This window comes from Gastrolobium bilobum, unplaced genomic scaffold, assembly GCF_033153095.1.
Source record: "Gastrolobium bilobum isolate Gb01-03AN ecotype WA unplaced genomic scaffold, APGP_CSIRO_Gbil_v1 utg2810, whole genome shotgun sequence".
Taxonomy (NCBI): Eukaryota; Viridiplantae; Streptophyta; class Magnoliopsida; order Fabales; family Fabaceae; genus Gastrolobium; species Gastrolobium bilobum.
Window position 1 is genome coordinate 1,048,501 of NW_026895666.1, and position 259,172 is coordinate 1,307,672.

Here is a 259,172-nt window from a genome sequence, read left to right on the forward strand (position 1 = left end):
CTAACTTAGCCATGAAGGCATCATTCATGGCGCTAAGATTCTTCAGACCAAGCCCACTTTTCCACTTTGGTTTTGTAATTGTTTCACATCCTATTAAATGCATATGTCTTCGGTTTTTTGTGTCACCCCAAATAAACCTCCTTTGAATTTTTTCAATCTCCAAACACACATTATTAGGAAGTCTGCTAGATTGCATGTGAAAATATGGAACAATGGCTAATACCGATTGCGCAAGAGTAATTCTATCCGCTTGAGATAAACACTTAGCTTTCGAGCAATTCAATTTGTCTCTAACCTATCAATCTTTTCCATATAGGAATCCTTTGTGACACAGTCGTGATGCATTCAAGCTCCAAGATAGCGGCCCACGTTCCTTACCCTCTTAAATCCAGAAAATTCAGTAATACTTGTAGCCACATCTTTCAGAGTATTATTTGAAAAGAAAATCGTGGTGTTCTCTGCATTAACTTTTTCATCTAATATTTCGTCAAATAGATCAAGACACTTGAGGACAATATGAATCTGGTCCATATTAGCCTATGCAAAAAGTATAAGATCATTAACAAATATTAAGTGTGAAATTTTTAACTCCTTCATGCTAACCAGAATGGGCTTCCATAAATCTCCCCTCACTGCCTGTCAACTTTTCCATTGCCATAATTATGCATTTTTTTTATTTTTATTTTTTTGTATAAAACCATAATTATGCTTTAGTTTCGTAACACATTTTATAAATGTAAAGGATATTGAATGAAGATAAAAACATTATAAAAATATCATTAATTAATGATCTTTTTAGAAAATAAAAATAAAACGAAAACTAACACCGCAGGTCAACTCGTTTCGGAATAGATTAAATCCGTTTAGAGCCACTTTTGTATCAGGCGGATTCAAAAAGATTGGCAAGTTAATACTTACTCACCTAAAAGACAAGAGTTTTTCTTATACATTATACAATAATATTTTATTATTCATGTGGCAGCGTGGGATTGGGCTTTACACGTTGATGAGACATGCGATAACATGCTGTGTAACAACAAAGTTCGCTTACGATTCTCGTATATCATACAGCATGTCTGCAAAGCTTACTAACCCCCACAGCTATCGGTAAGCAATTATTTCAGCGCAAATAATTAAGTAGTTTGGATAAGATTATATTAGTAGTTTTATGTTATGAATAAAATAAATAAAAATAAGAATTTGATTTTACGAAGAAGTGTGATCTCAAATGATTTTATTGAAAAAATGTAACCTCTTGCATAAGTATCTTTTGAATAATTTTTCTAATATGGTGCTCTTTATTTCAATATTTCAAGATTTAAATAGATAATATAATCATAAAAGTAATTATCTATTAACACTAGATAGACTCCACTAATGATAGCAATAACCTATTCTTAATCAAAATTAAATTCAAATAAGAAAACAAACAAAATAACTATCCCTGCACACTACTAAAACAATCCAACAATTTAAAAATAATAAAATTATAAAAATAACCGTAACATTCTCTCTCCTTAAAAATTACTCTTGTTCTCAAGAGTAAGATCAACATCAAGTAATTGAATCATCTTCAATATCGATGTCCGCCTCTCCATTACTGTTAATTGAAAAATGTCCTCTAGCCACAATTCTTCCTTTCCTCTTCTCAAAGAATTGTAGAAGTGAATTTTTCCTTGGACCAAAAATTTGGGGTCTTGGTTGAGGGACCTTGTTTCATTGAGACACTTTGACAACATTCAAATTTTTAATAACAATGGTAGTGTTAATAGGGGTTGCTCGTTTATTGAAGAGAGAAAGAGAAAAATGTTTGGGTGTGGAAGCCTTAGTAATGAAAGGAGAACAATAGAAATGAGAAGTTTGGTGGTTTCATGGTTGGTAATAAAGCATCTGACCGATTGAAGAGTTTGGTGAACATCTTCTTCAATTGAATGGAGAGTGCTTGAACTACATTTTCTAATTTTTCCAATTATTTCTCCGTGCCTAAGCTTTGATACCAATTGTTACGAACAAAATAAATAAAAACAAAAATTTGGCTTTATTGAAGAAGCCTGATCTCAAATGGCTTTATTGAAGAAGTTTGACCTCTTACACAAGTATCTTTTGGATAATTTTTCTAATCTGATGCTCTTTATTCCAATACTTCAATGTTTAAATAGATAGTACAATCATAAAAGTAACTATCCACTAGGCTCCACTAATAGTAATAACCTATTCTCAATCAAAGTTAAATTTAAATAACAAAACAAACAAAATAACTACCCCTACACACTACTTAAACAATCCAATAATTTAAAAAATAACTAAATAATAAAAATAACCGTAACATTTTATATTTTTTTTTAACGCCTCTTTCACATAAAAGTTAATTAAAATTAAAAAGTGGATAATATATTAGTTTAGTTTACGTGTATTAAGAAATTTCGTAATATTTAATTATTTTTATTAATTAAACAGGCTGATAAGGATCCAAGTCATCGACTTTTATAGTATAAGTGTTAGAATTACCATCGAAATTATTTCATCAAATCAAAATCAAAGGATTCACCGAATCACCTCAAACACTTGCGCTTTCTATAAATAGGACGCCATTTAGTCTTTTCTTTACATAGCACATACTCAGAGTACCAACAACAGAAGAGATGGCTTTCATTAAGGACGAGCAACAAGAGACCCAAATCCAGAATGAACTTGGTCACAAAAGTCTCCTTCCGAGCGATGCACTCAATCAGGTCCTTTCAATTCTTAAATTTTGCTTTTTGGCCTCTCTTAATTAAGTAAACAAAATCTCTTTACTACTCAATTACTAAGTCTCAAATTGGCCATAATATATATACAGCGTATACTTGAAACCAATGTGTACCCAAGAGAGCATGAGAGCATGAAGGAGCTCGGTCACAAATGTCTCCTTCAGAGCGATGCACTCTATCAGGTCCCTTCAATTCTTAAATTTTGCTTTTTACCTCTCTTAATTAAACAAAATCTTTTTACTATTTAATTACTAAGTCTCAAATTCGCCATAATGTACAGTATATACTCGAAACCAACGTGTACCCAAGAGAGCATGAGAGCTTGAAGGAGCTCCGCCAGTGGACAGAAAAACATCCTCGGTAAGATCATCATTATGTATATTTTAATTAAGAGTTTAATTGTAGAAGATAAAATTACCTTCAACGCATACATAAAAGTGTATCTCTCTTTTCTCTTCGCATGACCTTATATATATATATATGTACCCACACGCTTTTGTTTATTTATTTATCTCTTGTAACATAAGAAATATTAAATATTTTAATTAAATTCTTGGCCTATTTTTGGTAAAAACTTTAATTATCACATAACTAATATATACGATATTGTTACACAGGAACCGCATGGCTACAACACCTGATGGAGGACAACTCATAAGCATGCTTGTTAAGCTGATCAATGCCAAGAACACCATGGAAATAGGTGTCTACACTGGTTACTCTTTGCTCGCCACCGCCCTAGCTCTCCCATCCGACGGAAAGGTCCTTTATTTGTTTATGTAGTACATATATATAATGCCTTTTATATAGTATATACTATTCTCATAATTATTGATTGTCATATGCTCAATATTCTCTCTCTCTATATATATATAACGTTTATGAATTGTAATTAGATCTTGGCTATGGACATTAACCGGGAATCCTATGAACTGGGGTTGCCTATAATTCAAAAAGCTGGCGTGGCTGACAAGATTGACTTTATAGAAGGACCTGCTCTTTCTCTTCTTGACGAATTGATCAAAGATGTGCGTTCATCATGTCAACCCCACCTTATTAATTTTTTTTTTTAATAGTGCATGATTATTTATATTAATATTAGCATGAAATATTGAAATGTGAGTGTTGAGTTGGTGATTTATTCAAAGTGCATCAATTAAGCAGGAAAAGAATAAGGGAACGTTCGATTTCATTTTCGTGGATGCTGATAAGGATAACTACTTAAACTACCACGAGAGGGTGATTGAGCTCGTGAAGGTTGGGGGACTGATCGGCTACGATAACACCCTATGGAATGGATCCGTGGTGACCCCACCTGATGCGCCTATGAATGATTATATTAAGTATTCTCTTGGTTTTGTGCTGGAGCTGAATAAAGCTATTGCTCTTGATTCGAGGGTCGAGATTTGCCAGCTTCCAGTTGGTGATGGGATTACCTTGTGCCGCCGCATCATCTGATCACCACTCTGTTCCCTCCCATACCATCCGATGAATGAGTCCTACTCCTACCTAAATAAATTGGATTTGCTTTGATACTCTCTGTTGTTGGAGTTTAGTCTCCCATCCAATATGTTTTTCTTTCTCGATGTATTTCGTACTCTTTAAATTACATATGTTGCTCTAGCTTCCGTGCCTTTTCCATTGTATTCAGTAACACATATCTCGATACAATCTATATATATAGGACATGCAGAAAATGCAAGCTATAAATATATTGAATAAAAGTGTGTACGTAAAATATTTTAACAAAACAAGTGTTGGGAGAGCTTTACCCCTCCTAATTATTTCTATCTAGCTTGACTCCGTTAGTAAGGACTTAAAATAATTCATGTATAAGGAATGTCAAACCAAAAAAATATGTTAAATGCAAGTGTATTTTCTTTATGAGAGAGTAGTTGGAGAGTTGAGTGAATCGTGTGTAGGAAACTAATTGGGAGTGCATACCCTTTACCATGCACGGCTTACCATTCTAAACAAATGATTAACCAATTTTTTTTTCATTATTTCCCCCTCTAATTATGTCAAACAAACAAAGTTTTTTTTTTTAATGCACCAGCATATTAAGAATAATAATAATAAAAAAAACATACCGCCTAATAAAAGAGGTTCCCACATGCTATATCACCAATGAGAAAATTTACTAAACCCATTAGGAGGATCTTAAACAAAATCCCTCTCTGAACCCAGAGCACCCTTCTTGCTAAAAAAAATCTGGTAGTTAACCTCTCTTAGAACATGAGAAATAAGAAATTTTCCGTGATCCTTAATTCGACCAAACATAATTTAGAATACAGATTAATTAACCTATATAGTTTAGAATGATTGCATACTAGCAAATATCAACAAGTATATATAACGAATCAAGAGTGCATTTAATTCAAATAACATTTTTGAGTTTTCAGTTAACCAATAATTGTTATATTAATGTACAAAATATAACGCCTCTTTTGGTCCGATATAACATTGTTTCCTTTCAAGTTGAATATTTATTCTAAACATTGTGCTAAAATATAGTTTCCGAAGGTAGAGTACTGGGGATGCATTGTTTAGAGTACGAGCTGAACGGTATCTTTGCTCATTAAAGGATTGTTCATATTAAAAACAGAAACAAATCGTACCTCGTCCTCTATATGTATCCAAAAAAGAGTACGAACTACGATTTGCTTCTTCTTTTAATATGAACAATTAATCCTTTTATAAACAAAGATACCGTTCATACAACGGACATAATTGGTTGATTTTAATTATTGTAAACTTGTAAAAAAATTTAATCGATTCTTGATGGAGTACGTGAGCATGTGTGTGTATATATGGCATTTAATATGCTTTCTATTAATATGAAATACAATTGTATTAATAAATTATGAAAACCATATAAACAAAGTTGATGGCGCTATATATATGATAGCATATATATTAGGATCTCAAATGAATGAATGAATTAATTAATAAGCTCCACAGTCAAAATAAAATCTTAGACATTTAACAATACATGAATGAAGCATTTTCATTATATGCAAGCTGTGTCTTTCTCCCTAAGTCCGTCCAAGAGTATAAGTTTTACCAGTACCAGTCTGCCCATATATATGCCACAATTGTCCCATTATAGCCATCTAGTTCACTCTGCAGAAGGTCACCCAGTTAACCACTGAATGATGAATACCCACCGGTCACAACTTCATAAACACATTTTTGTGATGCAAATTCAGCAAGTACCTCGTCAAATTCATTAGTATCTGCATCCCAATTGTTCTTCCGAAGTTTTAACCTTTTGAGCTGCAAGAGAGGTAGATAGTTAAGATTAACTGCCCAACAACCGCATAAAAACACCAGGAGTAGGGGTGTGTACGGTCAGGTCGGGTCGGGTTTTTGTGCCGACCCGACCCAACTTGATTTTTATAGGTTAGGTATTTTGACCTGACCCGATTTAATTTGATCCAAGTTAGGTCTGATCTAGTTGAATTTTTTTGAACTAATTCAAAACTGGATCAAATCTGACCTGACTTGGTTTCAAAGTCGGGTTAAATTCGACCTGATCCGTTTTTGAATTGGTTTCAAAACATATTTTTGATTTGATTTTTTTTTATAGTTATTGATTTAATTTTTAATCTCATGTAATTTAATTATTTATTTATTTTAAAATATATAAATTATATAATAAATTTGATATTTATTGAATAAATAAAGGAAAGTAATTTTTTTAACAACCCTGTCACGTGCCATGGCTTGTCCTCTAGTGGAGTGACCTTGGCCCCTCGGAACTATATTGAAAGGGACAGAGCTATTGTATAAGCAATTTTATCAACCTCACTATGTCGTGTATTGAAGATGGATGAAACAATTGAATAGTTTCATCCATATTCTATACACGACATAGTGACTAGAAGCCCATCAAATAGTTTCAAGGTCGTTATAGAGCTTGAGGGATATATTATCAACACTGACAAACTCTGGTGGCAACAGAGTTTTTTTCTATTGTTCGGTTTCACACACTGTGGATATCAAACGGGTTATGGTTATTGATTTTTTGTTTTCTATTTTTTCACATAAGAGGTGTGGGTCAAGTTTTGGGCCAATGAGTCAATTATTAAAATAAGTTAGGTCTAAAACTGACCCAAATAAAAGTGGATCAATATTTAAACCCAGTTCAAAAAAAATAAGTATTTATGGATCAGGTCAAGGTCAGATCAAAGACAGGGCAAGTGAACGAGTTTTTTGCACACCCCTAACCAGGAGGAAGCTATGGAGTTGATTTCGTATATACCTCTTGTTGTAGTTCCACACAGTGACTGATTCCTCTGCATTTCGGGGCCGCAATCTAACAGCTACTCTAGATTTGGTGTTTCATTCAATAAACTTTGCATTTCTTGAATGAAAAATTAAGTGGACAAAATCTACATTTTGTGGTATTAAATTTTTGAATGTTTATTTCATAATGCTATAAAAAAAATTATTTTCGCCCCCCTAATTTACAATCTGGCTCCGCCATGATAGCGATGATGTGAGCCGTCGAACTCACTCAAATTAATCAGGTTTGAAAAAATAAGGATTTGTAATAAAGTGGATAACCTGAATCGTCTCTCTCAAGGAATTTGCAAGGATCTTAATCGATCAATTAAAAATAAGAAGTAAAAAGGGGGATTTTGTATGATTAAAAAAAGAAAGTAAAAACAAGAATTTAAAAATGGAAATTATAAATTAAAAGCAATCAACCCAAGAATTAGGATTCCAATATATCTATAATCGGACAAAGGATTACCAAATCGTGGTTGACCCTAAGCAATTTGGAATCCCTGCAATTGCTTAGGATGTCATCTCTAGACGATCGCTTAGCGTTTGATCAATACGGCGTATCTACTCATGCAATCGCGGAGTATCAGCCCGTTTGACTTAAGATCATCAGGTTAATCAACCTAAACATTAAATTTAATATTTAATCACTTACCTTATGTGCAATCCCAGAACTCGAATCTGAGTTAAAGGAAGAGAAACTATTTGGATCAAGATGAAGCGCAGGTCCTCCGAATTCAACCGCGGAATTCTTAATTCTTGGATTGATTAAAGTGCACTTAGCCTAGCATGGCTAAGTCAAAATTCATGATTAAAAAGAAGAAAAACGGAAGAACAAAATAGAGAAGAAAAGAAAACTATATTAATCTCTAAACTGTAGAAATAATTTGAGACAATTTAAGGAAAACTAAAACTGAATAACAAGGTCTCCTAATCATGCCTTTTTATAAACTCTACAATACTGACCTAGTGTAAAAGGAAATAAAAGATAAATAATGGATTTGGACCTCATGAACATTGGGTTCCCAATTACAAACTTAAACCAAATTAACTAATAATTAAAACTGTAGAAACGCGTGATAAACTTGGGCTCAATCTTTGACCATGATATTGTCTGAACTGGACTTTCGTGTCTTCATAACATTTGTAGCCCTCAAAATGCAATAAGAATGGAGTCAATCGAACACCTGTGGAATAAGTTATGGTCAAAATACTGCAGTAACATAAATCTAGATTTTTATTACGAAATTCAAAATAAACCCAATTAAAAACGCAACATTTAATTTAACTCAGAGACCATTATTTACACACTAAACCATCCAAAAATTACTAATCAAGAATAATAAATAAGTGTAATAAATATTAATTATAAGCAACTAGTAAACTAAGTCACAAATCATTTATATTTGATGGATAAATTATTTCTTAACTTTTTAAAATTAGATATGTTGGCATGCATGCATGTTTTTTTGTTTTGTAAAATGCATGCATGTTTTTTTGTTTTGTAAAATGCATGCATGCATTCTTTAAAATCCCCAAAAAAAAAAAAATGAGACACTCTAACATGTTATTAGACTCATATTAAAATAATAAGTGATGATAATGGATTAATTAAATAATTGATTAGTATATCAAGTCATGCGAATAGTGAATAATTACTCGATTAATTAGATATCAAATCTTAGATAACGATATGTGAACAACATTTAAGAGATAAAATGTGCAATAAAGCCACTGATTGTATGTTAATTTAGGCAGTAAATTATTAATATGACACTGCACATATATATAGATAAATATTATAGCGATTATTTTAATGTATAAAGTAATATTTATATATAATTGTTATGGGTTCATTTTTTCTGTAATAAATTAATGTAGATAACTTATCTATATTGAGCCCAAAACAATGTCGTTTTAGAACAGAAATTAAGGTATTTTTGTAATTATAATTTATTTTAGGGTTATAATAATCTTTGTTATATTATAATTTTTTAATCTTTCAACCCAAAATAATATTATTTGGAGAATAAATATAAATAACTTATCTATACTCACTATCGAAACATTAAACCTAATTATTTTTTGATTAAATGCTTTTAGGAGATATTTGGTAGAGGAGAAATTTTTTTTTACCGGAGAAACTCAATTACTAGGAATATGATAGGGAAGTGTGAGGTCCTGGATAGACCGTATTGCTATACCGGGAGGTATGCGCTCAGAGATAATGTATATCAGGTGTATACTAGGCTTATAGCCGAGGTCTCAATCACTGCGCACAAGCAATAGGCTTATAGCCAAGGGGTGGGTGTGTGCACAGTGTGGCAATATTCGTAAATATGTTAGAAGTGTTTACCTGGGGTCCTCAGGCTCTTATTTATAAGGATTACCTTCTTAGGCTTGGGCCTTTTGAGCTCCCCCAATTGCAATAGGATTCAACTCTCTTTCTGTTGGTATGTGATCCTTATCTTGTGCCTTTTGACTGTTTAGAGTTGTTGAGATGCTAATGACTCTATCTCTTAATAGATTCCTAGGTAGGTAGTTGAGATATGATACTCATATCCATAACAGGAAGTAAGTTAGATAGAAAAGTTTAAAAAAAGTTGTTTGGTTGACCAAAATATTACCAGGCAAATTTATTTAAATTTTCAGAATCCATGTTTGGTTAAATGTAAAATATTGATGGAAAAAAGGGTTGAAATGATAAAAATAACCCTTTAAATTTTTTGAACCAAACTTGGGGCCATGACTCAAATTTGAAATGTGATGATTGAGGCATGAAAGCATTAGAACAGATTGAAGAAGAGGGTATTATGGTCAGTTTTTTTGTTGTCTTTTATCCATTTAGACATCTACCTCATAATATCACATTGGAAGTGATTTTATTGAACAATAATTTTTGTTCATTTTACACACAAATGTCATAGCATGGGAAAATGTGTTTCATGCCAAAATCTGCAATATTTTGAACCAAACATGAGCAACAAAGAATACCTATTTCTGATGCCTATGTATCTTTTAAAAAAATCTCTACCAAACACTACTTTAGTTCTTCATTTTTCAAACTTTAGCTAGGAAAGAGTCTTTCAAGAAAAAAAATTGGATAGCTACCCCGACCTTCCTCCAAGTACACTAACACTGTTTATTATACATATCTTTCTTATTTTGTAATTTTTTCCTTCTCATATAACCCTTCTATTATTATTTTGAAAAAGCTGTTATCTACCTACATAAAGTCCTATACGGAGGTTAATTATTTTACGGGGATTTAATTATGCTTATATCAACATTAACAAGTCAAAAACTAAAAGAAGTATTCTCCAAAAAGAAAAGAAAAGGAGGAACTAAAATGAAAAGCTTTACCCTGATAAAATATTTTTAATTTTTTTTTCTTATAAACTAAACATACTTTTTCTTTAAATGTTTACTCTCCTTGTCCCTCTCCGTGTAACCCCTAAAGCAAATATAATCTTAAAATTTCTGTCTGTATGGGCCGTTTGAATCTTGGGAATTTTTTTGCCATTATCCAGGGTTAGTATGGGCCGTCTTTGTTTTCATATAAAAAACTGGCAAACAAGTCTGGTGGGGTTTTTTTTTTTTTTTTTCCTTTGGTTCTTAAAGACCAAGTTTGAGTTTTGAACTTTGGAAAAAGACTAAGCCTACATCAACCTTTGGATATAGCTATTTCAGGCTTATTCGTTGTTTTGGACTTTTGGTTATACTATTTAAATTTGGGTATCCGATCACTAGATCACATGTCAAACTACGTATCTACCACCAGTAAGCAACTTATTATGAAAAATATCTCACACTAAGATTTTAAAATATTAACAAATTATTACAAAATCATAACGAACATGCATTTACGTGCATCCCAAAATTCTAGTTTTTTAGCTTTTAAGTTATCCATGTAACAAAGTCTACTGAGAAACGTGAATGAAAAAAATGCGGTCTAGTCAAGAAACTTAAAAAACTATCCAAGCTTAATTAATTGGAGTTGTCCACCCAAATTATTGCAAAATTAAATCGACACACACACACACATAATTATACATACCGCGTCAAATTAAAAATATTTACAATAATTATATATCCCTTGTCACTGGAACTGTGTTCAACCTTTTAAGTGTACAAAATTTTATTCAAATATTGTTGCGGTAGTGCTTTTCTTTTACACAATTAATATGGGTACCAAATAAGTCATCGAACAAGTTTTACACGATTCGGATTGGACTAATAATATATTAATCGTTCTACGTATCAAAAACGCGTGATAAATACTATAACATTTTTTTTTTCCATGTTCAACTAATATTATTTATTGCCGCACTTAACTCCGAAGGATCTCATTATCATTTCCAAATTCCAATTATTACAAGATATTGAAAAAGAAAATGATTGATGGAAAATAATACACCCAATATATGCATGGAAGAACAAAGAATCCAGATTCTGAATCTGAATCTGTGTTGCAACATATTATATATTTTAGGGTTTTATGTATAAATAAAAATGATACATAAATGCCGTCATTTTTCAACTAATAAAAGGAAAAAAGGTAGATAGAGATGTACACATAAGCAAGGAAGTACGTGGCAATTAGAAGACAAAGTGAAACGATGACAAAATCATGAGGACACTTTTCCCCTTGCCTTGTTGGTATGAGTTATTATATTACAGCTACCTTGGAGGAACCAAAAAGCTAAAGGCATTTCCATCACACGAACTAACTACGAAGAGGTTAAGGTTGAGGTTGAGGTTGAGGTTGAGGTTGTGCTCTCACATGAGTGATCATATTATGGTAGAGGCAGAGATTGATCGCTTGCCCATTGACTTGTTGGCTCATATTTTTGTTCTCTTCGATTCCTTCACTGATTTGGCACAGTAAGTTCACTGCAATTGCATGAATGTTTTCATTCACCATGAGACTTGCCGTTGTGTTTAATCTTACTCATGTTGTTTTACAAGGGCGAGCAGGGTTTGCAAGAAATGGAAACAAGGGGTGATGGAATCTCTGGCTCAGAGACAGAATCTTAGCTTTGCTGGTTGGAAGATGGATGATGACTCCACCACTCGCCTGGTTTGTCATGCCTACAACCTCACTAAACTGGATATGTATGTATGGCTTTGTTTTGTTTTCTTTCGCTTCTTTTTTTATTTCCTAATTATAATTGTATGCCCCTTTGTAATTATTGATGATTCGGTTGGTACTTGGTAGAATGTTTCTGAGATATTCCCTTTGATGGTCCTTCTTAAGCATCAAAATTGAAAGTTTTGTTTTGATTTTCAGAGCTTTCGAGATGAATCATAAACACTGAGTTTATAAATTTTGATTGTACGAGGAATTGAATTGGTAATATAATGGAATCTTCCTCTGCTATTTCAAGTTCGGGAAGAAACTAGTATTTGGAGAAGGTAGATAACAAGTTTGTTATTGTTAAGGGGTAGCCGGATAGTTGACCACTATGGACATGTTTGAAAGCATAGCCTTTCACTGTGCCCTTTGTGGTGACTTAAAAGTGGCATTTTTTGTTTTTGTCATGAATCTGCCCCATTTGCCTTAATCCATGTTCTAACCTTTTTTCCTGATTTCTGGAGTCCACTGGTTGGATCATAGAATAGCAGTTGTTGTTTTTTCTCATTTTAAAGTTTCCTGATATGAAGATGCATATACTGAATAAGAGTGAGGGATGTTTCCTACAATAGCTAGTGGTTGAATAGATTATATTAGACATGTTGGCTCATTTTGTGTTCTACAGAATGCATGATACATGTGAGGATGCCACTGCCATTGACGAGTAAAATTTAGCACCTGAAACAAGCATTAGTAGAATTTCATAGTTTTTCACCAGCTATAAGCAGATGAGTTGTGGTTATGATTGTATGATGTCAAGCATGCAATATCTAAGAAGCTCAACATTTATTTGTATCTTGTATTTTCAGACCGAGGAGCCGTTGGAGTTGCCAAATAACTGATGCTGGACTTATCAGAATATCTTTGGCAAAGTGTGTTAGCAATCTCACATCCATATCATTGTGGGGTTTGACTGGCATCACTGATGAAGGTGTTGTTCAACTGGTATGTCATTGTCATTGTCATTGTCATTGTTCTGTTTTTGGAACTTACATGTTTGGGGTTTGGGAGATAGTTCTTGGATCTTCCTGTTTTTTGTTTTGAAAATTTGATTTTCTGCCCAACCATCATCAATAAGATGATTTTTTCTTTTAAGGAGAAAAATACGAAATGGAATCAACTGGTAGCTGTTCCATCTTAAATCACATTATTTAATGTTAACAAATAGATTGTGCAGATAGTATTCTGGCATTTGTCAGGCTGATGAATTGTTACTTTGGGTGTTTCTACATCTCTTGCAGGCTAAGCATTGGATATGAATTGTTTCAATTTTAAATTCATTTTGCTTCTCTGATGACAACAATTATTCTAACAGGTATCCAGAACTAGATCTTTACAACATCTAAATGTTGGTGGTACATTTATCACAGATGAATCTCTGTTTTCCATTGCAAGAAGTTGTCCAAATTTGGAGGTAAGTTATAAGAAATTGTGTTAGGTTTTGATGGAATTATTCTCCTTCTCCCAAACAAGAAGAAAAAAAGAGAATAGTACCTTAAGAGTAAAGGGTTTTTTTTTACGCTCATGGTCAAAAGATTAAAATAAAAATTACCAACTACTACTTAGAATGGTGTCTCATTCATCTCACTGCCCGTATTTAGTGTGTATTAGCCTGATCATCATTCTTTACTGGCTTTAAGTGTTTCTCCCAGACTATATGAAGAAGATGACATATCTCTGATATTCCATTGCACAAATCCATGTTATATATGATTGCTTTTTGTTCTTGTTCAGACCATTGTTCTGTGGAGCTGTCGTCATGTAACTGAGAGTGGGCTTTTTGCCCTGGTTGATAAATGCCTCAAGCTCAAATCAATGAATGTATGGGGAACAAGAGTTCCTGAGGATTGCCTTAACAATTTACGTATTATAAGTCCAGCTCTTCAGTTAAAAGATCAGAACTAGACCGCATCTATAGAATGGCGTTCAAGGTGCTGATAACGGTGGTAATTTCACTGTTTTTATTGTACAGATTGTTTCCTTCTTGTATTCTTAAATTTAACTTACCTGAAAAGCTGAATATGCCAAAACTTCATTCTTGTATAGGAAACAGCCTGTTGTAGATTATAAATTGTACTTTATCGATTTGCTATTATTGTATATGATTATTTCACAAAGTAAGCCGTAAGAAACATTTGTTGTACTTTATTGGTTTACATTATTTGAATGTCTCTATCTACTGATTCTATCTATGGAAGCTGCCTTCCAAGTGTGCTAGCTATAGTATGTTGGTTTTCCCTTAACCCTTTAAAAAACCACTAAAACCACTCCCCATTAAATCCCATTAGCAAGGGTGGGATTTCCCCTTAACCCTTTCTGGTCCAAAACATAAATGCCAGCCTGATGGCTGATACTATCCACTGGTATAATGGATCAAGTTATTGAATTGGAAAACTCGACTTCAAAATGGTACATTCTCTTGCACCGTTTGGTAATTAGGAGAGGAAAAGTGGTTTGGCGATTATTGTATTTGTAGCTTAGGGGCATAGAATTTTAGATGTCTGTCATCAGCCAGGAGACCATTCAAGATAGGAATTTGTGAAGGGAACTCAAATTAACACTAAATTCATGAACAATAATACTACAATTCGGGTAGTATACAGATAATTAGGAGTAGCCAGCAACAAAGACCAATATGGAAAATGCCAGCTAAGTCCATACTCCGTAATTACGTCAAGTACATTTAATTAAATACTAACATAAAAATAATGATCACAGGACATCAAATCCTACACCATGATTAGATTCATTCAAATTTCTAATTAACGAGATTTTTTGATGGATTTGTAATACCTGTAGTTGTTAGACGCATTATTTTTCAATTACAGATATTAGATTTACGGTTTATGAACAAATCTACATGATCTTCTCATTTTAAAAGTCATGCAAACCTCATGCAAGTTCCTCAGTTAAACTAAAAGGCCCATGCTCCATATCAACTATATGGTCATATGGTAAAAATGTATGAGACAGCTTCTCGATTGTTTCAACACCAATACAAAAGTGGAAGACCAGGTACAAGGAAGGAAAGACAGTTTGTAAGAATTGTTAAGATACAATCACAACAAACCTTAACAATGACCAAGAGCTTCCAGCCATCCTGATCCTATATTGCACATTCCCTATTCTGGGCCTTGGAACAAAACCTAAAACACAATAAGGGGAAACGTAATAAATATGAGTGAGGGAGCAACAACATAACATGCTTTAGGGTACTAGCTCAGACACCAAATCAACTATTACATTAGAGTGTCATCATTTCCATGGAACCACAAACAACAATATGACAAGTTTTTCAACCCTTGGAAACTTGAACCTGGTAAACTCAGCCTTCTAGCTCATGATTAGTGTGTGTTTTAAGGCTAACAACTCACCTCAATGAAAAAGCTATCAATTATTGCAGGTTGAATGACAAACTTCCTTGGAGGAAAAGAATTTTCTAATCCTATAAGACCATGAAGATTGGTGGCAGAGCTTAAACTAGTGTTTTTTAACTTGTAGATGTTGTAGCATCGTAACATATTCACATAAATGAAATTGAAAAAAATAAAGCACCTAACCGGAGCTTGGTCGCTAACTCCAGATTAATTCCTATCCAACTATTTTAATTAAATCATTTTGCCAACCACATTATACGCCTAAATGCAAGGAGAGAAAATGAAAGGAAGTGTATGCATCCTGAGTTGCAATATCTAGAAATAAGTTATATTGCCAAGCATACAACATACCTCAACTGCCCCAGATGCATTCTTTGTCTCTCTTGGTTACTATCTACCTCAGATGAGTTCACACATCCTTGATTATAGCCTCAGCGATTCCAAATTTTGGTTACCTAATTTTCTTATAAACAGTTCCATGACATATCACTGATTTAGGTAATACTGCAGTGTACGTGCTAAATATACAAGAAGACCCTCTTGAATGACTAGCTCACAGATGATATACAAATACGATAATTAGAAGCTCCTCTTGAAAAACATAGCTTGCATATGATATACAATAATACTCATCACAATTGCAACAAAACTGCAATAAGCAGGAAGTAAAACAAGAGGAAAAACAGGCAATTTGGAGAATGGGCTGGTGAAGCTGATCTTGAGAACTGAAAAGATCCAGTAAAGCTTCCAGCGTTGGTGGTCACTGGACTTGTATTAGGTATAGCAATGTTCTTGCAGGATCCAACAGGCGCTCCCTCCTGCAAAATTGTAGTAATTATGTAATTGTCTTTGCTGTAATATTTTCCATCAAAATGTACAGGTAGAAGCTTTGCCAAGATAGAAATCCATCCACATCAAGGATTATGCCTAGTCATGTCATACAACACCAGTCAAACACCAAGAGATGCAGCTAATGAGGATCTGAATTGAATATTTGTCCTACACGATTTCATATAAATTATCATAAACTAGCAGACATGCTGTTAAGAGAACGAGTGCTTGAGATTAGAGCTAATAAGAGAAATTGGAGATGGGAAAGTTGTTATTTATTAATGTCGATTTTTTTCATTTCAATCTTGTAACCCTATATTTTACTTATTTATTCAACAAATATTTGGCCTAGATAGAGATATTTTTAGAAAATCTGGGACCTAGAGTGAAGAGGGAAACTAACTCCCTTTTCCCTTTATTAGTAACAGGAATATCATAAACACAAACGTTATTCCTACACCTAATTTTTACAAGATATTTTCTTTGGTAAAAGAAAAAGGAAGAGAGTGGGCTTGGTAAGCTATGTAGCTCTCTTTATTCTTCCAAAAAAGGCATAGGGGTTTAATATAAAAATTAGATGTAGAAATAACAAAAACTCTCATACAAGACTTCCAAGAGCTAAAATGAAATTTTGAGGATATAGTCAATGCCAAGCATATGAACATTATTTAGCTATACTTTCAACGAAGTTGAAATTTACCGTGAGTGACTACACCTTTCTTTCTACCATCTCTAGTTAAGATCGATTTATCTCATGCATTATTGTTGAATTCAAGAAATACAAACACACACACACACACTCTTATATAAGTGTAGGGGTATTTTAAATTTGATGAGTAATCAATCGTTTGCTTCGAATTCAGAAAGAAAATCTAAATCAAATTGAAGTAATGTCCTGCAGATACACAGTCAGGCTTGAAAGAATATCATTCTCAAGGTCTGATATTTCTTGTTACTATGACTTCGAATATAAGGAGAATTCTGGAAACTTTATACTTGGCGTGAAATTATACTCAATTAGATTTCCAGTCACTATAGGAATAGAAGATATATGGAAATAAGAAATTCACAACAAATGGGACTAAGGCAATACGTATCTGGACAAGAAATGCAAACAAACCTGACAAGCGGTGACTGTACTACACCCACACAAGGCGTGGCCATTTATTTTATCCAAGATATCAAAAACTCCACCACCATCACTCCTCTGCATGAAATTTCATTTAGAAATTTGAAATAGATTTTTGAGGTATTTTCTGTATTATTGAATGTTAATTAACAACCCGGAAGAAGAATACCATGTAAAAATTAACTGCTACAAAGTTAGGAAGCACATTCCCTGCAGCTTTATAACATGTATTCACCATATCTACAAGTGGAGCCGAATGATCTTTGCACGAGTCAGCTTCAACTGGATAGGTTGAAAAGTAATTCTGCAAGAAAAGTGATGCACTTCTAGAATTTAGCGGTTTTGATTCTTTTCTATGAGGACAAGAACCCCGTTGAACTCCAGGATCTCCAGCTGAAAGTTAGTGAATTATTAGTGTGTCATTTCATATCAAGCAAAACTGAGATATCCATGTTACAATGACATTGCACTTACGCTCATTTTCAACCATGTACATCCACTGATAAGCTATTCCTTCTTCAGCTTCCTTTGAAGCATCCGAAGTGAAAACAAGAAGTCGACGATTTGATTGAACCATCTCAGTTACAGTAGGCCAATCTTCACCCATTTTGGGCATATCAGAAACAGGGAACCAATATTTATCCAATCCAGCATTCGTGAATAGATTAATCAACCCCTTTGGAGTATGTACATAGTCTTCAATTACAATGGTAACAATCTCCGTTGGATTTTCAGTCAAGAATGCTTCCACTTCTTTCAAAGTATTAATTGCAGGTTGCTAAGAACATTTCAGCGTGACACATTAGACAACACCCCACAAAAGCAAATTTAGATAGTGAAAATAAATAACAAAGAGGGTTAGATTACAAAGGCGGTGAAGTTGAAGCATTGCCCTCGAAATGAATGACAGAGCCAGATATCATTCTCGAAGTCGTACATATCCAACATCAATCCTCTCACTCCATTCTAAACAATATTCATCAAACAAATGGATAAGAATCACTAAAGAAATAATTAAACCATAATCCAGAATGAATAAGAGAAAAAGATGAGATGTGATGTGATGTTTGCTTTCCCTATGGAATCTCACATACCCTCAACTGGTTAGTAACGGTGTCTTCTTGATTGTAAAAGGTTAATCTCTGAACGCCAGGCAAAGGGGATGCATCCACGTTGCTGAATGAATTATGAGTCATGATCCATGAGTACTTGTTGAAGGGCAATCCATTAACCTGCATGTCCAAAAAGGGAAATTCACCAGAGACAGTTTAAAACATAAAACAGCGAGATATGTTATGTTATGTTATGTTGGAGCTTACAACAGAGGTAGCAAGGGTGGCTTGGCCTCTGATACAGAAAGGTTGTGTCCTACCCAAAGCAGGGCAATTACCACAATAGAGGCCTGGCCCACAATCTGTAGCAGCAGAACATGCTTCCAGAACCTGCGAATTCTCAGATGAATCTCAAAGAAGGAAAGTGATGTTTGCACGGATGGATCAGTGGGAAAGGAAGAAAAAGAAAAGGAAGAGAACCTGACACTTCCCGTTGAAGCAGGGGGCGGAAGATGTGAGGAAGAAGGACGAGAAGAGTGACACAAATAGGTACCTGATGGCAGGTAGTGCTCTGCATTTGCCACGGTAATCCAATAAACTGCAGCACATGGCCTCGGCCACCACCAGAGAGAGAGAGAGAGAGAGAGAGAGAGAAGGTTGAAAGCAGAAGAAAGAGATTTTACTGTGCAAGAGGAGAGAATACTAAGAGGTTGATCGAAGTTTTGGGTATCAAACGCGGGCTTTAGCACCTTTTTTTCTCTTACTTTGAGGCAACTACTCGTACCACTTTAAGGTTTATAAGCACGGAACATTGATCATTCTGTAACTGTTGGCGAGCCAAAAAAATTATCCTATATTTCGTTACACTGTGTAGCAAAATATGTGTGCAAATAATTTGTTATATAGTGTAGCGAAATATGCCACATCAGAACCAAAAATACCACATGTCAAAATTGTAGAAATTCGCTATCCTATGTAGCGAATTTCTTCAATTTTGACACATAGCATTTTTGGTTCTGAGCAGTCTGACGTAGCATATTTCGCTACATTTTGCAGCGAATTATTTGCACACATATTTCGCTACACAGTGTAGCGAAATATGCCACGTGATATTTTGGTAAAATTTACTATTGACGTAGCAGTCTAGTAATTTTTTTCCCAACAGTGACCAAATAACTATATATGCATACAGACAATTGATCTCAATATTAGAATTAAGTAAAATATTAGGCACCTAAATTATGTTCTAGACACGTTGATACGGGACATAAGACCGATATTTCAACACATTAAAAAATATTAGATTTAATATGTTAGGATATGTTTTGAGATTAAATAATATTTTTAATTTATACAGTGTATATTATATTTAATATTCAATAACTTAAAAAAAATAAAGTTAAATTTATAATATCTATCAGTATTGCAAAGAAAAATAAAATATTCTAAATATTTATATTAAACTCAATTAAATGATAATCGCAATTCAATGAATCTAATAGTTGAAACTAAAAATGTAACGAAACGCAAATTTTGAATTTTTTTTGAGTCTGTGCAACACGTCGAACTGTCGAGGAGTGTTGAAAATTGGCAAAGATGATATATTAGAGTTTATGAAGTGTTGGTGTATCATAATATAATATGTAAATATTGATTATATGAGATTCAAGAGAAGGACGACATCGTTTAGGCTCAACACTCAAAGCACTTGGCTTTGTCTGTCTTGTGTACCACTTCGTGTCCTCCTCAAATGTCATATTTTGAAAGTTTTTATTTTATATTTTGGTTTAGCCTTACTTGCCAAGTTACTTCTTCTTCTAAGTGCTCCACTGTGTCTATTTCTCTCTTTCTTATATTGCTTTCTCTCGGATCTCTTTATGCTTTCCACGTGGTGGTGACGTTGCTTCTGCCCAGATATTACTATCGCAGGGCACTGTTTTATGATGGGCGTAGTCGAGAAACATGCAATTTGATGGCCATATTCATATGTCACATATACAAGCAAAGCCCCAGCAAACTATCAGAACTTGGAATTCAAGCTGTTATTAATAGTCTGAGTATAGTTTTTATTTTTCTCTTTTTGTCTTTGCATCTTTTCGGTAGATTTATTGGATTCAAATATTATATCATGCGCATCGTCCTCATAATCAAAATCAATTTGTTCTACATTGTAGTGTTGTAAAATTGAACAAATATATGATGATACAATCCATTAAATTACAAACTAATTCTTGTCTAGTTCTTTTAAAATTTCATTCAAATCCTACTTAATTAGTTATAATCAAACGGATGAATTGATCAAAATAATTGTTACAAAAAAGTTAATAATATATATATATATATATATATATATATATATATATATATATTAAAGTATACACAAATGGATATATACGATGTTTGTGAATTAAATTTTATTGACACCAATGCAAAAAAGCAATCTTGCATAAATTGGTATCATTTTATTAGAAATTTAACTTACAAAATCTACATAATAATTTGTTAATTTCACTGATTGAATTTTTTTATAATTATAAATGATATAAGCATGTGATGTATTTATCTAATATGCATTTGCCTAATCCCCCTTAGGAAAGGATTACAAGGAATTTTGATTCAGTAAGCTAATATTTCCCATCTGGGATAGCGAATACAGTCAGCTAATATCAAAATGAATTGTTTAAACGTAGTTACCTATACAGCAACAATTGCATGGCTTTGCTACGAACAAAAAATATTTCTTTCCGCTATCAATGAGATTGCTTTCTCTACTGTGAAAGAATAGCTAAAAGAATTGATTTTAGTTTTAAAAAAACTCCCATTACGCAAGCTTCTTTGCACGACCACTTGAAGGAGCACCATCCTCTTTTTTGGATCCAGAAGCCTCTGGCTTCCGAGCCCAGGCAGGAGCTCTATCGGGCTCATAACGATAATCATAAAACAGTTCCTCCCCAGCACTAATCCGTTCCTTGGCAAAAATTCCTACCCTGTGATCACCAGCAACCATGATAACCTGCCAGTTTAAGCAGATAGCAATTGTCAAGGACACTGAAACCCTGGGAATCCTGAAAATGCAATGTGAAATAAAACTCAAATGATGAAAGCATCTTGTCCAGGGTCAGAACTGAATACCTTCGCATAGCAATTTGGATCAGGAGAATGGTTTGCAAACTTCAATTTATCACCCTTCCGGTACGCATCAAGAACAAACTGCATATAACAATCTTATGATTCATCCTACATTTAACATATGCGTATATTTAACAAAAAAAAAAAAATCATCTTCCTCAAAAATACACAGTAGTAAAAGCTTGCCTGATCATTCAGATTAAAGAGAAAAGATGAATTTTCACGGTCATATATCTTTCCTCGCTTATCTGCTTCCCGATGAGAAATTAACTCTCCTGTATACTCTCCAAGGTATTCATGCTTACCAACACTATTCTGGAGGGTGAACAAGTTGCATTAGGAAAAGGGAAAATCGTACGTATCCATATATCAATCTGGTAAAATACCTTTAAGAAGGCTCCCCAGCCAGATACATCTGACTTTCCAAGAAGAACCTGTAAGCATATTAGATATAAGTTGCCATCATTGCAAACATACGAAAACAAAGGAACAACATCATCTTAAGGGATACAATAAACATTGAGAATTAAGATTGTACGATGGGATAGACCAATAGTAGATGTAAACATACATCCCCATTGGGAGGACAATGTATTATCTAAAGGGAGTTTCATTTCTCTACATGATCTCATCCACTTCTCTTTATCATAATAAATTATAGGTCTCGTCATTTGTATATTATTAAAGAAATTTATGAAATATAAAGCAAGTAGGCCTAGATGTATTATATTGATAAAATAATAAATTTTCTGAAAAGAAAGCAAACAGGTCTCAATATCTGTGAAAGATTTCAAAGGGAGGTAAGACAGTCAAATAAAATTACTCTTTGCTGCTGTTTGAGAAGAAGCTTCATGTTTCTGCATTCATAATTATCCCCTCTTTGGCTAGGAATCCCAAGAGTACCATCACCGCAACTGCAACAATAATTTGACTCAAATAGCATAAAGTAAAGTAACATGGCAAAAAGAGATGAGAAAGACTACTAGTAGTTGATACAACGAGAATAACATATTACAAGCATTCATTTGAAAAAAATAAAAATAAATTAAGGCAGAGAAGTCATGAGCAGATGCAAAACAAAAAATCTTTACCTAAAAGCTCAATATGTTATTTAGATCCCATCATTCACCCGGAGATGTGAGAAAATTAAAACAGACATTTGCTTGAACATTGGCCGACCAAACAATCGTTCAATGGATCAAATTATGACTTAACTTACAATGATGAGGCATGTTCAAGAAATCTTAAAAAAAATGTACATGTAAAATTGCTCTCAAGGATCAATATTAAGTACTTAAAACTTGGAAGTAGAATGCTATATATATATATATATATATATATATATATATATATATATATATATATCTAGACACGCACGCTCGCTCGCACAAACACAAAAGGGCACAACAGCTCAAGATTCTATCCTTTAATCGAGATCTCATATAGGGATGGATAAATATGTACAGGAATAAAAAGTAAAAATACATAATCTACTCTTTCATTACCATAAAGAGAACTTAGCAATTAAGAGCTTATATCACATCACCTTACATTCCAATCAGCTTTGTACATTCTTAATCAGCTCCAACCATTCGTAATAAGAGATCAGTGGCCAAATAAATGATCTTGTGCCGTTCTTGTAAATCAAGATTAAATATCCAACAGCACTTTGCACTGTTAACTCTCTAATCACCTCTACCATATTTTTCCTTTTCAACCCCTTAAATCTGTTTACTTATGCATAAGTCAACAATTCCATGTTGGTAAACAAAATTATTACCAACGATTTAAGAAATCATACCATTCATCACATATATGACAACTAATTATTAGGATTTGAAAGAAAAAAATTAAGAAACATATAAATGACAGAGCAATACTACACTCATACAACCATAAGCAAGTAAATCTCACCTAACCCAACAATTCCTACAAACATCTGGATCACATTCCCTATCTGCAGCAAAGCAAGGACATTGACGACTTCGGCATTGACTCTTAGCACAATGACAGCCACGAAATCGATTCTTGCAACTCTTGGGGCATCTTCATATGAAAAAAAAACACCATGCGAATTAATGGACATTAGATGCACATGCTGGCAGGTAATCATGCCACAATACTCTATTTAAGCAGTAAGCTAAAGCTATAATCCCCAGAATTTCTCAAACCACCAAGGCATGCAGATAATCAGCAAAACACTACAATTCTGCATGCCTCTCATTCATTTAGATTCTATTTGGGCAAGTTAAAAGCTTACCCACAGTACTTCTCACAGCAGGTTCCATTTTGAAGACAAGGACACTGCTTTCCACAAGCTGATTGGCAACCACATGGATTGTACTGCCGACAGGGCTGATCCTTTCTCTCTGTAATCCTTTTTCTTATTGAATGATAAGCAGCAGATTTCCAGGTATACTTTAAGCGACGGACTCTTCCTCTTCTACGTAAAAATCTTGACCTTCGCCTCGCTTCATTATTACCCTTTACATTCATTTGGCCAAAACTGGTTAGGTTAAGCATTATATGCAAGCAACAAAGCAAAGCAAAAAATGCTCTAACTATAGTTGCATTAAAATCAACCTTTGAATAGCCTTCCACAAGAGAATTTGCAGCATCCCCAGCAGGACCAGACATCTTTCCTTCTTCGCAATTCATGTATTGGAAAACATCCCAACACGTCTTTAGACCATTTAAGAGATTCCTGGCTATTAAGCAGCTGCAGTTAAAAGCAGAACTTGTCACTTATCAGGTGACTGACTGTCAATAAGAGAAAAGTTCTGGTCTAAAGATACTGTGGAGATCATTCTGCAAGCCCATCATAATTAAAAGAAGTGACATAAAACAAAAAGCAGGCATGGCACAAGTGGGCAAAGTGAGACATTCAAACCACATATGAGAAAACTAAAGTTGACCCAAACCGCATGGGGAATCTGTTACTTAACCCAAAAATCAACCAGCAAGTCTCAAACACCTTTGCAAAACTTTCAGTTTCATTATAAAAAAAACTGATACCTTAGATAGTTGATAAATAAAGAAGTGAAATACATATTACAATGCTGCTTGTGCTTACTTCAAGTTTCCAATGAATGTTATAGAGATTGGTTTTAAGAATATGATTAAAAAAATGGCATCCAAATAACCAAGCCAATATCTGCATTTAGAACCAGACCAATTACAAACAATGTCGAACTAAGTACTTCCAAATTGTAACCATCCATTCCCCATGAAACCGACAGAAGACAAGCTTATCTTCATATAAAATCTTCCACCAGTGATCATAGTCATACATGCTTATATCTTACTTAAGGACTAATTACAACAATCATGCACCATATATAATGAAAGAAAAAAAAATAAGTATCTCTATTCCAAACATATACTGACCTGTTTCTGCCAAAAATATTCATTCCTTTCTCAAGAAGTCCTTTTTCAAGAGCTTTCCAAGATTTATTATCTGTGAATACTTGTTTACAAATGTTCTCATCCACAAACTCTTCTTTCCTTACGTTGTCTTCATTGCTCATGACAGCTTGGTCAGTAACCATCTCATTCAATGAACGGTCAAGAGCTTCACCCTGCATTATATACAGATTATTATGAACCTGTTCCTTCTAGATCTTCCAATGTAAAGAAATTTGACACATTTAAAATAATTGTTTCTTCACTATCTTGGCAATAATTGAAATTAAATGCAAGTCACCTGAACATAGAACACTACTCACAATGCAATCAGAATCAGAAGCCCCTGTTTTCTTTTGCCGCTTCTGCATGCAAACTAGAACGCGTTCTGCCACTCGCTTACTGTTTCTCTTACCAATTGCACCTTTCCCCACAGGTTTAGTTTTAGGAGGTGCTGGGTGGGAGGCTGAAACAGCATCCCGTCCAGGACCATTCTCTGAGTCACTACTCTCAGATATGTTCTTCGCATTAGATGAAGCACTTTCACTTTGATTGGATTTTATCCGCCTTCTAGCAGAAGACTTCTTCCTAGATAAAGCACCATTAGAGCATTTGTCTTCAACATCAGCCTGGGCAGAAGAGGTGACTTTCGCAAATCTTTCAGACTTAAGTACCTAAAATAAGTCAGGTTTAAGCAACATGAGTAAATTGTTACAAAAATTTTATAGATAGATCCCCAAAAACAGACCAATGCATACCGCTTGGAAACAATTTGGCCCACATGGTGCATTTTCAGTATGAGGAGGGATCCACAGAGGTTGCTTCTCAGCCTGTTAATGTACCAAGTCAAGAGATATGCAGACAATCATGAGAAATAACCAATAAATAGAACTTACAGGGAAGACAAGATCCTGCGAACATCCATGTAATCTGCAATCAAAAACCTGCAAAGTGAAATAAGGGCAACAAATGAGATATCAAGAGTAAAGTATACTGCATGCTGCTCAGTGCCTTCATGGGAAAAATGCTTACAAGACATCGTCGGCAAAAGAGGTTGTCAAAAGAGTCAAGAGCTGCTTCAAGATCCTTTTCCAGAAAAGAATTTCCACTTTGAGAATTCTCTTCAGTATCTCCATTCTTGGAACCCCCACCAGCATTGTCTTCATTACTAAGGGCTTCATTTCTTGCCTGTATAAGATGTTTGACGGTGTTTCATATCTCTGTAAAGCCAGCACAAAGCAAATGGGAAACGGCTGGACGAAAGCTTACACTACGACCAGTTTTCATCAGAATAATTGAGAGCGAGATAGCAGAAGTGGAAATACATAAAGGAACAATTCAATGAATAACAAAAACATACCTTAATTTCACTGCTGTTTCTAGAAAAACACTGAGCCAGCGACTCCAGAACAACATCAGACAAACCAAATTCTCTGATAGTCATGCTGTAAAATCAAACCAGACATTATGAAATCCACAAAACTGTCTCTATTTTCATGCAACACAAGAAAAACATTATATAATAATATAATATGCAACATAATAGTTAAACATACTGACATGAAATTCATGAAGTAGCATACAAAAATAACACAAAAAAGGTTCCTTTAAAAAAAATCACAGCAGAAGGGTACAAAACAATTGGAGTGTTTTATCCATGGATGGAAGCAGCGAGATCAATTGACAGGAAAAAACCAAGCATATAGTCATTCTGTTAACATATGTTAATAAAAAATTTAACAAACCAAGGGAATTGTTTCTACAGGAAATAATATGAGTAACGATATCAATTGATACACTGAAACATAAGCACTAGTTTTCTCTTCCAATAAAGGATAGAATTCTACATTTAACTGATCAAGGAACTTCTCTGATTCTTTATGTTCATAGAAAATACAATAACAAGAAAATAACCGCCAAACCATCCAGTCAGAAATTTCTCTTTTAGTCAACTGAAAGATAATGGATATGCTAGAGGCTAGTACAAATAAGCTCCAATGTAAAACTAAAATAATCAGCAAAGAGTAAGCTTGTGATACTTCATAAAGTCATAAATAGTAAGCAATGGTTCAATGGAAAACAAATGCTTAAGTCAACCAGTTGCTTTTAGTGCATAAATGATTTTTGAATAACTATACAAACACACAAACACTCACACATAGAGTATGAACCCATAGTCTTCCTACACTAAAACTTAATCTCATGACTCATGAACACAATATGCTCATACATATATTGTAATTTTATTTCACATGCAAACAGAAAAGATTAAAAGACCTGACAGCACCCAAAAATAGTTTATTAAGCTATACCAACCGAAGAATATAATCTTCTGATTCTACAAATTCTTTTTTTTCCTCTTCATCGTCTATTATTTCTTCCTCACTGTCACTGCAAATAAGTGCTTCTCCACCATTTTGATCATAATAAATTCGCCTCCGACCAACAACTGACTGATCCTCTGTCATTCTTTGATTTCTGCACCAAAATGAACAAAGTAGCAGATATCTTCAAAAGATCAAACTTTTGTACATCAAAATAATAAAAAAAAACTATAGAGCTGGAAATCAATAAATTGAAAAGGTGGAACTACAATGCAATAAAAAGAGATCAGTGCCATGTGGAAAGGTAAATCAAAAATAAGTAAAGAGGAAGAAGCTTGAAGAAGAAAATAAAAAAATAAAAAATAAATGTATATAATGAAGGTTCTTTAAATGTTTTCTCTGCTTTAATTTCTTTCAATAGTATGCATGATGCATTCACTTAAGACCCCTGGTTAGATTGACAAGTAGATCGAAAGAAGTCATAATCCAGGCTATTACACAATTAACCATTAGTTAAAAAATCACATAAAGGACTGGAGTATGGCAAACCATCAAACAACAACAAACAAAGCCTTTTTCCACCCGGTGGAGTCAGCTACATGGATCAAATGATGCTATTGTACCCTGTCATGAACCAAATACTCAAAAAGTCCACTTAGATTGAACTCTTTTTTAATGGTTTCACCTAGAGTTTTCCGAGTGTACCTCTACATCTAACTATGGGGCTATCCTCCATGTGATCCATTCTTCTTAATGGGGCTTCTATTGGTCTTCTTTTCACATTGCTAAACTACCTTTGCCAAGATTCTACTATCTTTTCCTTAATAGGTGCTACTCATACTTTCTCTCTAAGTCATTCATTTCTGATCCTATCTTTTCTTGTATACCCACTCATCCACCGCAACATCCTCATCTTTGTAACACTGAGCGCATGCTCTTGATGCCTCTCTACCACCCAACATTCAATACCATACAGCATTATGGGTCTATAGCTAGGAAAGAAAAACAAACATTATGGCAAACAAACCTGTCCAGAAAAATCCATGTAGTGTAAGGAGGTAATCTTTTTACTTCAGGCAACTTGATAGGACGAACAGCATTCTTTACAGCAACATTAGATCCTAGAAGAACTGCTGTAGAACCATGGCTATCTTCATGATGGCCATTGCTCTCCCTATCACCATTACTTGCCTGAACACCATTGTGCATATCTATTGCATCTTGTTGCCTCTTTGTCAGTAGGTCCAGACTTCTATCCGTGTCCGTCATGCTGCAGGTCCTTCTCTCCATCGACATTTTGCACAGATTGTTTGTGACACCAACAAGCTTCTGTCTATTTTCTTCCATTCTTTTCTGATATTCAAATGCATGTGAATTTAATGCACCACGTGTTATGAGAAACAAGCAAAAGGACCAATCAAAATCAACATCAAATTACAAATCATAGTTTAAGCTATTACACCTTTACAGACACAACACGGTCAGCAGCAACTTGTTTCTTCAAAGAATCAATAACCAATAACACATCTTTTACAGTAGGACTTCCCTCCTCCACTTTCTTTGTCTGCATTGAAACAAGAAAACTGCCACACTTACAACTACATTACAAAATAACAACTCAGGCAAATCTGCCAGTCACACTCAGCATGTAGTGATTGCAGAAGAGAATCCAACAAAAAATGAACAGCCAACTAACTGAGTCATTTGGCTCATCCAATACACAGACTCCAGCTCAATAACCATAATTATCTGTGACACTACCAAAAGTAATAAGAATCTCTACAAATTTCATGAGCAAGAGAACCAGGCGGTTGATCAAAGCAATATAAACTTCCCTAAATGCCGGAAAACCAAACCGCATCCCGAATAAGCTGCCTTACATACAATGTAGCTACATATCCAGTTTCAACCTATTTTAGCAAGTATTTACCAAAAAAAAAAAAAAAATGTAGCAAAGTTGTTTTACATTGAAGAAACAAACCGTCAACACCAATGGATTAAAAACAAAGGCAGAAAAAGATGCAAATTAAAGCCATAATTAAAACCGGATCGAAGCCAAAATGGAATAATAAAATTAAAATAAATTAAAAAGAAAATCAGAGCCAAAACCGAAACCAAGTAGGTTAGTGAGAGTTTCGGAGAGGATAAGACAATGCATTGAAGAGATAGAGAAAGTATACGGAGGGATCGACGGGAGGCTCTGATCTGGAAGAAGAGGGCGAAGACGAAGGCGGAGGCTTCGACGCCATTGACGGTGGCAATGCGGTCGAAGCTTATCAGGACCCGATTCGAAAATGGTGAATCGGATCGAGATCCGATTCATGCAGATGGAATTGCTGGTTGAGAGAGAAACGGTGAAGGGGTTTGAGTGTAAAAAGTGGAATTGGCGGGGCGAGTTGAAAGTTGAAACCCTAAGTCACGTCTCAAAATCCTAAAAAAACATAATTGGGGAAACACTTTCAATTTTTCCGCCGCTTTTGACGAGACTTTTTCTTTTTCTTTTTTTTCAGTATTTTATTTGTTCGAGGAAGTGACTGGAATGGGGGGAATTACACGATTTTGAATTTATTGCACTGTAGTAACAACCAAACAAACAAGGTCTTATCCCCTTCCCTAATTCTTTCACATTTTCGGATTCTCTCTCTCTCTCTCTTCTTAGATAAATATATTTCGGAATTTGTATTAAAAGTTTGGTAGATGTGAAATGAAATCTATGGGAATCTAACTTGCCGAAAATTGAACAGGGACATTAAACAGACAATGAATAAACTTAAATTTATAAATTAAGAAAACGTGTTTGGAAAGAAAGTTCTGGCGAGCCCTTCACGTCACTCAAACATTATTATCCTAGACTCCTTGTCATACATCATCATCCTCTACGAGGTTCAATGATGTTTCCTCATATGGAAACTCTTTTTGAGGATTGAAATAAAAGCTTGAGTGCTCGAGAATCATTCATGGACGAAACATGGGAGAAAAAATAACCTAGAAAGCATAGAAGAAAGTCCGGAACTATGGGGTGTTTGGCACGGAGAATTTAATAAAAATGTTGAGAAAGTAGGGTAGGCAAAATATGTTATCCATGTTTGGAATGTCTTAAAGTTCAAAAAACCAGTATATTATTTTTTTATGACTTTTGTTTTGAACTAGGCAATGGAAAATAAAATAGTAATTTGAACTGTGATATTTTTTAAGGGTTTGGTGTTTGTCATTTTAAATTATATAAGTTATGTCATTCAATAAGAGAGATAGACACAGAGAAAACAAAAATCATGGGAGAGAGAAAGTGGGTGATTTTTTTTAATTTAAAATTCAAATTTTCTGGGTCTGTATCTCTCTTAAAATGACATAACTTTCTGTCATTTAAAATGACAAACACTTTTTAAATCCAAGAATGGAAAAATATCTTTTACTATTTGTAGACAAAAATGTTCTCAAAAAGTCGGTATCTAGTATAACTTGTTTGAAAAAATCTATAAAGGGTAATTTCGTAATTTCATTACACATTCTCATCAATATTTCACCATCAACCAAATAAAGCATTAGTAAAAATAACTCATCTTTCTTGGTAAATTGTTTGTCTGCCAAATACTTTTTTGTAACTTACCCGGGCACAAAATTTCTTATCATATTTCTTAAATAAAAAATTTCTCTTGTACCAAACATCACATATATGTCTATATCCGTTAACATTTCATTTCAAGATTCAAAACTATGATTCATCCAATCATTAGTTAACTCTGTGAGTGTTATTTTTATCAAAGATAAATCAAATTCATTTCGCAGATTCAAAAGAACCAGAAAACATAAACAAAATTAAAATATAATAAAATTTGGGGTTTACATTCATCATTTAACATGACACAAAAAAGTTTTCTACACACAATATTTTGTGGAGCCCACACTTTTTGGAGCCAAAAAAAATAAATTACGACACGCAAAACAAATTTCTATGAGAGCGTTTGGTTGAGGAGAAAATTTTTGAATACTAGGGAAATGTAATTACTAGGAAAATGGTTGGAAAGTGATTTTGATAGGAAAATGTAAAAAAAGTTGTTTGGTTGACCAAAATATTACCAGGGAAATTTATTTAAATTTGCAAAATCTATGTTTGGAAGAAACTTCGCACCTGCTTTTTCATTCCACCAGTTATCTCAAAATACCACATCTCAAGAGGTATTCTGTAACAGTGAATTTTATCCAAAAATAAACACAAAAGTCATTTTCCCATCTATCCTATTTACCTAGTATTTTTTTCAAAAACCTGAACTAAACGTGGTATTTTTCAATATTCACTTACATTTTCTCATCAATCCCAAAATAAATCTTCTATCAAACACTACCTATAACATTACACAATCATTTTTCTACAACATAACTCTTATAAACACATAAAATTTAGCCTGTAATGGTATATTAGCTTGGTATATTTACTTGTATAGTTGTATTGTACATATCCTAGACTTAAGTTGTTATAAATTATGTTAATAGTTAGTTGAGGTAGTTTAGCCACGTGTCATATGTGGAGCAAATTAGAAGTTAGTTGGTTAGCGACTATTGTGTTATTCAACCTAGCTCATTCTCCAAATATCAGTATGTTATTAAATGAGCCCTAATCATGATTTTTTGTTTGCTGTTCAGTGTAGAAATCGTGAATCTAATTTATTTATTTTCGATTTACACAAGTTAGGTAGCCTAAACAAATTAACAACAAATATAATATTGTTTTATATTAAATAGTTACATAAAACATTATACTAGCTCTGTGATAATTCTTTTGACTGTTAATTTATTTAATCCATTTAACTAACATAGACGGGAATTATACAAGAGTTTTTCATGTTGTTAGACACAGAATCATTATAATAATCTTTTTAATTGTTAAATGAAAGTATTAAATATTTATTATGTTTTACAAATATTAAATACATTGACATTTTTCATTCAAAATTTAATTATTTAGTAGTAGGAGAAATTAATACGAAGATATTGTAACAGAACGTGTGTGTGTGTGTTTTGATTATATTTTCCATGCTTTATTTTGTTTGAACTTTATTTTTTAGACTTATTTTGTTATAAAGTTTGTTTATAATTAGTGACTTGTGTTTAAATTTTTTTATTTAAAAAGTAATTATGGCAAAAGTAATGTCGTTCATATTTGTTGCTAAAATCACTTTTAGAAGTGTAAATATTAATATAAGTATGTAAATACGGTTAAAGTAATATTAAAATATTAAATTATGAGAAAAAAAATTTGATACTCATCTAATTGATTTATTTTTCACCGCCAAAGCAACAAAATATTTTTTTTGAGATTGGACAACAAAAACATGACGGTTTTGATGCAAAAAAAAATTTACTCTGAAGTGGTCGATTATGTTAACACGAGTTCCAAACTGCGTGTTCCGTCTAAACATGCCATGTGTGTGTGAGTGAAATTTGTTATATTGTCTATATATAATTTTTTAATTGTTTAAATGTAATGATTTTTAAAAATAATAAATTAAATTTAAGGAAAAAACTATAATATGTATTTCCGAGCAATTTTATAAATATAAAGACATTATCATATTGTGTTTAAGTATTGATCTAAGTAAATAATAATAATTTTAAAATGTTAAAAAAATTATGATATCATATTGGACTAACTTTATATGTAATACAAACTTAATAATATATCAAATATAATTTTCAAAATTTAAACCCTATCACTAGGGCAAGATGTCCTAACAGGAGTAATTTCTTTCCGTTTTTGCCCTTCTCCCCGCTCCCCTCTTTCCTTTTGCCGTGCTTATCGTATATTCCCGTGGGAGTTTAAATTTAAGAATATGTGATGCTGGACGAACAAATATGAAGACTAGCTTACATAATGGAAATTGAATACTTAGATGTAAAACATGTGTTTATTTGTAGAGAATTGAAACACTATATAATCAAACGGTGAAGTACCTGTGCGATGTTCGGAGAAAAAAGAACGAAATTGTTGTCGGCCATCATTGGTTAATCCTCGCGTCGTGTAAATCAACACCTTCATCGTAGCGTGAAGCTCTGAATTATAACATCCTCGAGATATAAATACAAAGTTATAAATATAAAGGAACAAAAAACACAAAAAAAACATACATGTTACTTGAGAAATATATGAAATAGAAAAAAATTATCGTGCTATTTTGTAGTATTTTTTAACTTGAAAAAACTACAGCATGCACGCAGAACTTTGAAAATAACAACTTGCCATCTTATTGAATGAAGTACAAAATGCGACAGAATCCAGGACAATGCACAACAGTCAATGCAGCCAATAAATTTCAGCTGTTTTTATTTTTTCTATCTTGCATTCATCGGGCAAAAAGGACACGTCCAGCAACCTACAAAAACCAAAAAGAAAACAACCATAAATTATATGGGATGAACACTATTTGAGAATAGAAATTTCAAATTAATATAGCAAACAATGAATAGAAAAAAAATTGTAGATCGCATTAAACAAATTAGTCAAACACTTGGATTATTTATATACTGGTCATTAAACACATAACACTTATATTTTAAGATGTAGAAGAAATAGAATGAAATAAATTTTGTCTTATAGTGGACAAAAAGAACTACACCAATCTCAGAAATACTTCCTTGTAGACGATGTTAAAGGTGCTCTCTGTAACATAACAATTATCATCAAGTATCAATATCTTCAATTCCTATTTGCTTTTTACTCTCGATAGTGCCACATATAATTGTCCATGAGTGCAAACAGGTCTAGGGAGATAAATTTCAACATGAGTAAGAGATTGTCCTTGACTCTTGTTGATAGTCATGGCAAATGAAACAGTCAAAGGGAATTGTCTTCTTTGGAAATATACACGAAATGTATGATTGGATGGGCTCATCGTCATTCCAAGGATCAAAACACTCTCACCTATATTGCTTCATGTAAAAACAGTTGCCTCAACAACATGACTGCCTAATCTTGAAACAAGCAATCTTGTGTCATTGCATAAACCTCTAAACAGCATAACTAGCACATTAACCTTAAGAGTTAATTTATGTTCAGGAAGACCCGAGCATGAGAAGGTATTTGAAATATCAGGTGAGAATTCGTTGTCCTCAAGTTGAGAATTAGCATCCTGCTTCATCACATTATCCGAACTCAAATATGTTTTTTCCTCTCCTAGAATCAAAGACATTAGGCGCTCGTTTAAGATGGAAACATATGTCAAACTAGGAGTTAAAATTGCACGTTCTTTGTAGAAAGCATGATCTAAAATATGATCCAAGATATTCGGGTACACAAAATCAACCATATCCGATAGTGGATCTTCAGATTCCCCAATCAATAATTCAAGTGGAATTGCTATGAGAGGTAACATCGCCATTGAACAAGAAAGATGAACAATTCTAGTTGTAGTTGATAGAATAATGGAAATGTTGGTATTTGAAAAAATTGAACTAGTGTATATATAACGAAGCTTGAGTCGTTTGAAGGGAAGAAACAACTTTGCAATTAATTTACTGTTTTTGATAAAAGCAACGATTGAAATACTTATCTGACTTTGGAAAATACAATTGAATTAAAATTTTGGACCAAATTCATTACGATGTTTAAGCATGGTTAGTTTATCAGAAAACATAACGCTTGAAACCACAATTAAAACGTTAATTCATTCCATTATAGGTTACGTTAAACGATGACCCGTCCTTTAATACAAATGAGAGATATTCGATGAAATGCTTCAAATGAATATGGACCGATTGTCATGTTCAATTAACACATATTATTTTCAAAGTTTTAATAATTTTTATTACTAAATGGTTTAGAATTCATTAGCAATAAATGATTCATCTGGGATATGTGTTGTTAATTTCATCAATGCGAAACTCTGTGCATTCAACTCAATAATACATTTTACCAATTAATTATTCAACGTAATACAATTAACTCATCAACTCTTTGCATTCAGCTCAATAATACGCTTTACCCGTTAATTATTCAACGTAATACAATTAACTCATCAAACGTGGACCCTGTTGGAACCATAGTAAAATGATAACAAAGTGGGAAAGGCATTGCATACAATGAAAATTAAGGACACGTAACATATATGGACTGCATATTCAAAAGGCAGCATTACATCCAAGGAATTTTAAAAGGTTCGACATTGTCATGGTTATCTTACAACAGTACTATTAAAAAACAACAAAGAAAAGTAAGGAAAACGTAACATAAATGGCAGATCTTCATCAACTTCCAAGCATCATCAGTGGGTTGCCACTCTCGTAGCAACATTTCAAGAATTTAATCTCACGCTCCTTGTTGAACCTTTTCAACGAACACGATTCAAATTCATACAACTCGAATTCAAACACTCGAACGTCGTACACCGATTTATCTTCATCTCCGTAACGAAACACATTGCGGGTGATCCATTCCAAGTCATATTTTGCAAACTTACTCAACGTAACGTGCCTGTAAACAAAATTGTGCTCTGCTAACAGCTGGAAATATTTGCAGCCCAAAATTTATGTTGCAAATGTCCTCAATTGAATGAGATGCAACATTTGCGAAAATATATAACCACAAATATGTTGGAAGCTTTTTGACGTCAGAAATATTTTTCGTCATATCATATATATTTTTATTTATTTTTTGTAAATGAGTAGAAAACTTTTTATGACAGTAGGTTAGGCTGAAGAATGATGTTTATCTCGACAATTTATATAAGTTTTGATAAATTGGTTCACATAGAGACATAACTCTTCCACATTACAACTTCCACTCAAGACTCAAGAACTTCCAATTTAACGTAAAAAAAAGGCTATTTACATTTACTTAAAGTAATGGGAATCAAAATTATTAAAAAAGCGTAAAAATAGATAATATGATATATAATAAAATAGCATGTTATTTATTCCAAAGACTTTCCGACAATAAAAACATCAACAACATATGAGGAAGTCGATGTACATCTCAATTATCTCCATACAGCATAAGTTGTATTGTATGTGTCCACATATACTCGTCATCTAGATAACTTTTAAATTCCTTGCAAGTTAGTAGCAGCATGTAAATATCAACGACCCCACCAGCTGCCACCTAGCAAAAATTTCCATCAACAAATCATGAGGAAGAGATTTGAAATACTCCTCCTCTTCCTTCTCAATCTTCATCCGCTTTCCAGAAGAAGAAACAGCCATCGACAGAAGCCTAAACAACCGACAAAAGGAAATTAGTTTAATTTTTTTCATCAATGATTGCTCCCTCATATGAGAAGTCGAGGAAGTTAAGTATTATTTATAACAAATTAATAAAGTTGATTTTGCATGCCACTTGGTGGATTCTATGGAGAAAAGAAAACTGCATTAAGGGATATCAGTTGAAATGTGTAAAACATTCTTCCATTCATCGGTAATGTCACAATAATTCAATGATAAAATGAACATTCAAGATGGAGAATTTGAATGGTCGACGGCTTGCAAATGGAATAATTAAATGGAGTTGGGCTATCGAGCAACCATGCATTGATATTTTGTTAAAATTTAAGAGTGTCGTTTTGCCTCCCAAAATAGCTTTTCGTGTTCCAATGCATCCATCAACCATTTACTCAAAAATCCAGGGGCATCCAACAACAGGGATTTTGCAATATATCAAATCTAATGTTCTTGGTAAAAATAGGTAATCCCATTATCATGAACTATAAAGTACACCAGTTCATCAATAATTAAGAACCCCTTTCCACTTGATATCCAATTCGACGTTAAGCAATAAAAATCCATTGTCATTTACATAATGGCATCGCATTATAATTTACACAGATGGTACGTGTGCATTGGGTACATTTACAAAACGTTAAAATTCAAAAGAAGCTCCACTAACTATTAATTACCATTTAATCCAATAATTAATGGTATTATAATTCCCATTATCATGAACTATGAAGTACACCAGTTCATCAATAGTTAAGAACCCATTTCCACTTGATATCCAATTCAATGTTAAGCAATAAAAATCCATTGTCATTTACATAATGGTATCACATTGTAATTTACGCTCACGTGTGTGCATTGGATACATTTACAAAACGTTAAAATTCAAAAGAAGCTCCACTAACTATTAATTACCACTTAATCCAGCAATTAATGGTATTATAATTCTCTCCCATGTGGCTTTTCGTTATCCAATGTGTCCATCAGACATTTTAAAAAAATTCAAATGCATTCAATAACAGTGACTCATTAAGTTATCACATAGAACATCATGTTAACAACATTTGAACATCTTATCATAAACTATGAAGTATAAAAGTTGATTAATTATTCAAAATCCATACCGGATAAGCAAATATATAATGATATTTTTTTTGCCAACACGTCGTGTTTAACAGCGAAGGACATCCTTAGTTGTACAACAAACATATAATTATATTATAATCCATTCAAATACTGTTGTACCTAACGGAACAAAAAGTCCATAAACTTAACATTTCTGTTATGCTCATGCATCTTAATACTTTGCAAAACAGTTACAATAGTTCACAGTTTAATCAAAATCTCCTTTCGACCAAATTCTCTGTTTATCAGCACATACAACACGTAATAAGTCACGGATCTCCTTCCTCCGGTTTTGTGTCTCCAGCTTCACCATCAAACCTATTCCAATTTTTTTCCCACGTGTCAGTGTTTAATCCAATAACGATTATAATTTAAATGACTAAAGTACAGAACATAGTGAGAATTAACGGGCAAGCACTTAACTCTTACTCCAGTTTTATCTTCTTCAAAGGACGAACAATAGAAGAATTACATTTGTCTTCAACACTATTATTAAAATTCGGAGAGTGACAACAGAGACAGAGACATGTCTGCATCTCCTGTACTCTCACAGGTTTAACTCTCAACATCCTGTAAAAAAAAATGTCAAAATTTTCACAACTGCATGTCTTTGAAAACGCAACTCGTCCACGTTCCTGTGACACAACATCATTGTCGTTGGTGTTATCGAATATGGTCTCATCCTGCATTTTTTTTAAAACGTAAAAATTCAAACCAAATAAACAAACGACATACATTCAATAATAGAAACACACACAAAAATAAAAAACGCAACAAATAAAATAACTTAAATTAAAACGACATACATTCAATTCCATCACAGACTTAAGAAATGACTGTATAATAGATTCGCTGTTGCAAACCCTTGAAACTTGATATTTTGGCTCGTTCAATAAGTCTAAATGCTTTTTTTTCACATTGACCTTAAACAACATGGATTTCTCATTGAGAATGTTAAGTCCTTCTGGATAAAGCTCCAAATCAGCACCCTACAGAAAAAAAAAGGAAAACATATCAGAAAGGAATTCCAAAGTACAAATACTGCCAATAGATGACAAAATGCTTGAAATAAGTATAAAACCCGCTTGAAATGTTGTTCGCGTATTTCAGTAGCACCCATTCCTAATAAAGCTACACAGTCTCTATCAAACAGTATGAAAGAGGCAGAATCTGTGATATCTACCACTCTGACTTGAACACTAAATCTGTCACACACAACAAATAAGTACACAACACACTGATTCTTTTACGTTTTAAAAAAGCTCACAAAATAATACTTACTTAGGACAATAATCGTCCCAATGTTTCTGACAATTCTTACAAAACTATTTTTCAAAATCCTCACATACAGAATATGGACATTTCTTGCAGGACTTGTACCACCAGTTGTACTTCGACTCAATTGATTTTATTGTTCCATAAGTAATGCAAGTGGTAATCTCACTGCAATTCTTGATGTCACTAATAGACTTCCTCTTTGTGTCTTTTAGAAAATCATTTTCAAAAGAATACGACGATTGGTTGGACAACTGAGTCAACCTCATACCGCTCTCTATTGGATCAGACGAAAGCCTAAAACGCAACACAACAGCAAAACAATCACCAAATAGCAAGTTAAAACAACAATTAGTGGAAGACACACACACGCATAATGAAGCGCGATGTAAATAAAATGTGTCTCCTTATTTTTTTTTACGTTTTTTAACGAAGCGCGTAAAGAAAATGCTCACTTCTTTTTGAACTCTACGATTTCAGGAAGACTGGAATCGAAGAGAATTCTCGTCGTACATTTTGTATTTGTTATCTCTATCTTACCTAATCAATCGTGAAAACGAAAGTAACAGAGATTCAGAACACACACCAAATAAAAAAATGAAATATATTAAGCACATATTATTGAAAATACCCCTGAAACCCTTAATCCTTGCAAGCTGGACGATCATAACATTTTGAGGAGAATCGTTCTTTGCCAACAAAGACTGCACTTTATCCACATGCTGCTCCCACAAAGTACATTCGAGCTTGTGACCCCTATTTTCACAAAAGTTGGAAGAAATAAAAATATATTTCATCTGAGAATATACTTCATAATAATCATACAAATATACCCGAGGTCATCAAGTTCTAAAACAACCATTTTTTTTTTCTACCGGACACAACATGCTCACTAACGTCTCCAATACCTGACAGCAAACCGACGACGTCTACAGAGAGAAGAAGTTGAACACTTATCAAAGACATTAACACATAAAATACACTAGTAAACTCAGACAAAAATATTACCTACTAAATAAGGAGAGTCAGCTGATTCCCTCTCTATAACGCCAAAATCAACAAAACCAAATCCATTAGCAGGAATAGTAGCATCCGCAGTCGATTTAACATCGGTCCTCAAGTTGAACGATAGACAATAATCATGTCTAGTTGGCCTGAAATTATCACTGTTCAACCCAACTCCAAAATTTCTTATAAAATAGACATCCCCTTCGCAAATTTTTTTATGGACATTCAGAGATCCTTTGACAGTAGCATTTATCCTTCTACCCTACAAAACAGATACATTAGATACATTCACATAATGGCCGTAAAAAAAAAACATAAAGAACGCAAAGTATTACCTTCTCGTCTAATAGAACCATGTCCAGATTGTCGTCAAAATCTTTTCGCTAAAAATTAGGAACATTCCAAGTCCTAACAACCTTCACCTTAATCCTCCACTCCTCCTTTGACAGATTAAGATCCTTAATGAAATCTTACCTCGAGTACATATTTGGCACCAAAAAAGATTGAGCAGATGAATATGCAACAGAAAACAAAAGAGAACAGGATGAGGAGGGGAAGAATTACAAAAGGCGAAAAACCAAAGGAAAACACCAAGTAACACACAAGATATATATACACAACTTCCAAAGGCGCATAAATGCGCATAAAGGGTCCCTTTATAATGTGTGTGGGTCACTTTATAAAGGCGCATAAAGGGGTCACATCCCTGCCTCTTCATGGTGAGCACATAAACCTATAGTTAGAGGATCTCTCACTCTTTGCACAGCTCATCCTTCGTACACTTTCATGTAGTTTTGCACATCTTCGCTCATAGAAATGAGGTAGTGGACAAAGTGGTTTGACTATATCATATCATAAGAGAATATTATTCTCACCTATAAATTATAATCTTCTCTACCTGAAGAGACATATTGCATACATTATTTTTATGAGTTGTTATTCCGCTAAATTCTAGAGCTATTGTGCCTTGGTTTGTATCATTATCTCCTTCTGCACCCACATAGCGAAATACTACACTCTCGATATAGACCTAGCTCTAACTTTACAACAACTCAAATACTTAAGTAATTTTCTACTTTATAATTTTTTTTTTCATACCTATGATAATATATATATATATATATATATATATATATATATATATATATATATATATATATATATATGAGGTAGGATCCTTTGACACCAGTGTCAAATTTCAAATTTGACACCTCATCTGATAGCCATTAGATCAAAAAAGATCAATGGCTCTGATTTGTAAGCATATGACACCACTGATCTTTTTTGATCTAATGGCTCTCAGATGAGGTGTCAAATTTGAAATTTGACACTGGTGTCAAATGATCCTACCTCTATATATATATATATATGTATGGGAAAATAATGTATAATGTCACTGTATATAAAATTTGGTGCAGTCAAAAAATTATAATTATGTATTACAGATAGTACATAGTTATAATATTAAAGTTATTTTTTTCTTTAGTAATATAACTATGTACCGGTAGTACATAATTATAATGTTAAAGTTAATTTTTTTTTTCTGTTCTACATCATCCGACAAGCCTTTGAAAAGTTACTAAAATGACTAAAAAAAATTAGTTTTAATATTATAACTATGTACTACCCGTAGTACATAATTATAATTTTTTGACCGCACAAATTCTTATATGTAATAAGTGTACATACGCTTTACCATATATATATATATATATATATATATATATATATATATATATATATATATATATATATATATATATATATATAAAAGCATAACAAAGCTGATATTTTTTTTTCCAAAAATAAATAAAATAGAAGACATTGCTCAGTGATTCGAATAATGAACAAGCTCATCTCCAATAGACAATTGATAAGTGAAGTTGCAAGATGAGTCCCTAGCTAGTTATCTCAAAGTAGCACTACAATCTACGTATATTCTATTCTATATGATCTCAAAACCAAATTTAAAGGACTACGCAAATGCAGACACGTCACATGTTATTATTAATTTAGACGGTACGAAATATAATTCATGGTTATTATTTACTTTTACATAGTCGCATAAGGGTTGTCTAATGTCTAATATACAATTCATCTAGAATCTGTTATCATGTTAATTTTTTTTTTTTTATAAGAGTTATGTTGTAGACTTGTAGGAAAAGTGATTGTGTAATATTATAGACATTCGTTTTGCGTGCTTTAATTTTTTATTTTTTTTTGCTTTAAAAAATGTGGGCTTTAGATGTACGAAATTTTTTGTTGTCATGTGATATGATAGATGCAAATTCTTAAAAAAAAGAAAAAGAAAATAAATCAATAAATTATGAATGAAGCATTAGATGTTCTTATTACTTGCAGCAGTCAGAACACTTTTGGATTTAATCAATAATGTAATGTTCCATTATCGTACAAAATATATTGATACGAGATATGAGTTGCTACACATAATAATAATAATAACAATACACAAAATAGTAACTTTACGAGATAGAAAAATCTCGCATGAATAAAAAGATATCAAGTCTAATTTTGATATATTATACTATACAAAGAATTCGATGCTATTATCTAATGATATACTATTACATTATTTAACAAGTTTGACATATCAATTATCAAACTCATGAAACAACAGTGTAATTTTTTTATTTTTACATGAATAATGAATTGAAATTAAATTCTAAGAGTTATTAAAGCTTCTTGCTAATTTTGATAGCATGGACTTGGGATTATATACCGAGCTAGATGGCTGCAAAACCCGTAGGCCGTAGCAGTGAAAACGGGCTTTAGCCTTTTAGCACTAAAAGTTGATAATTTGTTTTTTGTGGCAGTGTTTTATTTTATTTTTATTTTATTTTATTTCCACTGAAAAAGAGAATAGATAAATGCAGAGAATATGAGCCAAAAGAAAGAAAAGGCGAACAGAGAATGAAGATCGGCGGCGGGGTGTTGTATGGTGGAGGTTCACGCGGCAACGTCGTGCCTCTGCTTCTCAACCACCACAGAGCTTCCCTTCGCGTCTCTTCTTCTCTTTCTCTTTCTCTTTCTCCTTCCTCCATTCCTGGTACTGTAAATGCCAACCTTCACTCTTTCTTCTTCTTATTTCTGCAGAAAACTATTTTGCTCTTTCCTTTTCACTTTTCTTCTCTTCCCTGTCGCAGACCACGTCTCTTTCGTGAAGGATGTAGCTACGACTCAGCCTCCTCAGCATCTCTCACAACTATTGTGTATTTTGAAAACCAGAGGTACCTTCAATGCACATTATGTTCTAATAACCAATTTGTCCTTGTTATTACCAAAAGTAATACTCTCAACCATTTATATAATCTCATGTTTAGAATAATTATAATTATAATTCTGTATTTTGTCACATTTTACTTAGATTATTTTGGTCTATCAAGCTATGTTATGCACATATGTAGCTTGAATTTTCTGTATAGCAGGTGAATCTATTATCTCTCCCGGTGCCAAGCAAGGATTAATCCCTCTTGCTATACCACTGTCAAAAAATAGCTCAGGTATGGGTTTGAGATTAATAATATTGATAAATCTTAAAGTTTAGTATTGTATTTTTATGTTACTGTTTTCTTCATAGGTACTGTAACTGCACTGCTAAGGTGGCCCACTGCTCCACCTGAGTAAGGCTCAATTTTTTGTGCTTTCATGTTGTTAGTTTATTGTTGTTTTGATCATCTTATAATTATAAACACCTGCAGGATGGAAATGCCTGTGGTGGAAGTCAGAGAACATGGAGTGTGGCTTCTAGCTAAGAGTGTAAGTGGAGTATGCTTGGTCTTTTCTTTTGACTGCATTGCTGTGTTTGTTGCTAATACATTGTGATGTTGATTAATGGACACTTTTTAAGATGGTGTTATGTTATGCCAACTGTCTATTTTCTGCATATAGGTAGACCAATTTATACACAGAATTTTGGTTGAGGAAGATGCAAAGAACAGTGAAGAGAGAAATGAAGAACTATTTTATGCTTCGGCTGATGTTGGGAAGAAACTTTACAGAAAGGGTGATTTTGCAGAGTCTGGAATTTCTAACCTAGATGTCTATCTTTTGAAGAAGGTATTAATACATTTGTAAACTGTGTTTTTAATTCTGATGACAAATAGTTGCAAGAATCTAATTTGTTTTCAGGTTGGTGTATTTCCAGATATCTTAGAGCGCAAAGTGATGCGGCATTTTGAGGAAGGAGATCATGTAAGATTCCCTTGCGTTTAATTAGTTCCTCAAGCATTAGCTATTAGTCAATTGATGCATTTTGGTTGTGTGCGTGGAAGGTTTCAGCTCTAGTGACAGGGGAATTTTATACCAAGAAGGAGCATTTCCCAGGATTTGCACGACCTTTCGTGTTCAATGCTGAGGTTTTGTTGAGGTTAGTAGTAAACATTCTTCGTTACTTCTTGAAATTGTTCAAAATGGGAAAACTGAATTCTAAGGAGCTTTTTTAATAATAATAAATATCTAATAATTTTTTACAGGGTTGGGCGTAAAGTAGAAGCTAAAGATGCTGCCAGGGGAGCTTTGAAATCACCATGGTGGACTCTGGGCTGCAAGTATCAGGTGTGAAGCCTTCATCAGTCTCTTTTGCTTCTGTGCTTATTTTCCTCTTTTTCTGGTATTTCCTTCTGTGATAGTCATTTTTGTTTAGGACGTTGCCAATATAGCACAATGGGACGATGAGCAAATTGAGTACATTAAAGAGAAGGTGACTGAAGAGGGAAGGCAAGAAGATCTTAAAAAGGGAAAGGCGCCTGCTCAGGTTCTATATATAGTGTCAACTATTTATTGGTTTAATTTGAGTACCATGGCTATAACATCAAATACAAATATTCATGGCAAGGGTGAATGCTGATATTCATGTTAATTTTTCTCGTTTTAATTTTCAAATCAATTTGCAGGTTGTACTAGATGAAGCTGCTTTCTTAATTTGAATATATAGTGTCAGATATTTGTTGATTTAATTTGAATATTATGGCTATAACATCAAATATTCTAGGCAAGGGTGAATGCTGATATTCATCTTAAATTTTCTCGTTTTCGTTTTGAAATCAATTTGCAGGTTGTACTAGATGAAGCTGCTTTCTTGTTGGATTTGGCTTCTATAGAGGGAAAATGGGATGATTATTTGGAGCGGATTGCCAAATGTTACGAGGAAGCTGGGCTTCATGATGTCGCAAATTTCGTACTTCACAGAGATTAATATGCTTTATCATATATTCTTCCACCTTCAGGCTTCAGTACCTTTCCATTTGGCATTTCCAGTACTTAATATGAAGTTTTGGAAAGTATAATTAGAGGAAAATCATACAATTCATTCTTCAGGCCTGTATATTTTACCTTGAGTTCTCATTTCATTGAAATCAATTTAACCTTAAACCTTAAACCCTATTATGTTTCATGATGTACATTTAGTAGTAATAATATTGTTACACTCTTAATTCACATGTCTCGGGCTTTTTTTCTAAAAAAAAGTTCACATAGATGGCAAGTAACTCAATATCAACTTGATCCTCTCAATGACTTGATTATTTGCATCCCTTGCACCCACAATCAATACTTGACATGTTATTGCAGGTTGACCAAACAAACTGCTGCGGGAGCTAGACGGTATTAGTAGTAACTTGTATCCACGAAGGGTGCCTTTATGCGGTTGCTCGATGGCCTTGACCTGCTGCCAAAAACCTTCACATGCTTACGAAGCAGAGAAAGGACATCTTACGGTTTAGTGCATGTAGCATGAACCTTGGCTCATCATTTAAGACAATTAATTTTTTGGGATTGGATCTTTAAAAATTGACGGGGGAAATATTTAATATCGTGAAAGCTGAATGCAAGATACTCTACCCTTACTGTTAAAAGAAAGAGAGAGTAAAAAATGGGCATAATTAATGGTAATAGGAAGTGCATAATACAGACACTAGACGACCCGACATTGCTCATTGAAACTAAACCCAAAGCCAAAGCCAAGGGAAAAAGTTTGTTGTCATGAATAATTTCTTTAGGAAATTTATTTGAATAATATTGATGAATTATATCTTTCTATAGCTGAGAAAAATTAATTGTTGTGGGTCACGTAGGAAATTCAGAATAAAAAAAATAATGTTTTGTCGTTAGTAATTTTTTTTGCTAAAAACAATTTTGGTGTGAACATCACCACTCAAAGCTGAACCCAAAATCAAGGTGGGTTTAATAATCCAATGTCGTCAGATTGTTCGAAGTGGAATTCTGGTGTAGAGTAATGTTATTTGACTGTAATAATTCTCACGTTTTCCACATTCAACTAATCATCCCTATTCTTCCCCCTCTTCCCTTTCTCTCTCTGTTTTTCAATCCTCAACACCAATGGTCTACATGATCCTACTTGCGGGGAAATTCTACATGCAAATGCATTATTTTTCCCTTTTGGTACATGATGGGGGTGTGACTTTTTCCTATGACGGTCTACGTGACGTAAAGTTGTGTCATTTTAAGTGAGAAAGAAATAAATGATGGAGGAGAAAGAGTGGACAAAAAAAAAATGTATGGGTCCCACCTCTTTTGAAAGTAAAATAACACAACATATGTCATTTAGAAGGACAAACATTTGATATTAAAAAAAAAAAGGACAAACATTTTTTCCATTTCCTATTTCATGAAAGGGTTTGTTTTTTCTGATGTTACTTTAGATAATTTTATCTAATGTTCATCAAAACGACGTCGTTTTGGGACGAAAATCATGGTATTTTTGTAATTTTAATTTATTTCAGGATTATAATAGTCTTTATCACTTTAATTTTTTTATTTTTTAACCCCAAAACGACGTCGTTTCGATGAACATTAGATAAAGTTATCTAAAGTAACATCGAAAACTTTTTTCCCTTCATGAAAACATGAAAGATAACCTCAACTTAGCGATTGATATTATGATTTATACCCATTGGGCTAGTGCAAGCAAGACCGGTATTAAACAAACTGTCATCCATATATGATTTTGATAACCAAAGTATCTTTCATCAATAAAAAGACACAACTGCCTAATTAAATGTTGAACACTCGGGTAAGTATACATGCCATGACAACAACTTTTCATGCATTCAACAAAATGAATTTTCTGTTGTCAGGCGCGTATATATATAAGGGTCAAGAGTAAAACACACAAACATGACTCAAGTCTCCATTAGAAATATAACAAAGAAGATATAATTGTTTTCCCCTCTTAAGAAGTACTAAACAACACTAGAATCACATCTCATGTGTTAAAAGGAAAGTAAGTTTTTCTTTTTGGCTTTCTTCTTCCTACCTAATAGCCTTTTCCACAAATTTCGACCTCCAGATTTCTTGGCAGGTACAATGTCCAAAGAATTAACAGTAGCACTGTCATCCTGGCTTTTGAGTCCGTTCAAAACTAAAATCTTTTCCTGGGGCTGTATAAAACCAGGAATGCTGTTGGGACTGGAGTTTCTGTCACTTGCTTTGCAAACTTTGGCTTTAATATCATCATCAGCTAGCATATCAAGTAGAGAACATCTATTTTTCACTTTCATGTCTTTTAGGGGGACAGTAGTTTTGTTTGTTATTGTATGACGATGGTTGGCAATGACATTGTCAAAAAGGGATGCATCCTTTGGTGCAGCCGTTGCCTTCAACTGCTTCCCAAGGTGAATGATGGTTTCTTGACAATCTGCCAACTTTTCTGAAGCAGCTGTTATCTCCCACCCCTGCAAGATTGATAAACAATCCCCAACTCAATACCAGTATATATTGCAATGGAGATAAATTTGCACAAGTAAGCAATCAACTCATCACTTTAGTTACTGCACCATTGTTGTTAAACTTATACAAGGGTAGATGCTCTTGCTTTTCCTGTTTTTTGTCTATTGTTTTGATCAATATCTATCAGGTCTTCATTTTCATTTATTTGTATCCACTTTTAATTCTTTACAGGATTTTGCCTGAATTGTTTCTTAGTGGAACTGACAGGAAATAGGAAATATGAAGACCCTAGTTGATGATTGGAAATGATATGATAGATGGAAAATCAGACTATTTCAATTAGATGCCCCTGATTCATTTTTAAGTTACCTTGAAAGTTGCAACATAAGTTTTTTCCTTCATCAAAAGTAAAAAGACAAGTTTTTTTGTTTGTTTGATATTCTCTGCTTATTCAAATTAGTGGAAAGTACCACGCAAAACAGATATAAAGTTGTCAATATAAATTATAGTCTGTTTTCATTACTAATCTAAAATCTTATCCCAACTTCCTCACTAAAATCATAGCAGCATAAGCCTTAGATATAGTTATTTTCAATTATGTTTAACCGGAAGGAAACAAATCATGCTGTGCCAATTTCAATGCCAATTTCTAAGTCTCGGAGATTTGTATGCATGAAATATTTCTGGCATGCAAAGCTTAAAATGCAATCGAAGAATGCATGAAGTAACTTGCTCATCATGCTCCAGTCTGGGATTTCCCAACTTTAGTTAAAAATCAAGTTAACTTCATATAAAATCAAATACTGTTTAGTGCCAAATTTGTATCTAGATGAATAATGCTTCAACTCGATTAAGTTTTCCAGAATTTCATACAGGACAATAGTAATCTGACTACGAGTCAACGAGTAATGGGAATAAAATGAGATGAGCTTACAGTTTGTGGCGGCTTATCTTTCTGAGTAATGTCATCATTCGAGCACTTCTGTGTCATGCTGAGAAGATAAATTTGATACGTGAGTGTGACAATCCTCAAATAAGAAATGAAAAGCTAAAAGTTCAAAAATTATTACATTACAAATACCTTTCAAGCTGGAGCTGAATTTCAACACATCTGGTCTCTAATTCTTCACAATAGAGGTTCTTGTTCTCGAGTTCCACTTCTAATGCCAAAACCTTGTGATGAACCTCTTTCAATTCAGATTCTGTAAGCTGAACGTCAAGATCAGCATTTGCGAATGCGTGATTTTGTATTTGATCCCCAAGCATTCCATTGGATTCTTTCAAGGTTTGTAACTCCAATCTCAAGCTGGCAATAGTTTTCTCTGATTCCTGACGTTGATTCTTAGCTGATTGAAGCCTCCCTTCCAAGGCTTCCTTTTCAGATTCAGAACTGATCTCTTTATCTTTAATATTTTCAAATTCTCCCTTTTCATCATATTGCATCTCTTCAGCTGGAAGTTCATGACAATCTGAATTAGTTAATGCAGGCAAACATGATAACTGTTCGCTGGGAAGATGCAGCTTATCTGCAACCTCAAACAGCCCAATTTCGGCTTCATTTTCACTTTGTGTCTCATCCCAATCAAATTGTTTTTTAATGGCATCCCTCATACTGGAAACATCCTGAAGTGAAAAGCAGTGATTCATAGTCCAATCCAAAGCTGTAGTTAATTCTGCAGCAAATTTTTCATGATCAGCCTTGGCATTCAGTAAATCGTAACACACTTGGAGAAAGTGCTGTAAGACATTACTGAGTTCAGATGTTTTCCACTGGAAAACACGGACAATGTAGTTTGTTGGCATTCTTTGGTTCTTATGTGTACGGCTCTTTCCATCTCTTTGGCACAAGGGATCTGAATTATCATTATCCTCAGCAGGCATGCTGATCCCTTCAATAAGCTCAATTATCTTGGTTATTGATTTACTCAGATCTCTCTGAGATTGTTGTTTTATTCTCTTCATTGATGAGATCTCAGCATCATTTACTTCACCAGGTGGATCTACCACAGAATCATTCAAAGGTTCCCATGAGGTTTGGTGACCAAAATGGGGGGGATTAGATGCACCAACTTGACCGGATCCTTTGCTTGAATCAAATCCACATCGATCTAGATTATTTAGATACCTCAAAGCCAATCTAATATCCTCAAGTATATCATCAGGGTTCTTATGAGTGACACAGTTTTGTTCCAAGATCACTTTTTCTACATCCTGAAGCCAACCAGGAATATTATTACCCTTTAATACGTCAATGGAACACGTTTCCTGATTTGATGTTGAGAACCCTAACAAATGATCAGACACTGGAAAGATATCCTTACCTATAACTTCAGAAGTAATCTCACTTGGTCCTCTATCAGAGAAGCCATCTATTTCATTAGTTGATTCTAAAGAAACATGAGAAATTTCAGGGGCTTTTTCAACAGAGACCAGTGCTAATTTTTCCATTTCAGCAAAGTCATCCATAAGATTTATATCTGAAGGTTCAACACTTTTGCATGACAATGATTCCTTCTGTTTTCCACTTCTAAAGTGCTCCAGTTCTGAAATCAATGCAGAAGCGCATGATTCGGCACAGCTAACCTTGTCATCACTACCACTGTCAGACATTGATGCCATAGAGAACTCTTGCAATGCAAGATTACTACTAGGCTGCCCCAAGGTCGCTTGACTTTTAGATTCAATCTGTGACTCAAGTTGCAACAGTTTAGAAGCTGTGCGAGCAAGCATTACTCTTGAGAATTGGACTTCATTTGTTTTCCTATTTAGGGATTCTCTCAAATTCTTGTTTTCTTTTTCCACAGCACATAGTTTCTCAGTCAAAGTAGTGATTTGTCTAATCGCAGGAGAACTGTCAACAGAAGATTCAACCACTAAACTGGTTGAGTTCAACTTTTTCCTCCTCATTTCAAGTGAATCCTGCCTCAATATTTCAATTTCATTTTTCATTTTTGCCAGGGCAGCAGGACTTGGTAACCGTTTATGAGCCAGACCACGCAGCCTCTGGCATTCTGATTCTAACTTGGCAATTTTTTTTACACTCTCTAAGTACTGCTTATGAGAAGCATCAGCTGTTCGACGATACAATTCTCTCTCCTCATTACGAATATAAAGTTCCTTTTCAAGCACTTGAGTCTCATACTTCAGACAAGTGTTATCTTTCTCGGTGGACTCTAATCTGATCATCAGTGCGTTATGATCTGCCTCTGCTTGAGCCAATTGTCTTTTCAGATCTTCAATCAAATTTTCTTTAGTAACAATATATTTATTAAGATGAGAATTTTCAAGCCCAGATTTAGCAAGCCTTTTACTGGTCTCTGATAGCTGCTCCTCCAAAACCATTTGTGTTTGTTCAAATTCTTCTGAAGCCTTCATCACAGCATCATGAATCCTTTGCTGTTGTTCTTCTCTTCCAAAACGCAACTGTTGCATACATTCCTTTAGAGCACCATCCAAATGCGCCACTCTTTCTTCATAAAGTAATAGCTGCTGCATAGCTTCATCAAGATCTTGCTTCATAGACAACATTTCAGCTTCTGCCTTCTCCCATCCTTCAAAGGAAGCTTTTATAAGAGACAGGTAAAAGTACTCTAAGAATAATGCATAATTGATTATTTTTCATGTCCCAAGTTAGATAGGGAAGAGGCCAGATAAATGAACACACACAGGAATGCATGAATAATACCTGCCACTGCTTCTTGCACAATTTTTGTTTGTTTCTTCACCTGCTCATCTTTAGCATTACAATCAGAAAGAGCAAAAGCAAGCTTATCATTTAATCTTTTTAAGTCTTTCTCCAATTTTTCTTTTTCAGCTAAAAGTGCCTGTGCCTAAAACAGAAAGGCAAAACAACACAAAATATCAATTATTTTTACCAAGTAATAAAGCAAACATTATACCCCACAAAATTATGGGGAAGAATTCCAGGTCTCTTAACAAATAGGTACATCCAGAATTATTTTGTCCATTTTATAACTATACACTAATTCTGCACAAAGGGCCCAGGAAAAAGGTCCGTCTAGATTAGCATTTCATCTAACAAGTGTGAGTTGATAGTATGAAGGGGAAAGGAAGCATATTGGCAGCCAGCTTAATCAATATCTGAACCTGAAAATTCCATGACATTTACAAAAAGAGCAAAATATATCTGATCAGAACAGAACAATTGATGTTAGACATAATTACCTCACCATTTTCCTTTGAAGTGAGATTTGCTTTGTCAATTGCTAAAATTGTCTTCTCCGAGGACTTTTCCCCCCAAAAACGCATCCTGTGGTCTAACCCGAAGGAGTATGCTACTGTAGTCTGCATGGAGATTTTGGTCAGCGGAAAAGGAGTATGCTACTGTTGTCTAACAGGAAGGATGAGCTCATCATAAGAGTGAACCAAAATAACAACAATGATAACTTTTTCATGCAAATCAGTGATGCTATGCAAATAATCTGAAGTACTTTATAGTTTTCACTACTTTATCAATTATAGTATGAGCTCATTGAGAAGCACTATATCAATACTTGCCGTCACAAAAAGGGTTGCATTAAATTTTCAGGAATAGTCAGGATGGAAAATGATTTGAACTGATCCAAGCCTAGCTCAAACTCATTTTATTGGTCCAAGCTCAGCTATTGAGTTCAATGAACCAACATTTAGTTGAGCTTTTTCCCTCAATGAATCAGGTTCAAATTTGTATCTAAATGAAATATATATTTTTTATATATTTATATTAAAAAAAAAATTAGTGAAACCAAAAACAAAATCAAAAGCTAACATATATGAAATCAAGGGCAATGTTATACTTACTACCATTTTAAGCTTATTACATTTATTACCTGATTAGTTATTATTGGATCAATCTAAAATCAACGGTTGAAATAGAAAAAAAATATATGCCGTCAATTTTGGATTCATCCAAGGATAACTAATCAGGTAGTAATTAAATCAATACATTATTATTATCACTATTCTTATAAAATACTCTATATAGTATATATCAAGTCAGCCCATGGGCTAATGAGCCAACTGTAATCTGATTTAACAAATCAGTAAAAATTCTCAGCTCATTTCTAAACCCTCAAATTTTAACCATATGAGTGTATTGTCATAGCAAGGTTGCAGATTTATTCTATACTTTTATGGTGTTTGACCATAAACTTACCATCATACAGAAAAGGTGTATTACAGTGTTATTTACATAAACATCTACATTGTGGCATAATCAAATTTCATAAAATATCAGCACAACATCAACCTTAAAAAATAAAAAAAAATCTCTATCTGCTGAAAATTTATTCACATGCAACAGAGAGGTTAAGAGGAACTTTTTAATTGAAATAATTAAAACTAAAATGATGGTACAGTAACATAACTGTAAGAGGTGTGTGCTTTAGTTTCTGACCTCTTAAGAATGAAGTGGGAGGGTTGTGCTTGTGCATGGATCATCCAAGACAAAAAAGCGATAGGTGAGACCCCATGGCGAAGAGATTCAATTCTGTCACGTCGAGTAAAATTTAGTTAACGAGACACGAAATGGTTACAAGTGTGGAGGAGGGAGGCAGCAATATGAAGCAGTTTCAGTGTTGAGAAGCAAAGAGAAGATTAAAACTTAAAACCAGAGACATAAATAATGAATATGGTAACGTGCAATGTTTCATCAAGTACCTACGCCCCAAAGGAGACTGGGCACCACACTCCAACCCACAACTGTCTCAGCTTTCTTTTTAAAGAGCAGAAGAGTGGGTTTCGTTGACAAGAAAAAATGAATTAATTTTGGTGGTGTTTGGTATAAATTTATTGGTTGACATACCGAAGGTGGGTTGAGGATTTTTTTTACCGTTTTTGATATGATTAAAAGTAAAAAAATGTCAGGATATTTTTTTCCATTATTGTCAATAGGGGTATTCATCAACCGATCCAAATCGCGGTGATCGAACCTGATCGAATCGAATAAACTGAAAATCGAAAAAAAATAACAAATTTTAATTAAATTGGATTGGTTTTCGGATTGGTTGATGAAAACTGATCTAATATATTAATTCTCCTCTACCTATTTGGATATTTCCTCAATCATAGCCCAAAAATTTCTAAACCCAATACCCATTAACCCATCAACTAAATTCAAGAAAAAATCTAGTCGCGTCTCATCAACAAAATTTCATATGTATATAACTTCATATCTAATTGCCCAAAAAAAATATTATATTATCATTTATTAATGCTTTTGCATTTCAATTTTTTTTTTAAAAGTCAATCAATATATACAAAAGATGTTTTTCCACAATAATCATGAAACGAATTTTAAGATTTTCGAAAAACCGAAAACCGATCCAATCCAAACTGAAAAAAATTGGATCAGATCGGATCAGATTTGGAAAAAATCCAAGTCAAATGGATGATTACATGATCAAATCAAAGGGATTGGATCAGATGAATTTTGCTTCCAAAACCGATCCAATTCAGACCGCGAACATCCCTAATTCTCGCTTTTTAATTAATGGGGCAGGATATTCTTACACCGGTGTAAGAGTTAGAAGTCTTACACCTAATCTTGACCATTGATCTACTTGTATCCAATGGCTCACATTACTAAAAAATTAGAGCCCTTAGATATTAGTGGGATCAACGGATAAGATTAGGAGTGTAACTTACATTGGTGTAAAATGATCTTGACCCTTAATTATATATGGGAAAAAATAATTGCATCTCAACTATGGTATTATTTTTCTCACCAATTGGAAAACATATTTTCATGTTTTGAGACAAAAATGTCCTTATACAATATATCAGCAGATGTGTAAAAATAAATAATTTTGTCATTTTGGTTCACCGTCAATATTTTACAATGAATAAAATATAGCATCAGTAAAATTAACCAAACTTTTCTGGAAAAAAAATTGGCCTATCAAACATCTTTTCGTAACTTATTTGCGAAAATTATTTCCCACATTCCCGAAAATCTTTTTTCCACGATAAAAAATATCTGCTTTACCAAACGTGCCTTCAATAAAAAACACTCGGAAAATGAAGTGTAGGACCATGCGTCAAAATAGTAATATTTAATCTACTACACTGTTTATTGTAAATACTGGGGTAAGTTTGGTGCGGCGAAATTTTTTGGATTTTCGGGAAATTTTTTTATTTTTTTAAATTAAAATATTATCCAATAATATTATTAGAAGGGTGATATTTTTTATTTCTCATGACGTAAATTTTTTTTTATAATATTTTTGATCATCTTTTGGCCTATTAGATAATTTTTTAGTAATATTTTCAAAAAAATATTTATTTTCCTCATATATTCTTGAAAATCAGGAATTAAAATTTTTTATTCCCATATATTAAAAAAAATTCTCTTTTACCAAATGCATAATTCAAAAATCTACCGTAATTTATTTTTTTACTGTTTATTCCTTATATTGTTTTTATCACTTACTTTTTTTATGATCTTTTTCATCAAGTTCATTTTTTTTTTTTTTTGGGTAAACTCATCAAGTTCATTTTAATACAATTAAAATTTGAACTAATTTATTTATTTTATTACTGTTTTGCCCGTATCAAAAGCACTATTCTATCATAAAATCTGTCATATAAGCAACTCTCTTTTTTAGTTGTACATCCTACTTTTGTTTGTTCTCCTTAACAAATTGATTATTTGAGAAAGTTAGTCAAAATATTTATACAACACAAAAGGTAAAATGAATATGAACATCACAATGTACAAGCCAAGGACAAAAAAATTAAAATAATGTTTTTAATTAAATATTACGTATTTATTACAGTTTTAGGAAAAATTACGTATTTATTGCACACTGTGACGCCTCAGTGAGGAGTCTCACCCTAAGGGGAATACGCCCAAATGGAGCGTCTCTTATGAGGTGTTGACACGTGTCACTTTTTTTTCTCTCCAAAAAAACAATTAATTTAATCATAAAACTTCTAAATGCCATAACTTTTGACTCGAGTATGTATCATTTGATATATTTTATTTTCACCAACATAATTTAAATTTAAATCAAGTAATCCTTCTTCCTTAGATATTTAGAATATTTATTTAATTATTTTCTTTATTAATACAGATTTTTCAAATTGATTTTTGAGTTTAAATCACAAATCAAATCTTCATTTTGTTTTCCTTATTAATAATAATTGTTGCTTTTAATTTAAATCACAAACCAAATTTTTTTATAATAAAAATACAAAACTTTATTTTTTTAATTCAAATCACACATCAAATCTTGATTTATTTTTTGTATTAAATCACAAACGCAGAACTGAGAGGCTTCTGAGTTTAAAAATGTGACACGTGTCAACACGTGTCAAAACCTAACACATCACCAATCACGTCTAAATTCGGTTTCAATCAAGAGGCAGTTACGCCTAATTTAGGTAATTTTATTTTTGAAAAACATTCATAAGTCATCATTAATTTCAGACAACGAATAATAACCCGGAAGCTTATAGCATTAATCATTAATTTTAAAAATAATATTCTTCTTCCTTAGAAATTTAGAATATTTATTTAATTATTTCCTTTATTTCTACAGATTTTTCAAATTGATTTTTCAGTTTAAATCACAAATCAAATCTTTATTTTGTTTTTCTTATTAATAATAATTTTTATTTTTATTTTGTATTTAAATCACAAACCAAATTTTTGTTATAATAAAAAAAAATTATTATAAAAAAAATTTAAATCACAAATCAAAATTTTATTTATTTATTTATATTAAATCACAAATTCAGAACTCAGATGTTTCTGAGTTTAACCGCTCTTATAATACCATTCTTGCAAATTAAAATTATGTTTGTGAGAAATAAAATATGTCAAATGAGATGTCATTGCGTAGATCTTGAAAAGTTATGTGGAATCAAAAAAAGAATTACCTGATTTGGATACTCGAGTCAAAAGTTATGGCCTTTAGAAATTTTATAATTAAATTATTCTTTTTTTGGAAAAAAAAAAGTGACACGTGTCAACACCTCACGAGAGACGTCCCTTTTGGGCATCTTTCCTTAGGGTGAGACTCCTCAATAGTGCGTCACAGTGTATAATAGATCCATAATTTTTTCCAAAACTGCAATAAATACGTAATTATTTAATTAAAAAACATTATTTTATTTTTGCCACAAGGCAAGTGTTATATTGTATGCATTCAAGATATAAGAGCCATCATCCTTTTCTAAAAATTCTTTTCATTGTCGGGACAAAAATTAACTCCGCAACTGTTAAAATTTTATAATTTTGAAGAATATAACAAGAGATGATTCCACTTCCTTCCAAACTAATGAAAAGACTAATTATATGATGGGAATTGATGAGCTGTTAGACACAAGGCAATTTAATGTTGGGGGCTAAGATTTTTATATCAGATTAACAACTTTTTATGTAGGAGGCAACTTAATTCAATTATTAACGATGCTAAAGATAGATTTAGATAAAATAAAAAAACCATAAGAAAGATAATTGAGAATAATTAAACACATGAATTTTTTGAACTTTTCCCTAAATATAATCATCTAATGAATGAATTACTGTAATAATTTTAGCCCATTTTTATTTTATTTTTCCAATAAGAGAGTGATGCAATCATTGGTTTAATAATAATAAGTTTGTTTTCCTTAACAATACGTTTCGCCTTTGAGTAGATAAGATTAAACTTGATTATTGGATAATTTTTTTTATAATAGATTATTGGATTAATTTATTTCCAATATAGTGGTGAAAAAATCTAAATAAGAAAAAAAATAAGAAAAAAACGAAAGGGTAAGGATGTGTTTGGTACGCAGATTATATTTAGTTACATGGAAAAATAACATTGGGAAAAGGGAAAAGCCATGTTTGGCACACAAAAAAGCCAGTGTCTCAGGTAAAAATTTATCTGATTTTTTGTTTTTATGTGTTAAACCATGTACGACAGCCAACCCAGGATGTCCATCCATAATGTGTGCGCGCTAGGAACTTCCTTCTCGGGTTAATCCACTTTGGAGCTTCAAACTAAGATTCCTAAGGCTTAGTTGCTTGTCTCATGCTTTGCTAGATCTGAATCCATACCCATGTGTACAAGACTTGAACTTATATTTTTTCACCATCAGCAAACCACCCAACAAGTTTTTGGCACCATTTCCGAGGATAGCAACACTAAATTTTGTTCTTATTTACTGTTTTTAGTACATACTCTGTATATCTGACTTTACTTTTATTTTCTTGTCACTAAATCTGCTGTATATATAACCTGTGTTTATGGTTTATGAGTGAAGAGTTTGAAACAGACTCTGACCACTAAATTGAAGTACCTGAGTTCCTCTTTGATTCTGAACTAGAACATACACTTCATAGGAGAAGAAGAAACCTCAGGGAAGATATTCTTTAAAACATGGTTGATCACAACAATAACAATGAAGATGTTCCTCCTGAGCAAAACTTCAGAACTCTGGCTGCTCCTTTCAGGAACAGACCAGACAGAGGAGTAATCCTCCCTCCTGTAGCACTTAATTTTGAACTAAAACCTATCATGTTTCACATGATTAGGGAAGCAGGAGTCTCGGGTTAATCCACCTTGGAGCTTCAAACTAAGATTCCTAAGGCCTAGTTACTTGTCTCATGCTTTGCCAGATCTGAATCCATACCCATGTGTACAAGAATTAAAGGAACGAGTGTTTTGTTGCTTGGCTTGTGTCACCCTTATAGCCTTCAAATTTGTGTGATGTCGTAAGATTCAAACGCATCAAATTTCTTAGTCCTAAGATTTCTTCCGCAATTCACTCCTTGGTTTCTCTTTCCTCAAAGTGATCCTGATACAGAGTATCGATGAACACGAGAGAAAACGAAACAAATTGTATATTTTCTTATTCCGATACCTTTCAACAGAACTACAAGGGCTTATATAGCTTCAACTCCCTTTACAATAGGGACCCACTTGTCCACATGGCACTATTCTATAGGTACAAATGTCTAACAAACTAACAGATACACTTGCTAATGTCACAACTGCCACAACTAACTATCCCACGTAATCCTCCATCCATATTGGACGCTGCTTTTCCCTTATAGACCTATGAGGAGTTGTAACAACTGCCCTTCTCTCCAGAGAAACCTTGTCCTCAAGGTTTATCGTTGGATAAGCCAAACGAAAAGCTTCAGCTGGTTCCCAAGTGGCATCTTCAGGAACAGTATCCGACCATTGAACCAGGAACTGTTCTTGAGACGTGCCCTTGACCTCAATGGTTCGTGTGGCGAGGACTGCCAATGGATATTGAACTGGTTTATTATCCACACTAATGACAGGTAACTGAGCAACCGGAACACTCGAATTACCACGAAAAGGTTTCAAGCATGATATATGAAATGTAGGATGGATCCTGGACGAAGCAGGCAAATCCAACTGATAGGCTACTGCACTGATGACTTTTCTAATCGCAAATGGACCATAATAACGCTTTGCAAGTTTCTGATTCGATCGAGTCATTACCGACATCTGACGATAAGGTTGTAACTTCACAAGCACCAGATCTCCTTCAGCCAAAACCAAATCACGACGATCACGATCAGCTTGATTTTTCATGCGATTCTGAGCCCGCAACAGATTGGCCTTTAATTCGGACAGAACTGAATTGCGTTGACAGAGCATGGTATCAAGAGCTTCTATGGTGACTGATCCTCTAGGATAATGAGGAATGATTGGAGCAACCCTACCATAAACAGCTTGAAAGGGAGACATCCCTATAGCCGAATGAATAGAAGAGTTATAATGTAACTCAGCCCAACACAAAAAAGATGACCATCTGTGATGTTGATCAGAACAAAAAGCACGTAAGTATTGTTCTAGATAGCGATTAGTAACTTCGGATTGGCCATCCGTTTGAGGATGGTAACTAGAACTGGCCTTGAGCTTAGTTCCACTTAAAGAGAAAAGCTTTTGCCAAAACTTACTCATGAATATAGGATCCCTGTCAGATACCAACGAACGTGGAAAGCCATGAAGTTTGACTACATGTTCACAAAAATGTTTGGCTACAGTTGCAGCAGTGTATGAAGAAGACAAGCCAATGAAGTGAGCGTACTTCGATAAACGATCAACTACAACCAATATTGTCGACCAACCATTAGAAACTGGCAAGTTGGTAATGAAATCCAACGTTAAATCTTCACAAATGGCTTCTGGAATTGGAAGGGGATGCAGTAATCCCAATGGAGCTGCTGTTGATGTTTTAATATGTTGGCAGACGACACAGTCTTTAACAAATAAGGTGACATCTTTGCTCATGTGCGTCCAATGGAAGGAAGCTGATAAACGGAGAAACGTGCGAAGAGCTCCAGCATGGCCACCTACAGGAGTGGAGTGAGCCTCTTCAATCAACTCTGATTTTAAACCAGAATTCACTCCCAAATGGATCCTGCCCTTATGATACAAAATACCATCACGGTAAGTGAAAGAACTATCAGGAAGCGTTCCTGCATCCAATTGCTGACGCAAAGAAATCAGCTCAAGATCTTGAGAATTCTCTGTTTTTATACGAGCGAGAATGTCAAAATGTGGTTCTGAAATAAGAGCTAATAACGAACTCTTAGAGGTGTCCTCAAATTGTCTTGAAAGGGCATCTGCAATGACATTCGAAGAACCTGGTTTGTTATCTATTGTAAACGAATATCCAAGTAGCTTATGGACATATCGATGCTGCTCAGGGGTCTGTATAGTTTGAGAAAGCAACTCGCGGATGCTTTGGTGATCTGTCCTAATTATAAAATGCCCACCAAGGAGATAATGTCTCCACTTCTTTACAGCTTCCGTGATTGCAAACAACTCTCGAACATATGTGGAAGAGGCTGCCATACGAGGTCCCAATTTCTTGTTAAAGAAAGAAATTGGTCTACCATTTTGGATGAGTACAGCACCAATGCCAGAACTGGATGCATCTGTTTCCACTATAAAAATAGCAGAAAAATCCGGAAGACCCAATACAGGTGTGGAGCTCATGGCTGTTTTGAGTGCACAAAAAGCCTCAGTTGCTTCAAGTGGCCAGTGCCATTTATCTGACTTCAATAAATCAGTCAATGGAAGAGCAATCTTTGCATAATGATGGACAAACTTCCTGTAGTAACTGGTCAACCCCAAAAAGGCTCTTAATTGCTTGATATTAGTAGGTTGTGGCCAGCTGATCATAGCATCTATTTTCTTAGGATCGGCTTTAACACCTGCAGCACAGACTATATGACCCAAGTATGAAATTTCAGATTCACCAAATGCACACTTACTAAGTTTGACAAAAAACTCATTTTGCTGTAAACAGGCAAGCACCAAATCCAAATGTTGAATATGGTCAGTGAGTGTAGCACTGTAAATAAGAATATCATCAAAAAACACTATTACAAACTTCCTCAAAAATGGACGAAATATCTGGTTCATAACCGATTGAAATGTGGCTGGAGCGTTGGTTAATCCAAATGGCATGACAAGAAACTCATAGTGACCTTCATGAGTACGAAAAGCTGTTTTGTGAATGTCTTTAGGTAGCATGCGAATTTGGTGATAACCTGCTCTCAAATCCAATTTACTGAAAATAGTTGCACCAAGCAATTCATCCAAGAGTTCATCTATAGTTGGTATGGGAAAACGATCTGGTATAGTCAGTGCATTAAGGGACCTGTAATCTATACACATCCTCCAATTGCCATCCTTCTTTTTGATCAACAACACAGGGGAGGAAAATGAACTCTTGCTTGGTTGGATAAATCCTGCAGCTAACAATTCGGAAATCTGGTTTTCTAATTCAGATTTTTGATGATGAGGGAATCTGTAGGGCCTGACATTCACTGGTTTTGCACCCTCCACAAGATGGATAGAATGATCCATGCCTCTAAATGGTGGTAGAGTATGAGGAGTATGGAAGACAATCTTATAATTGTCAAGGACTTTCCATAAAGCAGGATCCAGTGTACCTACAAGAGCTTGTAAATCTGAATTGACCTGTACTCCAGCTTCAGAATCTGATATAGCTAACAATGTGCAACAGATAGCTGAATTGGCAACCTTTTCTCGAATGAATGTTGGAGATTCCACCACACCTTGCAACTTAACTACTTGATTGTGCCATGAAAATTCCATGGATTGTTCTACATAATCATGAGTCACTCGACCAAGGCTGCTCAGCCAATTCATTCCCAACACAATACTCAGACCATGCAAATCCAAAATCCACAAATCAACAAGGAAAGTATAATTCTGAATTACCACTTGAACTGCAGGACATTTCCACCCACATACAAGAAAGTCACCATTTCCCATGAAAACCTTCATTCCTCTAGACTGTATGGTTGGAATCTGCAAATTATCAGCTAGTTCACGACTGATAAAGTTGTGTGAACTTCCAGAATCTACCAACACATCTACCCCTTGCCCTCCAATACAAGCAGCAAAAATTAGTGCTCTAGGATTGATGGAACCAGATAAGGAAAGCAGGGAAGCTTCCAATGATTCTCCTGGAACAGTAGGTGTCCACACTATCTCTTCCTCAACTTCATGATTATCCTCCTCCATTTCGCCAAACAACAATAGCATTTAAGATTTACATCGATGCTTGGCTGTCCACTTTTCATCACAAGTGTAGCACAGGCCAAGTTCTCTCTTCCTGGCAATCTCCTCCGGAGGAAGTCTTTTAATTGGCAAAGTAGAAGAATGGGATGAAACAGATCGTGACATATTGCTAGTAACTGGTTGTGTCACAGTAGATGCAGCTGGTGTTCGATGGAAAGGAAGGGATTGATTGGTACTAGTGTGTGTAGTGGTTTGTAGAAGTTTCTTCGGAGGAGAAACAAAGGAAGAACATAATTCAGCATGGTGTGTATCCAAAGCATAAGCCAATTGCATGGCATGATGTAAGGATTTGGGCCATTGTAACTGTATAGCTCCTCTTAACTCAGAATGTAAGCCAGAAATAAAAAACTCATTAAAACATCATCAGTAAATCCAGGGACTTGATTCAGTAAGACTTCAAACTCTTTGACATAATCCAGTAAAGAACCTGTTTGAGAGAGTTTAGAAAGAGAGCCTCTCAAATCCACAAAAGCTGAAACACCAAAACGATGATACACAGCCTTCTTGAAATCCTCCCATTGATTGATGGTACCGGTATTGAACATCCACTGAAACCATGGAGAAGCCTGTCCCTCCATTCTCAATCCTGCTAGTTGAACCTTCAGATGAGGAGGAATTTGTTGCATACTGAAGTAAAGTTCTGCACGAAAAATCCAATTACTGGGTTCAGACCCATTGAAAGATGGAATTTCCATCTTGACCGATTTCAAAAGCCGTTGATCAGGAGCTTCATGATGAAAACTCTTGTTCAACACCGGAGATTGATTACTGGAACCCGCTGACACCGAATGCTGTTGAGAGAGAGTGATGAACTCCTTCAATCGAACGTCCATCGCAACCATCGAATCGGTTAACAATTCCAGTTTCTGGTTCAGATCCAAGCGTGTAGCTTGAATCTCTCGCTGAAATTCGGAGCCAAGATCATCAGCCATTTCTTGAATCTTCATAGTCACAAGTGTGTTCAAGATGAAAGCACCAAATGATACAGAGTATCGATGAACACGAGAGAAAACGAAACAAATTGTATATTTTCTTATTCCGATACCTTTCAACAGAACTACCAGGGCTTATATAGCTTCAACTCCTTTTACAATAGGGACCCACTTGTCCACATAGCACTATTCTATAGGTACAAATGTCTAACAAACTAACAGATACACTTGCTAATGTCACAACTGCCACAACTAACTATCCCACGTAATCGTCCATCCATATTGGACGCTGCTTTTCCCTTATAGACCTATGAGGAGTTGTAACAGATCCCTTGTGCTTCAACTTCTCAATGCCTCATAGCTTTTGGACAGATCAGCGTTTGCGCTCTAGGAACATCCTTCTCGGGTTAATCCACTTTGGAGCTTCAAACTAAGATTCCTAAGGCCTAGTTACTTGTCTCATGTTTTGCCAGATCTGAATCCATACCCATGTGTACAAGACTTGAAGGAACGAGTGTCCACTTACTTGGGTTCTTTCACCCTTATAGCCTTCAAATTTGTCCCATGTGGTAAGATTCAAACCCATCAAATTTCTGAGTCCTAAGCCCTCTTCCGCAATTCACTCCTTGGTTTCTCTTGCCTCAAAGTGATCCATTGTGCTTCAACTTCTCAAGGCTTCATAGCTTTTGGACAGATCAGTGTGTGCGCGCCAAGAACTTCCTTCTCGGGTTAATCCACTTTGGAGCTTCAAACTAAGATTCCTAAGGCTTAGTTGCTTGTCTCATGCTTTGCCAGATCTGAATCCATACCCATGTGTACATGACTTGAAGGAACGAGTGTCCACTTTTAAGGCTATAAGGGTGAAAGAAGCCAAGCAACAAAGTGCCAATGCACAAAGCTAAAATTGAAAGATGCAAGGTGGACACTCGTTCCTTCAAGTTTTGTACACATGGGTGTGGATTCAGATCTGGCAAAGCATGAGACAAGCAACTAGGCCTTAGAAATCTTAGTTTGAAGCTCCAAGGTGGATTAACCCGAGAAGGAAGTTCCTAGCGCGCACACACTGATCTGTCCAAAAGCTATGAAGCCTTGAGAAGTTGAAGCACAATGGATCACTTTGAGGAAAGAGAAACCAATGAGTGAATTGCGGAAGAAGAATTAGGACTTTGGAATTTAATGGGTTTAAATCTTACCACTTGAGACAAATTTGAAGGCTATAAGGGTGAAAGAAGCCAAGCAACCAAGTGCCAATGCATAAAGCTAAAAAAGAAAGATGCAAGGTGGACACTCGTTCCTTCAAGTCTTGTACACATGAGTGTTGATTCAGATCTGGCAAAGCATGAGACAAGCAACTAGGCCTTAGGAATCTTAGTTTGAAGCTCCAAGGTGGATTAACCCGAGAAGTAAGTTCCTAGCGCGCACACACTGATCTGTCCAAAATTTATTGAGAAGTTGAAGCACAAGGGATCACTTTGAGGCAAGAGAATCCAAAAAGTGAATTGCGGAAGAGGGCTTAGGTCTCAGAAATTTTATGGGTTTGAATCTTCCCACATGAAAAAAATTTGAAGGCTATAAGGGTGAAAGAAGCCAAGCAACAAAGTGCCAATGCACAAAGCTAAAAATGAAATATGCAAGGTGGACACTCGTTCCTTCAAGTCTTGTACACATGGGTGTGGATTCAGATCTGGCAAAGCATGAGACAAACAACTAGGACTTAGGAATCTTAGTTTGAAGCTCCAAGGTGGATTAACCGGAGAAGGAAGTTCCTAGCGCGCACACACTGATCTGTCCAAAAACTATGAAGCCTTGAGAAGTTGAAGCACAAGAGATCACTCTGAGAAATGAAGCACAAAAAAATGGACCAAAATAACCTTGTTGATTATAGATCTGTGAACAAATGGCAGAAAGAGATGTAACAGAGAAAGGATGGGGTAGCTGTCAATATGTGTGTGCGTTTGAAGTGATAAGTGTTAAAGAGAAGAGTGTGTACTGTGAGGAAAGATTTTGTCCGGTTTACTCAGAGACAAACCTAACCTTACCCCAAGTCATGGAAGATGCAAAGATATGATCTTTTTCCGGATTTAGGTGTTGTGTGGTTTTAGTTACTTGCAAACCTTTTCACTTTGGCAAAGAATGGAGATCTGTGACTGCATGATGTGTGTGGGAGAGTGAGTACCTGTGCCCAGATCTGTTTGTTTTCAGTGGTTAATAACATCAACAACTCTTTTTGAATAAAAAGGTAAATGTGGGGTTATTTTTGTGAAGAGAAAAGTTATACTTACAACTTATTTTCGTTTATAATCTCTTACTATCATATCTTAACCGTTGATTTCTGCCAATCAACGGTTATCATTTATTGTGAATTAATAATTAATTAATGAGTTTAATTTGAAAAAATAATAACCGTTAATTGACGAAAATCAACGGTGTTAAGATATGATTGTAAGAGATTGTAAATAAAAATAGATTGTAAATATAACCTTCTATTTTGTAAAATAACCCTACATTTTTACTATTATTTTACAATCAACTAGACAACAACTCAAAAAACTGAATCAAATAATTTCAAGAAAATTTTGGTCAATCAAATTCTTTTTTGTTACTTACCTGATAAAAAAAAGTTTCACATACTTTCCGATAATATTTTTTTCTCAATAATTTTTTTTTATCTTGTACCAAACGCTCTGTCGGTGATGAATGAATCTGAGATATTTGACCGAGTAACACAGGACAGCCCTACATCAGCCACTAGCTTGTGGAACCATTCACATTACACTCTTCGAAAAATTCAGTATACTCCGGCGCACAAGTAATAGTATTCGGTAAGAATAAGATGGTTATATTTTTACTTTGTATTTTCGGAATACACAAATTGCACAAATTAATTAATAAAAGAAATGAATGAGAAATTCACACAATAGGTTTATTTTGATTCATTTATTATAAATTATATTTAATTTGTCTGTATTATATTTACTTCACCGTCATTCGTTATAAGTCACTCGATTATATATAAGATTTAGAAAACCCTAACAATATCTATTTATGGGCCCAAGCCCAAATTATTAAAAAAAAATTATAATAAATCAGATGCCCATAACAATATCAGACATCTACTGCCCGAAAGGAGGCGCTGCCCCATGCATGAGAATCTTCGTCTGAATGCGAAGTATGAGTCATACCCAACAATAACAGTTATATAAATAGGATTTAGAAAATCCAAATAGTGGATTCCAGTTGACTTTTTGCTGATCCTGCCAACAAGAATCATTATTTGAATGCGAAGTATAAGTCATACTCAGTAATATTAAAGTTGATTTTTTTTTCTCTCCTAAAAAATTATCAATTAACATGAAGAGAATTTTTTTTTAAAATATTTTTATTATATACTCTCGAAAATATATAATAAAAATATGACTGTTATACTGGACATTTAGGGAGGATAGTACCAAAAATACTCTCCATACTCTTACCTACTTCACAGTTAAACGGTGAATTAAGCTCTCTCATAACTTTCCTTTCGGTCTCCTGTGCTATGATTGTTGATGTTTGCCCCCATTATTTGATTCCTAGAACCTCAATTTCATCAATCCTAGCCGGTAAGTTCTTGTTAATTTGAGTGTGATTCACTCAAGCACTAGATCATTATTCATTTCCTATAAAAATGATGAAGGGGATTTGGTTTTAAGTTTTAACTTCATTTTCATCAAGGAAAAACTAATGAGCCTGCGTCTTCAGCTGAAGACAGACATGACAAGTTGCTGGCCATTGTTATAAATAAAGGAACATGGGTTTCCGGAGTAACGTTGGAAGATGTCCCTCTCACTTCTATAGGAGAATGCTCACCAGGAAATTAAGAGGCCATATAAATGTTATCAATTCACGTATATATTATATAAGGGATTTATCACCCCAACTAACTCTCACACAGGCGCTCAAGTGAAAAAAAAGAGTATATAAATAATTTTCTTATATATTTTAATACACCCTCTCATTTCAGTTTTTATTTTTTCACCGTATTTGAAGTATAGATAATGTACAGGATTATTTTTAATTTTTAATTTTTAATTTTTTATTATAGCTTAAATTTAACTTTTTATTTAATAAATGGGTTGATAATGATCGGATTTAAATTGTTTGGTCATAAATTTTAATATCATATTACACAATTAATTCTCCCAAAAATTTAAATAATAAAAAAATAGCACATAAATAATTTTATTATACCTCTTACTGGTTTTGAAGCCCCGTAAGAGTACTGAAAATTCATATTCTTCAAGAAGCTCAAGCTCACGTGTTCTCATCTTATGTCTTTTAATTAAGGTACACTCAAGCTCGGTACACATGTAATCCATCTATACATAGATAGGGCAAGGCTGTATGAATTATGATCGATATTGCTTGCCTGGTTGGTGTGGGTTCTCTGTTTCTATTTAATTTTCTTTCGGCTTAAGACTTTTGGGTTATTTAAGTGTGATGAATCTCACTTGGTATAAAGGTTTAGCTTAATCTATTGGTGGTAATTCTCACCTCTCTCACGGGCTTCTCCTGAATTCGCCTGACAATGATATTATAATCTGGTTGGACTCGAGTTAGCCTAGTGATTAATTAGGAGGCAAGTTGAATACTTTGGCTTGGGGTACTCGATTGAGAAGAAACATATCATTGTTAGATTTCATACTTGAGAGAGAGATTGTTGGATTATTTAAGTGTGATGAGTCTCACATTGGTTGATAATAAGTTAAGTAAAGAGTATATAAGTAGAAGGACCCATGAACCTAATGCCTTAAATATGATGTTGAATCCACTTGCTACGGTGGGTTTAATTTAGTCCATTGATAATAGTCCTCAGCCACATGCTTCCCCCGTACCTGCCTAACAAGACTATGCTCTTTTAATTTATTTATTTTTTGAAAATAACTCTTTTAATTTTTCAAGTTGTAGGTTTACTTCCTTTATCCCTAAGGTTGTCCTGTACTAACAAAATAGTGGGGCCTTTAGATTTTTTTTCTTTTCTTCTTTTTTTTTTTTTATAAAAAAGGGTCCTACATTATTTGTCTCAGCAACATGAGACAAGTTGTCTACTATTGCATGAGAATAGTAAATCCCAAAAAAAAATGTATAGATATAATCCCATAAATTATCTAAAATAGCTTATTGCTAATAACTTATAGCCTGTTTGGATCTTCTCTTTTTTAAATCAGAAGCTATTTATAAGCTAAAGCTAAAAGTTGTTTGGTAATTACATAAAAAATTTAGTTTAAAAGCACATATTTCAAAAAATCTATCTTTCTTTATCTTTATAGTTCTTCATTTAAAAAAAAATACACAATTAAAAAAAGCATATAAGAGCTTAAAAAAAAGCTTCTCTTTTAGCTTTTATTTTTTTTCATCATATAATAAAAATAACTTTTCATTATAAGAACTTTTCTCAAAACCTGTTTGGCTTAACTTGTGAGTATAAGTAACTTCTAGCTTAAAAAAGAGATGATTCAAACAAGCACTTATTCGTATTTTAATTTGTTTGTGAAAACTGATTTTGTATCATTGAAGGTCTTTGAACATAAATCTTAAGAGGCCAACCTTGTTGAATCAGTTATGGGAGAGCTCATGGCGGGGACCATCACTAATAGATTAAGCTAATCCAACCAAAACAAGTGGATTTAACCAATGTTGTTAAAATTGAGATTTTAAGTAAAATTGAAAGGGGACTAAAAATCATAAAACGTAAAATCATAATGTAAAAAAATCGTAACAAATCGTAAAAACGTAAAACCGTTTGAAATATTGGTAAAATCATTTTGATGAAAAAAAAATCGTAAAATCATAGTAATAAATCGAGATTTTAACAACAGTAGATTTAACCCTATATCTCAATCTAAAACCTTAAAATATTAAGTTTATGGGATTTTCCCCTTATATGTATTTTACTTAACTCATTTTCAATTAATGTGAGACTCCAGCATATTTGAATATCTCAATAAACCATTATTTTGTTTAATAAAAAGAAAGTTCAACTTTTTTTTATTCATGAACTAATTAATTTAAAAGTAGGATTTAACTTGCACTTCTCTTCAAAACCAATTATATATACAAAAGATAAAAATGTAACATTAAAGTAGCATCTATTTCAACAATTTTTGTGCTTACCTTTTAGCATATTGTATATGTTTGGCTTGTAAAATAGTTGAAGAAATTATATAATTTTTTTTGTGATATTATAAAGGGAAAAACTACTTTTTAGCCATAGAAGATGAGATTATTTTCCAGTAGAGACATCAATTCTTGAGCTTTTTTTATTTTATAATTATATAGGTTCCACTGCATGATTATGAGAGTGGCAGGAGACATCTTCCCTTCTGTTATTGGAGATTAAAAAGCCCTATTATTTTTGACTTATTGATTTTTTCTTCACAAGATTTTCTCACATTCTTATGGAACTACTTTATTTTCAGAGTATAATAGTTTGTCCATAGTTATAAATAGGGGTTATCATTTTTGTCACGGCACGGATTTTTCCTATTTGTATAAACCCTTATTTGTATTTATGTCAACTTAAAAGTGATAAAAAAAAAAAATCTTGTTCATAGAGAGATATTTGTGTCGATTTAAACGTGAACTGCCAACCCGAATTGTGATTACAAAATGCGTTGAGTCGAGCGGTTCTAAATGTTCTCTTCAGAATTTAAACAACTCTGTTCTAAATATTCTCTCTAGGATTTAAACTACTACTTTCTTGAAAATTCGTATGTCCTTAAAATCACATTACCACTTGAGCCAAGTTTCATAGTTATAAATATATAATAACGGAAATGCATTTGTCATTTGCATGACAAATGAATAGTTGTTATGTTAAGAAAAAGATAAATTATATAATATTAAAAAAGTGACAGGGCACATTATTCAATGAATTTAACTTGTCTTTTTCTTAACATAACAACTATTCATTTGTCATGTAACATGACAAATGCATTTCCCATATAATAATTAGCTAATTTTAAAATCTTGTTTCAATATTATACAATGGGAAAAGATTTATTTATAATATTTTTTTTATAAATTTTTGCAAATTACATCGTGTACTCCCGGAGGAATATAGTGTAACCTAATATTCTTCCGAAAGAACATAGTGTAATTTGTAAGAGTTTCTAAATAAAAAATTTGTAAATATAACTCTTCATTCTACAATAACCTTTATGGTGACTAAAGTTGACATGCTTCTTTCTGTCCGTGTGAAAAAAGTGGCATATTCGTTCACACTTGATTGTCTTTAAAAAAAGGGAAAAAGAGAGCGAAAGAAAGGGAAAAAAAAAAAAAAATATTGTGACACACAAATAATGTTACACACAATGTTACGATTACATTTTAACCGTTAATTTCTGCCAATTAACGGTTATCATTTATTGCGAATTAATAATTAATTAATTCGCAATAAATGATAACCATTGATTGGCGAAAATCAACGGTTAAGATGTGGTCCTAATATTGTGCGTAACATTATTTGTGTCACAATATCCTATAAAAAAAAAATGCATTTTTTGTGGTTAGGTTGGATACCACCTCAAATCTACAGCTATACTTGCATGACGTTGTTGCGCCATTAAATGCAACAGTTAAGTTGCTGCTCGACTTCCTCTGTTGCTCTATTTACTGAAAGTGTCAGAAAATTTGTAGTTGGAGGCCACCATTTTGCTGAATTTTTGCCTTGCTAGTTGCTACACTCATGTCATAAAATCACAAACCCAAGATTCTATTTTTTTATTCACTGTTTTTTTTTTCAGTCCATATGTTGTTGACTTCTTTATCCCTATATGAAATTGTGCTTTTCAAAAGTGAATTTATAGATTTCTAAATGTAGTAAGCCATAATGGGAACTTAAAGGACTTAAGGTGAGGGTGAACAGAGCAAAACGAAGCTTAATTAGTTTAGATTCACGAAAATTGATCTAAACATCGGTTAACCAAAAAAAAGAAAAGAGCCAACTCGGGGTAAACAATGTTAATGGTGTTTGAGAAATACTTTTAACTTTACAGTTAAACGTAAATACTAGTACAGAAATTGAGGATTTTCTATTGAGAATGAGAAAAATTAGCCTAATTTAAAGTTATAGATTTCTGACACCAAATCCAATGATCTCATTGCAAATTTATAATGCTTCTACTAATATGTTTTAGGGATATGTTTTTCTCACTCATATTCATATATTAAAAATTATACTAATATTTATTCATTTTTAAACAGTTAATATTTACATACTTTATGTCCTTGACATGAGATAATAAGTCTCTCCAACATAATATTTGTATTCCCCTATGTAGGGGTGTAAATAGATTAGGCTGGACTAGGCTTTGACTTAAATAGGTTAGGCTTGTGTAAAAAATATTGGGTATAACCTGACCTATTAGCTTGTATAGTATAGGCCCCAAATTACAAGTCTGGCCTAACCTATATTTAAAAAATAAAAGCCTTGACCTAGGCTTGTTAGCCTGTTTAAACCTATTAAACATTCAATAATTAAAAGAATAACTAAAATAATATTATTTTATTATTCAAAATTATTAAAATAATAATTTATTTATTATATTTTAAATAAATAATATGATATAGGCTAGCCTGTAAGTTTATAGGTCCGACATGTACAAAAAAGCCTATAGCCTATTTTCTAAATAGTTTTTTTTAAAACCTAGACTTGTTCAAATTTACTATTTATAATAGATCAAATCTGACATAATATAGGTTAGGCCGTAGGTCTCTGTAAGCCGACCTAACCCATTTACACTCCTAGCCCTATGTTTTATTTGGATTGTCAGGCCATTGGTGACCCAACATATATTTGTAAACAGAAAAAGAAGCAGCGAAAACAGGCTGATGTGTCATTTGGGCCTACGGATTGACGAAGTGACAGCAGATGACAAGCCCATGTTTAGCCTGTTACCCTTTTCTTCGGCGCCTTTATTAATATAAGCCCAAGCTTCATCTTTCGTTCCATTTGTTAATTATTATCTCTCTATTTCCCTTTTGCTTAGTTATACAGAGATAATTAATAAAAAAAAAAGGTATATGTCATTTTCTAAGAAAATGTGGATACATAACTTATTATGTAAGGATGTTGTTGTCGATAATGCATTGGGTCCAATTTGGGATTAATCCTCTATTTTATCACATAACAAAATATCTCCATCACTTAATATTTATCTCCATCATTCTCATGCACAAAGTATGGGTGACAATTCACTACATGATCCACTCACATGACACAGGATTTTAGTATCTGAGTTGACATTTACATTTGAATCGTATTTGTGTTGGCAAAAAATAATGTCAAAAAATGTGTTGTGTTGTTAGTTCTTAGTATCGCATTGTGTTATCCCACAAAATGAGCGAAATGTGCTCATGTTAAATATTTTGACACGAATCTTTATTCATCATGTTGTGTTTGGGATAAATAAATTTGTGTCCGTGTCAAACCTCTCCCTAACACAAACAAAATCCATTGACACAGACTGTCACCTCTAATCATGAGATTACACAGCACCCAGACACATGATGTGGGACTAGCACAATTTTCACGATATTGAAATATATAAAACCATTAGTGTAGCCTCACCCAAAAGCTTAACTTTTGGGTTGAATTGGTTCTTTACATGATATCAAAGCCTTGATGTATCGGGTTCAATCCTCACTGCCCCTCATTTTCTTTCTAGTGGAATTTATTTCTTCCCACAGGTAAGTGGACCTGTGCATCGTCCACCCTTCAAGCCCAGTGAGCTCTCGTGTGAGGGAACGTGTTGAAATACATAAAATCATTAATGTAGTCTCACCCAAAAGCTTAAGCTTTTGGGTTGAATTGGTTCTTTACACACGAGAATTATATAGAAGAGTCTATCTTCTTCTTGGGTTGAACATCTACTCTCACATTTTACTATATATCACGAGGATATATAAAGCTAATAACACTGAGCATGAATTTTCTATGGCCACTTAATAAAAGGAAATAGAAGTATTAAAATGGTTAAATCCATTGTTTCAACATAAATAATTTTTACTTTATTTGTATGTCATTTTATAATTTCATCATGATTTTAATTCGATCTTTATTACTATCTCTAAATTTTATTTTCAATTTCAAATGAAGCTCTTCTAAATTATATATACAACCGTATCACATTTGAATCATTTTATATCGATATCTTAAAATTTTGATGATTGCATGTATATGGGAAGTGTTAATATATATTTCTATATATATAATGATTATATTGTCTAATTATTATTTACTATTTTTCTGATTTAATATTTTGTTTTTTTAAAAAACAAATGGGTTCGCTTTTTCTGCAGTTACTGCAGATAAGTTATCTGCAGTAAGCCAATACGACGTCGTTTTGGGACGGAAATCATAGTGTTTTTGTAATTTTAATTTATTTCAGGGTTATAATAGTCTTTATATTTATAATTTTTTAAGATTTCAATACCAAAACGACGTCGTTTTGGGAATAAATGCAGATAACTTATCTGCATTAACTGCTGAAACATTTTTCCCAAAACAAATATATATCAATTCATCTGTATATGCAGGCAGAGTTTATGAACTAGCTTCAATAGTTGTTTTTAATCATCCAAGTCTAAAAGGGTTTCAGGGTTTGGGCTTAGGTTGGCATCTGGGCTAAATTTTCATTGATAGTCTCTTGTTGCTAATTATGGCTGTCGACCTATTCAGCAGTTAAAACTATAGGGTACCTATAAGAGCAGATAAAATTGAAAAATTGTTCTTCAAAACTTGCAGCAATAAGGCATAAAGTAAACTACATTTCTGCTCACACAATTTTTAGTCTTCCAGGTAGGCAAGTAAAGTCCTAAAGGCATACAAAATAAATTTGAGTTTCTTAACACTATAGCCATCCATCATGCTTAGCTTAGCAAAAAGAATATGGTAGTGACAACAAACATCGCAATTCACAAGTTGGTTGAGTGTTTGCGTTCGAACACCAAACTCGTTCCAAAAGCAGAAAAACAGTGCACCCCATAAGTCCATCACATTCAACATCGAACCCTAAATAAGAAAGAACCTCGTGAAACATTTTTCACCATTCCGAAATTTTGCTTCTTATGGAAAAAGTAGGTTTCCGTCTCTCTCTACTTTTATGTGGGCACTCACCAAGATTAGTGCATGACGAGACACCAACCTCTTTCTTTTGTCGATAACAATAGGTTAGAAAACTGAGCAAAAGTCTTTCAATTTCCCATATTAGAAACTCGTAAGCCTCTCTGATTGGAATTGGCCCGTATAGAAATATACCTGTTTGTTCTTGAAATTAAGCAACTTCGACAAGCATCACCGTAAACAGTGTTGTTGTACCTGTTTCGCTGTCTGTACGTGTCCCCCCTATCATATATATTTACTAGCTGGGTTCATGCATGGTTTCAGAAGTGTCAACCATCAACAATTGATTATGAACCTCCATTTTAATTAGGAGACCTTTTCGTTTTCCTTCGTCTAGACACTCAATTTAATTTTCTTATTACCATTTTAGGGAATGCATTTGCGTAATCACTCTTTGTTCAAACGGAATGCGATGTGAAATCATAATCATAGTAACGTAGTCATGTAACCAATTGAACCTTAACGATTGTAAAAGGAAAAACAAAATTGATTGAATTGACTACGGATGTTGGCAAAATATGATAGGGATTCACATTTACGTTAGTCTTCCTTATTAATTGATCTCATCTAGAACCTTAATTTGGAATACCAATTTTTTTTTTTTATTTAAAAAAAGTAATAATTTTTTTATTCTGAATAATGAATGAGAGTTCCTAACAAGAAAATTCCTCATCCGACTGTTAACTTGTTAATTAATTCTTGAGGTTTCGTGGTAGGCAAAGAATTTTTCAATCTCGATCCCTAAATGAAGCTAAAATTAATTCACCTCGTCAACAATCATATATAGTTTAATTCCTTAATTTAGATACGAGGGATGCGATGCCTTGTAAAATTAGCAAATCTTTCAATCCAAAGAGAACAATAAGTCACAATTTATTGTCGTTTTTCTTAAAGTAATACGACTTTTTGATTTCATGACTGCATTAAGAAACGCGTGATCGATGATCCTTATTCTCTAATCTCTTTTACAAATAAGAGATTCATTCTTAAATACTTAAAATTACCAAGAAACTATATAAGACCTAATTATATGCCTTCAGATGACAGAGTTGGAGTCTTTTCCTTGTTACTTTTCACGTTCATAACGCCTAGATGGAAAGGACAATAAGCTCGAAATGATTGGGTTGTCCACGACAACTTCTTTAAGATTTGTACCTATACCATACATCCACTAACTTTTCACACTGTTGTCTAGGTGACATTATCGATCACCCCATATATTCGTGGCACTAAATATTTTAGAGTAGATAGAGTTCTTTATTAGGCTTTGCTTGGTAGAGTTGATTGGGATGTTGACTTTTATCTTATTTGGTATTATATTCATAAAGGAAAGGAAAGAGAGGCAAATTAGTTTCCAAGAGGTCCAATAAAAATTGTAGTATTTGCAATTCTTCTGTCACGGGAGATACGAGTAGGAAAATGAAATGATTTTTCTATCTCATATTTTGTTTATTTTATTTATAATTATATAAATTTTTTATGAGTTCAAGTCTAAAGCAATAATAAAGCTATTTCTTTCTTATAGAAATATCACATGTTCAAATTTGAAAAATAGAGATTTTTATAAATTGGACTTTCATGAGAAGTTCGTTTTTATAGAAATCTTTTAAGTTGGTTAGTTTTATCAAATAAAAGAATGAAATAATTATTTTGATATATTTTTTAATAAAACTTAATAAACAACGAAATTATAATTCTTCTATTTTTTATATAAAAAAAACCCTTTTCTTTTGTACTACTAAACAAACCTCAGTGCTCTAAAGGAGAGGGGGGCAATGGAAAAATACAAGGATAAGTAAAAAAGAGGTGTTCAAATTATTTGATGGCATGGCAGCTGAGAACAAATAATGATGCCTTTACAGCACCGATGGATGAATGACAAGGATGTGACAAATTAACTCATAAAAGGAAATCATCATAAAGAAAAAGGATGTGACATTGCGACATATTCTCACAAAATTTATATTGAAGAATGGAAAAAATAAATCTTATATTGTAGGAAAATTTTAATCTCAAATTATAGATACATTAAATATGAGATCTATTATTTTTAAAAAATAAAAAATAAAAAAAGAATGATACACATTTTTATGATATGTGTGAAAAAAAAATTATTTTTTCATACAACATAGAAAAAAAAAAACCTTGAAGAATTAAGCAGACACATCTAAAATAGATGAAATTGTGCCGACGCTTTTGCCAGAAACATGGTAGCTGAACACACACCTGTATTCAAAGCATTTTAAAGGTTATGTTTATCTCATTTTATATGAGATAAACAACTTTCTTACACACAAAAAAGTTGGATTCTACCACTCTCTTTTTTCTCTCCTCTTATCTGCGGGTCTCATTTATATTTTTATTTTTACAACATAAGATAATTTTTTTCCTACAACATAAGAAAAATACATCCTCATTTTAAAATATATATATACAAATAAAAAACATTTTCAAAAATATTCCCTAAGTTTTGATGTTTTTGGTAGCTGATTCATCGAGACTTTATGCAAATTTACGCATAAGAATAAGCTATTTTATTCTAGGAATTTAAGATTCAAATGTGATCTATACATGTAATTTTTTAATTAATTAACAAATCTATAACTACACACAAGTAATTAAATATTCACATGCATGTGCATTCTTTATATCTGAACATATTGGTAAATATCTAAACTAGTAGTGATAGTTTGATGTAAAGTCAAATTAATAAAATACAATTTTCAGAAAATTTACATCGCATATGCATGTTTTTTAAACAAGAGTCACTCGTTACATAAATTAATTTTACAGTCAATCTAATTTGTTTCATTAACTAAATATTAATATAATCATCAAATATTAATATGATTCATCAAGACTTTATATGCAAATTCATGCATAATAATGTAACTTTTAATCCGAAATATTGTACTAACAGTTCCACTCATTCAATTATCATACCACAGTAAGGACAAAAGAAATTATTTGAACGAAGGTGAACTTGGCCATGATATTTATTGATTCTACCAATTATATTAATTTGTTTACCCGTCTCATCATTGGGTCTTCTAATATATATATATATATATGGGTTTTATAATTCTCATTTAACATGAGAATTCAAATTTTCTTACACACCCTTCGATTTTCGTGCTGACATGGATCCTACATATAATTTTTTCTAACACCTGGGTCCCACATGCTTTTTATCTCTACAACATGAGAATTGAATTCTCATTTAACATGAGAAAATCAAATCCCTATATATATATATATATATATATATAAAGATTCATTTACAAATTTTTGCAAATTATATTATGTACTTCCGAAAGTACATAGTGTAACCTAGTGTACTTTTGAGAGTACATAATGTAATTTGTAAATAAAAAGGTTGTAAATATAACTCTTCTCTCTATATATATATATATATATATATATGTATATAGAGGTAGGATCCTTTGACACCGGTGTCAAATTTCAATTTTGACACCTCATCGCAGAGCCGTTATGTGACACCATTGATCTTTTTTGATCTAACGGCTCTGAGATGAGGTTTCAAAATTGAAATTTGACACCGATGTCAAAGGATCCTACCTCATGTATATATATATTGGAGTTGACCCAACCTTAATTATTTCTTTGAGGTGAGTTGGTTCCCTTCAATATCTCCACAAGCTTCGACTCTTTGAATTAGTTATGAGACTAATTCGGAGTGCGGGATGGGTCAGAGATGAAAATATTTAAACTCCTTCCAAAAATGACATATGCGATCCGAACCGAGACCTTTTTCTTTCCACTTACTCAGCTCCCTTGCTACTCACTGAGATACTACTATTGATATTTTCATATATCTTCTTAATTCTTATGACTCTTAGCAATTAATGTAAAATAAATATATTTCCCCCTGAGTGCCGTAACTAATAAATAGCTACTAATGGCAATGTGTACTAAGGTGTCTATTCGAATTTTTGGCGAAATAATTTGAGACAGTGACAAAAATTTTCACGTTTTATATCAGTAATTAATCTTAGGATTTTATAATTCTCATTTATCATGAGAATTACAATTTTTCTACATACCTCTCAATTTTCGTGCTGACATGAGTTCTACATATATTTTTTTCTAACACATGAGTCTCATATGCTTTTTATCTCTATAACATGACATTTCAATTCTCCTTTAACATGAGAATTATAAAACCCTTAATCTTATACACACACGGGTGGGAATAACTTTGAGTAATAATAATAATAAGGAAAAAGCTAACATCATGTTGGTGTAAACTTTTGTTTCCTCCTATTCTCACATACTTTTGTTTCCTTTTATTTTCGGATCGTTTTTCTTGCAAGCTTTTTTCTTCATTTTTTTTTCTAATATTTAGCTGGCTTTACAAAAACATATCTCTGCAACATGATGTATTAATTTTCCTGTTACATAACATTCACAGAACCCTAATAATAATAAGCACGATTTTTATCATTGAGCACAAAACCAAGTGAAAGTTACGGAACAAAATATAGTACAGGGAGGGCATAACAAAGTAAATCTATGGCCACATACTCTGTCCCTACAGATATGAAGAAAATTTTTTTACCGATGCTTAACCTAGTGACAAACAGTTGGTAGAACATATACGATAGACATATAAAGAATCTTGGGATACATCACCCCAAAAGCTAACTCAAAGGGTGGGAGTGCACAAGGCCTTATAAACTCCACATTAGTTGCACATCTAACCAATGTGAGACTATATATCTCAACACGTCTCCTCACGCAAGAGCCCTTTGGGCTAGAAGCATGGAATTGCACAGGCCCAATTTGGCCATAAGAATCGAACTTATGACTTTATAGTCACTCAAGCTCTGATACTATGTAAAGAACCTTGCGATACACCACCCAAAAGCTAGCTCAAAGGGTGGGAGTACCCAAGGCCTTATAAACTCCACATAAGTTGCACATCTAACCAATGTGGGACGATATATCTCATCAGACATCAGAAAGTGAAAGTTGATTAATAGTTAGTGAGGAAGCGCATGCATATATGAGCCATCTTCATTTGGAGTTTATCTCCTTTAGAGAAAGAAAGATGGGGGACCGGTTGCCACCTTTCCATTTGTAGGGGTTGCATTGATAAGAGGACTCCACATATATGTGGTCCTCTTTCATGTTCTTTCATCTTCATGTTCTATGGACTCCTTTAGACAAATTAATTAATTGACCATATTCTTTTATTGTCTCAACTTTAACTTGACCGTAGATTTTCCTCATACTTTCCTTTTCTTCCATTTATTTTATTTAATATATATATATATATATATATATATATATATAATTCTTTCATGTTGTGAAATGAAATTAATTCATGCGTGGTTCGCTTTTGTCTCATTTATAAGATTTTGTAATATATATGAGTTGGGGGGCAAATAGCAGATGCCATGCCACGCTTTTGCCTTCCCTTTTGGATAAACATCACTGTTCGATTTGATATATGGTCCCGATTTCCAATAATATGTGGACACAAATATTAATGTAGATTTTAATTTGCTAAGGAAAAATACTCAATTAATTTTTATTACCCGATATCTCAGTCGGAAACTTTGAACAATAAGTTATTTTTCAACCGATAATTGTTGAGTAAGGGTGTGCATGACAATCATTGTATTTTCTAGCACTGTTTTTGAAAAAAAAAAAATTCTATTTATGTGCTTTGAAACAGTTTCTGAGAAAAAAATGTGTTTGATAACATGTTTTATTTTTATTCTGAGAATGAGAATTGTGTTTGATAACATAACAAATAATAGAATAAAAAATATTTCTATTAAGCGAATTTTTTTTTTGAATAATCACTTTCCTTTTCATATGGAGTGGTGATGGTGACGGCGGCGGTGGTAATGATGGCGATAGTGGTGGTTGTAGTAGTGGCTTCGTGGTGGTGGTGGTGGTTGATGTGATAGTATGGTGGTGGCAGTAGTGGTAGCAATGGTGATGGCATGATAGTGGCGGTGGTGGTAATGGTGGTGGTGGTGATGATGATGATGATGGTGGCGGAGGTGATAGCAGTGGCCGCAACGATGGTGGTGATGATGGTGATGACATGGTGGTGGCAGTGGTGTAGTGACAGTGGCGGTGGCATAGTGATGGTGGTGATGACAGTAACTGTGACAATGGTGATGATGATGACATGGCGGCGGCGGCTACTAGAAAAAACCTGTATAGCGAGGGAATTGCTATGGAAATTCCCTCGCTAATTTCATCCTCGCTACAACTTTCCCTTGCAAATTCCCTCGCATAATCGTTTGCGTGAGAATTTGCGACAGAAAGTATTAACGAGGATGAAATTAGCGACGGAATTTCCATAGCAATTCCCTCGCTATACAAATTTTTTCTAGTAGTGGTGGTGACAACAATGGCTGCGACGATGGTGATCGTCATAACATGTGGCGGTGATGGCGGTGGTGTAGTGGTGGCGATAACGGTAGTAGTGGTGGCGTCGTGGTGATGGTGGCAGTGGCTACGATGATGGTGGTGGTGGTTGGTGATGGTGGTAGTGATAATGGTGATAATGGTATATAATAGTAGTGGTGGTGATGGTGGTGATGATGATGATGGTGATGGTGGTTGTTACGTAGAGGTGGCGGTGGTGACAGCAGTGGCTGCAGCGATGGTGGTGGTGACAGTAGTGGTGGTGATGGTGATGACATGGCGATGGTGTAGTGGTGGTAACGGTGGCATAGTGGCGGCGACAACGAGGTAGTGGTGGTGGTGATGACAGTAGTGGCTACGATGATGGTGATGATGATGACATGGTGGTGGTGGTGGCAGTGGCGGCGATGGTAGTGGTGGTGACAGCAGTGGCTGCGACGATAATGATTATGATGACTTGGTGGCGGCGGCAACAATGACTGTAGTAATGATGGCGTCGTGGCAGTGGCGGCAGTGGTTACGATGTTGGTGGATGGTGGTGGTGGTAATGATAATGGTGGTGATGGTAGTGGCGGTGGTGGTGGTAATGATGGTGGTGATGACGTGGAGGTGGTGGTGGTGGTGGTGGTACTACGATGGTGGCAGTGGTCGTATCGGGATGATGGTGGCGGTGGTGATGATGGTAGTGGTGGAGAGTAACTGAGAGAGATAAGTGTTTTTCATTTTGTGCCCGAGAACAAAAAAATAGAAATTTTTTGATTCTTTTTTCTGTTCTCCAACACAAAAATTAAACCGGTTCGTCCTAGGAACAAAAAAATAAATTAATTTTACCAAACGAGTTTTCTATCCATTTCTGTTCCCGGGAGCAGAATTAAAAAAAAAAAAAATGTTTCCGGAAAGATTTTCATGCGCACCCTAAAGTGGTCAGAAGCTGTTAAAATGAAAATGGAGAAAATAGCGTTGGAAAAATTACCCATATATAAATTCGATAATATTTGAATTGGACTAGTTAATTTTCAATTAACCAATTAAGAAAAACAAACCACTTCTCAAAATACTTCATCAAAAAATAAAATACCGAATTCTTGCTTAATGTTATATTATAAATCGTACGATTATTTGTTATATGCTCACAATAATAAAAAAATATAATAAAAAAATGCATTTTCGTGATTATCATGATATTATAACAATTTAAGATATAATTGAAAAGAAATGCTAAAGTAAATAATAAAACGAAGGGGAAAATGTACACGTACTGTTGAATTTTAACCTATACGCAAATTAATAGTCGTTTAAATTATATTAATTAACTCTTTTAATTATTCTTCTCGTTAAATTGCTATGGAAATGTCATGTAACATGAATCACGTGATTCTCACCTTCAGTCTCAAATCCTAATTATTTTTATATACTTAATATATATTTATGAATTAAAAAACAAATTAAGATAACATGTTCCTAACAACCATAATCTTAGAGAGAAATATTTATCTTATGTTGCATAAGATAATTATTTTATGCAATATAAATAAAGTAGTGGAATTCGTTACTTTTAAAAAAATAAAAAAAATTAGTGAACTCTACTATTTTGTCTCTATTGCATAAGATAATTATCTTATACAACATAAAATAATTATATCCCGTTCTTCAAATATTGAAACTTGAAACCCCAATTCTGCCTCTTCTCCTTCGAGATTTGTCCGGGGTCCTTGCTACTACCCATGACAGTGAAGGTGAAGAGGTGGTTGAACGTGAGTTTTGGGTTTTAATTTTCAATCTCTGAAAGAGATGATTGTTAACAAAATGTTCTGTTTATTTTTTTTATATTATCTTTAAGGGAAAGTACGTATAATATTGTAGGATATAAGTTTTATCATGTAACTCTCTTATAACTATGTACCGTGGGGAGTATATAGTTATAATATTAAAGTTATTTTTTTTATTTAAATTTAAACACTTTTCAGAATCTGTTGGCAGACGTGGAGAGAGAGAGAGAAATAACTTTAATATTATAATTATAAGTGGCGGAGTCGGGCTCCAATTTGAGTTTGGGCTAAAAAATTATATGTATATTTATTTTTCTTAATTTTAGTTAGTTTATATCATAATATATACAAAGCACCTGAGCAAACAACACCAAGAAGAGTTATAATTTTATTATATATTTTTTAATTTTACTAAAAAAAAAATTATACAAGTGAAAATTGAACACATAACCTAATACAACTTACCCAAATCTTTCACCAAAAATATTTTAAGTTTTAGACAGGACCAAATTATAAATTGTAGCTCAGGCTAAATTATAATTTTAACTTAGGACAAATTATAATTAATTATATAAATAAGTATAGTTTGTTAAAATTTAAGCCGGGCGGAGGCCACACCCAACTTATATGTGGCTCCGCCACTGATAATTATGTACCGAAGTATATAGTTATAAAGAGATGACAGGAAAAATCTTACATCTTACAACATGACATCTGATTGACCCTATCTTTGATTAACCAAGAAATGATAAATAAGTAAAAATAAAATAAAAATAATTTAATATAAAAGATTAATAGCCCGAAATATGTTTTGGTGCATTATAACTCATAATATGACTATATGTAAATGAATAAAAGTTATTTAGTGTGTTTTTTAAATTATCTTTTAAATCGTTGTAATAGCATGACAATCAGGAAACTGTATTCATTGTTCTATTAATTTTTTAATGGATGTTATTAATCTCATATTAAAAGAAATAAATTATTTTATGTCATAGAGATAAAGTTGTAGCTCCAGTATTTGTAAAAAATAAAATAAAATAAAGAACTCATGGGACCTATCTTTTTATTAGTGTAGAAGAGAGAACATTGCCTCCTTTAACATAAAAAAAAAAAAAATTCCTTTTTAAAAATTATTTAATGTATGTAGTGAAATAAAAAACATTTATAATATATCAATAATTAATAATTCCTCACACAATTTTCTATTAAAGTACTTTAAGTTGTAGTTTATATATTCTCCTATATAAATTACCAGACTATATGGAGTGGTTAAAACGAGAATAATATTTCATTTACAAAAACTTTTTACACATACTTTACAATACATACATCTTATTCTTGCCATTTATTTTTCTCGTTCTGTTGGCTCCGCTGTCAATGACTTTTTTTTATAACTCTGGGCCTTAATATTGACCGTGCATGTAGTTTTTTTTTTTTTTTCCCCTTAAAAAAGACATGAGTTTTCTTTGATATACAATAGTATTTCCATGCCCGTAAATTATTGGACGCTGGGACCATATCTCAAATCGAAAACTGATGGACAATCTCTATTAAACAACAAAGCCAGGCATCATATATTCTAGTTCATGGTAGCTGGATCAAACTTAATTGTAGTTCCTCAAAACGAAATATAATTCCCAATAGTTATAATTTTCCTTTTAAAAAAAATATCATCAAACCTACCGAGTTAAAACTCAAAAAAATTTGACATGCTTAAAAGGCAATGTGTTCAAATTTTCAGAGTCTCAACTCCTTGTAGAGGCACAAAATATATAGGATTAGTGGAATCCATTATGATTTTGAAAACTGATTAATATTTATTAAAAAAAAATTAACCCAAAAATTATAGGTCTAATGGTATCTTTGTTAGATCATAAAATTTGACCTATTCCAATTAGAGTTTAATTCTTGAGAATCACAACTCTTGGAATGGTGAATAGACTTAAACCCGAAATTAAATTAGTAGGATTTATATGGATTTTCGACACCAGTTGATATCTAAACAAAGCTTAAAAAAAAAAACGACCAATAAAATCAAATACTTCCAACAAGTTAAAACAAAATAAATAGATAATATCATATGAAGTAATGCAGATTGGAGTGGGACAAAGGACAGGCTGTGAGAGGAGAGACTGCTCAAGAGTTGCACATGGATAGAGTATCTAGAACTCAGAATTACAGATATAAATCCAAGCTAAAGCTTAAATAGAAAAGTGCAAAGAAATGCAGGTGAATACAATATCAAACTTAAAAACATACCAGAGAAGGAAAGTGTATGTACGGGACGTTATAGAAAGAGAGAAGTTCGTAGGCAAAACACACACAGTGTAGCACATGTGGTGGGTGAAAAAAAAGTGAAACTTGGATTGGAAGAGAGAGAGAGAAATGATAAGGGCGTCCCAGAAAGGGAAACCAAAAGAGTAGTTTAATTGTCTGAGTGAATGATGAAAGCGATCTAACAATTGAGGGCACAACGTGCATATTAGGACCAGTGCCTCCTCACCCAAGTCTCAGTCTCAGTCCCAGTCACCATCACCCATCCCTCCGTATATATGTGCATAGATTATTGTTTCTGAACATTATAGCAGATAATTTTATTTTCTACACATATAAAAAAATGTTGAATCTATATAAAGTGAAAATGATAACATGGATTCCACGCAATTTTATGTATAACATTAATCTCATTTACTATAGCATCAAATATAAACACAAACCCAAACACATATCACACTGGTTAGTTATTATTATAAAAAAAAGGAAAAAAAAAAACGAGAGAAAAAAAAACTTTTGTTTGTATTGCAAAAGTAATTAAAGTAGTTCCAATAATTTTTCAACCGTTCCAAAAATCCCATATATAGAAACACGCATCTTAAAAGGAATAAAAGGTGGTCTCAAACCATCCCTTTAATTTGCTTGATTGCTTTACTCTTTTTTATTCTCATTTTTTATTCTTACCCAAGATGTTGTGTTGCGCTTGGTATGGTATAATCATGCTATGTTAATTTTGTTTTCTTACATCCTTTCTCTATTTGACTTAAAAACTTTATGCATCTTAGGGTAAAACTTAAAAAAAAAAATGGAAAATAAGAGGGCAATGAAAGAGAGGAGAGAAACTGAAAGAGAAATAACCTTTCTGGGTGGTTTTTTGGGGATAAATGATCCTGTTGAATCGTCGATGCAATTTATAAAAAGAAATATATATAATAATATTATTTTTAAATATAATATCAATTTAATGCAATGAGTCTTGTACCCAATTTATATGATACTGCATACGTCGCAAATGAAAAAGGGTTAGAAATTTATTTTGAATAAAATTAACCGCGGGATAGAAACCTGCTGTATTAGATTAGAGTGATATTATCTTTACAAATTGCATTATTTGAGGAAAAAAAATCAAAATGGCTTCAGTTTGGTCTTTTCGTGTTTCGTAGATCCGATTCAAAGTAAAAGGATCTATAGAGAGGGACTGCTTTAACCTAATGAGCAATGAATAAAGTAGTCCTACTATGTACTCTCTCCATTCTTCAATTTACTAGCTTTGTTTTCTTCTTCCCTTCACACAGAATCAAGTCCCGTAGCATCAATTTTTTGGACCACTGAACCTTTTGTTAACCTATATATCCAGACTCTCATGGCTTTTTTCTCCATTTTCCAGTAAGTGTAAAACGCAATATGTAAAACTTCAATATGTATAAAAAATTATGGTAACTAAATTGGCGTCAGGAAACTGAGCAGGTGAAAGTGAAATTATGTATTTGATCATCTTCAATATCGTTTTTGAAAGAAATTTAAATTCTTAATCTCACAATACATCCCAAATCGAACTAGTTACCAAACAATAAATTGATTGAAAAAAAAAAAAAAAACCTTCAACATGTTGTGCCGCCCAAAGATAAAAACGTCGACAGGTATATTCATTTCTATATATGGCATAGATTTGGACCCGCTTCTCCCGAAATATCTACGATGACGCTCGAGATGATGGAAGCACATACTCTCTACTTTTTAAAATTCATTCCCCCAACTAACAGTATCTGGAAAACAAATGGGTTGGATGATTATTTTTACATTATACTAGTATTATTGCAGCCAACGAGAACATAATTTAAGATTTTGTTCGTCAAATGAAAGGTGTGATGCCGCATGTTTCTATTTAAATGACTAGTGGATTACATAATTTCAAAAATATCTACGGTGACGCTCCTGATGACGGAAGCATATACTCTCTACTTTTTTTTTTAATTCATTAAACCAACTAACAACATAAAAAACAAATGTGTTGGATGATTATTCTTATACTATACTAGTATTATTGCAGTCAACGAGACGACAAAACTTAGGATTTGCTTCGTCAAATGAAAGGTGTCATGCTGCACGTTTCTATTTAAATTACAAGTAGGGATCACATAATTTTTTTTAAAATAAAGCCCATCCACTTGTGTTAACAAAAAAATTCCCCTTGCAGAAAAAGTTAAAGAATTTTAACCAGCACTCGTACAAGATCCAAATAACAAAGATTTATCATCAAATGTCGAGACCGGTTCATTACCGATTCAGATGATGTTCCCTCACATACTCACAAGTGTAGAATCGTTGAACCCAACCAATCCACTAACCAATAAATCAATTACTCCACTGCTCTGTCCTCCCCTAAAGGTACAATTCCATAAATTATGGCCTAACTCCTGTTTCTTCAGTTAATAAAAACATTGTTATTAGGTACTTAATTTTCTTTCTAGTAAAAGTTAAAACTGACACGGGGCTTAAACACCCTAAGCGAACCAGCCCCCTAGCCATTTATACCCTTTTTGTCGCTTCCTTTTCTCTCTCTCACTCCATGTATCAGTGTCCTTTTGAAGCTTTAGACGAACAATGATAGGTCCCTCTCGTCATAATAGCCTTTGTCTGACTGCTTTTGGCCAAGAGAACTGATTCAAAGGACACCGTTGATGGGGACTATTCATCACCATCCAGTGATATTTCCAAGACCCCAGAAAATAACCCACTTTGTATCTCTGATTTTTCTCTGTCTCCCCCTTATCGTAAGAGTAAATTTTTTGCTTTTTTTATTTTCATTTTTCCTTTCTATATCCCTTAGCCTTAGGCTAGCTAGATACTTGTCTCAATGTTTTTTGTCAAGCTAAGCAAACCTGTATTGCCCTATTAAGGAACCAAAGCTATCATCTTTCCTCGGCAAAGTTTTCAAGATCCAAACAGAAATAAGAAACAAATTGACAACCCCATGTGTATGTGATAGCAATACATGCCAAATTAAGAAACGAATAGGTGCTGTCATAAATACCATAACGCAGAAATGTAATAAATCATAGTTTTATAAGAACAGAAATTTTAGTCAGAGCCCAGAATATCTAGTATCTAGTTAAAAGATTTCGTCCGTTTGTTAGTTTGACTGATCCGGACCAAGACCAAGACCAATGAGTTCCCAATTTGGCTTTCCTTTATTAAATTTTTTTTCTTTTTCTTTTATCCCTTCTTTCACCTCAATAGTAAAGTTATGGTTTTTGTATATGGGCATCCTAAAGGAGGGGGAGGGAGGTTCGACATAAACAATAATCTAAACTGCATTCATTTTTACATGCTCACAAAAGAAAAGATTATTTGAATGCAAATTAATGGCAAGGAGGTAGAAGAAATATTCTTAAGGGTCAGGAGCCTAGGGTCTCATTAAAGTGTGGAACCGATTTTTCTGCAGCCAACCTTGAGAGGGTCTTATCTGCGGTGGGAATCCTGATGATGCTGCAGCAGTTGCTAACAAATGCGGAGGCCCCAGTTGCCATTGTTGTTGCTCCGACATTGATAATGAAAGATCACTTCCAATACGGCCTCCATTGCTGCTGCTGCTGGGAACCTGCATATTTGGAAGAAAAAATATATATATATATATACTCTCTTACTTAATAAACCAAGACTTGAATACTTATTAATTACTAAATGGGTGCTTCTCTCATCCATTTAATGCATGAGCCAAAATATATATTAATTGAAGAGGTATATATACTCACATGAAAATTTGGTAGGTGAAGATGGGCAAAATTGTGAAGCCTTTGAGGCTCTCCAGGTGACCTGTAAGGACCATATCTATGCATTTCATTTGAGGCTGGAGATTGAAGGTGAGTTTGACTTAGCAGCCGCAAGGCTTCACTCTCCCCGTGCCCATCCCTTGGGCTTGCATGGGCTTCCATGTTGCTTCTATTACATGGTTTTGGTAGTATATTCACCAGCTGATCAATGAAATATAATAGGAACCCAAAAAGGTTATTCAGATAGAATTCAATAGAAAATTAAAAACACAAGAGAGTTAATAATGAATCTTATAATATATTACTTGAACCTTATTCTTGCTTCCCCCATTCAGCCAATTGGATTCAGGTGGCATATGCTGATCAGTTGCAACATTTGGGGTGTGATGCCCCAATGCTTGACTGTTGCTATGTTTGGAGCTCGAATTGCCCAAACTCAAATCCAAATTGTGATCTGCAGCGTTACCTGAGGATTCTGCCACCCAATAAAACATTTAATTAATTATGTATGCTAATGTAAATAATAAAATATATAAAACACTTTGATTAAAACGTGACCAGTGAGAACATAAATCTAATAGGTCATTCCTTACCAGAATTAAGCTCATTATCATAGATGCTGGGATCAAAATTGGTGACGGCCTCTTTGCCATTACATTTTATTGCTGCTTTGTCATACGCCCTACAAAATGTGCCAAAAAATTAAAAACCCTAGCATGCATTTATAATTCTTGGCTACTTTTTACAAGGTGGAAATAACAAATTGACAACGTAAGCAAAGCAGATACCTTGCAGCTTCAATCTCGGTGTCAAACAGACCCAGATAAACGTACCTGGCGAATCAAATCAAATTAACCTTAACTGTTACGAAACTGATAAGAATGGCATAACAAAAATAAAATAAAAAAGTAGCAGAAGATAAGCTCGTACTTTTTGCCTAAAAATTGGCCCATTCGAGCTTCCCATCTTCCACACTTATGCAAAGTTACACCTCTATATTTGGAGCTTCCTCTCGGAAATCCAGTGCTTTGTCGGCGAAGTACGTGCACAAACTCTTCCTTGGTTAGATTGCTCATCTATTAACATAACATTAAACCAAATCACGTAACAATATTCAAGATAGAAAAATTAATTAACAAATGTAGAAGGAGATAAGGTATCACAAGACTGTTCAAGATAAGATAAATGCCTTTCAAAAGAATCTCCCTCCCTATCTCTCTCTCTCTCTCTCTCTTTCTAATGACTCTCACCTGCTTCAAGTCTTCATCATAGTCTTGTATGTTGAAGTTTATGTCTGCCTCTACTCCCCGGAACTTAATGGCCGCTCTATCATATGCACTGGGCAAAGAGATGAATACATATTTTACTTGAACCTTATATTTCCCATAACTGAAATGTTATATTGATATCCTTCGAGATATAGAAAAGATATTACAAGCTGGTTAAAGAAGAGTGCTCACCGAGCAGCTGCATGTGCTGTGTCAAATCCACCTACACAAATTTAACCAGACAAAAACATCTCATCAGTTATCCCTTAAAATTCCCCCCAACCCAACAACACTCTCTTGTCTGCCTCCCAAATCATATATATCCAATTGCAAAGTATTATTAAAAGAAGAAAAGAAACCAATTGTTTTCGCCGCTTAAAACAACATATAGGGAAAAATATATGTATCTATATAACTACCGCAGATAAGTTCTTATTGTAATACTTACCCAGATATACCTGTTTTCCACAATCCCTGCAATATCAAGGACAAAGAGAACCAAAAGAATCAAAATTTGAGTGTTAAGAAAATCAATAAATAAATAAATAAATAAAATTGATTTATTAATTTATGGCTTAGATTTTTATGGAATGGAAAACACAAAGCACTAACCATATATGAGACTCCCATCGACCTGTTCTTCTGTAAAAGGTAACTCCCCTATACTGTGAGCTCCGCGACCTTGGTCCTCGCCGGCTTTTCTTCATCGGCTGCGATGCTTCAACTGATTTTCCGGCGCCGAGTGTTTCTGATTGACAAAATTTCACTCCTACCCAGTGAGCTCGAGGGAAGGAAGAGCTTCCACCACCACTAGCACCGCCCTCGGAGGGAACGGTCATCTCAGACTCCTCCAACGGGAAAAACTGCCGGGTGACCGGTAGGTGGTCACTATCCATGGACTCATCATGGGTCACTGAGAACCCGAATATCTTACTGCTTCTTTTCTTCAACGTTTTGCTTCCATCGTCTTCTTCTTCTTCCGATCCATCTTCGATGGCCACTGCAGAGGAGCTTGAATTGGAAACAGATCCGACCCTCTTGCCTTTATCATCATCACAATCGATGGAATTCTTTAAGGAAGAACAGCCTTCAGATTCGTAGTCCTTCCTCTGATCGGGGGAGTCATTCAGATCCCACATTCTTAACCTCCCTTTGCTTTGTTCTTCGTTATTGTTAAAAAAGCGCACAGATTCTTGGCTTCTCAGCTAGATAGAGGGCTAGACCGTCTTATACACAGGCATTAGCGAGAAAGAAAAAAAGAAGACAAAGTAACCCAGATTTCTGATTCCCACTCTCAGGTAAAAGAAAAGAAAAATTAAAGAAGAAAAGAAAAAAAGAAATTATTTTGGCTTGCCTGCAAAAGAAATTTAAACTTTGGGCTCTGTCTTGTTCCCCGTTCAGCTTGCTTTGGTTGTATGTCTCTCTCTCTCTCTCTCTCTCTTTTGTTTGAGAATAAAAAAATGGAGATAAGGAAAAGAGAAGTCGTCGAAGGAGGAGGTTGTGAGTATTGTGAACTGAGAGAAGAAAAGAGAAAAGAAAAGAAAAGAAAAATCAAACCTACGACGAGTGAGAGAGAAAAATAGGTAGGTGTTGCAAAAAGGTAATAAAGAAGGAGATGTTCAAAGATCTTTGTATTCCCCTAACTGCCCAATACAGCATAGACGAGGCCAGTTTCAGTCTCTTTACCACTCCACCATGCTCCTCACTATTCTCTCTCTTTCTTTTATCTCTCTCATCTCATTCATTCATTCACTCACTCACTAAAAAAAAAAGATATTAATTTCTATCTATTTTTGTTTTGCTTTTCCCAGAGGTAAGTCATTCTTGCTTGCGTCTTGCGCCAATCCTCTTATATCTTTTTATGAAATCATTGTACTGTTAATTTTTTATATTTTTTATATATTTTATTTTTGTTTCTATGATGTTTAATGAATGGGTTTAAAATGCAAGTGGTAAAAATGGGGAAAGAAAGAACCATCTCTTTCTTGAACAACTTTCCCACGTTAACCAAATCGAAAAGCATCTCTACGGGCTGTCCTTCTCTCTCGTCTTTCTGGCTACAAATTACCCACTAAAATGGAAATAGACAGCGCAAGGAGTCCAAAAGAAAAGATTATTACTCAAAATTAACTTTTGTTAGCTTCTAATCGTTCGTGATTCCCATCATTACTTACAAGCCACCTCCATCCACGCCTCCAACCATTTTTTATCTTTTTAGGATTATGACTAAGTTTTACCATGTGGGATGCCACAGGGTGTCAAAAGAGGAAAGAAATTAGCGCTTGTGGTCGAGGGTATTTTCGGGAAGAAGATGGAATATTAATTATCGTGACTCTAGACAGTGGCAAGCTATTGAGATAGAAAGTGAGAGTGTGTGTGTGTGTGTGTGTGTTTGGCATCAGAAAAAGGAAATGAGAATAATAGAAGTAAAAGGAAACTCTTTCCAGAAAAGTCCAATCCAAGAGTACGGGAAGAGGGCCACCTTTGCCTCTTTCGTTCGCTAAGTGACCAATGGCCTTCCTACGCTGTACCTCGTATTTATGAGCCTTTCCCACTACGTCACTCTCCTCAAACTGCGCGTGTTTTACCAACACCACTTATACTCTTTTTATTTTGTTTTATGGGTTTTATACACATGACATTCTTAGTGTCATGTTACTCTCACGTGACAAATGGGACCTGCTTTTTTTTTTTTGAGTGGGATCCACATCAAATTAATTAGAGTAACATGATACAAAAAGTGTCCTATAACATAACATATATAAAACCCTTGTTTTATTTGAGAAAAATATTTGTCATTTTAAATGGCATAAAGATATGTCATTTTAAAAGAGAGATAGACACAAGAAAATATTTTTTTATTTAAAATTTAAATAAAAAAAAATCTACTTTCTCTCCCATGATTTTTATTCCTTATGTCTATCTCTCTTAAAATGACATAATATATATCATTTAAAATGACAAACACCAAATACTTTTGTTTTGTTTTATTTTTCTTACAATGAACAAAAATGACAACACAGTTTTGTTTAGAGAGAGAAATTAGATGGAAATCAAGGAATCTCGCAGGAGATCCCACTTCATTTCCTTACTGGCCTGAATGGTTAGTTTTTTACTCCCATGACTTACCTAATTTTTTATGTTAATATTTCAATAACAATAAAAATATTTATTATAAAATAAATAAGGGAAAAGTATTTTTCCTCACTCGAGATAAAGTTATCTCCAGTGAGCTCAAAATGACATCGTTTTGAAATTATAAGATTAAAAAATTATAATGATAAAGACTAATATAACTCTGCAATATATTATAATTACAAAAATATTTTAATTTCCGTCCTAAAAAGACGTCGTTTTGAGTTTATCGAAGATAATTTATCTCCGTTGACTGGAGATATCCTTTGCCCAATAAATAATTGATACAATTTTACAATTTGTCAACGGAAAAGGATATAGTTACCGGTTACCACCATAAAAGCTTATCACCCTTACAACCAATCTAATCATTATTATTTTCGTCAATCTAACGGTTATAATTTATTAGTCATTATTAAGTCATTTTTATTAATTAATTATTAATTTTTAATAAATCTAATAAATTATAACCGTTAAATTAACGAAAATCAACGATAATTAAATTATTTATAAAAATAATAAACATTTTTTGTGGTAAGTATATTCTCTCCTTTGTTCAAAATGTTGTTATGCTAGTATATTTTATTTTTATGATTTTTTTATTTAATGAAGAGTCATTTCAGTTTTTACCCATTTTACATTATGTTAAAAAAAATGAATTCAACATAAATAAAATTGTTTTTATTAAAATTAAAATTTTAAAGAGTCACCGTGAAAACAAAGGGTAGAATGAACTTGAAATTTTAGAGGGAGGTGAGAAATAATTGAGAGATAAGATAATGAAAATGTGTTTACCAAAAAAAAAAAATACTCAAGAAGACAGAGAGGGTAGACTACTAGAGAATAGATATGTGGTGTCATTGCTGCACCACAGATTTAGTGCATTCCACTAATAAAAATATTACATGTCAGTCAATATTTTTTCCTCTCTATCAAATTCTTTCTCTATCCTTTGATGTGTAATAAGTCTATTGATGAGATACACTGAATCTAGATACAACACATACGGCTCGCACATGTACAAGTTAAGGGATTTTTTCATGAATCGACTACAAATAGTTTGGACTCGAGTGTAAGCTGTAATTATTAGGGGGGACGATATGCATTTTATCCAAATCGTTTTTTTTTTTTTTTTTTTTTTTTTGATATCATATCCAAATCGTTTTATATCATATTACCATGTGTTATTTTTCTAATATAAATAAAAGTTTAAGCTAAAGTTGCGCTAGTGATAAGAAGGTTATAGATTTAAGTTTAGAAAATAATTTCTTAAGTATAAAGATAAGTTGCGTAGAATCGACTCTCATTCATATTATTGTAAGTCGTAGAATTTTGTGTACCATAAATTATCCAATTTTTTTCTTGAATATATTGTTGGGAAAACTCGGTTCCCTCAAGCTCGGCTCATGAGCCTTTGTGCGGAAGTCAATCAACAAGATTCTGATCTCGGATCTCAGCAATACCTCAGCCTGAACTTCACCAGGTCAGGCAGCGCAGCGGAAAAATCAAAACGTAAACACAGGAGAGAGAGAGAGAGAAGAAGAAGAACACAACCAGATTTAACGTGGGAAAACCTTCTTGAATAAAGAAGTAAAAACCCACGGGACCTAGTCCAGATCAAAAATCCACTATGAAAATAATGGTTACAAAGAATCAAATACACCAATGTGGTGGTTAACTCAACCTTTCCAACAATGGTGATAATCAAACTACCCTAGAGATTTTCACTCAAACTCTATCTCTAGAGATCTTTCAAATTTGTTCTCTCAAATCTGACCTAACCTCCACCCACAACTAATGAGTATATATAGAGGAGGTGGAAATTAGGGTTAGGGTTTTTAGGAAACCCTTCAAATGGGCTTGTGCTTAGCATTGAAGGAGGAAGCCCAACAAATCTCCCCCTCCGACTTCAATGCGTCGGCTTCAGCATCAATCTGGCTCCTTCACAGCAGTCTTCAAATTTTCTTGTTGGAACCGGCTTTGTCATCATGTCGGACCAATTTTGGTCAATGTGCACCTTGACTAGTTCAAGCTCACCACCTTCCACCATATCCCAGATCCAGTGATACCTCACATCAATATGCTTAGTGCGGGAGTGATAGGTCGAATTCTTCGCAAGATGGATTGCGCTTTGATTGTCACAACCCAGCTCGTACTTGTCTTGATCATGGCCGAGTTCTATGAGGAACTTCTTCATCCACAACATCTCTTTGCTTGCCTCAGTAGCGGCAATGTACTCAGCCTCAGTTGTTGATAGTGCAACACATTTCTGAAGTCTTGATTGCCAAGAGACAGCTCCTCCGGCAAATCTCATCAAATATCCTGTAGTCGACTTCCTCGAGTCGGCGTCTCCCCCTAAATCAGAATCCGAGTAGCCTTGCAACTCGGCTTTGCCTTCTCCAAAACGGAGACATAAGTCGGTCGTACCTCGGAGGTACTTGAAGATCCACTTCACTGCTTCCCAGTGCTCTTTGCCGGGGTTTGACAAATACCGGCTTACCATTCCAACAGCATACGCCAAGTCGGGTCTAGTGCAAACCATTGCATACATCAAGCTTCCGACGGCAGATTGGTACAGGACCTTCATCATCTTATCTTTGTCTTCATCAGATCTCGGACATTGCTTCTGGTTCAGCTTTATGTGTCCGGCAAGGGGGGTGCTCACTGTTTTGGCTTTGTCCATGCTGAATGTCTTCAAAATCTTCTCAATATATTTCTCTTGACTCAGCCACAGTAGCTTCTTCTGTCTATCTCGGATAATTTTTATTTCGAGAATCTGCTTTGCAGGGACGAGGTCCTTCATTGCGAAGGACGAGCTCAACGCCTTCTTCAGGGCGGCTATCCTCGATTTATATTTCCCTACAATAAGCATGTCGTCAACATATAACAACAAAATCGGAAAATCTCCGGCCTCATACCTCTTCACAAATATGCAGTGGTCAGCTTCAGTCTTCTCAAACTTATGATCAATCATGAATGATTCAAACTTCTTGTACCACTGCCGAGGTGCTTGCTTCAAGCCATAGAGACTCTTCTTCAACCGACATACCAAGTCTTCTTGGTTTGGAGCTTGAAATCCTTCAGGTTGCTCCATATATATTTCTTCTTCTAAATCACCGTGAAGAAATGCCGTCTTCACGTCCATTTGTTCTACCTCGAGGTCCATCGAAGCCGCCATGGCTAACACGGTTCGGACCGAGGTCATTTTCACAACAGGAGAAAAAATCTCCTCAAAATCAACTCCTTTCTTCTGATTGCAGCCTTTCACTACAATCCGGGCTTTGTATCTCGATTTCTGCCCGTTCTCTTCATTCTTGATCTTGTAGACCCATTTGTTTTTCAGAGCTCGTCTTCCTTTTGGCAACTCAGTCAGCTCATAAGTCTGATTCTTGTGCAGAGACTTCATCTCGTCTTGCATTGCCTTTTCCCATTCTTCTTTCTCTGAGCTCGTCACAGCCTCATCATAACTCTGAGGCTCACCGTCTTCAGCAACAACGGTGTATTTGTCAGATAGGTATCTTGTAGAGGGTCTTCTTTCTCAAGTTGGATATCTCGGCTGTTCTTCAGCTTGAGAACCCGGTTCATCATTCTCATCCCGGATCTCATCATCAACTCGGACCTCAATGTCTTGGTCATCTTCAGCTTGTTGCTGGCCATCAATTTCTTTATTCTCTTTATTTTCTCCCCCTGCTTCAGCTCGGACAGGAAGGATGGGTTCTTCTCGTCTGACAGTAACTCGGACTTTGGGCTTCGAGATGTCATGAATGTTCTCATGCTTATGAAAGATCACATCTCGGCTTCTTACGATCTTCTTATTGATTGGATCCCAAAGTCGGAACCCGAACTCACATCTCGGCGAACCAAGATAAATGCACTCTTTAGTCTTTGCATCAAGTTTGGCCCTTTCATCTTTAGGGATATGCACGAAAGCTCGGCATCCAAACACTTTCAGTTGATTATAGGCCGCTTTCCGACCTGTCCAGACTTCTTCTGGAATTTCTCCTTCAAGTGGCCGTGATGGTGAGAGGTTGATCAAGTCAACAGCTGTTTTGACGGCTTCTCCCCAGAATGATTTCAGTAACCCGGCATTGGATATCATGCTTCGTACCTTCTCTTCAATTGTTCTGTTCATCCTCTCAGCCAGTCCATTCAGCTGAGGTGTCTTGGGGGGCGTCTTCTCAAGTCGAATCCCGGTCGTTCTGCAATATGCATCAAATGGGCCGCAATACTCACCACCATTATCAGATCGGACCACCTTCAATTTCTTGCCAGTCTCCCTTTCAACCATAGCATGAAATTCTTTAAAGGATTGGAGTACCTGGTCTTTAGATTTCAACAAATATACCCACACTTTGCGGGAATGGTCATCAATAAATGAAACAAAGTACTGAGCTCCTCCAAGGGATCTTTCCGACATGGAGCAGACATCAGTATGGACGAGGTCAAGAATATACCTGCGTCGTCTAGGTTGATCCGGTCTCACAAAAGAAACCCGGTGCTGCTTTCCAGCTAGGCAGTGCGTGCAACTCTCCAACGCTTGGCCTTTCAACCCGGTCAGTAATCTTTTTTTGTTCAGGATCTGTAGCCCTTTCTCGCTCATGTGGCCGAGGCGCTTGTGCCATAGCTCCAAGCTAGGTTCATCTCGAACAGAATTGGCTTCTCCGCCATTGATATTTTCTTGCATTACGTACAAGGAGCCTTCTTTCTTACCTCGGGCCACGACCAAGTTTCCCTTGGCCAGCTTCCATCTCACACTACCAAAGTAGTTCACTAACCCGGCATCATCAAGTTTGCCTACCGAGATTAGGTTCAAACGCATGTCAGGAACATGCCTCACATCTTTCAACACAAGTCGGCATCCAACATCTGTGGTCAGAGTTACATCACCGACACCAACAATCTTGCTGGTCACTTGATTTCCCATCTTCACGACTCCAAAATCACCACCTCGATAAGAGGAGAAAAAATCTTTGTGTGGAGTAACGTGGAAGGAGGCACCGGAGTCAACAATCCAGGTGCAGTCATCATATGCAACATTCAAATAATTATCCTCACCAAGGAGGAATATCTCGGCATCCGGGTTGGCAGCCACCGCAGTGGTGCTCTTGTCTTCCCTCTTCTTGGGAATAATCTGATCCGGCTTCACAGAGCCGTTCTTCTCATTATTTTGTAGGGTCCAGCAGTCTGGCTTCTTATGGCCTGTCTTTCCACAGTAAAAGCACTTCAACTCATATTTCGGCTTTGACCGACCTCTGGACTTGTCTCGTCTGTCACGACCTCTACCGCGACTCTTACTTCTACCACGGGAGTCAGATTTCCCTTTGTTCTCAGCAACGTTGGCCTCAGACGTAATCGAAGTACCTCGTTCTCTTCTCCTGGATTCTTCGCCCAGGAGGCTGTCTGTCACGACATCCATCTTCAATTTTCCATCTGGAGTCAAGTTATTCAGGGTCACCACCAGAGTATCCCAGCTTTCTGGCAGCGAACTCAACAGCAGCAATGCCTGCAATTCTTCATCAATTTTCATATCAGCCTTTGACAGCTGATTCACAATACCTTTGTAGGTGTTCAGGTGTTCAATCATGCTCATGTCGTCCTTGTATTCAAGCTTAACAAGTCAGCGAACCAGGTGCGCTTTGTTCCTGTGAGTCTTCTTCTGAATCATGGACTCTAATTTCGTCCACAACTCATACGCGTTCGTGAATTCGAACACGTGCTCAAAGAGGCTTTTATCAATATATTTTCTGATCGTGGCTACTGTCTTCCGACTCAGGATCTCCCACTCCTTATCTGTTTTTCCTGCCGGTATCTCATCAAGGATAATGGGCTCATGTAGATCTTTGCAGTAGAGATGATCTTCCATCATCGGTCTCCAATAAGTGAAGTTGTCTGCGGTCAACTTGAACATATCTCCATCATGAGTTATGCCACTGGTCTCCATCTCGTCTCCCTCAGAACCCGTTGAACTCGGGCTCTGATACCACTGTTGGGAAAACTCGGGTCCCTCAAGCTCGACTCAGGGGCCTTTGTGCGGAAGCCAATCAACAAGATCATGATCTCGGATCTCGGCAATACCTCAGCCTGAACTTCACCAGGTCAGGCAGCGCAGCGGAAAAATCAAAACGTAAACACAGGAGAGAGATAGAGAAGAAGAAGAACACAACCAGATTTAACGTGGGAAAACCTTCTTGAATGAAGAAGTAAAAACCCACGGGACCTAGTCCAGATCAAAAATCCACTATGAAAATAATGGTTACAAAGAATCAAATACACCAATGTGGTGGTTAACTCAACCTCTCCAACAATGGTGATAATCAAACTACCCTAGAGATGTTTCACTCAAACTCTATCTCTAGAGATCTTTCAAATTTGTTCTCTCAAATCTGACCTAGCCTCCACCCACAACTAATGAGTATATATAGAGGAGGTGGAAATTAGGGTTAGGGTTTTTAGGAAACCCTTCAAATGGGCTTGGGCTTAGCATTGAAGGAGGAAGCCCAACATATATAATCCGTAAAAAAAAATTATTTACCTTTGACAAAAAACAAATTTCTTTATATATATAATCAATGTAGCTGAGAATCCTTTTGTGACAAATATTGGCATTGTTGTTTATAATCTCAAATTATAAATAATATATGAATTTATTCATAAGGTTAACCACGAGTTCGCATACAACTTGTGAGTCTAAAATAAACTAATAATAATTTGTTAGATTAGTTTACATAAATTTGTAAAGAAATAGATAATATTCGATTTGGGTGTGGAGTTTGTGAATTTCCAAAATAGTGAATGCAATCTGACCCAATTCGTCTCTAAGGGAGCATTTGGTAAGTGGATTTTTTTTGGATTTTTGAAAAATTGAGATTGGGAATATTAATTTTTTCACGTTTGATAGAGGGATTTTGGAAAATTTTCCAGAAAAATCAAATTACTAGGATTTGAAATAATGAAGGATATTTTCATTCTAAAACATCACTAAATGGGTAGTATTCCTAAAATTTCACCTGGTGGAAAAATACATCAATTTTTTTGGGATAAAAATATCTTTCTCCCTTCACTCAGTTTGGAGCTTGCAGATTCAACCCCAGACAAATCTATGGAGTCTAAGGGATCAACCTGATCACCAAAAACAATAATCAAACAGTCAAAACTTTCATCGAATTCACTCATCACCGATTCGGAAATATTGAATCTTACTTAACCCTGAATAGTGTTCTTTGATTCCCCAGACATTGCTATACGTGAGAGAGAGAAATAAGGCGAAGAAGAAAGATAGAGAATCAAATATCAATGGCCAAAATCAAACCCACCTCGTGATGGGTTTGATTATCAGGGATGGTGAGTTCGACGACTAGGAAGGTTAATTGTGTAAAATCATCATATATTCCCAGCAATATTTTCCAATCGACCAAATATAGCATTGAAAAAATTAACCCAATATTTTCAGAAATATTTTGGCCTACCAAACAACTTTTTTGTAACATTCCCGAGAAACTCACTTTCAAACTATATTCCCGGGATTCAGGAATCACAATTTTCAGATAAATTTCTTTTGTTCTATACCTAACACTCCCTAAATGTAAATTATATGATTGTGTTTTAGGTCCAAAACCAAGATTTTGAAGAAATTTTAAGCTTATATTCTCTTACTAATATTTAGCATGTCTAGACGTGTTTGAAATATTTAAGTGTGATGAAGTCTCATGTTGCTTAGTAATGGACTAAGAGCCTGTTTGGATCCTCTTATTTTTAAGCTAGAAGCTACTTATAAACTAAAGCTAAAAAAATGAGCTTATAAAAAGAAGCTAAAAGCTGTTTAGAAATTACATAAAAAAATTTAGTTTAAAAATTACTTAAAAGCACATATTTCAAGAAAATTATCTTTCTCTTTATCTTTATCACTCTTCATCTTAAAAAAAAAGCACATAATTCAAGAAAAACATATAAGAGCTTAAGTGTCTGTTTGGATCCTCTTATTTTTAAGCTAAAAGCTACTTATAAGCATAAAGTAGGCCAAACAGGTTTTGAGAAAAGCTCTTATAACGAAAAGCTCTTTTTTATATAATGAAAAAAAAAGCTGAAAGTTAAAAGCTCCTAGGAGAAGCTTTTTTTTAAGCTCTTATCTGCTTTTCTTGAATTGTGTGGTTTTTTTTTAAATGAAGAGTTATAAAAATATAGAGAGAGAGATAATTTTCTTGAAATATGTGTTTTTAAGTAACTTTTAAGTTTAATTTTTTATGTAATTACCAAACAACTTTTCGCTTCTTTTTAAGCTCTTATTTTTAGTTGTAGCTTGTAAGTAGTTTCTAGCTTAAAAAAGAAAGTATTCAAACAGGCTCTAAAAAAAAGCTCCTCGTAGGAACTTTTCTTTTTCAGCTTTTTTTTATTGTAAAAAAAAGAGCTTTTCATTATAAGAGCTTTTTCCAAAACCTGTTTGGCCTAGCTTATGCTTATAAGTAGCTTCTAGCTTAAAAAAGAGAAGATCCAAATAGACACTAAGTAAAGTCCATATAGATGGGAAAACCAATAAACCCTAGTCTTAAAGTTTTCAAATGAGATGTGGTGTTAAACTCACTTAGTGTGATTGACCTAACTTAATTCATTAGAGGTAATCCTCCATCATAAGCTCCCCTGTCCCACTTGATAGTAATTTTTAGAGCAAGGCAAAGAAATATAAATGGTGACTTGACATTGAGTAGCATTGATTATCATGAAAGAACTTTGGTTCCGAGAAAGGTCAACTAGTGGAGGATTTGAGAGAAGTATGTCTAAATATAGATCTAGTAAAAAAAAGATATTTAACTAATTTGGATTCTGATATTATTTGGATTGCATGGAGTTTCTCATTTTGCTCGAATATTAACTAATTAGTCTAATTTTTTTTATAATTCTTCTCTGATTTATTGATTAATTGGTTAATTCGGTTGAGCTAGACAACATCACAAGAACGACAATTCTCTTCTTACCAAAATTTTAATATAATTGCGTATACAAAATTTGAATTTGATATTGTTAACATGCGGATGGTTTTTACTCTAAAATGTGCATTTTATATTTCATCATTTTTTTAAAAATTGAATTTCCACCCCACTACAAATGGATAATTAATGTTAAATGCCCAATTATTTTATTACAAAATAATGATTATTTGATGAGAAATTAAACATAGTATAAATTGTGCTGCAATATTTCCAATGTATGTTTATATTTTTTAATATCATTTATAAAACAAGAGAAATGATAAACATATATTATTGATGTTATCTTACTACTTAATAATTAAAAAAAGACATATTTGTGTATATTGTACCATAAAAATAGTTTTAAAACACAAAATTATATTAATGGAACGAGGATCTTTTATACGATTACTGTTGAGAAATATAGTCCCACATTGGTTGTATGGGCAATTAATGTGAGGTTTATAAGGTTTTGGGCACTCTTACCCTTTGAGCTAGCTTTTGGGTGGTGACCTCAAGGTTCTTAACATGGTATCAAAGCCTTCGAAATCTCACCGCCTCCCACTTTCTTCGTAGTGGAATTTCCACATTTAGGTGGGCTTGTATGTTGTCCACCCTTCAAGCCCAGTGGGCTCTCGTGTGAGGGGGCGTGTTGAGAAATATAGTCCCACATTGGTTGTATGAGCAACTAATGTGAGGTTTATAAGGTCTTGGGCACTCTTATCCTTTGAACTAGCTTTTGGGGCAGTGACCTCAAGGTTCTTAACAATTACCATTATGAACAATGCTATGTCACTACGTGCGCACAAAGATTAGACGTGTTTGTCTTATTTACTGGGGAAATAAAAAACAAAAAACAAAATTGTAGGCGTGCGTTTGGAGGTAGGTTGGTGAGCGTGGGTCTATGTATGTCTGACACTGCAAAGCCAACTCAAAAACCATAGATTGATAGATAGACTTATAGATTACAAAATTTCATCACGGTTGACATCATCGCCATTTATTAAGGAAGAATTAAAAAATTGCATCTAATAAAATATTGCAATCAGTATACCAATTATACAAAGTCGTACTATTTAATTAAAGTATATACATTAGTTCATCTTCTTAATGCAAAATCTTTTTTACCAAACGAATAAAATTCTTCTGTACCACAATTTAATTTCTCATTATCATATTTTTTAAAATTTAATTATAATAATTGCTAAAAGCATTTATGCTACAATAAATTAAATTCAAACTCAAATAAAAAAAGTGGTTCCCGTCTTTTAAGAAAAAAAAAGTATAGGTTTATCAAGAATATTAAAAATTAGTACCGAAAACAAATATAAAATATTTTTTCCTTTTTAAGGAGAAAATTGCTCTCCTACTAGTGACTCATAGCATAAGTAGATTCTATCATAATTTTTTTTTTATCTTCACTATTTTGTAGACCCCATTTATACTATGAGTCACTAATAAAAAAAAAACAAATATTTTCACGAAAATAAATACATGAATGAAAGATTTTGATTCTTTCAAGATGTTGCTGTTCATCTTTATTTTGATCAAATGATTTATTTATTTTTTGGAATTTTTCATTCTAACTATTAATTGAATAAGTGATGATCCAGCTATTCTTATTCGAAAAAAATTTAGACTTCTGTGAAAAAAATTTGAATTATCGTAGTTTTGGTATGAATATAAGATTTTTTTAATTAATTTATTGGTTTGGTGTTTGTCATTTTAAATGACATAAGTTATGTCATTTTAGGAGAGAGATAGACACAGAAAAACAGAAATCATGAGAGAGAGAAAATTTGTGGTTTTTTTTTAATTTAAAATTCAAATGTTTTGTATCTATATCTCTCTTAAAATGACATAACTTTCTGTCATTTAAAATGACAAACATTTAAAATTTAAATGTTTTGTGTTAACAAGAGAATTCCTATTAATAAGAAAAATAAAGAAAGCACCAATAAAATTACACTGCACACACAAATTCAAAATAACACAAAATAAAATAAAATAAATAATAAAATATTTAAAAGGCCAGTAAGAATCAAAATAAAAATCAGCAAGCCTACTTTATATTTTGGCATTAAAAACACAAAGAAGGTTGGAATTATAGAATTTACTTAAAAAGTTTCAATTTTTTTTTTTGTTTTTAAAAGTTTCAAACTTTTTATTACACATCTGTTTCCGTTGTAACCAATATTTAAGTATATTTGTTTGTTCAACTTAAATAATAAGTGAGAGTGTTACCTTTGGAATCAAGTATTTTACGGGGTAGAATTTTATCCTGGTCATTTGTTAATTTATTTTTTTAGAGATAAAATTTGTTAATTTAAGTTTAAAACTTCAAAAGTTAGTTTTTTTTTTCATTTCATGTATTTAATTTCAATGTTTTATTTTGAACACTTTTTTTATTAAATTCTGTTAATTAAATTAAAAAAATATCGGTTTTACAATTAGGCGAGACAAGTGTGGTAATACCACATAATGAATTCATTGTATTTTAATTTGACTGGATATGTTAGACATATTATAGCATTTCTTAACTTTATAAAATACTTTTAAGAATTAATATTTTTAAATTCAATCTGGTAGAAGGATGAAAAAATTAAGAATTTGAAGTGTCAATGACCTATGATGCACCGACATTGACACGGGACACGACACGTTAATTCTAAAAAATATCATATTTTGACAAGTTGGGACACGTTTTGATATTAAATAATATTTTTAATATACATAATATAATTTATATTTAATACATATAACAACTCATAATAAATCATATAAACAATCAAATATTCAAATTTCATAACATAAATATAAACAAAAATAATTTTTCTTACCTTGTTAATTTTTCATGTCAAATTTCATGGCAGAAAATTAATTTATAAATCATTTTTTTATGTTTAGTTAATAAAATAAAATAGGATACCAATAAATAAAATTTAGACCTAATAAAAAAAAGTGTTGGAACGTTGATCGCGTGTCGAAAAAAATTGACTGTCTACCAGAAAAGCGTGTCAAAACGTGTCGGGACATTAATCGTATGTCTCAACTCAAAATATTAATCACATGTCAAAACGTGTCAGAACATGGTCGATGCGACACGTGTTCTACATACAATTTTTTAAAAAGCGTTTCCGTGCTTGTTAGTCAATGACAATATAGGTCATGTTTATCTTTAAGGAAATAAATTAATAAAAGACATGACTTTACTATAATGAATATGCAATTTGGATTGATTACAAATCGAAATTTGTTTTATTTGATAAGAAATAGTTATCTAATTTTGAATTCAATATTAATTTTTTCATTTGACTTATAAATTTTGTTGTTGTTTATAAACATAAAAGATAATTAAATTAATTGGTACATCAATAATTTACTTTGTTATCTTTATTTAAAGTATGTTTAACGGCTATTGCAAAGGTTCTTTGTAGAAAAATGAATATAAATCTAATTAATTTGTTTGGCAATTGATCCAATATTTATTAGTCAATGAAATATCTCTTCCACCTGTCTATTTTTTATTATTTTTTAAATTTTTGTGGTATTGATCTATTTTTTTAATTTCAACAAAATAGACATATTTAATAAAAATGAAGAGTGTGGTTGCAGTGCATTGTGTGTGTGTGCTGGGGCGAAACCGAAAATGGCATTTTTTTTAGTGTGGAGGTAGTAGGTAGGCCCATTGTAGATTCATTTTTAAAATTTTTGTTGTTGAAAGAAGTGGAAAAGAAAGAGGCCACGTCACACAACGCACCCGAGACGAAATTCCCATAATGTCCAACCTCGGAAAATTGGGAACGTGCTGATCCATCCAATAATTTAAAACACTCTCTCTCTCTCTCTATCTCATGTGACCAATGAGTGGAGAGCAAATTTAAAAGCTAACATTCCCAGAACGGAAGTGGGACGAGGCTATGGTTGAAGAGGTTGTTTTCCCCAAGTGGAAACGGTACCAACGCAGTGGGCCTTTCACTATTATTTCTCTCTCTCCACTCAATTATTTAAGCCCAGGCCCACCTCTTTCTCTCTCAACTGAGATATGTGCAGCAAGCAGTACCACCACCAGGCCCACCAGCTTTATTATCCTTAACCCCTCTTACCATGTATTCGACCTAACTTCTGTTACTCCATTTAAAAATTATCTATTATCGCACCTAACTTTTGTTTTGACTATTTTGGCACTACGATCATACACCTATGACGGTGTCTGCAAATTACAACTCCAAATTAACAAAAATGGTTCATTTAGATTCCTCACCTTGATCTGTCCGGTCTAAAGGAATAGGGGCCTCCTCAACTTCCGGTTCATATATGATTACTACTCCTATAACTCGACAAGCATGATATGCATGTCATGTTTGTTTATTTTCCACATAATGAAATATCTTAGTTTGGGATAACTGTTTCCAAGTTGAAGCAAATCACCTGCTCCTGCAAATCACTTTAAATGAACAATAATTGCTTAATGTTTCTCCGTGTTGAAGGTAGAAATTCCATTGATTATATGACACGTTTAAAATGAGATAAATTTAACTAATTTGCATGTTAATTGGCTCAATTAATCGAATATCTTCTTGCAGTCGAATTAATTATAGAAAATAATAAAGATAATTGAAATTTTGATCTAATGATATTGAAAAATAATAGACAAAGATAAACAAAAAAAAAATAAGTAGAATAACCTATTTCTAAATCATATAGCGTATTATAGACCAAAATAATTATAAAACGCTATTACGATTGATCTAGTGATGAAAAATTTGGATAAATTATATTAATTTATATGTTCAATTCTCACTTATATAATTTTTTTTTTATAAAACGCTACTAGTATTCTTGATTGGTTGTTAGTTGCATAAGAAATTTATTAAAAAAGTTACTGACATTAAACGCAAGAAATTGAATTTAAATTACTTTTGGGATTCCATCTTGACTTGTTTAATAAGAAATCGCAAGTCATAGAAATGATTAGTTGAATCTGAATGTTTATGCTGCCATCAGACATAGGATCAAGCATACAGAATAAAGATTCCATCTCTTCTGTTTCCAAAATATAAAAAAAATCCTTCTCTTCCCTTAAAATAGAAACGAGACCTAAAAGGAGAGAAGATGTAGCCAATGCGGAAATGGATCATGTTAAAAAAAAATATGGCGTGATTATGTAAAAAAATTATAACCATGTAAAAATAAATCAACGATGATAATTTTATAACTATCTATTTTAATATATATATTTTCTCTTTATTTATCACAATTAATTTGCTTTTATATGATTTTGATTTCTCACATGATCATAATCAGTGACAGAGTCAGCATAGCAACCTAGCTAGGGCTCAAATAATTTAGTCCGTGCCGAATCTAGCTACGGTTATTTAGCCATATTTTAATTTTTAAAATTTAACTTAAAAATTAGCTACCATGATCGGCCACGTCTAAAATGTGACTAATTTTCAAAAATTGGCCCAAACTAAGGTACACGAAATAAATATATATTTTTTAACCACTGATTCATATCATTTTTTTAATACGAGAGAATTCATTCACAGTTAAGTTAATTGTATTTTATGCACTCGGAATAATAAGTGATTAATTCGCTGATGCGGTATTGGAATTAATGCACACGAAAGTGAAAGGCTTTGTCTGCGGCAGCATATATCCTTTAAAAAAACTCCCCAGTTTTGCACAAGAAAGTGCAAAACGAACATGTTCGAGTGTAACTTGTTCTTTCATTGACAAAACAGATTTCGAATATTAAGGATTGATATGTGGTATGGCTTCGTGTGTACTTCCCATATATATTGGAATATCCATTTCCCTATCCCAATTCCCAACCATTATGTCTTGTGTCCGGCTTTATTTTTTTTTATGATGCAACTTGAAATATTTCGAGATTTGATGATTCATAAGACGGTGATGACAAGTTGTAAAATCTTTTTCAAACCCTCCCATCAATACATGACAGAGAACATGGATCCGGTTCACCCATGACCACAAGTTTGGGTGAATCTAATCTGATCTAAATTTTGAGTGACCTCTTGTGAATCTCCTGTATATTATGAGTAATTTCCTGAAATGAACAAATTAAAAAACTCTCTCTCTCTCTCTCGTATATAGACAAACATACAAGAAAAATGAAACATAGGTATTTACAATTTGTTACTTTAAAATTTTAAATTATTGTCAAGAAATATAGTAAAAACTATTCATGTAATTTCATTCAACAACTTGAATTTTTGGAATAATTGGTTGCGTTATTTGATATCAAAAGTTTGATCCTTGTTACCATATTATTCTAAAATTACTTTAAATCTCGACCTAAGGTAAACAAAAAAATGGATATGCACATTAGGAATGAGATATTATGCTTTTATTTTTTCATGCTTATTTTATCTATTTATCTCTACACCATTAGATTATAATGTTAACAAACATTGAAGGTGGTGAAAGAAAAAAAGAGGCAATATGATTTGTTTGACCATTTAAATGTCTATTGGTTAAGACTTAAGATTGTAATTTAACGATGTGAAAAATATACTTTAGATGAAAATGAAAAGAAAAAAGTAAATTAAAATATATAATTTAAACCATTCGTGCTTTGATTTTGACATTCAAAAGATATTTACATACATGAAAATATATAAATATCATACTAATTAATAAATGTTACTTTATCTAATAAAAGAGTTTGTTCCACAATTCATTTGATTTTGCACATGTTAAAAGATAATGACCCAGCGTGTGTAACTTAGTTGACAACACAGGTTGAGTAGGTAAGAAGAGAATTTAGGGTCAATTCATATCAAATGCATATTTGGGGAGGGATAATGAGCTTTAACTATGACTAAGCTCCGACTCGGGATTAGTACCATAGTCGGCTTAAAGAGTTGGAGCTTGTGGAAATATCCGGGAGAACTCACTCACTTCGAAAAGGTAATTAGAAACGGTATAAAAAAATTAAAATAACAATAAATAATTTTTCGTAACTAATCTAAACTCAACATAATTTTTTGTTAGGACTCATATGGTGAAGAGATAACTAAATAAGTATAAACCTAAATTTACAATAATCAAATGAGGTAGAATATTCATACTATCACTTTTTTTACTATCAATTCACTACCACTCTAATTACTATTAGTTTAGAGAAAAAGTTGTTTAAGGAAAGAAAAGAAAAACTAATTTTGAATCTAATGGTGCCACTTTTGAATCCAATGATGATTAGAGTGATAGTAGATGAATAGTAAAAAAAAAATAAAAGTGTAAATATTATACCTCTAAACAAATAATGTAACTTATGGTTAATTAATTATGTCACTGTACTCTTAGTGAAAAGGAATTTTACCATTCATAAAATCAACCAAGAATTCACATATTCCACGTGATCAAACCCACATTTATATTAAGTCTATTGTTTGGGAGTGTTGCCTGGGTCGACTCAGGTCAACCTTGACCCCCTCTCTCTGAGAGTCGAGGTCATTTTGTGAAAAAAAGAAGAGAAAATCACTGTTAACTTAAATCTGAAATCAGAAAGTGAAGAACAAAATCGAATATTATCTCTTCTCCTAGACGTCTTCACCTCGGTGGTTCCTCTTCCTCTCCTCTGCTCCACGATAATGATTCTTTTTCCTCTCATCCGCTAAGGTGGTTCCTCCTTCTCTCCTTCTCAATACTTTTTTTTTTTTTTTAATATGAGAGGATCTATTCATCTTTGGATATAAGATTAATTTTTATATACTGTTATATCAGGAGATTTTTATTTTATTTTACTTTAATTATACTATAAAAAGTATAATACAAATTTATGACAAATGATAATCTATACAAATAACGGGGCATTTGGTAGATGAGATATTTTTTTTACCGGAAAAAAATATTTCTTGGAATACGGTGGGATTTTTTTTTTTCGGATAAGTTACAAAAATGTGTTTGGTAGATAATTTTTTTTGCAGGAAAGTTGTCTGAATTTACTGATGTCATGTTTGCATGAATGTAAAATATTGATGGGAAAGTGAACAAAATTACCAAATTACCTCGTATTTTGAAAATTGAATGTTTGTCATAAAAATGTTATTTTTCCTTTGCCTTATGTCTCTCTCCATATTTGTTTCTTTCTCTGCGTAATACTTCACCTCCCTTTCTCTTTTCCATGTCTGTCCAATGTTTTCCCAAATGACGTGATAGATATACATTTGAAACAACAAAAATCATTTTTGCCATGTTCAATAGGTTTGAGGTATGGATTTATAGCAGCAAGTATGCTTGCAACTTCCAAGATGCATTGTCATGGTTGGACATCTATACAAATAATTGCGTATATTACAACACTGTCTACCCCGTTAGCACAATACCTCTCCTAATATATTGTATCCTTTATGCAATTTGTTTGCTCACTTACAAAACCATGACACCATCGGTAACAAAGAGCAAAACTACTGTTTCAGTCTTTAGGTTATGGTTCACAGCACTTCTGTTTTGTTCACACCACTGGGTTATTTTTGTCTTACAAATTGTGTTGCCCTTCCCACCGTGTGAGAAAACTTTTTTAGCATACCTTTGATGACAATCTTCAATTAAGAAATCATATGCAAAATTGAAACCCAGCAAAAAAAATTTCCCAACCACTTTTTTGCTCTTCCTACTATCAAACATGGCCAAATTATTTTTTCCATCCCATTCTCCTGGGAAATTTTTTTCCCTCCTACCAAACCCCCCCTAAAAGTGATGCATATTTAAAAGTAAAGGCCCCGTCCAAATATTTTTTTTTGAAAAACAGTTTTTTGATTTTCAGAAAAAAAAACTCGTTGACAAGGTTATTTTATAAAAAAAGTTTTGAAAATTGTAACTGTTTTTTTTTATAGAATCAAATTTTCAGCATATATCTGAGTTACTTTTTGTTTATTTATTTATTTTGAAAATAACTTTCAAAAAATAAAATAAAAAAGACACTTATTTTCATAACAATTTTTTAAAATAATTAAAAATAAATAAATCAAAATACAATCAAACATATACAAAATATTTAAGAATTTATCCTCGAATGTAACATCACTATTATGAGAGCATTTTCAGTACAACCGAACGGATGCATCGAGTGCAATGTTCTATTACAGTTATGTACTTCAAATAATACATAATTATAATATTAAAATTAATTTTTTATTTTTTTATATCAGTCAATAATTTTTTATGAAAAGAAAAAATGATTTTAATATTATAGCTATATTCTTCCTTAAATATATAATTATTTGAATGGAACAGTTGTATATTAAATTTTGAGTAAATACCCTTTTTGATCCTCAGAAAATTTCACGAGGCCCGTTTTAGTCCCTAGAAAATAAAAAGACCCATCGTGGTCCCTAAAAAATTCAAAAGGATCCATTTAGTTGAAATCGTGGTCCCTCACAAATTCAAAAAAGACCCATATTTTCACCAAAAAGAAAAAGAAAAAAAGATCCATATTAGTCGTCAAAATGACTAAAATGGGTCCAATTTAAATTTTTTAGAGACCACGATGAACTTTTTTATTTGCTAAGGACTAAAATGGACCTCGTAAAATTTTCTGAGGACCAAAAATAATATTTAATTTTAAATTTTTTTCACCACTACAGCTAGCCACGACTTATCATGTGGGGTCATCTTCGGTGAAAACTTATTTGTAGTAATCATATGGTGAAAATAGTATCTTATTTGTACTGTAATCAAATCCAGGCAGTTGTCTTATTTGGTCCCACTTGGATATGATTTTTAGTGCCAAAATTACCAAAATACAACGTGAATCATGTGAATAGATTAATTTGAGTTTTTCATTGGAACACGTAGAGACTGGAGTGATTGATGGATGGAGTCATGGAGATATGAAACGATTTTCAACTACATCTAAAGTCTAAGGTATTTTTTTAACATAACCTAGTAAATCATCGAAGCGGAAGCTACCTCGTTTTAGTTGTCAATTTTTCCCCCCGCTAAGCTCCGCGTTCCACGCCAACGTTGGAAATATTAAAACAACTTTATGTATTCATCTTTTTATGATTTTAAGATAAGCATATTAAACACCAATTCAATTTATATAGAACTGCTGTTTAATAAATGTCACTGATAACTCCCTTAAATAACTCAAATTCCCCTCTTATGTATTTACAAAAATCTAAATAATTCAAAATTAGATTATATCTGTCCAACTACACTATATCAGAAGAAAAACAACAACTGGTCGTAGTGGGCCAACTCATTTACAATGCTTCTAAATTTCATTGGCCCATGGGTTGGCCAGAAAACCTCGTACCCAACGAAAAGCTCTCGAATTTTCAAGCCCATGTTCAACGTACTTAGCTTTCTTTTAATAGAAAACACGCAAACACTAATGGGGAGGAGGAATTATTGAATGTTTACATAGGATTGTATATTTGTATTTATATTATTTACATCTTCACATTTCAATCTCAATTAATGATTTAACCTGCTACTTTACTACATTTATATTATTTTAGCCTTATTTTTACTTAAAAAATCAAATGAAAATATAAGTAAATAAGAAACTTTTTAATTAATCGAAAACCACTAGCATGTGAAGTATAAGTATACACATCATCTATGATGCACACACACTGACACAGGACACGACATGACATGCCGACACGTTAATTCTAAAAAATGGCATATTTCGACACATTGGGACAAGTTTTGATATTAAATAATATTTTTAATATATATAATATAATTTATATTTAATAGATATAACAGTCCATAATAAGTCATATAACCAATCAAATATTCAAATTTCATAACATAAATATAAACAAAAATAATTTTTCGTACCTTATTAATTTTTCATGTCAAATTTCATAACAGAAAAAAATCAATTTGTAAATAATTTTTTTTTATTTTTAGTTAATAAAATAAAATTAAGATTAAAAAAAATGTGTTGGAGTGTGTCCTAGCATTAACCACGTGTCGGAAAAATGTATCGGAGCGTGTCAGAGAGTTAACCACGTGTTGAACGCATGTCGGAGCGTGTCAGACACGTGTCCAACACACACAATTAAAAAAAAACACGAGTTCGTGTTTCAGAGCACATCATTACCAATTGAATCTTAATTATATTAAATGGCCTACTTTTTATTAGTCTGGAGAGAAAAATTAGTCAAAATATGTAGTAACTAACCAAACACTACCCAGTTACAAAAAAATTGGTTAAAACTAGCAAGTAGTGAAAAGTGAAAAGTAAAGATATTTTATTTTTCCACATGAGGTAATATTTTGTACTTTTTTTATACAATGTACTTTTTATTTAAGTTTGTACAATTGTAAATTTAATATTAAAAGGATGAGTATCCTAAAAGTTAAAACGATGAGAGGAAAATAATTGAATATTTAAAAGAGAAGGGAACTATGTATAAATAAAAAAAGTACAAGAAATTAATTAAATGCAAAAGATTTTAGGGTTTTAATGTTTGGATATGATTATGATTTTTTTATATATTATTTTCAGGTTTAAAGTGTTGAATTAAAGTTTTGATGGATCAATGAAGTTGAAGAAGTTAAGAATCAAGCCAAGACTCAAGAAAGACCAAGAAGAAGAGAAGTCCCAAGTCTGGTCCAAATTAAAAGTCCATGGACCTTCACTTATAGGAGACACACTTTAGGATTTTCTATTCATGCTAGGACGCGACACAGAAAGGTTAGGAGGCGGCCAGAGATGACTTAGGATGCAGAGAAGCTCCGTTCATAACCTAAGGAGCGGAGGAACGACCAAAGCTTCACCGTGGATTCCGGATTTTATGTTTCTTTTATGAATTTTAGTTTCTTTTCATCTCTTTCTTTAATTTTCTTGAATATGTTACGCTTGTTCTTTTTATGTAGTTAGGGCAAGATGGAACCAATAGATTCCTGAATGTTGTTAAATCTTCCTTGTAATTTTTTTTCATGTTTCAATTATGCAATTAATCTGTTTTACATTCCTAGTCTCGTTTATGATCTGACCAATATTGAATGGGCATTAGAATCTTGCATGTCAATAGGAATATTTCTTTCTTGATTCCATTTGGTTATTGCTAGAGTTTGTATGTTCTAGACATAAACTTACAAGTTCTACAACTTATTATTCTTGACCTCAATGTTTGCTCTAGAAAAAGGCTCTAAGGGGTTAGGGCTTTGGACTAAAGTAAAGAACTAAAATCACCAAGGGATTGAGAGTTTAGTTAACTTAGAAAGAATTGTCGATAATTGATCTTGAATGTTAATTGCATGAAAGATTAGTCTCGTTAGGAAAATATTGGGGAAGTCGAATCCCTAGCTACGCTCGTTATCAATTAAAGTCAAAACCATTTTTTTGCGTTCTTTGTTCTTGGATATTGTTCTTTGTTATTAATCTTGAAAATCAAAAATATTATTTTTAAATTATATTTTTATTAATTCAAAATTATATTTTTCAAAACTCACAAGATCGATCCAACTTTAATCACATAGATAAGTTATTGATTGATAATCAGTCCTCATGGGAACGACAACCCTACTCATTTTTACTCTATGACTTGTACGACCGGTGCACTTGCCGAAGTCACGACAAATGTTCTCTAAAAATGTCACTCTTTCAAACTTTCATTCAAAGGAATTCTCTTACACTATCTCTCTAACTTTTTACAAAGGATTTTCTTATCTTTGTATAGGTGAGGTGTGTCTCTTCACCTTCTTTTAGAATCTTCTTTGATAACATTTATTGATGTGTTTATTCAAATATTGAATCATATACCAATAAATGTAATGTATGCTCAGCCACCAAACATTAATAGAAGAAGGGAAAACATTTTCTCCTTTTAAAGGAGAATTTTTTTCTTATATTAGTAATTCATAGTATAAGTGGGGCCTACAAAATAGTGGAGAGAAAAAAATTCAAGATAAGACCCACTTATGCTATGAGTCACTAACATGAGAAAAAATTTCTCTTTTAAAAGGAGAAAATGTTTTCCAATAGAAGAATACACCCCAACGTTATGCTAGAGCCAAACACTTGGTGAGTTGCAACCCATCACCTCTTGAATCATAATTTTGGAGAAAAGTGTGAGCTCAATGCATCTTGTAGAAGGAAAAAATTAATATGCTCCAGGCCCACCATTTATTCAGTTGTCCATTTCTATAAATAGAAGATTTTCTTCCATTTCTATCCTTTTCTTTTTGATTTTTTTCCCTATGTCCCTTTTTCATGGTCCCGGCATAAAAAATATTCTCCTTGTAGAGAGGGTTTTGGTTATAATCCACCGAAAGGAGCCAACGGAAAAGGACAAAGACAATCAATTATGCATTCTAGTTCACTGTCCGAGCATCTTGGTATATCATTCAATGTAATTATTTCCGGTAGTAAATAAATAAAGACTATAATTAACTCTAAATTCCAAAGTGAGTAGAGCTTAAAACTCATGTCCTTAATTAGTCCGATTTGATATTTTAAAAGAAAATAAAACTGTTTTAAGAGTTAAGACTTAAGAGGGGAAAAAGCTATGGAATACTTTATTGTTCTTTGCTTTGAAATAAATTAGTGGCAACTAACTGTTTTTGCTTTCGTGAATGCCACATTTACGTAAAATTCGATTGAAACGCATAGGTGCCAAAGAAATGGTGTATCAACTTGAGTTTGCATAAGCAATTTGTCATGGGGAGCTAAGGGGTTCATGTCATTAACAATTAACAAGCGAATATGCAAGGAGACGGAGAAAAAATTGCATAGCTAAATCAGCACATATGTTTTACATACTCCGCAAGGTCATATACGGAACAATTCAAGTCAAAATTGTTATGAAGAATAAAACTTGCCTTTAAGTATATGCTGGCAGCGCTAATTGAAGTAATCGTTGGGCCTCTAGGTTCAAGTTGAATTGGGTTGCTTCTCTGGGCTACTTAATCAGACATTGGCCCTAGGGCTCAATTTTGCAAGGAGCTGGATACTGCTTCTGGACCATGCATTCCAATGAGAATCCACAACTTCACACTTTATACCATTCGTGCGAGAATCTTTCAGGGAATCGTCCTCATTTTTTTTTTTTTTTCATACATTCGTCCTCAAAAAATTACCTCAGTTTCTTTAAGTTAAAAGTTATTTTTAAATTCAAGAATTAAAAAAAATTGAAAACTGTTGTAATTGTATAAATTTTTTAATTAAAATAAACTATTTGAAAACTATTTTTGTAAGATCTGTTTTTAATTAAAATTACCATAAAGATATTAAAAACATCTATTATTTAGAATAAAAAAAAATATGATAAGAAAAAATTAAAATAAAAAATTAGGAAAAAATTGAAATAAAAAAAAGATATTAAATGAAAAATTGCTTTTTTTTTTGGTAAAATAAAAAAATGCATTTTAACAACTAACGTTGCCGGTATTAGAAAATGAGTGGGAATATTCTAACTACCAAAAACTCTTACTATTAACTTACTACCCATCACATCACCATTGGATCAAAGAGAGAAAATGTTAAAAAGTTTTTGAAGAGAGAGAAAATGTTAATCTAACGGTGATTAGATAGGTAGTAAGTTGGCAGTAAAAATTTTTGGTAATTAGAATATCCATCCTCTTAGAAAATAAATAAATTTGCTTACCAAAGAAAAAAAACGAATAACTCTAAAATCGTGATTTTATTTATAATTACTTATTAGAATTTAATTTTTTCGGGGCAGTTGCAAGCAATTTTGTTGTTGTTGAGATATTTAAGGATTGTTTTTTTTTTTTGGGCCAGAGTGTAGATATTTAACAAATTAAATTAACAAAAAGAAAAATGAAAAAAATGGGGATAATTGTAACTTGCAGTGGAATGTAGAGAAAAAGGAAACAAATTGACATTTTGACTGTACGGGCAACGATATTTGCGGATTAGAGTCGGAAACTCTGAACCCAAAACCTTCAACTGTCGTTGGTTTTGGTTTCCGAGCGAATTCAACCCAACTCTGAAATATGGAATCGGTTGTTTTTCGTCTCCTCCCTGCTCTTCCCTCCGCCACTCACCACCTACCTCGGAAGCCTCACGCCGCCGCGGATATCCGCTGCTTCCACCGCTCCGTTCGTCTTCCAAGGCTTCGTGGCTCACCGGTTCCAGCTGCCAACACCCTCAACGCTAATTGTGTGCCGGTATTTATCTACGTCTTGTATTTGCAAATGGCCATACATATGAATTTCGTGTCCCATCTTGGTTACGTTGATAACTTGGGAAAGTATATGTGGCTGTTATACGGTTAGGGCTTGAAATATATTAATATTACATTTGATTCGGTCTTAAAACATTTTTAAGCTGACTTGCTGAGCATTTTCTTAAATAAAACATTGTGATATTGGTTTCTTAGAGCTTTTAATTATAAAGAAATTGTTATTATATTGTTGTATATAGAGGTATATATATATATATATAGAGAGAGAGAGAGAGAGAGAGAGAGGAGGGTGTGTGAAAATGGTTGAACTCGCAACTCCTTCCACTGCCACCAGCTACGATAACTTATAGTTGATTGAGTACTAATTAAGTCTAAATTTTTTAGAAATATGTTAAATATAGTGACCACATTTTGACATTATATGCAGCCAAGAAGTGGAGTGTACACTGTTGGTGACTTTATGACAAAGAAAGAGGATTTACATGTGGTGAATCCCACAACATCTGTGGACGAAGGTATATTTTATACTTAGTTTTTGTCTCATTTCGTGGCAGAAGTCTTTTCTTCTCTCTCTTTCTTTTTACTGGGGGAGGGGGGAGATTTTATATTTGGATTTGTAACATGTTATCGTGCAACAGCTCTGGAAGCTCTTGTTGAACACAGAATAACTGGTTTTCCTGTGGTTGATGATAACTGGACCCTGGTGAGTTATTCTTACCCATTTTCAATTTTTCACTTTAAATTTGTTGATATGTTTATGTCTCTACTATAGTTATTAATAAAACTCTCCTATAGTTTTCCATCTTCATTTTGTCTCAAAATTTTCAAAATACACTGTTTGAATGTTTGTTGATCAAATCACAAAAGAAATAAGGTTATGACTAATAAACGTCATTAAACAATTGATTTATACCTTTTGAAAAATTAAACTCTGTTTTTTTAGGCTAAGCCTTGACGCATCCATAAGGTTGCTATCTTGTGATCTGGTGGTCAAGTTTCTAATCACGGAAATAGCCTCTCCACTCACGAGGGTAAGGTTGCATACATTTGATGTGGAACCTTCGTGATGGTGGGAGCCTCTTGCATTAGGCTGCCTCAATAAATACTTTGCTCCTTTTACTCATTTGAAATCCAGTGCCCTCTTAACCATCTCATTGTCGTCAAAACACTTACCTAATTATATGCCTATGGATTTTCGACATAGAAAATTCCCAAGACCTGCTAATTCTGATTTGAGAAAGAAAATATCATTTTAAGAACCTTTTTCTATCTGAAAAAAATAAAACTTCATTATAGGTTGTGTCTCTCGCTAAAATACAGTTTGAGGATCATTCAATAATGAATCAGAAGATTCTCTATGAACATTGCTGTATATTTTTTTCTTTCACTAATCCAGAAAACAGTCTCTTTGCAAATATGCAAGATACTTGTCTTGACCCCAATCTTCCCTAGTTGGGAAGTGGTTTATTGTATTTATTTGACACAAAAATTAACAGCTATACTCCCTTAAAAGAAGAAGTAGAAATCAGTTCAGGAAATATAGTTTAGAGGCAATATATCCTTCTAACAATTGAATCTGATTACTACAACCTTTGTATTTATTAATAATTGCTTATGGTTTAGTTCCTTCCGTTCTACATTTATATAACCAAACATACATGCGATTAACTCAGCAAAATATTGCAGGACTTATTGTCATGGAAAGTATTTCTGAAGGTTCTTTAATACTCTGCAGGTTGGTGTTGTTTCAGATTATGACTTGTTGGCACTGGACTCCATATCAGGTAAATTGATTAAAAAAAAAAAAATCTGCTCCTTTCTCATTTATCGGAAGCTTGATTTTCACCTTATTCAAAAATTAACAGCATTCACATTTCAAAGGGATGATAACTGGCAAATAAATTTTTGGCATCTTTAACATGTTTTTATTCGCAAGTTGGGGCCCTATAGCTCAAATAAAATGTGCAATGCTGGTTTCAGGTCATGGGCGAAAAGATAACAGCATGTTTCCGGAAGTTGATAGTACTTGGAAGGTTTGTTAAACCTTCTTTCTATAATAGTTAATTCATCTTTACTATCATATACTAATATTTTTTGGACTTTGTTGCAAATCCACAATAAGGAAACAAAACTTCATGTTGTTAATACTTCATATTACCAAACAAGTTGAGTTTATTGAGCAGATATTTTGGTATTTAGACCTTAGAGAGCTAGGTCGGCCTGGATTGGAAAAGCAAAATCCATGTATCACTACCATTACATGTAAAGTATTATTGGTATTCCTACCCGCCTCGTGAACAATTTCTTATATGAAATTTTGCAGTTGACAACTCTATCATTGTAACCCCTCCCCCTTCCAAAGTAAATTAAATAAATAACAGAAGTTTGATTAAGTGTTTGTATGTTTTCTAAATGCATTTAATCTGAATGAGACTTTTAAAATTTAAACAGCCTTTTTAAAGTAAAAGGTGTAATTTGTGTCTGTTTTAAGGGAAATGAGGGTACTAATGCATATATATCTGTGTGTGTGGCTCTCTCTTTCACCTCAGTTAATGCCTGGTTGTTCATGAGGGTTAGAAGATATGCTCATTGTCATTCCTTTCTCCCGGTGGGTGTTGGGTGTGATTCTCAACAGAACTGATGTCATCTGGTTTGCAGTAACTACTAAGACATAATTACTAATCCTAATTATACTGAAGAGATCATATTGATCAAATCTGTCTTGCTACATTTATTGTAAATTATGAAGCAAGCCACACCATGGGGAATTGTGATTGAAGATAAAAACCCCAGGGCCTACTTTTTGGCTAAATTAACATACATAAATAATGTTGCTTAACAATTTGTTTTTTTTTTTTTTTTATATATATAGTGACTTCTCAAAGTCAATGTTTCTCACTTGAAGCTGAGAGTGCTATAAACATGTTTAACATAATTGATGTTTCTGGCCTACTTTTTTTTTTTTTTTTATACTTGTTGGGATCTGCTACATGTCACTTCTCCCCATGTTTATCTCGATTGGCTTCATTTATTGGAACAATCTCAACCCACTCTTCATGATGTTGACATGATATAAAACATGCCATTGAAACAGACACGGTGACACAACAAAGTTGGATCTGTCCGTGGGTGTTTTGAAATATGTGTGTCTGATATGTCCAACACGGACAAAGCCCCTTCCTTTTAAGTATTCATGTTTCATACACGGTAATGATTGCATTAAACCGGATGCTTTGCATTGCTTGTAGCATTTCAAATCACTAGTTAATTCAAGAATTCTCTAGTTTATTAAAGATGAATTTCGCTATATTATGGTGTCTTGCAGACTTTCAATGAGGTTCAAAATCTGCTGAGCAAGACCAACGGAAAGTTGATTGGTGAATTAATGACCCCTGCCCCTATGGTCGTTCGGGAGACCACCAATCTTGAGGATGCTGCTAGGTTCTTCTATCTTTTTTCCTTATTCTCCCTTGAAAACATACCCCCGCGCCCTTCTTTTTTCAACTTTGTTTCTTAGTCTGCCACTCAAAAAAGATGACCTTATCTTTAGGTTATTGCTGGAAACAAAATTTCGACGCCTTCCAGTTGTAGATGCTGAGGGTAGGCTGGTAAGAGACTTTTCCATTCTGTTATCTTTGATTTTTTTTTTTTTCATTTTCATGTTTTCTAAGGGATGATTATTATTGATCTGAAGGTCGGGATTATCACAAGAGGAAATGTTGTAAGAGCCGCACTTCAAATTAAACGAGCTAGCCAAAAGAAAGCATGATAGAATTTAGAAGGCCATTCAAAAAATTTGTTGCTTGATTTCATACAGTAATTCTATTGAAGTGTTCCCAGAAGTTTGCTTGGCTTAGAATTAAAATTTTGGCTTAGGCATGTATATCTTATTATATTATTTTACTATTACACGAGTGGTTGTGAGTGGCAATATTTTGAAGGACCATTATTATTTATTATTCTTAATGTTCTCATCAAAATTTAAAAACGGCCACCATGGTGATAATGATATTGAAAATGTTGGAATTCCCAGCATTAATCTACCTCTACACTGTAATACTTACATCATCGTTTAAATAGGGTAGTGGTTGAGCTGAAGCGATAACTGGTCTTACTTAGCCTATCACTGTAACAAAATTCATGAGTAGCTGTTCAACAGAACGGTTAGCGGTAACAGATTGGGACTTGCTTTTTTTTCTTTTCTTTATATGATAAAAAGCTTGGGACCTGTTTTTTAACATAATTATGTACGACTTCATTTGCTAACGATGATATATTGCCCAATTCATAACTCTGTAAAAAGTTGTTCGTTTGCTAATGTTAATATATTGCCATTTGGCCCATTATTTTATTCTCCAGTCTCCACGTTATTTGGTGCGCTTTCAGTTTATAAAAAAAAAAAAAAAAAAAAACTCCTAAAAAAGCGAGCCTGTGGATGTTGTCTTCTTCCTTCATTCAATGTTCTACATTTGTCTTTTACCATATCCTTGCCTTTTCTGTGATTTTTTTCCCTCTCTTTTGGCTGATTCAATCACCGATGAATCTTATATGTCTTTAATGTGGGAGATTAACTTATCATAAATAAATTAATAGTAAACTTACGTCAAGCACGATGTAATCCACGGGACCACAGCTAAAAACCTTAGATAAAGGTTAAAAATCTCTAATTCTCCGCTAATCATGGACTAATCTTTTGCCACAACTCAAAAGGGTTCATAGAACCTAGCGTGCCGAATATGGGGTACAGCTCAGAGCCATATCAAAAAACCTCTGTAAAGATATTTGTTAATCAATTTGAGGTGCTGTAATTTTGCTTTCACATGGAGACATCTCTTTCTCTCATTTTCAAATTTTTGTTTATAGTTTTTCGATACAATTGTTGTTTTGAGATTTGACAAATAAAAAATGAGACGACAAAACCGATTTAAGCGACCCCATCATCCACCGTTATCGAAAGAGAGGAGAGGAGTGGCCACAGCAATTTCCCTTGCCAATGGTCCATTCAATTTCGCCTTCACAAGTCAATAATCAGAAAACAGTGCAGAACCAGAAAAATACCTAACTCTCGATCTTATCACCTTTTTAGTAGTTATTATTACTTTAGTGGTTAGCATGCCTCACTCCACCCTTTTACACACAACTGCTGGCCATTCTTGTTCCCTCCCTCCACCCATTCCATCTTCACTACTTTCATTCCAAATATTTACTTAATTTTCATCCAAAATAAATAAAAAAAGTAAAAAAAACAGAATCAAAAGGAGCTGAGAAATTAATCAAGTGTCTCTTCTTGTAGCCCAAAAAGAGATGAAGCTAAGAAAATTAACGATTCGACAGATAGAGAACTACGAAGAAAGAGAGGCTAGTGACTAGTTAATTTACATTTTAACATTTTACAACGCCAAAATTTCTTTCGTGGAATCTAAAAATCAGAAAAATAAAAATAAATACTACCTAATAGAGAGACAGAGAGAGAGAGAGAGAGAGAGAGAAGGGAAAAGATACAGTAATCCACACCAAAGGCCTCATCAACAAGATCACTTTGCTTCAGCCATCGCAGAACCTCCATGGCGCATGTTAGCAACCACCGGAACGTGAAAGAAGCATTTTTTTCCCCATCAATTCACATCCCAATCACAGTCCGAACTCTCGGGTTCGGGAACCTTATTCAGGTCAACAACCCGTTCCGCAAAATCCCCGGAGCCACCGTCACCGCCACCCGACAGTAGCTCCGGAGGCGCCGCCACATGAGGTTGGTGGCGGTGGTGGTGGTCGAGGGTGGCCTGGAGGGCATCAACTCTGGCACCCACTTCGGTAGCTTTCTTCCTAATAGAAGCCGCCGACATGTCACATCCGGCAACGACGGCGGCTCCTTCTCCAGCCAGAAGCTCCGGGAAGTTAAGACGGGCTGAGGGTCCCCTGAGATAGAAAACGGCGGTGTCGTAAGCACGCGCCGCGGCAACGGGAGTGGAATAAGAACCAAGCCAAATCCTCGAACGCTTATTGGGTTCCCTAATTTCAGCGACCCATTTGCCCCACTTCCTCATCCTGATTCCTTTGTACCTTCTCTCACCATCAACAACACCAACACCTCTCTTCCTTGTGGCTGTGGCTGTGGCTGTGGCTGTGACAGTGACTGTTCCTATCTCTCTCTCTCCTCTTCCTTCTTCACCCTCCATCTTCTCTCTTTCTCTTTGTTTCTCGGTTGCAAGAAGAAGTTGAAGTTGTTGTTGTAATAAGTGTCAAATCGAAATCAAAGAGAGAGAGAGTGAATCTTCATGAAAACTGAAAAATCTAACGAGTAAAAGACACGGTAGCTTAAGGGTTGTAAGGTAATGGATTTTGGTGAGACCCTCATACGACTCGCCCACCAAGCTTGTCATCTGGGTGAGCCTCCACGTTAGTTTCCCTTCAACCCTCCCTTTTTATATTTTATACCAATTCAATTACCAACAAGATAATCACTCTTTTTTTTTTTTTTTCTTTTTAACAATAAATACATAACAATTCACCGACAAAATCACCCCTCGCTTTTTTTTTTTTCTTCTTCTTCTTTATATTAAATATTTATTTTTTTGTTACGTCTATTAATTAATGCCTTTCCCTTTCGTCGTTTGATATTTGGAATTCTTATTCTAAACCGTCCCTTTAAGGACTAGGTTGTGGTTGTGGGACTCGTCTGCTTCCTTTTCTTCATCAACAAAGCATGTTTTCTTTGTTTAGGTTTATCCATGCACATAAAAAATTTGAAAATAATTATACCAATCATTTAAAATTATTTGCTTATATTATGTGAATTTATAAAGAATGAATCTTCTCATGTGAAAAAGTGGTCATGTTATTTGATCATAACCACTCATTTAAATGTTATACATTTTTTTCTCTCTTATCTCATCATCGGACATTAACGAGAGTTATGATCAAATAACATGACCATTTTTTCACTACGTGAGAGAATCCATTCCGAAATATATATGTATTATATAACATACGAAAACCAAAGTGATTAAAAAGGTTCAAATTATGAAAGGAGTATTTAATGATAACTTATATTTTAAGAGTGGAATATTCTTACTACAAATAAATTTATTACCTATTTAATTATTATTAGATCAATATTTTTTTTTCTTCTCAAGATTTTTTTAGCATTTTCTCTCTTTGGTGTTTAGATAGATAGCAGATTAGTAATAAATTTTTTTAATAGTAAGAATATTATCCTCATATTTTAATACTTATAGATCATGAATAAGTATTTACTTGAATTTATTGTCTAATGAACTTTAGTAATTATATAATTATATTTCATTAATATAATAAGACCATAACTAGATGTGTGTTAGGGGCACAATAATAAGATGTAATGGCTATGTGGTGTGTGATGGTGAACGTTAATTAATGGTGTGGGTTGGTTCATGGTTGGTGTCATCTGCGGGTTAGTGAAATGAAAGGAATTCAAAGGGCATTTAATTAGAAGGAAAAAGAAGAAGAAGAAGAGGAGAAAATGATAGTTTAATTGGTATATATAATATTTTGTTTCATTTTCATTATTATCTGATATTTTAATAATTCTGAGTGGGCAGAGAGGTAGGTCGGTGGTCGGTGGATAGATACCGTTAGCAATTGACTTTCCCTCCACGCAATAACGATAGGATTGGATGGCCCATTTTATCCTTCTCAAACTTTTGTTGTCATGTGCATCGGCAGGGGTGATTTCGGAATATCATATTTTCAATCGCCCACGGTGTAAAGAATCAAATATGGTATCTTGCTAATCATAGTAGTAATGGGCGGCATAATTGCTTATTAATTATATATTTGTTTTCTATTTAATTATTAACAAAATTTTGATAAAATTTATTCCTATATTATTTTAAAATTAAAAGGCAATGTGTCAATGTGTCGCTTCAGTCGGATTTGCCAAAAACATATTGCGACTCTTTGTGATTCCACCGAAACTAAACCATTATTCCACCAAATTACTAACAAATTAGCAAGAATATCACGTTGTACGCATATTTTTTTTTAATGTAAGTAATATACTTATATATTATTTAAGTAAAAATAAAAAAATATGAATAAAAAAATTAAAAATTTACATAGTCAATTAAAAAATAAAGAATAATATGTGTAATTAATCGTTTAAGAGAAAAATACCCTAAAATATTTAGTTATTTTTAAGAAAATAAATTCTAATTTAATACGGAATATCTGTGTAAAATATTTACATTAATACTTATTGATATTTTAACATATTATCATTCATTATTTATTTTTTTATAGAAAAATTAGAGATAATAAATACTGACACACTTATGTATTAATAAATATTAATATAAATTTACTTTATAATAATTGCGGCGCGCGCGCACACACATATATATATATATATATCAATTAAATTCAAATTCTTATATGATATGTTAGTCTAAAGAAAACAGATGAGATTTAAATATAATTTATTTGTTAGAACACAACTCAAATGAAATAATAATTTAGCACGGCAAGTGGAGGATGAATAAGAAGTACTTTATTATTATTTTACAATAATACTCCTCCAAAGTTTTTTGTTTCGTTTCCTTGAACTGTTTGTGATATGTTACATCAATGATTTAAAGATTAAACAACTAAATTTCTCACTGATTGATTTGTTGGTGGATGAATATATAATATGCGGAACTGCGGAAGAGTATAATCAATAGATTAGATTATGTAAGCGTTATTACAATATGAAATAAAAGTAAAAAATAAAAATAAGAAACTGTATTTAACATCAATAAATAAAGAGTTGTATGATTCTCATTTAACATGAGAATTTGAATTTTTCTACACAAACTTCGATTTTCGTGCCAACGTGAGTTCTATACGTAATTTTTCTAACATACGGGTCTCATATATTTTTTGTCTGTACAACATGAGAAATATAAAACCCATAAATAAATAATATAAAGAAAGTCAATACCACAAGCTGTTTTGTTGTTTATATTTCTCTTCTTGTTAATATCATCTCCTTATGGATTTTGTTTTATTAATATTTCGTCGCAAACGTAATAATGCATGCTATCCTCATTGATTTTTTTTTATTTTTTTTGAAACAATGCTATCCTCATTGATGGTTGTAGATAAGATCGCCAACAATAATAGAGAAAAGGGCTAACTTTCCTTCACCGTTTTATTCTCATAGAAGGAAAAGCAGAGAGGGAAAAAAATGCAAAAGCAAGCATGTAACTTGGAGATTTCGGTTATAAAGCTTTTAAGCGATGTATGTGTAGTGTACCCAATGCGACATTATTCAGAATTGGACACATAGTATTATAGTACCAATGATTTAATGGGCATATGAGTAAGGAGATAAGGATAGTTAGACTCGCAAGAAACAGTACATTATTTTTATTTTTAAATCCAGAGGGTGAATGAGTGTGCAACCAAAGTTTTCGCATATACGTATATATTACATAAATATAAATAAGAAAAAATATTTATCATTTTAAAGGATAGTTATTTTAGTTAAAATTAATTTTTTATTTAAAATTTAAATTAAAAAAATTCCTACCTCTCCTCCATGATTTTTGTTTATCTATTTTTTTCACTTCAAATGACACAATTTTATATCTTTTATAAGAACAAATACTAATTTTTATAAATAAATATTTATAATATATAGTGTATAAATAAAATCATTGAAAAATAGTGAAATGTATTAATAGCATAATTAATTTGGTTTTTGAACAAGTTTTAGTATTATATTAGCATTAACATGTTTTTAAATATAAATGGGATTGTCTTTTCTCATGTCATTGAAAATAAGAGTATCTTTTACAGAGACATTTTCAAGTGAATCCCACACTACGAAAATAAAAATAAAAATTTGATGGCTCAAATTTCAAAGAGTCTATGACATGAGATAAACTGTTTTCAACATCATAAGAAAAACATTACCCCATATAAATATACTTTTTAGTACGTTTTCAAACATATATTAGTATCACACTGAAGTCTGAAGATTAGGAGAATGTTTTATTCAAGACAATAGTACAATACTCATCAAAATCATATATATTTTTCGAAAATACCTCTGGTTAATTTAGATGGAGACATTTCATGACGTGGCCATATAAATGCTGGAGAGGGTAGTTTATAAGGGATAACAATTTTTATATTTTATTCCATAATTTTTTTCAATTAAAAAAACAAAAAACTACCTCCTGTTATATGAATCTTATTTTGTCAAAGGTTACATTTATCTCATTTAATATAGAGTTATGTTTATCTCATTTTACATGAGATAAACATCTCTTCTACACACACAAAAATGGTTGGGTCCCACCACTTTTTTTTTCTCTCTCCTCTTACATGTGGGTCCCACTTATACTTTTATTTCTACAACATGAGGTAATTCTTTTCCAACAACATAAGAAAAATATATCCCTTTAATATAATATAAATCAAATTTTTATGCACACATAACAAATATGGATTTCATCTCTATTTTTTCTGTCTCCAATTATTTGTGGATCTCCTTCATAATTTTATTACACTAACATAAAATAATTCATTTCCAACAACACAAAAATAAATATTTCCCTTCGTCAAAACTAAGAATAATCTTTAGAAATGTGATTATAGATACGGAAGTTACAGTAAACAGAGGCATGTTTTGACTTTTTCGATCTCTCACAAGAAAAGCAGACGATGATGCACGCACCAACGAGATCACTGGAACTAGAGGCATTGGTTAGCGACAAGACCCAGAAGTCGGAATAAATTGTGGACGTGTCGAAAAATGTTGGAATTGATTCCACACACAGGAGAAGATGATGAGCAAGTTATCACTTATCAGTATTTGCTGAATCGTGGAAAATATTCATGGTGCTACAGAAACACTGAGTACATCATTTATCAAATACAATAAAAAAAATAATTTTATTTTTATAAATTTTTTCACTCATATCCTATAATCTTTTTCCTTTTTTATAAGGAAATAGATATTCCCCTACTAGTGTAAATGTGAAATTTGCTTCTCTGTAGGACACAAATATAGGGCCCTAGCCCCTAGGGGAGGTTAATGCAGTTGTCCCCCGATCGAGGGAAAAGTCAAATGTTGGTGAGAATTGGCTGGGGTGAATTTTTTTTCATTTTTTTGGGTACGTGGTATGGGTAAAGTTAATAAATGAACGTTGTTGTGGTTGACTTTTATTCTAATTATTTTAAAAAAGAAAAAACTTCAAAAACCTTCCTATAAGTTTTTTCAGAATTACTTATTTCCTTTTCAAAATTTTTAATTATTTATACTCTTATTTAATTTTTTTTTATCACTTACTCCCATAATTTGATTTTCCATCCAAGTTAAAGTTAAGGGAGTTAATTTTAAAAAAAAATACTAAAACTATTCTTACCCTTAATACTAACTAAACACCTTATTGCTAGCGAGAGATAACACACCGTAACAAGGAATTTTTTGAAAATGCTTACTACAAGAATTTAGTTAACAAAAAGGGTCTTTTTCACTCTGACCAACAACTCTTCAATGGGAGTTTCATGAATCAAAAAGTTTTGGAATATACCACAAACTCATTACTCTTCAGGCTAGATTTTGGTAATGCGATGATCAAGATGAGCAACCTTAATCCACTAACTGACACACATGGTCAGATCACAAAAATATGCAGCACCATTGAAATATTAAGTTTTTGTTGTGAAGTTTCTACGTTTAACTGTTGCATGTAGTTTGAGGAAATATTACAATAATTGTATGATGTCCCTTGTATGTTGTGGTGTTTTTATTATTTTTTTTTAAATTTTTATATTTGATTTGAAAATTGTGACATACTTCTTATATATATGAGATATATACCTTACAGTTTCAAACTTTCAGTGTTCACTATTTGGTCATTGAGATTTTTAAAAAAACTTCAAAAAAAACCCGTAAGGTGTTTAGTTAGTATTAAGGGTTAATTCCTTTTTTTTGTTTTACGGATAATTTTGGTATTTTTTTAAAAAATTAACTCCGTTAACTTTAACTTGGATGAAAAATAAGTAGAAGTATAAATGATTAAAATTTTTGGAGAGGGAATAAATAATTCTGAAGAAACTTATAGAGAGTTTTTTGAAATTTTCCCTTTAAAAAATGTACTCACAATTATTTATTAGACTATTACAAAGGAATTTGCGATTTTTTAAAAATATTTTTCATTCAATACTTGCGAAATTAATCACTTAAAATATGGTCAATACCGAAAGGTGCAAATATCTCTGAACAATATCTTTAATTATACACATCATTGCCAGAGTCGGATTACATGCTTAAAGAACTTGAGTCACTTTCACTTGTACCAACACACCCTTTAGTATATTAAAAGTTAAATTGATACTTATAAAGTGAGAATATCACTTTTTAAAAAAAATTAAAAAATTGAAAAATTAAATTTAAACAAAATCATAACAAATTTATACATGCTTAAATATTTACTATGATTTTAATAAGAAAAATAAATTATAAAGCTTAAAATTACTTTAGTGAAATGAAATCTAGCTACTTTGATGTCTCTGACGAAGAAAGTTTGGTTCGGCTTTCCTTGAAAGCCGTAATGTAAGGAAACGATTTTTTAACGCAGCCTTTATTGATTGCCACAGTGAACAATATTTCTTACTATTTCAACTAAAGAGAAAATGTAATAGTAATACCGTTGATTATTTTCTGATTTTGCATGGTTAACATTTGTTGCATGATCAACCGAAGAGAAGTTATAATACGATTGATTTCTATTCTACCTTTTCCGCCGTTTCTTCCTAGACTAGGCACATAATGATGCATGAACATGGTAAGAAAAAACACAAACAATAGAAGAAAAGGGAAAACTAAGTGTAACAGAGCAAAATTACAGAACATGGTAACCAAATATATAGGGGTGAAGCTAGGCAACCGACAATTTATTGGGCATGTGTAAGTAGTGGAAAGAGATGAAAAGCATTCCTTCAGTGTATTGAATATGCTGTGCCACTTCCTGTTCCTTGGAGCTTCACAGATTTCAGGACAAATCTTTAGTGTATTAAATGTATCCAACTTAATATATCTTTTTTCTATATTTGAAAAAAAATCATTATTTTTGGAAAAAAATAATTTCCACCCCATTAAAAAAGTTTCTTCTTTTGAAAAAAAGATGTACCTAGTTGGATACATCTCATACATCAAAAGTTTATTCCAAATTTCATGAGGTACTGGTACATATTATCATTTTCAAGCGTTGCTTTACTCAATTTTTCAATTCTGTATTTTGCACCAAGTTCAATAGCCTTTTACAGCTACACTTTATAGTTTATGTTGCACCGATATTGAATATAATACGATTATTCGATACCTTAATTCTAAATTTTTTTAGGTTTTTATATGTTAGGACATGTTTTAATTTTTAATAATATTTTTAATTTATGTAGCATATATTATATCTAATATTCAATAATTCAACAAAAAAATAAAACTAAACTTATCCATTAATTTTGCAAAGAAACATAAGATAAGATGTAAATATTTACTATTACATTTTCAAATTGAAAATTTCGTATACACTTCAATGAGATTTATTCAATATTCATTTTTAATTTATATTATATTAGTTTGATAAAACATCGATCAATTTTTTCATAGTATGTAATAAAATTTTAAATATCATAGATGTCTGAGCGTGTTAGAGTGTCACGAAACGTCGGTGTATCGGAGAGTGTCGGACATGACACTTCAAATTTTTTGACGTGTCTCTGTAACATAGGCTGCAACTCACTGCAGTACTATACAATCCCTTCTCACGTGATTGTTGAATGTTAACATGGTAAAACTATACATTATACTTGATAATTAAGTGCTTGTTTGAACTCTCTTTTTTAAGCTAGAAGTTACTTATAAGCAAAAACTAGGTCATACAGATTTTGAGAAAAAAATCTTATAATGAAAAGTTCTTTTTTTTTTATAATGAAGAAAAAAACTAAAAGTCAAAAGCTCCTTTTTTTAAGCTCTTATATTTTTTCTTGAATTGTGTGTTTTTTTTTTAAATGAAGAGCTATAAAGATTGAGAAAGAGTTTTCTTGAAATATGTGCTTTTAATTTAAATTTTTATGTAATCACCAAACAACTTTCAAATTTTTTTTTAGCTTTAGTTTATAAGTAGCTTCTAACTTATAAAAGAGATGATCCAAACTGACTCTAAATTTGATTTTTGAATAAATAAATCAAATATAGTATAATAAAACGTAAAATATAACATTTTGGTATTATTTTTTTTATATTGACCCTAAATATTTCTTTGATGAAGAGTTATATCCCCACGAGTTTTAACTCTTGAGATAGTTGTGGGACTAATTCTGAGTCGAGGTTTAGTAAAAAACTCCTCCTTTTTTCTTTTGATATATTTGATAAAAGTTTGAACTCAGATTCTCTTCTCACTTAACTAAGTGAGCTACAGTCATTAGTAAAAGCTTAAATAAGTAGCAAAAACTTTTAAAATATAATATCCAAACATTTTATATCACAGCACCGAGTTCCTTTAATGTGACTAAAGTAATAATAAAAGAAAGCATTCACTAAATTATCAACTGACCAAATTAATTATCTGAAAAGAAAACAAAAAGAGAAAGATCAAAATCATAATTGCCATAAATGCCGCTCTTCATTGGGGAAAAAAAAGATAGTAACAGACAAAAGTAACAAAATATTGGAATAAAATCTTTTTGCATACATTTTCGTGTCAACCTCAATGAAAGTAGAAATAATCGATTTGCTCAAAATTTCAATAGAATTGATATTCTGCCCGTTGACCAATCAGGGAGAAGGTAAAGAAAGTCGACACTGAAATTAATTACTGAATAATAAGAACACCCGCCAAAATGAGTCAAAATGTCAAATAACTAATATAAAGATATAAATTACACTAGCAAAATGTTTAGAAGATAAAATATACAAAAAATTGAATTTTGTTATAAAATATGAATTTTACATGTGGATGATTATTGGATTTTCAGGAGGTTTATATTATAACATTTTGATTGCTTGTGATATTTGGTATGAATTGCAACCATCATGCATAATTGCATTGCTATTGTAAAATTACAAGAGATAGGAACATTGAAATAAATCTGTATATTGAATTATTCAAGAGAGTATAATATATAAAGAAACACTAAGGTGTTGTTTGGTTCAAGTGAAAATTTTAGTTCACCAGAGAATGTAATTACCAAGGATCTACACGAAAAGTGAATTAGATAGGAAAGTAAAAAAAAAAGTTGTTTGGTTAGGTCAAATTTTAGCAGGCAAATTGATTAAAAAATTTTATGCCTATGTTTGGTTGAGGAGTAAATATTGATGGATAAATGATATAAAATTACAAATATAACCCCAATAATAATATCCAATTATTAATACAAGTGGCAAGTCCGTGTGCCATTTGCTCTTCAACCAGATTGACAAGGAAGATAAGCTTATGCACTCAGAGGGTAAGAGCACTCAGATTTGCTCTTCCGGTCGCCTTTTGCTCTTCAACCACGATAAGCTTATGCACTCAGATTTGCTCTTTCGGTCGTCGTTTGCAGATTTTCTCTTCAACCAGATTTACTCACGGGCGCTGCTGACATTTTGGTCTGCTTTGGGTTTCACCTTTTGCCATTTAGCCGGCTAACCAAGAAAAACCATGTCCAAGATGTCTTTCCTAACAGTGACTGGTGCTCGCTTTCATGGGCAAAATCTGAAATGTTATGCAAATAGAATAGGTGGGGAAATTTTATGAAACTGTCTACCAAACAAGGACTTCAGCCATTGCCAAGTCGATTTGCATAGGCAACTTTTACAAAAGCCTGAACCAAACAACACCTAATAAATTTAGCTCATACATAACCTAAATCCTAATGAAATAAAGAAATAGATCTTTACAAATAATAAAGATATCCTAAAGATATTCTTTCCAATACTCCCCTCAAGCTGGAGTGTATAGATCATAAGCAACAAGTTTGAATAAGAAAAACTAAGAAACATAACATCAAAATAAACGAGCGTGGGTTGTAACCATGGTAGTTAAAATTCCAATTTAAATCTGCGCTTTTACGATATTACAATTTTTTAATCAAAATAATTTCATCAAAATTTCATAGGATTTTACGTTTTTACAATTTTTTTACATTAGGATTTTACGTTTTACGATTTTTTATTCTCCTTCCGATGTTAGGTAAAATCTCGATTTTAACTACCATGGTTGTAACAACTCTACTCCCCATCAAAATGGAGGGACACTTCATCTTGGGAAGAAAGAAAACTAAAACAAAACTTCACGGAATATAAGTCGGAGAAATCAACAACAAATCAACTGGAATGACCATCGGTTTGAAGAACTGGTGAAGAGGCGGTGCTGGAATGGACATCAGCAAAGGAAGAAAAAGACATCAACCACGGAAGGGCTGAGATAGACATCAGCCAAGGAAAGGTTGAGAAAAAGACAATGTTGCAACTAGAATACAAGCCAACGGAGCTAGTGTAACTGAAATAATCTGTGGACCAGAGAACAACAAAGATAAATGCTGCAAATGGAATACAAGCCGACGAAGCCAGTGTAACTCGAATAATCTGCGGACTAGGCAACAGCGGAAATAAATGCTCCCCCTGAATGGGAGGTCAAAATAAAGCCAAACAATGGAAAAAATAAATCAAATACAAGCCCAATCAGACTTGAATAACACCACAAACATATGTGGGAATAAAATAAAATTGGCCAAATACAACATAAAAAAATCAAAATAAAAAAAATAAATCAACAAAAAAGAAGAAAACATATCCGGAAGAAACAAGATTCGGTCGGAGAAGAAAAGATGATATGGTCGGAGGAAAGAGACGCGCCAGAACAATGACTTGATTTGGTTGCTGGAGAGAGAAAGAGATAGAGCGGATCTGAGCTTCGCCGGAAAATAAGAACAAATCTGATGAACAAAGGTCAGTGAAGGCGAGTCAGATTCTGGACAGCAGAGGGAATCCGACGGTGGAACCCTCACTTGCGCAACTCGATAGCGGCGGTTCCTTCGGCTGCGGCAATGGTCGACAACGACAAGGTGGACATATATGGCTTTCTCCAATTTTTTAGTGCGGCGGAGATGGAGGTCCGGCGAATATATCCAGGAAGACAGAGACGAAGCACGAGCAGATCTATGGAGATTCAACTGGAATGGCGCGCAACCAGAAGGTAGACGATATGCGAACACTGGCACGATGGTTGCGGATGACAACAGCGACGCTAGTGGCGTTCGAAGCGGACAGAGGGATGGATGGTGGCTGGGTCATTGATGGTGACGAAGCACAACACTTGTAGGGCAAAGGCAGGAACGAGGAGAAGAAACTATGAGAAGCGGAGAGAAATAGAGAAAGGAAAAAGTTGGGAAAATCAATCTCTCATGGTGGGTGATATCTCTATACTACCGTATTAAAATTATGAAAAAGAGTAAGGAAAGACAGACAATGTAACACCCCGTATATATCCGATTTGTTATCATATCATCGTATTAAGCCACGCTTAATATAAACATGCGAAATATCTTTTTCTTTTCAATTATGACATCATTATCATTAGCCAAGTTGAATTACTTAATTCATTTCATAAAACATCTCCTATATGTAAATTGCAAAAGACAGCTAACTGAAATACCTCATAACATAGATGTGAGTATCTAAGTCACGGATCTACAACACGTAGTCCGGACAATATCCTAATCCATTATTAATTACAACTAGAAACAACAAAACATAAAGTCAAGTAAATGTGGCATGGACAATCTCCCTGCTCACCAAATAAGGCAACAAAGCCCCACAACAGTCTCAACAATAACATCACGAAGCTAAAAGCATAAAAGGCAACAGTCAATATCCAACATCCAACATAAGCAGCATAACAACATATAATCAGCTAAGCTCCGGCCTCCTGCCGCTAGAGGTCTCAACCCCCGCATTACCTGAACCTGAAATATGTGCCCCAAACGTGGGGTGAGATCTCTAAAAAGAAAATCTCAGTAAGACAAGGGGTCCTCAAGGATCTTCCACCCCAAGCTCACTTACACATGCAATATAAGTTCAAAAGCATTTAACAGTATAAGTTTCAAAACTATGCAGTGCAACAAATATTCATGCCATGTGTGTTTTAACTATCCTACTGGCCAGAGAAATGCAGGACGTACGTCTACAACCCCACAATAAGTACAAGGAACACTTCTTGCACCTCACCCACAGCCTCACCATCTTGTAAGTCTCCACATACTCATGCTTACCGTATAGGTGGAACACCACATGCATATCATAAAGGCACTCGCATATAACAACTCAATCGCATTTATCAAAACAATACATGAAAACAACATCATGCATATAAACCATCCCCCCATGGGACATAGTGGAACCAACAATGGCTAAACCGAGGACACGAAAGCTTACCTTGCAAGCTAAAAATCCAAGCCAAGAGTCCACACAAGCTCAAGGTCCACACACAGCAGAATCACAATCTGTTTTGGACCAGCAATCATATCAATAACTATAGCTCACAAGTATATACATAAAGACAACGTTTTTCCTTTGCGTTCTATGTCTTAAGGCTTCTCACAAAGCCACAAGCCTTTAATCTCTTGATTCTGACTTAACTAATTATTACAGAGGTTCAACATAACCCATCATGGGTCCACAAACCCATAAATAACATTCTGTATGAACAGTACCTTCACTGTTCACGAAAACCCAGAATATTCGGATATTTGTCGGGGGCATATCCGGATATCAATATCCGGATATCTGACTGGCAATATCCGGATATCCATATCTGGATATCAATATCCGGATATCCATAACCCAATATCCAGATATTTCGCGGCAAAACTCAGATTATGCATTTCGCGAGATATCAATCCAAAGGTTCCATTTTTACCGATTACAGAAGCTTAAACATGCATTTCTAGGTGTGTTTAACCTTACTCAACCTTAAGTTATGATCTTTAGCTTGTTACATGCATCAAGGTTCCATTTTTAACCCTTAAACTCATGATCAAAGGTGATGAAGCTTACCCAAGCTCAAAACTCAGAAAAGGTTGCTCTTGGAGCTCTCCAAAACACTTCAAAGATTCTGACTTTGAAGGAAAACGAAAATGGCACACCACAATGGTTCTTTCTTCACAAAGGTGGCTTCTTGAAGCTCAAACCACCAAAAAATGGCTTTCACACCACAAAATCAAAGAGGTTAGCCCCAACACCCACTGACACAGACCCACCAACTCAGAAATGGAGTGTTTCCTCACTCATTATGCAAGCTCTCTCACACACAAGGTATTTGGTGAAGAAACAAGAACCAAAGGTGCTCTCTTTGGCTCACAAGAAGGGGAGGAAGAAGGTGGCAAGGTGGCTAATGAAGAGCACTCAGAAAACTTCACGTAGGCAGCCTCAAATGACCTAAAAATCTGTGCCACTTAGTATATATAGGCGGATTACACTTAATCACACTGTATTAGCATTAATAGCTACGCTTAGAATTTTAATCCCAAACTTAGGATTATGAACCTACTCAATTTTCTAAGATTTATCATATTTTTATTTTATTTTTCGCAGCACCTTTCCAGTACGCGCTTTTCCATAGCTAGTATCAGTTCTGGCACCAGTTCTCATTATTTTGACTTGAAACTTGTTTTACAAGTCCTATATATTATTCTAATGACATATACACACTTTTTATAATTTTCCGGGATACTTCATCGGTACACAATTATACCGAGTAGCAGAACCGATATCTGCACTTTTCGTCAGAAAAGCAACTTTCAGCATTATTACTCACTTACTATAATTATCTAAGCCTCATAATAATTATTAGGGTCAATTATGGAATTATTTCCTAATTTCACATAATTAATTAATTAACTTTCTTAATTAACAGTGTGGGTTCTTACATACAAGGATTCCCCTCGCTAGGCTCTAGATACCATGTAAAATTACAAGAGAGAGAGAGTGGAACATTGAAAGAAATATGTATATTGAATTGATTCAGGAGAGTACAATATATAAAGAAACACTAATGGACTTAACTCATACCTAACCTAAATCCTAATGAAATAAGTAAATAGATCTTTACAAATAATAAAGATATCTTAAAAAAAAATTTTCCAACAGTTATGTAATCGGTCCCCCTATTCATTCTTTCTTATATAAGGACATGTATTATATGAAAAATGAATAATAAGAATTTGTGATATTCTCTAACTTTCTTAAGAGTTCATGTTTTGATCTTATTTATATTTTTCCCTTTATTTCATACTTTCGCTATTTTTTTCTCTTACTTTAATAACATATTATCAGCACGATCAAGTCTCTAATAGTGTAGCGGCATGAGTCTTTGGTATAGCAAGTTCTTCTATGTTTCATTTCAAGCACAAACTTTGGTGTAGCAAAATCCTCCATGTTTCATTTCAAGCACCAATCTTTATCAACCAAGGGATGCGTTTGATCAATATAAAAGGGAGTAACACATTCTTATCTCTCTCCTTCAATTAATATAATTAATGGCTTAATTTCTTTCTTTTTCACTTTTTTCAAGTTATTTACAATATGAATTTTTTTTTGTATATCCTTTATGATGAATTATTGAAGAAATTATATATTAAGAATCCGAGAAGGATTGCACAAATTAATGGATATCATTGGTCATTATTTATAATTGTGCTATATTTCTTGAAGAACTAGAGTTTTAGACCATGAATGAAAAGATACAATTGATTTTTCAAATGATTTGAAAGAAGGAAATTGAGAGAAAAAACTATCTATCTTTTATATCTCTTGAATATGCTCTAGTAGTAGCCATATCAAGAAAAATTATTCGGAGAAAAAAAATTAAATCAAGTTTATGCATTTTTATGGTTTAAGACAAGAATGAGTTGCTAGTGAAAAACCATAAAGTGAATGTTCCTTGAAATGATTATTTTAAATGGCCATATTCCAATTCTGAATCGATTGGTTTAACTATATTCCCTGAAGCGAATATTTTAAATTATAATTTTAGGCATGTCATGTGACATTGTTCCTATTAATATGGTGCAATTGTATATATTAGTTTTCTTTATCTGGATGGAATATTATTTGATTGGTCAGCAAAAATAATTAATAATTTTTACTTAATATATATGAAAATATAAATTCATTTGAAAGCTCTATAAGAGCTAGTTATTTTTTACAAGCATCATCATGATTTCTAGCGGTGCAATCTTGATTCAATGCTCTAGAAGAGCTTGTTCTATGTTACATGGAAGTACAAAATTACTAATAAGTGATGTTCTATACTATAGTAGATTTAGGAGAAATCTACTAAGCTTTAAAGATTTTGGCGCAATGATTATCTCATTGAAATCATGAATTAGAGTAATATTGAATATCTCATATTACATCTTTTGGACCTTGACATAAAATTATATTGAAAAGTGCAAGTCTTTTCTTCTGAATTATATTTTACATAATAAAAATTTGATAGAAATTAATAATTTACTAAGCAAAAGTTAGTTGATCCAAAAATCTTTACCCATTAGTACGAGATTAGGCCATCCAATGATATATATATATATATATCTATATATATATATATATATATATATATGAGTTAGGATCATTTTATACCAGTGTAAGTTACACTCTTAATCTTGTCCACTGATCCCATTTATATCTAAGGGCTCAAATTTTTTAGTAATGTGAGTCATTGGATACAAGTGGATCAATGGTCAAGATTGAGTGTAAGACTTCTAACTCTTACACTAGTGTAAGAATATCTTGCCCCTATATATATATATATATGGTAAAATAAGAATTTAGATACATACATTTTTTTTGGTAAACAATTTAGATACATACTAATATTATAGTACAAAGAAAATAACATTGTACATGTATATATTATATGTTGAAGTATCGCTAACGAAAATTATTCATTTAACCTTGGCTTATTAATATGATGCACTTGTATATATTTGATTTCTTTTTTTCTTTTTTTTTGAATATATGATTTCTTTGAACATCTTGATTGATAGAATATTTGATTGGTGAATGAAAAAAGATTAATAAATTAAATTTACATTTTATATGTATTTGATTTATGTGCATTTCATCTTTCTATTTTAGTTTGTGATATTATATATGTGATATGATTTTTAAGATATTTTTGTTTATTAATTTAAGACAATATGTCTATTTTTCATATATAGAGATTAAAGATAAATTAGGATATATATGATAGTACAAATTTATTTTAAGAGATAATTAACTATTTATATAGATACCTTGTAGAATGTTAATACCTTGTTTACTTAAGTTAGAGACATTATTAATCAAAAGTTTGTTATGTTGTTGGAAACTAGTAGTTTACAAGTCAAAACAATTATATTATTCGACATGTAATTGGGTAGGTTATCTTAGGCCAATGATGATAGTTCATATGGATATATGTTAAAGAACTAGGAGATTCTTTATTATAAGGAATTTGTTAAGTGTTAAATATTTTCAATGCAAATTGATTATAAGGTATCACATCACCAACTATAAATATAATTGAATTTTCAGAATATTTAAAATATATTAAAATATGATATTTACGCAAAATATCATTTATCTTGTAGACCATAATAATATTTTGGGAAAAGTTCACCAATGCCCGTGTGGTTTACTTTAAAATCATTTATGCCCTTGTGGTTTTTTTATCACATATGCCCCTGTACTTTGTAAAACATAAAAAACCACAGGGGTATATGTGATAAAAAATATACTTTTTGCAAACTACAGGGGCATATGTGATAAAAAAAATCACAGAGACAAAAGTGATTCTAGAGTAAATCACAGGAGCATTGGTGAATTTTTCCCTAATATTTTATATTTTTAATTAATACTTTTACTTGATAGTCGCATATTTATTTACTTTCAACTCAAAGTATTGCTAAAATAAGTATTGCTCAAATAATAAAGTTAATATCATGTTTCAATTATCATCCTATTAAGATAGCTTATCTAGATAAATAAAATATATCAATTTACTTCCAAAGCATTTTATGATTATTGAATATCAACATAAATTAATATAAATTTTTTTAATGTATGTGTCTATTCTCAAAACAGTTACATTGAATTTTTCATTAATTATTTAAAATTTATTTGTAGACTATGCTTATAAGATGGAAATTTACATCTACTTCGGAATATGATATGGTACATGTTGCATCTTTAGTTTGTATATCACAATTTGTGTATCACAAGTTTTCACCTTTTGGTTATGTTGTGTCATACTACACCATCTCTAGGAACTAAGATGCTTCTACAAAGTCTTCTTAGAATATGTGTTGGATTTGACTCTCTGTTTATTATTAGTTTCTTGTTATTATGGTAAGAAAAAAGCACAAAAATTTGTTCGAAAATACCAAAATTGGCAACTCTAGATATAGATACAAATCAATGTGAACTTAAAGTTTAAAGAAAATAAGTTTGTTGAATGTCAATTGTTATATAATTTTTTTTACAAATACCCAAAAACACTAAATCATATGTACCAATTACAAATATTATTGTGTGATTAATTGTCCCTAAAGGATGTCCTATAATTATGACAAATATTGAATTTAAAGTATACTAGAAGTGTGGTATATTAGTGGAAATCATATTACTCTTTAACAAAAAGAGAAATTTCAAAGTGACACTCCAAAAGAGGTCAACGATAATATAGATTAACTAAACAACCCCAAAAGTGGCATGTACTAGAAAGTTATGAGATCTCACTAAACAGTGGAAATATGAAGATATAAAATCATTATTGATAATGTTTTTGCATATGTAATTGCTTTTAAGAATATCAATGATAATAATCATTAACCTCAAACTATAGAAAAATGTCAACATCAAGCTGATTGATTAAAACAGAATGAAGCAATACAAGTTATGTTGGATTCATTATACAAGCATAAAGTATATTCAAACTAGTAGTTCAGGCACCTGAAGATGTCAAACAAAAAAAAGGAGAATAGCTCACCCAAAAAAAAGGGAGAATATGTTAAATGAAAATCGTGAAATATAATGTCTCACAAAGGCCAACTATATATTTCCCTATAATGGATGCAATACATTTTATATTTTTTATTAGTTTGGTAGTCTCTGAAGGACTTGTTATACATCTAATGGATGTAGTGATAAAATATTTAATAGATCATACGATAATGATGTAGATATGAAAATCCTTGAAAGACTCCAAAGGCAACATATGGGTATAGTAATTGCTTAATTATATGAATCATTTGATAGCGATATATATAAATGAAAGTCCTAGAAGGACTAAAAATGCTTGAAGCATATAAATGAAAACCTTGGGAGTTATATTCCATAAAATTAAAAAGGTCTCAGTATGGACTAAAATAATATGAAAAAATATGGTATAATTATCATAGTGAATATCTTAATAAAAAAGGATTTACCAATTGCTCTATACATCCATATGTTTTTACTAAAAGATTTATATTAGTATTTACAATTTAAATATCATTTTGAGACTCCTGAAGAGCACGAGAGAAACTGTAAAGAAAGATTTTCGAATAATTAAACTTTATCTTGGCATATAGATAGAGAATTTATGACATTTTTGTTCATCAATGAATTTATATAGAGAGTATGTTAAAACATTTTAACATTGACCAATCTCGTAATCCATTGACTTCACAAATGGTCATTTGATATCTTAGCATTGAAAAAGATCATCTATGTTCTCAAGAAAATTATGAATAAGTCATTGGTTCCAAAGTACCATGTCTAAATACAACGGGGGTTTGAACGTGTCTCGCTAATAATACATGACTTGATATAACATTTTCTACAATTGTGTTAGTAGTATATGACCCTACTTCAATGTGAAAACATTGGAATGGAATAAAAACATGCATTTCATTATCTTCGCGGGACACATGATATGAGATTATTTTATTAAATGGATTCAAAATCTGATTTAATTGAGTGAGCAAATGTTGAATATTTATCAAATCCACAAAAGGCGCGACCACAAAAAGAATATGTATTTACAAATGCTGATACCACAATTTCATGGTGATCAACAAAAGCATGGCAACATCTTCAAACCATGCAGAATTGATTGCATTATATGAAGCCGAAAGAGACTCTGTATGGTTAGGATTAATGGTTCAAGATACAAAAGAAGCATGTGGACTTTAAATAATCAAGGTAAAACCAATATCAACATATGAAGATAATACTATATGTATTGCTCAAATAAGGGAAGGACACATCAAGGGAGATACGACTAAGCACATTTCACCAAAATTCATTTCACATAATCTTCAAAGGAATTGTGAGACATATGACCATCAGCTTTGCTAAAATAAATATCCTCAAATTTGTTGACAAAGTCATTGTCAAAATCGTTGTGTTTGCCTACTAAAACTTCAGCAGCTTTGTATAGAATATTAGTTTATGTCATTTGAAAATAATATTGTTAATATCATGTGAAGTAAATTAACTACGGATATTTTATTCTTTTTCCTCCGCTAGATTTTTATCCCAACAGATTTTTTTAGCGAAGTTTTAATGAGAAATAGTGTTATAAAATATGAATTTTATATGTGGATATAGGGATATAAATAGGCTAGATCGACCTACAGCCTAACCTATATTAGGCTAGACTTAGCCTCTTATTAGTCTCCCTATATTAGGCTAGGCTAGACTATTGAAATTTCAGGAGATTTATGTCAAAACCTTTTGTTTACTTATGACTTTTTGTATAAATTGTAACCATCATGCATAATATTGCATTGATGTGTAATTAGTCTTCCTATTCATTGACGAAAATCAACGGTGATTAAGTTGATTGTAAAGATAGTAAACTTTTTTAGTTATAAATATATCTTTGCCCTTATTTCATACTTTCTTTATTTTTCTTAGTTTTATAACAATTTTTCATAAATCTACCAAAATTGAAAAGGTAACTTTCATACAAAAATTTTAGTCGAAATACAGGAGAACTATACCAATGTGCAACTGTTATATACTTGGAGAAATACAAAAGCATTAAACTCCAGTCCTATTATGTATTCTTAAATACTGAAAATTAATTTTTCTAGATTTTGCGACAGTAATAGTATTCAACCCAGCTTCCATTCTGTTGTATCCGCAAACAACAGTTCATAGCACAGCCAAAGGCAAGTGAATCTCAAGAGTCAGGAATGATTTTCCCATTGTTTTTTCTCTTTATTATTATATATTTTCCACCATGCAAGTTACTTCGGCTTCTTCCGCATACCCATCCGCGATTTAGCATATCTAAAGCTCTTGTTAAGCAATATCAAACATTGATGAGTAATGAGATTCCACAACTCCAACCCCCTCCACCCAACACCCCCCACCCCGCCACAAAAAAAAATAAAAAAAATAAAAAATACTTCAATGAGAAATATAACGCAGTTGACCAAAGGATACTCTAAACGGATTCCCTCACCAGCTGATGAGGAGTGGAGAATGGTGCCTTGCAGACTGTTCAGAGCGTCAGTTGAGCTAGCAACATCCTGCACATACAGTAGGCAATCAAACTGGGAACTTTACAAGATATATATATTTTGTGACTGGTCAGAATAAGTCCCCAAATAAAATCATGTAAATCTTGGCAACAGGCCATAAGCTAGTTTTAGGCATTTTTAAACATGACTTTGGCAACAGTTCTCATGTTAGATGTTACCATTATTGCATGCATTTTGTTTATTTTCATAAAGGAACACAGAGAGAGAAGACTCGGAACCTGATAAGAATATACTCATGGAGATGTATGTAAGGTGGGTAGTAGGGGATTATGTTCTACCAATGAGGTGACATAACTAACATTTGGATGGAGAATACAATATTCTTGGAGGTTAGGCTGAATATAAGATGAGAATGTGAAGTGAGAGGGAATTGGGTCATGGGATTTGGGAGAGAGTAGAGCCTCTCTAATTGCTCTACACTATCATTTTCTTTTCCTGTTTCACTTGTAATTTCTTGCCATTACTATTACCCTTGTCCTGTTGATTTGCTTGTACTTCTAAGATTAATACCAATAATACAAGCCACTGTTTTCGTTTAAGTATCAATTTTGAGTTCTGTTTTCTGTTGTTATTGGCTTGGTTCTTATCAGAATCCATTCATAATAGAAAGTTGAAACAGGAAGGAACATGCTGAGTGATAAAATACTCCCATTTATTTAATTGTTGAATATGTAGCGCAAACAAAAAAAGAAACCTGGAAATCAACAAATGCAACTGGAGCCCCATATGTGCTCTGCACCTTCAGTTTTAAAAATCCAGGGTATCTGATACAAGATAAATGTAAAAGCAAAATTAAATTAAACTTCTATAGACATTACAAATACAAAAATAATTCAAAAATACATGTAGACTGACCTAGAAAAAACATGCACTAGCTCTTGTTCATTACAAGATGGCCCCAGATTAGCTACAAATAAAGTTGCACACGGAATCGGATTTTGTGGAATGTAAGGAGTTGAACACTTTGGCTGTCAACATAAGATAAGAAACCAAACAGTTACTGAAGTGAAAAATACAAGAGTTTTAAAATTGAATATAGTCCCAAATGCATAGGATTTGAGAAAAAAAGACATGATTAGACGCAACGTTTCAAACATGAGAAACATACTGACATAAGCACCGCATAAAAATGATCCAACCCCACATTTTATTAATGCCAAACAAATCAATAGATGTGTGTTGAGGAATAAGGTATAGCTTGAAGAAAAGATAACTATCAGGTATCCTTCAGAAAAGTAACATGGTATCAGGTAAGGCATAATAATGTTTTAAGAGCCTAATCAATTAAGTAAACGATCTGAAGTATAAAAACATTACAGTTTAACCACACAAGTTTGAATACAGTATGAAAAAAGAAGGTTAAGAAAATTTGAAATAAAAGAGAAGTAGTTTTGTTACCAAAAAAAAAAAAAAAAAAAGAGAAGTAGTTTCCACCCAAGAGCTTAGCTCAAGCGGCACCAAGTCCCTTTGGGGACTGTTGAATCCTGGAAATAGAAACTTTGCCTACACTTTAGCTTACCATCTTCCTTCTCACACCAGATCATAGTCCTATTCTGATCCATCCCACCCCAAGACAACACTTAGTAGTCAAGAAGAGGATAAGATTAGTGCAAACAACCCAGGTGAGATTATGTGAATATAGTAACAAAAACATGTCTAATAGTGGAAAAAGGAAGCATAATGGAATATGACTCAATTAATAGTTGTACGAGGGAAATCATTATATTCTCTACATTATTACCTCAGATCAATATAAATACAAAAAGAGTGAGGCAGAGTTCGCATGTGTCATATATTTATTAAAACAAAAAGAGAAATGCAATCTCACTTTGAAGAAGCTTTCTCCGAACTAACTAAAAAGAGGGAGAGATAGGCAAGTAATGCTTTAGAATTCAATTAAAGGCCCAACAAATAGTTGAGACTTATTTAAATCAAAAGCACTTTGTTTTTAACACTGAAAGATAACCATTTGAAGCACATAATAGTAGAATTTTTTTTAAGGTTATGCAGCAAACAGATATATTCAGTACTTTATCACACTAACCAGATTTGCAAATAGACTGTCATTCACAGCGTTCCCATCAGCATTCCCACGACTATTACAGGAAACAAGCAAACAAATAATCAGACGAGATAGAAAGAAATACAAAGGCAACAGCTCCCAAAAAAAACTCATACTTCAAACATGTTAGTTATTTTCTTCTAATAGACATAGAGTTGCCCAACTGAAGCACAAAATTACTTCTCAAATTGAAAAATGTGCTTTATCTGAGTTAGAAGCAATCACTTCCACATAATAAAGCTGTGATTAAGTAGTGCAGATGACCTTTGTGCAGATGAATAACCAATCGTGTTCGTGTTGAAAGCAGGATTACCCATTCCAGGCATGTGAATGCTGCTAACACCTGCTAGTGCCGAAGAGTGCAAAACATGTGCAATGTGAGCTCATAGACAAAAGTGTCCTTTGTGTGATCAATAGTTAACTGGTCTCCAAGCAAGAGATCAGACATTGAATTGAACATAAAAATGCAACAATGTAAACTGGAAAAAAAAAAAAAAGTTCACAGAAGCAGCATATATAGAGAACATCCTATGCACTAAAAAACTCTAGCAATATCATCTTACCAGAATCAGGAGAGGCCCATGAAGGTGCAGAGCCTCTTGCTTTTTTATCTGAGCCAGCTCTCTCATCATCTGCTTGTCAAGGTCAATAATGGACAATATTTAATTGGAAGCTCTTGAAATACAATGAGATAAAAGAATTTGTTTGAAGATTACGGAAAAAATATATTACAAAAGAGACCTACAGCATGTTCGGTTTTTGCTTATTTTACATCCAAAAAAAAAAAAAAAAACCATCAGTTCAAAATCTCTCGAACATTTTGATTTTGAACTTTCTTTAATAGCAAAATAAGCTAATCAAACCACACACCTATCCTTGTGCGCTTAGCTCTAGAGTTGGATTTTGCCAGATCAATATAAAGTGTTGACCCCTTTTCAAGATCAAAGACCATCCCCTGCAAACCGATTGATGTCAAGTACTGTTAGCAACGATAGCAATCAAAATCTTCAATTCCGACATAGAAAACTGAATAACCAATGTATTTGATACCACTGATCATAACATACAACACTTAAACAGGTATGTTACGTTAAAGATCCTTACATTCAGAGCATGCATTGCAATTATTGCGGATTGCTGACTCACGAACACAGCAAAAGCAAACGGCTGTCAGAACACAAAAACATGTCAGAGAAGTAAATCCACAATAACACAACATGTTTTGCACCAAGAAAACAAAATATAAAAAAACCGTTTTAGACGATCGTCATTGTACCTGCGACGAATTGGTTTGGCTACGAAGATGCGATGACTCGTAACCGGGAAACTCTCGGAAGAGATTGTAGATTTCGCGGGGCTTTACATCTTCGGGAAGCCCAGCGACGAAGAGGGTGCGAACCTCGTTGCCAGAGGAATGAGGAGGACCGTAAGAACCAAACACGGGTTGTTGCTGATGGTGATGGATATACTGCGGATGCAGGTGGTGCGCCGGCGGGAGAACCGCGCCAGGAGGCGGTGGCACCACTGCCATGAGAGGCGGCTGAGCCTGCGGCGGCGGAGGAGGGTGTTGATAATACTGATAAGTAAGAAGGCCCGACGGTGGGGGCTGTGAGTAGTAGGCAGCCATGTCGTCCATGGAAGTTCGATTGAAGCTCAAACAATAAGCCCTAGAATTTTATTTTATTTTGATTTATTTTTTTTAGATGGTTTAATATTTCTTTGTTTTGTTGAGTTAGTGGGCTTTGAAGTTTTATATTAGTGTGGATTATCTTGTTAACATATTGGTGGGCTGGCCCGTAGATAAAGTGGCCCATTAAAAAAAGATTCCGGTCAACCAAATTGTTGTTTCATACTTTCATTGCTAAACATTTTATTTCCATTATCTATAAGGGAAAAAAAAAAAAAAAAAAAAAAAAAAAAACCATTACTAACCTGTTCCTTAAGAATTCGAATCTTCTTTTCCTCGTATTAGGATTGCTAGCCCGCGAACACAAGGGAATTTTTTTTTTTTTAACTTCATTTTAAACCTTGTGGACCATTGTTGTAAAAAATTAGGGTAAAAACATAATGTTTTTACTAGAGTGGTGCATGTTAAACCGCAAGTAAAAATGATCCTTGGTAAAAACTGATAAAAACGTTGCGTAAAAACGATAAAAACTTATGCTTTGACCGTTTTTACTTAAAACAATTTTTTTTTTTAAAAAAAAGATTTACAAAAAAAGAAATTAAAAAAAACCCAATTTTCGTTTTACCCAAATCATATGCACCGTATTTTGATATTTTTTTGTTTGAATATATGTCTTTTATAATTATAATTTATAAAGATGCAATTCTAAGTTATGATATGAGAATTGTTTTGTGTTTCTGGATCATTGTGTGCATTGAAAGAAGTGAAATTATATCCTGATGAGCGATGATCCAAAATCTGCAGAGTATATGAAGCAGTTAGAGCAGATTAGTTATCCATTACTTGTTAGTTATCACTGTTTATAATTTTGATACTTGGTTATCAACAATAATTTTCCTTTTTAGATAGATAAATGGCTCAACACACATGTTCATTATGTGATTTTTTTACATATATATATTTATATATAATTTTGTATCTTGACCTTAAGTAGTAGAAAGTAGAAACTTTACGTTTCGTGTCGTTTCTACATTTTACATTTCTACCACCCCTTTCCGTTTCTACGTAGAAACTCGAGTTTGACAACATTGTTATGGACTATGCTTATTCATTTAATTTTTGAAATATTAAAGTATTTTTATTATATAAAATATAAAAGTATCTCTAAATAAAAAATATATATTATTTTCACTCTACGAAACAAAATGCAATTGTGTTGATTAATGATTATAAGGTTGTGTAGAGATGATGAGTAGGCGATCAAACAAATCAATGGGAATCCCACGTGGAAGCCATGGGAGTATAAGGTTGTGCCTCGAATAGTTGTGATGCCTATGTATGTTGGTAGCAAGTAGCAACAACTAATATGGATGCCATCTCATTTTCCAGAGCTAGATTGAGAAATGGAAAACACTCTCTATGTCAAGCATGAGCATGTGCACCTCAGATAAACTTGGTAAACCACTTTCTTAGTTATCATATATTCCATTCAGCCGTTAAATAGGCTACTGATACAAAGCATGTACACAACTAAAGAAACGGTAACAACCTAAACAAACTCCTAACCTATCGGATATAACAAACCGATACAAATAGAAAATACAGCAAATAGAAAATACAGCAAAAGTGCTGATACATACAGAATCGGATAGGATGAGATCTTTTTCTAAACAAATTAATCCTAACAAATAAATACAAAATACAATCCTAACAAATCTCCAACACTCCCCCTCAAGTTGGAGCATGTAAGGATGAAATGCCCAACTTGGGAAGAAAGTCGAGAAACACACGTTGTCCTAGAGCTTTAGTAAACAAATCTGCAAGTTGACAAGAAGAACGGACATGAGCAGTGACTATAGTATTGGCTAGAAGATGATCACGTACAAAGTGACAATCGAGTTCAATATGCTTTGTTCGTTCGTGGAATACCGGATTCGCAGCTATGTGTAAGGCTGCTGTATTATCACAAAACAGTTCCATGGGACTCGAATGAGATACTCCAAGGGAAGCAAGAAAGCCTTTGAGCCAAACTAACTCGGCGGTTGCTGCTGCCATGGACCTGTACTCGGCTTCTGCAGAGGAACGAGAGACAGTAACCTGTTTCTTTGTTTTCCAAGAGATGGGTGAATTTCCTAGCATAACAAAATAACCAGTAAGAGACCGCCGAGTGAGGGGGCATGAAGCCCAATCTGAGTCACAAAATGCATGGATTTGAAGGTCACAATCTGACTTCAAGAGGAGGCCCTGTCCTGGATTTAACTTAACATATCGAAGGACACGCATTACTGCTTCAAAATGTGACTGCTTGGGGTGCTGCATAAACTGGGATAGGATGTGAACAGCGTAGCTTAAGTCAGGCCTGGTGATGGTAAGATAAATTAATTTACCAATCAGTCGTCTATACCGTTCAGGAGTCGCACACTCTGGTCCGTCATCTAAAGCAAGACGATGATTCTGTTCAATAGGAGAGTAAGATGGTTTGCAACCACTAAGACCTGCCTCCGAAAGAATATCCATAGCATACTTGCGCTGACACAAAAATAAACCTTTTTTGCTTCGAGCAATTTCGATTCCCAAAAAATATTTCAAGGAACCTAGATCCTTGATTTTAAAACACCGATTAAGGTAGGCTTTGACGGCACGACAACCTTGCGAATTATTGCCGGCGAGGATGATATCATCCACATACACTAAAAGAGCCAAGAAAACTTCCCCTTTCTGTAGTGTAAACAGTGTGTAGTCAGCCTTAGATTGAACAAAGCCGTATGTGAGCAGGGATGTGCGTAGCTTGGAAAACCAGTTGCGCGGAGACTGCCGTAAACCATAGAGGGATTTATGAAGACGGCACACCATGTTGTCTGATCCATTACTGAAACCCGGGGGAAATCTCATATAAACTTCTTCACTAAGATCTCCATTTAAGAATGCATTGTGGACATCAAGTTGGTGTAGTTCCCAGTTTTTAGCAGCTGCGACTGACAATAACGTACGCACACTCACCATTTTCGCGACAGGTGCATATGTCTCACCATAGTCTTCCCTTGCGACTTGGTGATTTCCTGCGATCACCAACCGTGCCTTGTAACGTTCCACGGTACCGTCAGACTTGTACTTAATCTTGTAAATCCACTTGTTGGGCAAAGCATGCTTGCCTGGAGGTAGTTTAGAAATGCTCCAGGTACCATTATCTTCCAATGCATTAAGTTCAGCTCGCATGGCTTCAACCCATCGTGTGTCAAGCATTGCTTCGCGAAAACCATTTGGTTCATGACCTGCATCAATGGCTGCAACAAAGGCTCGATGCTTTTTAGAAAAATTAGTGAAACTAACAAAATTACTCATGGGATACCGTATACCTGAGGTGAGGCTGGGTTGGACGATGGAGGGTGGTTGTGTTTCAGCCACGTGACATGCATAGTCCAGCAGATAAGACGGTGGCTTTCGTGGACGGTGCTGGCGCGTGGGGACCTGTGCTGGAGCAGATTGCTCGATGTCCTCTATTGTGGCAGGAATTGTACGCGACTGAGGAGCAGGTTGCCCTCCTTCTACCGTCGGGTCTGCATAATCAAGAGCAGGTTGCACTCCTACTGTCGAGTCAGCATAATTATCACGCGGAGAAGCAACTTGCACTCCCACTAGTTCAGTCGGTGGAGCAGTTGGTGAAACAATGTGTTCAGTCGGTGGAGCAGTTTCGGTCAAGTCAGCACGTGTCTCACTCGGTGGACTAGTCTGTACTGCAGTGTCACTCCCCCTATCCACCAATTCTGCCCCTTCGCAAATTGGAAAGGCACCCAAGCGTTGCCTCATTAAACTGTCATCACTCGGTGTAGAAGAAGAGGTAGGCACGGATGCAGAACCTGAACCTTCTGCCACGGATGCAGAACCGGAACCTGCTGCAAATGGGAGCACCTCTTCGTAAAATACCACATCGCGGGACACAAATTGTTCATGTGTTTGTAGCTCCAGCAAACGCCATCCCTTCTGCCCAGACGAATATCCAATAAAAACACAACGTCTTGACCGTGGTGCAAATTTATCGGTTGGCTTGGGTCTTGTATTGGCATAGCATAAGCAGCCAAAAGTGTGTAAATGACTATATGCAGGTGGCTCTTGATGAAGTACCTCATAAGGTGACTTGTCGTGGAGGACCTTTGTAGGAGTTCTATTTATCAAATGCACCGCAGTAAGCACACTCTCCTCCCAGAAATCTACAGGCATACCTGCATGAAATAGTAAAGCACGTGATACATTAAGAATATGGCGATGCCTCCTTTCTACCCTACCATTCTGTTGAGGAGTATGAACACACGAAGTTTGCTGCAAAATTCCTTTTTCTCCTAGCAATCGCATCATTTTATTAGATTTGAATTCGGTCCCATTATCTGATCGCATTATTTTCACAGTTTTACCATACTGATTAGAGACCATGGCTAAGAATTTATTTACACGATCATAGGTTTCTCCTTTGTCTGCCATCATATAGGCCCAAACACATCGACTAAAATCATCTACTACGGTCAAGAAATAATGAGCACCAGATAAAGAAGAGGACTTGTAGGGTCCCCAAGTATCACAATGTATCAGATGAAAACTTTCTTTACTTCGTGAGTCACTTAAAGGAAATACAGAACGGGTCTGCTTGGCACGTTGACACACGGCACAAGCTTTATTTTTTACAACTTTATTCAAAGAAAATTTAAACTCTGGAATCAAAGATAGCACTTCATATGATGCATGCCCCAGCCTGTTATGCCACAACTCCAAGGTTTTTCCTGCTTGTACTGAAGCTGCCACCACATGTCTAGGCTGAAACACATACACCCCATCAGAGAGTTCACCCAAACCAGTCTCCCTCTTCAGTATTCGGTCCTGCAAGAGACAATTTTTGTCAGTAAAAGTCACTATCTGTTTGTTGTGCTTTAACAATTGAGAGACAGATATCAGGTTACATCTCAAGTAAGGCACATATAACACATTTTGCAAATTAAAATGTCCATCTATCAGGACTTTTCCCTCCTTTCCTGCATACGTAACAGTCCCATCTGGCAAGGTTACACATAAAGGTTGAATATTTCTTATTTCATGCAAAAGATTCAAAGTTCCTGTCATGTGACGCGAGGCTCCACTGTCCACGAGCCATTTGTTACTACTGTCCTTACCAGAGAGTTTTTCGTTGGATGTTTGAGGCTGATCCACCAGAGCCATTAATTTGTTGACAATTTCTGGTGTGAGGACTGAATTTGCAGTAGCTGGTTGCTGCACATTTGACAGCTGAGACGCTGCTGTCTGGGGATGATCCCATGTTACTGCTGCATGCACATGTTCCTTGTAGCGTCCCCCTGAGCGTCCACGTCCTCTCCCTCGTCCACCACTGCGGTTTGGAGGAAAACCAATCACATTCCAACATTTGGAAGGGTCGTGATTGCTCCTTCCACAGTGGGGGCAAGGCACACGATCAACAGCTTTCTCAGAAGATGCCTGCGGTGCTGTGTGCTCTATCATTCCTTTGGACTCAACTCGTGAGGCACATCCCACGACATTTGCCCTCTCCTCTTGACTGCGGACAATAGTTCGGTGAGTCTCCTCCTGTGTGACAATGGCATACACTTTATTGATGGATGGCAGAGGTGTGGTATTCAGAATTTGTGACCTCAAGTTGCCGAAAATAGAGTCATCCAATCCCATTAGGAACTGGTAAACCCGGTCCTGCTCCTTCTTTTCATCGGTCTCTTTTGCGAATGCACATTCTGCACCACATGCACACTCCTTGCGAGTGGTGCTTCCTTCAAGCTCATCCCACACGCCTCTCAGCTTCATATAGTACTCTCCCACACTGCTCCCAAGCTGCTTCAAATTAGCTAAACTTGTCTTGAGCTGATACTGTCGTGGGAAATTCTCCACAGCATACCGCTCCTTCAGGTCGTCCCAAAGGGCCTTTACCTCATCAAAACACTTGATGAATGGTTGGAGGTTGGGATCAATGGTGTTATGGATCCACCCGTTGATCATTGAGTTACACATTTCCCAGGCGCGCCATTCATCTGCGTCTGCCTCATCCGGTTTTTTCACGGTTCCAGTTACGAAACCTAACTTATTTTTCGCCTTAAGAGCATTTTTCATAAGCTTTGCCCAATTTTCGTAGTTGGCTTCTCCGCGTAACATAACTGTGGTAAGCAAGATACCTGGGTTATCTGAACTTGTCAGGTAGAATGGGGATGCAGGATCCGATGGTTTTAACTTACTACCACCTTCGCGGGCCATACTTGTAGGCTAGCTTTTAATTGTGCGGAAACGTTTTAGGATCGCTCTGATACCAAGATAAACTTGGTAAACCACTTTCTTAGTTATCATATATTCCATTCAGCCGTTAAATAGGCTACTGATACAAAGCATGTACACAACTAAAGAAACGGTAACAACCTAAACAAACTCCTAACCTATCGGATATAACAAACCGATACAAATAGAAAATACAGCAAATAGAAAATACAGCAAAAGTGCTGATACATACAGAATCGGATAGGATGAGATCTTTTTCTAAACAAATTAATCCTAACAAATCTCCAACAACCTCCTCATCAATGAAAAGGACACCAAGCACAATCTCTGCCTTTCCTTCCTCGCTCCACTCTGCCACTTTGGTGTCAATTTGTTCTCTGACTTCTGCGCGATTTTCACCCCTATCACCGGCGAAAAGAGCAAGAAACCCGTGTCACCTGAAATTAACATATCAGAATTGGATGATAGGAGAGAACTAATTATAAACCCTATTCAACCAGTGAATCTCCTTCATTGACAAAAATTGGGGGAGAAAAAAGTCACTTCATCAAATCATTAACTGCAACGGACAACAAGAGTCATATAACAAAGCTCTCATTATCAATTTTGTTAAACAGGAATCTCAATACTGTTAAAATATAAGGAAATAAATAATAATAATAATAATAATAAAAACATATAGGTAAGCGACTGAAGCAAAGCACAGTGGAGTATTTGAACTTTTCCCAATAACTTTATAATAAAAGTAAGCGAGTATGCACTCGTGTTTGGTTCTGAGCTTTTCAACGGATATTTATGTTTTTTAAGTATGGCTTTTAGAAACATCATATTTGTTTAACGTATTTTCACCAAAAACCCATCTATCCAATTTGTATAGATTTATGAGAAACATAGATATCCGCACTGTTTAGAAACTCAATTTGAAAGTGGAATTTTTCGGAAAATCGGTTATCTGACTTTTAATGCACTGTTGATTTCATAAAGTTACCTAATTTTTCCAAGAAAATTTTTCCCCACCAAACAACTTTTTTTTACATTTTTCTACCTATCTCACTTTATCTATCTTTACGATCATTTCTCTATCTATTAGATTTTCCTACTATTCCAAAAAAATTTCATGAACCAAACAATTCCTTAAAAATAAAAGGGAACCACGAGCCTCACGCTTGTACTAAAATATTCAACCTGTCAACAAAAATGAATAAAAAACAAATATTCAATTATAGATAATGTTTCTCGTGGGAGAGAGAGAAATCATAGTATAGAACGGAAGCAGCCATATAAAGAAGAAGGAAACACAAACACAGGACTATTATTCCTCTCAAAAAATCGGTGCCATTTTAACCAAAACCAGAACATCAATGGCGAAGGAGGGTGGTGAGCTAAAGGCTATTTTCCTTCCATTTTTGTCAACAAGTCACATAATTCCCCTTGTGGACATGGCAAGACTCTTTGCCATGCATGGCGTAGATGTCACCATAGTCACAACCTCACATAACGCTACCATTTTCCAAAAATCCATTGACCTTGATTCAAGTCGCGGTCGCTCTATCAGAACCCATGTTGTTAAATTCCCAGCTGCAAAAGTTGGTCTTCCAGTGGGCGTCGAAGCCTTCAATGTTGACACTCCTCGTGAGATGATTCCCAAAATATACATGGGATTGGCCATTCTCCAACCAGAGATCGAGCAACTCTTTCAGGATCTGCAATCTGATTTCATAGTCACTGACATGTTCTACCCTTGGACTGTAGATGCTGCTGCTAAGCTTGGTATTCCAAGGCTCATGTTTCATGGTGCAAGCTATCTTGCTCGCTCTGCTGCGCATTCTGTCGAACAGTACGCACCCCATTTGAACGTTGAATCAGACACTGAGAAGTTTACTTTAACTGGATTACCAGACAAATTGGAGATGACACGTTTGCAGTTACCAGATTGGCTTAGATCTCCGAATCCATACACCGAGTTAATGAAGTCCATTAAGGAATCAGAGAAGAGGAGCTATGGATCACTGTTCAACAGCTTCTTAGACCTCGAAAGTGCTTACTACGAGCATTATAAGAGAGTCATGGGAACCAAGAGTTGGGGTCTAGGACCAGTTTCGTTATGGGCGAATCAAGATGCTTCAGATAAAGCTGCAAGAGGGTATGCCAAAGCAGAAGAAGAGAAAGAAGGGTGGCTTCAATGGCTCAACTCCAAACCAGAAAGCTCTGTTCTTTATGTGAGTTTTGGGAGCATGAACAAGTTCCCTTATTCTCAGCTTGTTGAAATTGCAAACGCCCTTGAAGATTCCGGTCATTATTTCATCTGGGTGGTTAGGAAAAATGAAGAAAACGGTGATGGGGGTGAATTTCTAGAAGAATTTGAGAAGAGAGTGAAAGAAAGCAACAGAGGTTATCTAATATGGGGATGGGCACCACAACTTCTCATACTAGAGAATGGTGCCATTGGAGGATTGGTGACTCACTGTGGTTGGAATACGGTAGTGGAAAGCGTGAATGCAGGGTTGCCAATGGTGACATGGCCTTTGTTTGCAGAGCATTTTTTCAATGAAAAGCTGGTGGTAGATGTATTGAGAATTGGGGTGCCAGTGGGAGCCAAAGAATGGAGAAACTGGAACGAGTTTGGGAATGAGGTAGTGAAACGTGAGGACATTGGAAACGCAATTGCTTTGATGATGGCTGGTGGTGAGGAAGATGCAGAGATGAGGAGAAGAGCTAAGACGCTGAGCGATGCTGCAAAGAAAGCTATTCAGGTTGGTGGATCTTCTCACAACAATATGATAGAATTGATTGAAGAGCTCAAGATGCACAAAATTTCCAACGGTCAACGGTAAAGTAATTGTGACAAGGAATTATTTCGAATGCTTATGTTTGCCTGCTTTGAACAATAAAGTGTCCGGTCGTAGTTCAATGTCTTTTAGATATTAACTGATTAATTTCTTGTTGCGGATATTAATGCTCTCATCGTGGTTGGATTATAAAGTTGTGAGAATACGAGAATTTTGTTATTTAATTAAAAAGTATTAGCATTTAATGTTTTAATTTTTTTTTTTTAAATTGAGCGTACGGTGAATGTGATGTGGTCGTGAGTATGAAGATTGAAGAATTGTTCTTGACTTCTTTCTTCCTTGGAGGCGGATGATGCATTATTAGTTGTTACACTATAGCCGTGTTCGTCTTGAACTTTATATAAGAAGGATACAACCCCACAATAAGATGGTTCGAGATCAATATGGATGGCGTGATATGGACACAACACCCCAATGAGAAGGACGCAACCCCCAACAGTTTAATATTTAGTACCTAATTGTATTATTATATTGATTGGTAATATTATAATCATACGGTATAAATATTAAGTTAAAAAAAATGTCCAAGTGATATATAATCTAACCACAACCCAACCTCGCAACAATGACCGAAAATATCCTTTTTTTTAATCTTTTGATGATTAAATATTTATGCGTGGTTAGCGTGATATCTCGCCTTAAGAATTTGATACCACATAAAATCTGGAAAGCTTCCAAAGGTTGTACCTATGTACAAACTCGGTTGAGACGATGAAATCTTGAAAGCTTCTAAAGGTTGTACCTATGTACAAACTCGGTTGAGATGAGTAAGATTTTCCAATCTTATACTGGAGTTTAAAAATATCTCATTTTATAGAAATTATAGTCGTTAAATGAACTAAATTTAACAACTGATATAAGAGTAAGACTTTTTAATATTATATCAGAATCAAAAAAGCATGTTTGATAAAAAAAAAATAAGGAGCTAAAAATTGTTTGATAATTATATAAACTTATTATCAGAGTCTTAAAGGGATAAAGATAAAATAATTTGTTATTAGAGTAAATTATTTTAATAAATAGTAAAATTTATAAATAGAAATTTAGAATAGAGGTAAAATTGAAAAATAAATATGAAAACTCCAAAAAAGTTTACATGCATCTTCCTAGAAGTTTTTGGCTTTTTTTTTCTTCATTATAAAAAAAATTATAATTTGGCTAATCTTCTGTTTATAAGAAGAGAAGAAGCTAAAAAAATAAAAGCTCCCAAACAAACATTGAGAAGTCTTATTTCCCATCGGAGCTGTTTGATTTCGTTTCTTCTAATTATAATTTATTTAGAAGTAATAATTAATTAATTGATTTAACTCAATAAATTATAACCATTAGATGAACGAAAATTAACAACCGAGACGAGGAATTAGACATTACCTTGGAGTCAAAAATCCTTCCTCTTGTAGTGTAAATGTTTTATAAACACATTCAACTGATTTTTCCAAAATGTATTTTAGTGTAAATGAATTTGATTCCCATGTAGTGAGGTGGAGGTGAAGGTGATAATAAGCTGATGAGGGTTATTTTCCTTCCGTTACTATAAGCAAGCCACATAATTCTCAATTTCCCATTGTAGACATAGCGAGAGTGTTTGCTATGCACGCAGTAGATGTCACCATAATCACAACCACAGTTGCTGCCAACATGTTCCAAGACTCCATATCCCGTGATTTCAGTCGTGGTCGGTCAATTAGGACTCATATTGTCAAACTCCCAGCTGCCCAAATTGGTCTCCCTGATGGGATTGACACTCCTCTTCATATGACAGCCAATATTGCTAAGGGGCTCACCAATTGTTTGAGGATCTCAGAGCTGATTGCACAGTCACTGACATGTTCTACCCTTGGACAGCAGATGCTGCGACAAAGAAGGGCATTCCGAGGTTGATTTTTCTTGGTGGAAGGTACCTCGCTCACTCTACACAGCATTCTGCCAAAGAATACGCGCCTCATAACGACATAGAATCGGATAAGAAATTCACCTTGCCTGGGTTGCCCCACCACCTCGAGATGACACGTTTGCAGCTACTGACCGGCTTAGAGCACTAACCAGACACATATTTGATGTAGATGATTCGTGATTCACAGAAAAGGAGCTATGGTTCCTTGTTCAATAGCTTCTTTCAAGACAGCCACGGGAACAAAGAGCTGGAGATTAGGACCAGTTTCCTTACGGGTGAACCACGATGCTTCGGATAAAGCTGGAGGGGGCATGCCAAAGCAGAAAAGGAAGAAAAAGAAGGATTGCTTAAATGGCTTAATTCCAAGCCTGAGAACTCTGTTCTCTATGTCAGTTTTGGGAGCATGAGCTAGTTCCCTTCTTCTCAGATTGTTGAAATAACTCAAGCCCTTGAAGACTCCGGGCACAATTTCATGTGGGTTGTTAGGGAAAAGGATGAAAGTGATTGTGAAGATGGGGATGGTTTTCTAAAAGAAATTGACAAGAGAGTGAAAACAAGCAATAAAAGTTACCTAATATGGGGTTGGGCACCCCAACTGCTCATATTGGAGAATTCAGCCATTGGAGGACTGGTGACTCACTGTGGCTGGAAAACTATTATAGGAAGTATCAACGCAGGTTTGCCCATGGCAACCTAGCCTCTGCTCGCTGAGCAGTTCTTCAATGAAAAGCTGGTGAATAATGTGCTAAAAATTGGAATGGCAGTGGGAGCCAAATAATGGAGACCATTGAACGACTTTGGGAAAGAGGTTGTAAAAAAGGAGGAGATTGGAAAGACGGATAGCTTTGTTGATGGACAGTGGAGACTTCAAAGGGTTAACGGAAAGTGACTCTGATGCCTATCATTCTGCACTTTGAACTTTGGAGGCAGAACTGATGCAGCAGAAATGAAAAGCGTTATTTTTTTTCTTTCTACTTTTACAATTTAAAAATGGAACTTCACTAAGTAATAGATTCTTGCATCTATGACCAGCTATTAACGACAAAAGATGCAAACGAAACTAATCTCATGCTTTAGGCATTAAGATTAATCATTTCGTGTTGTAGACATAGCCAGCCATTTGCGTTGGCAGGAATTGCATCAAATGTCATGTACCCTTCAATTTTATATAATAATAAAAAAAAAATCTACATACTTGCAGAAAAGACCAAGAAATAAGTTAATCCTGGACTACCAAATTAATTCAATTGCGCCGAATCCCTCTTTCTTTGGGGATCCATATTACATTGGGTATCGGCACGTAAATTTACATCATACTATCTCAAGTCAAAATGAGCCACCTCTACCTCTCCCATCACTACATCGTGAATCTAACAACCAAATGGGGAAAGGTGAAAAACTAACATGGAATGAGTTCAAATAATTCATTCTTACACCTTACGGATAACCAATTTAATGACTATTCTCCCCCGCTTCTTTTGCATGGGGGAGGAATCGAGAAGGTCAATCAAGCAGCAGTCACAGCACATGCCACTGAAGCACATTGTTAGAGGAAAATGCTCCATCATCACCTAGGAAGCAAAATTTTCAGTGATAACTTATGCTGCCATGGGACATGGGTAAAGGTGTCAATTGACAAATCAATTGGGGAATAGGTGTATGTTTAATCTCTAGAATGGAAACAACAAATTCAGAATAGAAGAGAGAAAAAAAAAAGTTCCAGAGAAGCAGTTATAATGTCATATAACTCAACACTTAAAATTATCCATTCATATAGAAATGTACCAGCGATCATCAGGCACAGCAAGTGTCGCCAACAAGTATTATTGGTTGACTTTCACATTGTTATATATTAACACGTTATCCAGACCTGAGAGTAAGCAGAAATAGTTAAAAAACTTAAAACCACGGAGTCTTCATATTGTGGCAGCCAACAATCACAGAACAGTTTTAACACACAACAAGAAATAGCAGACAACATCTACCATACTAGAATAGTTCCTAGTGAGAAGATATATATAGCACTAGACAAGAGGTGGGTATTGCTTTGCCTGCTGCCGGACCCTTTTCTTATACTCAGCTACATCCTGCATAAAATATCATCATGTAAGGACACACCTTTGATAATAAGAAAGGAAAATCTGCAGCCCCACCAAAATGGGCAATAAAGATTGCCATTAAAAATTACATATCATATAACCATGTCTCAGCACCTACGCTTATTACACTAAGTTCAACGACCAAAGGTTCAACTTGGAGAGCAAACATATCAACAATTCTTAGGGTGCAGGCGATGCATATATGGAAACCTCAAAAAGAAATTACCGCCACACCCACTTTGCCTTGGCTAAATATGCCAAATGATTTGTACTCTTTGAGAATGACTTTGGTTATAGGGTTTTCAGTGGAAAATGTATGATTTTTCAGGTGTTAGCTACCTGGATGAACATATGATAGCCTTCTGTCTGGGCAGGGTCAGCAGGATTTGGCTGATCAAGCAGGTCTTGGATGCCCACAAGAATTTGCTTCACTGTTATAGCTGGTCTCCACCCCTAAATATAAGAATAATTCTATAATTCCATTCTTTCAGAAGCATGTAAAATCACATTATACTAGTTTCAAACAGTCAAGCAATTACCAAGAGAATCATACTTACACTATCCTCATTAAGTATAGACAAGCAAACAGTTCCAGATGGATAAACATTAGGGTGGAAGAAACCTTGAGGGAATTTACACTTTGGAGGCTTGCTAGGGTAGTCTTCACTGAAGTGCATTGTAAGTGGGAAAAAGCCACCCTCCCAATCAGTCTGCGGCAAATGACATGCAGAATAATTACCATAAAGTAAATAACAGTGCCTGCTATTGAAACAATTGCTCATTCATTTGCAAATCTAATCCAAGGCTATGAAGTCAGGGAACTAATTGATTCATTGATATAAGCTTTCAACGATAAAATATTTGAGTAATTTCCATGACCACATCTATGTTAAATGCAAAAGAACTAAAAAGATCGATATTGAGCACTTTGGCACTTATGTTCCTTGATCTCCCATTTGTTTTATGGTTGAATAGATCACGTTCCAACATATTGTTGATTATGTATTGAACTAATCCAAAGCTAATCCAAAATATTTTAGCGGATAAATAAAATTTTAACTTGAAAACTCCTCCAATCTCATGCCAAAGATAAGAAGCAGAAGGACATCCCAGGAGAGAGAGAATGCCAATTAGAGAATAAGCATATTAAAAAAAAAAATTCAAAGGCATGAGCCAAGAAGCAAATCTAAATAACACAAAATCCTATTTTCCACCCAATGACTCAAGTAATGGAAAAAAAAAGGCATAAAAATCCCCTCAAAGGGGGGGAATGGTATTACTCTTTCCAATATACCACGTTGACTGTTAACCAGTATACCTTAAAGTTGAATATAGGGCCTATGCTTGAAGCATTATACAACTAGAAAATTTCTTACAATCTTACCATCCTTAAACCATAAGGCCTACAAGGCTACAACTTTACAATTCTGCCGTCCGTTCCATTCCATCACTAATTCCATCAACATTGGTAAGAAATGCATCTGCCATCACGTCTAGGCCCTTATGCACACAAAAGTCCCAATACATACCTAGAATCATTAATTGTGCTTCATAGGTCTAAAACTCATGAATGGTAAAGCTCAAGCCCTCTAGTTTCCTTCCATTCCTCGTCTTCCTCCCCAACCCCTTCCCCCCAACTTTGCTCCTCTATTATGAAGATGATACTAATAGCCCTTAAACCCAAACTAATTATTGGGAAAAAATAATTAAGAAACAGAAAAAATAAATAAATAAAAAGGCCAAAATAATAAAAAATCAACTTCGTTGCCCGGTTTCATCTTCATTCACGTAATTTAAGGCATAGACAGCAACCCGAGTTTTTCTATAAGCAAAAGAATACATAGCAAACAGTGACATAGAAAATTGATAATACAGATACAACTTGTAATGTAATCACTGATTTTAACCCAGGGGTATGCAAGCATTGAAGATCAAAGCAAAGAATCAATTGAAAATGTCTGAAGTGGGTGAATTCGGATACATTGAAAGAGACAGCAGATACAAAGAGAAGGGCAAGCGTGCAGAAAAGAGATGTAAAAAGGAAAAGAACGCACCGCAGCCTTGCCAGGAATAGTGCAATGCCAGACCATCAAATTGACGGTGCCATCAGGAAGAGTCTCGGGCTTGGCAACGAAACCCTAAATTGAGAGAAAAAGAAGAAAATGGATTGTAAGAAAAAGAAGAAGATGAAATTGACAAAATATAAGTGAATGAGAAGCAGAGAGTGGAGGGTTTGTACGAACGTGTGGATGGTTCTTACGCCATGACTTTCGCTCCTCGGCAAGGCGTCCACGAGCAATACCAGACATCTCTCTCTCTCTCTATATATCCCAAGAAGAAGCAAGATTGCCTCTCCTCTCCTCTCCTTTCCTTTTCAATTCGATAAACACAAACACTTACCTCTCTCTCTCTCTCTCTCTGCCTTTGCAGCCTCTACCCAACCAAATTTCTTTTATCCCACTGTTATGCACTGCTTTCTCTGTTTTCCGATTCAAAATTTGCCTTCCTAACCTCGCGTGAGAATCACGCCACCCTGCCCCACACGCCATCACGTGACATTTGCTTTTTTCTTTTCCCCATCTCTTCTTTTATTATTATGAAATTTATTTAACAATAAAAGTAAAATTATTAAAAATAAAAAAAAATTGTTTATTACATAAGAAGTATACATAAGATCTAATGTTTTTAAAATTAATTAAAAAAAGTGTAAATAGTATTTAATTAATATTCTTGAGATATTCATTGACAATTTTTTTTTATTAATTCGTTTGAGTATTTTAAAATACTAATTAGGGAGTATTTCAAATCTCATATTAATTATTTTAATTATTTATAAAATCTAATATAGCAAACGCGATATTCTGTTTAAAGCTTTTTACATTTGTTTCGGTCTTCAGTGTACCAAATGCCTTATTATTGTTATGGGATTAATGTTTATAGAAAAAGGTTATATTTACAAAAAAAAAAAAATTATAATCTCTTACAATCATATTTTAACACAATTGATTTCCGTCAATCAACGGTTATTATTTTCGCAAATTAAACTCATTAATTATTAATTCACAATAAATGATAACCATTGATTGACGGAAATCAACGGTGTTAAGATATGGTTGTAAGAAGTTGTAAAAAAAAAAGTTGTAAGTATAATATTTCTCATGTTTATATAAGCTAATTTTATCTCCTATAGACAGATAAAAGTATGTGGGCCCCATGTAGGGTCATGTGAAGTTGTGAAGAAAAGAAAGAGACAAAAAGTATGAACCCTACGTACTTTTTTGTATGTGCAGGAAATAAAAATGATCTCTTACAACATGAGAAACATTATTTGCTATTTTTGAAAAGTCCCTTTTGTCTTTCTCACCAAGACAGCCTAGTGAACTCAAGGGATGTCGATGTTGCACTAGGCTTGGGCTTGTCAAAAACCCGAGAGGAGTAATTATTGGTTTGGGCTTTCAACCACATAAATTGATTGGGTGGAAGGTGGGGTCTACTTACTAGCTGGCTATCTCAAAGGAACAGAATTATCCAAAAATGAAACAAAAATAAATAAAGGGAAATCATCTAATATATATTTGTTTTTATTCTCATACACTTCAAATCAAGACTCGTATCATTTCCTTTTATTATCAAGCTCTTTTGTCCGATTTGTTCGGAGGTGAATATCAAGGTCCAGCTAAGGAGCTTATAATGTTTGCGGAGCTTATGGTAGAGACAACTGACAATGAGAAGTCCAACACCTCAAGCCAGAGTTCAATGGAATAAATAAGGGTTGTATGTGTGAATCACCTGCTTAGTAGGTGGGATGTGTTTTGGACACAAGTGTAAAGATTGTAGTCATGGTGGCAAGCCTTAAAAATACTGAAAAACTTATTTCCTCATTTACTATAGGAGGCATATATAGATGAAGCGCATTAGCAGTTAATGAGGTTATGGACATAGCGGTGGTTTAGCAAGTGACTAGTGGTGTCATGGTGTGATTAGTAGGTGGTTGTGTTTAGTGGTGAAAGTTGATAGAGTAGTGGAGCGAGATGCTTAGTGCATATCATGTAGTAGGAAGGGGAAGTTTGCACCATTTAACTAGTCCATAACATAAGCCCCCCAGTCAGGCATTGCGCGAAGTCAGAATGTCGGGGTAAAAGTAAAGCCCTTGTGCCTATCAAATGGTGTTAACTATTGTGCAAAAGAATGCCAAGAAAATTCGACTTCGTGACTTTTTTGATTTTCAGGATGCTTTGTCTGGTTGCTCGCTGCTCATAGTCTTCTACGGCTTTGTAATTACTTCCAAGTCTGAAGTTACAGGTGATATCTCATAATGACGGCTTAGACCTATAATAATTTAGAGAAATAATTATTTACTGCACACCTGAGTAGGATATGAGAAACCCTATGTCATGATGTTTTGCACGCTGGTTAGGATCTTTCAAAATCATAAGGACTTATGTGCCGGACCCAGGAAGGACATGGGTACCCATGGTCTCGGAAGGGCATGAGACTTTATTGCTCTCGGTTCAATATTGAACTCGGGTGCCCATGATCTAGGAAAGCATTGAACTTGATGTTCGCGGTTCAATGTTGAGCTCGGGTGCCTATGGTCTCGGAAAAACACGAGACTTAATGCCCCCGATTCATTGTTGAACTCGGGTGCCCATGGTTTCGGAAGAGCATGAGGCTTGATGCTTCTAATCAGATTGTGATTGCTTTGTCGTTGAATTATGATGTTGGCAAATGTATTGCATCCTTAAAAACATGAAACAAGCAAGCTTGCAAATAACATATCATCCATTAATTGATAGAGTATTTATAAACCAACTATAATCAAAAGAAAATACAAGAGGTTTAAGAAAGAATCGTAAGTCTGCTTTCACACAATCAACCTTATTGACAGCCGAGGTGACTATTAATAGCCTAAATAACCGCTAGTGATCGAGATGGCCTAGTAAAAGAGGTTTCAACAACTCTCAGATGATCTCTGGAGTATGGGCTTGACTATAACAAGATACATGCAAAGGAAGTACAAATGAACTATATCGCAATAAAATAAAAATTGCAAATTGTGATTTTTGCAAATAATGTATATTTGCATGTGGGTGTGCTTTCAAGTTTCAAGTAATACTTAATTTCTGTTATGACTCGAGTTTCATGCTATATAATCAAATTATTAATGCACCCACTCACTAGGTTAACATTATTTCCATCACAGTCTAAATTAAGTTATGGATATAAAAGACTGATAAGCATATATAATTATAAGACATTGGCAAACCAACATATAGAGGTGTAATTCAAATAGGAAACAAAATGCCAAGAATAAGTTAGTCTATCAATTTTGAAATATTACAAGTATCATCGAGGTGATGCTGACCGTGATAATGTCATATTGCCGATATAACAATAATTTTCATCGTTTAATTACAAATGAGATTGGCAGAGCTCTAATAAATAATTCTATTTTTTAGTATCAACAACTTATATTGAATTTGCATCCTGGAATATTTTATATGTCTTGACGGACATATCCTTATATCATAATTAAAGAATCCTTCAGATAATTAAACCAACAGGCTGTCAGATGAATAATATCGACATAATTTCGAAGGTAATGAGAAGTCCAACACCTTAGGCCAAAGTCTGATAGTATGAATAAATGGTGCGTGTGTGAATCACCTTGTAAGTAGATAGGATGTGCTATGTGTAACATCCCGAGCGCTGACGAGGGCGGGGAGTGATTGCCGGTGCGCAAGGGCACGGACAAGAAGCGGCTCCTGGCAGGCTTCTAGGGACGGGGTACATGAATGAATCCAATCAACACCCGAAAGAGAGGGATTCCAGAGACTGTGCTGGTATGTGACGGTACAGTTGGGAATGACTTATAAGAATTAATTGGTACTACCTATACTAACAAGATGCATCTACTTTTCGGTAGCCCGTATCGGAAGAACTCCACAGTTAAGCGTGCTTGACTTGGAGCAATTCAGGGATGGGTGACCTCCTGGGAAGTTTTCCTCGGAAGTGTGCGAGTGAGGACAAAGCACGCTGAAAAGTCTCGTGTTAGTGTGTGGGGACAATCGATGATCCTTGCAAGTTGCCAGACGTTACAAGTGGTATCAGAGCAGGGCCTCTCATCCAGTACGGTGTGGTCCGAGGACGAACTAGGCGGAAGCTGGTGGGCATGTAACATCCCGGGCCCTGATGAGGGCGGGGAGTGATCGCCGGTGCGTAAGGGCACGGACAAGGAGCGGCTCCTGGCAGGCTTCTAGGGACGGGGGTACATGAATGAATCCAATTAACACCCGAAAGAGAGGGATTCCAGAGACTGTGCTGGTATGAGACGGTACAGTTGGGAATGACTTATAAGAATTAATTGGTAAGTTTTCCCGGGAAGTGAGCGAGTGAGGACAAAGCACGCTGAAAAGTCTCGTGTTAGTGTGTGGAGACAGTCGTTGATCCTTGCAAGTTACCAGGCGTTACACTATATACACAAGTATGAAGATTGTATTCATGTTGAGTGTTTTCGTATTTATATTCACCTGAATTGCCAGCTTTATATAGATAAAAAAATGTTGAGAATTTTTTAAATATTTCTTGGATTAAGAGACTTACTTTGTTTTATATTATATCATTGAATGCATAATATTTTAATTATAATATTTACAACTTTTTTATTATTATCAAATCATCAATAATGAAATAGCATTAAATGAAAGGTGTTAATTAAATTTTGATTTTTTATCCAACGTGATTGTAAACCTCCTCAAATAAAAGATAGCAGCCACTTGAAATATTTTTTAAAAATGTCACACAATCAAATTATACGTTGGTTGGGTAAGGATCTATAAATCGGTGGCATAAAAATGAACCCACAACTTATCATATGAAAATAATTTAAATGCAAGCAACTATATACCTTGGACTGCGAGAAAGTACGGTAAGAATATAAGACGGAGGAACCGTATTTAAAATATATGGTATTACAAAAAAAAAAAAAAAAATATATATATATATATATATATATATATATATGATTGAAAAAGCCGTATTCGTGTAAATAGTGAAATCGATGAATGAGTAAAAGGGACCTATATGCATGTACCAAAAAAAAAAAAAAAGGGGGCCTATATGGCTATATCATATGCATAACAAAATGGACGTTGAGGTAAAGGCAAAGCAAGCAAATTAACAAATTTGCCAACGAGATAGGACTCTTTAATGCTAAAACATAAATTTCACACCCACTTCTTTTGACTTTGCAAGAGGTTAGGTTTTCCCACAAGAGTAAAGAGGCTTTCAAGACCATCAACCCCTCTCTCTCTCTCTCTCTCTCTGAGCCAACTTTTTTCCTATAAGCCAAGCTGTCCAACAAAAATTGCATTAAAAACTCTCTTTTTCCCGTTTTCCCGCTTTCCATCCCAAACCCGTCACTCACTCACCATTCACTCACTATAATTTGCCGTCCCAACTGGCAACTGCCAAGTCCCAACAACTCTCTCTTTTAGTCAACCTTCTTAAACACGACAGGTCCGTCCTCTTGTGTGTGCACTTGTTTGACTCCGTCTCATTCATTGCTTTTTCCTTCACTTTACTCTTTTAAAAGAAATAAAAAATTCAAAGAAAGCATCGAAACTCCCCCATTAAAGTTGAGAGATGATGGGCATCTAAGATAAGCACCACAGGTAAAGCAATCAAATAGGAAAAAAAAAAAGGAATCAAACCCCACTTCTTTCTTTCTTTTTTTGGGATTTAAATCCGTTAACAAATCCACCATCTTCACCTTTTTTTTTTTTATAATAAATTATAATCGTGATGGATTCCCAATGTCCGAGTCTTTGAAAAGAACGAGAAAGATAAAGGAATAAGAACATGGAACACCCACCAATCTCCTTCGAGATTAAAGCTGCAATTGTACAAGCTCTGAGAATATACTTGTGATGGGAAACGAAGGTAAGTTAAGAGGATTCTAGGATGAGATTAGTAGCTTCGGAAGCAGAGAGGGAGTGATTGTGCTCGCTTTCATAGGTAACTACCAGCATAGCTGGGTCATCTAGAGCCCGCTCAACGTGTTTGCGCGCTGGACACCCTCTGACACTGCTGCACTTGTAGTAACCCCTGTAATTTTGTTCCAACAACGACTCAAAAACTCAAGACAACATCGCATAAAATTTCAAGAGTTAAGGACAGAGACCGTGCAGGGTTTTCCTAAATTTAGCCCATCATGGAAAAAGGGAAACTAATCAAAAAAGAGTAAGGGGGTTCAATTGAGTCACAAAAACATGGGTCCATTTTAAAAATTGAAATTGAAGGGTCAACGAGCAAGTTAGCTAGTATATACAAGAATAAACATGCTCGTAATTAAGTTGGTAGATTCAAATCATAACTCGATGAAAAAGGGGTTGCTTATAATATAATTAACGTACCTAGGATGAGGGGATCCTTTAATGGGTTTCTGTCCGTACTTCCTCCAAGAATAATCATCAGGTGGAATATCAGCAATCTTCAAGCTTATTGCTGGTACCCTCACCACCCTCTTCAACCTCATTTTTCTACAATCCAAAACAGAATGCTTAAGAACGAGACATCAAAAAATATAGTCTTTTTTAAAAACTTTTTTAAGGGTTACAAAAAAGAAGAAGGGATTTTGAACGAAGACCCATGACATACCTCTTCTTTGAACAATGACAGCGGCTAGAGGAACTGCCGCACTTGCCAGAACCCAAATTCTCAGAGCTACACTTTCTCTTCAACGAAGACGAGGAAAGTGGAGGCTTTCCCGCCGAGGAAACCTGAGAGATATTCGTGATCTGAAAAGGTGTCGCCGGCGACGACGAGCATGGTTGTTTAGCGTCGGTGTCGCCGGTGAGTGACGAGATGAATGAATTGGCAGCAGAGGAATAGGAGAAATTAATTGTCTTGGACTCAATAATGGCCCCATTTTTGTGGATCAAACTGTGAGCTTGGTGCGGATGAAGGGTTGGTGGTGGGATCTGCTGCAACGGCGTCGCATGATAGACTCTTGGTTCAGGACGTGGTTGTATTTCAGGGTTTTGGTTAACCAAAGGGGCTCTTCTGAAGCGAGCATGACCGGTTCTGGTTCGACCCAGAAGTGAAATCACCTTCTTGAACTTGGAAACAGCCACGTCAGCGACAGCTCTGCAGTCCATCTCAATTTCCATGGAAGACTTTGAAGTTGAAGAGGATTGGTATTGTTGTTGTTGTTGTTGTTGCTGAGTCTGTGATAGCAACCTGATGAGCTTCTCCACGCTCTCTAACCCAGACGCAGCTTCTTGAACAGCATTCTCTTCTGCTTTAGCAACAAAATTGTCATTCCTGTACCCCATCACGAGCTCCACGGCCATATTTGCAAAAGAAAGAGAAAACGAACATAGGGAAATGAAAGGAGTTAAAGTTGCAAAGAAGCGTTGATAAAGAGGGTCATACGGTACCCTGGTCAAATGATGCCAAAGAGAGAAAAAGAAAAGAAAATAATAATAATAATAATAATAATAATAAAAAAGAAGAAGATAGTGGCTGGTTTGGTCCGCTAGGTGACTGCACTGTCACGCTAATCCTCCCTGTTATCGTCAAAATGTAGGTGAGATTGCATGTAAGATCTAACGCTAAACAGGGTATTTTGGTCTCTCTAAACGCAAATTAAAAAAATTAAAAAAAAGTTTATTTAAATATTTTTTTCCTTTTCTGATGAGAAAAGTATCTGAAGCTGAGTGGGGGATATTGACCTTTTCTGAGTTGTGGGCCCAAAGGAGGGTTATTATTGATCTGAGGGACGTTGGGGCTTAAAAATCAGGTCAAAGCCATTGTTTTAGCCTTTTGATGAATGAAATACCCAATAGTCTGAAAAAGTCTGAGGATTGGTTGGTTTTGGTTGCCAGCTTATGCTTTAGTTGACTTGGACTGACACCATACCATGGATACTTATTATTGCTTCATGTTTTTTTTCTGTCATTTTGTTCCCGTCTGTTTTCTCGCCGCCTCACATTCGTTAGTTGGAATTTTTTTTAGAGTAAATACTTTTTTTGGTCTTCAGAAAATTGTACGATGCCCGTTTTAATTCCTAGCAAATAAAAAGATTCATCGTGATTTTTAAAAAATTCAAAATGAATCCATTTCAGTCCTTTAGAGGGACTAATATGAGTTTTTTTGAATTCGTGAGAGATTACGATTTTAACTAAATTGATCCATTTTAAATTTCTTTTTTTTTTTTGCATTACATGAGAATTGAACACACACCACTATACTACAAACACCTAACACACACCCCACACCACTAGGCTAATCCTAGTGGATTCCATTTTAAATTTCTTAGGAATCACGATGTGCCTATTTATTTGCTAGAGACTAAAGCGGGTATCGTTAAATTTGCTGAAGATCAAAAAAAGGTATTTACTTTTTTTTTTTATTCTATTTATCCTCAATGTCTTTTTCTTTAAACGGTGTTTGCTAATTTCTAAAATGCCATCTTTAAGTATTATAATACCAAAAGAAGAACTCATTAATAATTTTAATATTTTTATAGATATCACTGGACAGCGCTACGTATCACATTATCACCGAAATAGATGCTTTTTAGTATTATTTATCAGCATACATAACCTTAATGGTTTGGCTTAAAGGTAAGCAAACATGTAATGAGTAAATAAATGGATAATTATGAGTTAGAATATTAATTATATTAATTATTTTAGATTAGATTACAAATAATATTTTTATACTTTTTCTAATAGCAACATTGACAATGTATCTTTGATTGAACTACAAAGATAGCATGACACGTAATAAAATAAAAATAAAAATTACCTAGATACATAAAAGAGACAGCATCAATGCAGCTCGAGAGATGGTTAAATGGTACGTGATCTCTAGTCAGTGTTTATCGATGGTTGCTGCGGGTTGTGAACCACCGTTTCTCTTATCCGTGATCTAAGGTCGTCGTTATTCAAGCAAATAATAATAATAATAATAACGAGCGAAAGAAACAGATGATTTCAAAATCTCCAACATAGTTTATACAAACAACACCACATGTGCCAGTGCCTCTAATGAATGGCGAGGCTCCCAAAGTCAACAGACGTAAAGCTTGACATTTTCCTCACTGATGAAATGAATCACGTTCACATAGAATTTTTATTATATTTTATTTAAAATAATAAAATTAAAAATTTTATATATATATATATATATATATATATAGCCAAAAAATATATTTATTTATTTTTTATATATATATATATATATATATATATATATATATATATATATATGAATGAGAAATATTATATTTACAAAAATTTTGTTTACAAACTACACTATGTCAGACCGATCATACTTCAATCAAGAGTGTATAACCGGTCATACTTAATGTAATTTATAAAAAAAGTTTGTAAACAGATCATTTCCCTATATATATATTTGTGTGTGTGCGGGAGAGGATCCTTTGACATCGGTTTCAAACTTTGAAATTTGACACCAAATTCTAACTGTTCATTTAATTATATATATAGGATCAGTATCATTTTACACCAGTGTAAGTTACACTCTTAATATTGATGATGATACTATTTATATATAAGAGTTCTAATTTATTAGATATATGAGCCGTTAGATATAAGCAAATCAATAATTAAGATTTGGTGTACGACTTTTATGCTTACACTAATGTAAGAATAACCTGCCCCATATATATATATATATATATATATAGAGAGAGAGAGAAACATTTCTCAACCTGCTTAAAATAAGTTTATCTCCGGCCATCCCAAAACTACGTCGTTTTGATTATTTATTTCTTTATATTTAATGATTTACCTTTGAACGGTTATGATTCCATTTTTCTCTCTTCTTTTATCACCGTTGATCCATATTTGTACGATTATGATTTAGTAGCCGGAGATAAAGTTATCCCCGGCAGCTTGAGAAATGATAAACTCATATATATATATATATATTGTAAATATTTATTATTTAACTATTTTAATTGCATAATAAATTAATATTGTGATTGCTTATTTCGAATAATCTAAACTTATTATACTATAATTACTTTTTTCTTTTCAAGATGATTGATACTTTTATAAACGAGCCTAAGTTTGATCTGGATAAAATGAAATACTGCTAATATGTAAAACTTGCCAAAATTGAATATATTACTAGCATGACCATAGATTTGGAGTTTCTGTTCAACCTCGCCAAAAAATTGACTATAATAAACTGTAAAACTAATATATTTATTGTTGCATGAAATAATTCTGATTTCATACTTCATACCATTGTATTAACAAAAAAATAACTACCAAATAGTGGCAGCTCAGTTGGCGCATGAGAGCTATGCAGGTGGGGATGAAAGTATGTGTTCGAATCTCCCCAGTACCACCTTTGGAAGGGGTTTAAAATCTTAATCCTAGACCCGCCCCGAATCGGATTAATTGCGAAGCAATGGACCGATTGGAATATTTCCAAAAAAATAAAAAAATAATTGAACATCTTATTATGTAATTAAAGCACACTTCAATCTCACATGTAGTATACGAAGGAATATTTAAAAGAGATGACAGATAATAACTATGAAGAACTATCAAATTATATGTAACTTTTTGGATTCAAGGTGGCAAGGTGAATGAGCCATACTAGAAAAGTTGCGAATAGCGAGGAAAAATTGTGAGGAAAAATTTCACTTGCAAACTGCAACGAAATTTTCAAGGGAAATACAATTGAGACGAAAAATAGGCAAATTTTCCGTTACTACAACACCGTCGCAGAATCCCTTGCACATCAGTTGCATTTCCGTCGCAATTTGCGAGGAAATTAAATCCCTTGCAAACATCATAAGTCTGTGATGGGAATTAGCGAGGGAAAATATTGGCGACGGAAGTTCCCTCGCAAGATCTAGGACAAAAAATTGCGACTAAAATTTCATAATTTCCCTCGCAAATTGCGTGGAAATATATCCCCTCTCAAATTTCCTCGCAATTTACGAGGGAATATATTCCCTCCCAAATTGCGAGGGAAAATGAGAATATATTCCCTCACAAAATTCAAAAATAATATATAAATCAAATTTAAAAGGGACAAGGGCATTAAATGGTCGTCGCATCATGCATGTGAGAAAAAGTCATTAAATATGTCACTGCATCCTCTGTGGCAGACATTGAGTGTATGTAGTGACAGTAGTACCTATGTCAGCTAGTCATAGGAAAGATATGACTCTGTTGATATTTAAAGTGTGTGTAAAAATTGTTCAATGGTGAGAAGCAGAGAAAAATGTCTGAAAGATTCCTGTTTCAACCACCCTCGTCGTCATCACTATACAAATTAAATGAAAAGTGACACATGCTTCCGATGCCACCAAAAAGGGCATTGGTCTTTGTAGTTGGACTTTAACCACTTAATTAAAAGTCAAGTCCAGCCCAATAAAGAAAGCTAGGGTTCCCAATTCAAGATGTTCAGCAGCCTTTTGAACGTGCGTGAATAGCATAAACCCTAAACCCTAACTTTGATCAATTCTAGGACTATGGTCCCCACTTTAGCCCCTTATAAAAAAATTAGTCTTGAGGTCCATAACTTTGAATGTGTGTAAGTAGCATTTTGATGATAAGAGAGTATGGAATTTAGTCACGAGTAAAGGAAAGAGGCAGATAATCATTTTACAAAATACGCTAATTTAAGATAAGAAAGAGCAATCTTTGATTATTCTTCGACATCTCCTTCATCTACCATCTGATTGTACTGAGATTTTTTTGGCATGTTCTTGACTCATTATTATTCATATCTAACAGTGGCTTTTATATTTATTTTTACCTTTGTATGATTATGATTCCTCATATTTAATGTGAATATGAGGAATCATAACCATACATAGATGAAAATAAATATAACTGTTAGATCCACATAATCGATCTAACGGTGAAATTGATTTGTTTAGGGTCCAACTTGTGATTCCAACCCTCAGAGGAAAGGGGTCGGGGTTGACCCGGAGGGCTGGGTGGGGTTTTAAAATACTGCTTTATATGATAAGGTGGAAACAGAAACAGAAAACACATGAATATATTCTTAATTTCTATTTTATCTTCATATGGCCCCATATTTTCATATCAGTATACGTGATAAAATTATCTTGTACAATGTGAATAACATTAACCTCACACACACATATATAATTTTAAATTTTGGCGATCCTATGTTTACCAAAAAAAAAGTTGGCGAAATTTTTAAATTTAGAAATTTCATAGTCATTTGCGAGGGAAACTAGTTAAGTTTGAAGATTTCTTATAACCATTGTGAGTGTAAGACTCACAAGATAAAATGATATTTTCTTTGATTTCTGCTACAGAATATTATGATTGTTCGTTTTTATTTAACTATATTAGTATTTTTCTATTTCACTATAATTGTGAATTTTATTAATAGAATAATTTTTATTATTTAATTTTCTATTTTTGATATTTAAATATATTCTTTTTTATAGTATTTATTCTTATTATTTTTTGTTATTATTAATATTATATCCTATGTATTCTATTTTTTAATTTAATATTTTTTTTGTTTACATATTGTGTATAATTTTTTTTTTTAGATTCTATTCTATGTTTTAGGATATAAGTGTTAGGTTAAAAAATCCCTCTCTTTTCCATTTCGCTCTCACATTCACTGCATCGTCCCTCCAATTTTTCCTTTCCCACTCACATTTCCCTCCAATATTATAGTTCCCTCCTTTCACTCTCCAATTGTTTGGCTCCTTCTAGTTCTTTACGGTCTCTCTGGCTCCTTCTTGTTCTTTACGATCTCACCGGAGAACTAAGCTTCTCAACGCGACCAAAGAACCACTGCAAGGCTTCGTTTTCGTCTTATCCTCAGTAGACATTTTTTAAGGTTCACCATTCATAGATCGGGGCGTGTATCAGGTTTGGTTTCTAATTCTCTACGATATCAGGTTTGTTATTTCCAAAAAAATTTGGATACACAACCCACATCCAACAAGAATCCACAGCCATGCATGTCTCACCACACCACCCTTCCAACCTTCACCACCGACAACCTCATCCTTTCCCAAATCGGACAGCTCCATCACAGCAACATCGCGAAATGCTCGGCGGCAAGAAAAACCACACCAAAGCCCCTTGATCGAAGACCCCACCACAACTTTCATCGGACGCCAACCGAGGACCACAACCCCTTCTTCTTCTACAACCCACAGCCTACAGCAACTCCACCGCGCAGCCCCTCCCTCCCTCTCTTATTTTTCTCTACCGATCCATAACAACCACTCAGCAAGCGGACTTCATGAAGCAGCAAGCTGACATTATGAAACAAATGCAGGAACAACTCCGACTTTTAATGCAGAACAAGGAAGCCAACTGCAACAAGTCGAAGGGACCAACGTCGGATGATGACCCTGATGATGATGATGACTTTGCTATGACTTTAGAGACATACTAGTTGTTGGTTGTATGTTTTACTTCTTTTAGGACTTCAGAGATATATAAGATATTTTTTGATGTTTTATTTTGTTTAGAACTTTAGAGACATTTTAGTTGTAGATTTGATGGTTGTTGTTGTTCACTTTTGTTGATATACTATTTAATTTTAATTTAATTGTTTATCCAGTATTTTTTTGAATTTTTGTTGCTCAATTTATGTATTTATATTCATTTGGAATCCTTGTTGTTTACAAAAAAATTAACAAAAGTTTAATACATATTTTTTATTTTAATTCCAGAATTTGTGGCAGAAATTTTCAAAATTCCCTTGCAAAATTCGTAGCCTTCTGCGAGGGAAAATCAAAACGTTCCCTTGCAAAATTCGTAGCCTTTTCCGAGGGAAAATCAAAATGTTCCCTTGCAAATTTTGCAACAGAAATTTAATACAACCCTTGCAACTTCTGCTACGAAAATTTATAAGGGAAATTATACTCGCAATTTCCGTCGCAATTTGCGATGGAAAAACACTGTAGATAGGTCTGTTGTTCGCGAGGGAAATTTACTTTTTTGCAAGGGAATTTTTCCGTAGCAATTTGCGAGGGAATTGTCATATGACAAATTTCCCTTGCAAATTTATTTGCGACGAGGGTTTTAGCGAGGGACCGTGTTCCCTCGCAAATTCCGTCACAGACAGTTTTTGCAAGGGAATTTTGTTGTTTTGCAAGCCTCGTTGATTGTGAATTTTCTAGTAATGTCTATTTTGGATTCTGGGCAAAAAACAGAAACCCATTGCAGGCTGTCGATCCCTCAATTTTAAGTATTTGTCGTAAGTTGACAGAGAATGACCCAAAAGAACACATACCACATAGTGCTTGCCAGAATTAGCTTTTTGCTCAGGTAGTTGAAGATCAGAGTCACTGAGTGAAAGATAGTTAGATACTTGACTCACTTCAGTTCGATAACAAGCCATTAGTGAACAAGCTTGTGGTTTATGCATTCGTCTCCAAGCTGCAGGGTTAGCCGTCTGCAAGCACTACGAGTCCACAAGGTATGTTGTATTATAGAATATGAAAATAAGAGTAAAAATAAAAAAATCTTGCGGCAAATGATTATTGATTTGTTTGTTTCTAATGACTTACATATCTAATAAATCAAAACTATTAAATATAAATAAAATTAATGATTAAGATTGAGTATAACTTATACTGATATAAAATGATATTGACTATACAATAAGAACCTGTATAAGAATAATAAGTTTTACATAAAATCTTGGTTATTAATTTGTTTGCATGTAATATTTTTGAAAGGTATAAACCGTCACAACTTGTTTCACTTTCTGGCATCTAGACCTCCATTATTGGTCGTATTTTGTGGCAACTTTATATTGCTAGTGCATGAGAGTTGAAATGTTAATATATCACAGTTTCGGGAGTGGGCCCCCTCATTTATTTTGTTAGCCAATTTATTAGTTAGTTGTTTGATCTCCTAACATTTCTTTGAAAACAATTGCTATACGATTTCGTGTGTGATTTTTTTTCCATCGAGAACTCTAAAAAATGATAATGGTTTATTTTCTATATGTTTGTAACTCCATCGAGAACTCTGCCCGGGCCAAAAAAAATTAATCTGGGCCACAATTATGTAGCCACGCTTTAATGTTTTGAAAATAAGCCTGCAAACTAGCCACGTTGAAATTGTGGCTAGTTTTCAAAATTTAGTCTGGCCAAGGCCCCTCCCTATCCCATCGTGGCTCTGTCACTGATCAAGACATCTCACTTTTTAATTAATCATTTTCGCTGCACAGTTGACAGATGATAGTATAATTATTAGGTTTAATTGGTACTCAATTCAGCGATTTCAATTAACAAAGAAAGGTTAAGAGAACCAATCATGCACCCTCATTCATTCAGACATGAAGATAAAAATAAAAAAGTTTATCTATTTTTGGTAAATAATAAATTGACAAAGATAAATGAGCCAACTCTATGGATTATAGATGTGAAAATTCTCTCTACTTATAATAAGTAAAAGTATAAACACACTCCAACACCATCACACTATAATACGAAGTTGTATTAATGTCTAATATAACAAAATCTTACAAGATGATCTTTTACCTAATGAAGGGCATGAAGGCATTCATAGTACTAGGATACCTCATTGTAAATGGTATGCATTCAAAAAAGATATGAGGTTGGTTCCCTGTTCAGTAAACAAAAAAAGTAGGAAAACTACAATTATCCAAAATAAAAACACATAAAATAAACTCATCATTAACTCTAAAATCCATAGAAGTCTTTAATGATGCATCCATCATTTTACGGAATCTAAAATCTTGGCAAAAATATTGAATTCTCATAACCCAATTAAAGAAATTTTTTTTATCTGCGTGATGTTCTGATAACTTCTTCACTCCATTAATTAGTGCAGACTAAAAATGCCTGAACAAATCACACCATCGGTGCACAAAAGATGAGGAAGTGAGGAGACACATACATTGTTATGCGAGGAGACACATACATTGTTATGCCAAGCTACTAAACAAAGTGAAAAGATGTTTCCAAGTGAGGAAGTTGCATTTTTTAAGCTGAACCAAGCGACGAGGTGCAGGTGTTTGGGAGATGCAGCTGAACAAAGGGAGAAGATAGGCTCGAACTAATGTGAGTGATAAAAAATGAATATATTTTATTTAAAAAAGTTGTAGCGGCCGTTAAATATCCCTTAGTAGATATTTAAAAATTTATATGAAAATTTTAAGGGTTAAAACCTGCCACATAAATTCATAAAGTGATAAAAATAAGAACACAATGTGATGTTCCTAAAAATGACATCTGTATATTTTTTTGGGATTTTTATTGATCCCCTGTAAATAACCTCCATAAATCATTCATTTCTTTGTAGTATATATAGATCATGATTATCCTACATCAATATAAGTAACACTCTTGATTTTAGTCGTGTATCTTATTTATATTGAATGGTTTTTTTTATTGAATATGTGAGCCGTTAAATTTAAATAGATTAATAACTAAAATTGGATGTAAAATTTCTTATTTTTACTTTAGTAAAAGTTAAACCCGCCTCTTTCAATATATATAATTGATACACGCAAATTAGAAGTCTGTTCTCCATTTTTACTTTCAAATAATGTGTCATAGAATATAGGCATTTTGACCTTTGTAGTGTCATATTCATAATGTTTGACCGGAATAATTTCTTGGTCAAAAATATTACCTATATAATGCATAACGACACAGCACTGTGAGAAACGTTTTAGGACATGACACATGCACAACCGCGTCCTGTGTATTTTTTCTGGCCAATCACATCACTGAAACGTGTTACTGTCTCAACCGCGTCCATTGCAAAAAGAATTGCAAAAGAGGTGGCACTGCACCAGCCGCGTCTCATATGTCATTGGATTCAATCAAAGACACATGTGAATAAATGCTAAGACTCTGAAATAAGTAATTAAGTCAATAATAACCACACTATCAACAGAAAAATAAAATTGATCAAATGAGTAATTAAGTCAATAATAAAAACATCAATTGAACAACTGAGTCACCGCACAAGTCTCTAAATACAACCACCGACATCTTTCCATTATATATACATATATATCAAATATATTATTTAAAATTAGTATATTTTATTTGATATTTATATTAAAAAAATGAGTAAAGCCCCTTTTAGGTCTTTAAAAAAAATACGGTTCTCACTTTAGTCTCTTATAAAAAAAATTAATCTCCCGGTCTCTATGAAATTCAAAGTGAATCCATATTAATTTTTTTTTGTAAAAAATTAAAGTGGGGACTGTATTTTTTGTTAAGGACTCAAGAGGATTTTACTCAAAAAATTATCAATAACCTCTTACTCTCTAATCATGATATTTGTTGTATGACTATTTTTCTTAGCATAAAATATAATAATTTTAATATATTATATTAAAATTTGGACTAAAATAACATATTTTAATATATTTATCTGCATCTTATTATTTTATTTTATTTTGGTAAACTTTTTATCAGCATCTTGGGGTGAAGAGATAAATACAATATCAAATAAAATATACTAATTTGATCAGCTTTATTTTTTTGTTGATAGTCTTAGCATTTATTCATTTGATCAGTTTTATTTTTTTCAGTTGTTCAATTGTTGTTTTTATTATTGACTTAATTACTCATTTGATCCGTTTTATTTTTCTGTTGATAGTCTTAGCATTTATTCACATGTGTCTTTGATTGATTTGATATATATGAGACGCGTCTGGTGCAGTGCCACGTCTTTTGCAATTATTTTTGCAATGGATGCGGTTGAGACAGTAACACGTTTCAGTGACGTGATTGGTCAAAAAAAATGCACAAGACACGGTTGTGTATGTGTCATGTCCTAAAACGTTTCTCACAGTACCACGTTGTTATGCATTATATAGGTAATATTTTTGACCAAAAAATTATTTCGGTTAAACATTATGAATATGACACTACAAAGATCAAAATTCCTAGAATATATAATTAGTTCAATTGAATTAATAATTAATTACATAATTTTTCATAAATAGTTAAATTAGTTAGGTAAATAATTTATTTTATATTTATGATATATATATAAAGGAAATGACTTATGCGGATTTAATTGTAAAGAATCACTCCTGTGATTAGGGATGTGCATGAGTCGAACCGAACCGGATTTTTTGAAAAATCGAACCGAATTGGTTTAAATGGTTCGGTTCGGAATCGGTTTGGGTCGACCCTCTCTTGAAAAGAAAAGAAAAATTAAAATTTAAAAAATAAAATTATAAAAATCAATTTGGTTCAGTTTGAAAACGGTTCGGTTCGGAGATAGTTCGACTTTGTTCAAAATGGTTCGGTTGTTAAACTGGTTCTAAAAATCGGTTCGGTTCATGAAATGATTTTTAAAAATTGATTATTTTAAGAGCGGTTCGACTCGGTTCATGATTCGGTTTAGTTTTTTTGGTTATTTTACACCCCCTATATGTGATTATTCATTAATTCTACTTGCATTTTACAACTCGCCTAACTCTCACGGGATAGGATAATGCAACCTTAATTATATTCTTCAATGTTCAAATTAATTTTTCAATTGTTATAACTGGAGTTGGTTTACCTAGTCCATCTTCTTACAAATGTATGACTTCAGTTCAAATTTAAGAGAGGTGACATGTAATCAATTTTGAACAAAGATTAGCAGTTTGTTATAACTTTGAAATGTTGGAGAGAGCCTTCTCACATCATAGATATATATATATATATATATATATATATATATATATATATATATATATATATATTACAAAATAAATGATTGCAAAATTATTTTTACAATAATATGACATTTTAATTATCATTAAAAATACTTTTTTTTGAATTATATTTGTGGTAGAAGACATTAAAATCACATGACTTTGAATTAAGTATATTATATGCTGTGGGGCCTTTTTTCATATAAATAATATTAAAATCATGTTTATATCTCTTTATTGACGTTTTTCTTCCTACATTAAGAAGTAAATTCGACTTTGTTATAGTTCTCGACCCATGAACATTGATGTTTTCTTAAGTAATTGACTAAACAACAATCCAATTTATACTTAGCATTAAATGCATAATATCCAACTCCCTAATCATTTTTTGTATACAAATGGTGGCAAACCTATAGTCTGGTATAAATTATGGGATTTGCATTTGTCATTTAACATGACACAACAAAGTTTCTTACGCACACAATATTTTGTGGGGCCTACACTTTTTGAAGAAAAAAAAAAACTACGGCACGCAAAACAAATCTCTATAACATTACACAATCACTTTTCCTACAACATAACTCTTATAAAACCCATAAATTATTCAAACCTCTCACTGCTAAATCAATCCTAGTGACTTTATATTTCCATCACTAAACACGGTAAGGTACCACCATTCACCGAATGGTTCAACTTGTCGGGATTCATCAATCTCAGCATATTCATCATCAACTATACAAGACACGTCACACACATCTACAAAGAGTTAAACTTTTAGCAACCAACATATACACAATCAAAACCTATTTATAATACCAATGTTATTAAACCCGATCTGTGCATCGATCCAGTTAGTGTACTGGGTCACTAGTCGGATCGGTTGACCCAAATATATATAAAAATCTATAAATTTATTTATATTCTCTATATTTAAAATGCGTTAAACAAGGATTACTAAATGAGCTCAAAGATTACCTAATCACACTTTTACAAGTTCGTGAAGTACAAATAAATGAAAATGCACGTTATTACTATGTCAATTTAAATTATAACTCAAAATTTCCATAAGCATTCCTCTCAATGACATTCAAAAAGCCAGATATTGTGAACTCATACTTTTAAATTCATCTACATTAAAATGACATATGTCACATTGTCTTAATTTATTGTTTCGCAAATTGCTTCAGTATTGGAAGCTAAAATTTGAGGTCATTGTAGAAGAGTATATTACTAGAAAATAAAATTACAAAACTTTTTAAAATGAGTTCTACATTTTTTTTAATAAGATGATTTTTTTTTTTTTTTTAAATACATGACCCGACCAGGTCACCGGATTTTGACTGGATTTGATGCATGGCTGGTCTGATGACCGGTTCGCCAGGTTCCAGGTCGACCCGACCGGGTTTCACAACACTGCATAATACCCTTCCTCACGAAGAATACATTGTTAATATATTAAAGGCCCATTCGGATTGGCTTCCAAAAAAAGTGTTTTTATGCCTTGTTCATTTTAGAAGTGCTTTTTACAAAAGCTAAAGTTATTTATATTTTTTTTTAAAATATTTTGTTTTTGAACAAAATATTTGATTTATGACTTTTGCTTTTTTAGAAGCTAAAATGTTTAACTTCTAAAAAAAGTAGATTTTTGATTTTTTTTGTGACTTATGTTTTTCTTTTTAAAACAAGCATCCAAACAAACTTTATAATGAGAAGGATTTTTTTCTAAAAAAAAACAACTTTTAGGTTTGCTATAGAGATTCTTTTAGAAATCCTGGGAATGTGGGGTGAGACAATTTTTTTTGGTATGAGAAAACTGAAAATATTCCCGGAAAACTTCTTTTTCCATCATTTCAATTATAATTACAGAATCCCAAACGAAAATACCATATGATATATGGTATTTTTATTTTCCCATAACATCAGTATAATTAACCCAACATTCTCCGAAAAATTTTGAACTTATAAAACACCTTTTCTGTAACTTACCTGGGAAAAAAATTTCTCACCATATTTTCGAAAATCTTTTTTTTCCCGATAAAACATATATTTCCTCTACCAAATGCCCCCTCAGAGAAGAAAAAAAAACTATCCAAACATGCCCTAAAAAAATATGGTTGAAAGTAAGATCATGTTGTCTTCATTAAAACAAAAATCGGGTTGAAGGCTTACGAAAATAATTTTGTTTGGTGGTCCACTCGTAAATGGATGTGTATGTCATGTCAGTTAGCCCACACACGTTTAACTGGGCTTACAACATCAACATGGGATCTGTTATCTATGTGTGCTGACAGTGCTGTGCTGCCTAGTTTTCTTTGTTGATAAGTAAAAAAAAAAAAAAACAAACAGAAATAAAATAAGACATGAATCACGTCCAAGTCATTAGCATGTCGGGTTTTATTTATATCACAAGCTTAACAGGTTAGAATAATTTCTTTGTTTGCAAGTATGTGGCGCTGGCAACCCATGATTTTGACCGAGTATAACTTACCACCAACCGCATTTGTTCTCTCTTCCTCGAATTTTGCTTAGCAAATCAAATGTCCTTGCATGTTTATGTAATTACTAATTAAATACATAGTAAAAAAAAAACCCATAGATTTTGTTTCGGGGGTAAAATTTTGAGTTTTTTGCAAACCTTTCCGTAGCGCTGGTAATAATAAAGCGAAGAAGACCGTTTTTATTAAAGCGTATGCATAGCCACATTCTCAAGGAACTCAAGGATCATTTGGTTTGGATGTGTTAGTTTGTAACTAAAGCAACCCACCAACCTATACTCTACCTAATATCAAATGGCTGGGCTGGGGTTGGTGTCATGAAAATTCTGATTGGTTTCTTGTTTTCTTATTTCCGCAATGTAGTAAAGAAAAAATCTTTTGTTATTTGCAGCAAATAATTTAATATACCATCAAAACTTGTTGCTGGTGACGCATGTGTAAAACCTGCCATCGAGATAAAGGGCTGTAGATAGATCACTGTCACTCTCATCAATAATTGATACAAAAATTGCAGTATAGCAAAAAGCAAATATAAGAACAGTAGATAAATCACAACGTGTCGTTTGGAAAAGTCATAATTGTATTGTAGTTGATGATGATTTTAATGGGACAGGTATAGGGCTAATAATAAATAAGAAATGTTTCTCCCACTCAAAACTGTTTCGAAATTAATTTTTAGTGTAGAACAGTTAAAGTCGTAGGTCAAAGTGACAGGACTGGGTGCCATGTAGACAGTCCATGGAGTCTCGTTCAGTATACTTCTGCACCCGTCAAGGTCAGTGACGCGTTCAGTGTCCAACTCCCTCCATCTCAATTCCTTCACACTCGTTTCTCTCTCCCTCTTCGTTTCTGCCTTCTTTCTCGGCAAAACGACCATAGTAATAACAAATAAGAAATGTTTCTCTCACTCAAAGCTGTTTCGAAATCAATTTCCAGTGTAGAGCAGTTAAAGTCGTAGGTCAAAGTGACGGGAATGGTACCATCACCTTGAATGGCGGGACTGGGTTACAAAAAAACAGGCATTTTGCGGCGGTTCATTTTTGGTATACGCGACGGTTACAACCGCCTCTAAATGCATTTTTGCAATTAGGGGCGGTTGTAACCGTCGCGTATACCAAAAATGAACCGCCGCTAAATGCCCGTTTTTTTGTAGTGGCGCAGCCCATGGAGTCCCGTTCAGTATACTTCTGCACCCGTCAAGGTCAGTGACGTGTTCAGTTTCCAACTCCCTCTATCTCAATTCCTTCACACTGGTTTCTCTCTCCCTCTTCGTTTCTGCCTTCTTTCTCTCCATCTTCATTTGTCATTCATTTTGATCATTTGTCTCTCCCTCTCCGTGTACAAGTAAATTGAACATTACGAGTCTTCAATTAAAAACAAATTATGCAAATGTTCATCACAACAGTAATTATTAAATAATTCAAAAACCATTTACATTAATTCAAACGTAATTACTTAATTTTCCAACTAGGTTTCTACATTAAGTCACTTAATTAGAAAAGATACATATTATGTTAAACACAAATTAAAAATCATAAAATATTATATTTTAATTATGTCATTGCAATTATGCTTAATAGGCATGTGTAAAACATTAATTACGTCACAAAAATATTTTGATTTTCGTTTCAAAACGACGTCGTTTTGGGCTCACTATAAATAAGTTATCTACATTGACGGTAGAAAAAGCGAACCCATTTTATAATTACAATTATTAGCCTTAAAATTATTGATATCCTTTTAGATCCACTAATTGTTTATTTACTGTTTTGTTGGGTGAGCAGATTAATCATTAATGAAACGTTAAGAAAAAATACATAAACAGATTAATTTAGTAATTATAAGTTATGAAAGCTAAAGAAAAAAACCTACTTAGTGTTACACTATTTAATTGTTAATAAGAATATTAAACAGACATTATAGCTTAGTGATTTAATTAAATATTTATAATATTTTATTAAAAATCAGGGACGAAGAACCAAATTTAGTTAAATATTTAATGTAATTATTAAACATTAAGGTAGCGTAATGTTTTACACATGCCTATTAAGCATAATTGTAATGACATAATTAAAATATAAAATTTTATGATTTTTAATTTGTGTTTAACATAATATGTATCTTATTTAATTAAGTGACTTAATGTAGAAACCTAGTTGGAAAATTAAGTAATTACGTTTGAATTAATGTAAATAGTTTTTGAATTATTTAATAATTACTGTTGTGATGAACATTTGCATAATTTGTTTTTAATTGATGACTCGTAATGTTTAATTTACTTGTACACGGAGAGGGAGACACAAATGAAGGACAAATGAAGATGGAGAGAAAGAAGGCAGAAATGAAGAGGGAGAGGGAAACGAGTGTGAAGGAATTGAGATGGAGGGAGTTGGACACTGAACGCGTCACTGACCTTGACGGGTGCAGAAGTATACTGAACGGGACTCCATGGGCTGCCTACATGGCACCCAGTCCTGCCATTCAAGGTGACGGTACCATTCTCGTCACTTTGACCTACGACTTTAACTGCGCTCTACACTAAAAATTGATTTTGAAACATCTTTAAGTGGGAGAAACATTTCTTATTATTTATTATTACTATGATCGTTTTGCCGGTGAAATAGTGGCAAATAATCACACATCCTAGAAGGAAAAAGTTACGCCTAAAATACATACAAATATGGGAACCAATGGAGACACAACATAGTTGTTTGAACATAGGTATTTAACCGCTATAGCTTTAGAGATATTGACAGTTACTGTTTTCCCTCCTTTTCAATTAGCAGTATATCTCCTAATATTAGAAAAGCATTACAAGTCACACGAACGTCATGAATTAGGAAAAAGATTTAAAAGAAAGGGAATTTCCATAACTGTGGTGAATGTGAGAAATGGAAACTGAATGAAATTGTAGGAATGGAGTACAATTATGATATGGGATACGAATTACAGCAAGAAAACAAACGAAAAAAAAGAAAAGAAAAAGACAAGAAGTTCCAATGTAAAACGTAGTTAATTAAGTTATATGTTCTCATATATTTATTACTTTTATCTAGCAAACGAAATTTCAATAATTCATTTGCGATATGTTTTGAGTTGCTTAGAATGTCGTTGTAGCCCTTTTATTAAACTGCAGGAAAACAACTAAGAAAGAGGGGAAGGAAATCAAATTAAAAAAGACTAGCTTATACCCTTGATCCCCGTTGACCTCAGGATCACCCTCCGTCTCTATTGGTGTGAGTGTGTGACCTCTCTCAATGTCCGTATTAGCAGTAAAATCGGATTTACCATAACGCTAATATCCGAACCCTATCCAATAGTTCTTCTCCACGTGTGAGCGTAGCTCTAGCGTAATAATACTAGCAATGGCGAAGCAAGAGCCTAATCTATAGGTCAGAGTCTATCTCTTATTCTTTTTCAATTAATTGTCCGAACTCAAAGATGTTAGAATAATTACAAAACAAAGAAAAAAGAACTAGCAAACTAGTTAATTCGTAAACCCAAAGGAATGTTGATGATTAAATCAAATCAGAGCACCACCAACCTAGAGCGACCACCATTTTCCACTTGCTCCTCCCTTTCCCTTCAAATCGCTATCTATCGCTGCAAACTACAAATCAAATCCCAACCTCAACGCAACTCACTGATATAATTGTAGTAGCTGTTCAACTCACAAACCTTACACACACACACACACATTTTCTGTTTGACTCCGTGTGACTCAGAAATGAAGCTCTTGGCGTTGCAGCAGAGCTACCTTAACCGCCGCACCAACAGCTTCAGAGGATCGCCGCAGTTGGATTCGTCCGGCGACGGCTCCGTCAAGTCGCCGGCGGCAATCTTCTGGCTCGTCCTCCACGGCGTTTGCTGTCTCATCAGTCTCGTCCTCGGCTTCCGCTTCTCTCGCCTCGTCTTCTTCTTCCTCTTCTCCACTTCCTCCACCAACCTCTACACCGTTCCGTTTCGCACCGGCGCCGAAATCACCGCTGCGTTGGACGTTCGTTCGAATCCCGTCGCCAACCGAACAACCGTCGTTGCCAGCTCCACCAGCAGGGTCGTGGTTGGGAGGCACGGGATCCGAATCCGGCCGTGGCCTCATCCGGATCCAGTCGAGGTGATGAAGGCGCACCGAATAATCGAGAGAGTTCAAAAGGAGCAGAGGGCGCTGTTTGGGGTCAAGAACCCTAGAACGGTGATTGTGATCACGCCAACGTATGTGCGCACGTTTCAAACGCTTCACTTGACCGGTGTGATGCACTCGCTGATGCTGGTGCCGTACGATCTGGTGTGGATCGTGGTGGAAGCCGGAGGAGTCACCAACGAGACTGCTTCCATTATTGCCAAGTCTGGTCTCAGAACCATCCACGTTGGCTTTCGTCAGCGAATGCCCAATTCATGGGAAGCTAGGCATAAACTCGAAGCTCGGATGCGGCTTCATGCTTTGAGGTTAACTTTTAGCTTCTTTCTTTTCCTTCATCTAAATTCCAATACCTGTTTTTTAGTTACTCAAGTCTAATTATAGAAACTAGAACTTTATGGAGTATCATTTGAGAGGGCACTATTTTTCCCACTAGTTAGTGCGTAAGACATGATGACTCTCTTTTCTCCCACCCTTTCTTCTTATTTCTTTTATATGTCGTCATTCTTACATGAAACATATGGTTAATTTTGCCATGTGGTGGGAACAGAATTGTGAGAAAAGAGAAGCTGGATGGAGTTGTGATGTTTGCTGATGATAGTAATATGCATAGCATGGAGCTGTTTGATGAAGCTCAAAGTGTGAAATGGATTGGTGCTGTTTCGGTTGGAATACTTGTTCATTCAGTTGATACAGATGAATCTTCATCCATGGTTGAAAGAGAGGGTGAGGAGGAAGCCACGCCAATGCCCGTGCAAGGTCCTGCTTGTAATGCTACCAATAAATTGATTGGGTGGCACACCTTCAATTCATTACGATATACAGGAAGAAGTGCTGTGTACATTGATGACCGGGCGCCTGTGTTGCCCAGAAAGCTTGAATGGTCTGGGTTTGTGTTGAATTCTAGGTTGCTTTGGAAGGATCTTGATGATAAGCCAGAGTGGATTAAGGATCTTGATGCACTAGATGAGGTTGGTGAGGAGATAGAGAGTCCACTGTCGTTGGTCAAGAGCACCTCTGTGGTAGAACCACTTGGGAATTGTGGACGGCAAGTTCTGCTTTGGTGGCTGCGGGTTGAAGCTCGCACAGACAGCAAATTCCCTGCTCAGTGAGTTCTCTCCTCTTGATTTTAGAAATTTTCATTTATAACACTCAAGTTTCATTTTCCAACTGATGTCAGTCTAACTTTTATGTCGGTTGTATTTATAACTGACACAATATTTTGCAGGAAAAATAGTTTCTGCACCACTTCTCCCCCCGCCCCTCCCTTCTCCTCCTCCTCCTCTCTCCTCTCTCCTCTCTCCAAAAAAGAAGAAGCTAGAAACCAAAAAACTAATGCCTGAAATTTGGATTGTTTGACAATTTAGAATATGTGTGAGATTTAAATGTGTTTGGTACAGCGGCAAACCCAAAGAATACTGAAAAATTACCATCTCTGTGGTTAATGTGAAACCTACTTTCATGCTATGCACATGAATATTGTATTAAGAATAGCTGCATACTAGCATTGATATTTGGGCATCATGTGTGATCTAGACTCATGTTCTAGGATGATTCATAGTGTCTCAGCTTAAGTAGTTCTACTGAAGCACTGGCTAAGGTGATCCGGGTTGGGCTGAGCTAATCAGAATGTAGCTGAGAAAGCAAACTGCTGCCAAATTGGGGCAGAATTGTTATAGACATCATATATTACTATATTTGTTAACCATCAACTGATGTGATCATCCCGGCTTGAAAAAACTCTCACATGGCATACATTCTCTAGGCAATAGCTATTTTGGAAGTGGGAAAATGAAAGACTCAATGTCAATGGGCACTAAGCATGCTTCCCTTCCCCTTTGTGATTGACTTATATAGGAGGATTATCTAAATGATAGTAACTACTTGAGTCTATGTAGGTGGTTGCCCTTGTGGGTTTACTAAATATAAGTTTTGTGATCGCATTGCATGGTGGAGGGAGGGTTACCGTTATAGTCACCCTGGTGGTTTAATTATCTGAACTATTTTGGGTGTAGATTGGAGACTTTCCAAATCATCAGTATCGGTTTGAACTGAAAGAACCAAAATGATCACAAGGAGGTTGGAGTGCAAGGAAGCTATAGTCTTTGTCTGCCTGGTTAATAAATATAATTGGATATAATGGTTGAGTTGGTGCTAGGGATTCCACTAGCACCAAGCTGCAGAAAAATAGGATTCATTGAAGTTCTTGTAGCACATATGAAATCAATAGTAATAACTTAAATCATAAATTACAGCTTAGTAGGCTTTTGCAATAGCTCCTCTGTAACAGGTGCCTTCATCTCTCTGAGGTGGTGATTTTCATTTCCCATTAGATGTCAGCATTTACATGACACACATGCCATGTAAGTTTCCACATTTAGATGGACTTGCTAGAATAAAGTCCAAAATCCAAATCACACCAAACTGTACATCCTGGTGATGTTAGATCGAAATTGTTGGTTAATATCTAATAGAACATACACTTTAGCCAGATCACTTGTCAATTACTTCCCAGAGTTTTTGTTGTGAATGTTTGGATTAGGATCTTTGCATCCTTATCCATAAAATATTTTTTTTACATTTAGGAACATGCCAAAGGATGGAAAATCTTAGCACAACGGTTGGTGTTGTCCGTATATGACCCGAATGCCATAGGTTTGAATGCAGGTTATCCTTTTTTATTTTAGGAAGATGCCAAAGGTTAACTTTAAGAATGGGGAAAGGGGTTTTGTGAAGTTACTTCCCCCATTGGCGCAGTCTCAGAACTTAACTTTTCAGGACATCTGCATGCAAGCAATTAGGGACCTTTATTTAAGTCTGCCTCCATGTTTTCCTTAGCTTCTTTTCTCCATCAAGTCAACTTTTGCTGATTGCAAATTTTCTGGCTTCTGAAATTTGCTCTTCCCCCAGAAACTAAAGTCATTCGTCAAATAAGTGGTATTTATATTTTTTTCTTCCCAAAAATTTCCTCTGAAAGTCATGGAATTTATGTCTGAGCTCGTATCAGTCAGCTTTTTGTGCTTGTAATTTGTGATGTGTCATCCAATAAATAGTGCATGGATTTATGTATTCTCAAAACTTAGCATAGTATTTATTAGCATGTTTTCTGTCCATATCCCTCTGACCATATGATGCTATTTCATGCAGATGGATGATCGACCCTCCTTTGGACATCACTGTCCCATCAAAACGCACTCCATGGCCCGATGCTCCTCCTGAGCTCCCATCTAATGAAAAAATGTTAATTGGCACTCAAGAGCAGCCGAGCAAACTCTCTACAAAGACTAAAACACCCAGATCCCGACGCAATAGAAGTAAGAGAAAGCGTGACACCAAAGTGATTGGTGTGCAAGTCTCTACGCATTCTGAAGAAAACTGAGATGGTAATAAGTACATCTGAGCAATTTACAGGCTTCTGGATACGAGAATACCGGCCTTCAGCATCAAGAGTTTCGATTGACCAAATGGAGAAGCTGATGTCTTACTGGATACATACATTGGCTGCGTAACTTTAATGGTGGGCCAACATACGTGCGTTCGAGTCTGATTTCACCCATTTTTTTACATTAATTTTTTTCCACTTCTTTTTCCATATATTACGTTCGCTTGAAAGATTAAAAGGTAATGTCGACTTAATTTTGCAACACTTGCTTCCTTGCAGGAAGCCTGTATTCAATTTTATTCGATGTTAATACATATTTTTCTCAATAGGATTATACAATTGTCTTTTATTTTTTCAGAGGCAGATTTCATTACTTACAGACTTCTATAGTAATCGAATCACAAATTTCAGAGGTTCTTGATTCAGCAAAACAATCTCACGCAGGCCTTACAAGGGCATCGACAAGAACTAAGGTAAGTCTGAAATACTTTTTAACACCACACCCCAGCCCGTGACGTGAACATTAAAACAAAACCAGAATCTATCCACCTCTTGGACTAGAGTTGGTATGCCAAAAAAATCAGAGGCATACACTAGCATTGAAGGAAGAGGCATTTATTTTTTGGTCTCCAAAGAATACTCTAAACATTGGATGATTCTCATTGGGCCACGGATACTCTGTTACGAATAAACTTCCAAAGAAACACTTTTCACCTCGGTTGTCACTTGTCAGTGGAGGCTTCGAAATAAAGACAAAGAGCTGGACCTCCAAAAGAAAGCCAGGCTTTAAGAATCTTGGTTTCAAATAAATTTTCAGTTCAGGTTGTTTTACTACTTCCAGCAGGCTAGCGTGTCCTTCTGTTTGGTACTGTTATTTTGGCCAGGTCCAACAAGACACAATGGTCCAGTGACTATCGTTTTCGACCCATCCCCGAGATAACTAGAAACACCCTTAAATGAGAAAAATAAATAAAAATAAAGCCAAACAAGCAAACAAAGGATAATTACACCCTTGGGGACAATAGCGGACTTAGAAGTTTTTTTTTTAATGTATGCACACTTAGAATAAAAGAATAAAGTAAAAAAAAATTAAAGAAAATTTTAAATATATTAAAATACAAAAGAATATATATAAAAAAAACTTTAACTTAATATAAAAAAAGTAATCAAGAGTCAACTAAATTGTTAAATAGAACATTTTGTGTTCTCAACAAAAATTACGGGCTTCAATTTAATCTCTTAGGGAAAAAAAGAAGTCTATTCGTGATCTTTCAGAATTTAAAAATAGATCCAAATAATCAAAATCATGGTCTCTGAAATTCAAAAAGATCCACATTAATCCCTCAAAATCACGAGTCGATTTTTTTTTAAGATATTAAATTAGATCCAGTAATTTTTGTTCATGACCCAAAAATATATATATATATATGGGTTTTATAAGAGTTATGTTATAGGAAACGTAATTGTGTTATGTTATAGAGATTTGTTTTCTGTGCCTTAGTTTTTTTTTTTGCTTCAAAAAATGCGGGCCCCACAAAATGTTGTGTATATAGAAAATTTTTGTGTGTCATGTTACATAATGAATGCAAACCCCTATATATATATATTTTTTTTTTCTCCAAAAAAATTTATGTGTGCACTTGCACACACTAAAACATACGTAGGTCCGCCACTGCTTGGGGATAAGCACCTCGCTAGGCTTTTTCATTGGTATTTCGATAACTATTACAATAACTCAAACTTGTTTCTGTAAGTATAAAAGATACCCTGCAGGTAGGATTCGTATCACTCTATTGCATTAAGATACCACCTCTAACATGGTATTTCTTTTCCAAGATACCAGTGTCAAGTAAGTCCTAACCTTGCATGGCTGCTTCTAGGACAAAACAAATTCCTTTTCCAATTGTTTCTTGGAATTCAAGTGAGTGCAATTTGGGTATCAGTAAAAAAAAAAAAAAATTCCACACTAGATAATAAAGGATATTGTGGGACTTATATAAAGTAGAAGAACTAACGCAATTGATGTCAAGATTTTGAGTTTAGATATTATTTAGATCTATTGATGTAATTTTCTTTGTCTATTGACTCTCCTTGATGTCCCAACAAATAACATCAATGTTGATGACTCGGATAGCATATGGCCTGGTTTTTTTTTTGGTACATTGACTCTCCTTGATGTCCCAACAAATAACATCAATGTTGATGACTCGGATAGCATATGGCCTGGTTTAGGTGATGGTTGGTTACGTGGGGATCAAGATGTAACTGGTTAACGCATTGATAAATAACTGACATGATGGGGAAATATGTAACCTGAAGCACGGGCACGCGATTTGTAAAAAAATTTGTATGTTGGGACATTGACACGCTCCGACACGTTTCGACATACGTATGACATGTGGTCAATATTTTGGGATATGCGGTCAACTATCCGACATGTTCCGGCACGTTTTTTCGGCACGCAATCAACTTTTTTTGACACGCGATCAACAATCTGACACATTTTTTTAGTCTTAATTTTATTTTATTAACTAAATATAAAAATAATAATTTATAAATCAATTTTTTTCTGTTATGAAATTTGATATGAAAAATTAACAAAGTACGAAAAATTATTTTTGTTTATATTTATATTATGAAATTTGAATCTTTGATTGATTATATGACTTATTATGGACTGTTATATGTATTAAATTTAAATTATATTATATATATTAAAATTTTTATTTAAATATCAAAACATATCCCAACATGTTGAAATATGATATTTTTTTGAATTAACATGTCCGCGTGTCGTGTTCCTTATCAATGTCGGTGCATCATATGTAACTGTCCCATGTTTGATTGGCTACACAAAAGAGAATAAATCTTTGGTGCTACTGTTGCACCAAAGATTCAGTACATCTCACCAATAGAAATATTACATGTCAGTTAAAGATTTTTTTTTTTCTGCCAAATTTTTTCTCTCTCCACAAAAGACTTGCACAATTGCCACTTGGATTGGCTCTATGGAGTATGGACAAAATAATTATTGTGCCAACAGCGAAAGGATATGTTCATTTCTATATATCTCAATTCAATTATTCATCATTGATCCACTTGTATATTTCTTTTTTGCCTCACATTGATGTTAAATAATTTTTATTTCTTTCTTTAATTTAAAAGTTTAAAAGGTTACGTGAAAACCACATTAATACTTAAATACTTATATTTCTCTAACACTTTTCTTACTTTCTGTTCGGTAGGTCCTAATCTCAATTTCTTCGAACCTCCACTTTGTTATAAAAATCGGATTGACTTGTCGAGTCATATAATCGGTCCAATTTTCATATTGAACCCACCATATAATGGAAATGATGTAACCCGTAAAAATCGGTGACTCGACTCAGTTCACAAAAAAAAAAATAGTTTGTTCTCATCGATTAATGTCATTCTTTTTTCACTCTCACACACATATTGTTTGTTTTCTTTTGAAATATTTGAGTGGTCTATTGTTTATTGAGTTACATAGATTATATACCTACAACACTAATTATTATTTTGGTATGTAATATGCAGTGAATCAGTATCACAAGTATTAACCAAATGGGTGCAGCTCAGTTGGTTCATTGGCGCTGAGTTAGTGGGGTTGGACATGTGTTCGATTCCCGCTGAATGCATTCTTGGGGAGGGGGCTGAACCTTTAGCCATCACTGACCCCCGCACTCCGGATTAGTCCCATAGCCGGCTCAAAGAGTCGAAGCTTGTGGGGATACCGGAGGGAGCCAACTCGCCTCAAAGAGGTAATTAGGGTTGGGTAACTCCAAAAAAAAAGTATCACAAGTATTATATGTTTGATTGATCTTTTGTTAGATAATGATATTTAGTTTATTATTTTTCATATTAAAATATTTGGAATTGATATCAATTTTTTACAGGTATTTGAATATATTTATAATTTTTTAATCTAAATTGCAGATTTATATATACTTATCCGATTATGCAGTTAAACCAATGATCCAATATCTCGACCGAACCAATAATCGGATTTAATAACATTATATCCACTCAATTTGTCATTCGCTTTGGACACATCCATCATTTGTCAAACACCGGAAAGTATATAATGGCCTGATAGAGAAAGATGGAATGTTGTTGGGCCGGGTCTTGTGAAGCCTATTAGTATTGACTGGCCGAATTGGACAACTATCTATGGTATTAATGGCAAATGTGATCCAACCAAGGTTCGTAAACATGCTGAAAAGTAGGGCTGTGCATGGGTCAGGTCGGATCAGGTTTTTGTCCGACTCGACCCAACTTGGTTTTTATAGGTCAGGTATTTTGACCCGACCCGCTTTAATTTGATCTAAGTCAGGTGTGACTTGGATTGGATTTTGTTGAACTAGTTCAGAACCAGTTTGGATCTGACCTGACTTGGTTTCTGAAGTGGGTCTGACTTAGTTTCTGAACTGGGTCAAATCTGACCTAACCCGTTTTTGACTTGGTTTTCTCACAAAATTTTGTCGAAATTTTTACGTTGCAAAAGACGAAAATTTCGTCACAAAATTATTTTTTCGTCGAAATTCTTACAAAAAAAAATTCTATTAAAATTTAGTTTCCGTCAACAGTTTTGACGAAAATGATTTCTTCCATCAAATGTTTTAAACGAAAAAAGAATTTTGTCAAAAAATTTGACGGAATGTTTTTCGTTCAAAATTTCGATGGGAATGTGTTCTGACGAAAATTTTGACGGAAATTATTTCGAGGGAGATGTTTCATTTGAAACTTTCGACGAAATTTAGATTCTCTAAAGAATTTTGACAGAATATTTTTTTCGTCAAAATGTTTTTTTTTTAAAAAAAATTTACGGAATTTTTTTATAGAAATGTGTTTCATTGAAAATTTTGATGGAAATTTTTTATCAAAAAACTTGACGAAAATATTTAGTTGAAAATTTTCGATGGAAATGTGTTTCGCTAAAAATATAACGAAAATTTTTTCGTCGAAAACTTTCGCCGAAATTTGAAAAATGTAAAGAATTTTGATGAATTTTTTTACCGTCGAAATTTTTTGCCGTCAAAATTTTTTGATGACGAAAATGTTTTCGTCGAAAACTTTAGCCAAAATTTGAAATCTGTAAAGAGTTTTGATGAAATTTTTTGCCGTCAAAATTTTTTGACGACGAAAATATTTCCGTCGAAAACTTTCGCCAAAATTTGAATATGTAAAGAATTTTGATGAATTTTTTTGCCGTCGAAATTTTTTGCCGTCAAAATTTTTTGATGACGAAAAATATTTTCGTCGAAAACTTTCGCCGAAATTTGAAATCTGTAAAGAATATTAATGAAATTTTTTGCCGTCGAATTTTTTTGATGGAAATGTGTTTCGTCGAAATTTTCAATGGAAATTGTTTTGAGGAAAATGTTTCATTTGAAACTTTCGACGAAATTTAGATTCTCTAAAAATTTAGAAAAAAAATTTCTGTCAAAATTTCGTATCGAAATATTTTTGTCAAAAAATTTTACGAATTTTTTTTACAGAAATGTGTTCCGTTGAAAATTTTGATGGATATATTCTTTATCAAAAAACTTGACGAAAATATTTAGTCGAAATTTTTTGATAGAAATGTGTTTCGCTAAAAATTTCGACGCAATTTTTTTTTGTCAAAAAGTTTAACGAAAATGTTTCTGTCGAAAACTTTCGCTGAAATTTGAAATCTGTAAAGAATATTGATGAAGTTTTTTTCTGTCAAAGAATTTCGATGAAAATGTGTTTCGTCGAAAGTTTTTATGAATATTTTTTTTTGTGAAATATTTTGACGAAATTTAGATTCCGTAAAAAAATTTGACAAAAAAAATATTCCGTCAAATTTTTTTACCGATATGATTTTAGTCACAAATTTTGAGGAAAATATTTTTCGTCAAAAATTTTTGCGAAAATTTTTATGAAAATATTTTCCATAAAAAATTTTGACGTAATTGTTTTACGTTAAAACTTTTCTTTTAATGTAATTGTGATTTTTTTTCACATAATGGGTATGGGTCAAGTTTTGGGTCAGTGAGTCAATATTAAAACGAGTCGGGTCTAAAACTGACCCAAATAAAAGTGGGTCAGTATTTAAACCAGTTCAAAAAATATGGGTATATATGAGTTGGGTCAAGTCGGATCAAGTACAGGGCAAATGAACCAGTTTTTTTGCACACCCCTACTGAAAAGTTTGATAACAGTTAAATCTATAAAGCTAATCTTTTTCTTTCTTTTATTTTTTTGGTACAAATAAAGTCAATCATTTATTTAGGGTCTTATCCGGAGTTTATTTTGTACTGAAAGGTTATTTTAACTTGAAAAACCGTCGTAGATTGTTTTGCATTTGTGCTTCACATTGTTTCTTAGATTCTCCAACGGATTAATTCCTTCGATGTTCTTTTGCAACTTTTTAGGATACTGATTGGAATCTTATATGAAGGTTAATTTAGTATACCCTTGTTACCTTGTAGAATCTTATACGAAGATAACTCTAAATATATTGATTGGAAACTACGCTACATGAATTGGCATAGCTTAATGTTGATGAGATAAAATCGACAATATTTTATAAAAAGTTTTAAAATAATGATATTTTAATAATTAAGTAAATATAAAACTCTTATCCTCGATAAGGTTAATTTTTATATTGAAAAGCAACAATGTTGTCTTGGTATCAAGTATTAACTCGATGGACTTGAATACACTGGCTGAAATTTTATCTTAATAATTCATTGACAATGTGTAAAGAAAAAAAGATAACTACATGACTAGTCCCATCATGAATTTCATATGAAGATGTTACCTGTTTAATTTACAGCGATTTTCACTTCTACGAATTTGATGGTTGCTGTAATGTCCTGCCACTTCAAAAATCAATGACTACCAAAAAGTAAATGTATCTTGTTAGTATAAGTAGTATCAATTAATTCTTATAAGCTATCTTCAACTGTGCAGTCTCATACACCTGCACAGTTTTTGGAATCTCTCTCTTTCGGGTGTCGATTCGATTCATTCATGTAACCCCCTGCTGGAAGCCTGTCAAGAGCCGCTCTTTGTCCATGCCCTTTCGTACCGGCGATTACTCCCCGCCCTCGTCAGCGCTCGGGATGTTACATGCCCACCAGTTTTCGCCTAGTTCGTCCTCGAACCACACCGTACTGCCCTGATATCACTTGTAGCGCCTGGCCGCTTCAAGAATCAATTACTATCCCACATACTAACACGAGACTTTTCAGTGTACTTTTTCCTTACTCGCACACTTCCTGGGAAAACTTCTAAGGAGGTCAGCCATCCCAGAATTACTGCAAGTCAAGCACGCTTAATTATGAAGTTCTTCTGTTCCGGGCTACCGAAAAGTAGATGCATCTTGTTAGTATAGATAGTACAAATTAGTTCTTATAAGATATCCCAAATTGTGCAGTCTCATACCTGCACAGTCTTTAGAATTCCTATCTTTCGGGTATCGATTCGATTCATTCATGTAACCCCCCGCTGGAAGCTTGTCAGGAGCCGCTCCTTGTCCTGCCCTTTCGTACCGGCGATCACTCCCTGCCCTCGTCAGCGCTTGAGATGTTACATTTGCTATCAATATTTGCAATTTTTTACAACTAACATGCTGCATGATCAAAGAGTTGGCCAAAGAAAACAAGAAGGATAAAGGAAATATAAAAAAGGGAGTGGGTGGGAGATTATGTGGAATGCTTTTTCAGTGCATCAGTCGTATATGTGCCTCCCATTCAAAAAATGATACTTGGATTAATTTTTTTTTTCTCCCTGCTCAGTACAACTTACACTTTCTCTCTTTGATTTTGATTGGCCCGCGTGCTGAATCAATTATGCTACCGGAAGTACCTTAAAAATTTAGAGATTCTGTGTAATGTGTACTACTACTGAGTCTTCTTAACAACCTTTTTTCAGAGTATTTATAATACCCCAAACTTAAGAATTTAATTAATTACCTGTAATTAAGTAATTAAGCATGTACAAGTGGGCAGAATTAAGCAAGAGGTTAAAATTAACGAGTTAAGGGCACTTTTGAGGTAAAAAGTGCAGATAGTGAGAATTAAAGGGTAAAATTGAGTGTAGGCAAAAGTACCCAAAATATAAAAGTAAAAGTAAAAATATCCCTACAAAAATATTTTAGACCTTTGGGTAAAGTTTGGAAGTGAATGGAGATAACTAGATAGATAAACTTTTACCCAGTTAAAATGACCTTACTAAGTTAAGTATCAAAACATGAAAAAGACCCCCCCCATTTCCCTTCTTCTTCGTCGACCAAATCTGAGAGGGAGGAGAAAAGAACAAATTTTGAAGAGCAAAACCCTAACTTTCCCATTTCTTGGTCAAATCAACTCATTCCAAAGTCTAAACCACTTACGTAGTGTTTGGTTGGGGAGAAGTTAAAATTTTCCTGGCTAAGTGCATGTGGGAATTTGATTAAACCATGTTTGGTTGAAGATTTTTGGTAAATTTGGCCATCAATCCCGTTTGCCTTGCATTCCAGGAAGCAGTGTAAAAAACTGATTTTGGCACTGTTGAAGAAACCCTCTGAACATGTGGTATTGGGTTGAAAAATCGGATAAGTGAAAAAAGGTTGGGAAGGCATAACACATATACCCCTCCTTCCTAACCACACACGTGACCAACTGATATCCAAACCAAATATCATTCTGACAAACACACGAGCAGCGAGAGGTTTGTATTTTTCATCACTCATCGCATAAGCCAATCATCGAATTGAAGTTCTCGTCTGTCTACCACCGAATGATGAAAAATTTGTGAAGAGACCATATTGGATTATATCCAATATTATTTGGTAAATGATGTGAGAGCCATTTTGGAAAATAGAAAGTCTTCCACTGGGATTGGTTTTTAAAAATCAGGATTCCAAGTTCTTGCCAGTGATGGGATTGACATGGTAAGATGTATTTTTATCCAATATTTTGATTATTACCCTGCAAACATTTGGGATTGACATGGTAAGATGTATACACTTGAAATGGTTGATGTCAATTGGAACAACAGGTTGCTGAATGGTTTGATGGGGAACACCACCTTGAAGACGAACATCAACTTCAGAAGAACGAATCAGACAGTTGCAAGCCTTAGAGTCGAGAGGGGATAAGAAGACTCTGTATACATGCAAGGAGTAGGGGATAAGATGGGAGAATAAGGGGGAGAGAGAAGGGAGGAGGCATGGAAATTGAGTATTAAGAGGAAGGTCACCTTGGGCTGAGATTTTTCTGATCTGTCTGGTTCATGTTGTAGATCAATTTTTCTGGTCTTGTAAGGAGGTTTCCTCCATTATTTTCTATTTCTGTAACGAGGATATCCTCCATTTTTCAATAAGTTTTAAAAAAATACAGGTTATTTCTTTGGGGTTTTTTTTTGTAATTTTATTAAATTTTCCCATCAATATTTTATCTTCAACCAAACACACATTCAGTTATTTAACTCAATTTTCCTGGTAAAATTTTGTCCAACCAAACAACATTTTTTAAACTTTCCTATATAACTCATTTTCTCCACAGATCCCCAGTAATTACATTTTCCTAGTAAAATAAAATTTCTCCTTAACCAAACACTACCTTAGAATCTTCCCCTCATTGGGAATCCAACCATGGTTTTTTTTTTTTGATAACATCCAACCTTGGTTTTTAGTGAAAAGCTTTGTGGAGAGATATATCTCCTTCCAAAGTTTCGATCCCTTGAAGATTGGAGGAGTTTGAGAGCTTTTCCTTCCATGGGTGCTTAGGAAACACCCATTCCTCGGTTGTGTGATCGTTTGTGGTAAGTTTCCACCCTCTTTCACACATTTCCTTGAGATTTTCATGAATTTAGGTTTTGATGAATAATGTTTTAGGGGTTTATGAGTTGGAGTTTGATGGAGGCTTAGTACCTTTGTAAAAGTTGTTAGGAATGATAAATAAACGGTAGAAATGAGTTTGGATTGTCATTTTAGTATACTTTGTTATTTGAGAAAATTATGCTTGAAATTAAGGATTTTATTGAATGGTAAGCCATGGTTTGATTGTATTCCTTGTATTGATAGGATTGAGGCAAGAGAATCAAGTGGAGTGACCAACCCTTGTGGTTGTATTCAATTGAAAAAAGGAAAGTTTTGAGAAAGGTTCAAGTGCAAGGTAAACCTTTGGACCTTGGGGTTGATCCCCTTGAATGTTCCACCATACTCCGTTGAGGAGAAATGGTGTATGAGATGTGATATGTAATGATGATAGTAATTGTATGCTCATGCATTGATAAATGTTATGATTGATTAATGATTATTGATTGATGTTTGATTGTTTAAGAGTAATTGAGGAGTGGTTAATAAAGGTAGAAATAATGAGTGAGGTAATGGTTGAGGACTGTGATTGAGGTTATGATTGATAGTATTATGATGAGGATGATTGGTAGAAACTTCCCTTGGAAACATCTCTATGTGGATCTCCATGTGGTTAGAGCCTAAGAGAAACAGCCCTACGTGGATCTCTCTTGGAGGTTCCTAGATTGAGGTTAGGGACTTCCCTTGGAAACAACCCTATGTGGATCTCCATGTGGTAAGAGCCTAAGAGAAACAGCCCTTCGTGGATCTCTCTTGGAAGTCCATGTAATGTGTATGGATAAGAATGTGTTAAACTGTTATGATTATATGTATACCGAAAGTGAACCTTAGAGTGGAGTGATCTCCAAGGACCCTAGGTTTACTGTGATATATTCGTATATCTCATCCCGTGTTATGGGGCATCATTTCAGGTGCTGATAGAGGTAAGGTTGATCGAGGCAAGAAGCATGAGTAGACTGTACCTGATATCTGGACATTTTGAGTTGCATGCCATTTAGAATTGTATATGTATATTTTGAGGCTACATGATGTATTTTGGAAGACTTAGAGCATGATCATGGTAGTAGTAATTGGTATAGGGTGTATGGCTAATTGCTTCGGTCATGTTTATTTTGGGAAGCTAAGTCCTTTGGCATGTATATGAAATTGGGAAGAACATTGGTGTAATTGAGACTATGATGTATTGATGAATATATAGCTATGTTATCCTTTGGAATTGCATGATGAATTGGTAAAGTGTTTGTGGGATGTGGGTGCCACATGGTGTGTGACCATGGTTGGTTTTTCCTTGTCAATTAGGTGTAATAACCCTTGAAGAATGAAAGGAGAAGGAAGTTTCCCCAAGAAATTCACCAAAAACAGGGGAGACCAAGTCTTCCCCAGGTGTAGGGCGCTCAAGCGCTGGCTTGGGAGCTCAAGCATGCTATATACGTGAAATGAGTGAAATTCCCTGCCAATTGGCGCTCAAGCGTTGATTTGGGTGCTCAAGCGCGCAGGTACACGTCCAAGCGCGCTGAAAAACCTGACGATGACAAAATTCTTCGCCGTTGGGCGCTCGAGCGCCCATTTTAGCGCTCGGGCGCGCATCCCGAAAACAGCACCAACCTAGTTTACTAAAATTGGCATAACTGAAGCTACAGATCTCCGATTTGAGCGCGGTTTGAACCCACACGAAGCTAACTGAGAGATCTATAACATAGTGTGAGATGAGAACTATAAATTAAGTATAGGAATTCCAATTTAATAAAAAGGGAAGAGAGTTTAGTATTGGACTCGAATAAAATAATAATATGATGTTAAGTTTAATTTTGATTATTCCGCAAGGTAATAAGGTTATGGTCACACAATTGGTTATTTTAAACTCGGCATTGTTAAAAAGGAAAAGCAAGTGAGTTTTTAAAAAAAAATAAAAATTTATCCGGGTTTTTAGTTGAACCAATGTGATTGTAACTGCGCTTAATATCATAAAACAATGTTAACAAACCGGTTCTAGAACGCAAGGGCTACAGCTAGTAGCATGCTTCCCTTGTGATGCCAATGAACACAGCAAAAACACTCATATCACTCCTACACTAAGGGAAGTGGGTTTAGTTGTCATGTGATTTAGTTGGCAATATAACAAGAGGCTTATTTTATGTAAAAGTCCAGAAAAATTAATGACATGGGCATATTCAATTTTTTATTACGCTAATTAGCTGGAATGCCAGCGTCAACTTTAGCATGAATAGGTGTTCTAACTTCCAATTTGATTAGCTAACGCTCCTGTTTACATCCGGGCCCATAAGTTATTTTCATCAGTCATATTCACGAGTTTTTCAGTTGTTGAAGAAAATATTTTAATTTGCTTAAGAAGAAAGTCACATGTGTGAATATATTCTAATTAAAGCAAAAATGGCATTGAATATATAAGAACTTGATCAGATCAAAGAAACTCATTTAATGTTTGAGAGTTGAGGTTAATTGCTCATCCTGGCATGGGTAATTATGCTCACATTTGAAGAAAGTTTTTAGCTGTAAAGAGTATCACTTGGGGTCCCTCTTGCTGGCTGCAGTTGAAGCACAAGGTACTCAACTGTCAAAAGTTCACTTCATTTTTGAAGTTAAAAGATTTAAAGCTATATGGAATAGCAATCAAAGATCTGTCTCCCTCTCTTCTCATTTATGTATAAACAATCAGAAACCATGTTTTTCTATGGTTTTGAAGTTATTTAAATGAATAATCATGACACACCAAGTCTTGATTAACAAGGGGAGGAAAATTTTGATTTCTTTCACGTTTCTCTTACCTTTTTTGTCTGCCGCTGTGCCCCACCTTTCTTTCTCTATACAACTCAGTCTATCTATTAATATAAAAACAAATGGGATCAGGAGGGCTTAAACCTCCTCACATTAATATTACACATGTGCAGAATTATTATTGTTCAGTGGGGTCGCAGCAGGAAGCTATGTCACATGCTACCTCAAATTTTTGTATAATATCATGGCCGATGATATTATTTAGATAGTTAATCCTTGAGCTTCCTATCACAGATCTATCAAGAAAAAGTAATTAAAACTTTGTGTAACCAAGCAGTAAAGTTGAAGAGGAGAAAGTATCATGTCATATATGTTCAATAAGGGGAAAAAAGAAAATTGGTAATAAGTAATAACTAATAAGAACTCTCAATTTATAAGCAAATGATAAAGGTGGTATATTGGTCTTCCTGTGCAAAACAGTTTATGATAATTGTGAACATGTTCAAGCCACTTTCATCCATTCTCTGATATTTTAAGGCTCTTTTCCAAAATAATCTGACGTGCTAAAGATTAGTAAGAGAAAATAAAAAAAAAATAAAGCTTAGAATATAATCGCACGCTTGAAAGTTGAAAGTTATAGGAAAACTACAGTTAGGCTCAAAGGGGTCCCATATGAGCTGCAAGACAATGAGCATCCGATTAAGAAATTTGTAGGGTCCTTTAACGCCAAAATCACAATTTTTTCTTTACCCTTAATCACGAACTATTCAGTTCTATATGTTTATGATTGGACAACACCCTTCAGAGCATTGACTAAGAAACAGAATAGCAATCTCCAGAAAAAAAATGGTAGCTGTGTTCAACAAAGAGCTCTTGAGTTGGTACCTTATCACTCTTAAACTCAAAGAAACATTAGAGTCCGGGATTCCATCATCAGCTGAGTTTCCAGAGAAGCCTCCTCAACAGCAGCAAAAGCTTCAGCAGGAGCCTTCAGAACCATTGCAGGTTATCATCAATGAAGATGGTGAAAATTTGAAGGAAGAAGCAAGCTCACAAGAATCTGAATGGGTGATCTCCATCAAGGAAAAACTAGAGCAAGCCCGTCAAGATGATGTGGCAAGTTCATGGGCCAAGTTATCAATCTACAAAATCCCCCACTACCTCAGAGAAACTAGTGGCGATGACAAAGCTTATGTACCCCAGATAGTGTCCTTGGGTCCTTACCACCATGGAAAAAGACGTCTCCGCCAAATGGATCGCCATAAATGGCGTTCCCTTAATCATGTCTTGAAGCGTACCAAACAAGACATTAGTCTCTTTCTCAATTCAATGAAAGAGATAGAAGAAAGAGCTCGTTACTTTTATGAAGGACCAATCAGTTTAAGTAGCAATGAGTTTGTGGAAATGCTGGTCCTTGACGGTTGTTTTGTGCTTGAGCTATTCAGAGGAGCTACAGAAGGGTTCCAGAAACTTGGGTATTCAAGGAATGATCCTATTTTTGAAATGCGTGGTTCCATGCATTCCATTCAGAGAGATATGATCATGCTGGAAAACCAGCTTCCCCTGTTCGTACTAGATATGCTTCTGGGAATTCAACTGGGTAACCCAGAACAGAAAGGACTTGTTGCAAATCTAGCACTCAGGTTCTTCGACCCGTTAATGCCAACGGATGAGCCATTAACAAAAAGTGATAGAAACAAATTAGAATCATCTCTTAGAAGCATTGCCACCTTTGACCCTTTATCTGATCAAGGTGGTCTTCATTGCTTGGATGTGTTCAGGACAAGTCTACTGCGGAAAGGACCTCAACCATCACCCAGAATATGGAACAAACACAGGTCACGTGCTCGTGGGGTTGCAGACAAACGGCGCCAACAACTGATACATTGTGTCACAGAGCTTAGAGAGGCTGGAATCAAGTTCAAGAAAAGGAAGACTGATCGTTTCTGGGATATCAAATTTAAGGATGGTATTCTGCGAATTCCACGGCTATTGATACACGATGGTACTAAGTCTTTGTTCCTCAACCTCATTGCCTTTGAGCAGTGTCATCTTGATTGCAGCAATGACATTACATCTTATGTTATCTTCATGGACAACTTGATCAACTCTCCATCAGATGTTGGGTACCTTCATTACCGTGGGATAATTGAGCACTGGCTTGGTAGTGATGCTGAAGTTGCAGACCTTTTTAACCGCTTATGTCAAGAGGTTGTGTTTGACATTAATAATAGTTACCTTTCCCCGTTGTCTGAGGCTGTGAATCGGTATTACAACCATAGATGGAACACTTGGTGTGCAAGCTTAAGACACAATTACTTCAGTAATCCTTGGGCAATTATCTCTTTGGTTGCTGCTGTCGTCTTGTTGCTACTTACTTTTGCACAAACTTATTACAGTATATATGGATATTACAGACCAGCAAGTTAACTGGTGAGTACCCCTGCAGAGTCCTTCATTTCCTACTCATCAATACATTTTCTAGTATTGACCCCCATTTTTAAGTCTAAGAAATTGATATGTTTGTGTAAGCTTCAAGAATCAAGCTAGAAGGTACCTTCTTGGCCAGAAATCTCATTAATTATGTTGGCACAGAAGGGACTGGCCAGTTATACTATTGTAATACAACTTCCATTTGTGATGCATATGCTTAACAATTTTGGTTGCCTTAACAAGCTTTCATTTCATATTCTAAAAGAGATTTAAATTGCAAAGAAAAAAAATATGGCATGATAGTCCTCTTTTTAAATCTACGTAGTGGAGTATATAAATTTTAAATTATAACATGTACACATTTAAAAGATTCCGTAAAAATAGAAGTGAATGTGAATGATGCATTGTTTAACTTTTATTTATAAATCTGTCATATAAAATGGCAAGAATCAATGACTATCCCCACATATTAACACGAGACTTTTCAGTGTGCTTTTTCCTCACTCGCACACTTCCTGAGAAAACTTCCCAGGAGGTCACCCATCCCATAATTGCTCCAAGTCAAGCATGCTTAACTATGGAGTTCTTCTGTTCCGGGCTACCGAAAAGAAGATGCATCTTGTTAGTATAGGTAGTACCAATTACTTCTTATAAGTTATTCTCAACTGTACCGTCCCATACCAGCAGTCTCTGGAACCCCTCTCTTTCGGGTGTTGTTGATTCGATTCATTCATGTAACCTCGTCGCTGGAAGCCTGCCAGGAGCAGCTCCTTGTCCATGCCCTTTCGCACCGGCGATCACTCCCCGCTCCCGTCATGCCCACCAGCTTTTGCCTGGTTCGTCCTCGAATCACACCGTACTGGAAGAGAGGCTCTGCTCTGATACCACTTGTAACGCCCGGCCGCTTCAAGAATCAATGACTATCCCCACATACTAACACAAGACTTTTCAGTGTGCTTTTTCCTCATTCGCACACTTCTTGAGAAAACTTCTCAGGAGGTCACCCATCCCAGAATTGCTCCAAGTCAAGCACGCTTAACTATGGAGTTCTTCCATTCCGGACTACTAAAAAGAAGATGCATCTTGTTGGTATAGGTAGTACCAATTAATTCTTTAAGTTATTCCCAACTGTACCGTCCCATACCAGCACAGTCTCTGGAATCCCTCTCTTTCAGGTGTTGTTGATTCGATTCATTCATGTACCCCGTCGCTGGAAGCCTGCCAGGAGCTGCTCCTTGTCCATGTCCTTTCGCACCGGCGATCACTCCCCGCCCTTGTCAGTACTCGGGATGTTACATAAAATAAAATATTAGATTTTTAAAACAAAAAAGAAATAAAAAGAACACCAAATGGGAATTCCATTTCTATAATAACAACAGTAAGGGCCAAAAGGAAGCCAAGGCAATTTTAAAGCCAAATGAGAGCCACATAACCAAAAACTGGCACCTTCCTGCGTGAAGCATTTTAATTGAAAGATTAAATAAAATAAAGGGAACAGAGGTTGTCAAATTCCAATCTGAAGGCATATGATATGACCAAAGAAAAATATATCATCTACAAAAGACATATGCTTTGTATGTTCTAGATTTTGAGACATTGCCGAAGGTACTCTTTTAAGCAAAATATTTCACTTTGTATAAAATTGCAATGGAAAGCAAGATTTTTTAAATGATGCTTGGTGGTACATCACAATACAATGAGGTGATAAAATTCGAGCAAGTTTGAAAAAATAAAGTGAGATCAATTATAATTATGGAAAATATTCAGATATGAAATGATGTATATATAAAGAATATATATATAGCATTATTCTTTTCCGTTTGCTTCAGCAGAAATGTAAACCAAACACAAGGTAAATTAGGAAAAGGCCAACATCAATTCCAAAGTGCTAGGCAGATACAATTTACTAAAAAAAATGTCCAAACACTCTAAATGCACAAATCGCAATAATGTCAACCTGCGGGAGAAAATGATACTGTTTGAGCAAATTTATAGAAAAACTGAGTTCCTGAAAATCACATGATTAAAAAAAAAAAATACAATGGAAAAGACAGATCAGTGTAACCCCATTGCAAATAATGAAGCGTATTTCTTCTGCACAGGCTTCGTAAAATTCTCGTTATTTGACTATGAATTCAGCAATAAGGGTTTGGCATTTGCCTACCTATATAGGAATAGAAAATAAAGAAAAAAGGTATTACTAGAAGGGCGATGTAAAGAAAGAGCCCTCACAAACCCCAACATCTCCCCAAAGCTAAGATCTTCTACCAGGGCGTAGAAACATCGAAGATGTCCAAACAGTCGCTCAATTGGGAATTGAACATCCATAAGCAATCTTCTTCTGCCACCACATCCTCAGATTGCCCCAGCTGTTAAGATATACTGCAGATGATATCAATCCACATGCGGGGTTGTGACTTAAATTAGCAAATAAAGTTCAATTACACTTAAAATTTCAGTCCACTGGAAGGCTTGCACTTTCTGCTGCTGCTCTCTTTCCATTATAGCGCTAAAAGTAAAATAAACAAAACCAAAGCTTACTATTAGCAACAAGACGTAATCCTGATAAAAACACCACTTAACGAATTAATAACCATATAACATTTAAGACAACAATTTTGAATGAATAAAGATTTAAACTTACCTGTTTCCCAAATGAGAATGGTACATATTTGTATTTGATCATGTGTGATATCTGTCTCCTCATAGTAAGCGTGAATAGTACCACCCAGTAGAAGAGAAGTATTGGCCAGAACACCGGAACATCAAACGCACTAAAGAAAGTCATCACAAATGCAATGCAAAATGCCTTTGTGATAGAGTACCTGCACAGAAAGAAAAATTAAGCACAGCTTCAGTAAAAGCAACCGTCCGCATGTCAAAACAATTCTAAAGGTGCTTTGTTTTCCTACTGAAGAACAAACTTACTTCCACAACTTAAAGCACCAAAACCAAAAGGAACAACAAGATCTAAATGGCCCTTTTCAATGTTTCTAAAATGACACTAGCTTCATATAATGAAAGCACAATACAAGATTTTTACACCCTCCTTATTTCAAAGTAGCAAAGCAAGCAGAAGGGGAAGGGTGAAGACATTGACAAAGAGCCTAAGAAACCAATAAGAAAAGAATCTGCACATCAAGATCGCTTTTGGAGCTCATCATAGATACAGGTATAACGTAAATGCTATTATGATCTACGAACTGTGGGCATTTTGGAAATCCGTAATTTGCCTGAATGAAAATCTAGATTCTTCCCAGGATATAAGAACTTACAGATCAAATAAAATTAGTCTATTCATAACCCTATAACATTTATTTTACTTTTTTGACAGAACACAACCCAGTCAATAACGCAGCATTATTAGTAACTCCGTAAATGATAATTCCAACAGAGCACAACATGAATGAAGATTGATCTCTGACATAGATGAAGCACATGGATCCAGCCAATCCAATTGCATCAAGTTGATAAAATCATGAAATTGAAGAAGGCAATATAATATCCTAAAACGGCGTCGTTTATGAAACCCTAAGAAGGAGGAAAGGGAAAATGGAAGGGTACTAACCAGAACTTGAACTCGGGGAGGCGACGAACGAAAGGACGAAACTCATCGGATCCTCTTGTGGGGAGGGTGGGGCCATCAACATGAGTTTCGGGATCAACCTGAGGGGAGAGAAACCCGATGATGAGGTTGAGGATGTAAATGCCAAGACCGTAAGACACGATGTAGAAGCCTTGGACCAAGTAGACACGTAGCACGTAGATGGAAGCCACCACCAAGCACCCGATCCAACGGCGGAGCACGTGCGGGGTAGTTTTGTCAAGAAGGTGTTGATACTGCCGCGACACCGCGAATTTCCATCGCGATATGGCGGCATCCGGAGAAAGATCATCGGCGCCTCCCACGTCCATCGATGTGTCGTTTTGAAAATGGGAACGCAAGTTGAAATGGTTATGGTCTTATGGATGATGCGATCGACGATGCTGCACCCGATAGCGATGCTACAAATACAACCCCCAAACAACTCGACCCGGTTCCGATCTCGAACCGGATAAACGGTCAACCAAATCAATCATCGGTTCGTTCGGTTCTAATTTTGTTTAACCATCTGTCAAAAGCAAATTCCAACTTTTAATTATTATTTTTCTTAATATTTTTTTTTTTGGTATGCTATTTTTCTTAATTTTTGGATGTCATATGTTCCATGTAAGTCATAAAATAATTTTGTAACTTAAAAAAAATATAATGTTATTATATTAATTTTTAAAAGATAAAATTACCGTATGAAATCAAAAAAATATAATATTGTAACAATCAATTAGAATTATTACTAATCAATTTCACTGTTAGATCGATTATGTGGATCTAACATTTATATTTATTTTCATCTTAGCATGATTATGATTTCTCATATTTAATACTTTATATTTATTTTCACCTTTGTATGGTTATGATTTCTTATACTTTATACTTTATATTTATTTTTATCTTTGCATTAAATATGGAAAATCATAACCATACAAAGATATAAATAAATATAACTGTTAGATCAACATAATCAATCTAACGGTGGTATTGATTGATAGTAATCCTAATTGATTGTTACAATATCATACTCCTTTAATTTAAAGACTAATATAATCAAACCTAGAGAGCCTTAAACTCTTATTTAGACTATAAAAAAAGTTATATTTACTATCTTTTTTGTCTTATTTTTTTTACTATTAAATTTTAACTGTTAATTTTCGTCAACTTAACAGTTATAATTTATTAGAAATTAATAATTAATTAATAAGTATGATCCAATAAATTATAACCGTTAGATTAACATAAATTAACAATTAAGATTTAAGGGAAAAAAAAAGTAGGAAGTTTATTATCCTAATTTTTAATGCAATGATAAAATCATGGATTATGAAATAAGTAATAACGGTCTGAATCTTCCATTTCGTATTGGCGAGCTCTTCATTCCTCTTTGGAATTCCAATGTTACATTGCTGGTGATTCTAATGAAGCTGCATTGATCTAAATCTCGAACTTGCAAATCACATGCTTTCCGTTCACGAAAACCATTATTCCCTGCGAAACAGATCGAATAGTGCATCGTCACCGACTCACCGGTAAGCGATCCACTGTTCTTGCATTTTTTTTTTCTTGTATGTCTGATGCGAATGTGCTTCTGCATTGTTTGCAAATTACAACTGTTGCTTGTGTTCAATGGCAAATCAGCTCAATCTGTATCGTTGAAGCCTCCATTTTCAGATCCCTCTGTTTTCATTTCTCATGCTGACGTCTTTGCACTATTTTGATTCAATTTATGTCCCAATCGAGTTCATTTATGAGATTACTGGCTCGGTTCTGAAATTAATTAGCTTGTGAAGTGAAAGAAATCTTGTATGATTTTGCACTGGGTGGATGTTTTATATAATCACCGCTTTCATATAGTAATTTTACCACCAACGTTTTATGTTGTCAAGTTTTTTAATTACTATTTGGCTGGTTAATTTGGTGTTAGATGCTTAAACTGTTCATGGCTTAGGTTGGTTTTCCACTTTACAGAACTTCATTTTGGGTGACTAATGGAACCAGCATCTGCTGACTCTTCACCTCAGCCTACTGCTTCAGCTTCTAATACTGGACATAACTCCACCATATTATCTGCACAAATTGGCAGTGCTCATGATTCACCATCCTTGTTACCCACTTCTGGCATGTCATCGTGGGCAAGAAATCTGAAATTACCACAGTCCCTTGGGCTTGGTCAAGCACAACAAGACTCACAGACTGAAAATAATGGCATGTCAGCTTTTGCTCGCCTCACTGGTGGGCTTGGATTGCGAAATCCCTCTAATGAGACTAATCCAGTGAATTCAGGAGCCGAGCAACCTAATTTAATTGAATCCTTCACCAAAGGGTTGGTGGACTCTTCCAAGGGTGCAGTAAAGGCAATGCAGGTCAAAGCACGCCATATTGTCTCTCAAAATAAACGGAGATACCAGGTCAGCTGTCAATGAAATTTTTTATACCCGGTTCAGTTTTACCTCTATTACTGCCATCAAACTGGTTAAATTATATAACTGAACTATTCTATCATGTACAAATCTGCTGCTTGGGTTACTTGCAGTTGTGAGAACTGTGTTCACTAGTTGCATGGGTTGTTTTTGTCACTTCTATTTTTGAATACAAATTGGACCCTTATATTTACCTTCTTCTTTTTTCGTTGACTTCCATAAATTGTCAGGATTATATCATTATCTGTGTTGCTGTTGGCAGCAATTTCAATTTAAAATTGATTATATGAATAGGAGCACCACCTGAGCATACTACTAATTCCGCTAACTGTGCTATTCCATGTTATATTGTATTATCACCCTTTCCTTTTTCATCTCAATTCTTATGGCTTCATTATTGTTATACGTGGAATACATATCAGATTTTATTCTAAAATTATACTGATGGACAATCCAAGAATTATTCATTGAAAGCTTTTGTTTTTTTTAAATGTTTGGTAAAGTTTCTTACTCTTGGCATGTTCCTTTAATATTTTAATTATCAACATTATACAAAAGAATCCAATGGTCCTTTTGTATTTTGCCAAGTGTTATACCTAATTGTTAAAACAACTTATCTTCTTGGGTTCTTTATAACGGTTGAGGACAATTTTTTTGCTATTAAAAACAGTAATACCCACAAATGTTCCTTAGCAACATGTATCTTGTCAGGTTAAATATGCTGGATTTTGATCTTAACCTCATCGTGATTACACATTGTTGCTTATCGATTGAATAGTTCACGCAGTGTACCAAAACTTTAGGCATGCTCATTTTTTCAGTCCATGCTTGGATATGAAACATGCTCAAGAAAAACATCTTATATGGAAGTTTTGAAATCCTGCACAAACTAGAGTTGGGGAAAATTTAGTAGAAGAGCATGTGCTCAAAGCATTGTATTTTCCTAGTATCTTCCTAGAATCCTTGGTCTATTACCTCCTATGAAAGAGTTGTTCAGTCCTCTAACATTCTTAATGACAGAAATGTTGATTTCCCAATTATGTCAAAGGATCATGACAGAGATGGTCACTCTCTTGACTTTATCTATTGAAGAATAATATTCTTGATGTATCTGATACTCTCTCAGATACAAGCTAGCATTTTTCTATCAAATCTATTGAATTTTGAATGAAACAATACTAAGCTTTGTAAAGAATTGACTCATCTTCCATGTTGATTTCATATTTCTTTTATGGAACATTTTTAACTCTTATTATATTGTAACAGGAAGATGGATTTGATTTGGATCTGGCATACATCACTGAAAATATAATTGCTATGGGATTTCCGGGTGGTGATTTTAGCTCTGGAATTTTTGGATACATTGAGGTATATTTATACAAAGTCTTGTCTCTCATGTTCAAGCCAAGTTCAGTCATCATTCAATTTAAGGGAGAACTGTGTTGCAGGGGTTCTACCGCAATCACATGGAAGAAGTCATCAAATTTTTTGAAACTCATCATGAGGTAACATAATGTTTGGATCCTATTATCTGCTCGTCCTGTAGAACTCTTGAAATTCGGGGAGAAAAGGATGGTCAAAGAAATATAGAACAGGGTCAAAGAAATTTATAACAGAGCCAAAGAGTATTTTTCTTTTGGTTAACAACCTTGGAATATAGAAGAAAGCATTTTATTAAAAATGTGAACTATCCCCTGTTACAGCCATCAAATCCCTTCACATAGCATAGAAACCCGTATTAAAAACAAAATCCTAATCCTTAGAATATATAAGATCCTAGCTATCATTTAATGGCTTGCTACAACAATTAAACTCTGCTTGTATCTTTATGTGCTGAGTGTTGACAATTTATCTATTATCTTTTTGACAAGTTTAATCTCCTGAAGCCTTGACGTGCAGGGAAAGTACAAAGTATACAATCTTTGTTCGGAGAGGTTGTATGATGGATCACTATTCCAGGGGAAGGTGTGGTTTTCATCTTTATTTTCACCTTAGCACTCTATTGATCTACTGGGATAGATGGGTAATAACTTGATGGTTACCTATCATTTACCTTTCTAGTCTCCTTGTACGCATCACTTTTTCTTCATATTCAACTTAAAGTTGATAATCGTAGCGTAGTCACCTTGTCAGGAGCTGCTAATTGTGCAATGGAGCTACTCTGGAATTTGGTATTTTTACATGTTTTAAATGTATATGATGGTAACTTTATTGCTCCAAAAGACTCTGAAAAGCATACACACAACACTGAGTGGTTTTCTTTTTTCTTAAAATTATCTCATAAGGCCATGATAAAGATATATTAAAAAAAATTCACAAATTTGATAATGGGCAACATGTTCAGGTTTTCATCATGAAATTAATACCGAGTGTGCGCTCACTATTGATCATATTGTGAATAATTACGCTTATGAGACTGAGACTTTGTTAAGGTATCCTAGTTTCATACTTTAGTTTGTCAGTTGCAGAAATTCTGTCTTAGAAAACATCGCATGTAATAGATGAAAATTGGATATAAATATGTGGACTATAATTTTTTCACTTTTTTATTGCAATTTGGTTTTTAGTCGGGTTTAATGGGGAGTGGTTTTTTTTAATTACATTTTGGTTTTGTAGATATTTTTTTTAAAAGAAAAAGAAAAAAAAGACACAAGGAATGGGCCACTAATTTTTATTTTTATTTTATCCAAATTATTGTAATATTCATGTCTGCCCTATTAACCTCTTGGCATTGTTTTCAGGTTGCAAGTTTCCCATTTAGTGATCATAATTGCCCTTCTATTCAACTTATAGCATCATTTTGTCAAAGTGCATATTCATGGCTGAAGGAGGATATTCAAAATGTGGTGGTTGTTCATTGTAAAGCTGGTATGGGGAGGACAGGACTGATGATTTGTAGTCTTCTTTTGTTTCTTAAGGTAGGTCATGATAATCAACTTCAAAGACTTTGGGATCTTAGTTGTGCTATTTTTTCTGTTTGAATTTGGCAATTTTTGACTGTCAATTGTTTGCTGGGAATCATTTTGCAGTTCTTCCCAACTGCAGAGGAAGCCATTGATTACTTTAACCAGAAAAGATGTGTAGATGGAAAGGCTCTAGTTCTCCCTAGTCAGATCGTCAGTCATTTGTTTTAGTTTATCGTTTTATTTAAGATGTAATCTTCCAGACATATTCTTCTAAAATATTTATTTCTGAAATCTTTTAGAGATATGTCAAATACTTTGAACGGACTTTAACACACTTCAAAGGAGAAGTCCAGCCTGGGCGAAGGTAAGATGTAATTTTGTAAATGGGTACCAAAACCAAAGAAAGTTCTTCTTAATTTGGACTTTCACAGGTGCATGCTAAGAGGGTTTCGGCTTCACAAATGCCCTTATTGGGTTAGGCCATGCATTACAATATCTGATCATACTGGTAAGCATCAAAGCTCATTGCTTCCTCTTCATGCATTTGAATTTCTGTAATGCTGAGAAGTTATATTGGAAAATCATTCCATTGAAAAAGTTGTTTTTCCCATAAAATGATTTTTGTTTATCGAATGACATATCTGTAGCGGGGATTTCAATACATGATTTGTTGAGCAAACTAAAATCACTTCGATTCCAAGGTTTGCATGAAGATAAAAGGGAAAATTTATAATTGTATGGTTAAAGAAAGAATTGTTTGCTTCCACTAATGTTGTACCCGAAGGCGTAAATGGAAGAATATGCATAAAATGAGATGAAAGCTAAAGAGAAGTCCTCAAGATTCACTCGTTTTCATCTCTACCAATTATAGCTTAAGAAATTTGAACATTCATTATATGGGAGTCTGGTTCAGAACTTCAGATATCCTATGTACCTTTAATATGGTTACACTTTTCAGTCTGAAAAGGTTTGTATCTTTCCTGATTGAATTTGCACCAAAGTAATTGATATGCATTTCTACCTTTGCAAGACTCTAGTTTATACTGTACTTTGTCAAATACCTTGTCGAGTTGTTCTCACAACTAACGTTTTAATCTAGAGAAGGCTGATGTTTTCACTCATTCTCAGGAATTCTTTTCACCACGAGAAAGCATCCCAAAACAAAGGATCTAATGGTAGACACGAGCTAATTTTTATGCCTTCTTTTGATGAGTTTTGATTCTTTTCCAAAAGCCTCAATGCTCATGGATGGATTTGAATTTGATTACTGAATTCACTTTTTAAACTCGATTGCAGCCAGAAGATTTCTGGATCAGTGCACCGAAGAAAGGAATTGTGGTCTTTGCACTACCAGGGGAGCCTGGTCTGACAGAGTTGGTTGGGGATTTCAAAATTCATTTTCAGGACCGACTGGGAGATTTCTACTGGTTTGTTCTAAACACCTTCTTTCGGCCCCCTTATACTTTAGCTTTTTCCTCTGTAGAGTGCTGAAGGGGCACTCAGATTTATCAGTATCTTTATGATTGTACTTTGACATTTATAGCGATTTCACCATATAATTTATTTATTGGCGCGCATATCTACCTGTCTTCTGAATCTTTTCAATCGGAGACCAAAATGTTATATCATGATGAATAGTTTGATTCCCAACTCTGCTATACATTCAAGATTTGTATTGTACTGAACAGAGTTTGTTTACACATAGATTACCAGGTTTTTTGATATATCAGTTTCTTCTTGGCAGTTGGCTGAATACAGCAATGACAGAAAATCGAACAATTTTAGATGGCTCGGATCTGGATGGTTTTGACAAGGTAAATATACTCTTTCTTTTTTCCAATGTTATTTGTAAGCGGCGACTAGCCCTTACTATATTTTGCCTTATGTTCGTCTATTGGTTGATTCTCTGAACTTGGTGATAATATAAACCTTATGACTGCTCCCTTCAGAGAAAGATCCCTGCTCCAGGATTCCAGGTCGAAGTTGTGATGGTAGACTGTAACGGCACTCTACCTGCAAGGACAAAAGCCAATACTGCTAGCAAAGGACCTAATGGCAACACAAGCAATGTCCTAACCGGTGCAAGGCTGACATCTAATTCAAGTGAGACTAAGGTCCCTAGAAATGGAGATGAAGATGTGTTCTCGGACAGTGATGAAGAGGAGCCCCGGGATTCACAAAGCAGGAAAGCTGCAACTGAATACAAATTTATGGCACCTCATCAAGTATCTGAGGTCACTAAAGAACATGTAGGAATGTTGGCACATGCAACGGATCAGTTGTCACTACAGCATAAGGAACATACGCAAAACAATGCTTCTGAAGAATCAACTTCAGATAAACTTCATAAAATTCATGCAGGCCCCAACACCACTAACATGGAATCTGTAGGGGCAAGTGAAATCAAAGCAATTGCAGCAGATGCTTCCGTTTTTTCTTTTGGAGATGAAGATTTTGAAAGTGATTAAGAGGATGCTGTATGAACTCGTTCGATTTCGATATTATTCAGGATATATTTTCGTTCTAAAACATACCTACTCTAGATTATATTTAAGAGTATACCTTATGAATTTTGTTATTTTTAAGATACCTTCTACCTAAAACAAAACAGTGACCAAATAAAATTATATATTTTATTATAATAATAGTAAAGAATAGAGTAATGTGAAAACGGGTATTAATCAATACAATGTACACTCAAAAATAAAATGCTATCTTATAATTCCATAATATATAATCTCTAGATAAATTTAAAAGTATTTATTTCTAAAAAATTACAGTGAGGCTGCTGCACATCGGAGTTCAAAAAAGATGATAAGATTTGGACCAAAGAAGACAACTTCAGTTCAGAACTTTGCTAGGGATGGATAATCAAATTATATTACCTTAACAGTTGAATTAACTTAGTGCAGAAGATTTTTTTGCTTATAGAAACAGATAAAATGGTTACGTACTTGAGGTTTCAGTTTATTCACAGAAATATGAACCATGTAGCACACCGTTTTACTATCTCTGGTTTAAGGAAAGGCAAACAATATTCTCAAATAACTCTGGTTCGGCATTTGGAATTAATGATTAAATATTCCCATGTTATTAGATCAGTTTTTCACAATCAAAATTGTATCCCATCCATAATAACTTAATGAAGTATTTTTAATTTTCTTTCAGTAAAAAGTGGTTCGCGTGATTACATTGGGTACATACGTATACACGCCAATAGGAGTAAGTAACTATAGTGTGTTCCAAGACACAGTTCTATGACAAGTTACAAAGCTGGTATGACCATCTTAACAACCAATGATGGTAATTGGCAAATGCAGTTGACAAAAGAAATACTAATATTAGCAATCACTGCAAGGAACAGGCAACCGAACACAATATTGAAGAATGTGAAAATGGCAAAAATGTGTTTGTTTTCTAACCGAGATCATGAAAAGCTGCTACTGGAGATATCATCACCGTTTGACCACCTTCTGAAGGCACACGGCACTAAATTTCTACCAGCCAAAAACCCAAACTTTGTTCTGAACATTGTCAATCGGTTGTTGTTACTACTTGATGGAGCATCAGCCACGGTTATTTGGTTGGTTGTTGGTAGAAACTCAATAGTACTACTGTCTTGACCTCCTTCAACACCATCGCTTCCACTCCCATCCAAAGCTTCAACTTCACTATCATCGTAATTAAATGCCAAAGAAACCCTCTGTTCACGCACCCACTCTACACCTTTACCAGTAATCTTTCTACACTTTTTAACCTTAACCTTAACCAAATTGGGACAACCCGAAGCAAGAGCTCCAATCCCAGCATTAGATATAGGGCATCCTTTAATGCATAGCTTCTTGAGTGCAACACACTTGGCAGCAATGCACTCAATCTCCGCATCACCAACGGTGCCAATCCCACAAAGAGCCAACCTTTCCAAATTTATGCAATTGGATGCAATTGCCACGAAGCTCAAATATGTGGGATAGATACCAATCAAAACAAGTTCTTGTAAACTCAAACAGTGCTTGGCAATAGCAATCAACCCATCATCACCAATCCTATTAGTCCTCCATCCATCAATGTGAAGCTTTCTCAACAGCTTGCATCTCTCAGCAACTACAGAAATCCCCAAGTTGGAGCACTCAGCGGTTTTCACAATGTGCAAAGTTTCCAAGCCCAAGCAATTAGATATCCCATTAAGACCCATATCACTAACTTGAATCTTCTCAAGGTGAACTTCAATTAACACAGCGTTTAACAATCCAATCTTCTCCAGAGTCTCATCCCAATCGCCCAAACACCCAATCAGCTTCAAAGTTCGAAGCTTTTTCGAACCAATTATAAGCGGCGCGAAGCTTTGGCCATTAACAAGCTCTTTCAGGCATATTGATTTTAACGATGAATCAATCGCCTCGGTGCTGTCGTGGACCCCACGGAGCCGCTTCACGGAGAGTTCTTCCAAACCGGCGCAACGATCCATCACGGCGATGATTCCCTTGGTGCCGAACATACACGACGCGCATGAGAGCTTCTTCAAGGCCTTGCAGTTGTTGCCGACGTCGGCCATTCCGATTTCGGTTATTTCCCGGCAGCCGCGGAGCTTGAGGCGCGCGAGGTTCTTGCATCGGAGCGAGATAAGTGCCAAAGCGTCGTCGTTTATGCTGGTGCACCTGCGGTCGCATCGCAGGGAGAGTTTCGTGACCGAGTCGAATCGGGTAAAAAGCGAAGGAACGAAGTCCACCAATTCCGCTTGAGCGTTCAGGGAGAGCCGATGGCGGCTTTGGCCGTCGATGCGGAACCACCGCCGGCAGACGAGGGAGCAGCGTTTCCGATCGACAGAGCTTAGGAAATGAAAGATCCCGGCCAAGCAATCGTCAGGGAGATCGACGGTGTAGTCTCGATCGGCATCGTTGGTTGAATATAACGGAGAGATATGGTGGCGATTAATTTCCGACCAAGGAGGCACGGCGGTGGACGGTGACTGTCCCATTATAATCGGGGGTGTGTTTGGTGGTGAGGTATCCAAGGATTTAAAAGAGCCGCTAGCGTGTGTGCAAGCGCGGCGCGTGGAACTTCAGTTAAAAGATCTTTAACGATTAGTTTCTTCGTATTTCATGATTTCTTTCTGTATTTCAAGATTCTATTACTATAAATAAAATTTAATATTTTATCTTGTGTGTAACTTCATTTATCTATTTATGATTTTATTCAAAAAAATTATTTTTTATTTTTATTTTTCTATGTACTCCCAAATCCTATAGTTTTAGGATTGCATGTGATAATCACTAGTCAGCAAAGTCAGCCCATGTAACGTCGTAGTGGGTTGCGTGTGTGGGTCATCTTCGACCTGGCCCCTTCTCTTCTTCTAGATTGCTTTTTAGTGACATTATTTTATTTTTCTTCAATATATATTTCGTTTTAAAAGTACTTGAGGAATTGTCTATATATTTATGTTGTAAACAATAATTATGTAGTCATTTATTAGTAATTATGTAGTCATTTATTTGTATTTATTTAGTTTGTTACTTGTATATTGGACCAAGCTCATTAGGTCAAAATTAGGTCAAGAAGTCTCTATAAATAGAGACCCCTATGTACAGATTCAAATACAAATCAATAATATTTCATAACCCTTTTTCAAGTTGGTATCAGAGCTCTCGATCCTGAGGGCTCTGCTTCCGCGCCTATTGTCTTTTTTTTTACAAAACCCTAATTTCTTTGCCTCTTGCCGCCATCAGCTGCCACCGAAAAAAAATTTCCGGAGACCTTTTGGACCAAGGGGACCACTGTTGACCTTTTTTTTCGTTCTATCATTCTACGCAACGTTCCTCCGCCACAAACGACCCAAACACCTCCGACCGCCTTCAACCAGTTATGTCTTCACCGTTTAGAACCCTTTCTGGTGACTTTTCAACCGCAACCACCCACACACAGGTGCGCGCTCACCGGACGACCACACCGGAAAAATTTCAGCCGGAGAAGCCTTGCCACGCGCTCTCACGCGCCGCCTCTTTGTCCGATAGTGAAGCCCCCGCGCAGCTGCTTTCTCCGGCGCGTGGAGGCGCGTCCGGCGGTGTTTCTGGACCGGACCACCACCATTCTTCTCGTCTCCTTGTTATCTTTCTGGATCTGTGTTATTTTCTCAGATCGGACATCGTTTGGTATTTTTTCCGAATTTTTTGGCTTCTTAGAGCCTTTTTTGTTGACTGTTTTTTGTGCAGTATGGCCTCTTCTTAAAGGAGTTCCTTTACAAAGTTTTATGATGGTGCATCTTCTAAACCTAAGAGAGATGATCGATGGTGTTCTTATTGTAAAAGAACAGGTCATATCAAGGATTTATGCTTTCGCCTCCATGGAAAGCAAACTGTCTTAGAAAAGATGGCAATGATGCGTGGTCAAGCGCATTTTACTTCATTTGGAATAACTCCTGCACCTAATGAGACCCAACCTGCATTTCGTCTAGATGAGTTAGAACGGCTCCGAACCATCATTGATTATCTGAGTAAGCCATCTGATACTAGTGCTTTGGCTTTGACTGGTATGAGCCCCAAGACTCATTCTTTCCTTTCTTCATGTAATGATTTTAAACATTCCTGGGTTGTTGATTCTGGTGCTACTGATCATATAGCTTGTTGTGCTGACTCCTTTGCTTCTTATCATCCTACCATTGGAACTCATACTATAGCCATAGCTGATGGCTCACATACATCAGTTGCGGGTTCTGGTGACATAAACTTACAGCAGTCCTTACATCTTAAAGATGCTCTTCATGTTCCTAAACTCTCCACGAATCTTCTTTCTATTCATAAAATTACAAAAGATCTGAATTGTACTGTAACCTTCTTCCCTACCCATTGTGTTTTTCAGGATCTCGCCACGGGGAAGACGATTGGTAGTGCTAAAGAGCAAGGTGGGCTGTACTATCTGGTGTCACAATCTCCCGTAAATAAAGTAACAGATCACATCTTGATGTCTCATGGTCAATCAACTGCTGATTCTTTGATTTGGCTTCATCATAAGCGCTTGGGACACCCTCCATTTGGTTTACTCAAGTCTTTATTTCCGTCATTGTTTTTATCTAAGCCTGTTGAGTCTTTTTATTGTGATGTTTGTGAGTTTGCTAAGCATCATCGTGTGTCTTTTCCTTCTAGTAGTACCTAAGAGTGTTGAACCTTTTGATCTTATTCGTTCTGATGTTTGGGGTCCTTCTAAAGTCCCTCATGCTTCTGGAAATAGATGGTTTGTTTCTTTTATTGATGATTGCACTCGTGTAACTTGGGTTTACTTAATGCATGAAAAGTATGAGGTACCACATCTGTTCTTTCAATTTTATAAAATGGTTGAGACCCAATTTGGTATAAAAATCAAGAGACTAAGAACAGATAATGGTACTGAATATGTTAATCACAGTTTTTCCCAATTTATACGAAATCAAGGTATGATTCATGAACTTACTTGTATAGAAACCCCTCAACAAAATGGGGTTGCTGAAAGAAAAAATCGTCACCTTCTTGAAGTTGCTCGTGCCTTACTGTTTCAAACACATGTACCCAAATGCTATTGGGGAGATGCCATTCTTACTGCAGCGTTCTTGATCAACCGTCTACCCACTCGGGTTCTCGATCATGTAAGTCCTATTCACTCCATGACTTCTTTATTCACTCCATGACTTCTTTTTTTCCTTTTGTTCCAACTTTGCAAAGTCTTCCTCCTCGAGTGTTTGGGTGTGTTGTCTTTGTTCATATTCATAAACAGCATCGTAGTAAGTTGGATCCTAGGGCTCTTAAATGTGTCTTCCTTGGATATGCTCCTGATAAGAAGGGCTACAAGTGTTATCACCCTGGTAGTCAGAAATTTTTTGTTTCTATGGATGTTACATTTCAGGAATATGAGTCCTTTTTCCAAGGTCCTCATCTTCAGGGGGAGAATAATTCACTAGAAGACTCATCACCTTCCTTCTTTGAATTTGAATCTTCAGTGTCTACTCCTTCACCTGAGTCAGTGTCTCTTCCTCTTGTTCCTGTTCCCAATGTGTCTATGTCTGATCCTCCTGTGACTGATCCTCCTATGACTGATACACAGCCCACATTGCCTCAGCAGCAACCTCAATCGTCTGAACCATTGGTAAGTCCTGAATCTCATATTTCTGATCATGATACTTCTGATGACTTACCCATTACTACTGATTCTGATGATTTATCCATTGCTCTTAGAAAAGGAAAAAGATCATGTCTCAAGAAATCTTGTTCCTCTTGTACTCAATACCCTATCTCCCATTTTGTTTCCTCTACTAATCTGTCTATGCAGCACAAAAGCTTTGTTTCAGCAATAGACTCTATTGCAATCCCAAAATCAGTACATGAAGCCTTGAAAGATGGGAATTGGGCTCAAGCCATGCAAGAGGAGATGAATGCATTGGAGAAAAATAAAACATGGGAGGTTATTGATAGACCTACTGGAAAGAAAGCAGTAGGGTGCAGATGAGTTTATGCCCTGAAATATAATTCTGATGGAACTCTTGAGAGATACAAAGCTCGATTAGTTGCCAAAGGTTACTCTCAAACCTATGACATTGATTATGAAGAAACATTTGCTCCAGTTGCAAAGATGAATACGGTGAGAGTTTTGTTATCCCTTGCTGCCCATTACAATTGGGATATAAACCAATTTGATGTGAAGAATGTTTTCCTCAATGGTGAGTTAGAAGAAGAAGTCTACATGGAAATTCCGCCTGGTTTTGATTCTGTGAAGGGAGAAAATAAAATTTGTAAATTAAAAAAGGTCTTGTATGGATTGAAGCAGTCACCTCGTGCCTGGTTTGGAAAGTTTACTAAGGTTATGATAACCTTAGGATATAAACAAAGTCAAGGAGATCACACTCTTTTTTTCAAGCACTCCCAAAATGGGAAGCTTACTGTGCTCCTTGTATATGTTGATGATATTATTATCACAGGTGATGATTTTATGGAGAGACAGATTCTGCAAACACGGCTTGCCTCTGAGTTTGAAGCAAAGACCTTGGGAAACTGAGATATTTCCTAGGGATAGAAGTAGCTCATTCGAGCAAAGGAATCTTTATCAGCCAGAGTAAATATGTTCTTGATCTTCTCAAAGAAGCAGGAAAGCTCGGGTGTAAACCCTCTAATACTCCTATTGAGCAGAATCACAAGATGTGCTATGAAGAGGAGAGTCCTCCAGTTGATAAAGGACAATATCAACGGCTAGTTGGGAAATTGATATATTTGGCCCATACTAGACCAGACTTAGCTTATGTTGTTAGTGTTGTCAGTCAGTTTATGCACGATCCAAAGGAGAAACATATGCAGGTAGTAGAGAGAATTCTTCAGTATCTGAAAGGTACTCCTGGTAAAGGGTTGTTATTCCGACGTGATGGCAATCTATCTTTAGAAGTCTACACAGATGCTGATTATGCTGGATCCGTGACTGACCGTCGTTCTACCACTGGTTATTGCATGTTTCTTTGTGGTAACTTGGTGACATGGAGAAGTAAGAAACAAGATGTGGTCGCCAGATCAAGTGCAGAAGCTGAATTTCGAGCTATGGCTCAAGGCATTTGTGAGTTACTGTGGCTGAAAATTGTACTTGATGATCTAAAAATAAAATGTGAGGGACCTATGAAGCTGCTATGTGATAATAAGTCCGCTATTTGTATAGCTCATAATCCAGTTCAACATTATCGGACTAAACATATTGAGGTCGACCGCCATTTCATCAAAGAGAAACTTGATAGCGGGTTGATTACCACTCCATACATTCCCACTGGGCGTCAATTAGCTGATCTATTGACAAAAGGGCTTCCTTCAGATAGATTTCAAGAACTTGCTAGCAAGCTGGGAATGATAAATATCTATTCCTCAGCTTGAGGGGGAGTGTTGTAAATAGTAATTATGTAGTCATTTATTAGTAATTATGTAGTCATTTATTTGTATTTATTTAGTCCGTTACTTATATATTGGGCCAAGCCCATTAGGTCGAAATTAGGTCAAGAAGTCTCTATAAATAGAGACCCATATGTACAGATTCAAATACAAATCAATAATATTTCATAACCCTTTTTCAAGTATTTATCTTTTGATTTTATGTAGAAATGATTAATTATTTTAATGTGATTAATTACTATATAATACTGTCTTGAAATTTCCTACTACATAGCCATGACATTTTCTCGAAACTCATATTTTAATCAAATATTAAACAATCATATCATTCATTTGTCAATGGAATTAGGTGTTTGACATGTAAAAAAAAAAGAGTAACAAATACAGGAAAATTTTAAAAAGTTACAAGAAAATAATAATCACTATATTATATAAAAACTATTTTATATATTTAAATCAAGGTGAGCTAACCTTATACCAGGACAAAATTAACCTAAATCTTAATATAATTCGAGATCGAGTCATAAAATTGGGCCGATCAAAAATTTTAAATGAAATTGAAATTAACTCCATTGCGTATTACCTCATTTCACATGCACCCCCGTAGTCTTGTTCTTAGGTTATAAGTATTCCCTAACTCTGGTCCACTGTATTCCTAACCCCTTTGTGCTTCTCTAATTCCATGTGATTCACGATTCAATATTTCTGGTCAATTGCTTCTTGTTCAAACTCATGGTCCTTCCAATTTCTTGGTGGATTTTTCTCTCTTGTGAAATGTGAATTTTCAGTATTCTGACATGTTTGAACCAATAAGTCTATTTCTCTTTCAAAACTACCCATGGAAACAGATAAAAAAGGAAGGGGGAAAAAAAATATTATCAAAGGTAACTAAAATAGCTGAGTGCGCGCTGAGACAAAGTGATGCCGATGCTGATTATGATTATTGCCAGTATATTACTATGCGTGAAATCAAACTTGTATTGCACATTTGCACCTTTGTTTTGTCCATTCATTCGATGACTCTGATTCCATGAACCATGCGCCTTTTATCTTAAGATATTGTATTTTAAAGTAACCACTGGCACGATATATATGATAAGACTTGAATGCTTCAAAGAGTGTCATGATATTTTAGTGTTTCTACTTAAATGGTTAGTACCGTGGAAAAAATAAGTTTAAACAAAATTTTCGTTAGCACGTCAAATAGTCCGTTTGAATGAAAAGTTGTATTTTTTAAAAGAATTTTTTAAAAAGTTAAAGTTATTTTATATTTAGATGTAATATTTAAAAAATGCTTTCGAGTAAAAATATTTAAAATAAAAAAAAATATTTTTTAAGTATAAAATTATCGAAAAGGACAACACTATTTGCAACACAAAATAATTAAAAAAAAAATTGGTGAAAAGATGAAAGCTAGATCCGATTCAAGCAATGCGATTCCATGACCTTATTTGGATTTGTAATGGTGATGGAGGAGTAAAGCTATGGATCTATTCGTTATTGTAACTTTGGTTACAAAATCACAGTTTTTAAGCTGATTTTGCAGCGATTGATCTCTTCATTCTTCCCTTCAATTTCCCAGGTTGGCCCCTTTTGTCCAATTTGAGATTTTGATTGGAATTTCATGCTTCGTTTTCCCTTCATGCGGTGCATCTCTATTAAGAGGAACTAAATTGTTATATTTGTTTTATTATCAGCCTTTGCTCGTGTATTCTTGTTAGTATCAAAAAATTAGAAGAGCTAATCTTCTAATAAACATGTTTCCAACAACTAGAGTGGAATGTAAAAATATTTTAATTCTATTTAGATTGGGGAAGGATATTATGACAACCAAGTTGTGTTACTACCAAGTGACTACCAATCAATCTTACGTTAGATCGATTATATTGATCCAACGGTTATATTTATTTTCATCTTTGTATGGTCATGATTCCCCAAATTTAATACTTTATATTTATTTTCACCTTTGTATGGTTATGATTTCCCATATTTAATGCTTTCACTTTAAATATGGAGAATCATGACCATACAAAGATGGAAATAAATATAACCGTTGGATCAACATAATCGATCTAACGGTGAGATTGATTGGTAGTCACTTGGTAGTAACACAACTTGGTTGTCACAATATCCTTCCCCATTTAGATTAGTGCAGTTTTTTGTTAGAAATTTTTATAATAATTGTGGGCTTCAATCAATTCTAGTTTTTCTTGTTTTAATAAAAACGGGCTAAGTCATCCTATGGAGGGGTGCCGTATAAAGCCCAGTTAATTAGTGATCCTTTTGATTTTGGCTTGGATATCTGTAAACCGATTAGTGTGGGTAACAGTGTAGGCCTAACCCATACGCCCATGATGAGAAAGGGACTAGGGTTAATAAGTTTGGTTAGGTCCTCTCTGCATTCACAATGTGTTAGAAAATCATCACTTCACAACTCGCTCCATCGACGGTTGTGATCAGGGAGTGATAAGAAGATCTTGGTCTTTCTATTGCAACATCATCGGAGGAAACAAGAAGCCTTCAAGAAATCAAGAATTATGTCTTCAACAAGTAAGCCTGAATCTTTTAGTATTCTAATTTCATATAATCCTATTTTAAAATTTCTTACATTTGATACCAGAGCCAAGATTATATAAATTAGGACCCAATTATTTGTTATTGGACGTCATTGCGTCTTTGTGATTGAATTTGTTTCTTTTTTCTTTCAATATGGAATTTCCCAAATTATTCTTGAATTATGGTTTTCGATAAAAAGCAATTCAAAATAAATCACGTATAAGATTTCAAACCAATTTGTTATTCCATCAATCATCCTGTGTACTGATTCCATATTTTATGTTTCATTTGAAATATTAAATTAAAATAACCAACTATTTTTACTTTTGCAAAATTTGTAAATGAGTGTTGTACAAATTTAGTTGACGGTGATGGAACTAATAAGTTTTAGAACGTAGTGCAAGTCGTTCATAGAAAGAAATCTTTGAACGATAATAATTTGCCCAGCATTCATGTATTGGATTTCGTGCAAAATAAAATTAGTGTATTAAAACTGACGAATCCTTATATAAAAGTGATTGCACTAAGGTAAACTGACGAATCAAATAATTTGCCCTGTGATTGCACTAAGGTATTTTATTAATATAAATTTCCAAGTTTTAGGTGGAGGTCAATAAAAGGGTATTTGATATCGGAAAGGAATCAGATATTGGTTTTCATATTGCATATCGCATATATGGGATATAATGATATTCAATGATACCCAATAATATAATATTATGTTATTTAATGTCATTTCTCTCTTGATTTAATTCATTTCAACCCTTGATTTATTTTATCATATTTTATACACACAATATTAAACTAGGAGAGAGTATGTTAGTCGGAGTTATATATGACTTGTTCTAGTCTTTGAGAAAATAAAAATGAGATTTTGACATAATTAATTTAGAAGAAGCTGTACTTGTTTTGGAATTTAAATCCATAATAGATAACATTTTTTTATGGATTTAGAAAATCCTTGTTGGATTTGACTGAAAGCTTTAGAGATATATCTTTATGTTTGTGACTGTGGTTCAAGAGAAATATTTGGATAGAAATAAATACATTACCGTTGGTGTTTTTGTATTTAGTTTAAAACTATTTGGAATGAATAATTTAAAATAAAAGTTATTTAGTAGTTATGTGGGTTACATACATTAAATTCAACATGAATAAAAATGCATAAAACCATGATACCTTTGATGGAATTGTTTCATTTACAGTTAGGTGTTATTTATGGATGCAACTTAGTGGTGATTAATTTGATTTGTGGAGAAGAAAATTTATTTGGATCTTTTTAAAGCTCATCTCTAGACTATGGCGCATGAGGCACTTGTGAGCCCAATAGTGACCTAATTTTACCAAATATTACTTGTGTGGTGTTATAATTAAATGTGACATTGTAATATTAATAATTATTAGGTTTCAGTGTATATTTTGGTGAAAAAAAATATACTGAATAAAATGTGTTATGTCTGAAAGACATAGATGTCCAGCCGGTGGCTGGTATATTTTATGTAGGATCTATGTGCCCTCTCTCAGGTATCTATGAATGAGATATCTTTGATGGTAGGCAGATCACTGAGCACAATAATAATCAACATAGTCAAGATGTGAGGTGTGTGCACAGTGACAGCTAAGAAATAGGGTTTAGAATGTGTGTACCTTATTAGTTTAACCCCTTATTTATAGATGGGTTACCTGATAGGAGTGTACTTTTGGGCCTCTTAGAAATATTGAGGGCCCAAGTTGTAACAGCACGTTGTACACCGGTATTGTTAACATTAATTATGATATTAAGCGCAGTTACAATCACAGTAGTTCATTTATAAAAATGCGAGTAAACTTTTTCCGTTTATTACCCGAGCGTTTAAAACAATAAAAAGCGTAATAAATAAAAGTTGTGAACGCAACTGTAAACTCTTTGCGGAATAATTATTTAAACTACTTTTATAACTTATTTTACATCTCTCAAGTCACTAAGGGGTTCCCATAAACTCACTTAGCCAAAATTTCACTTTTGCGTTTTCTACCTATCTGGACATGGTTTGGTCTTTAATTTTCTGCGGACAAACCGCATTCTACAAGCCTACCATATTTTGATATCACACAAGTTATTTAGAGCTCGTTTGCTCCGGGTATCGCCGTTTGAAGTTGGACAAGCAAAGCTGCCAGCTAACCCCAAAACAGCTCCAAACATCCTTCACTCGATCAATTACTGTAGAAAATCCACTCAACCAGTTTCTCTCAAATTTTTATAAAACAAACTAGTCCCTATTAGTAATAATAAAAAAAATAAACCTCAACCTTCAATTTGATATATCATACACCTAACTTTACCAAGAAACGAAACGGGAATAAATTTCCCAAAGTCGGTCCAGAACTGCCCAATGTGCAGTAGCCCACTGAACAGTCTGTGTTCTCTGCCTCTTACAGGCCGACGCCCAACCCATATTTTTACCAAATGTTACCACAAGATAGAGGACATCTAAGGCTTCAAAATAGCTTATGGAACGTCCCTATCGGACCTCTATGGAGGGAGTTATGCTCTTCCGAAATTCGCCTAAATTATGCCAATTTCTAAAAAATTCGCCAGAGTTTCCTTTGTTTTTACAAAAATTCCCAAATTTGCAAAGTGATCTAAGACCTCAAATTGTACCTAATAATCATAGGGTGGCACACACAAGGACCAGCAATGCCTTGGGGCTCTTACAACCCTTCACAGTTTATATCAATTTACTCAATTCATATCATATTGCTTACTTTATTACACTTAACACATTTCAATCACCAATGTCCATTTGCATACATTTTCTAAACATACACATAATCAAATCCTAAAATAGGTCTATTTCCCTTTCATCACATTACATGCTTCCATATTACATCAAGTGTCCATGTACAATTTACAACTTCCAAATGAAATATTACAACTTACAACCATAGCCTTCAAGGGGATCAAGCCCCAGTACCAAGAGGTTACCTGTATAATCCTCTCCACGTAGCTCCAATGCAATTTATATTCCGAGCTCGTTTCACCACAGAAATACCTACACAGAGGACATTCACAATCAGTTACCACTTATACAAACGCATGCAAGTTACAATTCTACAAGCATGGTTCCAATTACTCACCTCAATCCCACTTGGTCCGAGACCAAGGGCAATCCACCGAACTCACCTCAAATCTACGTACGGCAACCTACAACAACCATGTACGAATCATTAATACACTGCAATTCTATCAAAATATGAAAACGTCAAAAATCTTCCCCCACCCTAGGTAGGTTCGACCCTATTAGTGTTATTTTGCAATTTATTTTTCTAAATTTTCTTTCTCACTTTCTTAGGCATCCTTAGGGTACCAAAAGGTCATATTAAGTGCCACTTTTCATTTTACATCATTCAAACATCGTTTTGCCTAATATTTTTCTCTAGGTTCCATTACACCTCTCAACACTATCAATTATTTTTTCATTAGTTTTCCAACCTTCCAACCACCACACAACCCTTCTAATTACCTTACAATACACAACACATCATTCAAATAATTTTACAACATCAATTCCTCATTTATTCCAATTTGGCCGAATTGTACATAGGTACACCTCAAAGGATTTTCAATCCAATTCAACTACTCCACACCTCATACAATCCTATTATAACATCAAACAACCATACAACAATCCAATCACACAATCCTAACACAATTCCAAAACACAAAGTCATGGCATCCTCAAAATTTTAACACAAAGTCATGGAATCCTCAAAAATTTTCAAAGTTAAAATCATATTTTCACAATTATTTTTATTGCATTTATAGCTCCTACACATCATTCTAAGACATATTCATCTACAAACATTTTCCATTTGAGCTCTCTAACAACACGCATCAACCAAAAATAGCTCAGGGTTCATGAAAATCAAACTCATCAATCAACCATCAAAAGGTGAAGAAACTTACTCACAATTACGTCACAAGGCTCCTCCTAGCACCCCTCAAGCAATGGCTTAAGAAATCAACCCCAAAATCACAAAAATTCCAAGAAATCCATGGCTGTATATGCCTCTTTTCTCACAATAGAGAGGGTTTCAAAAGAAACTAATCGGTGGAACGGGTTCGGATGGTGATTTCCATCGAATTTCAAGACAAGAATCACTTGATTCGGTTAAGATTTGATGAATTTATGGAGGGAAGAAATCAAAAACCCAAATGGATCAGGGAGGGGGGCTGTCACAGTTTTTTGAAGGGAGAAGGGGAGAGAGAAGACAATGAATAGTGAAATGCTTATGTGTCTTAAGTAGTTTTAAGTGAGGTGGGCCCCACCGCCACCTCACGCGATTTCAAATTAACTTGAATTTCCCTCCGATTCCACTAAACATCCATAAATTCACAACCTATTTAGAAACTCTAATTTTTAACATTAACCATTGTCCTTTAATTACCCATGATCAGATGAATCCGGAGTTTTTCGGTCATTTGGAGAAAATGTTGTTTTAAGCTGTTGCGCGCGTCGTAAGCACGCTTCCCCAAACTTATTAATTTTCATCAAAATTCATCAAAATTTACATTTCCTAGTTCTATATACCATTTATAACTTGTATTCAAAACCTAGAGCTCAAAACTCAATCAGCACGCTTTACTGTGTAACTATACCGCAGTATTTTTATCCGGTAAAAACACTATTTACTGTATTTTCTGAAACTTGCCTAACCACTCAATTACTCGTTCTGAATCCATTTCCAGGGTTATTTTTATCATCTGAGACCTTCTACTCAATTTTATCTTCCTAGGGTTGCGTGTTGGCTAATTACCGTTTTACCCTTCCTTTGTATTGTGACCTAATTTTTAGGATTTGCACTAATCCTTCCCTTTAATCATGTTTCATATTTTAATATATAATTTAGAATTGCGAGGTGTTATACAAGTCCAACTGCTTAGCTGTCTGTCTGGATATGATATCATTAATAAGAGATTCTCTTCCTTTTGTGTTGTCCTTTATTGGTCATTTTAGAATATGGGCCTTTTTCAGGTCCATAACAAAATGGATTTAATATATTTTGCATCAAATGTTGAAGTGACTTTGAAGTTGTTATGATATAGTGTTGATTGCTCTCAGCTTCTAATGCTTGCTCTAATATTTTATTTATTGAGGTGCATGCTTCCGCTTGAATTGATTAAATACAAAATTTGTTTGGGAATGATTTTGGTCATTTCATGCAATTTCCTGCACAAAGGGGGAATTGTGTTTTATAACGGTAAATTTGTTTGGGATGATGTTAATGGAGATACATTGGTCCAGGTGATCTGTCTGCCCAAAGGGGACACATCTCTGAAGCCAGTGTATGCTCATTGAGCAAATTTTCTTTGAGGTTGTAGATGAAGTTATTGGAGGCTCATTGGGCAAGAGATCTATCTGTCCAAAGGGGATAGATTTTTGAACCCAATGATGTGCTCATTGATTAACTCATCCGAGGTTCGGACCTTGGTTTTGACCTTGGTTTGTGCATTATGCCCAAAGGAAAATGTACTATTATGTTGGCCTTGTTATGACAACCTGTTGTGCTAAATGATTAACTCATCCTGAGCAACTTCTTCTTGAGGTTGTAGAGGAAGTTATCGGAGGCTCATTGGTCTAGGAATCTATCTGCCCAAAGGGGATAGATTTTCAAACCCAGTGTTGTGCTCATTGATTAATTCATCTGAGGTTCTGGCCTTGGTTTAACCTTGGTTAGTGCATTCTGCCCAAAGGGGAATGTACTATTATGTTGGCCTCATTATAATATCTGGACTAAATTGAATGTGTATCCTTTAGTTTATTCTAATGCATACTTGTTTTGCCTTAATAATGAATTTCTATATTAGTTCCTTTAAATAGATTCAAAAAAACATGTTTGATTCATTTTGAAATATTTATTTTAATTTTTATATACAAAATATTTATTTGGAATTATTTGCTCTCATTCATATTTAATTTTGTGAGCTCTTATTCATGTTTAATTCTGTAATAAATATTTATGTTCCTTTTTCATAATTTTAATTAATGAAAAGTTGTTACATATTATCGTGATTATAATGTTAGTATTTACTCTCCCAATTTTAGTGTAGATTTTATGTGCTTTTTCAATTAAGTTTGATTAGTGAGCTAAGATATATAATTGTTGATATTGGGGATTAGAATTTGTGCATAAATTATAATTTAGTTAATGCAATATGAATTTTGAAAACACGTATTATAAGATTTTTTTATATTATTTGGGCATAATCATTCAGAATATTATTTGTGTATTATCAGAGTTCTTTATTGATAAAAATTATTGTTTGCAATTATCTGCCAAAAAGAAGTTATTGTATGCATCAATTTTCAAATTTGCATTGAGTTAAAATTTAAAATAATGTGAAATAATTATGTACTATGTACTCTGCCCAAAGGAGGGTTTATAATATGCTAATTATTTTGTTAGAATTATTTCATTGCTGATAATTAATATAATTATATTTATGTAATAAATATACTATAATAGAATTGTTGATTGGATTGAATTGTGATTAATGGATATGAGATCTAGATTTTTATTTTATTTTTTATGAATTTTGATCTTGATAGGGCTTTGTGTTGTTAGCTTATAATTAATGTAGAGAACATACTTGTCGTGTTTTTAGTGGGAGAGATATGATTAACTTTGTGTGATCTTGAAGTTATTGTCGAGTCAGTGGGAGATAATTGCTTAGTTTTTAATGTCAGGATATGGGTTTATTTTGAAATGAAATTTCTATAAGGCCTCTTTGAGAAGGATTTTGAATTCTATATCCTTTTTAAATCAACATGGATTTTATTTTACATTAACGGTGATCTGATGAGATAGTGACTTTCTTGAGCTATGACGAAAATATTTTCTGTTAGTATATTTATCATAAGGTCAGTGGGAGAAAATTTCCTTTTCTTGTATTGTATGTGAATGACTTAGTTGTTGAGAATATTGACTGACTCTCTAACCAAAGGATTTAGGCCCATGATAAATACATGTGAAGAATATGGGCATTGTGAATTTCTTTGATTTAGTTGATTAGTAGGAGTTTGAATCATTTATTTTATTGTCATGTTGAACAATTTATTTTAGATATAATTGATGTTTATTTAACAGATAAATGTTATTTTGAACAATTGATAAGGATTTGAGTTATATTATTGCATATATTGAACAAATGTATTTAAGTTTATCAATTGTGAGATATTTTGGAACTCAGTGTCATTGGGACCACCATGCCTGTGGTTGACACTATATTGGAGTTTGAGGCATGATTTTGGAACTTAATGTCATTTGAACCATCACGTATGTGGTTGACACTATATGGGACTTTGAGATATAATGGTGTTGTTAGGACTACAGAGCCCGTAGTCGACACCATATTTGATTATATGATGGTTTTTTGATAAACCATGGAATTTATATAGCTTTAAAGCATTTTAGAAAAATTTGAGGACTAACAGAGAAAATAGTAATTTGGTTGTTCTTAGATCACATTGGTATGCTATTTTCTTGCTACACTCCACACTAATGACTAGTCGACGGAATCAAGTAACATTTGTGACCATGGAAGGTCTTATATCGGTAAGGGTATAATCATTGCCTGATTCAATGTCATTTGATTTTAGTTGGATGAAGTCATATTCAGATATCGCACCTTGGATCATGTGTTTTCTTAAAATGTGGCCACATTATGAGAATTAGTCCTGAGCCTGATAGTCGTTTTCAAATAACCTGTTTTCTTTTTCTCTTTTAAATTAAAATTTTACAATTGATTTTGCACAAGTGGGAGAATGTTAGAAATTTTTATAATAATTGTGGGCTTCAATCAATTGTAGTTTTTCTTGTTTTAATAAAAATGAACTAAGTCATGATCCATAGAGGGTGCAGTATAAAGCCCAGTTAATTAGTGATCCTTTTGATTTAGGCTTGGATATCTATAAACTGATTAGTGTGGGTAACAGTGTAGGCCTAACTCATAGGCCCATAATGGGAAGGGGACTAGGGTTAATAAGTTTGGCTAGGTTCCCTCTGCATTCACAATGTGTTAGAAAACCGTCACTCCACAACTCGCCCCATCGACGGTTGTGATCAGGGAGTGGTGTGAATTGCAGAGGAAGATCACGGTCTTTCCATTGCAAGATCATCAGAGGAAACAAGAAGCCTTCAAGAAATCAAGAATCATATTTTCAACAAGTAAGCCTGAATATTTTGGGGTTCTAATTTCATATAATCATATTTTGAGATTTCTTACAGTTTTGTGTTGCAAGGAAGATTGGTAAGTTGTTGAAACATCAAAGAAGTGCTCTAAAAAGGTGGAAACAAAAGAAAAGAGTAATGAAAATAAGAGTGAAAGATGTTGATGGAAGTGAAAGGTAAAATATGTCCAGAAAGTTGGTTCAATTTCGCTTCTCCTTTTTTCAAAAGTCAAAATTTTTAACTTTTGAAAAAAAAGTAAGATTTTTGCTTTTTTTACTGACTTTTGCTTTTTTTAAAGCTGTCATCCAAAACATCACAAAAATTTCAAAAACATTTAAAAAAAAACAACTTTAGACTTAGAAAAAGCCCATCCAAACATCACCTTAGTATATCAATTTGAAGTATGATAGTGAGAAACAAAGAACTAATGCGATAACTCAAAATATGTATAGTGTCAACTTATTAGTAATCTCACTTATAGCTGGAACCATTTCTTTGCCATATCTTCTTAGCTACTTGCTAACAAAGCTCTCCTTTAGCACATTTTCCTCATTCGTGTTCCAGTAAATAAGTAGCTAGCCTGAATCGGTTTGTTAATACTGATAGTGAATGAAATCCTATATGTCATCATCATTATTAGAAGGAGGATAGAAGAAAATATCTAAGTTTACTCACACAATAATATGTTAAAAAAATGTTACTAAGTGCCTATTTGGGAGTATTTTTTTTAGCTTCTCTTCTTCTTATAAGTAGAAGTTAGGCCAAATAGCTTTTTACAAAAGCTCTTATAATAAAAAGAAATTTTTGATCATGAAAAAAAACCAAAAGCCAAAAATTCCTAGGAAGAGTTTTTTTAAGTTCTATCAGCTTTTTTTTGAAATGTGTGCTTTTTTAAAAAAAAAATAAACAACTTTTAAGCTAAAAATTTCATGTAATTATCAAACAATTTATAGCTTTATTTTAAACTATTTTTTAACTTTAGTTTAAAAGTAATTTTTAGCTTAAAAAATAAATTGTCAAACAAGCTATAATATTATTATATTCAACAAAGTAGATATTTGGCAAGAGACAACTGCAACTGTGAGGTTGAAAAGTGAATCGATGAAGTGTGGTCATCCTGACCTCCAAAATAAGCCATGTTCTGAACCCATTCCATAGGCCTCATATCTTAACAACATAATAGCCAGCAATAGACTAAAGAGATAAGGATAATCCCATCATCTGATCACCAACAATGACACTCCTATCAGGACTTTACACCCATAGGTAACTCATTCTATAAATAAAGGGTTAAACATCTCAAGTACATATTCTGAATCTCCACTTTATTTCCTATCATTGTGCACACGGTAAGAAATTTCATAAAATGGATTATATGATTTTAGAACACCAAAAGATTTAGGCTTACTTGTTGAAGACATGATTCTTGATTTCTTGAAGACTTCTTCTTTTCTCTGATGCTCCTGCAATGGAAAGACCAGGATCTTCTTCTGCAATTCACACCACTCCCTGATCACAACCGTCGATGGGGCAAGTTGTGGAGTAACGGTTTTCTAACACGTTGTGAATGCAGAGGGGACCTAGCCAAACTTATTAACCCTAGTCCCATTCCCATCATGGGCCTATGGGTTAGGCCTACACTGTTACCCACACTAATCAGTGTACAGATATCCAAACCCAAATCAAAAGGATCACTAATTAACTGAGCTTTATACTGCACCCCTATATGGATCATGACTTATCCCATTTTTATTAAAACAAGAAAAACTACAATTGATTGAAGCCCACAATTATTATAAAAATTTCTAACATTCTCCCACTTGGACAAAATCAATTGCAAAATTTTAATTTAAAAGAGAAAAGGAAAATAAGTTATTTGAAAAAGACTCTCGGAGGACTAATTCTTATAATGTGACCACATTTTAAGAAAACACATAATTCAAGGTGAGATATCTAAATATGACTCCATCCAACTAAAATCAAATAACATTGAATCAGGCGGTGATTATACCCTTACCGATATAAGACCTTCCATAGTCACAAATGTTACTTGACTTTGTCGACTAGTCATTAATGTGGAGTATAGCAAGAAAATAGCATGCCAATGTGATCCAACAATAGCAAACTGTTATTTTCTCTGCCAATCCTCAAATTTCTCTCAAATGCCTTAAAGCCAGAGAAATTTCATGGTTTATCAAAAAACCATCATATAATCAAATATGGTGCCGACCACGGGCCTTGTAATCCTAACAACACCATTATGTCTCAAACTCCCATAAAGTGTCAACTGTCAACCACAATCATGATGGTTCCAACGACACTAAGTTTCAAAGTCATGCCTCAAACTCCAATATAGTGTCAACCACAGACATGATGGTCCTGACGACACCGAGTTTCAATTTATGCCTCAAACTCCAATATAGTGTGAACCTTAATGGTCCCAACGACACTGAGTTCCAAAATATATCACAATTGATAAACATAAATACATATATTCAATATATGCAATAATAAAACTCAAATCCTTATCAATTGTTCAAAATAGAATTTGTCTGTTAAACATCAATTATATCCAAAATAAATGGTTCAACATGACAAGAAAATAATAAATGATTCAAACTCTCACTAATCAACTAAATCAAAGGAATTCACAATGCCCATATTCACCATTAATGTAAAATACAATACATGTTGATTTAAAAAAGGATAAAGAATTCAGAATCCTTTTCAAAGAGGCCTTATAGAAAATTCATTTAATAAAAACTTATATACTGACATTAAAAACTAAGCAATTACCACACACTGACTCCACAATAACTTCAAGATCACACAAAATCAATCACATCTCTCCCACTAAAAAATATTAAGTATACTCTCCATAATAACTATAGGCTAACTTTAACGTAATACCTTACGAAGATCAAAATTCATAAGGAAAAATATAGATCTCATCTTTATTAATCATAATTCAATCCAATCAACAATTATATTATGACATTGTTCATATCAAAAATATATTTATTACATAAATGCAATTATATTAATTTGGACAATTAAACAATTTCAACAAAGTAATTAGTATACTATAAACTCTCATTTGGACAAAGTATACAATACACAATTATTTCGCATTATTTAAATTTTTATCTCCATATAAGTTTCAAAGTTTGTTTCATACAACAACCCCTTTGTGACAAGTAATTGCATATAATAATTTTATTATTAAAGAACTCTCACAATTTTTAAAGTAACATTTGAAATAACATTCTAAAATAATATGAATAACTTTATAACATTATTTCCAAAATTTATAATGCATTCTCTAAACTACAAATTATATCACAAATTCTCATGCCTAACATGAACAATTATACACCTTGGCTTAATAAGGAAACTTAATTGAGATAGTACATAAAATATATGCTAAATTAGGGACAGTAAGTACTGACATTATAATCACCATAATCTATAATAATTTTTTATATTAACTACAAAAAAAATTTAAATAAAAAAAGGAGGAACATAAATATTATATGTGTCAAAAACTAAAATAAGTATTTCAAGAACATTGAACAAGAAATTATCTAAACACACTTACAAATTGATTCAAGGAAATAAGGCAAAGCAAGAACGCGTCAGAATAAATTACAGGGAAATATACACCTTCAATTAAATCATGATATTATAATGAGACCAACATAATAGTACATTCTCCTTTGGACAGAATGCACAAACCAAGGCCAGAATCTCAGAGGAGTTAATCAATGAGCACAACACTGGGTTTGAAAATCTATCCCCTTTGGGCAGATAGATTCCTAGACCAATGAGTCCAATAACTTCATCTACAACCTCAAGAAGAAGTTGCTCAGGATGAGTTAATCATTGAGCACAACAGGTTGTCATGATAAGGCCAACATAATAGTACATTCTCCTTTGGACAGAATGCACAAACCAAGGTCAGAACCTCATATGAGTTAATCAATGAGCATAACATTGGTTCGAAAATCCATCCCCTTTGGGCAGATAGATCCCTAGACCAATGAGCCTCCAATAACTTCATCTACAACCTCTAAGAAAAGTTTCTCAGTGAGCATACACGGACTTCAAAGATTTGTCCCCTTTGGACAGACATGTCTCCTAGATCAATGCACCTCCATTAACTTCATCCCAAATAAATTCACAGTTATAACACACAATTACCCCCTTTGGGCAGGAAATTGCATGAAATAACCAAAATTATTTCTCAAATTTTACAAAGACATTTTCACAAACCAATATAAGTAATCCCACTTTGGTAGCAATTACTCATAGTAATTCATGAAAACTCTTGCACCAAAATTAATTTTTTTTTTCCAAAATATTAATACAACCCATAAGACATTTTAGCATCCATACTGATAATAAATTCAAATAATATATTCTCCAATAAGTTTTGCTTTTAAATAGTTCAAGCGGAAGCATGCACATTAACAAAATAAAATATCATAGCAAGCATTAGAAGCTCGAAGCAATCAACATTACATCGTAACCACATCCAAATCACATCATCATTTGATCCCAAATACAATGAATCAATTTTTCAATAATTTTTTTACTATAAATATACCAAAAAATCACATTTAATTATATCACCACACAAGTAAAATTTGGTAAAGCTTATATCAATATGGGTTCCACAAACGCCTCATGCGTCATGGCTTTCAAATGACCACTCAAGATATCCAAATATGTCTTCTTGCTCACCAAGCAAATCAACCACAAAAGAAATAAGTTACATCCATAAATAACTCCATATTCTAAATGAAGGACTATATATCAAAGGTATCATGGATTCATGTATTTTTATTCATGTTGAATTCATTGTATATAACACACATAACTATCAAATAACTTTTATTTTAAATTATTCATTCCAAAAAAATTTCAACTAAATACAAAATAAAAATCACCAAGGTAATGTATTTATTTCGATCCAAATACTTTTTGTTGACCCACTGTCACAAACATAAAGATATATGTCTAAAGCTTTCAATCAAATCCAACAAAGGTCTCAAATCAAATAATTATAATAAAAAAGTATTGTTAAATATCTCCACCCACCTCTAATTCTAGTACATGGGTATCAAAATCGCATATATATATTTTTAATTTAAGGTAAAATCCAACAGATTGGCATCTTGATGAGAAATCATTTAATTTAATAATGTAATAAGTCACACTGCAATTCCAAAAAGCGAAAATACACCGGATATAAATGCATTTATTTTAAATATATCAACATACCATAATAGAGAATAGGGCATTAAAAGCACTAGACCAATGCCATATTTTACTATATGGTGCATGAAAATGTCAAATGAGATATAAGAATTCAGTTCAAAATAATTTTTAATTTCTCTATCGGTAAAGCTATAGTATAACAGTAAAGCTACCGATCAACGCAATATATATATATTAATTTTTGTTTAAACAAAAATTTCTTAGTTCAAACAAAAAACGCATATATATATATATATATATATATATATATATATATATTAATCATTGTTTTACATCAGAATCAAAATAGAAATTTTGGAATCTCTAACCATAAAAACAAATTTTGAAATTCTCGATTCATAAGTTCACAAAATTTATGAATTTAAATGTCAAACAAAAGTTTGATATTCATTATGCAAAAGCCCCGATATAATTGGGTTTAATTATTTTATTTTTATTTTTAAAATTCGTTGATTTAAAAAAGAAAGCAACGAATTCAATTCCAAAAAATACTATCATGCATGTCCAGCAATAAACAATTGGATCCTAAATCATATAATCTAGGCTCTGATACCAAATGTAAGAATTTCATAAAATGGATTATATTATTTTAGAACACCAAAAGATTTAGGCTTACTTGTTGAAGACATGATTCTTGATTTCTTGAAAACTTATTATTTTCTCTGATGCTCCTGCAATGGAAAGACTACGATCTTCCTTTGCAATTCACACCACTCCCTGATCACAACCGTCGATGGGGCAAGTTGTGGAGTAACGATTTTCTAACACATTGTGAAAGCAGATAGGACCTAGCCAAACTTATTAACCCTAGTCCCCTTCCCATCATGGACCTATGGGTTAGGCCTACACTGCTACCCACACTAATCAGTGTACAGATATCCAAACTCAAATTAAAAGGATCACTAATTAACTGGGTTTTATACTGCACTCTTATATGGATCATAACTTAGCTCGTTTTTATTAAAACAAGAAAAACTATAATTGATTAAAGCCCACAATTATTACAAAAATTTCTAACACACACACCCCACATCTTCAGCTATATCCTAGTATTATTATTGTGCACAGTGATCGTGATCCGTTACCCTTTGCGGTGTCTCTTCTACAGACTTTCGCGAGCTTATCGATCCAAGATACAAATACCAACCTTATGTTGGACATTTTGATCCTCCAGGATCGATCATTTGCGTCGAAAATCAGTAAATTTTGATTCCCACCCAAACAAAGATAACATACATAACACAAGCATCATCCATCATCAGGAAATTAATGATGTGGCTACAAATAGTACGCATCCTATTTGACCGTCGAAAAAGATTCCTTTAGAAGGTGAATGGCCTTAACTCGTGTCATTGTAATATAAAGTTCACAAATTTGACGGTGATTGAGCCTCTCGTTGACAATGTCGTTCTCTCTCCGTAACAAGATAGCAGCTTCATACACATCAGAACCTCTGTCCGCAACCCTTAAACTCACCTCCTTGATTTTCGAGGCAAGCACGCGGTGGAGCTTGGCACCTTGCTAGTATATGCTTATACCAATTGGGCCTGACCGACCTGGTCCTCATTAACACACGATTCACCAATAAAATAGCTCGCACCAACCATACGACTTATGATGTGTGACGATGAACATGACAAAGCCAACGACATCTATGTATCGCCTCATCTTTGATTTCTTAAACCATGATGAAGCAGAATTAGGGAGCTTCTGGTCATGCCTTTATGTTGATTAATTCCACGAAAACAAAACTAGTCTCTCGGTTATCTCTTAGCTGACAAAATCCTCAAGAGTTAGCAAGGGTATGCAAAACAAATACAATGAACGAGGAAGCTTATCTTGCTTTGACGCTTTCCCTGTTCCATAAGCTCATAGCTGAATGCGCAGCAAAACATGGGGACTAGACGACTTCACTCAAGTTTTTCAAAGCGAAGCAAGGATTCATCAATGGATGATGGGGTTTCAAAGCATTTGTTGGACATGACCAACAATTGTCAGCACCCGAAAATCAACATCTCGAACCTTGATGATGAGATAAATGAACCATTTTTGAATTATCTTTAGTTTATATACTTATTTTCAATTTTCACAATGTCATAGCTAGAAACTTGCTCCTAATTCATTGCACTATTGCATATAGTCATTGAGCATTTTGTTTACTAAAATAAAAATATTGATATACAGAATAAGGGCGTTCAGGATTCGGGACAAAGTGACATCAATGCATTTCTCCGAGCAAGATGGTATAAAATGACATATTGTGCTGCATTTAGCACTGCAACGGCAGCACTTTAATGCATCAAAATCTTTTGGGCCCAACAAGGAATATTCATCCCAGATTTTGGATCTAATATACCCTACTATATGGCAATAATTATTTTGCACCTTATTCAGAAAACAAATCTGTTGCCAAAGCTGCAGAGATCTCCTTAAATCAAAAGGGTCATGTCGGTCACACTTTCATTTGCCCATGTCAGGATTTAGTGGAACGGAAAGAGTCGAAACAAGTGAAGTCGCAGCGAAATATGATGTCATCTCTATAACGATCTATTTCAAGAGTAGTCCATCACTTTTAGATCCTTATGCGGAGTCGCCTCCTTGAACTAGGAAATAAGCTCTCATCCAAGATAACAAAACCCCCCACCACGCGTGGGTCACCATGCAAGCCATCTTCAAGGTTCCATGCTTTTGATCTCATCTCTGCTTTCTCTCGTTCTTTCGAATATGCAAGAATGAATGAATCCCCCCTGAAACCTCCTTTTTATAATTGAATAAGCATATCTTTTATTTCTCTTTAAAATCACTAAGAAAATCTTCATAATTATTCCATCAAATCCTGTTTCCAAATCTTCTCTTTTATATTGAAGAGAAGAGTTTCCTTTTAAATTATAAACAATCTTCGTAGAATCCACAACCAGATATGCTTTCAAATTCACTCTTTATATTGAGGAGAAAGTTTCCTTAATTTCTCTCAATCAAATCTTGCATCAAATCCTTAACAAATCCACTTAAGCCTTACAACTTGAGCTCTCCAATTTATTTTTTTATTAAGCTAAAAATTACTGCAAAATATGATAATTTTGTGAGAATATTACTGAGAATAAAATAACACTTTAATTACAATTCTCATATCTTTTAATTATTTTTAAATCAATTTCATACACATATTAACCCGTAATACATAATAAATTGGAGACATATCAAACATGTCGAGCCCAAATCTCTAAGTCACCCCGGAAAGCAGTATAAAATAGAGCCTCGGTAAAACAAGTCGAGTACACAAAAGATAAAGCCTCGGCAACCAAGCCGAGCTAAAGCAACTTTAATAGAAAGAACAACAAGATGCATCATAAAAGCATGATAGATGTTGAAATTGAAATGACAATGTCAAAGAAAATAAAGGTCGGGAACAAACTTGATAATGTACTTTGCAACACAAAAAGAGGGCCAAACCCCCACAAAAAAGAAAGCATGCAGAGCGAGTCAAGAACGCCCAGCACATGCCAATTAAGGATGGACCTAGACATGTCGGAGGAGCAAGAAGAATATTATAGCCCTACAGTCTGAACGCTCAAACTATAGAACGTCCCTACAAAAAGAAAGCATGCAAAGCGACTCAAGAATGCCAAGTAGAAGCCAATTAAGGATGGACCTAGACATGTTCGACGTGCAAGAAAAATATTATAGCCCGACAACCTGAACACTCAAACTATCGGATTGAGGGGCAACTGTTGTGAACCCTTTCCATATGCCCATATCTTAACAACATAATAGCCAGTGATAAACTAAAGATATAAGGATGATCTCATCATCCTATCCCCAACAATCACACTCCTATTAGGATTCTACACCTATAAGTAACCCTGGTTATGCCTCTTAGGTACATACTCTGAATCTCCAACTCTCTTGCCTATCAATGTGCATACACCTCACGCCTTCGACTATATGTCAATATTATTATTGTGCATAGTAATCTGTTATCCCTTGCGGTGTCTCTTCTACATACTCTTATAAATATACCGATCCAAAATACAAATATCAATCTTATGTTGGACATTTAAATCCTCTAAAGATCAAACATTCCTCGAGCATCGAACATTCCAAGATACAAATACCAACTTTATATTTGACATTCCAATCCCCTAGGATCCAACAAGCCCAATAAAACATTTGATCAAACTTAGGTACGGGCTAGGCAAGGTCATTGGACCTGGTGATTAGTGGAGTGGGAAGTTTGAGAAAAAATTGTATGTTTTCATGTATTCCACCAAACAGTTAAGATTTAATTTAGGTTTCTTTGTTTACCACGTGAAGTAGTAGTATGGAAATATATAAGAATTTATCGAAATTTACTAAAATAATAATAATAATTTATCGAAAAGTTGGACAGGTGTCTTCTATGCTCTTTTGCCATTTCTCGAGTCAAAGTTATGATTGAGATCACTTTTTTTTTTTTTTGGATACAGTGATTGAGATCACTTTTAGCGCGTTTACAATTGATGATGTAACTTCAGTGGATAGGAGAAACGTGAATCCTTCATCGTTGTAGTGTTCTTCAGTTTTTTTTTTTTTTTTTTGATAACATGTGTTCTTCAGTTTTATACTCTACTCTTAGGGACGTTTGGTACATGAAAAAAAATAAATTTATCCGACATGATTTTCAGGAAAATGATAAGAAAATAAGTTTTCTGAAAATGTTATTAAAAAGTTGTTTAGTAGACTAACATATTCCCGGAAATATTAGGTTAATTTTATTAATGTTGTGTTTAATTGTATTAAAATTTTCCTTAACGTAGAAATCTTAAAATATCACCTTCTGGATAGTATTTCTGGATGATTTTTTTAAAAAAAATTACACACAAAAGAAAATTCTGGGAAAATCAGATTCCTGGAAAAATTTTAAAAATCCTATACCAAACGATGCATTCTTATTTATCCGACCAAAGAATACCGAGAAAACAAAAAAAATTCTACTACCAAACGCGCCCTTAGTGCAATATCTTCAAGCAGCTATTACGAGAACACGTTTGCCAGTGGAATGAAAATAATGTCCATTTATTGCTCTTTGATTTTCATCGAACACCTACGGCACGAGGACTTTTGGAGCTCTTGTTTTTGGAAGTCTTGGCAAAATCCATTTCCCATCTTGATTTACAATTGACACATTATTAAACACCAAGTCAGTGTGATAGCACTGAGCAAAAAATAATAAGTTGCTCTATATCTTCTATCTCCGCATTAAAATATCATATCAACATTTATGCTATATTAACTATAATTTTTTTTCATAATTTCCCAAATGTTATGAGTATTCTTTTTTGTTAATTATTTTTTTAAATTGTGAAAATACCGACAAATTCGCAAAAACAAGAATCTTATTTAGTTGGATGATATTTGATTGTTGTTATAGTAGAAAACTAATTAACAGATTAATTTTGGGTTGAACCTCATTTGGTAGTACACAAGTTTTGGGCCTGTTACTTTCTTGAGCCCAAATAATCCTAGTACTATTCATGTATTATGGAGATTGAGTCCAACTATCTGATAAAAAACATAAACATTCCAACTAATGAATGGCAAAAGCACGTCCAACTATATTGACCTAAATAATAAACTTGAATCAGATCCAACTATTGACTTTATAAGCAAAAAAAAAAAAAAAAAAAATCAAGGAGAAAATAAAAGTAGAGCTAAGAAAAATAAAAAAGGTAGTAGAATTGGTTCCAGATGAAAAGGACGAAAATAACAAAATCGCGAGGAGTCAGCTTTTATGATATTTGAATAGACTTTTTTACCATTGTAGCCCTTATGTAATAATTAATTATCAAATTGACATCGATTAGAAACTATTTCGAAAAATTAACCCTTCAAAAAAACATAACACCAATCTGCCCCTGTTTGACCGTTGACCACCAAGCCTACCCGGGTACCCCCCTCCCTACCCGGGTATATTTTGAAATTTTTTATCTACTCAGGTAGGAAGGGGGGTACCCGGGTATATTTCTTGAATCTGGAAAAATGTTTGAATTATTTACCCGGGTAGGGAGGGGGGTACCCGGGTAAATAATCCAGATTGAAAAATAAGCAAAGATGTTGCCATGCCAACTGAAGAACAACAACTCCAAATTGAAAATGTCAAACTCAGAGCTGAGGTTTGTGTCCACAAAACTCAAAAACATAGGTTATAATTACTTTTCTGATTTTCTTTATATATAAAATCCAGATTGAAAATTTACACTCTTAAAACATTTGTAGGTAGAGAAATATACCTGGGTACGCAATTGTCGTTGTCTTCAGTGCCTGCCTCAGAAGTTGCAGTCTTCGGTCATCAAAGCTCAATGTCACGTGAAATGTTAACATTAAAAATAAAACAAAACCAAAATCTGACCTATTATACATAGCAACTTAACAAAAAAGAGGTCTCAAGAATAAGATAGTTTGATCGTTGCTGTAGAGAGAAATGGATGGTAACGTAAATAGGAGATTGGGCGTCACGTTAGTAATCTCTGTTACCATGCTTTTATACGTGTTGCAATTCATGTACCCAAAATATATATAGGAGCTTATAGAACAAAAATTCAATTCGGAATTGTTGTTCTTCAGTTGGCATGGCACCATCTCTGCTTGTTTTTCAATTTGGATTATTTACCCGGGTACCCCCCTCCCTACCCGGGTAAATAATTCAAACATTTTTTCAGATTCAAAAAATATACCCGGGTACCCCCCTTCCTACCCGGGTAGATAAAAAATTTCAAAATGTACCCGGGTAGGGATGGGGGTACCCGGGTAGGCTTGGTGGTCAACGGTCAAACAGGGACAAATTGGTGTTATGTTTTCTGGATAGGTTAAATTTTTGAAATAATTTATAATCAAGGTCAATTTGGTAAATAATTATTACATAAGGGCTATAATGGTCAAAAAGTCTATTTGAATAAGAAAAAGGAAGACGCATAAGTAAAAAGCGACACTGAAAATAGAAAAAGATAGTGTAAATGACATAGCAGGTAAAGATGTGCATGTATTTGACAAAAATTAAACCGAATCGATTTTAAACGGTTTGGTTTTTAAACTGAACTAATTTTCTTTTAAAAAATTGATTTTTATTTATCCAAACCGGTTTAAAACTAACTCCAAAACCAGTTTATGGTTCAAAATCAATTTTGATTTAAAATCAATTAAGGGGTGTATTGGATTGAGATTTCAAAGGATTTTAATGGATTATTTTTTGGACAAAAAATTCGTTGGTATTCGATTAGGATTTTAATGGATTGAAAAAAAGTCACGTGGTGTTCGATTAGGATTTTAAAGGATTATTTTAGAATCCGTCCAAATTCATTGGTATTCAATCAGAATTTTAAACAATGGAATCACAATCTCGTGGTATTCAAAAATCTGACGATTTTAATGGATTTTCTATTGGTGTGGATTTCGTGAGACTTTTTAGTGAAAAATATAAATAGGATGTCTCTCTCACAATCTCACCCTAACTCATAGGATTTCTTGAGATTCTTCTATTGCAATGTTTCCTTCTTCCTTTGGCAGGTTGACGGTTCGAAATTGGGTTCCGCCATGGGAGCTTCATCAAAACTTAAAAAAAAAAAGCATATTTTTTAGCGATTTTTATCACAAAATAACCCAGAAACAATAAACCAACGAGATTTTAATATAATCTGTCTAAAAAATAACATATTTTTGAGCCATTTTTTGAGAAATTTTGGAAGTTTAAAAAGTGATTTTTCAAGTTATGGGTCGCGGTTTTTCTTGGCACAAAAACGTGTGATTTTTGTATTAAAAATAACATAAAACAATGAAAAAATTACAGGGGAACTAAAACCCTCGAACCAATTTTCGTTTTACATCAATGAAACAATATCAATTTAAAGAAAGATTGAAACTTTCATAATATGAACCCTATATTTTGTAACAATACGTTCATGAACGAAATTCCTTCACTATAGAAAATGATTTCAAACAATTTTTGTGTCAATAGATAACTAAAAGCTTGTTTCTCAAAAGCCCCAAAGCAATTTAAGGTTTCAATATATCGATTGAAAATAATTTGAGAACTTTTTTAAACTTTCATGTAATTAAACCCAAAATTTTAGATTCAAAATTTTCTTAGAATATTCAATGAAAATATGCAAATGATATATGGTTAGAAAACTCTCATCACGTAAAACAAAAACCCAAAGGTTTTCAAGATCAATTGCAAGAAATCTCAAACGAAATTTTATCATGAATATGTGCAAATTTAGAATTATAAATTTGGTCTTATAATCATATATGCATAGCTTTGATGCCAAATGAAAAAGATAATTTTCAACCCATTAGATATAGTAATTTTGAATATTTGTTAAAAATTATATTGAGAAAATTATATTAGGTTTTACTTTTTTTATTAATTTCATTGCATTTCTTTGTTATTTTTTATGGAGAAGATTATACTTATAACATATTTTTGTTTACATCCTTTTACAACCATATCTTAACCGTTGATTAATCAACGGTTATTATTTTCGCAAATCAAACTCATTAATTAATATTTAATTTGCAATGAATGATAACCGTTGATTGGCGGAAATCAACGGTTAAGATATAGTTGCAAAATGTTGTAAACAAAAATAGGTTGTAAGTATAACCTTTATCTTTTTTATTGACTCTTGTAATTTTGAATGTTTGTTAAAAATTCATATGATTTTTTAAAATCTTATAAATCCATATTGTCCTTTCAAATCTTATAAATTCTATTAAAATCCTTTAAAATCCAATCTTATGAAATCTTGATTGTAAAAAAAGTTTTTTAAAAAAATCTTTAAAGTCTCTCCAATTCTAAATAGTCTTTTAAAATCTATTAGATTTTTTAGCTCAAAAAAGTCTTTTAAAATCCTAATCCAATACACTCCCTAAAACCGGATTTAAATCAAAACCGGTTATGAACCATAAACCGGTTATAAGTTCAAAAATCAATTTTATAACAACTTTAAAACTGGTTTTTGATGAGTTGTGCTATTTTTTTTGAAATAAAATAAAAAATACCTTTTTATTAATATATATATATATTTTTTGCTAAAAATAGCTAGACTATTTTGATTAAACATGAAAAGACCCACTATATTTGAGAGAAAAGGTCAGTAAATCATACAACTTGTTTAGGAGATGCTTTTTGGGATCTTACTGAAGATCTCAAGAATTTTCAAGGAGAGAAGATTTTGGATTGTGGCTTGGAACTTGAAAGCCAGAAATAGAGGGAAGGGGAGAAGCATAAGTTGTTTCTACTTGCTTCTGAATTTCAAATTTTCAATTTATTGATTGTTCTTTCTAAGGCATTTCAAATAATAGTCAAACATTTGTTTTTTCATTTATCTGTCTTCCTTGTCTATTTTCATGAGAAAACAATTCAAAGTGTGACATATAATTGTCGTAAAATAATGTATAGTACTAAAGTTGAATGACAGCTGCCAGCAGAAGAAACTGCATTTTGTTCCTTTGTATAGTGAATGGGATACCAAATGACATACACTTGAATTAATTCTGATGCTGGAGTTCCTCTTAAGAATTGGGAATAAAGATTCCAACATAGCCAAACATATGTGAAAATAGATATGATTTGGTTATTTTGGATATCCAGACTGTTGTGAAAATAGATAATCAAACCTAAACCAAAATTAAAAAACTAGATTGAGTTTTTAAACTGTTTTATAAAAACCGATTTTTGAAACTGGTTTGGTTCAATTTATGGATTGGTTTGAATCATTTGATTTTTTTAATCAACCCTAATATTAGCATGTTCATAGGCTTCTGAATCAGCTCTAAGAAATAGGAGCATAAAGCACCCTAATTAACCATATTTATGATACGAATCACCTGTCCCAAATAAAAGTTAACCTCAACTCAATTATCCCCACTTTCTTGCAATGCTTGATTCGCTAATATATTACATTTCTAAATAATATGCAGGCTAGTGACTATTTTTTTTTATTACATCTGGGTATCCTCACAGTCGATAGCTATGAGATTAATTTCTCGTTCTGGGTCAGCGCACAAAGCGATAAAGAACTGGTCATGGAATGCTTTCCATTCACAAGAGTCGGGGTTCGAACCCCCAACCACTTGCTTAAGGGACGAGATGTTGAATCATCACACTCAATCACGTGATTTTTTAGTGACTATTTTGTAACCGAGTAAAACATAATTTCTTAAATCGTTCAGACTTTGTGCGAAACCCATACTCATATCCATTGTTTCTTCTACTCAATTTCCCATTTGGTGACTATTGAACTGGCCATGCTCCTCTTAACCTTTCTCATTTTTCCTTTTTCTTTTGAAGTAGTCACGGGTTATGGTCCAAAATACATAAACGCCATAATCAAGGTTTTTGTTCCGTTGTGTCTTACCACAGGAAATATTTTTTATGTTCCAGGATCATCCAATGATTTGGTGCTCCCTCTTACAATACTAATTTTTCTTTCCTTTTTTTACTCTTGCTATTTTTTTTCTTTTCCAATTTTACTCTGTCATTTACACTAAAGAACCACCTAAAAAATAGTGGTCCCGGTCCACAATAAATTCTCTCCTTACGACGCGTCTTGGATGCTAACATGTGTGGTGTTTACTCCGAATATTTTGGTACTACAGATATACCGAAAACTCAGTGCATCTTTCACTTATTTTATAACACGTGTCTTACTTTATATCAAATCATTTTCTCTCCTAATTTTAAATAAACTATTTATTATTGATTTAACAAAAGTAAGACATTTCTCACGATATAAATAAAAAATGCACTGAATTTACGGTCCATCTATAGCACCAAAGAAATTTTTCCCACCGAACCCTAATGAGATTTTATCCGTGATAAATTGAAAAATAGTTTTGAAAATATAATATTTTGATATTTTGTATTAAAAAACGTGCTTGATTGGTCATTTTCCCAGTCAACTTGAATGGAACTTATTATTGTGCTAAAAAGCAAGGATAAAGAATGATGAATAAACAAGTTTCTCAGTTTCACGTGGTAACGCCAATCATGCTTGCCATTGATATTAATGATAACAAACTCCATGGTTGGGGAGAGATAATTTGCATCTACCAGAACTTAAGAAGCATACCTATCGCCTTCATGGAACACTGTACGACAATAAGAACTTTCCAATAATATATGTACAAAGAAATGTCTGAAGTTGGTAGCATTTAGTAATAAAGTAGCGGTGTGTCTTAATGGTTCCAATTCTTTGTTTAAAACAGAGAGAGAGAGTAAAGAATAGGGAAGGCGCAGAAGCAGAGGAATGGGAGACAGGGATGAAGACGTACGGCGTATGCTCCTCGCAGACAAGACAGCAACAATTATGAAAAAGAAACAGAGGAAAGAGAGAGTGAGGCTTTGCTTATTTTGGGGTATTGTTGTAGTTTCAATGCAGGTCTTTTTCTTTCTTTACTTTTTGCTTTCGTTTCCAATATGCACTGTGTCTCTATTGAGTTATCATTTATCAAAGGCTTTTGCATTTTTCTTCTAGGGCTAATACTGAGATTATTTTGTGTGGATCGAGACCACCATTTTGTTAGGTGATCTCTTAGTGTAAATAGGAGGATAAATTTAGAAAAGACGAAAAATAACAGAAATAAAAAGAGAAAAAAAATTAATGATGTGAGAGGGAGTACCAAAAAATTCAGTGGTCCTGGACCATATTAAATATTTCTGGCTAATACTTGCACATAGAGCCGGCAAAACCGGCTCGGCTCGGCGGACCAACTTACCCAACCCGTCAAACAGGGGTGGGGTGGGCTGAATTTTTCAACTTAACTCAAAAGTGAGGCAGGGCAGGGTGGACTTATTTTTTGACGGGTTGATGGCGGACATAGACGAGCCGAGGCGGGTCAGTATAAAATAGGCTCGGGCTGGCGGGCCAACTCGCCCAACCGGCCAAACTGGGCGGGGCAAGCTGAGTTTTTCAGCCCACTTTCAAAAGCGGAGCGGGACGAAATGACTCATTTTTTAACAGATTGATGACAGAACCGAGCGAGACGCCCACTTTACCACCTCTACTTGCACATTTCTTATAAGTTTTTGGCATTTTGCACTTGAAATGATGATGAAGGGCTTACATGGAATAGCTGTTTGAGGGGAATGCAATTAGTAATTTCAAACTTGTGCTACTGAGTGGGGTAACTAAGAAGATCGCCATTTCAGCCTATGTCATTCCACCAATAATGATTTTTGTCTCTTGTTCATAGCTTTAACAAAATGTTTGTCCCCAAGCCTAAATATTTTCTCGAGTTTCATACTTACATCAGGTACATTGATGACGTATATATCAAGACTTGACTAATCTGACTAAGTACAGATTAGTCTAATTATTATGATCACAATTCCTTCATGAAAAATAAAATATACCCAAATATCGGACAAGCCAAGCATCTTTATTTATTTATTTTTATTCAAATAATGAAAGATGATATGAGAAAAAGATAGAATGTACGGTGAGTACTTAAGTGTTATACTTTTTTTTTTGCATGTTTCACATCATCACTTGTTTTTTTTTTTTTTCTTAACTTAAAAGTTTTTGGTTCATGACCCAGCACTATTTAATAAAGCTTAATAACTCAAAAACTGGTCCACAATTTTAAGTTTTAACTTTTCCAGTCAATCTGCTCGATTGGGAAGCTTCAAGATCTCTTTAAAGTTTCAACTTGATGCCAGATTGAGGATGTTTCCGTTCCGTATAAAAGCTTCACCAAGCATCAATGTTATCCTTTAAGCCGTGAAAAGTTAGGGGTGTTGGGGTCTGGATTGGATCGGTTTTGAAATCAAAACTCATCTTATCCAATCCTTTCGGTTATCATGTAATCATTCATCTATCCGGTTTGGATTTTTTTTCAAATCTGATCCGATCCGATCCAATTTTTTTCGGTTTGGATTGAATCGATTTTCAGTTTTTTGAAAATTTTAAAATTTGTTTCATGATTATTGTGCAAAATAACATCTTTTGTATATATTGGCTTTGTAGTTTTTTTTATATACAAAAACATCAGTAAGCAATAATATAATTTTTTTTATGAAGGTTATATTTACCACCATTTTTTTACAACCTCTTATAATCATATTTTAACATCGTTGATTTCTGCCAATCAACGGTTATCATTTATTGTGAATTAATAATTAATTAATGAGTTTAATTTACGAAAATCGTAACCGTTGATTGACAGAAATCAACGGTGTTAAAATATGGTTGTAAGAGGTTGTAAAAAAAAGTTGTAAGTATAACCTTTCTCTTCTTCTTTTTTTGACAATAAGATATGAAACTTTACATAGATGAAATTTTGTTGATGAGATGTGACTAGATTTTTTTTTGGGTTTAGTTAATGGGTCTTGGGTTTAGAAATTTGTGGGTTATGATTGGAAAAAGATCCAAGTAGATAGAGAAAAATTAATATATTGGATCGGTTTGAATTTGATCAATTTTAATCTACCAATCCGAAAACCGATCCAATCCAATTAAAATTTACGATTTTTTTTTTGTTTTCAATTTTTCAATTTTCGATATTTCGGTTATCGATTTTTCGATTCGATTACCGCGATTTGAATCGATTTATGAACACCCCTATGAAAAATAAATCCATTTTTTCTTGGACACCAATAAATTATTACTAATATTATTATTATTATTATTTGACGCGCGCCAATAAATTGTAATAAAAACAATTTAACACCAATGAGTGCTAGATTATACACTTGTGGTTCTCACGAGTTATGGTTGGGATATTAAACTGTAAAAAATGTGCTTAAAATGGGAACATAAAAAGTAAGAAAATAATAGTTCAGTGTAAGGTGTTCAAAACTCGACTAGACGTTATATTTATTATTTCAATCCTAATTAATTATGATTTTTTTTACAATAATGACACTGAAATATAAACTTATGACATCATGCAAATTATTATTAGACCGTTTTTTTTATATTATTAGACCACTTCTTAGTTGCTTAATTATGATGGATTTAAGTTTTAAAAACTATATAGAACGTTTTTTTTTTTTATCACATAGTATGTTATATTATTCTGTCTCCATTTTTTTTATCACAAATAAAGTTTATTGAATTAAATCAATACATTTTGCATGAAATGATAATGTATTTAAATTGATAGAATTTATTTCAGAATACTATAAAACATCCCTTATTTTTAGATTCTTAGTACTAAAATTTCATAACTTAGCCACACATAATAGAAAAAAGTATGTGTTATTTTAAAGAATATAAAACTATGTTATTTTAAGTGAGAGAAAGAGATATATCATGAGAAAGAGGGAATAGACAAAAAAAAAAAAGACGTGGGTCTCACCTCTTTGTGAAAGTACAATGACACAAGTTATGTCATTTTAAAGGACAAATATTTTTCTCTACATAATAACTATTTTTTTATTTGTCTAAACATTAACTTAACGTCCTAAGCCGATATTAAATTAAAAAGAAAAAAATATGAAGAAAAATTGTTTCACATCTGCTTCTGTATGTTAATTTTTTTTTTCTATAATGATATTTTTAAAGTGAGCAGGTCAAAAATATCTTTCTTTAGTGAAACGAGGTAACAATATAATTTATATTAAATTAAGAATAAAATATATCATTACTTACTTACCTTATATACAAAATCACTTTAAATTTTACATTCTTTTTAGAGCAGTTTAATTTTTTAACGTATTCTACATAAAAAATAAAATGTGATTTTTAACTTATTTTCATTTAAATTTGTTAATTTATTATACACATTTTTTTATAAATAAAATTTCTTTTAAATTTTATCTTGAATTTAAAATCAAATATAATTATTAGATTAAAAAACTGGGAGGCAATCTGGTTGACGATTTTTTTTATTATTAACAAATCATAAAAATAGAAAAATGTTCATCCTTTTAAATGATGGTCATTTTTAATTAAAATTAGTGTTTTTATTTAAATTTTAAATTAAATTATCATTTATTTTTTCTTCCATAATTTTTATTATATATATTTTCTCTCAGTTAAAATTATATAATTATATGTTTTTTAAAAGAATAAAAACACAAAGTGATGGTAGCTCAATCGGCGATAAAGAACTTAGCAAAATAGCAAGTAAGGATGGGATGAGAGCATGTGTTTAATTATTTCCAGTATTATTTTTGAGAGAAATTTAAAATTTTATTCCCATAATTCATCCTAAATCAGATTAGTAAGAAAACAATAACCAATTAAAATATTTTAAAAAAAAAACGACAAACATCAAACCAATCATAAAATAAATAAATAATATGGGTACAAGCATCTGGTCGACCAGATACTGCGTTTATTGGTCGACGTGAAGCGGGTGTCACCCGCGAGTGATGGTATCACTTACGAAATAACTTATTTTTTATTATGTAAAAAATAATAACAGTTGTAAAAGTGAAACATGCCTGTGCTGTGCTATACGATAATCGCACGTTTCTTTTTCTTTTTTATTCAATTTTTTTTTATTTTACTAAGTCAGAAGCTGACACCTTCCCGTTCACCACAGTCAACGCTTCTACTTTCTCAATACGTTGCGCATTTACCCGCGTCACCTCCCCTCGGCGAGTGTAAAGCACGTTCCGACCAACAACATCATGCTCCTACTCTTGTACATACATGTTTTAAGAAAAGTTAGCAACATATTCTGTAATATATTTTTCACTTAGAAAAAGTTCTTGTATACTTTAGTTAATAATAAAGATTGTATTAGAAAATTTGTTAAAAATACAAGAGATATCAATAAAATTATATATATTTAACATTTTTTTTTGTTATTGAGTCAATTTTATGTAGGTGTTAGCAAGTAACATGCGTCTTTTCTCTATAAAATGTGCTCCAAAAAGTGAGTCAGAGTATCAAACTATGAAGCACCGATACTTCAAAAATCCTGACGTGTCGTGTCTGACACTTATCGACACTCCAATACTCGTTGCAAAGACTCAAAAAAGATTTAAAGGTTATGTTACGTTGCATTTTGAGTTCCAACTATTACATTCGCTCTATTACGATTACGATTTTATAAAAAAAATGGAATATATTATGTTTCTTTACAAAATTGATAGGTATTATAAGTTTAGCTTTATGTTTTTGTTAAATTATTGAATACTAAATATAATATACACTACATAAATTAAAAATATTATATAATATCAAAACGTGTCCTAACGTGTCGAAATTTAACATTTTTTAGAATTAACATGTCGGAGTGTCGTGTCGTATCCCGTATCTCATGTCGGTGTCGGTGCAACATAGTCAGACAGTGTGGTGTTAACATTATTCTTCCTTGTGTAATTATACAAATATTTTTAAATACATGTAAAATATAAATAAATGTAAACATATGTTTAAAAGAAAACAAATTTATAAATATTAAATGAATATATATATATAATTAATTCAAATAAAAAACATAGATCAAAAGATAAAATATTTAAAATTATAATGCATAGTTAATTTAAAAATAAATAAATTTAAACTAAGAGAGATTGAGAATAATACGTGTCTTTTTTAATAAAATTTTAGTCACTGACTTTAATATGTACAAATAGATTACACTTAACTCATTCACTTAATATATTTCTTTAAAAATTATACTTTTGTTATTATTTTCACAATTTAATGTTCTTTTATTGAAAAAAACACTACTTAGTTCCCATACTTTATATATGCCTTTTATACTATTTGCACTTGTAAATAATTAAAAAAATACGTGTGGTTTTTGCAAACAATAATAGTAGAGGAAGGTTACACTTACTAGAGTGAATACCTTTTTTGATCTTCAACAAATTTTATAATACCCGCTTTAGTACCTAGCAAATGAAAAGGCTATTCGTGGTGATTAAGAAATTCAAAATGGATCCATTTAGTTAAAATTGTGGTCCTTCACAGATTAAAAAAAGACTCACATTAATCCCTCAAAAGGACTAAAATTGGTCCACTTTGAATTTCTTAGGAATCACGAATAGCTTTTTTAGTTGCTAGGGACTATAGCAGACCTCGTAAAATTTGCTGAGGACCGAAAATGATATTTACTCTACTTATTACCAATTAAGTTTATCACTTATTACCACTAAACTTTAATCGTTGATTTTCATCAATATGACGATTATAATTTATTAAAAATTAATAATTAATTAATAAGTATCATCCAATAAATTATAACCGTTAAATTGACGAAAATCAACGATTAAACTTAATTGATGGTAAACTTAACTGATGATAAGTATAACCTTCCTCGTAATAGTGATTGAGTAATTTGTTCTAACATCATGAGAAGTATAATAACCTTATTTTTTTTTTATTATTTGGTCATATATTACCATATAAGTAAAATATTTTGATTATATCAAATAATCTAAGGAAGGTGTACAAAACAAAAACTTTACAATATCATTAGATTAATAGAAATTATTTATACACAATTCTTGTGCATATGCTTTCATAGAGATGGCATCATGATCGCCGAAATTGGAAAATAAAAGAAAAAGGATAATAATGAATTAAAAAAATGGCAAGGATTTAGTTTGTGTGAATTACATGAGATGTTTTTATAATTCCAATTAACATAACTTTTAAATTAAAATTAAAAAATATTGAATAGATAAAAAATATTCCCTTTTTTAACGTATGTTAAAGGATAAAAATAAACTGCTTCTTTGAAATAGTTTAATTAGTTGAACATTGAATGTGTCAAAAACTAAAATAAAAAAAGAACATTGAAAATTCATATTTTCCCCCCCTCTTATTCTTCTAGATTTGTTATGAGCTCAACAATGATAAGCACTATTGTAAAACCTGTCCCGATCCGGAATCTGATGAACCGGTTATCAGACCTGTTCAGATCAAGTATTGGACCGGTCATGAATCGACCCGTTCAAAATCAGGACAAAATCGGCCAAACCCGTTCAAAATCGGTGACCCAGTCGGGTCATGCATTTAAAAAAAATTAAATAATCAAAACTGTTTCATTTTATCAGAAAAATATGTAGAACTCATTTTAATTTTTTTTTGTACTTTTATT

General features: G+C 34.0%; 19 protein-coding genes and 1 pseudogene across 23 annotated transcripts; 9 read left to right on the plus strand and 11 right to left on the minus strand.

Moving 5' to 3' along the window:
* The first annotated feature begins 2,642 nt into the window (after positions 1-2,642).
* Positions 2,643-4,208, plus strand: LOC133287428 (caffeoyl-CoA O-methyltransferase 5-like). Its single transcript, XM_061485046.1, has 5 exons — positions 2,643-2,732; positions 3,031-3,110; positions 3,368-3,512; positions 3,647-3,778; positions 3,915-4,208. The coding sequence occupies exons 1-5, from the start codon at positions 2,643-2,645 to the stop codon at positions 4,206-4,208; spliced, it is 741 nt and encodes a 246-aa protein (XP_061341030.1).
* Positions 4,209-11,764: 7,556 nt separating this feature from the next.
* On the plus strand, positions 11,765-14,224 carry LOC133288344 (F-box protein At5g67140). Its single transcript, XM_061486071.1, has 5 exons — positions 11,765-11,924; positions 12,009-12,155; positions 12,984-13,119; positions 13,490-13,588; positions 13,909-14,224. Exons 1-5 carry the CDS (start codon positions 11,824-11,826, stop codon positions 14,077-14,079), a joined length of 654 nt encoding a protein of 217 aa, XP_061342055.1. The 5' UTR covers positions 11,765-11,823; the 3' UTR covers positions 14,080-14,224.
* A 948-nt stretch (positions 14,225-15,172) lies between these two features.
* LOC133287394 (PI-PLC X domain-containing protein At5g67130) lies at positions 15,173-19,313 on the minus strand. The gene is made up of 9 exons (XM_061484997.1): positions 19,044-19,313; positions 18,831-18,953; positions 18,606-18,743; positions 18,379-18,477; positions 17,986-18,289; positions 17,681-17,904; positions 17,503-17,589; positions 15,903-16,369; positions 15,173-15,320 (listed from the first exon to the last, which is right to left on the minus strand). Exons 1-8 carry the CDS (start codon positions 19,170-19,172, stop codon positions 16,184-16,186), a joined length of 1,290 nt encoding a protein of 429 aa, XP_061340981.1. The 5' UTR covers positions 19,173-19,313; the 3' UTR covers positions 15,173-15,320; positions 15,903-16,183.
* Positions 19,314-21,170: 1,857 nt separating this feature from the next.
* Positions 21,171-30,329, minus strand: LOC133287387 (histone-lysine N-methyltransferase CLF). The gene is given in 17 exon segments (XM_061484984.1): positions 21,171-21,576; positions 21,696-21,773; positions 21,879-22,007; positions 22,079-22,126; positions 22,516-22,606; positions 23,607-23,738; positions 23,953-24,176; positions 24,276-24,411; positions 25,080-25,768; positions 25,853-25,924; positions 25,991-26,038; positions 26,127-26,282; positions 26,455-26,539; positions 27,411-27,572; positions 28,446-28,771; positions 28,881-28,982; positions 29,599-30,329. Coding segments are annotated over 17 exon segments (2,739 nt in total). The 5' UTR covers positions 29,668-30,329; the 3' UTR covers positions 21,171-21,384.
* A 4,015-nt stretch (positions 30,330-34,344) lies between these two features.
* On the minus strand, positions 34,345-34,791 carry LOC133287848 (uncharacterized). The gene has a single exon (XM_061485528.1). It carries the CDS (start codon positions 34,789-34,791, stop codon positions 34,345-34,347), a length of 447 nt encoding a protein of 148 aa, XP_061341512.1.
* Positions 34,792-42,905: 8,114 nt separating this feature from the next.
* LOC133287603 (protein IN CHLOROPLAST ATPASE BIOGENESIS, chloroplastic-like) lies at positions 42,906-45,540 on the plus strand. Of its 3 annotated transcripts, none has more exons than XM_061485245.1 (11): positions 42,906-43,094; positions 43,192-43,275; positions 43,471-43,548; positions 43,626-43,668; positions 43,747-43,804; positions 43,937-44,104; positions 44,177-44,239; positions 44,320-44,414; positions 44,521-44,602; positions 44,691-44,801; positions 45,102-45,540. In XM_061485245.1, exons 1-11 carry the CDS (start codon positions 42,959-42,961, stop codon positions 45,240-45,242), a joined length of 1,059 nt encoding a protein of 352 aa, XP_061341229.1. In that variant the 5' UTR covers positions 42,906-42,958; the 3' UTR covers positions 45,243-45,540. The 3 variants fall into 3 exon arrangements, with proteins under 3 accessions (XP_061341229.1, XP_061341237.1, XP_061341245.1); XM_061485253.1 differs by having other exon boundaries at positions 43,474-43,548; positions 45,102-45,539; XM_061485261.1 differs by lacking the exon at positions 45,102-45,540 and adding an exon at positions 44,941-45,086.
* Positions 45,541-47,277: 1,737 nt separating this feature from the next.
* Positions 47,278-52,045, minus strand: LOC133287857 (filament-like plant protein 7). The gene is made up of 5 exons (XM_061485534.1): positions 51,920-52,045; positions 51,420-51,564; positions 48,816-51,297; positions 48,669-48,726; positions 47,278-47,739 (listed from the first exon to the last, which is right to left on the minus strand). Exons 1-5 carry the CDS (start codon positions 52,043-52,045, stop codon positions 47,278-47,280), a joined length of 3,273 nt encoding a protein of 1,090 aa, XP_061341518.1.
* Positions 52,046-87,813: 35,768 nt separating this feature from the next.
* Positions 87,814-91,636, minus strand: LOC133287367 (floral homeotic protein APETALA 2-like). 2 transcript variants are annotated; one of them, XM_061484962.1, is made up of 10 exons: positions 90,523-91,636; positions 90,359-90,384; positions 90,103-90,133; positions 89,893-89,980; positions 89,573-89,718; positions 89,431-89,475; positions 89,236-89,324; positions 88,948-89,117; positions 88,625-88,843; positions 87,814-88,470 (listed from the first exon to the last, which is right to left on the minus strand). In XM_061484962.1, the coding sequence occupies exons 1-10, from the start codon at positions 91,047-91,049 to the stop codon at positions 88,276-88,278; spliced, it is 1,536 nt and encodes a 511-aa protein (XP_061340946.1). In that variant the 5' UTR covers positions 91,050-91,636; the 3' UTR covers positions 87,814-88,275. The 2 variants fall into 2 exon arrangements, with proteins under 2 accessions (XP_061340946.1, XP_061340953.1); XM_061484969.1 differs by having other exon boundaries at positions 87,815-88,470; positions 88,954-89,117.
* A 25,187-nt stretch (positions 91,637-116,823) lies between these two features.
* LOC133288049 (CBS domain-containing protein CBSX1, chloroplastic-like) lies at positions 116,824-121,110 on the plus strand. The gene is made up of 8 exons (XM_061485749.1): positions 116,824-117,131; positions 117,576-117,663; positions 117,787-117,851; positions 118,884-118,932; positions 119,129-119,181; positions 120,474-120,589; positions 120,699-120,756; positions 120,843-121,110. Exons 1-8 carry the CDS (start codon positions 116,958-116,960, stop codon positions 120,915-120,917), a joined length of 678 nt encoding a protein of 225 aa, XP_061341733.1. The 5' UTR covers positions 116,824-116,957; the 3' UTR covers positions 120,918-121,110.
* Positions 121,111-122,425: 1,315 nt separating this feature from the next.
* On the minus strand, positions 122,426-123,551 carry LOC133287519 (ethylene-responsive transcription factor ERF011-like). The gene has a single exon (XM_061485150.1). It carries the CDS (start codon positions 123,322-123,324, stop codon positions 122,764-122,766), a length of 561 nt encoding a protein of 186 aa, XP_061341134.1. The 5' UTR covers positions 123,325-123,551; the 3' UTR covers positions 122,426-122,763.
* A 19,583-nt stretch (positions 123,552-143,134) lies between these two features.
* Positions 143,135-147,464, minus strand: LOC133288033 (protein WHI4). The gene is made up of 10 exons (XM_061485727.1): positions 147,073-147,464; positions 146,901-146,963; positions 146,667-146,751; positions 146,360-146,428; positions 146,061-146,139; positions 145,779-145,830; positions 144,590-144,702; positions 144,429-144,498; positions 143,637-143,722; positions 143,135-143,480 (listed from the first exon to the last, which is right to left on the minus strand). The coding sequence occupies exons 1-10, from the start codon at positions 147,430-147,432 to the stop codon at positions 143,438-143,440; spliced, it is 1,020 nt and encodes a 339-aa protein (XP_061341711.1). The 5' UTR covers positions 147,433-147,464; the 3' UTR covers positions 143,135-143,437.
* A 7,564-nt stretch (positions 147,465-155,028) lies between these two features.
* On the plus strand, positions 155,029-156,668 carry LOC133288170 (soyasapogenol B glucuronide galactosyltransferase-like). The gene has a single exon (XM_061485874.1). The coding sequence runs from the start codon at positions 155,064-155,066 to the stop codon at positions 156,534-156,536; it is 1,473 nt and encodes a 490-aa protein (XP_061341858.1). The 5' UTR covers positions 155,029-155,063; the 3' UTR covers positions 156,537-156,668.
* A 1,339-nt stretch (positions 156,669-158,007) lies between these two features.
* LOC133287874 (soyasapogenol B glucuronide galactosyltransferase-like) lies at positions 158,008-159,334 on the plus strand (annotated as a pseudogene).
* A 772-nt stretch (positions 159,335-160,106) lies between these two features.
* LOC133287785 (SUMO-conjugating enzyme SCE1-like) lies at positions 160,107-163,005 on the minus strand. The gene is made up of 5 exons (XM_061485464.1): positions 162,788-163,005; positions 162,599-162,682; positions 161,102-161,254; positions 160,884-160,997; positions 160,107-160,532 (listed from the first exon to the last, which is right to left on the minus strand). The coding sequence occupies exons 1-5, from the start codon at positions 162,851-162,853 to the stop codon at positions 160,470-160,472; spliced, it is 480 nt and encodes a 159-aa protein (XP_061341448.1). The 5' UTR covers positions 162,854-163,005; the 3' UTR covers positions 160,107-160,469.
* Positions 163,006-168,176: 5,171 nt separating this feature from the next.
* On the minus strand, positions 168,177-170,135 carry LOC133287559 (probable WRKY transcription factor 15). Its single transcript, XM_061485192.1, has 3 exons — positions 169,203-170,135; positions 168,959-169,084; positions 168,177-168,650 (listed from the first exon to the last, which is right to left on the minus strand). The coding sequence occupies exons 1-3, from the start codon at positions 169,895-169,897 to the stop codon at positions 168,491-168,493; spliced, it is 981 nt and encodes a 326-aa protein (XP_061341176.1). The 5' UTR covers positions 169,898-170,135; the 3' UTR covers positions 168,177-168,490.
* A 17,003-nt stretch (positions 170,136-187,138) lies between these two features.
* On the plus strand, positions 187,139-191,577 carry LOC133288013 (beta-1,4-xylosyltransferase IRX14-like). Its single transcript, XM_061485707.1, has 3 exons — positions 187,139-188,182; positions 188,425-188,982; positions 191,022-191,577. Exons 1-3 carry the CDS (start codon positions 187,464-187,466, stop codon positions 191,251-191,253), a joined length of 1,509 nt encoding a protein of 502 aa, XP_061341691.1. The 5' UTR covers positions 187,139-187,463; the 3' UTR covers positions 191,254-191,577.
* Positions 191,578-204,688: 13,111 nt separating this feature from the next.
* Positions 204,689-209,591, plus strand: LOC133287205 (UPF0481 protein At3g47200). 2 transcript variants are annotated; one of them, XM_061484771.1, is made up of 2 exons: positions 204,689-206,263; positions 209,382-209,591. In XM_061484771.1, exons 1-2 carry the CDS (start codon positions 204,689-204,691, stop codon positions 209,439-209,441), a joined length of 1,635 nt encoding a protein of 544 aa, XP_061340755.1. In that variant the 3' UTR covers positions 209,442-209,591. The 2 variants fall into 2 exon arrangements, with proteins under 2 accessions (XP_061340755.1, XP_061340758.1); XM_061484774.1 differs by lacking the exon at positions 209,382-209,591 and having other exon boundaries at positions 204,689-206,315.
* On the minus strand, positions 206,722-210,285 carry LOC133287220 (protein RER1A-like). Its single transcript, XM_061484786.1, has 3 exons — positions 209,844-210,285; positions 208,920-209,100; positions 206,722-208,784 (listed from the first exon to the last, which is right to left on the minus strand). The coding sequence occupies exons 1-3, from the start codon at positions 210,188-210,190 to the stop codon at positions 208,731-208,733; spliced, it is 582 nt and encodes a 193-aa protein (XP_061340770.1). The 5' UTR covers positions 210,191-210,285; the 3' UTR covers positions 206,722-208,730.
* A 1,573-nt stretch (positions 210,286-211,858) lies between these two features.
* On the plus strand, positions 211,859-217,664 carry LOC133287882 (phosphatidylinositol 3,4,5-trisphosphate 3-phosphatase and protein-tyrosine-phosphatase PTEN2A-like). Its single transcript, XM_061485573.1, has 12 exons — positions 211,859-212,278; positions 213,557-213,658; positions 213,739-213,795; positions 214,190-214,255; positions 215,032-215,208; positions 215,320-215,406; positions 215,496-215,560; positions 215,628-215,704; positions 216,325-216,371; positions 216,493-216,623; positions 216,941-217,010; positions 217,146-217,664. The coding sequence occupies exons 1-12, from the start codon at positions 211,859-211,861 to the stop codon at positions 217,662-217,664; spliced, it is 1,818 nt and encodes a 605-aa protein (XP_061341557.1).
* A 711-nt stretch (positions 217,665-218,375) lies between these two features.
* Positions 218,376-220,295, minus strand: LOC133288101 (F-box protein SKIP2). Its single transcript, XM_061485800.1, has one exon. The coding sequence runs from the start codon at positions 220,172-220,174 to the stop codon at positions 218,624-218,626; it is 1,551 nt and encodes a 516-aa protein (XP_061341784.1). The 5' UTR covers positions 220,175-220,295; the 3' UTR covers positions 218,376-218,623.
* Positions 220,296-259,172: the final 38,877 nt, after the last annotated feature.

What these genes read in the sequence shown, in the direction of transcription:
- LOC133287428 (XM_061485046.1), top strand. Translation starts at nt 2,643, where the DNA reads ATGGCTTTCATTAAGGACGAGCAACAAGAGACCCAAATCCAGAATGAA. An exon ending in TGGACAGAAAAACATCCTCG is followed by an intron (nt 3,111 to 3,367) that starts GTAAGATCATCA and finishes ATTGTTACACAG; the next exon opens with GAACCGCATGGCTACAACAC. An exon ending in TTGACGAATTGATCAAAGAT is followed by an intron (nt 3,779 to 3,914) that starts GTGCGTTCATCA and finishes TCAATTAAGCAG; the next exon opens with GAAAAGAATAAGGGAACGTT.
- LOC133288344 (XM_061486071.1), top strand. Translation starts at nt 11,824, where the DNA reads ATGAGTGATCATATTATGGTAGAGGCAGAGATTGATCGCTTGCCCATT. An exon ending in TCCTTCACTGATTTGGCACA is followed by an intron (nt 11,925 to 12,008) that starts GTAAGTTCACTG and finishes TTGTTTTACAAG; the next exon opens with GGCGAGCAGGGTTTGCAAGA. An exon ending in ATGAAGGTGTTGTTCAACTG is followed by an intron (nt 13,120 to 13,489) that starts GTATGTCATTGT and finishes TTATTCTAACAG; the next exon opens with GTATCCAGAACTAGATCTTT.
- LOC133287394 (XM_061484997.1), bottom strand. Translation starts at nt 19,172, where the DNA reads ATGTGCTGCAGTTTATTGGATTACCGTGGCAAATGCAGAGCACTACCT. An exon ending in GCTTCAACGGGAAGTGTCAG is followed by an intron (nt 18,954 to 19,043) that starts GTTCTCTTCCTT and finishes GAGAATTCGCAG; the next exon opens with GTTCTGGAAGCATGTTCTGC. An exon ending in TAGCAGTTAATTTTTACATG is followed by an intron (nt 17,590 to 17,680) that starts GTATTCTTCTTC and finishes AATTTCATGCAG; the next exon opens with AGGAGTGATGGTGGTGGAGT.
- LOC133287848 (XM_061485528.1), bottom strand. Translation starts at nt 34,791, where the DNA reads ATGGCGATGTTACCTCTCATAGCAATTCCACTTGAATTATTGATTGGG.
- LOC133287603 (XM_061485245.1), top strand. Translation starts at nt 42,959, where the DNA reads ATGAAGATCGGCGGCGGGGTGTTGTATGGTGGAGGTTCACGCGGCAAC. An exon ending in TTCTCCTTCCTCCATTCCTG is followed by an intron (nt 43,095 to 43,191) that starts GTACTGTAAATG and finishes TCCCTGTCGCAG; the next exon opens with ACCACGTCTCTTTCGTGAAG. An exon ending in ATTTTGAGGAAGGAGATCAT is followed by an intron (nt 44,240 to 44,319) that starts GTAAGATTCCCT and finishes TGTGCGTGGAAG; the next exon opens with GTTTCAGCTCTAGTGACAGG.
- LOC133287857 (XM_061485534.1), bottom strand. Translation starts at nt 52,045, where the DNA reads ATGCAGACTACAGTAGCATACTCCTTCGGGTTAGACCACAGGATGCGT. An exon ending in TGTGCAAGAAGCAGTGGCAG is followed by an intron (nt 51,298 to 51,419) that starts GTATTATTCATG and finishes CTCTTATAAAAG; the next exon opens with CTTCCTTTGAAGGATGGGAG. An exon ending in ATTCAGCTCCAGCTTGAAAG is followed by an intron (nt 48,727 to 48,815) that starts GTATTTGTAATG and finishes TTATCTTCTCAG; the next exon opens with CATGACACAGAAGTGCTCGA.
- LOC133287367 (XM_061484962.1), bottom strand. Translation starts at nt 91,049, where the DNA reads ATGTGGGATCTGAATGACTCCCCCGATCAGAGGAAGGACTACGAATCT. An exon ending in TGATAATGAGCTTAATTCTG is followed by an intron (nt 89,118 to 89,235) that starts GTAAGGAATGAC and finishes ATTGGGTGGCAG; the next exon opens with AATCCTCAGGTAACGCTGCA. An exon ending in TTCACCTACCAAATTTTCAT is followed by an intron (nt 88,471 to 88,624) that starts GTGAGTATATAT and finishes CCAAATATGCAG; the next exon opens with GTTCCCAGCAGCAGCAGCAA.
- LOC133288049 (XM_061485749.1), top strand. Translation starts at nt 116,958, where the DNA reads ATGGAATCGGTTGTTTTTCGTCTCCTCCCTGCTCTTCCCTCCGCCACT. An exon ending in TCAACGCTAATTGTGTGCCG is followed by an intron (nt 117,132 to 117,575) that starts GTATTTATCTAC and finishes CATTATATGCAG; the next exon opens with CCAAGAAGTGGAGTGTACAC. An exon ending in GGCACTGGACTCCATATCAG is followed by an intron (nt 118,933 to 119,128) that starts GTAAATTGATTA and finishes TGCTGGTTTCAG; the next exon opens with GTCATGGGCGAAAAGATAAC.
- LOC133287519 (XM_061485150.1), bottom strand. Translation starts at nt 123,324, where the DNA reads ATGGAGGGTGAAGAAGGAAGAGGAGAGAGAGAGATAGGAACAGTCACT.
- LOC133288033 (XM_061485727.1), bottom strand. Translation starts at nt 147,432, where the DNA reads ATGGACGACATGGCTGCCTACTACTCACAGCCCCCACCGTCGGGCCTT. An exon ending in GGTTATTCATCTGCACAAAG is followed by an intron (nt 145,831 to 146,060) that starts GTCATCTGCACT and finishes TTCCTGTAATAG; the next exon opens with TCGTGGGAATGCTGATGGGA. An exon ending in ACAGTCTATTTGCAAATCTG is followed by an intron (nt 144,703 to 145,778) that starts GTTAGTGTGATA and finishes TTATGTTGACAG; the next exon opens with CCAAAGTGTTCAACTCCTTA.
- LOC133288170 (XM_061485874.1), top strand. Translation starts at nt 155,064, where the DNA reads ATGGCGAAGGAGGGTGGTGAGCTAAAGGCTATTTTCCTTCCATTTTTG.
- LOC133287785 (XM_061485464.1), bottom strand. Translation starts at nt 162,853, where the DNA reads ATGTCTGGTATTGCTCGTGGACGCCTTGCCGAGGAGCGAAAGTCATGG. An exon ending in CTATTCCTGGCAAGGCTGCG is followed by an intron (nt 161,255 to 162,598) that starts GTGCGTTCTTTT and finishes CATTTGCCGCAG; the next exon opens with ACTGATTGGGAGGGTGGCTT. An exon ending in GCTATCATATGTTCATCCAG is followed by an intron (nt 160,533 to 160,883) that starts GTAGCTAACACC and finishes TATTTTATGCAG; the next exon opens with GATGTAGCTGAGTATAAGAA.
- LOC133287559 (XM_061485192.1), bottom strand. Translation starts at nt 169,897, where the DNA reads ATGGCCGTGGAGCTCGTGATGGGGTACAGGAATGACAATTTTGTTGCT. An exon ending in TGTCATTGTTCAAAGAAGAG is followed by an intron (nt 169,085 to 169,202) that starts GTATGTCATGGG and finishes TTTGGATTGTAG; the next exon opens with AAAAATGAGGTTGAAGAGGG. An exon ending in AAAGGATCCCCTCATCCTAG is followed by an intron (nt 168,651 to 168,958) that starts GTACGTTAATTA and finishes ACAAAATTACAG; the next exon opens with GGGTTACTACAAGTGCAGCA.
- LOC133288013 (XM_061485707.1), top strand. Translation starts at nt 187,464, where the DNA reads ATGAAGCTCTTGGCGTTGCAGCAGAGCTACCTTAACCGCCGCACCAAC. An exon ending in ATGCGGCTTCATGCTTTGAG is followed by an intron (nt 188,183 to 188,424) that starts GTTAACTTTTAG and finishes TGGTGGGAACAG; the next exon opens with AATTGTGAGAAAAGAGAAGC. An exon ending in GACAGCAAATTCCCTGCTCA is followed by an intron (nt 188,983 to 191,021) that starts GTGAGTTCTCTC and finishes TATTTCATGCAG; the next exon opens with ATGGATGATCGACCCTCCTT.
- LOC133287205 (XM_061484771.1), top strand. Translation starts at nt 204,689, where the DNA reads ATGGTAGCTGTGTTCAACAAAGAGCTCTTGAGTTGGTACCTTATCACT. An exon ending in TATATGGATATTACAGACCA is followed by an intron (nt 206,264 to 209,381) that starts GCAAGTTAACTG and finishes ATTGACAAAGAG; the next exon opens with CCTAAGAAACCAATAAGAAA.
- LOC133287220 (XM_061484786.1), bottom strand. Translation starts at nt 210,190, where the DNA reads ATGGACGTGGGAGGCGCCGATGATCTTTCTCCGGATGCCGCCATATCG. An exon ending in CTCCCCGAGTTCAAGTTCTG is followed by an intron (nt 209,101 to 209,843) that starts GTTAGTACCCTT and finishes CTTTCTGTGCAG; the next exon opens with GTACTCTATCACAAAGGCAT. An exon ending in CATTCTCATTTGGGAAACAG is followed by an intron (nt 208,785 to 208,919) that starts GTAAGTTTAAAT and finishes TTTTACTTTTAG; the next exon opens with CGCTATAATGGAAAGAGAGC.
- LOC133287882 (XM_061485573.1), top strand. Translation starts at nt 211,859, where the DNA reads ATGGAACCAGCATCTGCTGACTCTTCACCTCAGCCTACTGCTTCAGCT. An exon ending in TTTTTGAAACTCATCATGAG is followed by an intron (nt 213,796 to 214,189) that starts GTAACATAATGT and finishes CTTGACGTGCAG; the next exon opens with GGAAAGTACAAAGTATACAA. An exon ending in TACAATATCTGATCATACTG is followed by an intron (nt 215,705 to 216,324) that starts GTAAGCATCAAA and finishes ACTCATTCTCAG; the next exon opens with GAATTCTTTTCACCACGAGA.
- LOC133288101 (XM_061485800.1), bottom strand. Translation starts at nt 220,174, where the DNA reads ATGGGACAGTCACCGTCCACCGCCGTGCCTCCTTGGTCGGAAATTAAT.